The sequence below is a fragment of the Lutra lutra genome, chromosome 13 (genome assembly GCF_902655055.1).
Source record: "Lutra lutra chromosome 13, mLutLut1.2, whole genome shotgun sequence".
Classification (NCBI taxonomy): Eukaryota; Metazoa; Chordata; class Mammalia; order Carnivora; family Mustelidae; genus Lutra; species Lutra lutra.
In genome coordinates this window covers 86781143-87056823 of record NC_062290.1, presented here as the reverse complement: position 1 = coordinate 87056823, position 275681 = coordinate 86781143, and the positions used below count along the sequence as shown (strand labels likewise).

At 48.3% G+C, this 275681-nt stretch overlaps 1 protein-coding gene and 1 long non-coding RNA gene across 2 annotated transcripts; one reads left to right on the top strand and one right to left on the bottom strand.

Annotated features, from left to right (window-relative positions):
- The first annotated feature begins 8640 nt into the window (after positions 1-8640).
- On the top strand, positions 8641-26428 carry LOC125083292 (uncharacterized). The gene is made up of 3 exons (XR_007122234.1): positions 8641-8728; positions 21863-22044; positions 26325-26428. It is a non-coding gene; the product is annotated as an uncharacterized LOC125083292 (long non-coding RNA).
- Positions 26429-53888: 27460 nt separating this feature from the next.
- MVB12B (multivesicular body subunit 12B) lies at positions 53889-237417 on the bottom strand. Its single transcript, XM_047701014.1, has 10 exons — positions 237044-237417; positions 223732-223854; positions 178411-178518; positions 173540-173636; positions 165685-165814; positions 161949-162071; positions 132512-132606; positions 74538-74593; positions 72116-72175; positions 53889-54411 (listed from the first exon to the last, which is right to left on the bottom strand). Exons 1-10 carry the CDS (start codon positions 237116-237118, stop codon positions 54325-54327), a joined length of 954 nt encoding a protein of 317 aa, XP_047556970.1. The 5' UTR covers positions 237119-237417; the 3' UTR covers positions 53889-54324.
- Between the last annotated feature and the right edge of the window lie 38264 nt (positions 237418-275681).

Below are 275681 nucleotides of genomic sequence, written 5' to 3'. Positions count from 1 at the left end.
CTGGGGACCAAGAGACAGGACTCTCTAGTGGGGACACAGTGCCTAGCTTAGAGCTGTTCCCAGGGCTCCCATCCCCTCCCTACCTCAGGTCTCTCCCCCTATCCTCTCCCCCCACCCCTGCCTTACCCAGTCCAGGCACTGCTCCCCACGCTCTGTCTGTCGCTGCCACTGTCTGACACGCCTTTGAAATCTTATCTCTCATCTTGTTCTCTGTTTCCTCCCTGTCCAGGCCTCATCTGTCTCCTGCCTCCCACCCACCCCCCCACCTGCTTCCCATCTGTGGCCCCTCCCCCTCTCCCTGCCCGCTGGCCACTGTCTCTGTCCTGGCCTGTCCTGTCAGCCCTTCCCTACGTCTCCAGGGGAGATCTCAGGGTTGTGGGTGAGACCCTGCCTGTGCCTGCTGCCTTCTGCATGTCCCCCGTCCCTGCCCCCAGCTCCCTTCCTTAGGCTTCCTTCCCTCCACTGGCCCTGACCCAGTCCTCAACCCCTCAGGCTCTGTGGTCAGTTGCCGGAGCTTCCTGAGGGCTGGATCCCAGGGCCCCTCTGCAGGCCTTCTGACCTTTTCAGCAAAGGCCACTCCTCCCCTCCTTGAACTTGCCCAGCCCAGCCTTTGCCTGTATCACATGAGTCACAGATGCCTGGGGTTCTGTCTCCAATCTGTGGCCTCCTCTGGGGCAGGGACAACTCCCCCTGTATTCTTTACAGATGGGGAAACTGAGGGTTGGTGAGCAGGGGCACTATCCCTGGTTCTTCCTAGGTCTGACTCCATTGCAGCCTTTAGGCCTCAGTGTGTGGGCCGCCCCTCAGTGAGGTCATCCTGACTGTTTGCCAGAACACGGCTTCCCACCCCCAGTGCCCACATACTGTCCACCCCAGCACCCTGGTTTCTTTTCTTTTGGGGCACGACCTTCCACTTTACTGGGAAAACAGGGGATGTCCTCACCCTCCCAGGGACCAAGGGCACCTGACATTGGGCCAGCCTCGGTGTCCACAATGCCCTGGGGGCCCCGACAGAGGCCTCCAGCTTCCTGCCCCTGTTTTGGGGGACCAGCTGCCTCCAGAAACCTCTGTTCTATGGAATCAAACCCGGAATGTAGAGCCACACAGCTGCTTGCATTCAGGTCCCAGCCCTACTATTTAGCAGCTGAGTGCATGCAGGCAAGTAAGCCCTTCTCTTCGGGCTGCGCAGTGCCTGCACCTGTAAAATGCCCAAGAAGGTGATAAGGGTGCCTGTCTTGGGTGTGTTGTGAGAATTACATGAGTTAATGTATACAAGACATCATGCAGCAGGACCAGCACATAGTAAGTGCTCAGTAAATAGCCCTCCTTGCTTCCAAGTGCCACAACAGCAGCAAAAATGTAGCAGCCAATCATGTCCTTGAAATTGAAGGTAACAGTGCCCGGATGTACTGACATCCTTTGCCATGACCCCATCCCTCCTGAGTGCTTTACAACCTCAGTCTCTTTGAGGGTCCTCTCAACAGCCACTTGGATGTGGGCTCTTGCTCCCATCTTCCAGACGAGCAACCCAGACACAGAGGGCAGAGACCCACCAGGTCACACCTCAAGAAGTCAAGAGGCAGGATATGGAGGCCAACAGTGGGGCTTTCAGGCTGTAGGATGCCGGCTCAGGTGGACCTGGGACCAGTCACGTGGTCTCTCAGCCTTAGCTTATCTGTCTTAAAATGGGGATAATTGGTCTTACCTCACCAAGGCACCGTGAGAATCTGGTGATGTCTGTGGGCTTACTCAGTGATCACTCAGTGAACGGTGGCTGACGGCAGAAGCTCAGGGCTGGGGTTTGCCCCTGGTCTGTTGACCCTGAGTCTGAGCCTTCCCTTCCCACTCCGTGGCCCGGACTTCTAGGAGCACATGCGGCCCCATCGTGCTCTGTTAGGGATGCTCAGGCCTCTGAAACCACGCGTACGTCAAATGCGGCTTCTGGGGAGGTGAGGGCTACTGTCCCATTTGGAAGCAATTGGGGCCTGAGTCTCTTGGGTCTCGAGTCCATGTTGAACTTATTTGAGGCATTTGTGTCTTCAAAGTCGAAACCTAAACAAGGAAGGGAGTGTAACAGAGTGTTTTGCTGTTCGTTCAGCTTGTCCTCCTCTGAAGGGTATCCCTGGTGGGCTCTTCAATGGCTGCACGGAACAGGCCTGCCTGGGTGGGCACTGAGCTCCTGGGCATGAGCCCTCTGCCCGCAGGGACCAGCCACGTGTCTTAGCCAGAGGACAGCTCCGAAGCACACAGACCGGGACCCCTTCTTGGCTGTGGGATGTCGAGCAAGCACGTATCGGAGCCTCTGTTTTCTCACCTGGAACACACAGCAAATATTCTCTGCCTTATGGGTTTGTCTGGAACTGAGGGGTTTCCTGAGATGCAGGACTTTCAGCGCTAAAACCTGGAAAGTTCCAGACACAGCGGGATGAGTTGGTCACTTACAGGGTTGTGGTGAGGACAAAAAGGGCCTCCAGAGCAGTGATGGCTGTGTCTTGTGTGCACCGCACCTCACAGTTTTTGTCCCCTTTCAACTCTTGTCATTTCACAAGCTGGCCAGGGACCCTACTGATTCCCCTCCTTTACAGAGGAGAAAACCGAGGCTGAAGAGAACAAGCAGCAGCATATCCAGGGTGGGATGGGGTGACTTAGAGTGAATGACTAAATAGCACAGGTACGGAAGTCACCCCTACATCTGGAGGGTGGCACTGTGTGGGAGCGTCGTGCCATGAGGTAGTGGAGATGAGAGATGGGAGCCTCAGGGCTGCCGGCCAGAAGGGAGGTCCTAACTTCTGCTCTCGCCTTCTCCCCCTCAGGGTGGTGAAGACCAAAGGGCCGTGCAGGCGACACTCTGGAGAGAGCCAGACACTTGGCCTCCTGCTTACAGGCCTTATCCTCAAACTCTCACTTGCCCAAGCCCTCTACTGCCACTGTGTTGGGCTTCGATTTCCTCTGCTGTAAGGGGTGAGTGACCTAGCAGTGGCTTTTAAAAAGAAGATTGTAATGGATAAGAACGGTATAATTCACAAATCGTTTTCCCCTCCAGCATCCCACTGAATCCTCACAATAACACCAGCTTGAGAAGTGGCTGTGATTCTCCCCATTTTCCCGATGAGGAAACTAAGTCTTGGGTGAGGGAGGAAGTCACCCAGAGCCATGCAGGAAGCGGGGGCAAGACTGAGGAGCGAGGCTGATGGGACCAGACAAGCCCTAGAGTCTACCCCATGTCCCCATGCCTGACTGCCTTTCAGCCTGTCACCCTCCTGACGCTGCCCCAGGACAGACTTTTGTCCTTCGGGGCTCCACTGAGAGCCCACTGGCTCTATGCCCCACCTTTTTTGCCTGCCTCCCCTCCCCGCTTTCCATTGTGCTTATCACCAGCAGAAATCAAAATAATTGATTTTCTGACTTTTCCATTTCTCCCACAAAAATGTCAGTTCCAAGAGGTCAGGGACTCTGTCTTTTGTTCACAGCAAAATTCCCATGCCTGGCACAGAGCAGGCCTTCTGTAAACTGTCAAATGATTTGATTATCTTCTAATCATTAGAACAAATGAAACTTGGTGTCCCACAGTCCTGGTTGTGATGTGATGCAATGCCTGATTCATGCCAGCAGATGGCAGCAGAGAACAAGGTACCTGATGGGTGGAGCCCAGGTGAAGTTCACAGGTTTGACTTCAGAGTGTGGGTACTTGTGTGTGTGTGTGTGTGTGCATCTGAGTGCGCACGCATACGTGTGTGTTGCATGTACTGTCTTCTACCTCCTCCCCCTAACCACTCTTCAGGCCTGCAGATCCCAACCCGATAGGAGGTCTTTTCCAAACCGTATAATAACAGCTATTACTGATTAAGTACAGAATTGCTATGTGCCGGGCATCATATATGCGTCTTCTCACCGGACCCCCCCATTAGCCCTGTTATTAATCTCATTCTGCAGACAAGGAAACTGAGACACTCCAGGTCACACAGCCAGCGAGGAGCCAGGAGTGTTAGAACGGGATCGTTCCCGCAACCTCTGCGAGGTAAGATCTCTGAGCTTCAGTTGCCTGTTAGCAGACTTGGGGGCCACCCCAGGAGGACAAGGGCCACCTTGTCTCTGGAGGTGTGCAAGCTGAGCCAGATAAACGTCCACCAGCAAGTGCCCAAAGCCATCCTGGCCAGGTATAGCTGGATACATAATTTTCAGAACCCAGCACAAAATGAAGATGTGGGACCCACGGCTCAAAAATTATTATAGATTTCAGGGCAGCAACAGCACAGCATGAAGCCAAGCCTGGGGCCCTTCGAAGTAGCAGGCCCTGTGTGACTGTACAGGTTGCATGTCTTTTGGGTCTGAGGCAGGTGTGTGAGGACCAGGTTTCAGGAGCCCCTGGGACATCACCAGCCCAGCTCTGCAGGAGCTCAGGGAAGAAGTCCCCCTCAGCACATTGCTTCTCATAAGACGGACCCAGCATCCCGGCACCTTTTATCTTCCTTCCCTGGTGGTGATTTATGTCCATGTGAAGGGCTGGGGCAGCCTCAGAGGCACAAGTCCCATTTGATGGTCCATGAATCTTTCATTTGCGGATCCTCTGGCCACTCTCTGCGTGGCCCGGCAGACCCACCACTTCCTTTCTGCCAAGTAAGGATTAGAAAGCCATAAAACAAGGAACCCAAACCTCTGGTCAGAGGAGCACACACATGGGCGTCAGATGCGCTGGCTGACTGGCAGGGATGGACAGAGGCTGCAGGACTCCAGCTCCAGAAGGGGACCTCGCTCCTTGGGGCCACCATTTCCAGTCTCCTGTCCCATGTAGAGAGGACTTCCTAGCCACACTGGGGGCAGATTCGTTCAGGGTCACCCCCAGAGGGAAAGGTCTTGGCTGGGGCCAGGGCTGAAGGTGGTCCTGGTGTGGTCAGGGAGTAAGGATGCTGAGGGTGAGCTGAGTGTGAGGGCTCTGGTGAAGTTCAGGTGGGAAGAGCTGAACACCTATTACATGCTGGGCAGTTAATGCAATATTGTTCTCATTTCTCACAGAGTTGTTCCCATCTGAATAGGGTAGATGAAGAACCTGGGGCTCAGAGAGGGTGAGGCCACTTGCTAAGGTCACACAGCCAGAAGTGATGGCTTTTAGGATTTCAGTCCAGATGAGCAGCAAAGATTTGTCCCAAGGAGAAACTTTTAAGTCATAATATTTGAAAAACACGTTTCTTATTTCTTGGTTGTGATCTATTTTTTTTTTTTTAAATTCAAAGTTGTAAAAAGCATGTGGAACACAATTCAAAAGTGGTACAAAATGGGGTGCCTGGATGGCTCAGTGGGTTAAGCCCCTGCCTTCGGCTCAGGTCATGATCTCAGGGTCCTGGGATCGAGCTCCGTGTCAGGCTCTCTGCTCAGTGGGGAGCCTGCTTCCCCCTCTCTCTGTGCTTGCCTCTCTGCCTACCTGTGATCTCTCTCTCTGTCAAATAAAAAAACAAACAAAACAAAACCATTGATTAAAAAAAAAGTGGTACAAAATAATATTAAAGTTTATGTCTTCTTCTTCTTTTCCTATTGTACTTCCTGCTTTTTTAAAAAAGCCTCCCTGCCTTTTTTTTTTTTTTTAAAGCCTCCCTGCTTTTAATTCTTTTGAGTATATTCTCAGAGGTGGAATCACTGGATCGTATGGTCCAACTTCATTCTTTTGCACGTAGATACCCAGTTTTCTCCACGTCATCTGTTGAAAAGACTGTGTTTTCCCCATTGACTAGTCTTAGCATTTTTGCTGAAAATCATTTGACCATACACATGAAGACTTATTTCTGGATCTTCTATTCTATCTCGTTGCCTTATATGTCTGTCTTCACGCCAGTACCACACTGTTTTAATTAATGTAGCTTTAGAGTAAATTTTGAAATCAGGAAGTGTGAATCCAACTTTGTTCTTCTTTTTCAGGGTTGTTCTGGCTATTTGAGGTTCCTGGAGATTCTATATGAACTCTAGTTTTAGGGATAAGTTTTCTATGTCTGAAAAAAAGTTGTTGAGATTACATTAAGTATGTAGATTGTCTTGGGTAGTATTGATAACTTATTTTTTTAAGATTTTATTTATTTGACAGAGAGAGACACAGGGAGAGAGGGAACACAAGCAGGGGAAGTGGGAGAGGGAGAAGCAGGCTTCCTGCTAAGCAGGGAGCACGATATGGGACTCAACCCCAGGACCCTGGGATCATGACCTGAGGCGAAGGCAGATGCTTAACGACTGAGCCACCCAAGCTCCCTATTGATAGCTTAAAAATATTAATTATCCTATCCATGAACATGGGATATCTTTCCATTTATTGTCATCTTTAATTTCTTTTTAGGAATGTTTTGTAATTTTTATCATACAAATCCTTTAGCTTCTCAGTTAATTCTTAAGTATTTTATTCTTTTATTAATGCTTTTATAACTGGAATTGTTTTCTTAATTTCCTTTTGGACTGTCCATTGTTGGTGTACAGAAATGCAACTGATTTTTGTGTGTTGACTTTGTTTCCTCCTTTGCTGAATTTATTAATTCTAACTATGTTTTGCCTGTACACATGTGTAATTTCAGGGTTTTCAACATATAAGATCATATCACCTGTGAGCACAGATAATTTTACTTATTCCCTTCTAGTTTGGATGTCTGTTAGTCCTTTTTCTTGTCTAATTGCTCTGGCTAGCATACCCAGTACTATCTTGAATGGAAATGGCAAAAGCAAGACTCCTTGCCTTGTTTTTGCTCTTAGGGAAAAGTTTTTAGTTTTTCACCATTGGGTATGATGTTTGCTGTAGGTTTTTCATATATGGCTTCTATTATATTGAGGTAGTTTCCTTCTATTCCTAGTTTTTTTGAGTGTTTCTTTTGTTTTAATCATGAAGGTGTATTGAATTTTGTTGAATGTTGTTTCTGCATCAACTGAGATGATCATGTGTGTTTTCCCCCCTTCATTATATTAATGGGGCACATTACATTGATCAGTTTTAAATCAAACCACCCTTGCCTTCCAGGAATAAATTCCATTTGGCTACCGTGTATGGTCCTTTAAATATGTGGTGCAGCACATTTTACACTTGAGATTCAATATTATAGATGTGCTTGACTGTTTAATATCCATCTCTTCCCATTGTGTTGGGCTCATTGAAGGTAGGGACCAGGTCAATCTTATTCACCACTTTTTCCCCAGCACCATGCACAAGGCTTGGCACAGAATAGGCTTCACTAAAGAATGAATGAATGAGCAAATAGTAAAATGACAGACAGAAATTAACCCAAGTAGATAACAATATGGGATTTCGTGTGATTTAAGTCTTCTTTTTATACTTTTCTTTTATACATATTTATCCTGATTTTATTTTATAATCAAGTAAAACTAAGCTATACATTATTTTGATGGTAGAATGAGAGATAGCTCTGGGTGCCCAGAGGAGATAGGATTGAAAGTCATAAGATCAGGACAGGAAACCCAACAAGGAGGCTGCTGGGATGCCCAGGTGTGGGGTGATGTCAGGGGAGTGAATACAAGGGACTATGGGGACCAGAGCCTCAATTACCTGCTTGAGAAATGGGGCCAATAGCCAACTCATATACTTAAATTATAAAGGTCAAATGAAAACGGCCATCGTTTATTGAAACGTATTCCATGTCCTTGACTGTCTTACTTAATGCCCCCATTCCCAGTTGAGGATTATTATCTTTATCTTCCATGTGAGGAAACTGAGGCATGGTCCATTCAAATCCTAGCTCAGCCATAATATAATATAATATAACATAATATAATATAATTAAATATAATATAATACTCTGGCCCACAGTAGTTAGATTCTGAGCTTCAGTTTCCCTGTTATGTATAATGAGATAACAACAGTCCCTACTTCTTGGGGTGTTGTGAGAGGTCACTAGCACCGTGCACAAAAAGCTTGCAGATTACCTACCAGGATGGTCCAGGAAACACAAGCTGTCCATCATCACCATTTACCCAAAGCTGTGAAACTGTCATCCCAGAGTCACACGGCAAACAAGTGGCCACACCAGGATTCAGCCCAGGTTTCTCTAACCCCAGAGCCCAGCTCCTTCTAGTTCCTGGTGTGAGGGGCTCCCCGGTCCGGTAAGAGCTCTGGGTGGCAGGTGCCTATGTGGAGCTTACTAAGGCTGCGTGTGAGAGGGCTCTGTCCAGTGCTTCTCCCTGGTGATCCAGTGTGGACAGGGGAGCGGTCAGCAGTTGTGGCCCCGTGGGGGATTTTGCGGGGACTATGTTCAATGCAGCAAGCGGTTTCCCAGCAACCCACGCGCCACTAATGGGCCTCCCTTCATCCAACAATACACTGAGATAACAGACAGATTTAATTAAAAAGAACACGCGTCCTCCTCTGCAGGGCGGCCATGGCCAGGGTGTGGGGCCCGCAATTACAACTTAGCTCTATAGTGTCAACACACAGGCGTGGGTGCCAGGAGCTGGTGCGTTTTCTAAAAAGAACACCCCCACCCCCACACGCCCACATTATTTATTGAGTTAATTTTGTTCTCTGGCCACAGGGTGAACCGACTCTGAGCCCCGACCCCGATTCGCCTCCTGTTCCCTGGCTGTGCCAGGCCGGCACTTGCCTCCTCTGGGGAAGAGCCAGGCTGGGATGGCCAGCTTTCACGAGGAAGCCCCAGGTGGGACTCTCCCTGGCTTTGTGATCCCAGGCGAGGGACCCACTCTTCCATCAAGAAATGGGGCAGAACCTGAATCTGCCCCCTGAGGCTGGGTGAGTCCTGAATGAGGCACACGGTGGGCACTCAGGAAGTGTCAGCTCTTAGTATTGTTGGTGGCCTGACCGCTGGTGGGGACAGCTTCTGGAAGGATCCCAGGAGGCCTTGGAGAAAGGGAGGCTGGGATGACTGGGGAGGCCCAGGCTGGCCATTCAAAGCTGTAGATGCAGCCACCGAGTGGAGACTCTAGAGTCCGAAGGATCCAAGTTCGAATCCTGTTTCTGCCACTTCCTAGCTGTGGGGACCCGGGTGAGACACTTCCCCTTCTGGGCTCTGTTTTCTCTTCTGTAAAATGGAAATGATAACAGAACCTTCCTTTTGGGTTGCAGCCCGAGGAATCCACAAGCTGAGTACCACACCTAGCACGGAGTGAAAGCCCAGGAGGTGTGGGCTGGGGTACTGCGGCCCCAGGGAGATGGCTTTGAAGGCCGGGCGGGTGGAGGGGTCAGTTTCTTGCCTGGCTCTGGGCAGTTTCTCTGGAGGCTAGGAGCTGGCAGGCAGAGGGGGCCTTCCATGCATTTCCTCTCCAGGTGCCCGCCGCTGTCAGGCTGGGGACGGGGCGCCTGCCTTGCCACCAGATAGCTGGCTTGATAGCAGGGTCTGCGACACAAAGCTATCAGAGCCGTCAACAGGATACTGAATGGGCTTCTCTGAGCGGCGGGTACAGGATTGCATTTGGCTCAGATTTAATTAAAAAGCCTCAAATCTTTCTGATAATCCTCCCAGCAACGGCTGGAGCAGGGCCTGAGGCAGGCTCCCTGGCAACGGCGCATCCTGCTGATAAAGAACGTTGGGGGGAGGACGAAGCGAGCCCCCTCAGCTGGCCCAGCATCACCGCTATCGGCTCTGCCCATCGCCCAGCCAGAGAGGGACAGCAGCTGCCGCCACCCTCCACCCCCACCCGCGCCCTCCCCGCTCTGTTCCCCTCCCTCCTGCAGGGCACATGGGTGGGTTGCTCTGTTTAGGGGTGTGAGCCCTCAGCCCCGCCTTCACACCTACCCCCCCAATCCAGCCCCCCAGGTCTGCCTTTCTCCGGCTGCTCGCCTAGTGCATCAGCACTGAGCCTGGGGTGTCCAGTTTTGGGTGCTCATGGAACGGGCAGGTCCCCGGCTCTGCTTGGAGACTGAATCAAGATGGGAAGCAGTGGGGGGCCTGGGTGGCTCAGTGGGTTAAAGCCTCTGCTTTCGGCTCAGTCATGATCCCAGGGTCCTGGGATCGAGCCCCGCATCGGGCTCTCTGCTGAGCAGGGAGCCTGCTTCCTCCTCTTTCTCTGCCTCCCTCTGCCTACTTGTAATCTCTGTCTGTCAAATAGATAAAATCTTAAAAAAAAAAAAAAAAAAGATGGGAAGGGGTGAGGCCAGGCACTAAGACCTGCATCCTAGAGGTACTGCTCCCCTCCTACCTCCCAGGCTTCCCTTGTACTCCTCGCTCTCTCCTGTCTCCCATCCACGGATCCCAACTACTCCTTCAAATCCCAGCCCTAGCCGTCTCTTCTGGCCCTCTTTCCATTTACATACAAGTCCCCAGAGTCCAGCGAAGAGCCTGGCAAAGAGCAGGGGCTGAGGGGTTATCTGATGACTGTCTGACTCACTGAATGAGTGAAGCAGATGAACGAACCTGAGCTTGGTGCAGGAGTTTTTTTAAATTTTTTTATTTTTAGGATTTTATTTGGTAGAGGAAGAGAGAGAGCACAAGCAGGCAGAGCGGCAGGCAGAGGGAGAAGCAGGCTCCCCACCGAGCAGAGAGCCTGATGCGGGGCTCAATCCGGAGATCATGACCTGAGCCGAAGGCAGATGCTTAACTGACTGAACCACCCAGGCGACCTGAGGGCAGGAGTTCCTATACCCGTTTAAATTTATTACTAGGCCAGTGACCTGGCAGGCAAATGACTTGCCTCCTCTGTGCCTCAGTTTCCTCCTCTGCACATCAGGGAAACCTGTCAGGAATGTAGGCTGCCCAGTGGGAGGAAGATGTGTGACCCCTGCCAGTTCTTCATCTCCTGCCCCTACCTCAATCACCCCTCAGTAGGGACCTGAGGGGTGACCTCTCGGCCCCAGTTTTGGCTCCCCAAGGCCAGATGGCAGGACTGAGTCGAGTCTTTCTCTTCACCTTCTTCTCCCTGGACCCTGCCTCACCCTGGAACCCATTATGAAATATTTTAAATTTAATTATTTTGATATGCAACAATCCATGCAGCTCAAAGTTATTTTTAGACAGAAGGGTGAAGCCCAGGGGCGCCTGGGTGGCTCAGTGGGTTAAGCCTCTGCCTGCACCTCAGGTCATGATCCCAGGGTCCTGGGATCGAGCCCCGAATCGGTCTCTCTTCTCTGCAGGGAGTCTGCTTCCCCCTCTCTCTCTCTGCCTGCCTCTCTGCCTACTTGTGATCTCTGGCTGTCAAATAAATAAATAAAATATATATTTTTTAAAAGGGTGAAGCCCCCTTTTTTTTGCCTCCCCCGCCACAGAGAGCCACTGCTGTCAGCTTCTGGGTGCTTTTCTCCAGCTTCTTTATGCACACGGACGTTTGCTAAGATCACAAGATATGAACATAATGAAACTGCGTTGTGGTCTCTACCCTGCTCTTATCCACTTACTGGGTGTGGGAGATCTTTCCATGTTGCTGTGGAAGGGCGTGCTTTTTACAGCTGCATAGTAGTCCACTGAGCAGATGGCCTGCTCTGATGGACATTTTGATTGTGCTCTATCTTTTGTTTTTATTAACCAGGCTGCTTAGAAGAACCTTGTACACACATCATTGGGTCGTTTGTCTCTAGAGCAATTTCCAGAATAGAACTGTTGTGTTTCAGGTGTAGTCCATTTTAATGCGGTAACTCAGGCATTCTGTCATTCATTCATCCATCAATAGTGCGCCTACTGTGTGCCAGGCACTAAGCTAGGTGCAGAGGCCTGAGTGGTTGAATGAGCCAGGCCTGATCCTTGTCCTCTTAGAGTACCAACTTCGGCTCCATGGTCTTGAGCTGAAGGTTTTGTGCCTGGCGGGAGGACATGAGGGGAAAACAGTGATGGTCACTGAACAAAAAGGTCTCTCCATTCCTTCAGCAAGGTTTTCTTAAGCCTACTGTCTACTGCTGCTGGAGGGCTCCCTTCACTCAAGAACCTGCTCTGGCTCCCTATGGCCATTGGCTTACATTCAAATTCCCAGACTAAAGGCTGAGGTTCTCTGTCCTTTCTCCTCTGGCCTCTTATGTCCTTACTTTCCAGCTAAAGACTTCACCAAATCTTCCTTACTGACTTCACCTCTGGGCAACCCCAGGGAATAAGCCCCACCTGGGTGGGTACCTTTGCTACTGGAGCACCTGTGATGTGCTGGGCTGCTGGGCTGTTTGAGAGCACTGGCTCTGGGGACAGAATCCTGGAAGACCCCCTCTGCACGGGCCTTGGCACCTGCTCTCGCAATCCTTGCTCTCTTCTAACCTGTGTTCAGCAGCGATGGGCACTGGGGGCACAGAGGGAATCGGGTCCAGGCTCACCCCAGGGGCTCACTGCTCTCTTCTTCTTCTTCTTTTTTTTTTTTTTTTAAAGATTTTGTTTTATTTATTTGACAGAGATCACAGGTAGGTAGAGGCAGGCAGAGAGAGAGGGGGGAAGCAGGCTCCCCGCTGAGCAGAGAGCCCGATATGGGACTCAATCCCACAGTCCTGTGATCATGACCTGAGCCGAAGGCAGGTGGCTTAACCCACGGAGACACCCAGGCGCCCCTCACTGCACTCTTCTGATGGGGGGGTGCATCACAGGGGCTCTCAGCCATGCTTCCGTGCCCACTTTGGCCCCGCCCATTGCTGAGGTCTGGCCTCTGTCATGCCGAGAGCTCCAGGACACCCTTTACCTCCTGGGGCCACCAGCCTCCCTGAGATCCAGACCAGAGGGCTGGGGAGAGGAGCCGAGGCTCCAGGAACAGGACCTGTGTCACCTGGTTTAACTCTCCCCATCCCCAGAGTCCAGAGGCCTGTTGTGGTGTGGGAGTGGGGAGCTCAGGAAAGACATGGAATGAAGGGCACTGTGAGAGATGGGGTATGCAAACCGGTGTGCACAGAATGAGCCCACGCAGACTCCAGAGACCTTCGGTGTCGCCTCCCAACCAATGTCAGACTTTCCTCCAGGCCTCCTGCACTAGACATCCAGGGCTCTGCCCTTCGCCTGGGAGTGCTGTGCAGGGAAGAGGACACGAGGACTCTTGGGAGGTTATGAGACCCTGTGTGCAGGGGTGTCAGGTGCCGAGCCCAGCTGGAGAAGCTTGTGGAAATGTTGGGTTGGGTGAGGGGCAAGGGAGGAGGGCCAGAAGCCCCTCCCCCAATTCCAAGATGAGATTCCTGAGCCACTGGTGATTCTGTGCCAATTGGGAAGGCCCCCCACTCTACCCGCAGTGCGCCGATGGGAAGAGAAGCATTATTTTTTTTAAGATTTATTTATTTATTTATTTATTTGACAGACAGAGATCACAAGTAGGCAGAGAGGCAGGCAGAGGGAGAGAGAGGAGAAAGCAGGCCCCCCGCTGAGCAGAGAGCCCGATGCGGGGCTCGATCCCAGGACTCCGGGACCACGACCCGAGCCAAAGACAGAGGCTTCAACCCACTGAGCCACCCAGGCGCCCAAAATAAGCATTTTTAATGGGGTGTTTGTTGCTTATTCATGTGTAAGAATGGTTAATGGGTCAGTAGTTGTGAGGGCAGAGGAGGTGGTCAGGATAGCGCCAGCCTGCCTGGCCATTGACAAGAGAGGAAGGTTCTAGAGAGCTCTTCTTGAGCATCCTGTCTCAGGATGGACGTGGCATGCCAGCTTCAGGGCTGTAGGCCATCTGCCCAGAATGGGGTTGGGAGGGGTGATTGGAGTCCAGGGAAGGTGAGGGGCTCTGGAGGTCCCAGGACTCTGGGTACAGGGTGGCTGTGGGCTATTTCCAGTGGGTGTGTCTCTGAGTGAGCATTCTGGATTCGCTTGCATGGGGAATGGCATGCCAGGAGGTAGAGTGGGGGCCACATCCCAGATCGGGAAGTTGTACACATGAAGGTGTGAGGGGCCTATTTCAGGAAGAGTGACAAGTTTAGTGGGTGTGTAGGGGAATGGGGTTCAAGAGAGACCGGGTGCTGTATGACTCTGGAGTAGTAAACTGAGGCCACTGCACCAGAGGCCTTGAATGTTGGGATGTCAGCAAAGGGGTAGCGTCCAGCCCTCGTCTATGGGCTACCCGTCCTCCGACACCTCCAGGCCACAGTGCCCACGGCCACTTCCAGAGAGCCTGCTGGGTTGGGCCAGGGCATGGTAGCTTGACTGTTTTTTGTTTTTTTTTAAAGATTTTATTTATTTGGGGCACCTGGGTGGCTCAGTGGGTTAAAGCCTCTGCTTTCGGCTCAGGTCATGGTCCCAGGGCCCTGGGATCGAGCCCCACATAGGGCTCTCTGCTCCGCAGGGAGCCTGCTTCCCTCTCTCTCTGCCTGCCTCTCTGCCTACTTGTGATCTCTGTCTGTCAAATAAATAAAATCTTAAAAAAAAAAAAGATTTTATTTATTTATTTGGCAGAGAGAGAGAGAGAGTGCACAAGCAGGGGGAGCAGCAGAGAAAGAGGGAGAAGCAGCCTCCCCGCTGAGCAGGGGGCCTGACATGGGGCTCCATCCCAGGACCTGGGGTCATGACCTGAGCCAAAATCAAGAGTCAGTTGCTTAACCAACTGAGCCACCCAGGTACCCCTCAGCAAATGTTCATTAAGCCCCAATTTTGTGTCCCAACAGTGAGATGAAGTAATGAATAAGCCAGATACACACAACACACACACACACCAACACACACACACACACACACACACACACACACACACACACAGAGGTTCTTTTTTTTTTCTTTTTTTTTAAAGATGGGATCATGCTGTTTGTGCTGATAATTTTTGACAGCTTTCCCATGTGGAAATACACACACATATTTGACTTAACGTTCTTGTTTTATTTATTTATTTATTTTAAAAGATTTTATTTATTTGACAGACAGAGGTCACAGGCAGGCAGAGAAGCAGGCAGATAGAGAGGGAGAAGCAGGCTCCCCCGGGGCAGAGAGCCCGACATGGGGCTCGATCCCAGGCCCCTGGGATCATGACCTGAGCTGAAGGCAGAGGCTTTAATCCACTGAGCCACCCAGGCTCACCTCTTGTTTTATTTTTTTATATTAAAAAATCACAAGGTAAAAAATTCAGAAGTACCATCCCCCTTCACCATCCACTGTTAACAATATAAGGGGAGAGCATCTTTTTAGGATTTCTGTACCTATATATGTGAATACACATATTTTCCCACAACTACAAACTCCCTATACATGCATACTGCTTAGCATTAGCCTTTGGTGTTCAACCGTGGTCTTGTAGGTGGTCCCTTATCAGCACACACAGATCCCCTTCATTCTTTTTAATGCTTCTTAGGATGGGTGTGTAATTATTTATTTAGCCTTTTCTTTAAACTTTTCATTTGTATCCAATTTTTCACATCTTCACTGAAGACTCTTGTGCATGGAACTATCAGGAAAGAAAGTACTAGAAGACTGTTAACAACGTGTGTTGCCCTCTCCAGAAGGCTGCCTCCGTTGGCTTTCCCACCAGCCGTTCATGACTGCCTCTTTCCCTGCACCCTCATCAGCACTGCGTATTATCACTCTTTTGAATCTTGAATGGTCCGATAAGCGAAATGTGCTATCTTGATGTTATAGTGACTTGCCTTTTTTGAGCATGGTTGAGGTTGGCCCTTTTTCTTATATCTACAGGCCATTTTCATTTCTTTTTTTGTGGATTGTTTCTATGGTATTTCTAGATTTGTCAGAGATCCTTATATGTGAGTTATTCACTTCTTTCTGTCATCTATCTAGCAAATGTCCCTCCTCCCTCCAATAAGAGTGTATCTTTTATATTTTGCTCATTTGGGATACTTTTATGTAGTTAAATATAACAATTAAAAATTTTTTGGTCTTTGGAGTCATATTAAAAAGATTTGCACACTCAAGATTATAAAAAACCAACATTTTCTTCTAAATTCCCTTCTAAAGGCTTAAATCCTTCATAAATCTGGAATTTATTTTCATGTAAGGTACGAATTGAACTTAATTTTTCCCTAGTGGTTCCCCTAATGTTTCTACTTATTTATTAAAAATTCCACTATTTCCTTATGGATTTGAATCCTATATTTTGCCATATTTAATTCCCATTGCCTTTGGATCTGTCTCATTGGCGTGCTTGTCACTTCTTCCGCCAGTGTCTCTTTGAGTTACTGACTATAGTTTTACAATATGTTTTGTTATCATATAAGCAAACTCTCCCCATTAATCTTTCTTTTCAAAAAATTTTTGGTAATTTTTTTTTTTTAAAGATTTTATTTATTTATTTGACAGAGAGAGATCACAAGTAGACGGAGAGGCAGGCAGAGAGAGAGAGAGGAGGAAGCAGGCTCCCTGCAGAGCAGAGAGCCCGATGCGGGGCTCGATCCCAGGACCCTGGGATCATGACCTGAGCCGAAGGCAGAGGCTTTAACCCACTGAGCCACCCAGGCGCCCCAATTTTTGGTAATTCTAAAACACCTGCATTTCTAGATGAACTTTAGTGTTATTTAATTAAAAAAATAAAAATCCCACTCCTTTTTGTTTGTATTTGGGTTAAATTTGTAGATTATTTTGTAGAGAATAAGCACTTTATAGATTTTTATAGTAATCAGTCTTCCCATCCAGTTACTGAAGAGTGTGATGTCCCTCAATAAAATTTTTTAGTTTTATTTGTGTAGGTCCTATACATTTCTGGTTAAGTTCATTTATAAGCATTTGGTACTTTTTATGGCTTTTATAAATGGGATTTTTTTCATTATATTTTCTAACTGCTTGTCACTGAAATATAGAAAGCTATTCCTACTTATCTAACCCGTGGCTATCTCACCAAATTCTCTTCTTAGTTCTAATAATTTTTTTTATCTAAGTGTAGATTTTTATTTAAATTCAATTTAATTTCATTTAATTAATACATTAAATTGTATTTATTGCTTTTTACTTAAGTGTCGAGTTTATAAGCAAACAGCATCTTGATTTGAAAAATGGTGATACTTTCTCTCTGTGTTTCTACTTCCTCTTGGCTCCCTGGGACATCACAATTATTTGGAGGGTGTGGTTTATGTCCTCGGACTGGGAATCGCAAATAACCTCTGGGGTGTGGCTTAGTGAGCTGAGCACCGCTTTCAACCCCGGGGGGGGGGGGGGGGGGGGGGGGGGGGCGGGGTGGCCAAGAAGAGAAGGGTGTGTGAGTGGATGTCTGTGTTATGAGGATAAGAGGAGGACTCCTGAGCCTGCCGAGCCAGGACGACGGGGCAGCATAGTGGCTGTCACAGCTGTCGCCTGGGCTGCTTCATTTGTGTACGGCCGGCGTTTCATTCTTAGGCACAAAGCATGCGCAGTCTTTAAACGGAGAATGGGCACTGAATGCGGTGGGCAATGTAAGTAGCTTTCCCTCATGTTGACTATGCATTCTTGGACCCGCATTCCTGGAATAAATGCCATCTAACGGTGTATTATGCTTTCAATGTCCCCCTAGATTGTCTTCAATAGGGTTTGACTTCCTATAGTCCATCGGTATTTCAGAAGAGAGGGATCCACAGAGTTTACGGCTCTGTCTTTGTGGGATTATGGCAGTAAACTTGTACTAGCTCCATGGGATTGTAAGGGAAACTGTCCATCTTTTCCTACTCTCTGGAATGTATTAACTGCATGCAACTGATCTCCTCTTTGAGAGCGCTCATAAGGCCATCTGGACCTGGTGCCATTTTAGGGTCCTCTTTCCCAAACTGGAATTAGGCTAGGCCACACACTTCCAACAGCTTTTTCCTGATCACAGGATAGAGTGCAAATTCTTCAGCCTGACATTCCAGATGCAGTGTGATTTAACTCTGCGGTCGGCTCTCCCCATTTCCCCTCCCTCTCTTATACTCTGGCCACACCTGACTTCTGGAAGTTCTCCAGACCCTAGAGGAGGAGATTCAAAGGTAGGAAGATGTTTGTTTTGTTCAGGGCAAGATGTCCGGCACCCTGTAGAAGCTTCCCTTTCAAAGGTGTTCTTTGAGTTCTTACTGAATGGCATTCACTGTTAATATTGCCATATCTTTTAGTTTATGTCAACACATGTTCACTAAGCATCTCCTTTGTGCCTGGTCATATGCTGGCCCTGGGGAGAAGGACCCAGGACCTATACTCAAGTTGCTGTTTGGCTGTTGGGGAAGCAGTGAGCAGAAAGACCTTACACACGGGTAACTATAGTGAGGGGGATATGAATGGACATTAGGGGACACTGGGAAAGGCTAACTGACCCAACCTGGGGAGAGAAATCAGAGAAGAGAGGCTTCCTGGAGGAGGTAGCCGTGGATTTAGACTTACCTGATGAGGAGAACTGGGGACAGGCCATTTCAGGCCAATAGGATACTGTGAGCCAAGGTCCAGAAGGAGGAGCCAGCACACCCCCCATCATCTCCTCAGGACAACTGCTCTTGCCCAGTAGTGCATCCTGTCCTTCCCCCTGTTGAAAATCTGCTAATGGCTTCTGAGCTTACTCCAGATGGATTCCAAGTCCTTGGCACAAACAAGTCCCCGTGTTTCTCTGAATCGGCCAGATTACTCTATTCCAATCACTGCTGTTCCTTGAACAGCCCCAGCTGTCCTAACCCAGGGCCTTTGCATAGCTGTTCCCTCTACCTAGGACTCACACCTTCACTTTCTCCACGTCTCTGCCCAAACGTCACCAGTTGGTGAGGCTGTCCTCTACCCCTATAGGAAATGACCTCCTCAATTCTCTGTGTCCTTATCCTGCTTTGTTTTCCTCCCTGGTAATAAAGCCACCTGATACTATATATGCACATACGCATGTTTATCTATACCTATATATACACACACATATATATGTATGTGTATATCATAACCCATGATATGTATATGATTTTTAACCTTTTTTTGCCTGCTAGAATGAGAGCTTCAGTAGAACTGGGATTTTCTTTGTTCAGTCTTGTAGCTACAGTCCCCAGAGCACCATCTAGAGGAATGTGCTCAATAAATACAAGCAGTTTGGCATTGCTGGGAGCAGGACTCGGCCAAAGGAGATGGTGGGAGATGAGGACCAGTAGTTAGCAGCAGGAGGCTGGGGTGAGCCTCCGATGACAGCGAGGACCTTGATCTTCTCCTGGAGGTGATCGGGAGCCAGGGAAGGGTAATAGGATGAGGCTTATGTCCACTGGAAGGGTGTGGACTGGAGGTGAGAGAGTGAGATTGGCAAACATTGAGGGCTAGTTACCCCCATGCAGGCAAGAGGTAGTAGTGGTGAAGGGCTGGTGGTGGGGATGGCAGACAGGGAGGAGGCCAGATGGATGGTCTGGCTGCTGGAGGGCGAAGATGCCCCTCGCTGAGCTGGGGAGTCCCAGGAGTGGGAAGGCAGTGATTCCATTTGGACGTGTCCCATCCAAGGGGCTCCTGGGCATGCTAGTGGGGAGGTCTAGGAAACTGGGCTTAGGTGGGTCTGGAGCTCAGGAGAGAGGTCTGGGCTGGACGGAGGTTTGGGAGTTGGAGCACAGGGAGGATGACCTCACTGGCATTTGCCGCCATCACCGCCACTCATAGTCTTCAGAGCAACTTTTAATTGGATGCCAAGTGCGTACCAGGCCCTGTGCTCAGAGCTCTAGGTAGATCTTTTTTTTTTTTAAGATTTTATTATTTATTTGACAGACAGAGATCACAAGTAGGCAGAGGAGCAGGCAGAGAGAGAGTGGGGGGGAGGTAGGCTCCCTGCTGAGCAGAGAGCCCGATTCGGGGCTCGATCCCAGGACCCTGGGATCATGACTCGAGCCGAAGGCAGAGGCTTTAACCCACTGAGCCACCCAGGCGCCCCTCTAGGTAGACTCTTTATTGACTCTCCTCTAGAGTCTGGGGGTATGCTGGTACAGGTCTCATGACCAGCGCTCTGGAGAACCAACCAGCCAACCCCGATGTGTAGAGTTCGACAATTTCCATGGTATAAATACTCCAACTGTGACTCGGACTGCGACTGATTTCAAGTTATCAACATGATGTCACCAGACGTGGGGCTGGAAAGGGATGTGCAGTGGCTCACCATCATACGACATTTTTATAACACAGAGGCAGTGGGCAGAGACAACCTCAAAAACATCGGTAAGAGTAAAATGAAGTAAATTTATAGGAATCGATGACTTGGGAGTACTTATTACCTTTGATGTTCATATCACTTATTTAATAGTAAGTTTATAGAATTTAATTTCTAACAGTGGCTGATTTTAACAACCAGCTCCCAAAATGAATTTCTGAAAATTAGCAAGTGTTTTCAGGCTAGTATCAATCAATTCCAGCCCACTGCTGCTGGAGGTGAAGTGAGGTCTGGTAATTGGGAGAGCTGGGTATCCTTGGGCAAGTAACTTCTTGTCTTTGAGCTCCAGTTTTTTCATCTGTAAAATGGGGGCAATTAATGTGTCTTCCAGGAAACTGTGGAGACTGAATGAACACATGCTTGTGAAAGCACCAGGCCTATAGTACGTGCTGCGCAAGTGGGAGCCCTAGTGTGTGATAGTTATTTTGATAATAATAATCGACACGGATCCTGCCCTTAAGAGATTCATGGTTTAGTGGAGGAAGGGTGCCAGTGATAAGACATATACACGTTCATAGGATTCTGATTCAGGCAGAACAGGAAGGCTTCCTGGAGGAGGCAGCATTTGAACTGGTTCTGGCAGGTTTGAGAGAAGGGGGGGCCCCTGGGGGTAAGGAGGAGGAATTCCTGGCTGATGGTTCACAATAAGCCGAGGATGGTGCCAGGGTGCAGGCAGATGAGGCTGCGGGCCATGAAAGGGACATCGATGCCAAGACAGAGTCTGAACTTTCCTCTGAGGGCTGTGGGGAGCCCCAGTGGCTGTTCAGCAGGGCCTCAGGGGGATCTGATTGGCCTTTTGGAACATCAGCGTGACTGCAGTGGGGAGAAGGGCCAGGAGGGGGTAGGAGGGGAGGTGGCATTGGCCATGGGTCGGGTGTGGTGGTGGGAATGGAGGCTCACCCATCTGGGGTCCTTCTCTGTGCCTGGGTGGAGCTGGGGAGGTGTCTGAAGACATAGGGTCCCTTGACCCCTCCTCTGCCATTAGCTCCTGGAGGGGAGCGGCCAGGCTCCCTCCCTCAACCTGTCCAGGCCCAGGTCCAGCTCTAGCAGCTAATCCTGGTCATACTGGGTCCCAAGGCCGGGGCGGGGCAGCCGGGCAGCTGGCCTCAATTAGCCGGGGAGCCGGGTCTGGACAGTGTCATTAGGAGAAAACCAGAGCCCGGCCATAAACTCTAATGAATGCATTAATGGAAGACTTGTGCGCCTCAAAGGGAAAAAAAAAAGCGGGTCTAAATAAAGTTATTAACACAGCCCACCTGTGTTCGGCTCTTGGCCTATATTGTTCAAATAGCCCATTAACTCCTGAAGCATCCAGTCTTGAAAGTGAGCCCTGCCTCTCTGAAGCAGACGTTTAACTGCGTTCATATAATTCAATTAGATTCCACAGTCATGGTCCAAAGGCATTCTCTGGGCTTTCATCTCGGTAATGGCCTGCAGGCCGGTGTGGGGAACAGGGGGTTAAAAAGAGGGGCTTGGAACCTGCCTTTTGGCCTGACTCACCCCATCACCTGGAGGGGCCTCCAGATGAGTTTCCTGGGGCAGAATGCATTCCTTCTCCACCCACACTCAGATGGCCTTTGGTGCCTGGAATTTGAACCCAGACCCTTCTCGCGCCTTCTCCGTCCAGCCTCCAGGCCCGCCCCACCCCCTGCTTCGGCTCCATCCCCCCTCGTCCGGCTGTCCAGCAGTCCAAGGACCCCAACTCCACTCAGCTGACCCTATTAATAAAGAGTTAAGAAAATTCATTAGGAAGTGGGCCTTTTATAGATTCCATTAAAGCCTTCTTCCTACTTCTGTCACCGAGAAAGGATAAAAATCCTTTATCACTGTACAACTTGTTAATGTTCCACCCCGGGAGCACTTCGTCTGTAATAAACATCTTCACAAAATATGCATCCCCAGGGAGGAGCCGTTAATTTCCTCAAGGCCTCACACATGTAAGGGGTTTTACTGCCTGCAGGTGCTTCGTGATACTGCGTGGGCTTCTAATAAACGTCCAGTAAACCGCAGGTAGCGCCTCGGAGAGGGATGGGCCCGTGCACCTGTCCACAAAGGCCTCCGCGCGCCGCACCTCCACCTTCTGTCGCCCAGCCCTGGCACGGCCAGCTTCGGAGACGAGCCTGCCCCTCGGGACGCCTGCAGGTAAGTTCCTACAGTTCTAAACTCCATCCGATCCGCTTGCAGAGCCTGGGGGGCGGTGGGGGGCGGAGGGGGGAAGCCAGGGCCTCGCTGCCATTTGACGCCAGGAAAATTTCGCCCTGGAACAGCCACACCTTGGCAGGAAGGGCGAACACACAAAGCCCGTGAAGGCGTGTTCTGTGGTTTATTTCTTGGTTTCCTTTCCTTGGTTCCTGGGTGTGGGGGCGGGGTGGGCAGTCGCCCCCGTTAGGATCTGCTGCGGAAATGTGATTGTCGACAAATTTGACTTCCCATTTTCTTAATAACTGAGATGGAAGGAAAAGAGAGCTTGTCTCTCTTAAGTGCGGTTCGTACGAAATGTGTTTTTGCGTATCTTCAGGCAATTTTGGGGATGTTAAAAATAATTGCTAGAAAAATACGTTGCAGCTCAATCACTAGAAAAAAAAATTACTTAAGGAGCATTCCGAGAAGTAATTAGAAGTTTGCATTTAATAAATATCACTCTAGTCTCTGGGATTCTTTCCAAGTTGTGATCACCAAATTAATCGTGGGGCATGTGCTGGGTAGAGAGATGTGCCTGCAGATGTGACGACATGTGGCAAGGGAAGCTGGGGACGCTCCCAGTGGCTCTTTCCTAACCTCGATGTGAGCTGGAGAGCAAGCCCCAGGCTGCTGGGGGTTTGTCGAGGCCCACGGGGGTCGTGGTGGGGGAGACAGTGGGGTAGGGCATGGTTCGAAATCTGACAGCTTATGCTGCTTCTGGCTCTGAACAGCAGGCATCTCTGGGACCCTTACATAGGGGCAGGTCTCTGAGGGACATGACCTGAGGTCCCGTACGGTGGCCCAAAACTTCTGGGAGCTTGATTTTGGTTCAGATCTGGAAATGCTGAGTGTTGGCGGTCACCTGCACAGACTTGCTGGCTCGGTGCCCGTGCTGGCTTGGGGCAGACACACTTCGCCCCAGGGAAGCTGCCCAAGCAAGGGAGGGAAGGGAGAGGACGACCAGATCCAGCCCTCCTGGGACACCCCACCCCCACCCCCTAGGCCTATAGAGGCACCACACTGGAGGCCCAGAGGCTTTTGGAAAGGGGAAATTTCTCAAATCTTTCTGGAAGCACCGAGGCGGAAAAGCGAACTCCACTGTGTTTGCAGACCCCCTCCTTCCCAGCCGGGGGCGACCGCAGACTCTCACAGCCCCAGGATCCAGGCCTGTGAGGGGAGGCGGAGCTGGGCCTTCGGGATGTGCCCATTCCTGGTCTGGGGTGACAAATACTAATGATACTGTCGTTGCCGACAGCACTTACCGAGATGCCCGTCCTAACACCCGGAGCTCTTGAGGTGGGTCAGGGCCTAGCGCCGTCTTGGGGATCTTCCTAACTACTCCTTTGTAAGTGAAGAAGCTCAGGTTTAAGAGGTTCTTGGCCCAAAGTCACCCAGCAGAGGGAGAGGAGCAGACGGTGCTCCCCATTTCCCCTCCTGGAGTCCTCCCACCAAACCTTCGAGAGCAGTCATAGAGTCCCCAATTTCTAGACGACAAACTTTGGCTCACCTGGCAGTGGGGGAGCCTGGCACGGCTCTGACCTCTGCCTCCTTCCCCTAGACGTGGCTGCCCCTACCCCCCACTTCTCTGGGCTGGGAGGAGAGTGGGGTCATTCACCCCCTGACCCAGCCCTTGCCGGTCAGCCTGGCCCGGCCCAGCAGAAGCCATAGGAGGGCCAGGGAGCCTGGAGGGGCATCAGAGGCCACACTGGACATGATGAAAGCCCCGGAGCGCAGGACCCAGCCGAAAGGTTAGAGGAAGCAGGATTATTCTGCCGGGGGAGCGGAAGGCCCAGGGGGCAGGGGCCCTGGTTAATGGAGAGCACCAGATGCTGACCAGCTGTTCGCTGTCTCCTTCGGAGGCCCAGCAGGACCAGAAGGGCTTCTGCAGCAGGAGGGAATTAGGGGGGATAGGAGAAAGAACCGGCTGAGGGAACAGTTGGGCAGAAGGCGGTGGGCAGTCCTCTGTGGACCTGTAAGAAGAAACAGGTCGGCAGCTCCTAACTGGGCCTGGGGCCTGGGGCCAGAGAGCGAGAGGATGTGGAAGGTCAGCCTTGAGGAACTGCAGATGTGATGTGAATGAATCACCCCGGCAGTTCTGGCATTCTGAGGTCCTGAGCCTCCGACAGGAGCCTCTGAGGCCATTTCTCCAAGCTCACTGAGCAGTCAGTTGTCCGGGGAACCCCACGTCTTGGGAGTATGGACCCACACAGGCCAGAGACAGCCTGACCCAGAAGTCAAGACCCTCAGCTGTCGAAGCCCCTAGACCAGCATGATGCCCCCCACCCACCCCCCGCAGCTTCTCCAAAGAAACGGCACAAACCTGGAAAGGGTTAGGAAGGCCTACAGAGCCCCGGTTCTCCCTGCAGTGAACACATGGGTGCTTTAAAGCCATTCAGCTAAAATTTCTAGGTGTCCACATTCCACTTGTGCCCTGGGCAATGGCTCCGTCTGCTCACTGGGTGACCCAGCTTGGTGCTACCTCCTTCTGATCAGGGACAGGGTCACTGACCTGGGGGGGCTGGTGTAGGGAGGACTGGGTGAGACCCTAGAAAGCCTGCTGAGGGCTGGCATAGAGCTGATCGCTTCCTTCCTGCAGACCCCAGACCTCACGCCAACCCCCAGCCCATGAATGGGAAAACCAGGGTACCGAGAGAGTGGGGGATAGGCACGTGGGGTCACACAGCCGGATGGTGGCAGCCCGGCTTTGTTCCTGGTGCAACCCAAAGGGGTGTTTCCATGATGGACTTGGTGCTGCTTCTGGATGGGAAAACTCGCATGTTCCGGATCAGCTTCCTCCACCCAGTTGGGACTCAGGGCTAGGGCTGTCTGATAAAATACAGGGTGCTCCTTTCAAATGGAATTTCAGAGAACAAGGAGTAATTTTTCAGTAGGAGCATGTCCAATGCAATATTCGGGCCATATTTCTATGTAAATAATTATTCCTTATTTGAAATTCCAATTGAATGGTACCTCTTATTTTTGTTTCTTTGTATTGCCAGATTTAGCAAGATGCAATTACAGCTCTACCCAGAGCTCCTTCTCCAGCTGCCGGTGCCTGTTTTCCCTTCTAGGTGAGGACCTTCCAGGGCCTTCTCCGGCAGCAGGAACCCGGGTTGGACGTGCTTGCTCTTAGCATTTGGAAACACCAGAGACCGCAATCACCCCTTTACTATTGCAAAGGGTAGAGAATACACTTCCCTGTGCTATTTTTTTCTCAATATATATATTTTTGTAGGGGGCTTTGGTGGGGGGGGTGCTCCCGCACAATGAGAATTATTTATCCCTGAAATGAGGCATTTTTTGAGTTCGTTGTTTGTAGAGAATGTGGCAGTGCCGGCGGGCGGCCTCTGGGCTGTCTGGTTTCTCTTCGAGAATACGGGAAACAGCCGCTATCCGGGAAACTTCTCCCCCGATTGCTCTGGGAGCTCATCACCTTGATTTAAAACTTGCTAGGACACAGGTGGACTTTTAAGGGGTAAATGGAAGGAAAGAGAAAGGCCAAGTACTAGCACAAGTCCTTGGAGCAGTGCTTGGAATGTGAGTCGCTGGATCAGTGGTATTTCATTTTTCAAATAATAGAGGGATTTAAAAAAAAATTATTTCCAAAGGGCCATTGTATTTGCCTATGAATAGATTGAAGTCTTTTTCTATCTCCCTTTCTCTTAAGCTAAGACAAAAATGTTCAATTATTTGGACTGAGCAATCAGAAAAAAAAATATTTGCAGCCAAGAAAGGCTGACAGATGTGGAGAAGAGGAAACAAAAAAACATGCTAGGAAAAGTCGCGATATTAGATTTTCTTTAAAAATTTTTAATATTCGATTTTATTCCTTGGCACAATATCCTAATCCTATTGTTTCAAATTGCCCTAATTAAAATGTCAAATATTGATGGCTTTTTCTCACGTTTTCAAAATATTTGATGGCTTTTTTTTTTTTTTTAACCTTTTCTGGGACCAGAAGAAATATCCCTGTGTGGGAAAATAATGCATTCAGTGTATTTCCTTTCTAGAATGGTATTCAGAGGCAGGCAATCCGGCTCTGGTCTTGAGATGTCCGAATTCTGCAAAGACAAAATCCTAGCTCCAGTTCACGCCAGAATGAGAGCAAGGGGGATGCTGGCCAGTGTTCAGACAAGCCTGAATAAATGGGGAGAGTCCCTCATCACTGAGTGAAGGGTACAGCCGGCTCCCAAACCTGTCTTCATCCCCTTTCTATCTCCCATACATCCTCTTCCCTCTAGGAGCGCAGAATCCAGATCAGAACCTTGGCCCCCAGCCTGGAGCCCGGAGGTGCAGCTTGATGTCAATTACGGCCCAATTCCAGAGGTGCCATCGAAGAGTTAACTAGGATGTCCCAGTGCGCAAATGTGGGATAATTGGGAAACAAATTCTACAAACATCCTGAAAGGGGCAAAAGACCTTTGATCTTTCTATAGAAAGGCAGACATTACAGACGTTACTGCCTTTTGGGGCCTGCACACATCTCCTACCAGGTTAGAGGATGGCATCTTTCTGAGAAATCAGCCGACACCTAATTCCATCGTACCTTAATTATCCTAACTGGTTTCGTATGTCTCAGGGCATTTTCCCCAAAGATTAGAGGAGAAAGAAGGACGGACAAAATAATTAAATATGCAATTTGCCAAGCGTGGGCAATATGGCTTTGAAATCACCTTTTCAGGAAGTTTTACCGCTTGTTCGTGGACACGTATATTACAGGCTTCAGACTTCTCTTTAAGCTCTTTTGATTGCCTTAATGGATTAATACCTGCGTGCCATCAGCGAGGGGCTGAGGCCCGAGGCTGTTTCTAATTTTGCAAATATTGTGCCTGCTTCCTCTGGTGTTATGACAAAAACAAGCACCTAGAATTTGCCTTCTCACTTAAAGCAACACGCCGGTCCCCTCCAATAATTGCCTGCCGTCAGAATCTGCGTCTTGCAAGCGGTGTTGTGGGCTACAGGAAACTTCCGTGGTGCCAGGGGCCTGGGCTGTGGGCGGCTGCGACATTGGCAGGGCTGGGCAGGCCCGTGTTGCGCGTGGGGGCCTGGATCGGTTTTGGGGGGCATTCCCAAAACGAGCCCACGTCTCTGGACTGTGTGACGCCTCTCAGGCTAGGGCCCCAGCAGCATCCAGGGGTGCGGAGGAATGCGTTACTGTCCCTGCTTAGGACTCCTGACGTGGGTAAGGAACATTCCATAGGGAAGGGGCGGGGGAGGTGCTCGTCGGGATCTGGAGAAGAATCTTGGTTTAGGCTGCTGTATCCGGAAACTAGAGCCCCAGAGTTTGCTCTGGGGGAATAGTTTGCATTCTGTACTCATGATGGGGGAGCTGGAGTTCAGGAGAAGGAACTGGCCAGAGTGATGGCACTGTTCTCCTCTTTTGGCTGAGCTGGCCGCCTCGGGGTGGGCGTCCTGGGGCCTGTTCCAAGGACAGGCGGGCACAGCCTCCCTGAGGACGTTTCATCTGGTCTGGGACATCTGGGGGTGCCCCGGGGGCCGAAGATGGAACTTTAGGGACACGCACGGCAGCTGTTGCCGAGAAGGGAGGAAACAGAAGAGAAAACAGCCAAAAAAGATAAAAGGACAAAAGGAAGAAGACACCCTATCCAGGCTTTCCCGCGCTCTGCGCACACACGCTCTGCACACACTGAGATTGCCTTTGAAGGCCGAGGGCCCAGCCTAATTGTCCCAGGGACACACGGCTGGCTGGGCCGTTTCATGGTTCCCAGATCTTCCTAATGAGGCTGTGGCCTCTCTCGGTGGGGACGCTGCTCCCTGGAATCAGCTTTGATAAAGTGGACGGACCCGTCTGGGACGAGTTACCAGGTTTTCCTCTTCCTTTGGGAACCCTGCGGTCGTTTTGCTCTTTCGTGGCAACAGAGCAGGGCCAAAGTCTCTGGCATCTGTCCTCAGCGGACGCAGGCCATCCCACCTCTAGGCTCGGGGCTCAGGGAGATGGCAGTCCCTGGATGGGGGACGCTGGCCCAGGCTACAGGCAGTGGGCAAGGAAGGTACTGGAGACTCCGTATTCAGACCCACTTGCCATCGCAGGAGCCCCCCGGGGTAAGCATTGCTTAAAATGCATCTCAACAAATCCCAGTAGCCATTGGCTTGCCCCCACCGGCACGGGGTGCCTACACAGGTGGATAGTAACACTCGCCGCTCACCGAGCGCTCAGTCTGTGCCAGGCCGCTGTGCCAGGTGGTTGAGAGTCCTTTAGTGGCCTAGCACAGTCGTGCCCCTTTCACAAAAGAGCAAAGGGAGGCTCCGGAAGTTAGGGTGCTTGCTGTCAGAGGCAGCATGGTACCAAATCTGTCATCCTAGAGTCCCGGCTTTTAACTACTAGCCTTGGCCAAGGGGAGGGAGCCTCAGTTGGCCCTCAGGCCCCCTCAACAGACAGTTTACTGTCTGCATGGTTCCTCCCTCATTTCTTCTTACCTGTGGTGGGCTTTCTGAGGCCACAGCCATACAGTCCACAAGACCTCAATTCTGAGGTCCCTGCCTCCTCTAGGTGTCCGGAAGTCTCTCTGAACCTTGACTGACCTGGGCAGCCTCCTGGCAGTGAGGGGACATTGAACCAGGCATCCCAGGTGGGAGGAGAAGAAAGGGCTGCTCCAGGCCCCTCTTGGCTGTCTGCTGGCCCCCCAGGACCCCAGGAAGACCCTCCCCACCCCCAGCCCAGTGGGACTTGTCTCTGATCTCTAATGGTTGTAACTGTATACCCTCCTAGGTGGTTTCTCCTCATCCAAGAGGGAATCCCCCTGCCCCCAGTCATCCTCCTTGCTGGCTTGCAGACGCTGAGCAGCCCGAGAAAGGCTGTCCCATTCCAGAGGCTTCACATGGGAGAGGGCCTGCTTTCGAAGGTCGCTCTGGGAAAGCTCACCTGGAAACCTGGTTCTGGCCAGGTCAGATTTGTGTCTGGTCTAGCAGTCTCCCTGCCACACTCCCGTCTCTGGCCCCCGCTGCCTTCATCCTGCCCTGATGCCAGTGGCCCGCGTGTCAGGCCTTTCCATGCTGACTCCTCAGGCCTGCCGCCTGCTTACCCTCCACTGCAGTGGCCCCGGAGGACCGGCAGCAGGCGTGTCTGGCCCCCACACACCACCAGCCCCTCACCCCGATCTGTGGTCAGCTGGCATGTGAGGAAAGACCTGAAGTTTATCCTAACTTGTAAAGAGAGAACCTAGACCGCAAGCTTGAGTTCATTCCATCAAGCACCCAGTTTGTGCCGGGCTCTGGGCTGGTGCCGGGAGCCAGCAGCGGTGAGGTGCTCCTGGGGGGCGGGGTTCTGATTCCGATGCACACCCGACTGTGCCACACACTTCACGGGTGAGTGGAACACCCTAGAGTGTGACTGTGCCGTGAGGAGAGAAAATTGTGGACATGATCTTGTACTTGGTGTCTGATGACCGTCCCGGCCATGGCCCTTTTGGGGCTCTGGGGATAGTGCTTGATGGGACCATCACACTTCTGCAGCTCTGTGCTCCCACTGGAACCAGCTCTTTCCAGAGCTCGTGGCAGAGCCCCGTGATGCCTTCATTATGAGAGGGCAGGTTGAGTGTGCCTGCCCTCGTACCTGGCAGAATGTTCTCTCATGTCTCCTTGTGGATGTGTTTCCTTGTACCTCTGGGTCACATCTGTGGTGAGAGTGTGCAGAGGGACACAGCAGTGAAGCCTCCCTTCAAGGATTTTCCCCAAACGTTCTTATTATGAAAATATTGGAGCACCTAGAAACGTTGAGAGACAAGTACAAAGATGCCCATGTACCCCCCTCCTAGACTCAACCCATGTTCACATTTTACCGTATTTGCTTTATCTACGTAGACCTATATCTGCAAGTATTTTTTTGCTATGTTGGGAAGTTAAGTTTCGTATGTCCTCCCTAAACACTTGGAGTGTGCGTTTTCTGAGAGTAAGAAGAGTTTCATCCATAATCCCAACACCATTACTATTGGAAGAGGATTAGGAGTCCTTTGAGAGGGTGGAATTTTGATAGACATAAGTGCTGGTACCCCAGAAAAATGAAAAGACTCAGCAGAACATGATTATTTGAAAAGCTTCTGTGGGTTTCAGTCTCCATACAGGGCAGCTAGAAGGAGGGTGGAGTGACACTTGGTGGCAGTGTGTGTGAATTTGGGGTGTGGGGGGAGAGCAGCGTGTTGGCAGCTCGTAGGCACTCGGGGAGCAAGGAGCAAGGCCCTACTTGCACGCCAGGCCAGAGCCCACCCCTCCTTCTTCCCTCCTAGCCCCTGGTTCCACCTCTGATCAGAAGACAGAGGCCTATGGGGAGAGCCGGGGCTTGGCAGGCAGCCTGGGGCTGGGTTTCAGTCTCTGGGATGCCCGGGCCAATCCAGGTACCTCTCAGTCCCCAGCTCCCCTCAGGGCCATCAAAGCTGGGCCGAGGTGGTGCTGTGGTGTCTCCCTGGGGTGCTGTGCGGCCCCTTCTTTGACCTTGCTGCGGGGCGGGGGTGGAGCATTTTAAGGTGTATCGGCGGCTGTGACCGTGTACTTGTGTGTATGACTGTGTACGTGTGGGAGGTTGGATGAAGAGCTCGGCTACAATGAAACAGTATTCAGCTTGAAGAAGGGAGGCCCCTCTGACGCGAGCTCGCACACCGTATCCCTAAGGGCGGCCGGGGAAATGAGCCTGTCGCAAAAAGACAGGTGGGGTGTGACGTCACCCACAGGAAGTAGCTGGGGGATTCAGATTCACAGACGAAAGTGGACTCGTGGCTGCTGGGGGTGGGGGTGGGTGGCAGGGGTGGCGGGGCGTTGTTGAATGGGTACGAAAGCTTAGTTTTGGGAGATGGAAAGCGTTCTGGAGCTGGATGGTGGCACCACAGTGCGAAGGTGATTTATGCCAGCGAAATGAACACTTAAAAATGGGGAAGATGGTGAATTTTACCTTCTGCGTATTTTACCGCAAGAAAGAAAAGTGGGGTTCAGGGGCCTGTGACTGGCTGCATCGTGAGGTTCTGTTCATGAACGATGGTGCTCCCCACCTAGCCGTCCCTTCCCCGGGGGAAGCCATGGCTCGCTGTTGCTCACCGAGAAAGCCGGACGGCTGTCGGTCAGGGCAAGTCTAACGGAGCCGAAGATCCTTGGGAGTGTCAGGCCCAAGACCTGTTTCGGGAAATGGTGCCTCATTTGAAGCGAATCTCACCAGCCAGGAATGGAACAGAGGCATTTTGTCAAAGGAAAGAACTTGATGAAAAATTGTTTTATGAAACCCGAATTTTGGCATGTTTTCACATTTCAGTTTGTCAGAAGGGCAGACCAATAAATGTTAAACATGTTGTTTATTATTGTGCACGGTTGATTTCTTTATGATGACAATTTTATTTCAAGGTTCGTCATAGAGGAGTTGCAGGACAGGTGGGGACATCCAGAAGAGAGGGGTCGAGAGTATTCCTGCAGGACTAGGGGGCGAGCACTTTTTATTCAAACAGCAAAAAAGGAGGTGGCCCAGGCCCTCCAGCTCCCGCAGTGCACTCGGGGGTTAGTGTGGCATGCTGGTGGTTGGGCTCCGGGTGCCTGATTGTGGTCCCTGCCAGCTTGTGCAGGCCGGGCTTGCCAGGCCCCCCAGACTCCCTGCTGCTCCCATGGTCTTCGTTCCTTCAGCGACATCCCCTGTCAGGGGTGCTGGTTTGTGGTTGTAAGCGGAGGGTGCTGGGATCCAGAGCCTTCATGCCACAGCCTCTCTCCCCGCAGGGTGTGGACACCCCTGCAAACCAGCCATGGCCACAGCAGCCATGGCCACAGCAGCCGTCCCGAGGGGTACAGGTTCCACTTGCGTGAGGTCTCTTCCCTTTGACCTGTCTTTACTGGAGTAGGGTTCAGGTTCCAGCCCCTCATGAGCTGAGGGCAGAGGAACCCAAGAAGACGCTGAGGTCGCACAGCTGGCCCTTCCCGCCACCTTTCCTCTGAAGCTGTGAAATGGGGTCTTTGTCCCCACCCCTCAGGGCTCTGAGCTCCCGTTTTGCGGGTGTGTACCCTGGACTGGGTGCTCTGGCGACAGGTTCCACCCAAACCCCAGGACAACCCTGTGTCCAGTTGCAATCCACATTTTCAGATGAGAAATCTGGGATCGGAGAGGGAGCCACAGTACTGAAGGTGGGGCCAGGCCGGGGTTCTGAGTCTGTCTGCTCAAACCTGTGGGGACGATAGGGTGACTGCTCTGCCCTGGCTGGCTCAGGGTGGGTGCTCAGTATCCATGAGGTGACCCAGCCCCCGGTCTCAGGCTGAGGAGGAAGGACAGGCTTCCTTTGAAGCCCAAGGGTCCTGACAAACATGGGCCACTGTAAGCCCTTAGGATCTCTCCTTTGCTAGGGTTGGGTTCCTGGGTCTGTGCTCTTGGCCCAAGTCTGGTCCCCTGGGACCCACACCATGGAGGAGTTCCCACGTCTGCTTGGGTGGCAGGGCATCCTTCGGTGGGTTCTGGGCTGGGAAGGCAAAGTAGGGGAGGCACTGAGGCTCCAGCCAGTTAACCCTCCCACCTTGGTCCTCCACATCCTCTCTTTCCTTGGACACGTTTTGGGGAGAGGGGTTGGAGGGAGGAAGCGTGCCCCCCATGATCCTCCCCACCAAGGCCTTGTCACGCATTCTGTTTTCACACCCAGACCTGGGCCAGTGGCTTTGAACGCTGATGTGGGTCAGGATAAGCCGAGGAGGCCAGCCAGGGGCCAGTTTGGCTAGTTTGGGGTCCTTTCCCTAGATTTGGCCCAGAAACACATCCAGCCACCCTCTAGGGCCCTTAGTCGCTACCCCTGCTGTAGAAAACACTTTCTCGAAAGTGGAGGTCGGGGGGGATCAGCGCTGGACGGGGAGTGAGTGTCTTGGCCCTGGCCGCTGGTTGTTGGGGGGTGGGGGGGCAGCTCCTGCCCCTTCTGACCGACGCCGCTTCAGCCGCTGGCTGGCGGGGCCTCCAGCAAGGCTGCCTGATCCTCCATAAAAGGATAAGGATCTCATTCTTCACTTTTTAAGCCGCACAAAAGCTGTATGCATAATTAATGTGCAATAAACGTGAGCGGCTGGAAATTAACTAAATGAAAAAAAATATATACTTAATTGTAAAAATTTAATTTTGCTTTTATTCTTTTCTTTCTTTCTCCCCCCCCCCCGCCGCTTCCCTCCACCCTTTTCCAACTTGTTATATGCTTGGAGCCCCTCAGATTTTGCCAGAGATCATATTCTGAAAGCGTCGCCTCCTGACCTCTGGCCAGGGCGCCGTGGACAAGATTAGTTTTAAGCTGCAGTCCAGCTAGTTACTTTCAACAGAGGGTCTTAATGTGCCCACGAGTGAGGTGTTACTGTGTCACACAAAGGAATGTTGTAATCATCCCCCAAGACCTTCCTTGGGGGACCCCTGTGCCTGATTTTAAGGGCTTTGGTAGATGTAATTTTGAGAATCGGCTTTTGAAACTCCGAGAGAGCCCATCACGGTATTTAAAAATTCCTAAACATGAATTCAGCGGTTAAAAAGCCAAAAAGGACTACATACACTTACTTATAGTCAAAGTATTTGAAGCAATACCATCTAAGGCTTCTTTTTAAATTTTTAAAGGACAAGACCTTTCGAGATGATAAGATAAGGTGGAAAATTTCCCAGAGGAAAAATTTATTGACCTGTTCTTATTATCATATCTCTTAATAAAACCCAAGGATTCAGCCTCAAGAAACAACCCATCCACTTGAAAGATTTTTTTTAATTATTTTTTTTAGGAAAACCCTCTATTAACAGATACTTCAAAATATGATTTATTGCACACGCAGAACAACAATAACTTAAAATATCAGATCCTTGGAAATAAATCACTGCTGATCCCATCTCCCTTCCATGCCAGCTGTTTTCCTGTTTCTGCCGTCTCTCTCTGCCTGGTCTGTATCAGCAGATAATTTAAAAGAGGAAGAAAAATCAAGAGACCCAAACCCAGAGGCATTGGGCTGTTTTGGGCAAAAAATCGTGTTTCAGAGCATCCTATTTTCTAGACATTTCATCGCTGGCCCTTCTCGGGGGATCCCTGAGTCACTCTGTTACCAGGTTAATTTATAACAAGGAGTCCGTCCAGGTCCTCATGCTTGCCCTGCCATCTTTGCCCAGGTACCTGGTTTTGTCTCGGGCAAACTGCCATCGTCCCAGAGATGCCCAGTGGTCGGGGACCACTGGCAAGCGGTAAATAACCCGGTCTGTGGCGGCAGATTCGGCTCTGGGCAGCCGGCCTCGCCAGCGTCCACCCCAGCCCAGCCGGCAAATACGGCTGCCTTGTAAACAGGTGGTCCGGGGGGCCGAGGGCCCGCAATGAGCCGGGGCTGCAGCCTCGTTTCTGCTGCAACCTTTAAGAACCGGTCCGTTGGGAGCCCGAGACCCCCACCAGCGCCCTGCCGGGCCCCCGCCACAGACCTCTGCGTGAAACAGGTTCTGACACTAAAAATCAAGGTCTGTCGGCTGTTGTCCTAGGAATGCAATATCCTCTGGAGGTCCCTTATTAAAAAAACTCAGTCTTGCTGCTGCTGCCTGGATAGATTTCTATTCCATTGTATTGATCACGGGGGAAATGTCTCATTCCCTGGCTGACAAGTACAGTCGGCAGGGAGGGAGTTCGTGTGTGCGGGAAAACATTGTTTCCACGGTGATCTGGGGGACCCTGAGCGGAAAGCCGTGGTTGTGCTCCACGAGGCGGTGGCGGGTACCGGCTGTAACGCAGCATTACAAACGTGGGGGTGTCGGTCTTGCAGAACAATGGAGCCTGCCACGGCTTCCGAGACTACCCAGTGTGGCCTCTGCGTTTCGAAGACTTCAGGCCAAGAGAGGGGACTTGCCGTACCCACATCCCAGGTAGTGGCGTTTCTAGGAATCTGTCCTACAGAGAATACCTGTGTGTGGAAGGATATGTAGCACAGAGCCGTTTGTAGGTGCCAATGGCAGGAAGCCACATAAATGTGCATCACAGGAAACTGGGTTTGTATGTATTTATTTAAGCAGAACCATATTTAAGATGCCAGTTTTGCTGGTCAAAACTGGTTGGATATTGACCATCTCACAGTTGAATCTATTACACCTATTGAGTGGAATGATGGGCTGTCTTAGGAACAAGATGAACTCTCTGAGATACGTTATGAAATGAAAAAAGCCAGCTGCAGAGTCGCGTACCTCTTCTCCATATCCATCTTTTAAAAAGGCAACAGACCCGTATTTGCTGGAATAAGGCTTGACTCTGGAGGGAGGACCCAGGGATTGTCCCTGCAGGGCTGCCTTGCGGAGGGGACCCAGGGGACTGAGGAAGGGAGAGAGCAAGACTGACTTTGCCCTTCACGGCCTCTGTACCTTTTGCATTGTACCCTCTGTGTGTGTATGGCAGATGGAAGCTAAATTAATTAAAATGTAAAACACAAAGCCCAAAATGTCTGTGAAGCCCTCCTTACTGGGGGGAGAGGGGGGTTAAGATCACAGACTCTGTGGTCTGAGAATTCTGGGCTTCAAGTCCCTTCATCTCAAGGAGCCTCAGTTTTCTTGTCTGCCCAGTGGGGGTAATAGTGGTGTTCACTTCGTAGACTGGAAATGGAGATTTCCTTGAGACCTGAATGGGGAAGGCTCGGCACAGGGGCGCAGAGAATTCAGTTACGTGTTGTTCTAACACACACGGAAGTCGTTACAGTGACTTGCTCTCGTTTTCGTTTTCTTGGAAGAGAGATTAGCTGTGTGTGTGTTTGGAGTCAGGAGTGGAGACCCGGGTAGTGCTGTGTGGACCTCCGTTTGCAGGACCATTCCGTGATGCAGGGACGGCCGATGCTGCATTTACAGGGTGGGTCTGAAAATTTTTTTTCTGAACCCGTAAACGGTCTTCTGCATCTCTATGTACACAGGCAGGTGAACTAATAGAATTAAGCTTATTGGTTTAATTCCTCTGGGCCCCCTTTGTGAGGGGAGAGCAGCTGGATGAATATTTTAATTAAGGTCTGACACCCAGAAGTCAAAGTCCCCGAGTGGTCCCATCGGGCAAGGTCTCGCAGTTTGGGGTTTAATCAAGTTCGGCCTCAGAGTTCAGATTTCTTCCTGGACAGAAATATGTCATTAGGCGTCCAAGATTTCCACTGGAAAAAAAAAAATACAACTTGACTGTATTTTCTCTAGAGAATGACACCATGATTCGATTAGCCCCTTTTCCTTGACATTTTGCCCACTTTATTAACTTCTGCTTTGCTTTTAAGCAGGCAACTACTGTTTTACTTCCCTGAAGAAGCTCATAATATTATAATTCAAGTGTCAGGACAGATTAGGTTAAACGAACTGTGTAATTCCCGAAGGAAAACAAACTTCAAAACGGACGCGGTTTGCCTTGTAACATGTCATGGATCGCATTAGCCTCGAACAGGGCTGTCACCTCATGTGCTAAAGTTGGCTCGAACGTTCCCCACTCCGCAAGGTGAGAAATTACTTAGCTAACAAAACATTTCGTTTTCCTCTCTTTGCATTCTTTCTTTATGAGATCCTGAATGTGACATTTTCACCAAAAAATCCCTGTGCTTATTTGTGAAAAATGTATATTAAAACCAAAACCCATCAAATGGAAAGAAATCACAGATGGTTTTATTCACAAGCAGTAGAATTAATGGCCACTCTTCTCTTTATAAATATTAGAAGCAGATGAGTTCATTACGATTTCACCCTAATAAAGAAAACCTGCTTGATTTTGACAAGACACCGACTTATCTGATACGTCTCCTAAATAACAAAGCTACTTCCCGTCCGTAAAACACGGCTCGCAAACACCAGCTTTACCTGGACCGCTCCTAAATTAATGAAAAACACTCGAATCCAAAGAGAGCAAAAGAAGTGGGGAGTACGGGGTAGGGGGGGCGGGTGGTGGGGAGCGGTGCAGGGAGAGCTGGAATTCAAGGGATTTTTGAAAATGTGACTGATTTTGAAAAGAGCTAGTTTTGAAATGTTTACTTTGTGGTGGTTTGAAATTTTTACATCTTTCAACAAAGCGCGCGGAGAAGTGAAACCATCTGAAAGGGCTTTTGAAAAGAGCAAATCAGCACAAGTTGGATGAAGCTGTGGTTCCTTTATCTTGGGCGATCTGTGCCCATCGTGCAGGAGGGAGGCCCGGGGCCCTCGCCCCCGCGGCTCCTGGAGCGCAGGGGCTCAGCCAAGCCGGCCTGGGCTTCAAAGGGCTGTTGGCGGGAGCGTCCTGGGAGGGAACCGGACACCTCACTCCGGGGCCAACCGGCCGGCCAGCTCGTTCTTCTCCCCCCGCAAGGCTGCCTGATGCAGTCATCTTGTTAGTCACGGAAAGCCGGGCCCCTCTCTGTTTGCGCCGCTTTCACCACTTATTAAGTGAGAAGTGGGAGGCTTTACTCGAAACTGCAAAAGATGTTTTTTTCTCCCCAGGGCCACAGCAGTTGGGGCCGAGGCTTATCCATCACGGCAGAGATCGGCTCTCTGAGAATCAGAACGAGCCAGCCCTGCCCTGGGGCCGGGGTGGGGGGGTAGAAAAACGAGCGGCACTTGGGGCCCGCTGTCCCAGGACCTTCTTGGCTTGGCTCCCGTGGAAGGGCGTCGGCGCCTTCATCTGAAAAATGCCGAGGGAACGCCTTGGGGGAGGCAAGCCGCACAGCTCAAGGAAAACGGCCCAGTGTCCGTGGCTTTGGTGCCCCGTTCTACCGATCGGGACGCTCCGAATCCTTCCCCAACTTCCCCCAGCTCCAAGACCACCAGGGACTTACACCGAAGAGATCCAGACACCTGTACAAACGTGGCCTTGCTGGGGTAGGGGGTGGTGGTGAAGGTGGAATTATTTCTGAGCAGCTCCTTAGAAGGGGACGGATTCTGGCACCTCTGCATTGTCTCGGGAGCCTGCGTCTCGCCGGTCTGTACTCCCTTCCTCCAAGTCAGGGGCTGTGGGGTCTCTGACAGGCCCAGGTGGAATTCTGAGTTCTGAGATCATCGGAGTCCCTCCTTCAAGCCTTGGTTCCACAAGCATCAGACTCCTGTGGGGAGATTTTGGGGGAAGCAACATGTTCGAGCCAAGAACCCATGATTGAAATTCTCCAATAAATCCCTCCCAGCTGAGCCCGTAGGGTCTGTCGTTGGTTCAGCAAGCTGGGATGGCAGGAAGGGGGGGCGGGAAGGGTTGCAAACTTCAAACAGGACCTGGGCTTGGGGGAGAGACTGTGGAGGGGGGAGGCCACCGACAGAGGGCTGAGAGTTAATTAAAGAGGCTGCGTTGTGGGTTCCTATAAACGCAGCCCTCTCCATATTAAAGTGCCAGCAACTGGAGTTCTGTGCAGGGATGCCCTCTCGCCCCAGGCCGAGCCTGGAAGGGGGAGGAGGCTGGAGCTCCACTTAGGGTGGACGTTTGCAGACCCCTGGAAGGACCCAGCCAGGAGCGCTTTGCCCTTCCACCTAGGAGTTCCAGAGGGTCCAAGCCTGTGCTCAAAAGCCTCCTTCAGCATCGAGGGTGCTGGCTGTCTTCCAGTCGCTGGGTTGGGCACGCGACCTGGAAGACAGGGGCCATCATCCCTCCCATTTTACAGGGAGGGAAAGTAAGGTTGAGAGAGGCCAAGCCGCTAGCTCAGTATATATGGCTGGTAAGGGGGACAGGCAGGGTTGAAGCTGGCGATGGGGCAGGGACCAGCATAGGACAAGTTGTCCCCGCTGCTCACATCCCTCCCTCCCACACCTCAGCTCAGCCCCGCCCCACCCCGCCCCCTCGCACTGTCCTTGACATTCAATCAGGTGCCGGTGATGTCTGGCCCAGCAGTTGGGGCTGGCCTCCGCAGCTTCCCGGCGACAAATGGTTCTCATTTGAAAGAGAGGTTATAAAAACATATGCCCAAAGACACTGTCAGAGAACTGAGGATTAATCTCATTTCAGTCAAAGACCATTCCAAATATTTTTTTGGGGGGATGTGGGGGCAGGCAGCAGCCCTGGTTGGGAAGGAAGTCCAGGTTCTTGACGTGCCCTCCTCCAGGTTGTGGCGGGTTTGGAACCATGTTGTCATGTGGGCTGGTGGCAGTGGGGGGGGGGGTCACCCCATACCTGGCCTGGCTGAGTCTGCCCCAGGTGTTGCTTTGTTCCCCAAGTCCCCAGGCCGGCTTTACAGGAGACCACAACGCCAGGGTGGACCCCGTGCTGCATTCAGTACCCTGGTTTCAGTTCAGGGCGGTTTCAGTTGCCAAAAGGAAGGGAAGGATTAGATGCCTGGGACATTTTCATTTTTCTGGCCAGTGTCAAAAAAGCTGAGTGCTTTTTGCCTGGTGACTCAACCCGAAGGGGCCCCAAGACCAGCGTGGACGGGTGTGGGCACTGCCTCGCAGTCGCCCGTGAGCCGCACCGGAGCGCCCCCTTTGAGGCAGGGGTGAGCGGGAGCTCCAGCTGTGCTCTGAGCCGGCAGCTCCCAAACCTGGGTGGCCTGGTCTCTGAGGGGCTGGCTGTGGGCTTCTGGAGCACAGGCGAGGGGCCAGACTCTGGGGGCAACGCTGAGCTCTCATGACCAGCCCAGTAGCTGCTGCTATTTCCTCTGCCCAGTGGCCTTGTAAGGACTTCCTTATCCCCATTTTATGGCTAGGGAAACCGAGGCTCAGGGAGGTAGGCTGCAGATGGCTTGCCTAAGGCCAGGAAGCAGGAGGACGCTGATACGATTCCTCTAACCTTCTCAGCAACTTTCCGAAGTGGGGGCTGTTGACTTCCCCATATTAGAAATGTGGCCGTTGAGGCTCCGAGTGGAGGATCTGTGATGTGACTTGTCCAAGCCCTCCATCTGCAAGGGAGGGTGGAGCTGGGGGCTCAGGCCCTCAGCTCCTCGGGATTCCTGGGTAGGGCAAGCGCTCCGGCCTGGCCAGGCGCGTCCTCCGTCCCTCCATCCGGGCGGTCCGGGGTCCACGCGGGCCGTTCCCCATGGGCGGGGCGGGACCGCAGAGGGACGCCGAAGGGGGCTGGCGCCGCGGGCTGGCGTCCACCCAACCAAACGTCCACCGCGGGGAGCCGATGGATTGATTTTCCAGCGGCCAGGAGAACTTGCAGAACTGGCACTTTCTGGAAGGGTGGGAGAAGGACCAGCTCTGCGGACGGGTCTGGACGGGGCGCAGCAGAGCGCCCCCGCGCGGCCGGACTAAGGAGTGTGTGCCCCCGGCGGCCGGGCACGTCCTGGCCACTGGTCACCCAGACCGCCAAGGGTGGAGGGGCCTTGTCTCGGCGTTTTCGTGACACCCTGCCCAGCAGCCTTGAGAGGGAGCTGCCAGGACGGCCCTAAATTTGCAGAGGAGACAACAGGCATAAGAAAAGTACAAGAGGACTTCCCGGGTTCCCCCAGCTGGGGTTTGCCTCCGTGGGAGCTGCTACAGAAGTCCACCCTGGGGTTCGTCGCCGGGTAGGGGTGCCGGGAGCCCAGCTCCGCAGCCCTTGCCTCGCCCGCAGTGGCTCAGTACCCCAGCATGAAGCTCAGACCGATAACAGCGATAACAGCGAGGCCAGCGCTGAGTTTGGAAGCAAATTCCCAACAGCGAGCGCTTGGGCCTTCTGGCCAGATTTAGCCAGGGAGAACTGCTGGGGACCAGCATGTACTGGGCTGGGGGTTCCCACTCCAGGTGGACAGGTTTGCGGTGGGCCATGGTCACTGTAGACACTCAGTCCCCTTTCTTGCTTTCTGGGCCCTCTGCATGGCCAAATGCCTTTGGGTCCGCCACTGTCCCCAACACTGTGCCCTGCCCTGGGCCCAGCAAATTATGGGTCTTAATTCAGGTGCCCAGGAAAGCCTTGGGTGCCTACTTGCTTTTATTCCAGAGCCCCGGGGTCACATTCAGGTGAAGTTGCAGAGCTGGGCATTGAGTGGGGCCAGTCTGACCTCTAGGCCTGAGAGGTCAGATGTCACCATCGTGTGACTGCATGCTTCCATCGGGGCCATGTTCAGGCAGGGCGCTGGAGTTGGGCATTCTCGATCGGGCACCCCGTGCTGGCTCTGGGTGCTTCCCAGCACTTTCTAGAGCTTCTGTTTTCATCCCTGCCGGTTGGGGGGGATCGCTGCGTGCTGGACTCTGGTGGCGACTGTGAAGGGTGCCACTCTGGCCGTGTTTGCAGATGCTGCGTGGTCGCGTGTGATGGCCCCCACTGCTTCCTTGTTTACCTCTCACTGGGAATGTCCTCCATCCCAACCCTGTGTAGACTCAGTGCACACCTTGTGTCCCCCAGGGGCTCCTCCTCTCCCATCTTCCAGGGCTCCTCTCCAGGAGAAGGTCCTGGCAGGAAAGAAAAGGTGTTTTTGAACCTGCTTGGGAGGATAGGCAGATTCTTTTTTTTTTTTTTTTTTTTTTAAAGATTTTATTTATTTATTTGACAGAGAGAGATCACAAGTAGATGGAGAGGCAGGCAGAGAGAGAGAGAGAGAGAGGGAAGCAGGCTTCCTGCTGAGCAGAGAGCCCGATGTGGGACTCGATCCCAGGACCCTGAGATCATGACCTGAGCCGAAGGCAGCGGCTTAACCCACTGAGCCACCCAGGCGCCCGGATAGGCAGATTCTTAAAGCAAGACACGGAAAGCACTAACTATAAAGGAAAAGGTTAATAATCAGACTGTGTTTATTAATAATGTCTTCACAAATTTCTAAGTTATTTTTAAAATTGAGGTATAACATTTGTTATTTTCAGGTGTACAACATAGGGCTTCTGCGTTTACACATATTGTGAAATGATCACCAAAAGAAGACTAGTGAACATCGGTCACTATACACAGTCACAACACTTCTTTTCTTGTGATGAAAACTTTTAAGATTTATTCTCTTAGCAACTTTCAAATACTCAGCCAGGATTATTAACTATAATCACTATGTTGTACATTCTGTCCTCGTGACTTATTTATTTCACAACTGGAGATTTGTACCTTTTGACCCACCGCCACTGCCTCTGGTAACGGCCACTTTTTGTATTATGAGTTGAGTTTTTGTGTGTTTTTTAAGAATCCACATATAAGTGATATCATATGGTGCTTGTCTTTATCTGACTTATTTCACTTAGCATAATATCCTTTTTAAAAAAAGATTTTATTGGGACGCCTGGGTGGCTCAGTTGGTTAAGCAGCTGCCTTCGGCTCAGGTCATGATCCCAGCGTCCTGGGATCGAGTCCCACATCGGGCTCCTTGCTCATCAGGGAGCCTGCTTCTCCCTCTGCCTCTGCCTGCCATTCTGTCTGCCTGTGCTTGCTCTCTCTCCCTCTCTCTCTCTGACAAATAAATAAATAAAATCTTTAAAAAAAAAAAAAAAGATTTTATTTATTTCACAGAAAGAGACAGCGAGAGAGGGAACACAAGCAGGGGGAGTGGGAGAAGGAGAAGCAGGCTTCCCACCAGGCAGGAAGCCCGATGCGGGGGTCAATCCCAGGACCCTGGGATCATGACCTGTTAGCCTAATATCCTTAAGATCCATCCAGGTTGTCACAAATGGCAACATTTCATCTCTTTTTATGGCCAAATGGTATTCCGTTACACACACACACACACACACACACACACACACACACACACACATATATATGTATATATATATCACATCTCCTTTACCCATTCATCCATCAGTGAATGCTTGGGTTGTTTTCACATTATATTATAAATATATATTATAAATAATGCTTCAGTGAACATGAGAGTGCAGCTATCTTTTCAAGTTAGTATATTTGTTTTCTTCAGATAAATACCCGGAAGTGGGATTGATGGGTCACATGGTAGTTCTATTTTTAATTTCTTGAGGGACCTCCATATATACTATTTTCTGTGGTGGCAGCACCAGTTTTCATCCCCAACGACAGTGCTCTATATCCTTGCTAACACTTGTTATTTCTTGTCTTTTTGATAATAATGATTTTAACAGGTGTAAGGTGATCTCTCATCATGGTTTTGATTTACATTTTCCTGTGGAGTGATGTGGAGCATCCTTTCATGTACGTGTTGGCCATCGGACTGTCTGTCTTTGGAAAAATGTCTGTTCAGGTCCTCTGCTGATTTTTAAATCAGATGTTTGGGTTTTTTCTATTGAGCGCTGGGAGTCTAACTTTGGTTCATCAAAAGACCCCATTAAAAGGGAGGATAGAGAAGCCACAGAGTGAGAAGAGATATTCGCACAAATATATGTTAAAGAACTCTCTTTGAGAATGTTTACAGAATTTAAGAAATAAACTAAGGAAAAGGTAGACCATGCAATAGAAAAATGGGCAAGAGACTTACCAGTTTTTCACAAAAGATGATATGCAAACCAAACATTCAGTAAAGGTTCAAACGTGTGTTCAACCTCATTAGTCAACAGGGAAATGCAAATTTCAAATGCAATCAGATACTACCTCGTATCTACTAAAATGGCTAATTTTTCAGTCTTGAATCTTGTTAAGGGTGTGGAGCAACTGGAACTCTTTTCCTTGCTGGTGTGAGTGTAAATTCCTACAGCCATTTTATTTTTTTAAAAAGATTTATTTATTTATCTTAGAGAGAGCACGCAAGTTGGGGGAGGGACAGAGGGAGAGGGAGAGGGAATCTCCAGCAGACTCCGCACGGGATCTCATAACCCTGAGATCATGACCTGAGCCGAAATCAGGATCGGATGCTTGACTGAGCCGTGCTGGCACCCTGATCAGAGAGGATTTTAGGTGCGATGTCAATACTTTGGAATTTATTGAGATTTCTTCAGCGGCTTAGTACACAGTACATTTTGAAAGGAGACGAGCTCTATGTTGGATCGAAAGTGCTGTGCTTCTTAATTAGGCAAATTACTCAAATCTTTTATCAGTCTGCTCATGTATGTTTTTAGTTGAGGTACAATTGCCATATAACGTATTAGTTTCAGGTGTACAATATGATTCAGTGTCTGTGTATCTAGTGGGGGGGAGGGGCGGTCACTACAACAAACCTAGTGGACGCCGGTCACCCTTACACAGTAACAAAAATAGTTTTTCTTGTGATGAGGACTTTTAAGCTCTATCTTCTCAGTAGCTTTCAAATATACAGTACAGTATCCTCAGCTCTAGTCACCGTGCTGTATGTTATATCCAGACGATCTAATTATGTCACAACTGCAAGTTTGTACTTTTTGACCCCCTTCACCCCTTTCCTCCTACTCCCACCACTGCCTCTAGAAACTGCCAACTTTTCCCTCTATCCCTGAGCTTTTTTTTTTTTTTTAAGGATTCTACATACACATGAGATCATACAGTATGTGTCTTTCTCTGTCTGACTTAGCACAGTGCTCTGAGTTCCAACCATGTTGTCACAAAATGGCAAGATTTTATTCTTTTTTATGGCGGAGTAATACTAAGTGGTGTAATATATACCTCGTCACACACCTCCATTCATCCGTGGATGGACACTTAGGTTGTTTCTGTGTCTTGCCTGTTGTAAATAATGCTGCAATTAACACGGGGCGGGGAGAGGAGTGCAGATACCTTTTTGCATTAGTGTTTTTGTCTCTTCAGATAAATACTCGGAGTTGGACTTGATGGGTCATACTGTTGTTCTATTTTTTATTTTTTTGAGGAACCTCCATACTGTTTTCCACAGTGGGCATAGCAGTTTACGTTCTCACCAACAGTGTGCAAGAGGTTTTCTACGTCCCCTCTAATTCTTTCATTTTGAATTTTTGAATTCAAATTTTGAATTTTTCATTAATTCATTTTGAATTAATTTTTGTAAGGAAATGTAAGGAACAATTTTGCATATGGTGTGAAGAAAGTTCAGGTTCATTCTTTTGCATTTGGCTGTCCAGTTTTCCCATCATCGTTTATAGAAGAGGCTGTACGTTCCCCATTGTATATTATTGGTCCTTTGGCTTAAGTTAATTGACCATATAGGCACGAGTTTATTTCTGGGCTCTTTATTCTGTTCTGTTGATCTGTGTGTCTGTTTTATGCCAATACCACATTGTTTTGGTTACTCTAACAACTTTAGTAATATAGTTTGAAACGAGGGAGAGTGATTCCTCCAGCTTTCCCCCACCGCCCCCCAAATTGCTTTGGCTCCTTGGGTCTTTTGTGGTCTCACACAAATTTTAGGATCCTTGGTTCTAGTTCTGTGAAAAATGCCATTGGAATTTTGATAGGGGTTGCACTGAATCTGGAGATTGCTTTGAGAAGTACAGACATTTTAACAATATCAATTCTTGGTGTGCCTGGGTGGCTCAGCGGGTTAAGCCTCTGCCTTCGGCTCGGGTCATGATCTCAGGGTCTTGGGATCGAGCCCCGTGTCGGGCTCTCTGCTTGGCGGGGGGCCTGCTTCCCCACCCCCTCTCTATGCCTGCCTCTCTGCTTACTTATGATCTCTGTCAAATAAATAAAATATTTTTAAAAATATCAGTTCTTCCTCTGTGAATATGGAACATCATTCCAGTTATTAGTGTCTTCAATTTCTTTCATCAGTGTCTTATAATTTTCAGTGTGTAGGTCTTTCACCTCTTCAGTTAAATTTATTCCTATGTATTTTATCCTTTTTGATGCAATTTACAAATGGGATTGCTTTCTTAAATTCTCTTTGTGATGGCACAGGATTCGTGTATAGAAATGCAACCGATTTTTTATATATTGATTTTGTATTCTCTAACTTTACTGAATTCATTTATTCTAACAACTTTTTGGTGAAGTCTTTAGGGTTTTCTCTCTATTGTATCATGTTGTCTACTAATAATGACAACTTATTTCTTCCCAATTTGGATGTATTTTATTTCTCTTCCTTGCCAAATTGCTCTGGCTAGGACCTCTGATACTATGTTGAATAAAAGTGGCGAGAATGAGCATCCTTGTTTGGCTCCATCCCTGAAAACTCTTCCCCACTGAGTGTGTCAACCACGGGCTTGTCCTATAAAGCCATTATTATGTTCTAGAGAATGTATGGGAATAAGAATGTATAGGTACATTCCATTTATACCCACTTTGTTAAGAGTTTTTACCATAAATGGATGTTGCATTTTGTCAAATGCTTTCTCTGCATCTATTTTATCCTTTGTTTTGTTAATGTGGTGTAGCATTAATTGATTTGTTGATATTGAACCATTTTTGCATTCCTAGAAAAAAATCCCACTTGCTCATTGTAGTTGGTCCTTGTAGTGCATTATTGAAATCGGTTTGCTAATGTTTTGTTAAGGATTTTTACATCTGTGTCGACCAGGGATGTTGGTCTGTGATTTTCTCGTGGTGTCTTTTCTGGTTTTGGTATCAGGGTCACGCTGACCTCGTATTTGCTCATGTTTTATAAATTTGGCTAGTTTCTAGGAGAGATATAGTAAAATCTTCAAGTGGGACTGCTGATTTTTCGGTTTCTTTTCCTCTCTGGCCTGTTAGTATTTCCAGGCAGAGGGGTGGGACAGGTTGTTTTGAATAAGACCTTAAATGTTTCCAGGGTCGTTCTCTCTCTCGGGGAAGCTAATTTTTGTTTATATTAAACTCCTTTTCTGTCTGGACTATGAGTTCTTCTTCTGATGTTGGTTGGTCAGTGTCTTGTCTTCCTTTTGGTGGACCCGCTCTTCTGGAGTCTGTTCTCCTGTGAATTTATTCCCGGGGACTCTAAGCTTCATTGCTGGTACCATGTAACCGAGGGACGAGTTAGAAGCCCCCAGCTTGGTGGTTCTTAATCTCAGCTGGATGTTGGCATCACCCGAGGAGGCTGGAGAAGACTGACTCATGGGTCCTCTTCCACAGATTCTGATTTCGTGGATCTAGGTGTGGTCAGGGCACAGGAGGTTTTAAAAAACTCTCTAGGTGTTTCTGTCATGCAGTTAAGGTGAGGAAACCTTGTGCCCCCTCCAGAGAAGGACAAGGTGGATGGGGGTAATGGATGTGCCTTGGGTGTTCAACTGTGCCAACGTCTGCCCATGTGCCCTCCCCCTTCAGGAGATCCAGATCCTCATGGAAATGGCCAAGACCTCTTTCCAGCACCATTTTCCCTAAGATCCACGTCTCTGGTTGCACTTACCTGGCCCAAGGTGTGGGGAGAGGGGAGGAGGGAGCTCAGGGGTCAGCAGAGCTGCTGTTTTGGTGGTGAAAAGATGAAATGACCCACCCAGGGCAATGGGTGTGTCTGTGTGTGATGAATGAGCATAACCAGCAAACTCGTCCCCCCACGTCATCCCTGATCTGTGGCATTAGCCCTCTTTGCCTCTGGTCTGCTCTTCCCCAAAGCCAAACCCCTCCTAGCTTTAGTGTTAGCTACTATGATCCATAGATCTTCTTTCTGTGGCAGCCCCGGGAAGTTGGGCTCAAGGGCAAGAACCAGCAGCCCATGGCTGTTCATCTTCCTGCCACACACCCGTTGTGGATCTTACTGGAATGCCATGGCTTCAGATGGGCCAGGTGTGGGCCCAGGTCTCCCTCTGGTTTCTGGCCTCTTTGGGGCCAGCATCAGGACTCTTCCAGGGAGGGCTGCTGCTGGTCATCATAGTCCCTGAGGTGGTCACAGGCCTCACAACACGTGTCACTGGGGGCCCATTCTTCCTGGGCTGCTTGGCAGTGGAATGCAGCCCACCTGCACCTCCTTCCCACTTTGAGGAATTCATTCAAAGAACGTTGCTCATGCCTGTTTTTTATTCTAGGGCTTGTGCTGGGTGCTTGATTTGCATATGTGTGTGTGGCTAGGGAGGAACGTGTCCTAAATGAGACCTGTACCCCTTCCTTCGGGAGCAGATCACCTAACGGAAGGATCAAAGAGCTGTGGGGTCTCATCGGGTCAGTGGTTCCAGGGTACAAGGTGTGGCCTGGCTTGAAGGGGAGGAACATTAGTTTTGCCTCCAAGGGTTCAGGCAGGACATCACACAGGAGGTATATGAGTAGAGTCTTAGAGGATGAGCAGGACTTGACCAGGCAGAAAAATGAGGGAAAAGCATTCTAGGTAGAGGGAATAGCATATGTCAAGGCGAGGAAGTACAACGTTTAGAGTATGTGAAATCACAACCCATCAGAAAGATTTGCAGGCGGTGGGGCAGGGACAGGAGGCAGACTCAGATCGAGAAAGGTGGTGCTGGGAAAGCTGAGGGACTTCGATCTCGTTCTTAGGGTGAGGGGTGAAGCAGTGTAAGTGGAGGAGCTGGGTTAGGTGGCTCCGAGGCCGATGCGGGGAGAGGAAGACCCTGGAGGTGGCGGAATGGTTAAGGGGCCCAGGCTGTAATCGAGATGAAAAGTGTCAAGGGACAGAATTGAGAAAGGAGAGGCAGGAAGAGAGAATAGTAGTGGCTGAGTTTGGGGTGCACATTTAGATGGGAGAACTGTCTAGCTGGAAATGGGGTGATCACAGATGGCTCCAGGTGGTGGCAGAGGCAGCTCTGCAGGAGACGGGGTGGGGGTGGGGTGGAGGGTGGGGGGGGCTGTTCCAGGATGGGGAGTCAGGAGAAGGGGAGCCGTTTGGGTCTTGAGGGGGGAGATGGTACATTCCGCTTAGGATGGGCTGAGGTCAAGGTGTAACACGGAGGTGGCGCCCCCAGGTGGCTGCTGGAGCTCAGGGAGATTGGCTTGTGACCAAGCTGAGCACAATTGAAGACCCAGGCTGCCCTGGGCGGCAGTGGGGAGGATACAGAAGCGGAGGGAAAGGTCAGGGTGGGACTCAGGGAGGAGCCCAGAGCTATAGCCATGAGCCAGGGCGGCTGGGAACCCACAGGCAGAAGCAGGGGGAGAAGTGGAAGAGACATGGTAGAGGGGATGTGGGGGGTGGAGTGGGACGGGCTAGACAGTCAGCTCCATGAGGACAGGCATGACAGCGGTGTTGGGTCCCTGCTGAATCCTACACATGGGCTGAGGTCCTACACGTGGAAGGTGCTCCCCCTACCTGGTGGGAGGGGACGGATGGATAGACGGATGGGAGGATGAAGGATGCTCCGCGCACCTCGGGGGCTTCTCCCCATGGCACAGAGCTGCTGATGGAGGACTTCTCCATCTCCCCGGGAAGGGCTGCCCCCCTCCCGCTGCCCCCAAGGCTTGCGCTCCCCTGTCAGTGGGGAGATGCCTGTCAAGGGTCTGAATAAATCTAGACCTGCTCTAGATATGTTGTGATCACACACTCCCCTGCCCCCCATCCCCTCAGCCTGAGCTGCCGGGGCCGGAGGGGTCACCTGACCCAGGCTGGCCAATCAGAGTCTGTCCTGGGACTCTCGCCTTTGGATCTTTTGAACGGAGATCCACAAACTGGAGTGGCCGTGTGGACACACGAGTGTGTGCGCCACGTGTGCTGGCACAGCACACGGGAGGGAAGACCAGAGTGTGCAAGGCAGGAAGCAGCTGCCCAGGTGGGGGCAGGTGAGGCAGTGTGGGCAGGAACAGGAGACACGGGCACCGGTCTGGCCACGAACCCTGCCCGGGCCTAGGCTGCTCTGAGTAGGGTTCTGGTTTCTCGCTGCCCAAAGGCCGGCCAGGTGCCTCCCCCTGGGCCCCGGGGATCCACTCGTCTGCCTTCCCGAGCAGAGCCCGAGGCCTCCTGCAACTAGACTCGGGGTCCTGGATGCCGGAGGGCTTGCCGGCCCTCCCCTGGTGACCCAGCTCTAGCAGGGACTCCGTGGTGTGGATGGCAACACTGAAGCCAGGCCCGCGGTCTCTGCCTATGCTCGGTGCCCCACGGGCATCCTCGTCCCCTCTTCCCGGCCAAGCCACGGAGGGAGGCAGGGTCCCCCTTCTGTGGGTGGTAGGTGACCAGCTGAAGGCCACACGGTCAGGCAGGGCAGAGCCAGAATCCGACTCCAGCTCCTCCAGCCCCACATGGAGTGTGCCGCGTGGGTGTCTCTGAATCCTCTGGGCTGCGGTTCTTTTCTTCCCAGTGAGGCCAGAGGTGGGGGTCCAGGGCTGGAGGCGCAGACACTTCGGGGCTCTCACGGTCCTCGTGAGGGAAGGTGGCCCCTTTCGGAGTCTGGCATAAACAGGGCCCGAGGCAGAGACAGCTCCGACCGTGACGTCTCGCCCAGACACGCAGAGGTCACTTCGGGAGGAGGCGGAGAGCTTTGATCCTGAAACCTGAACTGACGGGGCCTGCGAGGAACCCCGGGCCGTGTCCCGCGGCCCTTGGGTCCCCTCCCCGGTGTCGGGAGTGGCGTCTCTCAAGCCGGTGAGCAGTCAGGACAGGACTGAAGCCGCGGGGGCCGCGCGTCCTCCTGAGCAGCCCCCCGGCCCTGCACGCGGTACAGACAGGGCCCCGGGCCCTCCGCACCTCTGCATTCCTGGCGGGTGACCTGTTTCACGTGCTTTTGTGGCGTCTTCGCCTGCAAGGGGCATTCCGGAGGGCTATTCCCAGAGGACGGCAGGGCTTGCTTTGCCCTCCTGAACTCCCGGGGCTCGTACACAGGCCTCTCAACTCAGCGGGGTGCAGAGAAGCCTGCCAGGCCTTTCTAGAGGGCTGGGAGGCCCGGTGGTGGCCCTGTGCCCCCGTCCCCTCGGCCAGTCGCTCCAGCATCTGGGGTGATGCTGACTTCGCTCAGGAGGCGTCACAGTAGCAAGCCGGGAAAAGGTTAAAACAAACATTTATTTAACAAATTATATTAAGACAGACAATCACACAGTGAAACTTCCCTTTGCCAAATACAGGAGTCACCTCAAATAAATACAGTAAGGGCGTCGTTCCTCTGCGGGTACACAGCAGCCTGTCCCAGGCCCCGTGTGGTCCCAGGGCAGCTCCCGGGCCTTCTGCTGGGAGAATGGAAGCCCTGCTGCGGGGTGGTGACAGCCAGTCCCGGGCCCCATTCGGAACGGGTGAAGACAGAGGGGCCGACCCAGGGGTGCCGGGCTGGGGGGTGGGCACGCGGCAGCTGCCTCCAGGCCCCGAGGCCCCGGTGGATTGTGGCCTGAGTCAAATGAGCTCGGCTTCTGCCCTCCTGAGCAGGCACATGGCTGCCGTGTCAAGGCCCTGCTTGGCCCTCAGGCTCCCCGGGGGTCCGGGGGGCCCTCGTCGTCAGGGTGGAGCGACTGGGCAGGCTGAGCACCATGGCACCCTGGAGGGGCGGCCAATCATGCTAGAACCAGGGAGGCTGGTGGTGCTGGGAAGTCTCCACGGGGCAGGAGAGAGAAGGGTCAGAGAGAGGCATGTGCTTGGGACGGGCCCCCTGGCGGGGTGGCTCCGAGAGGAGACTCGGCTCCGGATCCCATCTCTGCCACTGACCCCTTGTGCTCACAGACGAGCCTCCGCTGCTTCCTTTGTAACAAGGAGTGACGAACATCCACTTCTGGGGGTTGGTTTTTTAAGGGGAATAACAGGGGAAAATGTGCTTACAGTGCCGGCCCAGTGGCTGGCGAGGAGCAGGGGTTCTGGTGCGGGTGAGTCCTTGCCGGCCCTGTTCCCGCCGCCTTTCCGCAGGACACGGGGCCGGGGAGGCAACTGTCGGGGTCTTCCTGCCGCCAGCTGGACCCCAGGCAGGACTCCCAGCGAGGGAGGCGCCAGCAGCTGCCCTCCTCCGACTGGGGAGACAGGTGTGGGGGCTGTAACCTGTTTCCTCCGCCACCCACCCGGCTGTCCGGCTCTCCGAGCGGGAGAGGGTTGTGGCCCAGATTAGTTCCTGGACTCGGGGTGGGAAAAAAGCCTTGATACGACTTTGACTTTGCGAGTGAACGTGGAGCCAACAACTTACTCCTTACTACCTTTGTGCCATATCCAAGGGCGCTGGAGGGAGACTGTGCATGTTCGGGGGAAAAGGAAAGACAACAGGAAAACTGTGCTCTGGTTAGTCTTTTTGAGGAGGGATGGAAGCTGGGAATGCTGGGGTGGGGGGACGAGGGCCAGGCCCGCTGCCTTCATGCTTCCCAGAACCCTCATCCTCCCTCCCCACGTGGCCCCAGGGTTGGAGAAGAAACGCTCCCTCCCAGGCACGAGCCAGGGGTCCGGCTGTCCTGCGGTCCTCATGAGCCCCCACGCGCACCCCCCAGCCTACCGTCACGTGCTCGCATTGCCCCCCACCTCTCAGAAGGCAAGGAAAGGGGCTAGGAGCAGCCTACAGTCTACCACTGACACCAGCCTTTCCCTACCACGGTCGTTGCATAACTTGTTTAAGCTGTGGTTCAGGGGTACAAACCGTCACTGTCACACGTAGCTTCCGTCTATGGTGCTGTCAGGGTGGCCGCAGCCCGGCCGAGCCCAGTAGGTCTGCCCTCTTCCTGGTGCAGCCCGGCCTTGCCCTCCATCGGTCCCCTGGCTGCAGGACAGCCCCAGGGGCTCGGGAGGGCAAGCACCCACCTCCTCCTGGACAGCCCCCCTCCATGCCCGCTCTGCCTTCATGCACCTGGACTCCAGCTCCCACATGCTTGTCTCTGGAACTCTCCGCTAAAATGCCTGCTTGTCAGTTAAGGGACAAGGGCCGCCAGGGTGCTACCTGTCGGATGACAACCTCACAATTAGGCCATGAGCAAAGTGCACGAACCAAGGGAAGAGGAGTAATGGGAGTCGCCCCTCTCTGCTGGGCTTCGGGTCACATGGGTCACTTGCTTTGGACGAGCCGCCCAAAACGCAGCAGTAGACACGGGTTCCAGCTCCCCAGAAACACGACCGGCTTATTTCAGTGGGTGCATCTGAGACCAGTTCAACAGCTCTGTCCTCTCCTGGTTAAGCACCAGTCCCAGAAGGGCCGTCAGACGGACTGCTGGCTCCAGCCCGTGCCCCTGGGGGGTTCCACCCACTTTGCGGTGGGGGCCCAGGAAGGCCAGGCCTCACCGGGACATCCTCAGGTCCGGGCAGAGGCAGGCAGAGGCGAGCACTTCTCTAATGCACAGAGATCAGGAGGTTTTGGATGAAAATCACCGGCGACCCGGGGCGCGGGGAGCTGCTCGAGGTGGCGGCCCGATGAAGGTACATGAGGTATTTGGCCCGGCCCACTGCTTAGCCGGCGGCCACCCTCCGCACGGTGTTGGCCCGTTCTGAGACGTCCCAGGCGCCCTGGGGAGGGAGGCTCCGTCCCTGGCCGTGGCCGTGGCTCTCCCGTGCTTTCTTTGTGTTGGGGGACCCTCCCCATTCTCCATGCCCCCTCCCCAGCCTCATGGCAAGCCTCACGTCCAAAGCTCCAGCCATCAGGGACCCCCCCCCCACCCCCAGAGGGGAAATACCAACATTCTGTGGAATTGATTCAGGACAAATCCTGAGAGCTAGACCAGGCAGGCCACCAGGGGGAGGGCCCGAGCCCCCAGGGACGGGGACGGCCCTGTTCTCACGGCAAACACAGGTGGAGCTGAGCTCGGCGGCCGGTGTGGTGAGAAGAGCCTGCGAGTCTGCTGGCCAGTTGTGGTAGACGAGTCTACACTGGTCCCAGCTCGGTGGCCTGGCTCAGACGGACTTTCTAAAACAAACGCTGCTGTTTGCGGAGTGCATCGCGATGCCGCCTGGCTCTGAGGACCAGGCTGACAGTGTCCCCGTGTGCCTCTGGGGCAGGCCACTGGCTGAGCGTCGTCTCACTTGTGGCGGGCCTGTCCCCGAGGCAGGGCATGGGGCCGAGGCAGCTGGCGTGGCAGTTGGCACATGGGGGTTGCAGAGATGAGCCCTTTGGGAGGAATGGGGGTGTGTGGCGGGGGAGCACAGTGTCCTGGGCAGCGACTGCCCTTCGAGCAGCACCAGGTCCCTCCGCCTTCTCACCCCGAAGGCAAGTCCTCTGTGCGGGCCACCGGGCATCCTCTCCCCGACCTTGGTGTGTCCAGTGTGTGACTTGGGGGTGGAGTCTGAGGTGTGGCTGCCAGTGGGCAGGAACCCGGGCTCGGGGTCACTCCGGGACCACAGGCTTCTTCCTCCCCTGTGTCCGCGTCGCCGTGAGATGCTCAGGGCGCTGCCGCTGGTGTGAGGGACTTGTTCCACGGCAGCCCCGGGTCTGGGGCCCTCGGGGAGGCCTAGGGGGATGTGCACAGTTGCCACCCACATTGGGCCTTCCAGAAGGATGCGGCTAGCTCTGTGGCAGGCAAGGTCAGGAGGAAAGGGAGCCGGCGGCGTCACTGGGCAGCTCCAGCACGCGTGCGGGGCCCTCGGGGTGACTCCCGGGGTGGGTAGGGTCATTTGTAGGAGGGCCGGTCGTCACACAGACACGTTAAGAGCCGTTGGTCACTACAGCAAACACAGATTAGTGGCAATTATGAACAGTGTCCCCAGGGAGGCGGGGGTGTCCCGTTAGGCAAGCCGCGGGCCAAGGAGGTCAGAGCCCAGCTGCCCAGAGTCTCCTGGATGAGCCCCACGGTGGGCCGGTAGGGAAGGGTAGGCAGGAAGGCCTGGGCGAGGGAGGGGCGCTCAGTAGTCTGGGCAGCTGCGTCTTCTCCTCATGGGGACAGGGTGGTGGCCGGCCCCTCAGGACTGGGGGATCTGTTGACACCGGGTGGGGCTGGGCGGGAGCCGGGCGGCCGCGCTCTGCTCCGTGCGGAAGCTGTATTCATACTGGAGGAGGGAGAGGACAGAGAAGCAGGGTCAGTGCATGAGAAGAGCAGAGCAGCCCCTCCTCAGCCCCAGGCCACCTTGCCCAGCGTGTGCCCTCGTGCAGTGTGTGGTGTGGGGGCGTGTGTGGGGACACAACTCTGTGGCTGTAGGGGGCCCCCAGTTCCCGATGACGGATTCTATTCCCAGTCCCTGCTCTCCTCTCCGCAAGGAGGGACTGTGGGGCCTGAAGCCATGAGCTGGCCATGGGCCGGGCTGCCTGCTAGGAGAGGGGTCGCAGGTGGGGTAAAGGACCGCTGTGGAACGCCATCCCCCACCTGACCTGAGGCCAGCCACAGCCCCAGGCCCAGGGGAACCCTTGGTCCCAGTGCTTCCTTGCTTGCCTGCTGACAGGCTAGGTGACCCCAGAGAGGGGCAGGCAGCACCCCACACGTGTGTGTACTCTCTGAGTTCCCAGCGCTGGTCCCTGAAGTTGTGTGACTGTCCTCCGTACCTGATGAGGGCCCGAGTCTCCAGGAGGGCAGCACCCCACAGTGGCCACCCAGCCTTGGCCAGAATGTCCCTGGAAGGGCACACCTGTCCCCTGCCCCACCTCATGCTGAAGACTGAAGCTTACCTGGCTCTCGGTCACGGACAACGGGTAAAGGCAGGTTCCAAGTGTGATGGAAATTCAGAGATACTTGCAGAGGGAAAGGGGGAAGGCCTGCAGCTCAACCCCGAGGGCCAGGAGGGATGGCACCTTCCAAATGTGGGGCTGGTGGTCCGGGGCCGCAGAGCAGGCCCGGGGCGGGGGGGGGGGATGGAGGTGGGCTGCAGCAGAGCTGTCGGCCGGGCCCAGCACACTATAGGCCACAGCAGCCGCGTGGCCCCATGGCTTTAGGACTGAGGAGTTTAGAGGATGTCAGGCGGGTTCAACATTTTGAATCCCATCTCAAGACTCTTTAGCAGTAGAATTGCCCAAACAAGGGCTCCTCCCTGTACGCAGAGCAAAGCAGGGCTGCCTGCGCTGAAACAGCTTTTGCCTCAGGGACACTGAGGGCAGGATGAGAGGAAGCCCCAGGCGAGCTGCCGCAGCAGGAGAATAGCTCAGAGCTGAGGGCTTCAGCAGTTGGTCAAGATGAGGGGCAGCCGCAGGCCTTTGAAGGTTTTCCCTCAAGTAGAAATGGTGAGGAGGCACCCAGCGCACTGTGTCCTCAGCCGCCCCTGCTGGAGGGGCCCACAGGGTTGACCCTACACAGGGAGAAGCAGACCTGGGCTGAGCCCATCCCGACCCTGTACGAACCACAGGAGGGACAGCCTCAGGTGGCCCCTGAGCCAGATCAAGGGCCCTGCAACGCCAATATGACGGGGGACCCTACAGACATTGTCCATCACCAGAAGTGGCGTGTGGGAAGGACTTAACTTTGAAGGGTGACCTCAGGCAGGCCTTTGCCCATCTCTGAACTGGGCCAGGTAAGAGCTGGCAAGTGTTAGCGAGGACGTGGAGAAAAGGGAACCCTTGGGCCCTACTGGGAACGCAAACTGGCGCAGCCCGCCATGAAACACGGTGTGGGGGAGACTCACAAAATTGGAACTAGGACTCCCTAGGACTCAGCAATTCCTCTTCTGGGAATTTATCAAAGAAAACAAAAAAACACTAACTCAGAAAGACTCCGCACCCCCACATTCACTGCAGCCTCTCTCCAAGAGCCAAGACACGGGAACAACCCTAGGTGTCCATGACGGGTGGGAAGGGATAAGAAGATGTGGCGTAGAGACATGATGGGCTCTTACTCAGCCATAAAAAGTGAAATCTTTCCATTTGCAAAGCACGGATGGACCTCAAAGGCATTACATGAGGTACAGTGAGTCTGAGAAAGACAAAGACCATGAACCCCACTTATATGTGGAATCTACCAGCCAGGGCGTTGCCCGGGAGGGGGTCTGGATGGGCGAAGGGGGTCGAAAGGTACAGATTCCAGCTATAAAACGTGTCCTAGGGGTGTCATGGACGGCAGGGCGATGACCATTAATACTGCATTCCATTTCGGAAGTTGCTAGAGCAAATCTTTTGTAATCATGGTGACAGATGTTAACTAGATGTGCTATGATCATTCTGCATATATACAAATATGGACTCTTATGTTGTGCACCTGACACTATGTCCTATGTCAAGTTACACCTCAATAAAAAAGTGGGGTCACAGTCTATCTCCAGGGCAGGCTGTGGGGATGGGGTGAGCTGTGTAGGTTAAGGGCTCATGCGCCACGGTCACCAGGCAAGCACTTGCTGCACATTTGCTGGCTTGGGAAAATCTATCAGAGCAGCTCCCACCTGCTCCCTTTCCTGCTCCCTGATGACCAGGGCATGGGCCCTGGCTGGACTCAGCTCTAGGAGGCTGGCCCAGTGGAGCAGCCCCCAGAGGAGGCCCCGGGGCAAAGTCTGAGACAATACCGCCACCTGGTGGCTGCTCGGGGTGCATCACGGGCAGGAAAGGTTCCCTGGGCTCCAACATCGCCCACGCGGCTCTTCACCCCTGGCTGGGCTCCTGGGGTCAGGCGAGAGCCCCATGAGGGCAGCAGAGCAGGGGCAGGCCAGCACCTTTAACTCGAATGGGCAACACAGGAGGAAGGGGCGGTTGCGGGGGAGCATGAGTGCATTTCTACCCGGGCTCAGGGGCAGCTGCCTGGCTGGGGGCGGCTGCGGGGAGCATGAGTGCATTTCTAACCCGGGCTCAGGGGCAGCTGCCTGGCTGGGGAGCTAGGGACCCAGGTATCAAAGGTTGGGAATGGCAAGCACTGCTGGAGGAGGGGGTTCGGGGGCGGAGGGAATCTGGGGCGCCAATGGAGAGAGGTTTCGGGAGAAGCACACAGGCTCAGAGGGTGAGGACAGGCCTCGTACTTGGGGTGGGAGGACCTGGAGGGGAGGGCCAGGGAGGAGAGCAGAGGGAGGACACGGCTGGGGATGTGGCTTCCGCAGGAGCAGCTCTGGGTGGGCGAAGGTTGGAGAGCTGGCAGTGTGGCGGGTGCGGTTTGCCCCTCAGGGGTGGGGAGGGGGGCACCCAGGGAAAGAGCCGAAACAGGCTGATCCCACTTTACTGCACAAAAGTCCCTGGAAGTCTTGGTAAAAGGCAGATTCTGACTCAGAAGGTCTGGGGTACAGCCCAAGATTCTGCGTTTTCAACCAACTTCCAGGTGATCTGGGGACCAGTTCAGACAATTCTGTGACCCAACCAAGGGGACGAAGGGTGGATGTGGGTGGGAGTGGGCAGAAAGCAGAGGGCTAGAGACATTAGGGCTGGGCTGTGTGGGAGCTGTGGAGGGAGGGAGGCTGGGGGTGCTTTACCTCCGGCTGCGTGGAGGCCAAGCCCGGGAGATGCCTGCCTGGGCAGCAGACAGAAGGCACCTCTCGGAAGCAGCCAGAAGTCCCAAGTGCACACGCTGCCTTTTCCGGATTCACAGCCTGTGCACGCCCCTCCCCCCTCCAGAGGGCCGGGACTTGGTGCCCTGCACAGATTGCTGTCCCCCCATTCCTACCCTTGGGAGCTTTTCCCTTTTTAGGTTATCTTGGCTGGAGAAAAGCATTATTCCCCCCCCTCCACCTCTTGTTTTCTCTAACTCCCAAATGAAATTTCAACATATGTCCCCAGACATAATCCCCCTTAGGCTGCGGATAACCCTTCCCACAGACACTGTCTTCTGCCCGGGATTGCTGGCCCCAAAGTGTTTGCCCAAGAGACTAGGGCCGCTTCTGGAAGGCCTTTCACTCCCTTGGGCAAACAGTGAGTACCTTTGAAGGTGGATTTGGGCCCGGATCTGTTTACTCAAGACATTAGTCTCCTGCATAAGGAAAACCTGCACTCGCGTACAAACAGCAAATCCTTTTTGAATTAAAAAAATTTTCAATTAAAAAGCATTTGGGTTCACAGAGCCAAGCCCAGCTGAGCGGCGCCAGGCCATGGCACCCTCTGGTGGACACCAGCCATCACAGCAGCCAGGGCCTGTCTCCAGGAAAGAGATGTCACTGTCAGGGCTGTTTCGAGCTTTCCTGGGGCCCAGGGGCCGCAGTGTCTGTCCGCCTCCGCCACCCTGCACCTGATGCATCGTGCCTCTCTAGCTGCGGGGCATGAGGCCCAGCGAGGCCATCGTCCTGGTCTGTGGGACATGTGGACCCTGGCTTTCAGCTGGGTGGTGGAGGCTGTCACTTAGACCCAGCCTCACTGGCACAAAGGGGGCCAGGAAACCCTTGTCCACTCACAAAGGCGTGAGAATCACCCGAGACACTTCGCCTGAAAAGCCCAGTCCTCCTGCTGCATCAGAATCAAGGTTTCTCACCAAGCCACTGGTGCCCAGGCCCCATCCGGCGTGGGGTGGTTCTGGTTCAACCTGGTGTGGCGGGGGCGGCATCTTCCAAAACACCCAGGACACCTGACAGATTAGGCAAGTGAGAACCTGCCTGGAAACTACCAAATATAGTTCAGACGGTCCCCGAGTTATGATGTTTGGACTTTACGACACAGCGACAGCAACAAACGTTCAGTAGAAACCAGACCTTGGATTTTGAGTTGGACCCTGTCTTGTGCTGCTCAGCAGCCGCAGTCCCCAGGCAGCCACGCGACCACGAAGGTCCATGACAGACACGCTGACGGCCGGGCTGTCCCCATACGACCGTCCTGATTTTCGCCTTCAGCACAGTATTCAGTAAAGTACACGACGCGGCCAACACTCATTATAAAACAGGCTTTGTGTTGGATGCGCCGCCCAGCTGTGGGCTCCTGGTCGGGTTCTGGGAGTTGAGGGCAGCCAGGCTAAGCGGTGCTGTTCGGTAAGTTAGGGGTAATAAGTGCATTTTCAGTTTACAGTGCTTTCAACTCATGACAGATTTGCTGAGAGGGGGCGGTCCACCCCCTTGTAAGCTGAGGAGATCTACAGAGGGCAGAAAGGGCGAGCAGATACCTTCCCTTCCTGGGTCTGGCGACAAGCAAATCAGAGACTCAAATCAGAGGAGAAAGGACAAGAAGGATTATTTCCAGCACCTGAGTTTTGTAGATACGGAGGCCAGAGACCTGGGGCAGGATCAGACTTCCCAAAGGTCCAGAGACAGCCAGGGCAAAGCTGGACTAGGCCCACAGGGGTGCCAGGGGTGGGGGACAGGCGAGTGTGTGCACACCCCTTCCCTGCAGCTCGGAGATGGGCAGACTGACATGGGAGCCAATGAGTCAGCGTAAGCTGGCACTGGGGTGGATCACAGAAAAAGCCTGGAAGGGTGCGTCGAGAGCAGGTCCAGAGCAACCAGGCTGGGCCTCAGAGGCCTGGCCAGGGGAGAACAGGTAGAGGGGAAGTAAGGGGGCCAAGATTTAGGTCAACAAAGAGTCTGGATCAGGGGTGAACGCACACTGAAGGGTGGGCTTCAGCAGTCATGGAGGGTCCCTGGGCAGGCAGATGGGCCTGGCCCCATACAGTTAGGAAGGTGGACGAGGTTCTTAGTGGCTCTGCTTGCCCAGAGCCTGCCCAGGGCCTGCCCTCCCAAGCCAGTCCTGCACCTGCTCGGTGCCCCATAGCCCCAGCCGTGACACGGGCTCTGCTGGTCACCCACAGCTCAACCTCTCCAGGGATTTCAGCTACGGGAAGCCTCACTCCTCACTCGAGGCCTCCGCGTCCTCCCCTCTGTCTGCACAAGTCCGGCTGCTGGAACTCAGCTGCAGGGGCGCAAAAGGCTGGTGTCCCTGAGGAGTGGGCACAAGAGGGCCTCGAAACCCCACAGGGCAGCCTCATCTGTGTACCGGGGGGGGGGGTGGGATCCAGCTGATTTGAATACATCGCCCCCTTCAAGCTCCTGAAGGGGAGACTGAGGACCAACACCTCATTGGACAAGCCCGGGAGTCCTTGTTCCACACCTGGACTATGGTGCCACGTGGAGATCAGAACCACTGAGCAAATGGGGGATGCGCTGGGGTCCCAACAAGCAGGAACGATGGCTTTACCTGGACGAGGTCTCTCCATGTGCATACTGGGGGCTCAGAGGAACGCAGGGGATTCCAAGACTGCCCTCCCCATTCCATAGGGAGGTTCTAGAACACTCCAGAGCTGGGGAGAACAGGCCAGGAGCTCAGGGCTACAGCCCATGAACCCTGTGACTCTAATGTCACAGGAGATTCCATGTCCCGAGTTGGGGTGCTGGGACCAAATCCGTATGCCCCGTGAAGCTGGTATTGCTGTCTTTCCATCCCAGGTGGGCAAGCCGGGGATCTGAGTGGCTGAGAAGCCTTTTGATGCCATGAGGAATAGGGGGACAGCAGGGAGGCATCTTCAATGCCACAGTCCCATGGGGATGCTTGGGTCCCTGCAGCTGCACAGAGGGGAAGGCCCTGCAGGCCCTTAGGGAAGCCGCCTCGGTTTCCGTTCCAGCTTTCCCATTGGGTTCCTGGGCTCTAATCCGAGAGGCGTAGCCCCGAGTCGGGGCCTGAGCCCCACCCAGGCCCACTGCTGGGTCCCTCCCTAAATGATGATCCAAACAAGGGCCCTTCCAAGACTCACCTGCTCTGGCAGGAACCATGTCTGTCTGGGCACCGGACCCGGCAGCGCCAGCCCAGAAAAGGGCTCCGATAGCGGCCGCTCAATTCATCAAATTCACAGCCTTCTGCTGATCCAGCCCCTGGGTCTTTCCACTCTGGGGCATCCAGGTCCCTTTCAGGGATCCTCAGCACCCAGCCCTCCCCCCTTTCCTGCTCTAAATCTGGGACTCCCAGAGGGGGTGGTGACACCCGCGTGCTGCCCTGCACGGCCTGCCTCCTGGGCTCAGTGCCGGGAGAGCCCCCCACTCCCAAGGCAGCCTTCACTCACAAAGCTCACAAAGCACCTTCCCGCTAGGACCCAGACAGGAGAGTCATTGGAGAGATTCCAGGAGTGGTGCAGGGATTCCCACATCCCTGCTCTGCCCCGGCACAGCGCCAGGCCCTCCCCTCCTCCAGGGTGAGGTTTGAGTGGGTTCTGCAGAGACCTCTTCTTCCTCAATCCCCAGCACCGAGTCCTAAATGGGCCGGGCCCAGCCACACCTTTGTGCCTTTCCGAACGCGGTTTTCCCTAGGACGCTTTTTCTCTTCAACGGCTAAACTCTTGTCTTTTAAGGCCCAGCTAAAGGGGTACTAGTTCTGGACATGTTCCTTCCTTCCCTGGGGAGAATTCATCCCAACACTTCACATATCCTCCTAAGTGCGCGGTCAGGATGGGCCACAGTTGTCTCTGTAGCTCCAGAGCCTGGTGGAGGCTATGGCCTAGGATGGATGGATGGACGGATAGACAGATGGACGGGTGGATGGATGTATGGATGGATGATGGATGGATGGACAAATACATGGGTGGGTGGATGGATGGACAGATGAGTGGGTGGATGGATGGATGGACAGATGGGTGGGTGGATGGACGGATTGATGATGGGTGGGTAGATGGATGGATGAGTGGACAGATGGACGGGTGGAAGGATGGATGGACGGGTGGTGCAGGATGGGTGAATCAAGGGACAGATCAGTCTTTGGGCCCAGCTCAATGCAAAGGAGAGAAGGCAGCTAGCTTAGGGGCTACGTTCTGAGGCAGATGGCAGGTTATTCTGATTTTTAGTCTTTTGTGGAAGCAGCAGTCGGTCCAGCCCTGGGTTTTCTGACTTCTCCCAGCGCTCCGAGCATGATGGTGGGATCGGTCCTATCGTGCGTTATTTAACTCAGGCGTATAAATCCCAAAGCTCAGTTCTTGTCCACGTCACCCCGTGAATGCAGGAGTAGGAGTCTGAGTGTTTTTATCTCCACACAAACACCATGTGCAAGCTGGAGGTTCACACGCTATTGGTCTATGGGATGTTTAAAAATAAACACTGAAAAGTTGAGACGTTGCCTAAAATGCCAGCATTTTCCAGCTTGTTCTAGAAAAAAATAGGGGGCTGTGGCAACTCTGGATGTTCATTCTTGCAACTAGAGGCTGCTTCCTTTAGAGAGGCATGTACTTTCCAATTTGCCACACTCCCCACCACCCCCTATAAACTGCCCAACTGATGTTATCACTGTGATTGTACTTTGTGAGTGTGTGGGGTTGTGGGGACAAAGTAAGCAAGAAAGTGAAATATTTCTTGTACCCATGTCTACCAAAAGTAGGAGAAGGGAAGAGAGACTGAGAAGGTCGTGTAATTTTAAGGAAAAGGGGGGAAAGGCACATTCCATGGTGGTGCTAAAGACCGCAGTGTGGTCAGTGAGGACACGGAGGTGTCTTGCTTGTCCCCAGCCCCTCCCTCACTGCAGGACCAGCGGCCTGGCAGGGGCCTACGTGTCTAGCCTGCCCCCTCGAGTGTGAGCCTGGCCGTGGATGGGGACTTTGTGGCTGAAAATGCCATTTCTATGTCTGTAAGCAACCATGGGGCCTTCCCCTCATTGGGTCAGCATTTCAAGAACTCACCTGAGTATTAACTTTAAAAAAACGGATCTGTGAACTTTCCCTGCTCTAGGCTCTTTGTAGGAAATATTTAAAACACCACCACTTGCCACCCCTGGAAGGTGAGGGATGTGGTCACTCTGGGAAAGTGCCCTCCCTATTCTTTCTGTCATCTTTATGCGTTTTACCTGCGTGACAGGCAACCTTCTCAGAGTTCAGTCTGGGGGGGGGGCGGATATTACTTTAAAACATGGGGGATGAGAGTTCCCAAAACATGAGGAGAGAAAGATCCTTCTGTGAAGGGCTTGCGGGGGACCTCGTATTCATCTGGGCTTTGGGTGGCAAGAGCGAGGGCGCAGGTCACGATGGTGACCGGCACAGGTGAGGCTGCCGGACCTCACCTCTGCTGTGGCTTCCTTGCCACCGGCTCAGCCTGCAGCTCTGAGCTCTGTGATACATGCCCGGGGCCCGGGCTGGGCGGGGGCTGCTGCCGAGGACACCGGGGACACTACCGCCTGCAAACCCAAGGGATGGTGTGGGGGAGTGGGGGGCTCAGAGACTCTCAGAATTAGGGACTCTATTAATATAATCTAGCATATTAATATGCCTGTGGAGAAAATATATGATCATCTCAATAGATGATTAAAAGACATTTATCAAAAGCCACCATCCATTCCTGATAAAAAACCATTAGAAAAATAGAAATGGACGGCTAATTCTTTAGCAGGATAATAAAAAAAAAAAAAAAAAAAGAGAGAGTGAGAGACGTGTCTATACATAACAAGCCCAAACGCAGCATTATGGGTTAACACTGATACTAAAAGCTTCTACTAAGGCACAGGTCAGACGCAGCGGCACAGTGGCCAGAAGGCGGGGAGGTGCAGGCAGGTGTGGCGGGAAGAGGCCCCATTGGGGTCTGCAGGTGACACAGCGGCCTGCCAGGGACCCCGGAGGAAAGCAACTGAAAACCTATCAGGAACAATAAAAGAAGTCGGTCAGAAGCCTGCAGGTTCTTGACCTGTAAATGTCGGGAAATACGACGTCGGAAAAGAACGTTCCCAAGAGCCGCGAGAACATCCAACACCCAGAAGAGCCCGAGAAGCAGCCTGTGGGGTCGGCAGTTCTGTGCGTGGCGACAGAGACCACCAGCCTTGGGGTCGGGACACTTCATCTAAAGTGACAGTCGCTGCTCTGCTAATCTATGTGGTCAGTGCAGTCACAATAAACACCTAGAACAGTTTCTGGAAACCCTGCCCCCAGAAGGTTCTCTAGTGAGCTGGGAGAATAAACATGTGATTAGAAAAATTAGGGGGTTATGAAGGGAGAACTCTGGCATATATCGAAGCTCATCATAAAACTGTAAGATTCAAAGGCGCCTGGGTGGCTCAGTGGGTTAAAGCTTCTGCCTTTGGCTCAGGTCATGATCCCAGGGTCCTGGGATCGAGCCCCGCATCGGCATCGGCATCGGGCTCTCTGCTCAGCAGGGAGCCTGCTTCCTCCCCCCTCCCCCGCCTGCCTGTCTACTTGTGATCTCTGTCAAATAAATAAATTAAATCTTTTAAAAAAACCCGTAAGATTCAAAACAGGGTGGCAATAATATAAGAAGAGCAGAGAAGAACGGAGTCAAGAGAAATGTCCCCTGGTCTGCTTACATTATAGAACAGTATAGTAAAGACAGCATTTAAAATGCATTGAAGAAAGCAGTCAGTGTTGAGAAAACTGGCTAACGCCATGGGAGAAAATAGGGCTGGTCTTAATTCTAGTAGATTTCAGATGGATTAAGTAGTTGAAAAGAATTTCATATTTTAATATATTTAAATATGAAAGAGTAGAAGAAAACAGACTGATTATTTTTATCATCTTCTAACTTTGGCACAAAGCGCCAGATAAATAAGATGCTGAAACATAAAGACAAAAGAGCCTGTGAAAAAATTAAAACTATTGTACAGCCCAACACATCATTAACAAGAAGAGCCACTGGTTAGAGGTGTGTTTGAGCAAGGGACAGGGAGAAAGTTGTTATAAAGAGCATAAAGAAGGGGCACCTGGGTGGCTCAGGCGGTTAAGCCTCTGCCTTTGGCTCAGGTCATGATCCCAGGGTTCTGGGATTGAGTCCAGCATCGGAGCTCTCTGCTCAGCAGGGAGCCTGCTTCTCTCTCTTCCTTTCCCTCTGCCCCTCCCCACTGTTTGTTCTCCCTCTCAAATAAATAAATAAAATCTTATTAGGAATTCTTAAAAATAAATGGAACAAAATGAAGCCAACAGAAAAAATAAGGCAAAGGGGCACAGAGAGATTTGCAAAATGCATACAAATGGCCAATAACCATGTAAAGAACGTTCACTTTCAGATACCAGTGATGTCAGCCCTAGTGAGAATGTGGGAAATGGGCACTTGGGTGGCTCAGTGGGTTAAAGCCTCTGCCTTTGGCTCAGGTCATGATCCTAGGGTCCTGGGGTCCTGGGATCGAGCCCTGAATCTGGCTTTCTGCTTAGCAGGGAGCCTGCTTCCTCCACTCTCTACCTGCCTCTCTGTCTGCTTGTGATCTCTGTCAAATAAATAAAATCTTAAAAAAAAATGTGGGAAACAGGCATCCCCCTCATACACTACGGGGTGGGAAGGTCACAATGTGCATGGCCTTTTTGGAAGGCAAAGTGGTAATATATATTCTCCTAAAGAAAGACCCAGGGGAGCAAAGACACATGTACAAGGAAATATACTGCAGCCGTGTAATAGTGAATAATTGGAAACAACTCAAAACTCAATCAATAGTGGGTTGCTGAAATAAATTATGGCGTAATCATAAAAGGGAACCACATGTAGTCATTAAAAAGAATGAGGTAGGTCTGTGCGAAGTGATAGGGAATGTTGTGGAAGTGAACAGCAAGGTGAGGCTTACGTACAGTGTGAGCCTACATAATGCCCATGCGTGTGTGTGTGTGTGTGTGTCCACATTTTACTTCCCATGTTTTTGTGATGTTTACAGCTTTATAAACACCTACAACCTTTGAACTTAAGGGGAAAACACTAAATATTAAACAACTGATTCTGATTGGCAGGGTAGCTGTTTCAGATGATAAAGTGCCCACAAGATCCACTACAATTTACGGGGAGGGAACTCATCTCTGGCATGAAGCTGGTCCCTAAGCCGGGGTCACACCCCTGAAGTCTATGCAGGGGTGGTCCCCAAGCTGCTTCCCATATTTCAGGAGAAGCCTAACACCTCCTGTGTGTCTTCAGAAAGGCCGTCTGTTAAACTATGTCATTAGGTTTCTTTGTTTTGGGCTGGAATGGTCTGTGTGTATAAGGGTTTGGGTGGCAGCTTGGTGCCTTTGAGCAATATAAAAAAGGGGCGAACAGGTTCACGTCTATTTATTTAACTGACTTTTATATAATAAATGAATTAGGCAGGTTTCTTTCCCCAAACGTATCAGTTACTAAAAAATCAAGAAAAAGGATTCTGGGGAGAACAAGGCTGCTGAGTTCCCGTTGCAGTTTAAGACCTGACCACTAGATGGTGCAAAGGGACTGCACATTTTGCGCCCTCTCCCTCCACAAAATTTCTTTCAACGTTAATAAGCACAATGAAAGCTTTCCAAAAGTAGAAGGAATGAACGATTGTGCTGGGACACGAACATTTTGCTTTTATAAAATTGGGACTCTGCCATTTCATTACCGATACAAAAATCTTTTGCCTCACTTTCTTCCCGCATATGCAGGTCCCAAATCTACTCTCATCTCATCTATTTGAAGGGGCCTGAAGAAGCCCAGGCAAACTGGATGTCCAAAAGTTGAATTCGAAAAAAATTTTTTTTTCTATTTTTTACTTTGCAGTGCCAAAGAGGTTTCCATTAATTTCACCTCAATGTCGTGACGTAAATGCTAGCGGAATAGGCCCCCAGCTAAATAAGCAAATAAGCCCCATTTTCAACACACAAACACATAAAGATGTCAGCTCAAACTGTTTACTAATTAACACTTAAAAAGACACAAATTAGATATGCGTGGCTAAGAGCAATTATAATCAAGACGAATTTCTCTAGTCATTTGGGAACTGAGAAAAATGCCTAATTGCTGGAACCAATGTTTTAAAAACTGAAATCACGCCAGTTAGCAAATATGTTCATTTAAAGAACATTCCACGTGACTACACTCTTGAGGATTGACTACAAACATGAGAACAAGGAAAATATTTAGGTATAAAATTAAAATTTTAAGCTCCCTTAGATTTATAACTTCTTCATTAAAGAGTCTGCAAACAGCAGCCCATAAAAACCTGTAGCAATTAAGTGGTTAAATGAACTGCCTCCCTTGTCAATTTTCAGGGAGTGATTAATATTAGATCGTCCCTTTACTAATTAGACTCTCCCGTGTCTTACAGCTTTAAAGTCGACTGAAAATGGAGGCTGTGTCCTACCAGGGAGCACGGTGGGGTAATGACGCTTCCCTCGCCAGGCTGAGTTTTCAGCATGGCACCCACGGAAGGAGGGTGAGCGTCATGGTTTTCCGTGGGAGGTCGGCGGTAGGTGGGGAGATGGCTTTGCACCGGGCTGGAGGGCACCGCGGATGCTGGGTGCCGCTTCATTACAGGCATTGTTGGCTCCTAGTTTTAAAAGGCTTGCAGGTTGTTATGCGTGCAGCGTGAAATACAATCAAGGCCGCCGTCTCTTGGCCATTATTCCTTGAGTCCAGGGATGGAGAGTCTGCAGGGGAGGCGAGACTGGGGGTGGCGGGACCACAGGGCAGGCGGGGCTGTGGGCGGGGAGGCAGGATAAACAGGCACAGTAAAGGGAACGGAGACAGGATTTTAGAAGCTGCAGCCTGGGCTGCGGGAGCTGGGGTGCTCCCACCCTGGCTGTGACGGGGAATCCATCAGATGGAGAAATGGAGCAACTGCTTACAAGGGAAATAAAGAGCGGCAGAGACGGAGAATATTTATATGCCCATCTTCTCACTCCGAGAGGAGATGCTTCATCACAGGGGTCGGCTGCGAAATCACACTTTTCCTGACTCCTGAACAGAGAGCAGCTTTTGTTGGGGCCGCGGGGAGGACAATAAGGGTCTCACGGGGACACCGTCCCCCGGGTCACTGCCACCCTCCTGCTGCCCAGCCCCGTGGGGGGAGGGTTCCATGCCTCGGACTAATGTGCACGAGCCGGGGATGGACGCGGATGGCAGGGAGTACACGGCTGGGGGAGGACAGGCTGGGCAGGAAGGAGGCTGCCGGCCCCATTGGCGCCAGGAGAGTGACCGCATTCACGTGGGAATTTCTTTATCAGCCACAGCTTTGTTCACTTCGACCCCCCACACCTCAGAGCATCCCTCAGTTGTGAGAGGTTTCATGTTTGTCAAGAATTTTTTCTCCCCAAGTCTGCTTGATTGCAGGTAGTGGGATTTTAATCACAACCTTAAAACATGACCTTCCTTGCGGGGTCTTTCAAGAAACTTAAGCCCGGCTACAAGCCGCCGCTTCTGGGGAATCATGATGCAGGCGGGAACAGAAGCTACGGGGACGAGCGCTACACCCAGGCTGGGGCCATCAGACCCATGGCCGGGGTGGGGTGGGGGCCAGCCGGGGGACCTACACAGCAGATTTGGCGTGCTACCCCATGCATTCAGACGCAGACTGTCCTCTCCAGCCCGTGCCGTTTCCTCCACAGTCTACATGGTCAACGAATGTCCCAGCAAACACCCGGGGTGTACCCACCAACGTGGCAGGGGCCTCTGGTCCGCACAGCCAGTGAGCCTTGTCCTGTCCTCCTGCTGGCAGGGCCCTGGGTCTCACGCTCCCTGAAGCTCGGCTGATATTGGGGGGCTGGAGGTGCACTGCCCAACCACACCTGGGGTGAAACCTGGTCTCTCTCCATCTTCACTCGGGCGATTCTTGGCTGTGGTGGGCTGGGGGGCACTGCGGGTCCCTGCCGTGGGGGGTGGTCCCTGCTTGTGCCGGCAGCTGGCTAAGCACCAAGTCAAGGCTGGCAGGGTCACGGGTTCGTTCATGGAATGAACGGTCCCTGTGGTTGAACGGCGGTGATGGGGCACGGGCTTCAATTCAGAATCGTGCCCCGGGCAGAGCATGGTAAGTAAAGGTAAAGCTGGCAGGAAAGCAACCCCAGCCCAGTTCTGGGCAGACAGAACACCGTGCTGTCATCAGGGCTTCCTTCAGCGCCCTTCTCACCTGAGACCATGCGAGCCCAGGTCTCTGGGGGAACCTCAGGCAACACCGCATGTCCACACGGGGGGCGGCGGGGGCGGGGGTAAAGGGGAGAAGCCCCTCCCAGCACTAAGCAGCCTCCATGGACACTGGCCTCTCCCTGCTGTTCAGGAAGCCGAGAGCTCGAGGAGGCGTTCGGGGTGGGCAGAGACGCGGTTCTGGTGGTGGGACTGCCCCGGAACCCAGAGGCAGTCTCCTGCCTTTTTGGGGGAAGGGGTTTGGCTTAATCGTGTAAAATATGACAAAATAATACACAGCAAGCCAAGCAAAGTCCTCCACCAAGCCCCCCCCCCCCCCCCGTCCAGGGGCAGCTAGACTTGCTGGGGACGGAAAGGAGCAAAATCATCCCAACCAAAGGGACTCCCAGCTACTCAGGAGCGGAGAGCCGGGGCCAGGGGGGCAGCGGGCCAGGCTTCTCCTCGGCCTCAGACTCCATGAGCAACGCTGAGTTTAGTGGCAAAAAGGGGGGAATTTCATGTTTATTTATGGAGAGAATTCTCTGCCATTGTTGCCGAAGCTGCAGCCCGTTCACCAGAGCGTGATATCAACATACTAATCACCATGAAATGCACGCGGACGGCCGGGGCCAGTAACTTCTAAACCCTCAGATTAAATGAAAAACCACAGCATTCTTGCCTGCGACGGCATCTGTGATGGTTTTACACCCCACGTAAGGTTCCTACCCTTCCTCACGTCCCCGCTTTGTAACTCCACGTTAATGTCCTTCAGCAGAGAACACAGGCGTGTGTTTTCAGCCCATGACTGGGACAAGAAATAAAGCTATGTGTGGGCAGCTGGGCCAGATCTGCGCCCACTCACCCCCCGTCCTGAGGACAGTGACAACAGCGAGCACGACTGTGGCCGCGGCCAGACCCCGTCCTGGGCCCTTCACACGACTCAGACCCCGTAAGCACTGGGTGCGCAGCGTTTTGTTACTCTACTGATTTACAGAAGAGAAGACGGAGGTTCAGAGCAGTTAAGTGGTGCTGCTGAGACTCGAGCCTGGGCCAGCCGAGCCCAGAAGCCCTCTGCACCCCTCCACGCTCTGCTCAGAGTGCCTGACATCAAGACAGCACATTCTAACAAAACGTGTGTTTGGGTGGCATTTTCGAATTCAGGTTTCTGGTGGCTTCTGCAGGCTGCTCTGAGCCCTACAGGCCTCCCAGAGTCTGCCCCATCCCGGTGACTCAAAGGCCCAGCCCACATCAGGTGGACCAAGCTCCCTAGCCCCGTTGTCCCCAGCAGCCCATGGAGCCGCAGGCTTCAAGTCATAAGGGGCAGGGTTTGGAGTGTGAGCACTGGGTCTCAGTCTTGTCTTGGGCAAGACCTTTCACCTCTAGAGTCTCACTTTCTGCCCCACGAGATGGGAAGGAATGACACCCACTTGGTCAACGGTAGGGGCGGGGGGTGGCGGGAGCCAGTGAAAATGCAGGGAGAGCCCCAGAGGAAGGTGAGCACAGAGCAGGTGCTAAAATAAAGCAGGGACGACTCTGGGCAAGGGAAAGTGTGACATCCAGACGGTTGCCCCCCTGGTTTAGCACGTGCCACCTCACAGCTTCCAACCTATGGGGCCGGGTCCCTGTGCTTACACACATTCGCGTGGTGTTCCTGAAAACCCTAGGGGGTAGGTTCTCCCGTTATCCCAGCTTTAAACAGAGAGGGGGTGACCTGTCCCCTGTTGGCGTGGAGCCGGGTTGGACGTCTGTTTGTATGACCTTGTCCATCCTATAGTGGTCAGAGGCCATGCCCCCGCTTTCCCCCAGCAGCCAGAGGAAGCCACCCTCAGACGCCTTCTGCATATACTCCCCGGGGCCGCCCCACGTGGGACCCCACACAAAGGCAGTTTGCAGAACCACCTGTGGCAACTTTTCAAGAAGGGCTGGCACGGAGCTCCATGGGCACAGGGACCTCTAAGGTAGTCGCCCTTCCTTCCCCCAAGTTTACAGCTCCCCCCATGCCCCCCACCAACCTATAAATGACAATCACGTTGGTCTTTATGATCTGCTGAAAATCAAAGACAAAGGGGGACTTTTTTTGGTCTTGTTTTTGCTATGACAGGTTTAGAAATTTGTTGTACTACGTCGATTCAATTTTCCTTGGTTTCGGCCATCTTTCAGTAATGCAACCTGCTTCTGCTAGCTGTGTATACAGGAGAAAACCCAGAGGAACTGAGAATATTGAAATGGTTCTACCATTTCCATCTTTGAGACAAATGTTCCTCTCAGAGGAGAGCTGGTTGCAAGCATGTGACTGTTTAACGGCCGTCTACACATGGAACACGACACACATGCACTCTAACGCTGTCTTAGGAAAACAGGGATGACACGGGCGGGTCAGACCTCCGGGTTCATCCCAATATCTCAGCTCTCCTTCCTCAAGAGTTGTCACAGTACTGCAGGCCTGGATTTCTTTCTCTTTGGTTACGCAAACATCCAAACTATGTGGAACCAGGCGGCAGAACGGGGTCTGGCTTCTCGGGCACAATGGAACGGATCCTGATCCTCGCTCTAAATCATTAAGAGGCTCCGGGGCGCTTGGGTGGCTCAGTGGGTTAAGCCGCTGCCTTCGGCTCAGGTCATGATCTCAGGGTCCTGGGATCGAGTCCTGCATCGGGCTCTCTGCTCAGCAGGGAGCCTGCTTCCCTCTCTCTCTCTCTGCCTGCCTCTCTACTTGTGATCTCTCTCTGTCAAATAAACAAATAAAATCTTAAAAAAAAATAAATAAATCATTAAGAGGCTCCGTGGACATGTTCCCAAACCTCTACTGGCAGCAAATAGTAGAACCCAAGAAGGAGAGAGAGGAGATTGCGTGTCCATCCCCTACCTCCCACCTTTTAAAACCGGGGGCATTTTACAGCCTGGCTTTCAGAGAACACAAAGAAGTGTTGGTCATAACGGACTTGAAGCAGTGAACACAATCAACGGGAGATTCTTTTTCTAGGGAATAGATCTGAGGGATATGGAAGTGTTTTCCTCAGAGGGGCACCACACACCTACATCTTCCCCGTTCCTGGGACAGACTCCTACGGGGGACTGGAGAGCCCGTGGGGAGCAAGCAGCCCTAGGCCCCACCTGCCCGCTCTCTGGGCGGCATGCTTACCTCCTTTTCAATTTCTGCCAGAGATTTGATGGTAATTCCCAAGAGATCAAAGGGCTGCATCTGCAAATACAGATCAAATCCTTTTAAACGGTTGGAAAATGCGGTTTCACATTTGCTTTTATGCATAACGATTGTGACCCCCTCAAACCACCCTATGTGATCTAGCATTTTCTCTACCCTCTTTCAAAGGGAAGCCCACCACTGTGACTCTAGTGATTACGAGCAACGTAAGCAAACGTTCCAGAAAACCCGGCTGACAGCAGGGCCGGTCCCTTCTGGTGGGGACCCTTGCTGAGTCATCTGTGGGCAGCCCCGGGGAGGGTCCCAGCCCTCCTGAGAGACGGTGCCAGGCACTGGTAACTTCCGTCTCTCCTTTCTCCCTGCCTGGATCAAAAGCCGGTTTTCTCCTTCTGCAGCTGGAGGGACGGAGGGGCATGAGGCGAGGCCACGGCCGCCCTGACTGCAGCGTCTGGCAGTGGGTTGGGTTAAGGAACTGGGGGCGGGAATTCTGGGTCTTCGAAGATGGAAGGTGAGTGAAAGACCTACCCATCGATGGTCATCTGAGAACTCAATGGTGGTGAAAAATGCTATCCCTGCATTTTAATGGGTGTTTCTAGAATTTCCTGATGACGGGAGCCTTCTCTGAAAATGCTGGCTTTCCCCCAGCTAGCCGGAAAAGCCAAGTTCACGAGGCAACAAGTCAGCTGGCGGCACAGAGAGCCCGGGGCTGGATGCACGGTGAGAGGTAAGAGGTCAGTGGCAGCCCGTCCCTGAGGCCCCCGCTTGGAGCCCCTCAGCATTCTGTATTCCCGACAGGAGCCAGCAACTGGCAGCTGGGGATGAGCAGGTGAAACTGGGGTCCCGGACAAAACCCCAGACCCTCATGGTTCTGAACCGCAGCCCAGAGCCCAAGTGGAGCCGAGCCCGCAGGGATGTCCCGCCAGGTGCACGAGAAAGGCCAGCTCCCCAGTCCACGGACCTGGATTCAGAACGGGGCAGCTGTGGGTTAAATCACGGCCTCATTTCCTCTCCCGCTCAGAGCAGCGTGGCTGGGTTCTTGGGGCTGTGCCGCCGGGAGGGGGAACTCGAGAAGCGCATGGAGGTGCACGGCATTGGGCTTGGCCCGAGCTGCTGAGAGGGCAATGGCACGCGCGCGAGGGTGACCTTGGGACAGGGCCACCGCATGAGCCACTCGGCTCCCGGGACCGCTCTGCCAGTGGCCACTACGCAGTGTGGCTCTCTCCGGCTGCCAGCCCGAGCGGCGAGCACGGGGCCGCTTGCCCGCCGTCCAGCAGAGGCCCAGCTGTTGCATCATGAGGCTCTAACCGCCCCACTAAACTTTCCCGACTGGAGCTGGTGCGCAGGACAGAGCAGCCTCTCCCAGGGAGCGGGCGGGAGAGGCGCCAGCGTCGTCATGGCAACGCGGCCAAGTGGCGTCGGCTGAAGTTACTCATGCTCCGCGTGTCACGTCACGAGCATTTTTCAAGATTAAGCTGCTTACCAGAAGGGTTCAGAGGAGGCCTATTACATTTCACGAAAATGGGAACTACAGAGCAGGTTAAATCGCAAGCCGGGTGGTTTTAGGCTGGATCCAAGAAATACACTAAAGGATTCTTTAGCTGGTGCCCAAACCGGGGCCCTCATGGTTATTAGCTGCTCGTGACAAACTTCTGCAAAAAGGATAAAAAGACCCAGGAACAAGCGTATTGAGCCAGCACGGCCCGGGCCTGAAGAGCTGGGTGGGGAGGGTGGGGTCGGCGGGGGATTCCCACCCCGGGGGCAGAGAGAAGGTCCCCTGAGTGCACAGCCTGTGGTGGGCGCCCCTCTCAGTCTGGGTTCTGGCCTGCGGGCCCGGCCAGCTCATGCCGCCCCTGCGTCATCACAGACGGCTGGCTAGTGCGTGTCGTGGGGTCCCCGGAGGCCTGCAGCGAGTGGGCGACCACAGCTCAGGGCACACACACTTGCCAGCCAGCCCTGCCGCTCGGAGGCCTCCCTCCGATTGAGAGCAGAGCATGGTTATCACAGAATCCAGCCAATTACAGTGAAAAAAAGGAGGCAGGCTTCTTTCAGCAAGATGTTATCACGGTTAAATAAAACAGAACAAAAATTAATTACGTTGAACTTGGAAACCAAGAACATTCACAACTAGTGAAGTTCAGCCCCATTTACTGTCACATTTGAAACAAAAAGGCCCTGTTGTGGCCGAATTGGGATCTGTCTACTTGTCCATCTCGCTGCCTCCCCGCGCCTCATCCCTGCCCTCTGTCACTCCTCGAGCACCCACTGTGTGCAGTGTTAGCTGGAGGGGCCCGGACAGGAAGCCCTGTGGTCGGGACAGCGCGAGGGTGGGGGGCATGTGTGCTGAGCAGGGGTGTGCGGGCTGGGGCGGCCATCACGCAGGACCATCACGCAGAACACTTACACTTTCTGGAACGCAGGAAAACTTCTCCGAGATCATGAAAGGCACACCATCCATTGCTGTAAAAAAAAACAGAAACAGAGAAAATGGCATTGCAGATGCTGGCGGTGCTCGGAGGCCAGAGATATTGGCAGGACAGGCCCACGTGGGCCCCGGTAAGTGGGGACCCCAGGGGCTCCAGCCCTGCACCCAGGACACACACCTGAGCGCCTCACCAAAGTGCAGACCGAGCTGTGGGGGCAGAGAGGGCTCTAGAGCCTGGTGTCTGCTCTCTGACCTGTGGGGGTGCTCCCGAGGGGCTGGCAGCAGGACAGAGGTGCGTGTGGCTCGGGGGAGGGGGGACAAAGCTGTGCTCTGGGAGGTGGGCAGGGAGCATGCTTGGGAGACGTTCTCCCCACTGAGAAGGACGCCATGCCCCAGGCTGCCAGGCCCATAGGGAAGGTCTAGGTTGGAGGAGAGAGTGACTTTGGAGTCAGAAAGACTGGGTTTGAATCTTTCAGTAAGGTTACGTTATGTTTAGAAGGAAGATGGCGGGGGCGCCTGGGTGGCTTAGTCGGTATCAGGGACCCGGGATAGAGCCCTGTGTTGGGCTCCCTGCTAGTCCTCCCTGCTCCTGCTCTCTCTTGCTATCTCTGGCGCTCTTTCTCTCAAATAAACAGAATTTTTTTTTTTTTTTTTTTAAAGGAGGATGGCAGGGCCCGTGAGCAGGGGTGTGTGTGAGCTGGAGATGCATGTGAGCAGGGGTGCGTGTGAGCAGGGGTGTGTGCGAGCTGGAGGTGTGTGCGAGCTGGGGTACGTGTGAGCTGGAGGTGTGTGCAGCGTCAGGCACAGAGCAGGTTGGGGGGCCACATACAGCCAGCATGGTTCCCTCTCTATCTCCTAGTCCTGGGCTTCACAGTGGCCTCAAGGCATCAGGCTGCTCGAATGGGGACATCAGAGAAAGACGGGAATGGGTCCCTAGCAAATGAAAACACGGGGTCAGTGGAGCAGTCCCCTTCCCACGGCCCGCAGGGAGATGGTCTTCCTGCCCATTCTGCTTTGGGAGGACACGGGGAAGGCCTGGTGAGAGGGTTCCCTGGGAAGTCATGTTCTCTGCTTCCCCCAACATCTAAGATGGGGGTTTCTCTGGTACACAAGCGGCAATTTCTTCCAGTCCTAAGAAAGAAGAGTTGCAGAAGCAAAAAAAGAAGAAAGACAGGAGAAAAATAAGAAAAGGAGAAGTCTGGGACTAATCCTCTCCAATCAGCAAGCTGAGCCCAGTAGCTCACTTTAAGCAATGATCATAATGTGTTCCAGGAAAGGAAAAATGAAGCCTCCTCTGGTAAGTCTGAAGAAAAGGAAACAGCACAGCTGGCCCCAGCTGTTGCCCTGGAAGCCTCCTTTCTTTGGAAGGCTGCTGCCTAAGGTCTGGGCCTGGGCCCGGGCATAGACATCCACAGTTGGGGGGGCCTTTTCCCATCTTGGGCCCCTGCGAGCTACTGGGACTGCCTGGGGGAATGCTGGCTAAGGGCCAGGAAGTGTGACACTTCTCCATAGGAGGTGGGGAGGAAGCCCACGGTAATTTTCAGCCCATCACACGTGCAGACATACGAGTGACATTGGGGTACACGTGCGTGCTTGTTCATGCATGGCTGGGAAAACCCATCCCTAAACAGACAACCCTTGAAAGGCCACATGCCTTCTAGAGAGGGACAGGACGGGGTCCCACCCAAGGTCCAAGAAGAGGCCACACTCCCTTCGCAGCAATTGCCACCATCTGCCCAACTCCGGGTGTGGGCCAAGGCCTATCCCACATGGCACTCTGACGCCTGCCACCCGACCCTCTCCTGGTGCCACAGAGATGCACGGGCAGGTGCCACTCAGCATCTGCCATCATTTCACAGACTGGGGCCTGCTGAGGGCACTCAGGTAGCAAGCAGGGATGCCAAATCCTCTGGCCCTTCCACTGGGTATAAATGGAATTTTTGAGAACAAATCTGCCTTTTCCAGACCAGGACCTTTCAGGTTTTGATGGCCATTACCACGTCCTCCCGAAATCTCCAGGTGTCCCTTCCACCAGCTCCTTCTGATCAGACCTCCAGGCCAGGAAGTGGGCGTGTGCGCAAAGAGCCCAGTCAGACCTGCCACCACCTTCTCCCCAAACCCGCTCCTCCCTGCACCTCCCGGCTCACCAGTCACACGCCAGCCTGCTCCTGCCCGTCCCAAGTCCAGGGCTGGAAGCCACAGCCTACTCTGCCTCTCCTTTAAATCTCACAACCCGGGGCGCCTGGGTGGCTCAGTGGGTTAAGCCTCTGCCTTCGGCTCAGGTCATGATCTCAGGGTCCTGGGATCAAGTCCCTCATCAGGCTCTCTGCTTAGCAGGGAGCCTGCTTCCTCCTCTCTCTGTCTCTCTCTCTGCCTGCCTCTCTGCCTACTTGTAATCTCTGTCTGTCAAATAAATAAAATCTCAAAAAAAAAAAATAAATCTCACAAGCCCATGGCTCTCACCTGCCAGGGCCACGGCGCTCTCCGTACGCACCTCTGCACACACACACACTCTTTCCCACTTCTTTCTGCCAGCTAGACAGATGGCGGGGCCCACGGCTGAGCTCCGCCGCTCGCCCCACGGCCGTGCGCAGGAAACCCGCTGATCTCACGCCTGCGAGGGGTGTTCGGCGAGCACATCTGCACACATCCCGGCCCCGCGCACCCCTGATCAGTCACTCACTAGGTTTGCTGTTTTAAAGACCGTATTAGTGTCTGCGGGTTCCTGAGAAGAGAGGTGAAGAACCCCCGTCACTGCTGACCGTGCTCCGCCCCCATCTGTGTGTGTTTAGAGAACTCATGTCCTGAAGGGGAAGTGGGGTAACTTTCCACGGCCTGATCATCCCCCGCTCCGGAAATGAGAGGCCCGGGGAGCACGGAGAGCAGGAGGGAGGCAGAGAGGTGGCTCCATCCGGTTCGAGGCTGGCAGCCACACCAGCGCCCCGCACAGCAGGATTCCCAAGGGGGGTCCTTAGTGGCATATAAGGGTCCGCAACCCCTTCACAGAAGGCCCTTCCCCTCACACTCCTTATGTTGACACCTGACTGTCCTGAGGTCCGCTCCGAGTGTCTCTCCTGCAGCGAGCTTCCCAGAGGCGCCCCCGCCTCCCACTGGGTCCCCGGCCACATCTCCTCTCCGGCAGTGGGCTTCCCGGCAGTCCCTGTGTGAGTCGCCGCTGCAATTCCATGTCCCTGGCCAGGGCCGGGTTTGGAGGGGCTCAGGGGAGCAGGGGCAGGATGGTGGTAGCTCCCCCAGAATAGCTCTGAGCAGGGGGGCTCAGCCTGGGGCATGCACCTAACCCCCTGAGGCTTCGGTGAGCCGTTGCCAAAACCCACGGGTTTCTGGAAGGAGTCTGGGCATTACCTCTAGGAACTGGGGAGATTTCAGCAGGGAGGAAGGGTATTTTGATACTTAAAAAAAATTTTTTTTTAGCACATCAGTAACAATTTAGTACATTTTGTTGAGCTAAAATTCGCACAATACAAAATTCATTTGAGAGTGAATGTTTCAGCGGCATCTGGTCTGTTCATAATGTTGAGCAAGCACCATCGTTCCCCAGTCCCACAGCATGTCCCCTGCTCCAGAGCAACACCCCGCCACTCAGTACTTTCCCTCTGTCCCCCTGGGAGTGTGTGTTCCTATCTCCTTCCAACTGATGGTCAAATCTTTGAGAAAGAAAGATCTAGAAAGAGAAGACTGGCTTTCTGTACCATGGTGGCCTGCTTGCATTTCAGCCTCGTGGGCTATGACGGGAGAGGGGCTTGACCCTTGGGACCTGGAGGGCTGTAAAAAAAAATTGAGGAGAAAAAGACCCAGAAAAAGGGACTTGTAAAATCTGGATACTAACAATAGAATTTTGTGTGTGTGTGTGTGTGTGCGTGTGTGTGCGTGTGTGTGTGGTGTGTGTATAATAAAAATACACCTTTACATCATGCATGTTTATAGAATGCATGCATGTTTATAGAATATATAAATGTTTTGAGATTATATATGTGTATGTATGTGTGTACATATGCATATACACGCACACACACAGCATTTCCCAAAGGCCCCGTCTTAGCTTCTAAAACAGACTAGAGGAAGGGAGTAGAAGACACAGCCACATCCCATAGAATTTCTGAGTGGCGGGAAGTCGGTCTCATTCAGAGGTGCCTCCTGTTCACCTACGGCCCCTTCCCCACCACCTCATTCCTCTGGTGAAATCCTCGCTCCCAGACCTGGAGAATGGTGGGGATTTGTTGGGATCAAGGGCCAGTCCCCCACGTGAACAATGAAGGAGTTTGGTGAAGACACGCCTTCTGGTCCCTGCTGGGTAGGCTCAAAGGCAATTTCTTCATAGACCAACTTCTTGAGGGGGCTGAAGGCAGAAGACCAGAAGCAACATCCTTATGGGATCACACCAAAGGCAGCCCTTTTGGGGAAGAAAGGGAGGAGGCACCCCCGAGACTATGTTGGAGAGGCAGCAGTGGCCTTCAGGGTGCCCTCCTGATGGGCTTGGTGGTAGAAGAGATGGTGGGGAGGACCACTCGGACCCAGCCTGACCCCCAAGGGGAACTGCCTGGTGATGGGAAAGAGATGGGAACTTTGGAATAAATTTCACTTTATCTTAAAGTTCATGATAGAAAGATAAGCACAGTCAGTTCCTTCTCATATGCTCTTAGAAAACAGACTTTAATAGTCTTGGATGAAAAGAAAGTGAGTTGATAGGATCCTGTGGGTAAAGATTTGCTAGACAGATAGTCTGCTGGCCAAACTTCGTTTACTTAAAAAAATTTAGCACAACAAAGATTATGGCAGGCTGAAAGAATGTGAATTTTAGCAAAACATTTGACAAAACTTCTCACATTACCCATGTGGACAAGATGGATAAATACGGCTAAACAATGTTAACAGGAGGAGAATCCGTAACTGGTTGGACTAGATGCTCAAGAAGCTGATTCTTAGATAGATGTTGACCTCAACCGACCTCTCTGGAGGGTACCAGGGCGTTATCAGTTAGTTCAATGGAGATACAAATAGCCCATCTCAGATGTGGCCAGTGGGGAGTCTGGGAGGACAGTCTATACACTGGATAACTGAGAGAAATCCAATGAAGATCCCCCCAAATTGGGATCATGGTCTAAGTTTAAGGATGGGACTTACCACAGGTCAATGCTAGTAAGTCCTGTGCTTGAGGTCTTAAAAACCATATGTATTTGATGGAATGAAAGACATGTGGAGGAACAGCAGAAGGTATGAAAACAGACTTGCCTGCAGTCAAATGAGTCAGTAGTGTGGTTCAACTAATGAGACGCAGGAGAGGTGCCATGGGAAGTGACCGCGCTACAGTCCCAGTGCGACGTGAGGGAGCCACCATCTTGGTCTGCTCTGGCCTTGAGAGTGAATTCAGTGTGGGGACCAGTTGTCAGAGGGTCTTCCCGTGTGGCCTGCAAGGAGTCCCAGGATGGTGGGGGACCCAGAGTCTGACCACACAAGGAGAGGGGAGAAAGCCGTCAGGCCTGATGCTCCAGGAAGGCATCATCCTGTCCATTTTGGTTCACCATCAGCCCCTGCCTGGCACCCTAGAACCCAGAGCTGTGCCAGCACGGGGGGAAGTGCAGCGAGATCCGGTCCAGGTAAGACTCGAAGGGGAGCGTAATCAGAGGTCTGCACATATTCTCAGCGCTGCCCCGGGGGGAGGGCTAGAGGGATGGTCCCTTCCTCTGGACGAGACACGAAAGGGAGGATAAGCAGAGCTGGCTGAGCAGGTCCTGGCCACGTGCTGGGGAGCTCAGAGGAGATTTTGTTTGTTGGGTGGAAAGCCGATTCATGGGACTGCTGAATCCCCTTCTAATTCCATAACATCCATTTCTACTCTCTTTATCTGGGCAGTCATTCCATATTTTAAAATATCTAGAGATTTGCCAAACATAATTCTTAAAATCAATGGCACACATTTTTCATGTGTTCTGAAAGCATGTTTATAAATCATCTCCATCCTGGCTTCTCATGGGGGAGCCACGCTTCCTTCCTTCCTTTCTTTCTCCCCTCACTGAAGCCACTATTTTGTCTTCACTATTCTTCCACGCTCAGAGACTGTGACACTCACTCTAGCCTTCAGTCTATCACTGAGACTACTCAGAGGGACATGTGCGGGGGCAGCTGGAGGGAGAGCCGTGAGCGAGCATCCTTGCTTTTGGAGAGAATGTTTTTCATCTCCCAGCTTGCCCTCCCAGTCAGCCTGGGGTTCGCATGGGGATCCCAGACGGCCACTGCCTGACCCATCTGAGGTCACAACCCAGAGGTAGAGACGGTGCCTGTCCTTTCTTTGCTGGCACCAAAGTCAGCCTTCCTGGAACGTGCACCGAGTAACGTTAGCCTCAAGGCAATTGCTTGCAAGTTAGCCTCAAGGAAGCCAAGGCTTAGAGCAGTGGGGTAGCTTGCCAGGGCCAGGACTCAAGCAGAGTCTGGCCGGTGGTGGCGGGGGTACTGCAGGGGTGTGATGGAAGAGCAGCCCGGGAGGTCAACAGCCTGGGCCTTCCCGCCAACTCTGTGGGCGTGGGCATGTGGCCCAGCCGGCCACCCCACCTCCCTGAGCCTCAGCTACCCTGTCTGTGAAATGGGGAGAAGACACAGCTCTCAGAAGGCAGCATGAGGGTGACAGGGACCACAGTCACACAAGAGGGGAGGCCCCCCCGGGTCACAGATGGTAGTGTCTGCTTGGACCTAATGCCACGTCCAGGCAGCCTTCCTTTAAGCACCAGGACACTGTTTTCTTCTTCTGCTCCTTTTTTTTTTTTTTTTTTTTTAAATTTTGTTTTTGGTGGCAGTTTTAACAAAACACTGATCCCCGGCACAGAGCGGCGTACAGCAGATGAGAGCAAGGATGGGCCGTGGGCTCCGTGGTGCAATTAGCATTCTCCTAAACAAACGAGCTTCAACAGAGCTGTAATTAAGCAGGCCTGTAATTAAGTATATGCCCTTTATCATAACGATCATGCTTAAAAATGGCATGATGCATGGAGCTCTGTTATTAATGCTGTAATCCCAAACTGAAGTACGAGTACATAGAAATCAGCGTGTCAGGCCTGTCACCGGAGTGTTTGTAAAATACATTAAAGAAAAAAACCAGGAAACAATGAGCTCATTCAACTGTTCTTTTTACAATCGGCACTACGAGTCAAGAGGATGGCGAGTGCTTACAGAATCTGCAAGGTTTAAAACAAATAAAGCTCTAATCTGCTGCTGTAGTACCACCACCCTGGATTTTTAAAAGAGGAGAAGGCGGAGGGAGGATTTCTTTTTTTTCCCCAACTGACCCGATTACCTGACTTTGCTGTTCCTGGGGAAGGAGCCCAGTTTGCGGTGCTGGATTTGTGTGGGCGGGAGCTGGACTCCTGCTTGCACGGACAGCCTGCTAGCTCCCGTGTCTTTCCTTCTTGTGGGAACTGTAACTGTCCTTGCCAAGGCAGCCCCTCAGAGCCATCCCTTGATTCTCCCCCCAAAACACACACTTTCGGATTTCCCCAGGCTCGACTCGGACTCATCCTGATAATTCCTGAGGGCTCCGGACCCAGGCCCACCTGCTGCCTTGGGGGGCCCCACAGTCGCTCAGAGCTGCCCACCCCATCCCTCACCGACATCTCGACGAGGAAATGCTCTAATCAACACGGGTGTTAATTTCAACATGTCTGATAACAAGTCTTAAAGTCATGTGGCAAAACAAACAAAAAAAGCAATATTAAGAGAAAAAGACCGCATTACCAGCATCTCAACTGTCCCTGCTTATAGCCGTGAGGCGGTGTACCGTGAACCGGGGTCCCAGCATCTCAGAAGGACTCGTACAGATGGCGGTGAACGATGTGGCTTTATCGGCAGGTAGACATTTGCAGAATACAGTCAAATGCAGCCGGAATGGTGGGGGGGAGGCCTTTAACCCTGGCTACTCGCTTGTAAATAACCAGCAACCTGCCTCTTTCTCCTCTTCTTTCCTTTACAATCTGTGACGGGAAAGACGCCAACACCTCAAGATCTCAAGGCCGGTTCTCGAAACTCATTTGCACACCGAAACACCACGCCTGTTTTGCTTTCTTGCTGGTTTCACTTCGGGGATGTTCCTAGGAAGATATGTGTAGATGGCTCCAAGACGGTCTGCTCTGTGACATTCCCACTGAGTCCACACTAGGCCAATGGCTTCCTTCTAGATCCCCCAAGTGATGTGTTTTGCCAGTTATTCAAGAGTCAAAAGAACTGACTTATCAGCCACAGTGATGTCCTGAGGCCGATGGCACCATGGGGAGGAGGGAGTGGGCACCAGAGTCAGACCCGAGGGAGCCCTGAGCCGGGCTCTGCCACTTGCTGGCCATGGGGCTTCAGGCAGGTCCCTCAGCCTGAGTCAGACTTGCACCTGTCAGAGGAGAACCACGGGCACTTGACAGCATGGCCGAGGGCCTGAGCCTGCAGAGGACAGAGATCCGAGCGTGGACTGGCCCACAGCGGGCACACAGCACATGGTGGTTTCCGGCGACTCGCAGATGCCAACCAAGGGGGCCTGCTTCTCAGAGGCGTGATTCAGGCCGGGTCCACCTCAGACCTAGGACAAATGTTGAATCTCTGTGCTTCCCCTTCCTCCACTGTAGAAGGAAGGAATAATCCTACCTGGGCTGCTGTGACATTTAAAGGAGATAAACCATAAAGCCCCCGGGAACTACCTGCTCATTCTCACCATCATCACGAGATGGGGAGAATGTCCTTCCAAGGAAGTAGACCTTTTTGGCTTTTGACCTGATTCTAGTCATTGAAATGGAAGTGCAGCCACATTGAATTCTGTAACCCGTGGGCTTGCAGTCCCCATGCAGAGGCTTCTGGAGGTGTGGAAGCAACGCCTGCCCAGGACTCCCTCCGGGGGTGCCCCTGACCATGGCTCTCCCTGGCACCTGCCACCTCTGGATCACAGGTCAAGCTCAACTGTAGGAGCAAGACCCACGCTGGGCCCAAGCCTGCTTAACGTCCCCTGGACAAGAGCCCCCGAAGCAAAGTAAGTGAAGAAAACTGCCCTTGGTGCCAGGAGGTTCACTTGTCAGGTCAGTCGGAAAGACCGCACTCTTCAAGATAAAGAGGCTTCAGCCCACAAATGAATGTTCTCTGAGGCTCTATGAAGTGAGGAGGCTCTCCGTCCCCCACACAGAACACGTGCCAGGAAGTGTCACTTCAGCTGTGTGGCCCAGTTCATGTCTCCACGTTCCCAGTATCCTGGGAGGAAACCGAGGGCTCCGCACTTGCCCGTCCTCCTTCCACAGCTGCCCGTCGGTGGCCTGGTGGCTGGTGTCTGAGCCATGGGAGCTGGGAGGGCAGAGGGCAGAGGGGCAGGGCCACGCTCTGCAGCCACGAGAAACTCTGGGTACATGAACAAAAACATTCCCCCGCTGCTGCAGAAACGCTTTCTAAAACGTCATGAATATTGGTCACCTGGGGCCGAGACCTGTTGCATTTTCCTCAAGATAAAGATAAAATCTAACCAAGCGCCACTTTTCCACGTGAGTGAAAAGGCGCCTCGATCGTGGGGCATTGTGGGGAAATCCTGCGGGTCCAGGCCTGCCGTCCCACAGGGCAGCACACACAGAGACCCCTAAGCGAGCCGCAGACAACAACAGGGGCTCTCTCAAAGCTGGACGAGAAGCAGAGAGGCAGCCTGAGGGCCAATGGAGGTTTGCTGCTCTTAGGAGCGACCGCACTCCTCCAGAACACAGGCGTGGTCTGAACAAGCGGCTTCATCCACAGCCAGTAGTGGATGGAGGCCAAGCCTTGACCTAGGACAGGTCTGGCCTCTAGCTGTGACGGGTCCGAGTGGCTAATATCACTGCCTGCCGGGGGGGGCCCGGCCGCGTGGGCAGGCAGGTGCGCCTCCCCTCACAGCCCCTTCTTCATCTTCTCAGGACCATCTCACACACAGGCTGTTCCAACTCAGGACAGTCCCACTTACGAGTTTTCAATGGTGCAGAAGTGATACGCCTTCAGTGGAAGCCATACTTCAGGTTCTGAGTGTTGACCCTTCCCTGAGCTAGCGGCAAGCGGTTCCATCCTTTCTCACGGTGCAGGGTGGCGACAGCTCCCAGACAGCCAGGGGACCACGAGGGTCAAGAGCACATACACGGACGGTCATTCTATCCCTGTACAGCCGTCCTGTTTTTCACTTTCGGTACAGTATTCAAAAGACTACAAGAGATATTCAACACTTTAGCACAAAATAGGCTTTTGTTAGATGATTTTGCCCAACTGTAAGTGGTTCTGAGCATGTCTAAAAGTAAACTGGGCTGAGCTGTGATGCTGGGTAGGGTAGGGGTAGTAAATGCATTTTCAACCGATGATGGGTTTATTGGGATGTAACCCCACCGTGAGACGAGGAAGACCTGTATATTTTTAAGTTGTATTTTTTACCCCCTCAATAAAGGAATACATTTCCTAAACAAACGATTCCAATAAGACAGCTAAGTTAAAGTGCCCTTCAACGCAGAGCCCTGATCCCGGAGCCTCCTTGGGGCTAGCCCTGGATGTGATCTACGCACAGTTCTCGGGTTCTCCCAGCTGTTGCTATTGTTTGCATACACAGAATACAGAATTTTGTTTTGTATGTGTCTTTGCTTTTCATAAAAATAGTATTGTAGCATAACTGTTCTACGATTTGCTTTTTTTCAGTAACTGTCAGAGAGTTCCCCTGTCGGGAGCTATAGATGTATCTTGGTCCTTTGAATGGCTGAGCAGAAGTACGAGTGGAGAGATGACCGATGACCAGCTGGTCAGGAGCCCTGACTGCCTGTTTAAGAGGCCTACAGGTCACCATGAGGTCCCTGGGGAGCCGCTGATGGGTTTTTGAGCTGGAGAGACATTTATATTTCAGGAATGGCTTCCTGGCTCTAGAGAGAAGCATGGATTAGAGGGAGTGAGGTGGGGGTGTGGGGGCAGGACCACCAGGGGGGAGGTTCTGGCAGTAAATTAGGTGAGGGATGCTGGTAGCAGTGTCTAGGACTGTGATGGAAAGAATGGAGAAGAGGGGACCGATCGAGGGGAATTCTGATGCAGAATCACGGGACTTGGCAACTGGCTGCGGGAGTTTCACAACTTTCCAGGGGGAGGAGATTTCTGGCTTAACCTTCAGGAGAACGGGCGCCTGGGGACCTGGAAGACGTGTGGGGTAAGCTGGCAGGGTCTCTTTTGGCCGTGCTGGGTTTGAGGGGCTTGTGAAACATCTCAGAGGAGACACAGTCAACATGGTTGGGACATGGTAAGCAAGATTCAAGATTGGTTGGTAAGGACCGCCCGGACGGAAATACAGAAGTAAGGCGACCAGGGGAGGATCTGGGGCATCCAGCCTGCCGGTGACTGGGGCACAAGAGAAGATGAGAAGTTCTGGGAAGAGCATGTGGTGAGAAGAGGGCAGGGCCAGCACAGGGTTCTGAGCAACGCAACATCGATGCAAGTGCCACAGAAAAGTAGCCCGCCAAACAACGGGAGAAAAATTCAAATGTGCTCCGTGATACTGGATCACAACCAGAGGTGTGGAATGTTTTTTTTTAAGATTTTATTTATTTATTTGACAGAGATCACAAGCAGGCAGAGAGGCAGGCAGAGAGAGAGAAAGGGAAGCAGGCTCCCCGCTGAGCAAAGAGCCCAATGCGGGGCTCAATCCCAGGACCCTGGGATCATGACCTGAGCCAAAGGCAGAGGCTTAACCCACTGAGCCACCCAGGTGCCCCAGAAGGTGTGGTTTTAATAAGCAGACATACATACATCGACACACAGAGGTATGTGTTTATATGCATATGGTTTTATATGCATGCACGGGTACACACACACACACACACACACACACACACACACACACGGACATCTATTTCTACCTGCTGACAGCCCAGAAGCCGCGAGCACACCTAGTGCCCAGAGTTTTGGGTTCTGGTGTTCTCCTCTGAGAGACACAGGGGATCTTCAGAGAAATGGCTGACGGAGGGGGAGGCAGGGAAGGAGCAAGCCTACGACATCTTGTTGTACCAGAAAGCAAGATGTCCTCAAAGAATCACAGGAACTCAGCAGAAGGACCCAGGAGCCAACTCAAAGGGGCTCCTCCTGGCTAATATGGAACCATTTGAGTGTCCAAATAAATAAGGACAATAATGAATTAGAACCCTTCAGTCCACACCAATGTGCACAAACAAGGGATAAAGGGAACTCATCCTTACAATAAAATGCCAACTCACATCGAAGGAATGAAGGAGTTATAGAAATCAATGGATAATCTGATTAGGAATGAAGTATGCACATAGTCCCAAAGTATTTCCCACTGATGACATGTTAATTACAAGAGGAAAAACAGTAACTTTATGGTAAGGAAACTTAGCAAGCAGCACCGTAAGCAGGTGATCCCAGCTGGGTCATGCCAATATCACAGACTTCCGGATAGGATGCACATAGAAGGATACACTAACAGCTGACACAGTGACAGAGAAGACAGCTGGCCCTGCAGCTCGGTGTCCTCAGATGAGAGTGAGTGGCTGGGCTAGATGACCAAGCTGGTGCTGATCTGTGGCTTTTTTTTTTTTTTTAAAGATTTATTTATTTTAGAGTGAGCATGCGCAGCAGGGGGAGCGGATGAGGGGAAGAGAGACTCTCAAGCAGACCTCCTGCTGAGTGTGCAAGCCAATGTGGGGCTCTATCCCAGGACACTGAGGTCATGACCTGAGCCGAAATCAGGAGTCAGATGTTTAACTGACAGAGCCACCCAGGCGTCCCTGACCTGTGACTTTCAAAAACCGCCTGCCGTTCCTCCTCTAGGAACTTCTGATTTACTTGGTATGAGCCATGGCCCTGGGAGTCGATAGCTTTTCAAGGCTCCAGCTGATTCCCAGGTGCGACTAGGCTAGAGCAGTGCTGGGCTAGGTGAGATCTAAAATCCCCCCCACTGGACATTCTTTAATTTCAGAATCACTGTATTAAATATGGACCTGTGATCTGAGGTCCATCGCAGAGGATGCAATTTCCAAACGCACTGTAGGTAACAGCTGGTTTCTAGCTGACTTCTCCAGCCCTCATCTGGATTCTACTCACAAAACCTTTGGAAAAGCAACAATCTCGAAGGGTAATAGCAGCTTCTGGTCAGATGCCTCCCTGTCCTGGAACCAGAGGGCAGGGAGAGATGGTGTCCCAGGTTTCTGTATGTCCAAAGCCAGGACTGACTGGCCACTACTCTCTGGGGGCAAGGACAGCATGTCAGGGCGTTCGCACACAGTCCCATTTAAATCTCCGAATGGCCCTGTGAGGCGCTGCCCTACCCCCTGCCAGAGGGACCTGAAGCACAGAAGGGAAGGGACTTGTTGGGGCCACAAAGCTGGTAAATGGCACAGCTGGTGCAGAAAGGGAGACCTTCCAAGTCCACTGCCTTCCCACCGTATGAAGGATGAGGTGGGGATGCCTTCCTCCGGGAGATGAAACGTCCCCTACAGACAGCAGCCCAAGAGTCCAATCAACAAGGACGAGAAAGCGGATGGAAGTTGTATGGGTGTAGAAGGTTCCCGGGAGCCACCCCTGCAGCGTCCCTGGGCACTCTCCCCGGGGACACCCTCACGGCCAAGACAAATACCCCTGCTTCAGGGATCTTGGCCGTTTGTCACCAGTAAGTCAGCTTTTAATTGTCTAACTGCCCAAGTACTTTCTCAAAAGGATGGTGGCATCACCCAAAGGGGAAAAGCAGAACCTCATTATGCATTTTATTTAGGATTTGAGAAGAGATTGCCTACCGGTTAAAGAAAGATGGTCTGAAACGTAACAGCACAGAGTTCTTCTGACCTTGGTTAGTGGGATTGAATTCCCCAGGGCCCAGGCATCCCCCAGTGAAGGAGAGAACCGTGGACCAGAGTCCTGCAGCTAAGGGGGAGGGGGGCAGCCACTGGGGGAGAGGCTGCCTGCGTGGGCCCCAGGCTTCAGCCTCCCTGAGCTGCCGAGTGCCTCCAAGAGACCAGGCACAGTGATGGACACAGGTACAGGCCAAATAAAAGGGGACATCCACGGGAAGTCTGATAGCCCTCTAAACACACTTTATGCTTACTTAACATTGGGCTGCTTGTGTACTTCGAACCAGGACATGACTTAATAAAAGTTCATTGGAAGAGGGAAAAAAGGGCATTTTTATTACTCTTCTCTTTTTTACTCTTCTCTTTTACAGAAAGCTCAAATACTGAACTTCCCAGTTCAAAAGCGAAGGCCTGGCTGTCGTCCCCCTCACATAACTAGACCTGTAACAACTGGTTGAGGTGGGCAAGCTCTGCCGGTCCCCAGGGCCAGACGTGGAATGACAGGAGACCACAGACTCATGCCTATGGTTGGGATGGGGCCCAAGAGCACACACACCAGACCTCCATAGCCCTGCGTTTCCAAACTGCATCATTTTCCAGAAACGTTGCCCTGGGGAATGGCTTCTCTTGAAAGCAGCGTATCACCTTCCCCCAAACTCAGCTCTGGTGGACAAGCTCTCGGACCACGCTGACATGAAGATAAAGTTCCGAGACAGAACCGGTGCCTGAATGGACACCCACCTTGATCTGGGAAAACCGGGGAGGGCGCTCCCTTCTGTCTCACTTGACGCGTCTGCAAGTACAATGCCATAAATTACCCAGATCTCAGACTTAATATTAACCTTTAAAGGGCATGTCACAAAAATGTATTCTCTAAATATTGGTTGTTAGCTCACTTTGTAAGTCTGTCGTGGAGAACAGGTGTGAGGCTGCCACCCATCTCTGACGGCACCTGTCACGGGCGTCTCCCGCCACCTGACAGTAATTCCCACCAAACGCGCAGCCCCATGAATGTGCAATTCAGCCATCGACTCGAACCACGGCCTAAGCTCAGCCTCAGGACTTAATAATAGAGCCTGCGAATATTACTCTAATTTCTAGAGCTGACGAACTTTCAGAGGCAATGCGAGTTGAAATAACTGAGCGCCGGCATGACAAAGAATTTGAATCCGAGGTTCTCGGAACTATCCGGTATAATGAGCACTTGTTCCTTCCCCACAATGGGCATGTACAAGAGAAATCTAAGTAATAATTGCTGTAATTATCGTGAAAAATATGCAGAGATTAATGGTGATTATGAAAATCTGTATAATTGTTCTCTGACAACGTCGCCGATCCAGGGTGTCTTGAAATGGCCTCTGCCAGAGAACTTTCAACACCGAACATGTGGGCACAGAAATGTGACATTTTGGCTCTCTCCCTGTAAAATATTACCCTGTGTGTGCGAAGTTGGTTTTCATCATTCCCAACACCCCAGCCTGCATTTTAACTCTTCGTACCAGTGCCCTGCAAAGGTTCCGAGACGCCCTTAATGGGATGCGTATGTCATTGTGGTTCAAAGCCCCACGTTCAACTTGTTATTTATTCAAATAATTAATTACTCTTGTATCCATCGAGCAGTTTGTCATGACACATTAATGACTTGATAGACTTCTATGAACTGGTGAACACAGAACAGCAGAGCGTTTTTATCGCCATTTAATTTTAAAACGATCCTGTGTGAAATTATCTAGTCGTGAGTGATGGGAGCATAAAGAACAGACTCAGCAAAGCCCCTTTTGGATCATTGCTTTATTAATGGTAACGTCAGGGAAATGAAAAATGCTAACATTGTCATATTCCGCTGCTGGGCGGAGACGGATGGCTGGGGGACCAGGCGGGGGCTCCCAGCGCTCACTGCCAAGAGTGCCGAGCCCCTCCTGGTGCCGGGCCGGCGGGACCCCAGCCTCGCGTACCCACAGGCTCTGTGAAGCCACCTCGGTGCTCTGTCTCCCTTTCCTTTATGGCACTCGGTGTCTATTACTTTGTGTGTGTGGTCGTCGTCGTCTTTTTTTTTTTTTTCCCCCACTTGAATTTTCCACTAGTGATATAAAGCACCCTCACAAAAACATTTCACTTTATGGCTTTGAACATTAAACGTTATTAATCCAATAGAAAAACGTTAAAGATATTGCTGTCACCTTTAAATGTGAAATGATATTAGGTGCTAAAAAAAATGCTGGGTTAGTAGAAAAGATGTTCCCTTAGTTTTCCTTTCAAGTCTTGAGATAACCATTTTGGGTTGATGATAAAATAATATTTCTACATGGCTCACAGCACAACATCTGCTTTAAAAGACACTTCCTGTTCAGCTATTTTTTTTTAAATACTGAAAATTGTTTCTCAATTGTTTTAATTACAAACTTGGGAATCCATGCAAACTACTTCCCAGCGGTATGATTCAAAGACAACAGCCGTCCAGCCCTGAAGAGCCGCGGAGCCAGCCAGCGGGCGGAATCGCGGGGGCTCTCTGACGGCCACGTGCGCGGCCCGCTGGGGACCCGACAGGAGAGGCAGCCAGACGGTGTCCCTGCCCTCTGCGGACAGAGTAGCAAGGGCAGCTCGCTCTTCCCTTACGAGCTTCCTGCTTCCGTTTCCCGGTCCCAGTGAAGAGCTCCACCACCCACCCGGATGTCTAATCCTGGGGCCTGGGACAACAGGGACTTGTCCCTGTCCCTCACACCTGTCATCAGTCCTTTCAGTCCCCGAGAAGGTAGTGATGGTGGCGGTGGCTCGCAGTGAACTGAGCTCCAACTCCGTGCCAGGCCGTGGTCTCTGTGCTTTCTGCGAACGGATGGGTTCCTTGGGGCCATCCTGAGTTACGTTTGTGGTTATTCATTATTGTTATCACGCCCCCACTTCCCAGTTTCGCAGAGGACGCTCTGGCCGAGGGCAGTTGGGCAACCGCCCAGGAGCTCACAGCAGGCAAGACGCGGCAGCGGGGCCGAACCCGGGCGGCTGCACCCAGCCTTCCGCACCACACCACGGGGCTTCTGATTCCCTCCGGAGAATTCTCTCCACAGTCCCGGACTTGGGGGATGCCCCCCTCTATGGTCCTGACATCACTCTACTCTCCCCCAGAAGGCGATCTGGAAAGGAATGGGACAAAGCAGCTCCTTCCGCAGTGGATGTAAAGTGCAAGAAAAGCAGAGCATTTGGGGCACATCCTGGGGAGAGCTGAGATGGGGTGGGGTGTCAGCTTCTGAGGTTAAACACTTCAAAGGACCTGAGAAGATCCAAACCAGAAGCTGACTCTTGTGTCCTGTTCTGTGGAACGCTTTCCTTTTCCAGGTGGAGACACTGGGGGCAGAGCACTGACGACTTCCAGTGGACATTGCCAGCAACGGGGCAGCGAAGTGGGAGCTTAAGCCCTGCTGGCCCTCGACTCCAGGTGGCCTCCCCCCAGGACCTGCTCCTTGTGCACGAAGCGCTGGTCCCTGCGGGGGAGCACGGCCTCAGGGAGGTTGGAGCAGAGCCGCACACGCAGCTAGGTGGGGGTCTGCCAATTTTAGGGACAGTGGGGTGGCAGATTCATTTGGGAGCCTGCTAGGGGGCGTGTCAAAGAGACGGGCAGGCGTCCTCCAGAGCAACTGAGGCCAGTAGAGCCGACTGTAGACGACCCAGGCAGGAAGAATAGTGGTTTCAGAGTCGGGCCCCAAATGGAAAGTCCAAGCAGATGACCCGAACTGCAGGAGCCACTACTTTGCAACCAGGGCAAGTCCTCTGTGAAGCCAGCGCAGGGAAAAGCAGCTCTGAGCACAGGAACCCTCTCTCTCTCCACATCCCTGGAGAGGACTAGGGCACCCCACAGGGGAGGGGACAGTCCAGACAAGTGTGGGAGGCAAGGGGGCCTTGCTGAGCTGGGCCTCTGGTACCGCCTTAGACATGTGTCTCCAGAGCCACGCCCCCTCCCTTCGCTTCCAGAAGACCCGCCCTTTCTCTCCGAACTACAGGCCCTAGTGTGTCAGAGTGGTCTGGGATGCTCATTACCAACTCAAATCCCTGGCCTTAGACCTCCAGACTTTGGCTCAGGAACTCCGGGACAAGGGCACCACGAGAAGCTCCAGTCTGTGCCTGGAGCCTCAGAGTGCGGTTCTGTGAGCCTCTGACCTACATATAAGCCACTCTGGGACCCATAAGGACTAAGCAGGGCAGGGGCACAGAGTACCGCGGCACTGGTCACAGTCGTCACTTGGCAAAATCTTGGACTTAGTGCTAGACACAGTCACAGCCCAGAGAGGCCAATGCGCTCACCCTGTCCCATGGCTGGGAGGGGCAGGTGGTCCTACTTCCAGCTCAAAGGGAGGCCAGGAGTGCCAACCTTAGAAGGCCAGGCTCTTGACACTCCTACATAATTTAAGACACGATCTCAAGAAAATGTCAGGGCCACAGCATAACCAGGTGCTCTGCTAGTGATCATTTATCACTTATGATGAGACCCAACCATGGGGTTTCTCTTTGTTTGGATCTTTTCTGGACTGAGCCTCCAAAACTCACAAGATTTTAGGAGCCCAGAAAGGTCCTTGGTTTGTCTTTCTCTCAATCTACAGTGAACTTCTGGAGCACTTGGGGTTTCTGTGGCTTTTACCTTCAATAGTAGGAAAAAAAGGTAACATTCAGGTAGCCTGTGACCATCTTTCCTGGGATCCAGACAGAAGGCTTTCTCCTTCCCTCTCTCTAATGCCTAATTCCAATTGAGCTCTACATATCGTGAAGCTGGAGAATTTATTTCTAACTTGTGCTGGATCCTTGAGTTTCCTTCTCCAACCCTTCTGTGCCTTCCCGAGTAATGACTTCCAGCACTTGAAAATCTGCCCTGAATTTTTCAAAGGGAACCTTTGGTCAGAACAAAGTATGAAAGGATACATTTCAACGGAAACTAACAACTTAAAAAGACACACGTAAGTGATTTCTCCACCAGGAAGCTTTCAGACCTGCTGTAGCCGCTAGACGGGATGGTGGGTGGGAATTAGGGGGGCACCATCACAAAACGCAAGTCCCGACAGGAAAGGAGAGGCCTGTTCTTAAAAATACTTTCTTTAAAGCCCCAGGAAAGGGGGAAATATTACGGGAATTTAAAACCCCCAAACCATCAACAATACAAAGAGGCAACCCACGGAATGGGAGAAGATATTTGCAAATGACACTGCAGACAAAGGGTGCTGATATCGAAGACCCATAAAGAACTCCTCAAACTCAACACTCAAAAAACAGATAATCATGTCAAGAAAATGGGCAGAAGACATGAACAGACACTTCTCCAAAGAAGATATACAAATGGCTAACAGACACATGAAAAAATGTTCATCATCATTAGCCATCAGGGAGATTCAAATCAAAACCACACTGAGATACCACCTTACACCAGTTAGAATGGCCAGAATCCACAAGACAGGAAACAACAAGTATTGGAGAGGATGTGGAGAAAGGGGAAGCCTCTTATACTGTTGGTGGGAATGCAAGTTGGTGCAGCCACTTTGGGAAACAGTGTGGAGATTCCTTAAGAAATTAAAAATAGAACTTCCCTATGACCCTGCAATTGCACTACTGGGTATTTACCCCAAAGATACAGATGTAGTGAAAAGAAGGGCCACATGAACCCCAATGTACATAGCAGCAATGGCCATGGTCGCCAAACTGTGGAAAGAGCCGAGATGCCCTTCAATAGATGAATTGGATAAAGAAGATGTGGTCCATATACACAATGGAGTATTATGCCACCATCAGAAAAGATGAATACCCAACTTTTGTATCAACATGGACTGGAGATTATGCTGAGTGAAATAAGTCAAGCAGAGAGAGTCAGTTATCGTATGGTTTCACTTACTTGTGGAGCATAAGGAATAACACGGAGGACACTAGGTGAAGGAAAGGAAAAGTGAATTGGGGGAAATCGGAGGGGGAGATGAACCATGAGAGACTGTGGACTCTGAGAAACAAACTGAGGGTTTTGGAGGAGAGTGGGGTGTGGGGTTGGTTGAGCCTGGTGGTGAGTATTAAGGAGGGCACGTATTGCATGGAGCACTGGGTGTGGTGCATAAGCAATGAATCTTGGAACACTGAAAAAATAAAATTAAATAAAAAAAATAAAACCCCCAAGCCAGATGGGAAAACAGAAACCCCGCAGGTTGGCAAAGCTATAGGCAGAGTGGAGTGGGGGGTAGTCAGCCTGGGCATGGAGCAGCTTAGAAATGAAGGAACGGTGCCCCCCCCCCCCCAGAGTTGTACGACCCACATGGTGAATACCCGCGGAGCCTTGTAGCTTCCTTTTGGGGCTGCACACCCATTAACTGCTTTATCCTACTTTCTAGCCTGTCCCCGCGAGGCTGACCCTGGTCTAGAGTCGCCATGACAACGCCCGAGCTCAGAGAGTTTATAGGCTTGTTCAATGCGGCCCAGTGGGCCCGTAACAGAACCGGGTATTGAATATGGCCCTCCTGACTGTGGCGTAATCGTTTATGGGGTCAGTGGAAAAACCATTTCAGCAGAGGCCTAGAAGGGACTCCAGATCCCAAAGTCAAAGGCCACCTCTTCGTGAGAGAATGTTCAGGGCTGCTTGTCTGGGGGCATTGGGGGCTCAGAGGACAAGCGTTGAGTTTGCTCAGTCTTTACTAGGAAAGAATTTGCAAATGGTCTTCGACAGGCTCACCTTGAAAGCACACCTCTTTTTGGCTTGTTTTTATGGTTTTGTTTTTGGCGGAGAGGGGGCCGGTCTGCAGATCGGCGGTGCTCTAGGCTTGATTCCGTCCAGGCTGTTGGACAAACCCCAGACTGTGACTTCATTTCCACCTGAGGCGGAGAACACATGAGGCGGCTTTTCAGTCCTGTGCCTGTGAAGTCCCACAGGCTCGGGAGTGGGGTGCCGTGCCAGCACACCTCTGGAGAAGGAGATGCCACACTTCTTTAACCCCACGAAGTCCTCACCCAGGGCCGTCTGAGGTCTGATATGACACGGAGAAGGCAGAAGGACAGGGAGCTGTGTCCTCCCCCCTGAAACAGCCTCTCCCCCCAGTACTTGAGAATACAGCATTGGTGGTGTCTACTGCTGGTGGAAACCCTGACGGTCACAACATGAAAGAATTTGTCATTTTGCTAACATACAAAGCAGTTCCACGCATGGGGCGTCCAGCCAGCGAGCCAGTCTGACACATGCCCGGCACCTGAATTTCAGCCCAACTGTGCTAGTTCTCCACCTTTCTCCTCAAAACGCAGAGACTTTCTTGAAGTGACTGTTTCTTATTTTTTAAAACACACCCCACCAAGGAAGGGAAGATTGGAAAAGGTGGAAGAAAATGAAGGTGTGTGAGTGGCACGTGGACTGCTGACCCCGAGCCCCACATGCTGGTGGTAAGGAAGGAGGGGAGGGGACCTGGCTCGTGGGGATGCTGTTGGGGAAGCGACCGCTAACACGGCTTCAGGACCTGGTAGCTGGACGGTCCTGATGTCAGTGCTGGTGAACTTGGCCTCTGCTGGAAACATCAGCCTCCTCAGATGGAGGCCAGGTGTCCTAAACAGAGCCGATCCCCTTCCCGCTTAGTTCTGAAGCTGTTTCCACATTCAGCCAGGCTCCTGCCAATGTTCTGAACATCCTAGGAGGCGGGGGTGGGGTGGGGTGGGGATGGACAGGGGCAAAAGTGGGAACCTCGGCCAAGCACACTGACAGCCTGATTAGAAAAACCTTGGGTTTTGTCCCAATTCTTTTTTACATAAACAGAACTCACAGTTAAAATGATTATTAACAGTGATGTAATATGTGGAGGAATTCATTTTAGTGACAAAATTTATTTAAATAACTTTCTAAATGACATCGGTCTTTATTTATAGAATTGTAGTTTTACAGGTTCACCCAAATGTTTCACTTTTATGTTCCTACATTTTGCGGAGAGAATTATGTGCTGAAGAGCTGTTTCTAAATTTTGGCACTTGGGAATATCTTGGGGAATTATCCTACAAAAACATTTATGGTCTAATTATTATATTAGGAAGAGATGTTCAAGATGACCTATCAAAGTTTATTGTTCTAGAATCATCCAGGACAGAAAAACCATAACATAATGCATTAGAGACTCAAAAATGCCCACCCCCCACCCCATTATTCAGTTGGGTTTGAGGCTAACAGCACGCAAAGGTTAAAAACTGACCACAGGGGTGCCTGGGTGGCTCAGTGGGTTAAAGCCTCTGCCTTCAGCTCAGGTCATGATCTCAGGGTCCTGGGATCGAGCCCCATGTCGGGCTCTCTGCTCGGGGGGAGTCTGCTTCCCTTCCTCTGTCTCTGCCTGCCTCTCTGCCTATGTGTGATCTCTGTCAAATAAATAAATAAAAATCTTAAAAAAAAACAAAAAACTGACCACAGCCACACGGCCAACCACCGCAAACCTGTCCTTACTCGTGACTGGGAAACTCCTCTGGCTGTGACCAGGGCCTCCTTCTCCTCAGCCAAGCCTGGGCCACTGCGGCGACCAGTTACAGAGACTGGGGTTCACAGGGGCAGCTGAATTGCTGAGAACAGGAAGGCTTTCCTCCAGACAGACACAAAGGCCGATTTCACCCCACCGGGCTCTCCTGAACGAGACTCGGGCTGGGGCCGCGTGCTTCGTGGTGGGGAAGCGAGCTGGGGGGCTGTTCTGGAGGACAAAGGGGAGGTGGCTGTGCAGCGTCTGTGGTTAAGGGGACCGAGGGGCAGAGCGAACACATTTTCACAGCCAGACTATTCCTTTCACACATGTGTCAAACCTTTGGAATTTCACTGGAAAACTTTATTTCAGAAGTAATCTTTGAAGTTTGAAAATGAAAGCAGAAAGGCTATTTTTCAGTAGAGAGAGATGGTTTCGGACTCGAAAGGACCAAAGGAAGGTGCTAATGGGCGGTAAGTCGGAGCCACTCCAGGGGACGCGCTCTGCCCTGGTCTCTGGAAGCTCTCCTCTGCACTACTGTGGGTCTTCCTCAGATTTCCCCCGGTGGGACCCGAGATGTGTGTTTTCTCTCTCTCCTGATGTCCTGTCAGGGCCTGGTGGGCCTTCACCCCAGGCCTGGGTGGTACCCACCCCCGATGACGTTGATGATCTGGAGAGAAGGGGAGGCTGTGTGTGTGTGTGTGTGTGTGTGTGTGGAAAGAAACCACATGAGCCTCATAGCTGAGGCGACACCAAGCCTGTGTGATTGACTACCTCTTCCAAGAAGCACCGGGGGACACAGGGCCAGCGCGGTTGGAAAGAGGGTTCCCTCAGAGACCTTGTGAGCAGAGAGGGAAGAGTCCCTGAAATGCTCAACCTTTGAGTTAAAAATAAAACTCCAAACTTGAGAATGTCACATGGGCAAACGGTGACTCTGCCGTCCTCCCTCTGAACCCTGAGTCCCTGCCCTCACCGGGCCCCTCCCCCACCCCCACTCAGCTGGCTTCCCTTGTTCACCAGGGACGAGCCAGCTCACGGGCAGGGCCGTTGAAGGCCCATTGTTAGGGGACACCAGCCCCTGCAAAACAGATGCTCAAGAGAAACTTCTCGTGTTGAAGAAACTGGGATCTTACCCTCATGTATCTCACAGCTGATAAGAAAAGACACAGCGAAAGTGCCATAATTGGTCTTTCCTACCATCCCTGCTTACCAGACTGACCCGGAGCTCAAAGGCAGTGAGGGGCTTGTCCTAAGGGTAGAGCTGCTACCTGGGTCCAGGGCTTTAAAATGAAGCCATGTGGTCCCATAGTCACCATCCCACACCCCACGACAGGCCACTTGTCCCAGAGAAAGAGCTGGAAGTTGTGACGCATTCTATAGCTCTTTTATTTTTGGTGTCGGTCACCAATTACCCTTAAACATCGCCTCCTGTTCTCCCTCCTAAGAGATTCTAATTATTCCTCCCACCATTTCAGCCCAAACACTCACCCAAACCCAAATCACACCCTCTCCCAAATGCACAAGTCAGAGAGCAGAGGCACAGGCAAACGGGCTTGTCTTCCCTTCCTCTGCCGGCTGGAACACTTTCTACCTATTTACCCAGCACAGAGAGGCTCAACGGCAGCCCTGTCATTTCCAGCAACATTCAGAACAGGACCAGCATCCTGTAAAACAAGCTGGAGGCCCCGTGGGATCTGTTATGGTGGCTGGCCCCAAGTCACCAGACGGACTGTGCCTCACTGGGGCACGATTCCCTGACTCCCAGGCCAACGCCAAGGGTGCTAGGCCTACAGGCACCTGAAGCTGAGCACAGGCCCTGTAGACCCAGGGAGAGTGCCCGAGGCCAAAGGCGGGGCCTGTCTTCTGTGGTTTTTACCGCCTAAAATAAAGCAGAGTGACTGGCAGAAGGCAGGGCCTCAGGGTTTCATAAATGGCCGGCTGAAGGGCCCACACCCAACACTGGGTTTTTCACGTTGCAAATTCTACTTGGAAGCCCTGGTTGTGTGTCTGTGCACATACATGTGTATGTGTGGCCAGACGGGTGTGCATACGTGTGTGTGTGTGTGTGCACGCCTGCACATGGGACACACACACTACATGTGTGCACACACGTGGGCACACAAGATCCTCCAGGACAGCAATGACGTCCCTTTCTCATCTGCCAGAGCAAAAGAAGGTGCCTCTGTGCTCACTGACACCGCAGAAGTCTGAACGGGGCCTGCACAAGCGGACCCCTTGCCCCCTGCCACGCACAGGGCACTGCTGGGAGAGGAGTTTCCCAGAACCGGTAAGGGGGACTGAGGACCGAACCAGCACGACTTCCATAACCGCCCGGCTCCGAACAGTGCAGGTGTCCTCGATCGCAGGCCCACGTGGAATTTACACAGACGCTGCCAGCCTCGCGGGGTCAGTCACGAGGATCCCCTAATCCGCGCTTCCTATTCCGCCGGGCTTCTCACTGCTTACCTGTGCCCGGAGGCTGGGAGTTCTGGGGCATCGCTAAAGCTAAATCAGAAAGATAAATAAATGCTTTCAAAGGATACGTGGACACCCAGCCCAGGCCCTTGAGCATTTTCTCTTCCGACCTCGGGAAGGCAGGGGACCAAGGCAGTCCCACCGCTGAGGTCCCTGCGGCCCCCTCCCCCGGACTCCTGCTGCTGTGGGGCCTGACTCAGTCCACTCCTCTCTGTGGAGCCCTGCTATGGCCTGGTCTCCTCTGAGCACAGAGGGCCGCTTGGGGTGGCTCTCAGGACCTCCCGTCAGTGAGTGCCCATGGCCCGTCCCAACTGCTCCTCTACCCATGAGTGCCCTGAAGGGCAGAGCCCTTCACCCAGTCCCCTTTCCCTGCTTCCTTGGCCCACGGGGCAGCAAGAGCACCTGCTGCGGGCCAGGTGTCTCGCAAGCTCTAGTTCACAGAACCTTCCCTGTGCCCTCGGAGGAAGCTTTGCACGCCTCCATCTCTGTTTCTACGACGGATGAAACGGAGTGTGGAGGTTAAGAGTGGGTGCAGGCCAAGCTGCCCCAGAGGTGGCTGTGGTAGGTGAACTAGGTTGTCTGGCCTTTGTTTCTGGGGCTGGAGGCTGGGATGGAGGACGCCTCCCTCTTAGGGTTGTCAGGGTGGAAGAGACAGTCTGGGTAAGGCGCTCAGAGCAGGGGCAGACACTAGATGCTGGGCAAGTGCTATTACCATCATTCACCTCCTAAATGTGAACGAAAATGACCAATGTGCCCTCCCTCCCTGTGCCCCCCCCAATAAAAATCAGTCTCCTGCAAATAATTCTCCCATGGGGGAGGAAGCCGGGCAGGCCGGGAGGGTGCCCCCGGGTCCACAAGGCTGCCGTGACATGACAAATAAGCCGCGGGCTGAGAGTGTCTCCAAGACGTATTGGAGTTTACTTTGTCGTGTGGGTTCGCCATCTGCGCCGCCCCAGAGGGGGCTGGCTTCCCAGGCTGCTCTGGGAGCAAGCGGGAGCGTCCACCTGTCCCTGGACAGATTTGCGAGCTCAGGCGACCATTGCTTAGGCTGCCTAATGAGAGGAGATGGAATTTGCCCACTGCCCTCCTGGGCGCCAGGCCTTCCTTCCCAGGGAGGGCCCAGGTTTGCGCCCCGCATGGCGCAGGTAACCAGCGGCACCCGGGCCTAATGAGCCTTCCCGACTGTGTGGCCCTCCCTGCAGTGGCTGCTGCTACCGCCTGGGCCCAGGCTGGTGCCCTCTGTCAACTCTGAGGTCGTACATCAGGAGGCTGGGGGCTCAGGGACGGACGGGGCCAAGCACCTCCCTCATGGAGCATGCGCTGAGGAAATAAGGAGACGCAAAGCCAAGAGCAGAGTGTGAAAGGCTAGGACGGAGTTCTGTGGAAACCACAGGAAAGGCACCGTTGAGATTTACTGTGTGACCTTGGGGAACTCGCTTACCTCTCTGAGCCACTTATCAAATGGGGATGACAGTGATACCACCTGCTTCCCAGGGTGGCTGTACGGATGTAATAAGTTCACACATGAAAACGATTTAGCTCAATAAAGAATATTATTCCTGAAACCAGACAGACACTCCTCTCACTTGCTCCTCCAAGGCGAGGCTGGTCAGGAAAGGGCAGAAGCCAGGCCTTGTCACTGCAGGTAACGATTCCACAGCCATCCCCTGGGAATCAGGGCCTTCTGGGCCTAGGCCAGCCCTTCCAGGTTCAGCAATACTCTTCAGTCTCTGGGCAGGAAAGGTAGGAAGTGGCTAAATTTGCCCAAATTAGAGGCTGTCCTTACTTTTAACCATGAAGAATGACTCTCTGTCTTCCTCTGGAAATGAGCCTTAGCAAGGCGGTGGTGTGGGTATATTCACTCCCATCTGAAACCACACTAATGACAGGAAACCGCGGAGGCCGTGCTATCAGGCAGCCAGCCCGAGAGAGGTGGGCCTGCGGGTCTCTGGGGCCCAGGATCCCCCTGGGGCCCCTGGGCCTCCTCCAGTGACCCACCTCAACACGCCAAAGAGCAACCTGATCTCTACAATTTGTACTGCACGTTTCTGGTGGCAGGTCACAGCAAACCAGAGTGTGGGGGTGCCCAACTGCTGTCCTCAGGCTCTCTGCTGGCCCTGGGCATGCTACCAACCAGGCTTGGCCCTGAGCTGGTCCAAGGGAGGTACTCGGTCCCTGCTGATGGAAGGTGCTGCTGAACCTCACAGGGGTGGGGAGCCATGCCACGGAGGGGAGGACGGCCAGCCTGGGTGAGGGCACCTGCAAGTGACAGGGCTGGTGCCTGGTCGGGAAGGCAGGTGTCTCCAACACCCCTGCTGCCTCTTCTACACATGCTGCCCAGTGTTCTGTCCACGTCCCTGGAGAATCACCAGGGAATGTGGGAAAGCTTTCAAATAGTGTTTCTCATGATCTACATTTTGGAGTAAGGCTCTTGAAGCCATTTTTTTTTTTTTTTTAAAGAACAGTCTAGGAGCAGTGATCAATCTGTTTATAACGTGGTGACGAGGTGGCCAAGAAAGACTGAGCAGGCCTGGACTTGGCCCCACTCTGAAAGCAGAGCTCCCGCCCACCAGGTGTGGACACGAGGTGGCTGGCTGCGTCCAGAGGGCACCTGAGAGGTATGGGCTCACGTGTGGGTACAGAGACGGGTTGGAGCCACCTATGGAAGGCACCAGGAATACAGGAGTCACCAGGGATGGCTTCCAGGAAGAGTGGGACTACGGGGTAGGCTGGAGACTGGTGAGGATGTGGGCGGGAGGAAAACCAAACAAAGGCCTATGTTGGCAGCACCCACGGAAGGAGCCTCAGCTGGCCAGAATAGAGGGACGAGTGACAGAGGTCACAGCCGAGCACCTGACAGCCAAGCAGGGCAAGAACCTTCTAGAACTTAAGGCCCCAAACACAAAAGATACCCTTCTTGGCTAAGCAGGATGGATGGAGATATGGATACGGATCTATCCATCCATCCTACCTGATTAAAGAATGGCTGTGTGTGCATCTCAAACATGGTGCCTTACAGAAAGAAGATATATTTCCAAGAGTCAACCTAACTCTTACTGAAACAAGAGGTAATACATTAGGTGACGAACTCTGAAGATCTGAAAAAAATTAAACATTAGAGACCACATTCTCTGCCCAGTGTGCAATAAATTTAGAAACAAGTTAAAATCTCAGTCCCTCAGAGATGGTCCTTGAGTCAGCGAGGCAACCAAAACTAAAACTACTGTATGTTTATAAATGTAATGACTATGTATCAGACTTCCTTCCACGTGATACACAGACCTACCTCTACAGCTTTGAATACTTTTGTTAAAAATCATAAACAAAACAGGAGTGCCTGGGTGGCTCAGTTGGTTAAGCGTCTGACTCTTGGTTTTGGCTCAGGTCATGACTTCAGGGTCATGGGACTGAGCCAGGGGTTGGGCTCTGCATGGAGTCCGCTCCAGATTCTTTCTCTCTCCCTCTCCCTCTGCCCCTCCCCGAGCTTGCATGCTCTAATAAATAAAATCTTAAAAAAAAAAAATCACAAACAAAATAAATGACGTAACCATCCAACTCAAGCAGTTATATATTTAAAAAAAAAAAGCCAAAAGAAAGTAGAAAAAAAGAACTAATGAAGATAAAAAATGAAACAGAAACCCTAATGCCTTTATTTATAGATCAAAAACTAGTTATGTGAAAAAATAAATCATTAGCAAGACCAAAGGAAAAAAAAAAAACTAGGAATATATATGACTGCAGGTGTATCAATTTCAAAATCAAGATTAAACTCTCAGGCACAGCTTTATACCACTAAACTTTATTTTTTTTTTTTACTTCATCTTTTTTTTGGGGGGGAGAGCAGCAAAGGGGGAGAGAGAGAATCTTAAGCAGACTCCACGCTCAGCATGGAGCCCAATGTGGGGCTTGATTTCACGGCCCTGATATAAGCCAAAAGCAAGAATCAGACCCTTAACCGACTAAGCTACCCAGGCGCCCCTATACTACTAAACTCTAAAATTTAGGTGAAAGGGCTGGTTTTTCTTTCAAAGAAAATATAAATGACAAAACTGATTCAAGCAAAAGCATAAAGCCTGAAAAAAGTGAAATTGTCCCTCCTCCCAAAGTACCTGCTAGTTCCCCAGGTCCATTTAGTTTTCAGAGGGAAAAAAATTTTTTTTTCGTTTTCCTTCCCTCTGCCCCAAGGAACAGAAATTACAATATCTTAAGAATATTCTCATATTTGAGAGAAAAAAAAATTCTGATTCTTAGATCATTCGAAATTAATATTTGAATAAGCATTAAGCCCGATCTCGTCTAAATACCAAAATCCTAACTTAAATAACAGCAGCTGAGATCTAGTACTACCAATAATGCACCACAGTAAAAAAGGATTTCAAAAATATAGCAATTATCTCAATGTTAAATCATCAAAATGTAATGATTCATATCAATAAGTCTAGTGAGAAAAAATACAATATCGTATGGATAGATTTTGAAGTGATTTTTACTTGAAATTGAAATTGTGCCTGAATTACAAAAAACAAACACAATCTTCCAGGAAAATGGGACTAGAAGAACTGTTCCTTTAACCTGATCAAACTCTCTCCTAAATTAACACCCTACCTCGGGCTTGATTACGAAATGCTAGAAACATTCATCCCCACTGAAGTCCAGAACTGGGTAAGAATGAAAACGATTGCTACTTTCATTTGCTGCTTTGGATGTTCTGGCCAACAATATAAAGCAAGAAAAAGAAATGCAGTATAAATCTTATCAAAGAGACAAAACAGTATTTGCAGATGATATTGTTGTCTACTGAGAAAACCCAAGTAAATCAGCTGGAAGCTACTAGGAATAACATGCACAGAAGAGAGGAAACCAGTTATAAAACGAAGATTCAAGAACCAACAGTATTTAAAAATATATGTATGAGCAACTCCTGGATAAAACAAAGTATGCCAAATGATGACAACAAAAATTTGAAACCTAGGAATTAGATAAACAGAAAGTAAATGATAATATTTTACTGAACGATATAAAAAAATTTGAATAAATGGAGAGTCATGTTACATTTCTAGAAGGAAAGATCAAGTATTTTAAAGACGACTATTCTCCCTAAATTAATTTACAGCTTTAACATTTTCTCAAACAAAATCTTGAAAGTATTTTGTTACTTAAAGTGATTCTAAATTTCAACTGGGTAAAAGTTTGAGCTAGAATTACCAGGAATATTTTGAAAACAAAGAACAGTAAGACAGGCTACCAAAACATATACATTTATTATAGTTAAAAATATGATTCTCCCATCAGAATATGCATTCAAATCAATAGGACACAAGCTACAAAATATATAATATATAATAGGTTTATATAAGATTGTTTTCAAATGAGTTATTTAAAAAAAAAGGATTAGTTAATAAATGGTATTAGGACAAAGAGGATTTGGAAAAACATAGACCCTTACCTCAGGTTATACATCAGAATAAATCACAGATAGATTTTAGATTAAAAAAAAAATAAAAGCATATACCATGAGCTAGAGAAGACTCTTCTAAAATGTGATGGCAAAGGAGCAAAATATAAAGGGGGGGGAAAAAAACAAATGAAAGGAGAACCACAAACTGGAAAAAATGTAGTAGTAGCACAGCAGCAAAAAAAGACTTTGCTCCATAAGGAGCTGCTACAGCTCGAACAAGAAAAGCCAGAGGACTTCACAAGAAAAGCAGCAAGGGCACAAACAGGAAAGGACTAGGGGGTACCAACGGCTGCGATTCATCACAGGAAAACATGCCGTTATGGTGAGATGCCGTGTCCTCTTTCAAAGTGATCAAGATCTTGGAAAGGAAGGCTAACCCCTTTCATGTATGTGTAAGTGTAAATGGATTCAACCATTTTGGTGGACAATTTGTCACTACATATCGAGATGCCTAAAAATGCACACTTACCCTAAGGAACAAAGGTTTATCTGAAGGGAAGCTTACCAAAGTATTTCAGAAGGGAAGAGAATGTAAATATCCAGCCTTAGAGGACCCGTTAGATAAAGTGCACCGCATCCATGAGGAAGGTCACACACACAACCATGACATCTGCCCCAGGGAAGACGACGGAAAGGCAAGGAGGAAGCCTGCGACCAGGTCACAGAATGGAATGGACACTCTTGGCCATGAAAAGGAGCAAGCTCCTGGGGCGCCTGGCTGGCTCAGTCCGTAGGAGCACACGGCTCCTGATCTCAGGATTGTGGGTTCGAGCCCCTTTCTGGGTATAGAGATGACTTAAATAAATAAATAGTTTTTAAAAAGGAGCAATCTACTGATTGATCTATGCAGCACGAATGAATCTCAAAAACATGATGGTGAGCCACACACAAAGCTGCATCCTGTAGGACTCCATTATGACACATGAAACACATGGGTGGTCGTCATGTTGGGCATGGGGCAGGAAATGACCAGCAGCAGGAACTGGAGAACTTTTTGGCATGACGGAAAAATTCTGTATCTTTCTTCTGGTGGCAGTTGCATGATATTTATTGTGCCAGTTTGACATTTAACATTTGTTAAGACTCACCGAACTGTATACATCAAGAGGGTGAATTTTATGGTATGTAAATTAAACCTCAATAAATCTGACCAAAAAAACCAGAACGGACACTTAATTAGGTAGGAATATACTTTTATATAAAGATATATATATGTATGTATACATATTAGTATTATTATATTATTAATATGTATATGTCTATACATATTAGAAAAAAAAGGATAAGGATCTACCCTAAAATACTGTCTGAATTTATAAATCAGAAAAGTTTTCGTATTTTTTAAAAATTTTAAAAAAATATTTTACTTATTTATTTGACAGAGAGAGGGAGAGAGATCACAAGCAGGCAGAGAGGCAGGCAGAGAGAGAGAGAGGGAAGCAGGCTCCCTCCCTGCTGAGCAGAGAGCCCGATGTGGGGCTCCATCCCAGGACCCTGAGATCATGACTTGAGCTGAAGGCAGAGGCTTAACCCACTGAGCCACCCAGGCGCCCTTGTCTGTTTTTGATAAAAGAAATTTATCAACAAATTGTTCTGTCTAGCAACAAACTTTTTAAGGTTCTTATAGGAACTGCTGAGTCCCACAAGCCCTGAGGCGGAATTGTCTGGAACACCTCTGTTCCAGCCCCTGCAAAGTGCCTGGCTCTCAACAGGAGCTCAGGAGGCGTGGTGGGAGGGCAGAGCAACTAGAAGGACTACCACCTAGTCCAACAGCTTCGTTTTGCAGCTGGGAAAACTGAATCCCAGAGAAAATGAGTGACTTTCTCAAGTTTGGAAGAGATCAAAATGAGACTTAGCCGCCAGGGGGCACCGCTATTTCCACCACACTGGAACCACAGTGTGGAACCACCACATTGAGAACAATGGTTCTCAAACTTTAGGAAGCAACGTCTCATGCCCCAGCTTCACTTACTTTTTTCAGTATAATTATTTTTATATTTTTCTTTACATCTGAAAGCTCACTTAAAAATTTTTTTAATTAACATTTTATTTCATATTATTTTTAATTTATTTTTTCTGAAACCCACCCTTTTTTTTTTTCCGGTTGAAACTCACTTTTTTAAAAAATTGAAGTACAAATGACATACAGTATCTTATTAGTGTCAGGTGTACATGATAGTGACTCAGAATTTTTACACACTATAGAAATGATCCCCATAAGTCTAGTTACCATCTGTCCCCACACAAAGTTTTTACAATATTATTGACTATTTTCCCGATGCTGTACATTCCATCCCCGTGACTTATTTTAGAACTGCAAGTTTGTACCTCTTAATCCCCTCTATTTCACCTACCACCCCCCACCCAACCACTGTGCCCTCTAGTACCCAGCAGTTTGTCTCCTGTATTGATGAGTCTTTTTGTTTCGTTTGTTCATTTTTAGATTCCACATGTAAGTACAATCATATGATGTTTGTCCTTCTCTTTCTTGTTTCACTTAACATGACACCCTCAAGGTCTACCCATGTTGATGAAAATGGCAAGATTTTAGTCTTTTCTTATGGCTGAATAATACTCTGCTGTATGTATATACCACATGTTCTTTATTCATCCATCAGTGGACACTTGGGCTGCATCCATATCTCGGTTATTGTAAATAATGCTGCAATAAATGCTGGGAAGCATATTATCTCTTCATTTTCTGTTTCTGTTTTCATTTTCTTCAGATAAATACCCAGAAGTGGACCTGCAGAACCCTATGGTAGTTCTATTTTTAATTTTAATAAAAAAAAAAAAAAGATTTTACTTATTTATTTGACAGAGAGAGAGAGAGAGATCACAAGCAGGTAGAGAGGGAGGCAGAGGGGGAGGGGGAAACAGGCTCCCCTCTGAGTAGAGAGCCCAATGCGGGGCTCAATCCCAGGACCCTGAGATCATGACCTGAGCCAAAGGCTGAGGCTTAACCCACTGAGCCACCCAGGTGCCCCAGTTCTATTTTTAATTTTTTTAAGGGCTTCCACATTTTTCATAGCAGCTGCCCCAAGTTACATTCCCACTAACAGCGTACAGGAGTTCCCCTTTCTCCACATCCTTGCCAACACTTGTTATTTTGTGTCTTTTTGATAATAGGCAATTTCACGGGTGTGAGGTGATACCACATTGCAGTTTTGATTTGCTTTCCCTGAAGATTAGTTGAACATCCTTTCATGTGCTGGTCAGCCATGTGTAAGTCTTCTGTGAAAAATGTCTATCGATTTCTCTGCCCATTTTTTAAACTGTTGTGTTTTTGATATTAAGTTGTATACTTTCTTTATATACTTTGGATATTAATCCCTTATCAGATGTATGATTTGTGTATATCTTCTCCCATTTGTAAGTTGTCTTTTCATTTTGTTGATGGCTTTCTTTCTAAAAGCTTTTTGGGTTGTTTTAGTTTTTGTTGCCCTTGCCTGAGGAGACCGGCTCACCAAAATACTGCTAAACCAATGTCAAAGAGCTTACCAACAGCTAATGTTTTCTTCTAGGAGTTCTATGGGTTCAGGGCTTGAATTCAAAGTTTTTAATCCATTTTAATTGTGTTTTTGTATATGATGTAAGATGGTGGTCCAGTTTTCCAACACCATTTCTTAATCTTTTCCTCACTGTAAATTCTTGCCTCCTTCACAGATTAATTGACCTTATATGTGTGGTTTTACTACCGGGCTTTTTTTTTTTTAAGATCTTATTTATTTCTTTGACAGAGAGAGAGAGAGATCACAAGTAGGCAGAGCAGCACAGAGAGAACGAGGGGGAAGCAGGCTCCCTGCTGAGCAGAGAGCCCAATACGGGGCTCTATCCCAGGACCCTGGGATCATGACCTGAGCTGAAGGCAGAGGCTTAACCCACTGAGCCACCCAGGTGCCCCCGGGCTTTCTCTTTTATTCCACTCGTAGGTGTGTCTGTTTTCATGCTAGTACCATACTGTTTTGATTACTATAGCCTTGCAGTATAGTTTAAAATCAGGAAGCATGATACTTTGAAGTTTGTTTTTCTTTCTCAGTATTGCTTTGGTGATTAGGAGTCTTTTCTGACTACATACAAATTTCAGGATTCCTTGTTCTAATTCTGTGAAAAATGCCATTGGAATTTTGATGGAGATTGCACTGAATCTGTAGATTGCTTTGGATAGAATGGATATTTTAACAGTATTAATTTATTCTAGCCCATGAGCATGAAATATCTTTCCATTTGTGTCTTCAATGTCCTTCATCAGTGTCTTATATGGTTCTCAGTGTACAGGTCTTTCACTTTGTTTAAATTTATTCCTAGGTATTTTATTTTTTTTTTAAGATTTATTTATTTGATAGAGAGATCACAAGTAGGCAGAGAGAGGGGGGGGGAGCAGGCTCCCTGCTGAGCAGAGAGCCTGACGTGGAGCTCGATCCCAGGACCCCGAGATCACGACCTGAGCCGAAGGCAGAGGCTTAACCCACTGAGCCACCCAGGTGCCCCTGTATTTTATTCTTTTTGATGGAATTGCAAATGGGACTGTCTTAATTTCTTATAGTTCATTATCAGTGTGTAGAAACAAAACAATCAAGTTTTATATGTTAATTTGGTATCCTGTGATTTTACTGAATTCATTATTAATAGCTCTAATTTTGTGTGTGTGTGGAGCCTAGGGTTTTCTGAGTATAGTATCATGTCATCTGCAAATAGTGACAGTTTTACTTTTTCCTTTCCAATTTGGATTCTTTTTATTTCTTTCTATTGCCCAGTTTATGTGGCTAGGATTTTCAATATTATGTTGAATAAAAGTGGTGAGAGTGGGCAACCTTGTCTTGTTCCTGATTTTAGAGGAAAAGCTTTCATCTTTCCACTACTGGGTAGGATGTCAGCTGTGTGTTTGTGATATATGGCCTTTTTTATATTGAGATAATTTCCTTCTATATCTACTATCTTGAGTGTTTTTATCATAAGTGGATGTTGCTTTTTGTCAAATGTTATTTCTGCATCTACTGACAGGATCATATGATTTTTATCCTTCATTTTGTTAATGTGGTGAATCACACTGATTTATGGATGTTGAGACATCCTTGCATTCCTAGAACTCACTTGGGAAGCCATCTGGTCCTGGACTTCTGCTTTTTGGGAGTTTAAAAATTACTGACTCAATTCATTACTTATAATCAGTCTATTCACATTTTCCAGATTTTCCATTTCTTCATGATTTGGTGTTGGAAGGTTGGGTATTCCTAGGAATTTATCCATTTTTTTTTCTAGGATTTCTAATTCATTGGTATATAATTGTTTGTAATAGTCTCTTATGATCGCTTGTGTTTCTGTGGTGTCAGTTATAACAGCTCTTTCATTTCTGATTTTATTTGGGCCTCTCTTTTTCCTGATGAGCCTAGCTAGAAGCTTATTAACTTTGCTTTCCAAAGAACCAACTTTTAGTTTCATTGGTACTTTTTCGCTCTCTCTTTTTTGGCCTCCATTTATTTCTATTCTGATCTTTATTCCTTCCTTCCTTCTACTAACTTTGGGCTTTGTTTATTCTCCTATTTCTAATTCTTTTAGGTGTAAAGTTAGATTGTTTACTTGTGATTTCTTTTTTTTTTTCCTCCAGGTAAGCCCTGTATCATGATGAACTTCACTCTTAGAAATGCTTTTGCTGTATCCCACAGATTTTGGAAAGTTGCATTTCCATTTTCATCTGTCTCAGGATATATTTTGATTTCCTCTTTTATTTCTTTGTTGACCCATTCGTTGCTTAGTTTTCACATTTGTGTTTTTCCCAGTGTTCTTATAATTATTTCTAGTTTCATACCACTGTGGTCAGAAAATACGCTTGATATAATTTCATAAACTTGAATTTACTGAGACTTGTTTTGGGGCACCTAACATGTGATTTATCATGAAAAATGTTCCATGTGCACTTGAAAAGAATGCGTATTCTGCATTTTTTGGATGGAATACTCTGTGTACACCTATTTCATCCAACTGATCTAATTTGTTATTTAAGTCCGATGTTTCCATATTGATTTTCTGTCTGGATTATTTGACTATTGAAGTAAATGGGGTATTAAAGTCCTTTACTATTATTCTACTACTGTCAATTTTTCCCTTTATGCCTGTTAATATTTGCTTTACATATTTAGGTGTTCCTACATCAGGAACATAAATATTTATGAATGCTATGTCCTCTTCTTGGATTGACGCCTCTATCATTATGTAATGCCCGTCTTTGTCTTTTGTTCAGTCTTTGTTTTAAAGTCTATCTCATCTGATACGAGTACCATACTCCAGCTTTTTTCATTTCCATTTGTGTGGTATATCTTTTTCCACCCTTCACTTCAGCATGTGTGGGTCTTTAGATCTGAAATGCGCTTCTTGTAGGCATCATATAGATGGGTCTTCTTATTTTTGTTATCTTTTCAGTCTCTCCATGTCTTTTGATTAAGTGTAAATGGACTGAATGCTCCAAAGTACTTATTGACAGGTATGTACTTACTGCCATCTTGTTAATTGTTTTCTGGTTGTTTCTGCTGAAACTCACTTTGTAAAACTCAAAACCACCATTCCTGTATAAGTGTTCTCACTTCCCTGTGTGAGTCTGACCATTCCCCCCACTGCCATGGGAAGGTCAGGGCCTCCTGGGGAAAAGAACACACCCCTGTGCACTGATGTTGGCTGGGCTGGATATCTTGCCGTGTCTGACCAGAGGGTTTTAGAGCCACTGGGTGTTACTTCTGGAGCTCTTGCTCTTTCCCTCTGTTCTAAGAACAGCATGTTGCAATCGGGGCTTCCTTCAGTCCGGGTCCCAGAACAAGAAGACCCACAAAGCAGGAGCCCACCAACCTGCAGTCACCAACTGTGAACTTGAGTAACATACAAAATGGTGGTCATGTATGCCACTTCGATTGGGGGGCCTGTTTGTTACTGCAGCATAACCCAAAGACCAATTAACATACCTATTCATCCTTTTCCTAAACAATGCTATCCACTGTATATGATTATGGGTGAGATACAAAAGTCAAAAAGGCCATTCCCATCTCACGGTGCATGACCCATCTTTTGGGAAGCACTGCTACAGCCTGAAGGAGGTATGCCGATGGGTACCAGAGGAGATGTAGATAGAGCAGCAGCTCTAACTCCAGGGCCACACAGATAACATTCAGAGTCTTTTGAATTTCCCCCCAAGAACTGTAGGCTGCACCATCAATTTCATAATTTGCTGTGCTCATATGTGTGCATAACTGCTTTAAATGGACACCCCAACTGTAAGACATATCCAATAGTCAGAAATGTTAAAATATGTGGGGAAAGTACGAGGCACATTGGGAAGCACGGGGAAATCAAAGCCAAGGAGAGGACCGTGGCCAGCTCTTTCCCGAACCAGTTAGCTTCACTATTTAACCCTCCAGCTACTAATTCTTCTTAAAACAATATCCACTCTGACCACCTACATATTAAAAAGGTCCATACCTGCTCTACCACTTAATAATTTAGATACATGGCATAATGGATACCATTCAGCTCTCTAGAACTTTCCGTCAGCTCTATCACACTCCAATCATTAATGGTCCACTTGCTTAGTTCAGGTAAATTACATTTGCATATGCAAATTATGCCTAAATACTCTGTACTATTAATGTTATCACTAATTACATAATAATAGTTACCAATTTCCACACGGATCAAACTTAGAGTTTTGTAGCTATTAGGGAAATTGTGCTTTGTAATTAAGATAATCCTCATTTCCAGATGCTAATTAACTATATAATAATTAGTCTCATTCACTAATGCAAATTAAGGATTTTCATCTTTATTGATAAAGGAATTGCTTCTTATCGGTTAAGGAAAGATAGCCCCAGAAATCTTGCAGAGAAATACTTTTCCCCCTTGAAAGGTTAAAAGGTAAATCCATTTTTATCAGTCTCATTTGAGAATGCAAATTAGGCCTGATTAATCAAGTCAAAGATAAATGTGCTAGTGTTATGTCAGGACAGAATGTATAGCTTCCTGAGTTCCTCTCTTCTCCCCTTGTAAATACTCAGATAAACAGAGTCCACAAAGCACAAGTCCTCCTAACGGGAGGAATCCATCCATGGTCAGAGGACAGCCTTGTGATAGGAGTGTCAATTACACTACCTTTTGTTTCCCCTTCAAGTATCATGGAAGCATCTTGAAACCGCTGTGTCTTCGGGGTGCAGCCACAACAGGGACGAGCGAGCAGAGATTTTTGTGAGTAAATAGAGGAAAAAGGGAACACTGCGTTTGCTTGGATTATTAAGTTTTCTGTGCTCCAAACAGAATACAAACTGGCACCTCCCATCGTGACTAATGAGGGCTGCCTCGGCGAGAACAGAAGGGCTGACAGCCAGCGAGGCCTAGTTGGCAGGCCCCAGCCCGGGCCTTGCCGCATTCATCATCCACTAAACCAATCCACCAATTCCGTACCACCATTTGTCATTAATTATGCTAATCAGCACACCATTACTCTCTGATGACACTGTAGCTGTTATTAGCTAGTTATGGCTTTTCAAAAGCACAACTTATTGTGCATGCACGGGCTGTGCAAGCATTAGCCTACAGGGAAGAAATGTCCAATTATGAAAAGAAGAAATTTGCTATTATCTTTTATAACAAACCAATTTAGTAATTAGAAAAGTCTCTGAACTCGTAGGTTCTTTTTTCCCCCTCTCCCTTAAAATAACTGAAACAAACAAACAAAAAATTGTGCTTTTCAGTATTTCTCTGAAAGGTAAGGAAATAACCATGCAGATTTTTTTCTGCGACACGTTTGAAAAGCGGGGCCTGGGGAATGACCCTGCGTGAGCATGGGGCACACAGAGATTCCGGTCAGGCTGGGTTTTTACTTCCCAATTTTGAATTAGCAGGACCACTTCATTACGTATATCCAAGTCCCTGTGAATGCCTGGAAGATGAAAGCACACCCATGTGACCTTTTATGGTTTGCTTATGGCAGATCGAAGCTGTTCACATAACGATGCCAGACTGTGCTCACCTTACCCGCCAGATGCTCACACAGGAAGCACGGCGACAGACTCCTTTAACCCTCCTGCGCCCCGGTGATACTGCTAAGAGCGCCCATGCCGCTCAGTGACCTTGGAGACGTATAGGTTGGCCAAGTGAACACGTGTCTTGTGCCCGGTTTTGGGGGAGAGAAAGGACTGCGTGCAGAAAGATGGGAGTTTTTTGGGGGTCCATGGCCGGACCAAAGCAGGAAGGGGAGACCCTTTTCTAAAGCTCAGGGCTCATTAGAGGGGCTTGCACTGGCCCCCCAGAATGTTGGCAGGGCTCACCCGGGGGCTCTTGTCCAAACCAGGCACGGATTCTGAGTTGTTGTGTTCAGGCTGAAGTCTTTACCACTAGTTTTAGAAGCTTAGTCTGTATTAAGAGCTCATTAATATCATCAGAGTAAATGGGCCTATTAAAACATCTTTAAGCAATATCTGAACATAAATCTCCCTAAACTATATTTAATGACTGTACTTAAGATACATTATATGCAAGTCTTAATGAGACATTAGATAGCATTTTGAAGATTAAAATTAGAGAATCCATATAAAGTCTGTCCACTTAATGTAGCCTTAAGCTGTACTGATGAAAGCATTACTACCAAATTATTACTGCATTAGAACAAATATTTTTAATCATGTCTGATTTATACATTCTCTTTCTCAGATAGCTTTCATTTTCACAAAAATATTTTTTGAGTTTACAGAAGAGGGCATGTGAAAAGTTTCAAGTTTTTGAAGTACTCTAGAGGTAGAGAGGACACACAATTTCCCTGCTTCTGCCTTTTGAAACTGCTCCGGGCTCCAACCAAAACACACTTCCTTACGTTGGCTTAACCAGTCATTCTAGTCCTATAGGTAGTCAAAGATATTTACCTTCCTATAAACTTCCTGCAAGACTGGACTAGATACAGCAGAGTCTAACCGAAGATACCATAAAGGTCAGAAAACAGCCGAGCATGCACAATACCATGTCTGTAACTCTGCCCGGTGGTTAACATCTGGACGTCTAACTGAATTGGTTTTTCTGGACTCTGTGGAGACCCCACACTCCCGAGAGCAACTGTTGCCCTGCGCCCCGGGCCCTGAACCCCAGCTGACACAGGTGGACAGCCATCCTCTGAGTTCCAAGGTTCGTGACCTTCTGTTTCCCTAAGAGCGTGCCACGGGGTTGTCAATGAAGTTCTGTCTCCACTCCATGGACCCCTCCATGAAAGCAGGCAGTGTTGCTGGTGGGAGAATATTAAAAAAAAAAAAAAAAAAAAGTTTGACTCCCCTGGGGGCCAAGGGAATTGAACCCTTTAAACAGATCCAGATCCTCCTCAAGTTTTCTCAGGTGAGGAAGAGTTCTCAGGGTCTGTGGACGACGCGTAAGGGTGGGAGGGGCTGATGTGCAGAACAAGATTTATCTGGAGCAAGCCCTTGGCTCGCCACGTGAAGATCTATGTGAGTGGCTCTCTGCATATGGGATCTGACTCAAATAGAAATATATATCTTGAGTCTATAAAAGTCTTGATAAGACTTAATACACAAGTCTTTTTGAAACAAGTCAAACTTCAGATTACAGACATGGAAGTATTTTCCTTTATCTGCTGTATTTAAAATATTGCATCCTCCCCAGACAGGAATTGTGATGCAACAGAAAAATCTTCCTTCTCCCACCCCCTTGGAAAGTGCGTCCACCCCCGTACCACGATAACAGCTCCAAGATCCCACTCTGGGGTCAGTCTGCTGAGTCCTTCCTCTCTCACTGAACTGCAGGGAGAATGCGATCTCTGGGCCTGGACAGGGATAAGCCTAGATTCATGTCACCTGGTAGCTTTGCACTAATTTTTGCACACTTTGCAAAAATCAACTGTTTGGGAAACGTTAGAGACGAATTATCATTGAGGCTTTCTAGACATTTTTTTTTTTTGATACTTTACACCGAAGTGTAACTACCTTTTATAAATGCTATTCAATTATGAAAGGCTTCTGGGATTATGTAAATCAAGACAAGTCAACTGATGACACCTCTCTTAATAGAATGAGATTATCTGGCCTTTCCCCTGCCACCCCCCCCCCCCCCGCCCCCTTCAAAGAAGAAGAAAGTAGCACAATTTACACAATCTGCTCATTAAAGACGACCCCTCCTTCAGCATGGAAAATCAGAAGCAATGTGCCTATTGCCATTTGCTCCTCTCAGATACTCTCTCCCCAAAAGGAACTACTTCATGGTACAATTTTGCATTTTTAACTGTATGAATTAGGCATTCTTCATAAATAACAGCTATGTTCTATATACAGGAGCTCCTTTTTATTAGGGACACAGTAATGAACAATGAGCAATGTGTTCTATTATTCTTTGTCAAATCACAAAATGCTACATTAGAATAACTGTGCTGGTCAATGTAATATAGTAGATTAAATTCAACTTCTGTGGAAAAACCACTGTAAAACAGCATGATAAGAAGGCTATAAAAAATTTAATTTTACTCCAAACTCCATCACAAAAAAAATGGTGTGAAAAGTAATTTTGCATAATCAGTACACGCCATCTGGAACAATTAACCGATTTCTATAGAACTATGAGGATCAGTCATATCTGCTTATTAAAGATCAGAAATTATACAAGTAATAAATCCTTGAAAAAACTAAGCGTACTCCCGCCTGTCAACGCTATTTTAACTTCAAATACTGAAGAACGCCTGATAAGGCTGAAAAGAAGAGATTAATATATGCAAATTACATCCAGCATTTAAAATCCCACAACTGTCTCCGGTTTTCTGTCCCTTATTGCTGCCTTTATGTTTTATTCATACACCAACTCACCTGTCACTTCATAAGCTATAATATTATGGGGGTATTATTAAACAGCATAAAGCCGTGCTTTAATTGGAAAGCTTCATTGCATTTTCCAATTATTTGGAGTAAATTAAAAGCAGATGCACATAGTTTAATAAGGAGTCTAATATCAGTTCCGGGAAATCAAAATTCATTGTCATTACTATGCCGTGATAGTTTTGCAAACTGTACTCAATTTCAGAGGTTTTCAAAAGAAAATCTGTCTATGCAATCTGTTAATTGTCATTCGGTTAATAACTGTTTAAATATCCAAACTACACAGCAGCTTCCTATTAAAAAAAATTAAACTATGGGGTTTATGCAAGCAAACAAATGTGGCGTGCCACTTCTGGGCTGGACTTTTCAGACCTGCCTGTTCACCTTAAAACAATGGGAGGCCGTGAGAAACCCACCCACAAGGCAGCTTGCCCGGAGGGGAGGACAAAGGATGGCGGATCTGTCCTTCCGCGAGCGCCAGAGGCCGCAGCGCTCTCGGACAGCTCTCGGCTCTCGCTGGAAAAGGGCAGAAGCCACGTTATAAACTGTGTTTTCAGAGCTCTGTGCTGCTCAGCAAAAAATTAGCTTCCAAAGTTTTAATTGGTCCACCTAAAATAAATCCTTTTAATGAGCGAATTAACTGATTCAGGACACAAACATGGGAAAATCAAAGAAAGCAAATGTCACGAGCAATGTGTTTTGAAAAAATTGACCCCTGAAGGGCCATTCCCTTACTGGTTTGTGACCCAGGAGCAGAGTGTTCCCGAGGCTGTGTGGGAGCCAGCCATAGTGCCTACAAGTGGGTTACGCTGCAAGACAAAGGACTATATTCTAAGCTGTTAGAGATTTAAGAAACTGAATCTGAAAGGTTACACCTCATAAGGGAGCCGCTCACAGATGTAGTTACATTATAGCTCGGCCGCTACAAGTTGCATACATACAAATACATTGTAGCTAGAACATTTACAAATGAAAAGTCATAGGTATACTCAAACTAGTAACATAACCTTTTCATTTTCATACTAAGTGACAGACTTTTTCAAATCTTTGGTGTGTAAATTAGAATAGGACAAGCAGTAATTGACTTTTAAACTCCACCCACTGTGAGGGCTACAATTAATCTGTTTTCAGCCCAAGAACTGCTGCTCTGCAAAGTTCATAACTTGTAGGCTCTCTTCCCCACTCCAATTAAAACCTACGTGTCTTTCTAGAAGGTAACAGCACAGAATGGGCTCTTCATCTCCCGTTTCAAAGGGCGCAGTGGCTAACACCCCAGTCATCCAAGGGCGAACCCCCCTCCAGACCAGAGAGGACACCAAATGCTTGAACACGAGAGCCTTCTGGCAAAGCAATGAGAAACTATGCTCAAAGATGAAGATAAAAGCAATTCTTGTGCAGTGATCCAAAAAATAGCATCTTTTTTTTTTTCAAAATTACCTGTTTTAATAAAGTAGACACACTGTGCCAACTGAACCATTTAATTATCTGCAAAAATGATGAATCAAAACAATAGTTTGCAAAAATAAATGACTAACCTCTGATTAAAATGTCTGTCCTCATTAAAGCCAAATAAAAGTTACAATATCTTTAAAAAAAAAAATGTAGCCTGGAGAAAGGAACAATTCCTCACCATCGAGAGTCTAGTGTCCTCCCATGAGATGGGGACATCTAAGAAAGTCGTTTGGTCCACTTTCAAATGCAGAGAAAGGATGCCTTGGTTGTGGCTGTGTCTTCAATACAGGCCTCAGAGCTTGGGGGTCCCTGGCCTGGCAGTGAGCTTTGGAACAGGAGACTTGGCGATGTGCCCAGTGGGTGGTTGGACTCTGATGGACCCTTAAGCCAAGCCCTGGCTCACAGATATGTAAGGATTCTGGGGTAAGGAAAGGGTTGTTGCTGTTTTGGGTTTGTTTTTTTTCTCCCTCTTTCTTTTTTTTTTCCCTCCTGCTAAAGCGTCCTGGGTTAGGAGGGGCAGGAAAGAAAGAGCCACAAACCAAAAGGCAAAGAGAAAGTCAAACCATTTCAAGAGTGGAATGAACACAGCTACGATCCTTTCTTAATCAGAGCTAATCTGAAGGGGAGGAATAAATCAGAAGCCGATTTAAATGTTGAGGAGTTTGTTTTAAAATTATTTGACCCAGTGGCAAACTCCATCTCAAGCAAATACTGATTTCTGACTTGGGGTGGAGGATTTGCCTTATGTTATGTCCAAAAGTCCCCTGTACTGGGCAGGGTCCCTGCAGGTGTGAGTTCCCTTCTGGTTTTTCCTTAGTGAAGCAGCTGCTCCTTCCCCGATTCCATTTTTGGGGGTGGGGTGGGGTGGTGGAGTCAAACTGTAGTGTGAGTAAGACTGGTGCTTCCAGAATAATAAGCAGCACCGCACTGGAATAACAGTATTTATGACAGTCATTCCTGCTACAATTTCCGGGGTGCTCACTCAGTACTAGGTACTTCACGAACATTATCTCTGATCCTCAAAATTACAGAAGGGAAAATGAACTGAAATGTCACATGAACTATCCGAGGTCACGCAACTGGAAAGCGTGGATCTCGAGAACTGATCAGATGGCACAGATCCTTGAGTGCCTCCTGCCACCCAGGCCCCAGGCGGGGCATCAGGCACATACCAGTACCCGAGAGGCATCGCTGGGCCAGCAGCCCAGAAGGGATCCTGCACTCCAGCAGAGAACCCAGCTGGGAACAAACACTCCCACCAAAGATGGATCCACTTCCTTAGAACTGGGAAACCCATCAGATGGCCAAAGCCTCACAGGATGGCATCGAGAGCCAAGAAGCCAAAGAAGCCACCCATTTGGTCTACACAAGGCATAACCATCTTTGGCAGAATGAGGATGAAGGAGGACTCTGGAACTCATGAGCTCCAGGACCTTCTGGCAGGAGTGACAACGGCGTTTTGTTAGCACAGGGCGTAGGTAATGTAAACACACAGGGCAACGGAACATAAAGATGGGTGCGCTTACTGCCTCTAGATGGCAAGCGCTTAAGTACCTCTAAGTGTCACCAGAAGCGAAGCTTAGGACCAACGAGGCAAGCTTTACTCTCTCATTCAAAATTATGGATGTTGTCTTGCTGGTGGATCATGAGATCGTTCATGCTATAAAACAAGTCAGGCGTGAGAAACCGCTCTCTGACAAAGGATGTCAGCCTTGGATGAGAGGTCCGCATCGCTCATTGTCTTGGAGACAATTGAAAGACAAATCTGGGGAAGAAGGAGCCTCCTTCTCTGGATAAGTGATAAATATATTCCATCCAAATTCTAGGCTGGAGCACTGAGGGTTTTTTTGTTTGTTTGTTTGTTTGTTTTGTAAACAGAAACAGGTAAGGCCCATCATTGCCATTAGTAAAAAGAGGGGGAAATGCACTGGGTGTTCAGGACCCAAACACACCAATGGGTGGATTCAGGTAAGGTTTCATTTTTCTAAAACAGATCAGAATTTCTTTAGTCCTAATGTTAGCAACTGAATGCATTTCTTCTACCACAAACGTGAGGAGGCTCGTATCATGTGACGGAAGGGTAATTTCCGATCTCATCCCCGAAGCCTATGTGGCTATCCAACTCCTCCCCAGGTTCTGCCAATGCCCCCGTCTTCACTCATCAAGCCATCAGGAGTTTAAATGCCTCCAACACTCATGTGGAAAGTGACCCCACGCCTACCATTGTAAGTCAGTGAGGCGGGAACTGGGGTGCTCGGTGGCAGTGGCAACAGCAGAAGCTGGGGAGCCGCAACCAGGTAGGAGGGGAATGCGGGCTGGGCATGGACAGGGAACACACAGGGTCTGCAATGGCCCAGTAACCTTGGGCTTGGATGCATCTTAGGATGCCCAATCCGGACAATGATGCTTCAAAGCAGGAAAGGCCATAAGGTGACTGTCATTCAAACAAATGTCCCATCATGAGCACAGCCCAGCACAGCTGGGCAGGAGGAGGACAACAGCTAAGGTTCAGTCCCAGCAGGTGAAGTGGTGGGTTTGGGTCGCCCACTATCACCACAGGGCTGAGAAGACCATAGTAAGGAGATATCCAGGTGTCCAGAACTCCCCAGACAGAGGTCTGCAACAACAAGAACCATGGTAGTCCCATCTACTGATGGCGAGGAAGTTCCCTGAGGTTCCTAGAATATTCCCTCTCCTGGCTGGGAAAGCTCTGAGAAGTGGTGGGAAGAAGGGACTGTGGAATAATTACAATCATAGCAACACATCTCTGGCACCTCCCATGTACCAGGCTTGATTCCAAGCCTCACCAACAAACCCACTCTCATTCCCATTCAACAGTTAAGGAAACTAAGGCACAGGTTAAGCCCCTCACCTGGGGCCACTCAGCTTAAGTGCGGGGTCCGCATGCTCATCCGATCACTGTTCTGCTCAGCAACCGCCCACGGGAGCCACAACCCTGTTCCAGGTGTTCTGTGGACTCAGGAGTTGTCCTCAGGCCAGTGTCCAGGGCCTCATGCTAATGGGGTACCATAGAGGACGGGCCAGGGAACTTCTGAGATTTAAACAACCCTGAGACCTCATCTCCCAAGTTAGTCCCAGCATGACTCACTTGGGGTATGAGTGCCATTTCCAACTTCAAGTCGACGAGGGGAAGGAAATGGTCACATACAACCTGGAGCCACATATGTGACTTGGGGATTTGGAGCTTAGCGGCTGGATCAGAGAGACCTAGGTTTGAATCTCAGTTCTTCTCCTTACTAGCAATAGAACTGTGGAAAGACTAAAATCTTTCAAAACCTCATTTTTTTTCTATCTGTAAAATAAAAATAGTTATAAAGGTAAAATAAAGATTTATATAAGAGAGATTTGTTTTACAAGGCTTGAGCAGCTGTGCTACACCTATAGAGATAATAGTAGTGATGGTACAAACCCTGAAGTTTTCTTTTGTGTTTTTTTAAAGATTTTATTTATTTGACAGAGAGAGAAAGAAAGAGAGAGAGAGAGAGAGAGCAAGCACAAGCAGAGGGAGTGGCAGGCAGAGGGAGAAGCAGGCTCCCCGGTGAGCAGGGAGCCTGATGCAGGGCTCCATCCCAGGACCCTGAGATCATGACCTGAGCCGAAGGCAGACACTTAACGGACTGAACCACCCAGGCGCCCCCAAATCCTAAAGGTTTTGTTGTAAGGTCTTCCTGGTAAGGCTTTATCTCGATTAAATGATAAAATGCATGCAGAGTACTTACTACAGACTCTCACACATGCTAAGTGCTGGAGGAAGGTTAGGTATTATTAAAATAAATTAATATAATCCGTTTAATAAAAGCAAAAACAATTTCAGCTCCTTAAATGTGTTTAAATTAAAGAAGTTGCCTTAATTATAGCATTTCCCCTCTCTTGGCTGACAGTCTATTAGCGGGACAGAGACAGAGCTAGAGCTAGAAAAAGAAATGGAAGGCTGATCTGACGTCAGCTGCCCGGAGGCAGGACTGCGTGTTTGAGCTGGGCTCCTTCACTCAGCCCAGAGGAAGCTTCTGAAGAGATGCTAAGAGCAGATGAAGAGTGGGGATTCAGTGTGCTCCCCCTGTTTGCAGCATCTCTCTGACCAGGCCTCCGGAAGGGACTCTGCTGTGGGCCCCCAGGCAGGCAGCCCGCCGGGAAGGGAAGCAGGACAGGCAAATGCATGCATGTTTCTACTTGACAACTAGATATGGACGATAAACACAAGGGGAGAAAGGTGTCAGAAAGCTGGTTTTCCTCACCTTGTTGCCGCAGTCAGGGTCTTTGCGGTCAGGGTAGTGGGTGGATGGGATGCCTGTGAGTCTGGGGCCGCAGCCGCACGTGTGCTGGTGACACCCTGGGCACCCAACCCGCACACCCCGTGAGGATTCCTTCCCACGGCACCCTCAACCCGGGAGGGTATGATCGCTGCCGTCTTAGATACTAGACCACACCCGGCACACAAGAAGCTTCCGGAAAATACTGTTCTGTTTAAATTACGGATGCTCTTGTTGCCGTAGACTCGGACATACAGATCCCGGAAGGCGTTATGGGGCTAGTGGGTTCAAGAACGGGGCCTGGCGCTCGCGGCTCCTGCCCTGGGTCCTCCTGCTGCCCCCCCCCCCCCCAGCTGCCTCCCTCTTGGGTCTGAACAGGGGACACTGTTCATTAAACTGACGCTGCCTAAACTCGGCCTTGCCTAAAAACCAGAGAGAGAAAGAAAGCACGGCGGGGGTGGGACGTGTGGCCACTGCTTCGAGAGCACCGAAGTAGCTGTCACCTAATAATTTTTTATTTTATTTTATTTTTTAAATGACAAAACTGGAAAAAGTCTTAACTTTCTGCTGCCGGTGGAGCCCAGGATGAGGCAGAAACAAAGGCCCAGAGCAGAAAGCAGCCAGTCGCCCCCCACCCTACTCCTTTTCTTCCCCAAAAGCCAAAGGCACGATGGAGGATTTTACAGATGCTGCTGGCTCACTGTGCCCAGCCCTCCTCTCCTTCCTGCCCCAAGCCATCATTCTGTCACCCTGCTGAGGGCCTGTGGACTGCCTAGCCCACTTCTAAGTGACAACGGTGACAAAGTGTCTTGGTTAGCAAGGGGTGCCAATCTGAGCCAGGCCAGAGAGCCTTGCCTGAAAGTTTGTTTAGACCGAGGCAGATTTTCTCTGAGCGCACTGATGACAGCGAAGTAATCTCATAAAACTACAGAAGAGAGGGCTGAGAAGGGGAAGGGCACGCAGGTCAGGAGCCAGTGTGATCTGAGTGATAATTCTCCACAAATCTTTGGGCTCTGCTCTGATCACAGCCCCGCAGGGGAGGTCCATGTGGAGAGAAGGGGGACATTCCTGTGCTGTGTCCCGACTTACAAAATGTTCTCATATGCCCCGGATCCTCACGCCAATGTTGGGAAGGAGGCGGTCATTAGTGAATCATTTCCCAGCTAGGGACAGCTAGTGTGGAGTGACTTGCCCAAGGCAACATCACGTGAGACTGTGGCCCGGCTCTGGCGTGGGGCCGTTCACATGCGTTGCATGGCGTGCAACCCGTGTGGTCATTCAGAGGCTCTGGTGTGATGGCCACACGTGCTTCAGGTTCCAGATGCCCCATCAGCCACGTGCTGACCCTTCTTCCACCAGCTTCCTGTTGTCCTCTGGAGAGAACATGGGGCTAGGCGCATGGAAGCTCTCAGAGTCTGCTAAATGGATGGAGGAGTAAACTATCCTTCACCTTTAATGACATCCTCCATGATTCAGGAAGGGTTGAAGACACCCTCCTTCTTCACTGCACATAAGCCTCTGCCATCTCAAGGTGCTCACGGGGGAAAGGTCTGCAGCATGAAGCAGTGTGGGGGCACACCAGGAAGAGAGCAGCCCCAGGTGGAAGGGACTCGGTAAAGCTTACTGGAACAGGCAGTCTGAGGACCAGCCCTCAAAGATGGATCCACAGGGAAGCCGGGTGAATCTGGGCCATATGATCAGCAGGGGCACAGGCACAAAGAGACAAAGTGAGGACCCGGGAGTGACACAGGTGAAGAGAAATGGAGAGAAGACCCTGGAAAAGTAGAGACTGGCCACCAGACAACCTCAATGCTGGGCAAGTGAGGTGTGGATCACCGCAGCTGGCTGTGGACTGGGGCAGGCTGATGAAGATGTGCTCTCTAGAGTTCTGCTTCGAGGAGATGAATCTGCTACCTGGGCAACTGGACTGAGCACCGAGGAGTGTGTCAAGAAAGATGGACAAGTCAAGCGTGAGGCACCAGTGCCTGGTACTGCCAGGCCTGAGCCAAGCCAGCCCCATAAGTAGGGATGCAGGAAAGCCAAGAGGGGACCGCCTTTGACTCTCTCGGCTCCAGGAGACTCGCTGGGGCCACTGGGCATGGCTGTGCCTCCACACCTAATCCAAAGTAAGATGGTCCAGAGCACAGTGGAGGGCCTTCAGGGTCTCACTCTCTCTGTGAACTCCTAGTGGAGGTCCTTGCAGGGCGGGACACCTCCAGGAGGTGAGAGTTCCCCGAGCGCCCTGTGTGTCTGCCCGCACGCGCTGTTCATTAACTTCAGCGACACGGCCGTCACGGCGGGTGTATAAAAGCACATCCAATTAGCCAGGCCTCCGTGAATATTTGCACTCTTAAATCTTTTGCATTTCGAAAGGGTTAAAGCTTATTATTAGCATATAATTTATAGTCCTTTCTCCCAGGAAAGGAATAATGCACAGTAAATGCCACATTCATTTTAATAATACATGTTACAGTCTGTGCCCAACATCTGCACAAAGGTAAAGGAGGCAGATTTTTTTGACATGTCCCACTCTGCCATCTAAACACAGGCTTTTTGTTTCTTAAGTGACGGAAGGTTTAATCAAGAAAGCAGGCAATTCATCAATCGAAACAAGGCAGCGTGCGTGCGTCTGACAGCACACACATGGTTGTGTACAGAGCGAAGCCGGCCACCTGTCAACTGCACCTTTTACATCAGGATCTACAAATGCACGAGGCGATCAATTCCCCATCCGCTCCCATTCATTTCTTCTTTTTTCTTATTATATTTTTCTTTGCCCTCGATTTTGTTGTCAGTCAGGGCGAGAATAGATGGATAGACAAGGGACGCGTGGCTGTTGGAGGTGATGATAAAAATTTATATGCCTCCAAAATGACTTATTTCCTCCCTGATTTGAGCACCATTATTATAAATATTTTTTTGTTCCATTCAGGAATTTCCCCCATCTGCTATTATCTGTGGCTGCGTCAAATGGATGCGTCCCTCTCTCCCGGATCCTTGCCACCCTCCCCCCTAAATCTCTAACCAGTTCTTGGTGGCTTGGAAAATCCTCGGCGGAGGGGAAAGGGAGGCAGGGGTCTGGACGCGAGGCCACGGAAGCCACACGAGCACGTCCATGAAGGACAAAGGCCACGGTGGGGGAAGGGGGTGCACCTGCGAACGCAAAGGTTGCCTCTCATATGGGGCTTCCACTGGAAGACACTGGGGTTCCCTCGTTTGTGATTATCAGTAACATCGTCACTCAACCCACTCACGGCTGACACCCAAATTCAGGGGAAAAGAAGAAGCACCGGCATGCGCACAGAAAACGCGGACGCAAATTCTGCGAGGATACCGTCCACGCTGCAGCTGGAGCAGCTGTTGATCAGAACACCTTATGCAGAAAAAAGCCAGCCTTTCTCAAGCACCCTATTGTTTTGGTCTTTTAGCCTTCATTTTCCAACCCGGCCATGTTTTACGATCATGAAAGTATTAAGTTCACGTTCAATTTTCCAGGTGAGATTTTTTTTTTCCTAATTAAAGGATAGAAATAATGTAATCACTACAAAGGAAAATATGTTTGTAATTGGTGTGCTTCAGAAGACTTTTTAAATGATCACACTGTAAAACATATTTTTTTTTTCTTTTTGTAATAAGATGAAGAGCTGGTGGCAGAAATTTTATCCATTTGGATGAAATATATAAATCATGAATTTCATAATACTGATAATTAAATGTCCATCTTCCAATTTAAATGAGGACTAGATTAAAACTGCATGGAGAAGACTGATATTCAGAAATCATTAATTATTTTTAATTGCTTTGTGCTTTCCCGGTCTGATGTCAGAGTTACACACTGCTCGTACGCAGTTCTGTTTCTAGAGGAAATCCTCCTCCTCTGTCCAAGTTGCTGTGAGCCAAGGTGAGGAGCCCATGGACTCAGGCTTGTCCATGCCCACAGGCTTCCTGGCCCAACATCTTGAAAGGAGATGGATTTTTAAGAAGGAACAGCTGTGGAGGGCAATAAAAGGGTTTTTCCAGCCATCAGAAAGAACACTGGAAAAAATGAAAAGATTGAGAAAGCTAAAAGCAGGGTGACCACTCCCCTCTCCACCCCATCTGCTGGGGCAGTTCCAGGTTACCGCTTTGTCCGGGTACAAGTGGGAGCCCCTTTGACTCTCAAAAGGGATGGTGTGGGCAAATCAATTCCACGGTCAGCCTAATGCTCCTGGATAAATGAAGGTATTAGCAAGCCAATCTGCCAACAGAGGAAAGGGAAGGGAAGCTGGAACCCCCGGATCCTGCACTGTGTTTCTGCCTTATGGCTCAACCTGCATTCATGGGCTGTTCGAGATTTTTGGCTTCATTATGTGCCAGTTCCAATGTGCATTTGCTTAATTTTGCTATTTTATATTACTATGCCAGTTTTTTCAAAAGGGAGAAAAATGGGTTCTTTGGAAAAAAAATACTTCACTTAGAGATATAAATCAGTGGATGACAACAACAAAACAAAAGAATGGCACAGCGTGGTTTCCCAGACCTAACGTGTCCTGTTCATTAAGTGAAACCGCCCTAAGACGATAGACATTCGTGCTTAGAAAAAGCGATCCTGGGCACCTCGTGATTGAGCTGCTCCGTCCGTATGGGGAACCTCCAGCCCGGGGGCATCTTCCAGGTGGGATAGGAGGCCAGGGGGACCCGCATTCCTGATACCCCCACATCTCCACTCCCTAAGACACGTGACACCCAAGACCATTTAAGAAACATCTCACTCAACAGCCAAGCATGTTAGGGGTTCAAACACGAGCAGATCCCCTGATATGGGGGCACCTAGGCTGTCCTCCTCAAACTCACTGAAAAGTGGCTGTTTTGTTGTCCACAGCCTTGTACTTGGCCCTCTTTATGAGGAAGAATTCCATTTAAGGAAAAGCTAGGTTCATCCTAGTCAACCAGCTTTGTTTTAATCTTATCCATACAGAGATTGTCCTGATTCGGAACCAAATCCAGAATCCCCTTTGTGCAAAACCTCACCCACAGCTGCACCCTCCTTTTCTATCCTGTATTTTTGCTCACTCTTACTTTTTCACTTCCATTTTCATTTGGTTACATGTATTTTTGGAGCTGCCTTGTATCTTTCTGGACCGGCTGGCCTGGAAATAAATGGTCAGACATCTAGACATCTAAAATAATTCTAGGGGGAACAGAAAGTATAGGAGGCTATCATTCAGGACTAAAGCAGAACACTTTCCAGGATAGAAAATATATATATGTTTAAGATTTATTTTATTTATTTGAGAGAGAGAGAAAGAGACAGGGAGAGAGAGCATGTGTGTGGGGAGGGACAGAGGGAGAGATTCTCAAACAGAATCTGCACGGAGTGCAGAGCCCGACATGGGGCTCGATCTCATGACCCTGAGATCATGACCTGAATCGAAATCAAGAGTTGGCTGCTTAACCAACTGAGCCACCCAGGCTTCCCCAGAACAGAGAAGATATTCTTTTTTTTTTTATTAACATGTAATGTATTATGTGCCCCAGGGGTACAGGTCTGTGAATCATCAGGCTTATACATTTCATAGCACTCACCATAGCACATACCCTCCCCAATGGGACATTCTTAGGAAGAAAATGAACAGCTCCAAGAAGCCTGACAAGGGCTCGCAGGAGTAGGGCTTTGGGGTAGAATCTAGAAAATCAACATGGCCCAAGGAGGCACCTCCCAGGAGGTAAGGTCTTAAGGTGGACAAGCCAATTCGAATGTTGCCAGGAAAGCGTGAACCCATGAGCTCCCATTTATCAGACACAAGGATTTAAAAAAAAAAAAAAAAAGTGGCTTGCCAACTCTAACACACATGGATCATAGTGAGCCAAACCAGGCACCTACCACTCGATTTCTATCTCCTCTTTCAAGAAAAGCCATCCTCAAGCCTAACGAAAAGAACGAGATGATGATGTGGGGTGTGAGGAGCAAGATAGGTGAGGAGACGGCCCAAGCAGCCGGGTTCCCACACCCCATCGGCGTCTGTACCACCAGTGGTGTTAGACTGGTGGTTGGTGGTCTTTGGGGGACAGCAGTGGACAGGAGGAGTACCAGCAACTGGACAACAGGGGAAAAAAAAAACCCCATATTTTCAAAAAGGACCATAAGAAAATTATCGATCTGTGGCCTGGAGGTGATTTCCAACAGAATTCAGAAGAGGAGTCAGGAGGCTTGGGAGCACTGAGAAAAGGCAAGGTGATCGCAGGGACCAGCATGGCTTACTAAGAGCGCGCCAAATGAACTTCGGGTCTAAACTTTTTTCTCTTCTTTCTTTCTTTCTTTCTTTCTTTCTTTCTTTCTTTCTTTCTTTCTTTCTTTCTTTCTTTCTTTCCTTTCTTTCTTTCTTTCTTTTTTAAAGACTTATGTATTTGTTTGAGGGAGAGCAGGGGGAGGGTGGGAGAGAATCCTTGAAGCAGACTCTAGGCTGAGTGTGGAGCCCAACGCAGGGCTCGATCCCAGGACCCCAAGGATCGTGACCTCAGCCAAAACCCAGAGTTGGGCACGTAACTGACTGAGTTACCCAGGCACACCCAAACTTTTTATTATAAAAGTAACACCTGCCAGCATAGAGAAATGAGACACTGCAAAGAAGGGGAAAGAAAAGAGCAGGAAAGACTGGTGAAAACCACTGTAAACACCTTCGGGGGTACCTTTCCAGACATTTCGATTTCTTCTTTAGGAGTGGGGGGGGCGGAGAGAGAGCATGTGTGCAAGCAGGGGAAGAGCAGAGGGAGAGAGAAAATCTTAAGCAGACTCCATGCGGAGCACAGAGCCTGATGTGGGGCTCGATCCCATGACCCTGAGATCACAACCTAAGCAGAAATCAAGAGTCGGATGCTTCCCTGACAGAGCTGCGCAGGTGTTCCCGGATATATATATATTTTTTAAAGATTTTATTTATTTATTTGACAGAGAGAAATCACAAGTAAGCAGAGAGGCAGGCAGAGAGAGAGGAGGAAGCAGGCTCCCTGCTGAGCAGAAAGCCCGATGTGGGGCTCGAACCCAGGACCTGGGATCATGACCTGAGCCGAAGGCAGCGGCTTAACCCACTGAGCCACCCAGGCGCCCCTCCCGGATATTTTTTAAAATGTGATCACATTGCACGTTCTGGTGGTCACTTGACAACATTCACCCGCACCTTTTATCCGAATCATTTTTGATGTCTTAAGAGTTAAGGCATCAAATCTTTTAAGAATGTTCCACAATTTAACCCTTTGCTTTTTGTCTGGGACATTTAGGAACCCCCTACCCCCAAGCCTTTTCCCTGAGTATTATTTTTAAGAAGCAGCAGCGCTCTTCCCTGTGGATAAACCTTCCTGTACACCCATGAGTATTTTCCAGAAGAAATTCTTATCGGCGGACGCATGAGGATCAAAGGCAGGCCCTGTGGCCGTGTGATGAGGGTACGAGGTGGCAAGGCAAGGGACATGCGCTTCTCAGGATTTTGGCACTAAGTTAGCAGAAGCCCCTCACCCCACTTCTGTGGGCGAGAGAGAACTACTGGCTGAGCAGCTGGCAGCTGGCACACCTTGGCCGGTGGAACGCATCTGCAGCCCAAATGGCTGGGTGGGTATGAACACGAGCTCAGCTGAGCAGGGGAGGACCTTGCAGAGGTGGAACAGGCTGGGCAGAGGTGGAGTCCCACACGCCGGGATGCATTTGAGAAGCAGGTCAGATCGCCTACCGCAGAGGTCACAGGGGGCGTTCCTGGGCTAAAGGCTCTCCTTCCCATAAACAGCTCATGTGCGGCTCTGCGCGCTGGGGCCACAGTTCCGTAGAGTCCCCTCCCCTTACTCCAGCAACTCTGAGTGCTGTCCCTTCCTCTGCACCCCTGACAGACACCAACGGCCTCTGTGCGAGGGACAGGAGAGGGGCTGGATAACGGGCATGCCTTTGAGAAGACACTGAAAAGTTAATATGACTTTAACAACCACACACACAAGTTAACCATGGGCTGCTCGCTTTTCAATTTACTTCGCCTAGAAACCTACTTATTTTCGGGAGGGCCCGCACGTGAAGGGAGCCCTCGCTACACGTTTTCAGGAACGCACCAGAGCGCATCAGCAGTCTGCACGGAAGGCGGACCCCCGAAGCCTGTGGCAGCCGGGCACCAGGGCCGGTTCAGAACAGTCTGAGGCTTCGTTTCCTTATTGGCTGAGCTCCAGCCACCGTACGTCGGGCACCGGGCAAGGGCAAGGGCCTGGGGCACACTTTTGCCTTGACTGTTTTTGGAATCAACCCCTGAAACCTTAACTCTGCAATCCCAAACCGAGATGAGCCATTCTGTGCCAAACGCTATTCATGGCAGGGATGGGGTTGGGGGGGGGGGGTAGGTGGTCTCTGTTCCCTTCCACCAGCACGGCTCGCAGGCAGGCAGCCGGTGGGGGGCGGGCAGGCTTCCCGGCTGCACCACGGTCGCTCAGTGCTGAGCTTGCAGGCCTTATGGAGCTGGCGGGTCCTGCGGGCTCTTTCTGGCAGCCTTCCCACGAAGCAGCCTCGGACCCTGGTGGAGCAATTTGGTGCCGGCGGCCACGGAGGTGCTGGGGGCTGCCTGCTGCTGGGGTGGGGGGAGGGGGACACAGGAGGGGGCAGCCTCCGCTACCACTGTTTGGAAGATAAAATCCCACCGACTGCCACTTACATAAATGTAACAGGAAGTTTCTGAATGGCTTCCCCTGTGTCTCGAGGCTGTTACCTTGGTGTTGCTAAACTCACAGCTGAAATGAGCCCAGACAACACCTCATCAAAGCCACAGGGCGAGGGAGCAGCGGTCCAGAGGCAGAAAGGAACATTCCTGCCAAACCAGAGGAGGTTTCGCTCTGTGGGTCCTTTTCTGCAGAAATGTCAACAGCTGGGAAAGGCATCAGAGAACCCAGGTAAGGGGGGGCGCGGCTGGAAAAAGGTTTGCGAGCGGGAGGAAAGAAGCACCGGCTTTGACTGAGGTTTCCTCCTGCGCGATCGGAACGGGGCCACCCTGCTGGGTCTCACAGACCTGTTTTGCACCACTCTGCCACGAAGCATCTGGGGAAATAGCTTTTCTACAAAATAGGTCATCTTTCCACACTTGTTATGCTCCTTGTCGACTTCGCTGAAATAGCCACAGCACAAAAGAAATTCTCTCTGGAGGTGCTTTTCTGAGACGACGCGCTCCCTCTGCCCCTTCAGGAGCCGGCTCCTGGAGGTAGGCCAGACGCCTGGGCTTTAAGGACATCCCGGGTCTTCCTTTTCCCCCCACCCAGAAATGGAACACCTGACTTTTGCTTATACTTCCAAACCTATTAGGGAGTGATCATAACAAGAGAAACTGATACTGACGTGAATTATACCATTGTTCTATTTCATCTATTTAGTAACCCCAAGTTGCAATTTTTAGAAAAAAGATTACCTTTTAAATAACGGATTCATTATGGTACATGAATGAGTGCCATGTTCCCGTGTTCAAAACGTCACTCACCATTAAGGCCATGCGCTGGTAAGTAGTATCGATTTGCCACTTCCCCCTTAAATACAAACGCCCCTGACTGGAGGCCTAGGATCATGGGAGGTTGAGCTTACGGTTTCCTGGCTCTTAGCGCATCACCTGTGCTGCCAGGCACCCCGTGAATCTCCACTCTGCCATCAGGCCTATAAGTGTTCCCCTCCGTGGTGAAGGTGGAAAGGCAAACTCGCACTGCTGAGGTTCTGGCCAAAGTACCACCATCCACTTCAAGGCCGAGTTCAGAAATCACAGACCCTTATGATGGGGGTGGGAAGGGAGACAGCCAGCGTCCCTTCTAGCTGCAAACCTAGCTTTGGGAAATGAGAGGCGAGAACAGACCTGGACACAGGCTGGTGAGTGGACTGGGCCTTAGCTCTGTGCCGCTCCCGAGACCCCATGGGAAATCCGCCCTGGCCCTGGCAGGTGAACAATGCACAGAGTATTCTCTGGAAACCTCCCTTCAAGCTCGTGAAATCCACACATTGTTTTTCATCATTAGTTTCCAAATGCACAGAGTGTCTGGCCCTTCTCTAAGTGCTGAGGTGACACAAAGGAAGGAAAGGGCTGATCTCTGCAGGGGACAGGCTCCTCGAAGGGTGAAAAGACAGGTAAGACAGATGCCATTCGAAGCCAGGAGACACGCAGAGGGAAGTGATGCCCGGGACACAGACACTGTAGCTGGCCATGAGCAGAGGCCCCACGTACCTGATATGGCATACAGATTGGAGTGCTGGTACTCATAGTCAGCCCGAGTGCTGTTCCTGCCTCGGAAGGTAGCAGGGAGCGTTAGTGAGATGTGCCTAAGAAAGAGACGGAGGAGAGAGGAGGTTACAGGGCGCACAGAGCACTCCCCAAGGCTCAGAAAGCACCCGCGCCACCACCAGCCCGTAGCAGCACAGAGCAGGAGGAGGGGGCGCCCCCTGGAGCAGGTCCCCCCAAAGCTCAAAGCCCCCCCCGCAAGGAATTCAGAAGTTTCCAGACATCAGCAACCACCTTCTTCAATTCCAAGAATATCCAAGTGGAGGAAAAGGTTTCCCAAGCTTTATGGCATGTGTGAGCTACTTTGTCTAGATCTCTGCTCACTGTGCAAAATACACCCGCAGAAACAGATCACTTGACCCTGACCAGAAGCCTGGGCATGTTCCACCATCTTGCTTCCATTGTCCATACAATGGCTTTCATTCCTGTACCGTAGGGCAGAGTATGGGCAAGGAGCACTTTGTGAATGAAGGTCTAGAGTATTATTACTACCATGTGAGTCCAGGAAAACATACAACCACTGAGAATCAGAATGGCCTGCTCTCCTGAACTGCTGGGTCTGCGTGTTCGCCCTCTGGCAGGAGTACACAGTAGGTGCTCAGGAAATCATCTCTATTGGTCCATCACTGGCTTTTTATGACACAGATGTTGGCCATTAAAGCTCAAGGTGCCCACAGAGCCCAAGTGAGTATTCAAGCAGAGTAAATAATCCATTTGGTGGGGTCATTAGCTGCCTTTAGCAAATGCAAAAAAAGATTTAAGATGATAAGAAATATATTTCAAACCCAATAGGTCTGGGAGAAAAAACAACAATAAGGCGTCTTACTGGTAGGCCTAGGGATTGGCTTGAATGAGTTCAGTAGCCCGAGTTTTGGCCGCACTCAGTCATTTCCAAAAGGGAAAAGATCGAGGAAGGGAGCATTTATGACAAAGTTTTATGTTGTACATGCTGCCTTTTTCACACAACAAATACACAACCTTCTAGGAATGACTCCTGAATGCACAGGCTCCCGGGAGGGAAGGTTCTCTAGGCAAGACCTGTTCCCACAGGGTCTCTTGGTGACAAGACGAGCACCAAAGGTTGTAAAGGCATTTGGTTTGCTTGCTGTAGCATGAATACCGAGGCGAACATCTGTGCCATGGAATGACCTGGCTCAACCCTGTGGGGGAGGGCTTTGCTGAGTCACTGGCTAGACCCAGGGCTGGCGGAAGAGGGGGTGGGAACCAGCAGACCTAAGTGCAGGGTGACTCTGACATGTGTGGAGCGGATCTGAGTGTCTGCTCTTACTGAGGCTAACGAAAGATGCAGGGGTGCGCTCGCTGAAGGAGTGCCCGGGTTACAGGGGATCGAGGTGTAGAAATAAAGCACCAGATGCAACAGGGCAGGTGCCAGGGTGCGAGGGAGCACAAGAGCTCTGAGAAAGAGGTCGGGGTTCTAGTGACACCTTGTCAGAAGAGGACACGGGTACTGATGGAGTAAAAGGAACTCACTGGGTGATCAGGGAAAGCCAACCCTCTGGCACAGGGTCAGGGTATGTATGGAAGTGAGGCTGGAAAGGTTGGGGCCAGGTTGGAAGGGACCCCCACCACTGCCATGCTCCAAGATTTCATCCCCTCAGATGAGAGTTCCTAACTCTGTTCTGCCCATCACAGCACAAATGAAGGCATCAGGGCTGCGGGGCACTCGCTAACAATACAGAGTCACAGCCATGAGCCCAGGGAGCCCGGATCGGGGGGCCTGGGGTGCGGCCAGGAATCTATCTTTAACAGCTCCAGGAGTGACGTTGAAGGCCAGCCAGGTTTGCGACCCTGAGAAGGTAAGGAGCAGCTGCAGGAGGGTTTTACACAGTTGATCAACGCCTCTGACCACAGCACTGAGTCAGTGAAGCTGAGCACACAGAAGAATGAATTATGGACTGTGGCTGTGGTTGAGCGGAGCTAAAATGATGACAGGTGACCCTGCAGAGGGTGTCTGCCATGTGCCAGGCCTCGGGGGATGCTGAGCTCAGGCGGTCTCTTTTGGCTGGAGGCATTCAGGAAGGCTCGAGGAGGAGGTGGGTGTTAGCGGAACTTTGGAAGACAGGCAGACCTGGATGGCAAAGAGCCAAGCAGAAGCCAGAAGAGAAAAGAGGGTCAGTCCAGCCATTCAGTGGTTAAAGAGAGGATGAGAGTCTGACAGGAGAATATGCAGATGGGGCCTGGTGTGTGTGGGGGGGGTAGTGCAGAACAGGCAGGACCCCTGTGTGCACAGAGCTCACCCTGCAGCGGGGTGGGGGAGGGCAGGAAAATACCCACAAAGTTAAGGGAATACTTGCTTACAAAGAGAATCACGCATGAAGAGCAGGAGGTGCTGGTGTCTGGGAGAACGGAGGACTCCCGCGGGGAGGACGCGGAGCAGGGCTCCAGGCTCTGCAGTGAGTCTCCTACATGGCAGGGAGTCTGGTGAAGGGAGGACCTGGCAGGGGGCTAGGGTGGCCGGAGCCTGAAGGCCAGGAGAGGGTGTGGCACCAGGCACAAAAGGACGGCGAGGCCACCGCCCGGGGTGGGGGTGGGAGGGCCTACATGAGCTTGACTTGATCCAGGAGGATTGTAAAGCAGAGATGTGGAAAGATCCTATTTGCAGTTTTAAAAGATTGCCTGCCTATGGGAAGGTGAGGAAATAAAACGCGATGCCGTGGTAGACGGGAACGGAGCAGCAAATTACAGTGGGGATTCTCGTGAAACTGCAATTATTGAGCACTTACTGTGTGTAGACCCTTCCCAGTTCCTGCCAAAGTGTCCTACGGCAACCCTCTGAACAGTTTGGGGGAAACTGTGTGGTGTACAGGACTTAAAAACAAAGGCTATACCAGAGAAACTAAGGTGCCTGGCTCCTTAGCTGCCCCGCCCGATGTGGACTCCCTGGTCTCAACTTTTCCTGCTTCTCTGGGACACCTGATCGTGCCTGGCTGACATGCTCTGCAACCGTCGCTGCCCTGGCCAGCCCCTCTTCCTTGCAGATGTCCTTTCTGGTCCCTCCTCCAACTTTTAAAAAGTTACTCTTTGTCAGGGTTCTGCTTGAGCTCTGTCCTCATTCCATAGGCTTTCCCAAGGCAACCCCGTCCCCAGCCATTCCCTGACTTTAGCTGTGCTCACACACCAGCCCACCTTTCCCAACTGTCTCTTGCCCTGTTTACTTCTCCCTCTACCCGGAAGAGGGGAAAGTTCTGTAAATCTCTGAATATGCGATGTGATGTTCATGCCTTAGCCTGACTCTTTATTCAGGCTGTTTCCCTTTGTAGAATCTCCATTTCTTCCTTACCTACACTCCGAACTCCTATTCATCCCTCAAGATCCCACCTAAGCATGCCTTCTTTGTTAGAACCTTCCCTGGGCTTGTTCTGGGCTCACCGGAGGCCTGCATGTCCCTTCTTTCTCCAGTTTGCACAAAATATTTGAAGCATCTGATACGAGCCTGTCTTCCTAACACGACTGTGACCTCCTCAAAATCAGGGCCGAAGCTCATCAATTTGTGCCCATTTTTTAGGATGATTTTTGACCTGGAGTAGATAGTGGTTGAGCACGTGTTGACCAAATCAAGTGCTGAATCTACTCCAATAAAACCTCTGGATCTTTTTGGTATAAACTGCAGAGCGTCTATGACTTCATTTCTGCCCATGTGTGTGTTTGCCAATCAGACTCAAGCGGTCTTTATTACACCAGGCATCCCACTCGTCTCTGCCCTGGAAGAAAACAGATATAAGAAGGGATCGGTGGTGATTGGGAATTTATGGGAGGGGTTGAGGGGGTGGGAGAGAGAAAAAGGATTTCTGATCTCCTACAGACAATTGTGTGGTTCACAGAGTACACGTGACGTTAACAGCGCATTCGAGTCGCACACCCGACGGTATCTTCGACAGTCATAGCTCAACAGGAACGCAGTGAACGGAAATGAAGTCGCACCAGACTCTGGCTCCTCAGCTGCTACAGGGCGGTATGATGCAGCATCCAGAGAGGAGAGAGGCTCCTGACCAGGGACAGCTTTAGGGAGAAGGGTTCCCTACATTGCCAAGAGCTGCTTTTCACTTCTGTTGTCCGGACTCAGGAAGGAGGAAATGTGGGGGTGGGAGGAGGAAAAGCCACAGCAAAGCCTCCTGTAATGAGAATGGGCAGTTGGGGCCGAGGGGACAGGTAACCTGTGGTTAAAGGGAAAGAGCAAGTCACCTGCTGAAGGAGAAGCGGCCTAGGGGCACTGCAGCATCAGATTAGCCTGAAAGTGACAGATGACAGGAACCAGCGAGGCTCTGGTGATTGCAGAGTGAAAGGAGATTCTAATTCCCCAGCAGGGGCCGGGTGGAGTGGGGAGACCTCATGCCAGGCACTGGGCTGGATGCCTTCACGTACACGCCTCGCCTCATCCTCCCGGCAACCTTTTCCAATTGGAATAGTTAACTCTGTTCGATAGAACAGGGAACAGGGTGGGGGGCTTCAGAGGGAAAGCTAACAAAGAGAATGCTGGGAATTAGGGAAAACGTTCATCCACGTATCTTCTGGGGGTAAACACTATTACCTGGAAGTTGCCCTACTGTATCATCTCGGCTTTCAGGTATATAGAGCGAGGACTGCACAGTCTATCCCGAGACCCTTTTACAAGCGACGAGGCCAAGGACTCAGCGTCTTGGCCACTGACTGGCTTGATGATCATGGCAGGACACAGTCCCTCTGATGCCATGTCACCAAGGGAGAAGCAACAGAATGGGACACCCCACGGCCCAACTACATGCCCAGGGAGGAAGAGCAGTGGTGGCAGTTAGCAGCACTGACCTTGGAGTCGGCCTGATGTAGGTTCAAGTCCTAGCACCGCCCCCAGGAGCTGGGTGCCCCGCAGGGATGGCGTGTTGCCCCCTCCTGCATACCTCGTGACCAGGCCAAGCAGACGTCACAGAACCAGGCATGTTGTGTGCGTGCAGAAGCAGAATGTCCCTTATAATTTCCCATACAGCTCCTATTCTGATTCTTCCCACTCTGGTCATTATTTTAGCGTCCCACTGATGAAGGGCTCAGTCCAGGACCATGACAGAACCCGCCAGTGCCCTCCCTCCACATTAGAATGAAATCCAAATGCCCTGTGGTTGGGAGGTCCTACCAGCCCGTGACTCCTCTCTGAGCTTGTCTTGTTCGTGCTCCCCGCACTCACATCCTCCAACCTTACCAGCTCCCGGCACTCTTGTTCCTGCCTCACGGCCTTTGTGCTTGCTGTTCCCTCTACCTTAAACACTCTTCCTCCAGTTCTCCAGACGCTGGCTCCTCCCCGAGGCAGGCCACCCCCCTAGATGCCTGCTGGGGCACCTTGCCTCCAGTCACTCTTACAACACCCCACTTTCCTCTCTGACCCTTCTCACTCTACAGGACTGTCTGATTTGTTCACAGGTCACCATAACATGATCTACACTACACTTTCCACCGTATCGCCAGTGCCTAGAATAGTGTCCTCCACACAGAGGAGACTTAAAATATGAGAGCCTATAAGATCACTTGATAGGTGATCTTACAGAATACTGAATGAATGAGTGAATCTTACACTGACTTGTACTTTGACTTACATGAAAACTTCCCACTTGTCTCTTTCTCATTCCCAGGACAGGGCTGGTTAACTGGAAAATGCACTTATTTCTGATTCCTGAGTATTTTTACATAAACAGTAAATACATTCACCATGGCATTGTTTATAAAGCCAAAAACTGGAATCAGATCTTAAATAATGGGGGACTGCTTAAAAAATTATGGTACAACTGTCTGATGAAATATTTTACAGTCATTCAAAACACTTCAGAAGACCAACAGCCAGAGCCCATGCCTCTTACTGTAGCATCTAGTGAGAAGAGATATCAAATCCTCATTTTCACACTTGAAGTTGTGATTGGTTAACCCAACACCTTGGCTTCTTTCCCACAGCCTAATTGTGTAAAGAGATGAAAGGAACATGCCATTCATGATGCTGGGTGTTGCTGGCAGAGGAAAGAAGGAGCCAGGCACTTCGGCAGACCATGGACCCGAGATGCCCAGCTCTTCTGAAGCACCCAGTCCAGAGGGTTCTAAGAACAAGTAGGTATTCCATGGCTTCTAGCCAAACTGAGCAGTCTAAGAATGTGACTGCTGTTGGGGTCTCCTGGACAGCATGTTTGGCAAGGTTATATCAATGGGTTCCAAAGTTGTTGATTACTCCAGAAGCAGAACCCTTGTTTTAGATTTTAGGAGAGTTCATAAAGATCACCAGCAGGCCAAGAGATAGACCTAAGGACTCAGGAAACCATCTCTAGCTAGGTAGGCACCTAGAGAGGAAGACTTTCTAGAACCATCCCCAGTAGGCCTTGGACCACTGGAACAAACTGACTGTCAGAGGCCAACAATTTCTGCCACCTGACTTGAATGATGGCTCATTCTTCCAAAATCTATCTGGTCACTGGAGAATTCCAACTAGAAGAGTGTGCACTGTACCAAGCTCTCCTCCCCATTCCCTATGCAGGGGACAGCCCAGAAGATGGGGGCCTGCCGGACTGAGCAACCACCACTTTCTGCAGGAGGGACTGGCTGTTGTGGAACAAACAGGTCAGTGTCACACGGGCTGCTGACAACGGCTCTGGCTGAATAGATGCTGAGGGAAATTTCATTTTTCCCCCCAAGTCAGTTTTAGGCACCTTATTAATTAACATGGCCACTAGCTGCTCCATAGGAAAGCCCTTCAGTTATAGAATACATTTTATTAGGTGACAATAGTTGCCAGCACGATTTATTTCCTTTGATGGGATTCTGCCTTTTCCTTGTTAATTTAAATCTGTATTTTCTAGGGCTGATTCCAGGTCTGTGTGAATTTTTAAAATGTTACTATTAATCTTCTGGACCCAGTGGCCACATAGAATAGAGCTGGCTCTGCCCAGGCAGTGGGGATGCCTGATGTCCTCTCAGACTGTCAGGAGGCAGCGTGGACGGAGTGGTGGCCGGTAAGGCAGAGGCAGACTCACAGTTAGAGACAGATGTCACTTTCAGGTCTCACCTCCTTTTTTAAAAAATTTTTATTTTTTAAATTTTTTTTTTTTAGGATTTATTTATTTGAGAGCAAGTAAGCACAGGAGTGAGGGGCGGGGGAGGGAGGGACCGAGGGAGAGGGAGTAACAGGCCCCCCGCTAAGCAGGGAGCCCAAAGCAGGGCTCCATCCCACAACCCCGAGATCATGACCTGAGCCGAAACTAAGAGTCAGACACCTAACCGACTGAGCCACCCAGACGCCCCAGAGTTTTTCAGAAGCTGCATGACTTGTGGGGTCATCACTCTGAGGTCTCCTTGCATACTTGTATGCTCCACATTGTTCTCAGTTTTAACTTCCAGTAAGGTAATTATAGGTTAACACAAGCCACGTAAACACAAGCTCTTTGGAATCCTCCATTTTTAAAGATTAAGAAGTCTTAGACTCAAAGTTTTCGAACCACTGCTGTAGGGCAGCCTGTTGAACCTGACTCTACAGAAGCCCAAGGTCTGATGTTGGTGGCGTTGGGCTCAGAAGAGTAAGAACAAGAACAAAGGCTTGGTCTCCATGGGATGCTTCATTAAAGAAAATGGTGCTCATGGAAAAAAGTTAATAAATTTCCACAAGTGGGAAAAAAGACAGAAGGACAAGACTTACTTGTTACGGCAGGCAAGTAACTATTCTCAAGAATTTAGTTCGACGGCACCTGGTGGCTCAGTTGGTATGTGCCTGCCTTTGGCTATAGTCCCGATCCCGTGGTCCTGAGCTCCCTGCTCAGTGGGGAGGCTGCTTCTCCCTCTGGCCCTCCCCCCATTCATTTTCTTTTTCTTTCTCTCTAACAAATAAAATTTTCAAAAAAAAAAAAAAAAAAAAAAAGAATTTAGTTTGAGAATAAAGTAGTCTAAGATAATTGAAGGTTTTGCTTTTCCCTAGTATCCATTTGCCTGAGCCCTGCGAGGGCACATGGCTGAGCTATCAACTGTTTGTTGATACATATAAAGGAAAAAAAGAGCAGAGCAGGAATAAAAATACGAATGACCCATGAGATTCACAGAACTATCCTAGACAAGATGAAAGGAAGAGACAAAATTATTAAGTCCAGAAGGCCTAGGGCTTGATAATCTCCACTTAAATGCATCTTGATTTAACAGACACAGCATGGTGGGAAGGCAACAGTGCCTGGACAGCCAGCCAGGAAGGAGGAGTCCAGCGTCTGGCTGTTTGAACTGGAACATGAGGTTCCTCACACGAAAGCCACCTCACAGCTCCCCAACAAGCCTGGGAGTCCCTCTTCTGACTAGCAGAGACCAAATCCTTTGAGAATGTAAACTTGTGTTTGGGGGACAGAGCAGGCGTGAGCGGCAGGCCGCTCCAAGACAGAAACATTATCCCCCAAATAATGAGGAACGACATTTGTTTATTCACTCTCACTGGTACAAAGAACCAATAGTTGAAAAAAAATCAGGTGGATGAAGTGATACATGTCCTTGAAAAACCAAGACTGGATGACTTTTTGGGCCAGTGACGGCTCCAGCCAGCCTCCTGTCCCTGAGGCCCTATAAAAACTAAGGTGAACAGAGAAAGATGATGACGAATTAGAAAATAATCTACCCAATAATGACCACCTAAGTGAGATGGGGGGTAACTCACATACCCTGCCTTTTGGCCAACACCCAGTCTAAATACATCCTTTTGCTGGTCTACAAAAAATGTCATACAACAAGATAAGAACATTAGCTTTAAATCCAATAAAATCAATAAAGAGACTCATGGCTAAATAAATATGGATATCCAGACTCCCAATTTCAAGACTTAGTGTAAAGCTACAATAATCAATATGGTGTGGTATTAGGGCATAAAGACAGACATACAGATCAATGCTACAGAAGGGACAGTCCAGAAATAGATCTACGCATATATGATCAATCGATTTTCAACAAAAGGTGCCAAGACAATTCAAGGGAGAAAGGGTAATCTTTCCAACAAATGGTGTTAGAACACCTGGATACCCACATGTAAATAAATGAACCTTGACGCTTACCTCACACCATATATAAAATGACCCAAGAGGTTCACAGAACTGTTTTTTAGAAAAGAGGAAAGAGAAAGGGTAAATTACTAAGTCTGGAAGTCCTAGTATTTCACTTTTTATTTCAATGTATCTTAACTTCACAGGCAGAGCATGGCCTCTTCTAGAAGAAAACAAAGGGGAAGATCTTTGTGACCTTAGGCTTGGTGAAAATTTCTTAAATAAGACACAAAAACCCACAAACCATACAAGGAAAAAGAAGATCAATCAACTGGACTTCACCAACACTTAAAACTCTTGTTCTTTAGAAGGTCTATTACATAAATGAAAAGATAACCCACAGACCTGAAGAAGTTATCTGTAAACACATACCCAATTTATAGCCAGCATTTATACAGAACTCTTAAAACTTAATAGAAAAAAAAAAACAGTCCAATTTAAAGAAATGGCTAAAAGATCAGAACAGACCCTTCACTAAAGAAAATGTATGAATGGTCAATCAGTACATGAAAAGATGTTCAACATCACTGGTCATTAGGGAGGTGACATTGAAGCCATGGTCTGATGCCAACATGTGTCTTCTAGAATAGCAAAAATCGCCCAAAATATCAATTGTGGGCAAGGTTGAGGAATAGACGGAACTCTTTTGCATTGCTGGTGGGAAGGTAAAATGGTACAACCACTGTAGGAAACAGAAGTTTCTTAGAAAATTTATCACATCCTACCACTGGAGCCAGCCATTACACTTCTTGGTTTTTACCCAAGAGGAATGAAAGCATAGGTCTATACAAAGATCTGTACACAAATGTACTAAGCAGTTTATTTGTAATAAAAAACAAGCCAAATGTCCAGTAATAGGTGACTTGGTAAGTATACTGAAGAACATCTCACAATGGATACTACTCAACAATAAAATGGAAACAGGGTGCCTGGGTGGCTCAGTATATTAAAGCCTCTGCCTTCAGCTTAGGTCATGATCTCAGGGTCCTGGGATCGAGTCTGGCATTGGGCTCTCTGCTCAGCAGGGAGCCTGCTTCCCTCTCTCTCTGTCTGCCTCTCTGCCTACTTGTGATCTCTGTCTGTCAAATAAATAAAATCTTTAAAAATAAAATAAAATGGAAACAAACTACTGATACACTTGATGTGGGTAAATCTCAAGATAATAATGCCGAGTAAAATAGGCAAGGTAAAAAATACACATGGTATTATTCCATTATATTATGGAACATTCTAGGAAATATGAACTAGCCCATAGAGATAGAAAGCAGATCAGTGTTCGGCCTGAGGAGGGAGGGTGGACTATGAAGGAGCACAAGGAAGTTTTGGAGGTGGCACGATCTTGAATTCGGTGATGGTATTGTAAGTGTAAATATACAAGCTCATCAAATTCTATTTAAATATGTGCAGTTTATTGTATACTGAATATACTGTAGTAAAGCTGAAAATATTTCCTGGTCTAAAAAACTTAAAAAAAAAAGCGGGGGGAGGCTAAAGAAGGAAACCAATTGGGCTGACAGGACTAGGGAACGGCAATGAAGAGAGACCCACCACTAGATGAATCCCGGCAGACACTGATGGTGATTTCAGACTTTTCCTCTATCATACTATGGGCCTGAAGACAATGGAGCCACAGAAGTTTAAGGAGAGAGAGCGGCTTTTCAGAAACTACTTATTCCTTCAAGTTGTCTCTTCTATGTGAAGACACCGACCAAAAAAAAAAAAAAAAAAAGATCATTCACGTCCCTTTCTCTGAAAGAAATACATTCAAATGTGCTCCAGAGGATGTGAAATTAAGACTTAAGAACGGGGAAGGAAGCAGACAAAAGGACTGACTTTTCGCTTTCCCTCTAGAAATGTGGCCTGAGGAAATAACCGGAAACATGGGAAAGGAATTATTTAAGATAAAAACAAGCAAACAACATTAGCTGCCGTTTTCACAGGGCTTACCCTGCACATGCATCACGCAACCCCCACCTGCACCCCACGACTAGGCTCTGGGATCCTCTCTGGTTGACAGATGGCCTCAGAACGGCTCAGCCGCTTGCCTGAGGGGATACAGCTTGGGTCTGAACCCTGATGGGGAAAATCACAAAACGCAGCTCGGAATCATGATGCTTGACTCAAAACCCAGAACGTTATGGAATGTTATAAACGTGATATAATTTATAGGACATTATGAAGCATCTGATTCAGAATACCGTCCGGACATAAAATGATGTTTCCAGGTTTTCTGGGTGGGACCCTGTGGAGGGAACTCAGGGGCAGGAGAAGTAGGAGCCGGGTCCTTTCAGGCGGCGTTTGTAAGAGCAGCGAACTGGGGAAATGTTCATAGGACACTAGATGAGGACAGAACAAGAAGGAATGAGCCAGACATAGTTTTGTTTTTTTTTAAATATCACCACAGCCAAATCTCTAAGACTCAGCTGTTCGGTCAAAATAAAATGAAACGAAACAAGATCTGCGTACAGAAACTCCCCTGCACGGAGTGTATTTCTGTGGTTATGCATATGCGGATGCGTGGAAGGATCAAAGGGGCCTGGGAGAAAACACCAGCTCCCAGCAGAGATGGCCCGGGGCTGGCGGCAGGACCGGATCGGCCAGCGTGGATACAGACTCCCCTCCTCCTCCCCTTTCACATATTTTACGTGTTAGTTTTTCCCAATGAGAAGTTTTCTTTTTATCAGTAAGAAGATGGCATTAAACAGAAGTTGCTGGGAGTTAGTCTAGCTTTCAAACGTATATGAAAGCAGACAGCACAGCGTTTGGTGCTAAAGGAACATCTTGTTTTCTAGAGGACCCGTCTGCTGGTGGACAAGGACCAGAGGTGACATACAGAAAGAAAGTACAGAAATGGGGGTGGGTGGCAGCAGAGGAATATAATATGCAAAAGCCACGATAATCGAGTGAGGGTGGTCAGGTGTGGGGAAGAACACAGCAAACGGCTACATGAAACTCCATTTTATTCCTGCAAAACACCATCGGGAAGAAGTCATCTGTGACACACAGCTTCTGTGCCAGGTGTAAGGACGTGCTTAATGAATGCCATTTAATGAAGAAAAAGGCTCTTATAAAACACCTGGCACAAGCAGGGGGAGGGAGTCACAGGGAAGGGGACCCTCGCTGCACCTGCTGGCATTTTAATAAGCACCTTTTAGAGCGTCCGCTCTCCAAGGCTGGTCAACGGTGTCAGAATGAGGTCCCTGACCATTGCCCACGCTCGCTGACAGTTTAGGCAAGCTTATTTCTTAAGGACCATATGCTCAGGTATCAGATTGCCCTGGACGGTAATTAAAATGAATCATTTTCAGCTGGAAGGCCCGACCAGCACCAGCACCGTCCTTAAAGACTTCACAGAAAGGATTCCAGCTCCGGGTCCCCCGTGCTTCCAAACTGAGCCCCGAGTTAGGATTCAGATCTGTGAAGACCCAGAGATAACATGAGACAATGTTGCACATTTTTCTTGTCATTTCATTCTACTAAAACCAAGAGTCAGTTATTTTAATGACTCCAGGCCCCAAAATAATTTCCGGTATGGGGTTTTTCTTTTTTCATTGATTTTGGAGCCAACCTCAGAAAGAAATCACCATGTGCCAACTTTACTACCATTTTTCACGGACCGATGAGACAGCTTTGTTTTGTTTTGTGATGGACAGACACCAGCAAAGTCTGGTTTTGTAAAACCTAAAGACCCATTTCCTTTACAGTGATATCTACTATCTCATAAACTTTCTATGCCCAGACTTGAAACTTAATTCCAAATAAACTGAATGAATTGATGCCATCCCAAGACAGACGGACTGTGGTACCAGCAGGCACACAAGGCTGCTATAATCTTGTGTTGGGACTGATTCGGTCCACCAGTTTTTAACTGAGCTCCTACTATAGGCCAAGAACAGGATTTGGCACTGAGATAAAAAAAAAACAAAAACCCAAACGAGGGACGCCTGGGTGGCTCAGTTGGTTGGACGACTGCCTTCGGCTCAGGTCATGATCCTGGAGTCCCGGGATCGAGTCCCGCATCGGGCTCCCAGCTCCACGGGGAGTCTGCTTCTCTCTCTGACCTTCTCCTAGCTCATGCTCTCTCTCACTGTCTCTCTCTCAAATAAATAAATAAAATCTTTTAAAAAATAAAACAAAAAACAAAAAAACCCAAACGATAAATGCATATCACTAAGTGAAAGATGCCAATCTGAAAAGGCTCCATACCATAGGATTCCAATTCTAGGACATTCTGGAAAAGGCAAAACTGTGGAGAGAGTAAAAAGACCCGTGGTTGCCAGGGGCTAGGGGAGAGGTGAACGGGCAGGACACAGAGGATTTTTAGGGCAGTGAAAATACTCTGATGATTTTATAATGATGGATGTCTGTCATTATACCTTTGTCCAAACCCACAAAATGTACAACACCAAGAGTGAACCCGGAGGTAAACTGTGGACTTGGGGTGATTACGATGTGTCAGTGTAGTTTTATCCCTGGTGGGGGAAAAAAAAAAAGTACCACTCTAGTGAGTATATTGAACAGGGAAGCTGTGCATATGTGAGGACAGGGGATATATGGAAAATCTCCATACCTTCCTCTCAATTTTATAGTGAACTTAAAACTGCTCTAAGAGAATAAAATTTAAAAAAACCAAAAAACAAAAAACAGCCAAATGAGACTTCTATCTTTCCTCTTTAGGAATATATCTACAAGTAAATTGAAACACATAAATCGGTTAGATCATAAAGTAAAAAGCTCTAAAGATATGCAAATAAGGTTATATGTTTCCATTTTAAAGCAATGGCCAAAAAAAAAAAAAAAAAAAAAAGAAAAAGAAAAAGATAAAGAAAACAAACAGGGGCGCCTGGGTGGCTCAGGTCATGATCTCAGGGTCCTGGGATTGAGCCCTGTATTGGGCTCTCTGCTCAGCGGAGAGCCTGCTTCCCCCTCTCTCTCTCCCTGCCTCTCTGCCTACTTGTGATCTCTCTGTGTCAAATAAATAAATAAATAAAATCTTTAAAAAAAAAAGAAAAGAAAAAGAAAAAAGAACACAACAAATTATCTGTTGAGTGTCTGTCTACCATGGACCAGGCACTCCACCAAACCCCAGGAAGTGCCCAGTCCAGGGCTGTCGAAGCTGTGGTCCCATCAGTCAAGAGAAAAGACTGCAAGTGGGGACGGGTAGAAAAGCCTCAAACAATGAAGCAGAAATTCAAGAGTCAAGGCAATGAGCTGGGAGATGTCACAGAGGAAGAGACAGCAATGGAGACTCCTGGAATCAGAGAAATGCGAGACCGTTTTAGAGTCAGATGTCAGGAGGCGGGAGGCAGGGGGAACAACACTGAAGGCTCAGTCCCCACAATCATCTATTACTATGACAGTTACTACTCACTGAGCACCTGAACTATTCTTCGTGATTCACACTCCTCTCTAAGCAGCCCAACCCAACAAGGTAAGTATTTTTCTACTCTTCAGGTGAAAGGAGGTTCAGAGAGGTTAGGAGACTTGCCCAAGGACACACAGCAAAAGAAATTGGCTGAGCTAGTATTTGAGTGGATGCTTTTTCCACTAGAAACATGTTGCTTTGCCGAGACAATGCAAAACAGAAGCCAAATGTAAATGCAGACTTTCTATTTTCTATTCAAGCAACCCATTTGCTGTGATCAATACAACTTCAGCCTACCAAATTGACTATATAATGAGTTTTCCTCCTGGGCAGCACACCCCACCCCCTCCCAACCAAAGCACTCCGCACTGGACAAGAAAACTGCCACTGGAAGACTAAGGAAATCAAAATTCCAAACTCCCCAAGTTCCTAAACGCACAGCTTTAAAGTATGTGCAGCTCAACAGCATATGGCGAATCAATTACTAGTTTAAATCTTAAAACAAAAACATGGCAAGTGTGGTGCAGAAAATAATCAAGAACAACGGTTCAGTTTAGATTACAGTGGGCCACTAGAGTTTTGAATACAATTAATCATCATTCCAGGCAATGGGAAGCCATATTGACACTTATTCCTAATTTGAATATTTAATTAGGGTGAAGTTCTTCATCAAATTATCACAGAACTGGGAGAAAGCCTGGAAGACTTACACAATTACTATCTTAACCCCTCACCAGCTGCTTACCTGTGAGCACAGCAATCCCGCCCCAGATCCCTGCCCCAGTTTTGCGGGGCCCCTGTGCCCACAGTCTGGCTCTCCGAGAACTGGCGGCGGGTGGGGGGTGCGGGGGTGTGATTGAAGCTACAGCTGGGGCAGAAAGGAGCCAAATGGGGGCAACAGAGAGGTCTCGGGCTCAGATTGGACCCTGAACTAAAGCCTGGATGAAGACAGAAGGCCACGTGCACACGCACCCACTGTGGGCCTGGCGTGGCACTTTCATGTGTCCCCTGTTTATTTCTCAGAACAATCTGCAAGGGTGATATTCTTATCCCCACTTTCCAGAAGAGGAAATTGAGACTTGGAGTAGTGACAGAATGCATTCAAGAGAATACTGGTTGTGAGCGGTATAAAGAAGGTCAAGTCAAGTTATATATCCCCCAGTACGCACCAGAAATAAGGACAAAGAGAATAATCAAAGGTCAAGAAAACATATTCAAAGCTGTATTTTGGATATCCTGCATTGTGTATATAAATGGGGGGGTGAGGAGTTGCACCCAAATTCCAGGTGGACTCAACAAGCATTCTAAAATTTAACTCTTGGATTCATATTGTACCACTGAGTTCCTCCAACTGGGGAGTCACAAGGACGCTGTGGCCAGCTGCTCAGGGGAATGGGGCATGGAGAGGGGCAGCAAAGCTCAAGGAAACGGCCTTGTCAAGTGGACCTGAGACCTGGTATAGCGGTCTACACCCTGTACATTGGAGCCTTGCAGAGGTGGGCACTGCAGAGCCTTACTGGTGTTCAAGGGGAGGGAAGTCAGTAACAGCATAAGAAAACATGGATTTTTTTCTTTCAAAATGGCAACAGCTCGACAAAGCAGTTTTTAAAAGGATTTTATTTATTTATTTTAGAGAGTGAGTGTGCAAGAGTGCACATGAATGGGCGGGGGTGGAGAAAGGGGGAGGGGTGGAGAAAGGGGGAGGGGTGGAGAAAGGGGGAGGGGCGGAGAAAGGGGGAGGGGCGGAGAAAGGATTTCAAGCAGACTCCATGCCCGGAGCGGAGCCCAGCTCGGGGCTCCATTTCACAACCCCGAGATCATGACCTCAGCCAAAACTAAGAGTTGGGGGGCGCCTGGGTGGCTCAGTGGGTTAAGCCTCTGCCTTCCGCTCAGGTCATGATCTCAGGGTCCTGGGATCAAGGCCCACATCGGCGGGCTCTCTGCTCAGCAGGGAGCCTCCTTCCCCCTCTCTCTCTGCCTACTTGTGATCTCTGTCTGTCAAATAAATAAATAAAATCTTTAAAAAAAAACTTAAAAACAAAAACAAAAACAAAAAACTAAGAGTTGGAGGCTTAAGGGACTGAACCACCCAGGCATGCCCCACCCCCACAACAACATACCTACCCAGCAGCTCAGACAAGCGATAACATTTCCTTAAAATACTATTTCACTCCATGACAAGACGTTTGACATTTTGCAGAGGTGGTGTGATCCTGCAGGACCCCGAATAAATTTTCCCATGAAATCTCCTGCAAGGCCCCAGGACATGACTGAAGGCTGGCTTCCCACATGGCACGTGGCCATGGGAGGTCGTGAGCACTTTCGGCTTCCAGACTCCACAGGAGCTGTGAATGAGGGACACCCCCACAGCTCCGGATCAGCAGTTTAAAGGCCTGAGATGGGTTCATTTACTCTCTTGTGGCTATCGACAAAACTGTTTGCAATGGCCACTTTAGCAGGTGGCCGATTACCAGACAGAGGGATGAGCTGCTCCGTGCAGTGCCAGCGCAGGCCCCTCTGGCCACAACCCCTGGTTTGGCCCCCACCCCCTCACCTGGCTCCGTCCCCTGCCTCTGCCAGGCCTGGCCGGGGCGGGTGGGCACCAGCAGACCCAGGATCCCTCAGCCCTGCTTTGAGCCTGCTCGTTGCGGGAGCAAACGGCGTCAGGAACTTTGAAACTTTCCTTTGTATATTACATTAATCCATATAAGAAAATCTCTTTTAATGAGGAGTGATGTAGTTACAAACTCTCCAGAGCCATAATTAGAGCAAACTAATTGAAGTTGTGTTTTGACACACTTTCCAAATTCACGGGTGCCGGATGACATATTCACAACACTGCTGCCGCACAACCATGGCGACGGCAAAATCATTAGGCTAATAACACTTATTTGCATTCTTATCACGCCGGCAGCTCTCCCTTAAATACTGTTTCTACTATTGCTCCTTTACTGTAAGTTTCCACTGAAAGATATTAACAGTAATTATTACTGCTTTAGAGGAATTTTAATTTTAAAGAATAACAATGTGCATTAATATATGTGGAATGCCAATTCTTTTTAACCACGGTGGGCAGGTTTGGGGGGGTTCTTGCTGGGGGCCCCCACCCCACAGCCTGAGGGAGGCTGAGACGCTATTTCAGTTTTTAGGACAACCCCTCAGCCCACACCCGGTGAGATCTGAAGTCGAGGTTTCTGAACTATTTCGTTTCAAATATTTGATGAGAAAAATCTTTCTTCCTTTTTTTTTCTTTTAAAGCACGTTAAAATGAAATAGTTAAGGAGAAATTTTTTCCAAACAGTTAAAAAAAAAAATCAACAATTTACAACACGGTCTTTGGTAATAATACTAATGAATTCCAGGAGGACGGGCTTCAACCACTCGGCCGCCACCCTCTCGGTGATTAAAGACAGACTTGGAATAACCAGAACGTGAGAAAGGCCGGTGGGGGTGGGCAGCCTCGGATGTCAACATCGAGGCCCTGTTTGCCACCAACAAGGCCAATTTTTTGGATACTTAACTCAGACACTCACACACCGAGAGGAAGGCTCGACAGTTCTAAATAATGGTTATTAATGACTCCCTCCTCTAAAGTGACAAATTACTCCTGAAATTTAGAATCGAAGAGGTATGGAGAGTGAATGAACATGACAGGACACGCGGGCGAGCACAGAGCTCCCGCTTACTCTCGGTGGGGAAGGGTGGACCCCCAGAAAACAATGAAGGTCCAGGTCCCTCCCATCTGGGCGTCCTGGTGGCCACAGGCCTCCCTCACGCAGGGGTCTCCCAGGACCTCACGTGGGGCGACCAAAGGCAGTAAGAGGCTGTCTGTCCCGCCTCGTGGCCAGAAGTGTGGGGTGCTGGGTGCACTGTAACTAGAGGCGAGACCTGGACCCAAACCCGCCTTTTCTCCGCGTGTGCGGCATCGAGTCCCCTCCGGAGGCCCCTCGTTGGGAACTTGGGGTTGGGCTAGGCAGATGCTCCGAACCCTGGCTTCTGCGGTTCTCTTGGGATTGAGACAAACCAGCAGCGTGACATATTTGCCATCCCTACTCCAAGAGAGAATGAAGGCAGAGGCTGGAGTGGTTTTAACGAAATACACAATTGCGTGCAATTCCAAAGGACTCAGACACTTCAGGATGGATGCTTGATGTCGACCCGCGAAGATTTAACCGGGTGAAGAAAACGCTTCCGTAGAAAAATGCCAGAAACTATATATTCCTTTAAAGCTTCCGAGTTTTCAGTGAAGTTACACCATCCTCGTACCAATCGGCTATTTTTCAAGTCCCTGATTACTTAAAGAAAAAAAAAAAGAAACAAAGAAAAAGAAAGGAAACTAACTTCATAGCTGCAGCACCACTCCAAATCGTGGTATTTATTCACTACATTTAAGTTTTATTACACTTGAACCCTGCCATGCCCAAACACCTACCTCCCATATAAAAGAAATGAAGAAAAAAGAGAAGTCTGGGACCCAGGGCACCGCACTTCCATTCCAGATGATCTAGTCTAATCTTATAAACTGAAATATTTAAAGAGTCTCTAAACCTCACTGACCCTACTTTTAAAAACAAGGAACATATGGGCACTTCTAGCTTTTCATCTTCTTCCAGCCTACTAAAATATCCGCTTTTCCAAAATTCAAGAGCAGGGAGACTGCCAAACTCAGATCCATAAAAGGCTACGTGCGTGAGAGCGCAGGGTGGGCAGGGAACAGTCCGAGCAGAAAACAACAGACCCTAACAAAGAATCAAAGGCACATTCTTCTCCTTCTTGCTCAATCAATCTCAGAAGCCGTGGAAAATAATTTATTTAGCAAAATAAAGCAATGACGAATAAGGAGGTGCGATGGGAACCATGGTCTGGAATGGCTTCTGGCTAACGTTTGGTCCCCGGTGAGGCCGTAGGAGACACGGAGGTGAAGTCCCAATACTCGGGCAGGGATAGTGGGACCAGGCTCCGGTCCTGACCCAAGTCCCGATGCTCTGCCCTTGGGCCAGCCGCCACCTCTCCCCACTGCAGCTTGCTCATTTCTTAAAGGCTTCGCTCATTCCCATTATGCACCTCACTGCATGGTTATAAAGATTAAAACGATAGCTATGAAGTGTTTGCACAATGCCTGGCACACGATGCTCAAAAAATTGCAGCTGAAATAATGACCATGATAATTTTATTTATTCTAATAATTGTTAACATTATCATTCAACTGGAAACAAAACATCTGCTTAAGAAAAGATACTCAAGTTGAACGCTACCCAACCCATGGGCAGAAACCCGACCCGAATAAAATTCAAGGGATCTTTTTAAAAGTTACTGCAAGCACAGGATTTTATTAAATATCCAAATTAATAATTGAAAGCCTGCCTCGAAATAGAACAGCACTGGGGTGGAGGTTGGAGGGGGGTGGGTAAAATAGTGGGAAATTTCACTTAATGCCCATTTTTACTTTGTTCGGCAGCTAGATTTACACTGAGAGACCCAGGTGAAATATTCCATAGCCCTCCCTGCAAATAGACTGTCAGCTTCCACTCGGATAAAAGGTAAAATATCCTCCCCTAAATGGTCTGGTTCACAAAACCGACCCTAAAGTGAACTGATAAATCTGTTCTGACACACGGAAAACTATTTTCATAATCCTGAAAAAGGCCTTTCTCCAAACCCTGGAGCTTAAACCAAGTGCACAAAGAGCCCGCGTGCACCCTCGAAGCAGGCACGGGAGGAAATCACTCCACATTTACGGCCCTGCTTCCGGGACAACGCCAAGCAGCGCGCAGAACCGTCATAACCACCAAGAAAAATTAGACACTCACAGAGTCACAAAAATTACAAAGATACCGCATTTATGAGCAGCAACTACCTTGTCAAAATCTGGTGTACGAGTGAAAGCAAAGAAGGGATGGAAGCTGTATTGACTAATAGTCAATTCTTCATTAAGTAGAAGCTCTGACTTCCCAAGAAGCCGTATTAAAAATTAATACCAAAAAGTGTATTGCTCAGCCTAAACTCATCACTCATATCCAACACTACCAAACCGCATTCTGATGAAACCCCCTACAGCCTCGCTCGGACACCGCTGCGGAGCTGGGTACTGTTGCAAAAGCAGTCGCAGTGCAGGGACATGAGCGTTTTGAACGTTCCCCCCAGGTCTCTTTCACGCCGCTCTCCTGGCGGCCAGGATACATCACACCACTGGAACCCACTGGAATCTCAGACTCAGACAGCTGCTGGGAGCTGCGCCGCCGGGACCCCCTTGGGTACCTGTTCTCAGCTGCCATCTCTGGCCTGGGCAGACGGGGCCGGGGCCAGCATTCACGGGTCTCCTACAAGGGTGTGAATGCAGACCTCGTGGAGTCTTGGGAAGACAGTGGGCTCCCCCGCGCCCACACGGGCACACTCTGGCCAGTCCGTGGCTCCCGGCTGCTGGCCAGGAGCCGGCAGAGGCCGCACGTGGAGACAGCTGGGACACCTGGGTGGCTGCTTCCCAGCCGGTGACTCTGTGGCCGGCAGCCTTGGGGTGGAGTATGTAAGCCCCAGGCCGCTCACCTGCTTGAGTTCAAATCCTAGCTCTGACTCTCAGTAGCTGCATGAACTTGGGAAAGGGATTTCACCCCCTTGGTCTAAAGTGGATGTGAGGACAGTACCCTACTCACAGAGCTGTTATGAGGATTAAAGGAGTTCTTATTTGTAAAGCACTTGGAAAGTGTCGGACACTTAACAGATACAATGTAAGTCTCTGTTGGCTGGCTGGCTGGCAGAATCAATGGAAGGAGGGACAGATCAATAGATTAATACCTGGTCATATGTATCTAAACCAGCTCACTTTATACATTCAACAGATATGCCAGGAACCCGGTGTTCAAAGGTCCCTGCCATTCTGGGACCAGGCACTTTCCACTGAACACATACCGACTTGAGAGGACAAGGGTTCAAAGTACTCGCTGAGCTGCCATGCACGGGAGTACAATGTTATCATCTGTATTTCTGTGTGTCTAGCCTTTTCTAAAGCATTAAAGGACAGAAAGGAAACAGGAGAATCCCTGTCATCAATAAGCCAGCAAATCTGGTCATAGGACCAAGCATAAATATATGTAGCAATGACAGGAAAATGTGAAATGCCGAGTTGTCTGGTACAAGCAATTGGAAGAGGGGAAGAGGGGAAACAGTCTGAGCCGGGCTTTCTAGAAGGGGTGAAAGCTATCCTAGGCTGGAAGGTGGACAGGACCAAGCCTCTGCATTCTGGAGTCTGATCTGCCCCTTCCCGGAGGGCAGCAGCAGGACAGGCCAAGATACATAGCAATGGCCGGAGCAGAGACGGTTCTGGAAGGAGGGTGAGGTGCTCAGGAGTCAAGAAGAGAATCATCTGATTAATACAAGGTGATGTGAGAGGTATGTCGGATGATAGGAAGCCAGTGAAGGTTCCAGAAAGTAAAGAGAACATGTGGAAATCTGGAAATCCCAACAGGAGGGCAGGCAACCCGGGGCTTTAAAGTTCTAGGCAAAGAACGTCAAGGTGAGCTACTGAAATAATACGTCAGTCCCTGGAAGCGCAACCTCGAACCTACATTTGATTTAAATCCATGTTCAGGTCCCACCCCGCGGACGGCCCTTCTCGGAGGCACCCCTGGCTGTTGGAAAGCAGCGGGTGGAAGGTACCAGGGGCAGAGTGATGGGAACTCAAGTCTACAGCAGACCTCTGTGTGAAAACATCTGCAGGAAGTCTTCATCTTCAAAGGGATAACGCAGCCAGGAAGGCTATGAAAATGTGTATCCCATCTTTAAAGTTAAATAAACAAAAATCTGTGTGGTCTTTGTGTGAAGGAAAAGGAAGTCTAATTATCCCAAGTGAAGCCAGACCCACAGTCCTGCCTGGACACGCCCTGTGGGGGTGGGTGGCTCTGAAGGCCCCCGCTGGGACGGCCAGCCCCAAGCCCTCCTTTGACGGGACCAAGGCAGAGTGCTCCCCAGGGACTCACGTTACCACCCCCCCCCCCCCAACCTGTCTCTTGTTCCTACGGGTGTGAGCTAGGAATCCAGGACACACCGTGCTTACCGTTATGGGGGAGGAAAAGGTTCACTGGACTGGGCCCTTGGCTTTTTTTTTTTTTTTTAAGATTTTTTTTTTAAATTTATTTATTTGTCAGAGAGAGAGAGAGAGAGAGAGCGAGAGCGAGCGAGCGAGTGAGCACAGGCAGACAGAGTGGCAGAGGGAGAAGCAGGCTCCCTGCAGAGCAAGGAGCCCGATGTGGGACTCGATCCCAGGACGCTGGGATCATGACCTGAGCCGAAGGCAGCCGCCTAACCAACTGAGCCACCCAGGCGTCCCTGGGCCCTTGGCTTCTAATCTCACCTTGAGACAGGGCACAGATGACCCTGAGGGACCTTAAAGAAGAGCTTTCAGCTCTGGAATTCCCTCCACTCCCCTGGGCTGAGCCTTCTCCATTAAACCTATACAATAGGGAAATCCGCTAGGCCTCCTGACAGGCGGCATCTCCAGTGCCAAGACTTCCGCCCCTCGGTACAGGCGGCAAACACCTCGACGGGGAACCCGGCCTGCCTGACGGCCGCCATTCAATCCTGCCACAACAGGGCAGGTGACACATGTCCTCTGCAGCATAAAGATCATCTTGTGACTGAGTGCTGGTGGAGGCTTAGACGACAGGACGCCAGCCGGTATGCCGAGGCCGCCTCCACTTGCTGGCTTACTCCGGAGTTGACCCAGTAGAGAGGTGATCCCACGTCCCCAGGAAGGTGGGGTCCGGGCGGCCGGGGTGGGGGACATTGTGCAGTGGCTCCCGGGCCTCTGACGATGGCTGTGATGGGGGGCGCGCCTGGGCGGGTACGGCCTGAATTCCAGATCCTCGCCGTGTGATTGTCTCTCTCCTTGAGGAAGAGCCATTAACCTTTCAGATGACAGCCCTGGGATCAGAGTGACGGAGCGATTTTTGAGGTCAGCAAGGATCTATGTTCTCAAAACCTGACATCGACATGCAAAAGTTGTGACTGAATCCTGGTGTCCCTGGGAGAAAGACTAAATGCCTGTGACAGATCTTCTGCAATCAAAATGCCCCATTTCCCAGAGTATCTGTCACAGATTGATAACATCCACGCAAAAAGTTAAGTACAATTATGTCTGTCACTAAGAAACAGACTTTGGAACCTGTGACTGACAACTCGCTGGGAGCTGACAAATCACCAGGAGATTACGGCAACAACTCGGGGCAGCACCATGCGCCTCGAAGGGAAGCTCAGCCCTGCCTGGCACTTGGGAGAGGCTCCCCAGAGCCTGAACCTCGCAGGCGGAGGCCAGGGGGCACGCCTCCACTGCCGGCAAAGGACTGTGTGCTCTGGGGCTCTGGGTGGGGGTGAGGGGAGGACACTTTCTCCCGGGGCGGGGGGGGGGGTGGTGGGCAATGTCAGGGCAGGATCACATGTGCCCGCAGCCTGAGGGGGCAGCTCCTCCTTCAGAAGCACAATGTGCAAGACTCAGGCCAAGGGGAAGGGCACAGCGGAGCTCCTAGAACCATACGTCCCGCCTCTCCTTGGTGGGCCCGAGCCCGGGGTCCACGTAAGCTAGAAATGCTAGCACTCTGGAGTCTGGACTACCTAGTTCGGGTGCACCCAGAAAGGGGCACAATACACGTCCATGGCAGGACACAGACTCAGGGTCAGCACCGCCGGGGCCCCCCCGTGCCCTCCATCCCAGGGAAGGGGCCCCACTGCCCTCCACAGCTCAGAGACACACCCACCCAGCAGCACTGGTGAACAGAAGGGAACCGCGGCCACAAGTCAGATGACGAGGAAGCAAGGAAAGCCACACGCGTAGGCCCTGGTGACAAGCTCCCCGTGCTGCACCCTCTCCCACCCACTGCAGCTGCCCGGAGGCACCCTCGGTAAGGTGTCGGCAGGACCTCCTGTGCAGGTCTGTGGAGTCTTTTTTTTTAAGTAGGCTCCACACCCAATGCGGACTCCACTGCGGGGCTTGAACTCACGACCCTGAGATCCAGACCTGAGTTGAGATCAAGCATTGGATGCTTAACTGACCGAACCACCCAGATGCTGAGGGAGCCTGACGTTTTGAGGTTGGGGACAAGATACACTTCTTAAATAAGGCTTATGAAGAACCCCAGCAGCTCTGAAAAAGCCAATCGCTGTTTGGATGCTGCCTGTGGCAGGGGAGGGGCGGGGCACCACCTCTGAGTGGGGCATCTTCAACGCCATGGGATTTTTGTCTTTGGGGAACACGTTAAGCCTAAATCTGCCACCTTAAAACTTCAGTCCACTTGATCTAATTTTTTGTCTTCTTGGGGCTGCCAACGACCCACTCCCATCTGGAAACCCTTCTCTCTGCTACCTCTTGACCATTTGAACACCTGGGGCCCGGCAGCCCTGTCTCTACTCAGAGCAAAACGGCGATTCCTCATCCCCAAAGTCAGTGCTCAATTTGGTTAACTTTTTAAAAGGGGGGTGTGTAGCAGTGGACGCGCCCCTCCCGATGAACCTGACAGGAGTAGGACACTACCTCCCTCAATGTGCCCCACTGGGCACACCAGGCCGCATTCCACACAATCCCAGTTCGGGCCCACCTGGTCACTGAGCACAAATCACTGCTAAGCCAGGGTCCTCAGGGTCCTCGATTTCATTCTTGTGCAACTGATTTTTTTTAAACCTGGGGGTGGGGGTGGGGGATGAGGCTTTCTCCCATCACCTTTCATCCCCTGCTTCCAGCGAGTGTTCTAGCTGTAGAGAATACTGAGTATTGATTCTGTCATTCGGCACATCAGCTCTCCCTAATGACTCTGTGTCATCTGCAAATTTGATAAGCGTGCTTCTGATGTCTTTATCAAGCCACTGCTTCCACCGCTCAGCAAGCCAGGGGGCAGTGGTCCACCAGAGGCCCCCTCCCGGGACGACATGGAACCATTCATGTATCCACACTCTGTGGCGACCGGTGTTCCATCAGTTGTGAGTTCACTTGCCTCCCGGAGCTCTTCCAAACCTCAGAACCAGCAGCAGCACCGTACGTGAGACCCGGTGCGAGAGGGAGGAGCGGGACCTGCTTTGGTTGAAGCGGGAAGGTGCTTCCGCTACCTGCCCTCTGTCCCAAGGCAGTGGCATGGAAGAGCATCAGAAAAGCCCGCATCCGCACGCCAATTGTCTGCTTGTATGTACCAGGCTGACTTGCAAAGCTGAGGCCAGTCCTCGGACAGATGGGCAGAGGGGACCGTGCCTCAGCCCCAAGGCCAGTCTATGCTGCGCAGGGTGTGCAGAGCAGACAGGCAGAGGGTGGAGCAGCACGGATGCCCAGAGAGAAAACGGGCTCCCCACTCCTGGGGGAGGTGGCAAGCCCGTCTTGCTTGGAAATGGTCAGGAAATGTGTGCAGAGACGTACGCATGTGAGACGAAGCATCACTGGCCAAGGAAGAAGAGCTCTGCTGAGACACGTCATCCTGTCTTTTGCCGTGAACTTGACCAAACACCGAATCTGAGTCACTGGATACAGCCAAGGGGCTCCCTCACCTCTCTAGCGGCCCAAGCATTCTGAAAGGACAAGCCCAGATCTGGCTTCCCAACTAGCATTCTCTGCAACAACAGGAAGGAAACAGGCAGGAGGCACTTGTTCCTGGGGCCAGCACCTGCCTCTGGAGAGGACTGGGAGGTCCTCAGGTGATGACTCATTAACTCTGGAAAAGTCCACCAAACCAACCACACCGTTTGCCTGACTTAAGCTGGGGATAACAGCTCTCCAAAAAACGGCACGGAATTCTTTGAAAGATGAGTAACAACATAAGCAATGAGGGTAGAGCACAGGTTTTTAGCTTTTGAGACAAAAGCCTGAGCTCAAGCAGGCAACAAGGTCTGCTACTGTCCCCTCCCTTGGTCCCTTGTAGTCCCCCCACCCAGGGATTTGCTGAGCAAAGGGCCTGCTGTCCCTGGCTGGGAACCAGCATGTTAGTCTTCCCGGCCACCTCCAAATCTGGTCAGTAGAGGGCGCTGCATCACCGCACACGCTCTCTCTAGCCCCGCTGTGCCACCGGATCCGCGTCCACACAAAAGACCACACTTGAAGTATTTCTTATGCTTATGCTCTAGTCAGAAAAGGACCCAAGGAGTGCTCAGAGACTCAGGAGTAGTTGGGGTAGGGGGCGGGCCTGCAGCACAGGGTCCCAGGCTGTTGGAGAAGCATTTGCTGCAAAACTGAACACATGTCTGGATCTGGGTGGAGCGCTAGGAAGTAACAGGCACTGGACAGGGTTCCTGCCCTCAAGGAGTTCACAACGTGTCCACAACCCAAGGTGAAGGCATGATGGCTGAGAAGAAGCGTTGGGAGAGGAAAGCCCAGCCCAGATCCAACCCCAGGGTGTTCAGGGAAGGCTTCCTGGGAGAGGCGCCATCTAAGGCACGGGATTTGAGACACACCATCGTATGGCTGTCCACATGAGTAAAGACACTGCAACATGAAAAAGCAAGGGAAGAAGAGACTACCAGTTTAAAGTCTGAAGCTTAGGGGTGAGGAAGAGAAGGAGGTCACGGGAGCTGGATTTGGAAGCCTTCAGCCGATGGGCACACTGCAGACCGTCACACAGGAAAACAAGCGTCACCCACAGCTCACCACCACCGGAGAGAAAGCTATCTGATTCCTCTGCTGGGGAGAGGACAGACCCAAAGCCTCAAGGAAATAAGATGCTCATCGTTTCATAAATCTGTAGTGGAAATTTTGAGTGAAACATCAGCATTTCATTTTTTTTTTTTTTAAGTCAAAGGTACTGGATAGGAAAATACAAAAAGCAAAGACAACAACACCCCCTTTCCTCCATACATTAGGAGGCTCACAGAGATGTGCATGCCACCTAAAAAGGATTGACTAGCGAGAGAGGAAAGCTGGGGACAGAAGGTGGCGTTTAGCCGGAAGCATTAACATAACATTTAATTATCCTTCCGCATACCAGTGGATTTAACCCAGTGACACGGGAATACAATTTATTTATTTATTTTTAAAGATTTTTTATTAGAGAGAGAGAGAGAGAGACAGAGATAGTGACAGAAAGCACCAGCAGGGAGGAGAGGGAGAAGCAGACTCCCCGCTGGGCAGGAAGCCCAAGTCAGGACTCTGAGATCATGACCTGAGACGAAGGCAGACACTTAACCGACTGAGCAACCCAGGTGCCCCAGGAATACACTTTATATGGGCTATTTTGACATCTGTTTCATTTGGCAAGTAAAACAAAACTGATCCAACTTCCTTGTAGCCCTTGTAAACCACGAACTGTACAGCAAGCGTTTTGCATAATAATATATAAACTTTATAACCTTTTGTTCGGACGCACTACCTTCAGTTCCGCTCGGCTTCCCGTGGCCTGTGTTCTAGGGCCCTCTCGCTTCAGCTGCTAGTGACTGTGCTCTCTTTCGGCCTGGCAAGCTTCGGGAGAGGTTGCACTTCCTGCTTTAACTGGGAGAAGCAGTTTTCTTGATTCAATAGAAAGTTCCAGCCTGCCCGGAGGTGGGGCCCAAGCTTAGGCCCTTCCAGACCATGTGATGTCAACAGGCAGCAGCTGTAACCACTCCGGGGCTATGGGCCTGAGCCGACCCCGAGCGCAGGTGACAGTGACCGCAGCTGTGCCGATGCTCTGGGTATTGAGAAAGGACCATGAAAATGCTGACCTGAGCTGTGTTAGTCCTGTACCCCTAAACTGGAGACACGTCACTGTCACCCTGAGACTGAACAGCTCACCAGCCTCTTGCAGGCTCTTCATGCCAAAGCGAGACTAAAAACTGCTTGTCAAGTTCCAGGCGATTCTGAGGAGTCAAGCTCAAGTATCAGTGGGTTTTTGGAACTATCGAAAGGAAGATCAGTCTGTCTTTATGGGGGGGGTGTCCCAAAGGACAGAATCCCCTGAGTTCCTGGCTCATGACAGTGGCGCTCTTCTAAGGGGGGCGGACGCTCAGCTAGGGGAATAGCGCTGCAGAGACCAGGTGGCCACACCACCCTCTCCTCAGTACCTCCTCGTGTGTGGCGGGGTTTGTGGGGCCCTGGAGGTGCCCCACAGTCTGCTCCTGACAGACACTGTTCATCTCTGTTCACCCACGCGGGAGCTTTTAGACACATTCTCGTTTATGCTACATCCCTCCCCAAACAGCACGGCCTTGCCAATTCTTGTTTTATTTACTTTTGTAATGCCTTTCTCCAATGTAATCCCTCATTGCTGTTCCTTGTCCTCAAATAATTCACTATAGTAAGGCCCAGGTTTTTGTTATTATCATTATTGAACTATAGTGGACACACATGTTATATTAGTTTCGGGTGCACAACATAGGAAATCGACAATTCTCGACGTTACGCAGTACTCACCACGAGAAGTCAGTGCTGAGAGGTAAGTGTTCTTTTTATTTGATAGGATGCTTTTAACACCTGCTTTCACAGAGACCACGACTACCTCTATTACAACTGAAATCAGGTGACCAGTTTGCTCACCTCAGTTTCTTTGTGGAATTATTGAAACCAACATCTCCTGAAAACCTCCTCTCTCTTCTCTCATACCCAAACTACCCATTTCTTAGTTTGTAGCTCAGTGGGAAAAGAAATGATATGAACATGAACAAAATGACTTACCAGCCCTCAAAGGAGTTGTTGGCCAAGGCAGAGAAGGAATTCTCTCTTCTTATGGCCAGTGTTCCCAACCACGTGGCTACAAGTCACATGTCTGTGTGTAGCTACGAGCTCTTTAGAAGAGCAAAGCCAACTGAACGTCACATATTCTGCTATCTTAGGAGCAGAATATGTACAAGATAGAATATGGATACAAGATAGCATTCTAACTGGATCTTTAAAAAATCTTTAAAAAAAAATCTTCTCTAGCAAGTTTTTAGTTTTTGTTTGCAGTTTTTAGTAGATGCTAAGGGGAAGTGTTCAAAATGTTACATAGTGAGACTCAAGACCACATCACTGTAACACGCCTAACAGCACCAGACACCACCGATGAGGCCTCACCTGGGGAGGTTGGGGGCCGGGGTGGAAGCAGCTGATGACTGGGAAGGCGTTGTGGGTTGAGATGAGTCATGGTTCCTCGGTACTTTGCCCATTCGGTACCAGATCCCCATGCTGTTCAGTTCCCTTTGGGAGAAGAGAGAAACTGTCATAGTGTGGTCCAGCACGAAGCATTCACCTGAGCAACAAAAGCAAACCAGCTCAGTTAAAAGAATCACAGCCTCAAATGCCCGGGAGACTGCTCTTGCCCACAAAGATCCATTCTATCACCGCTGTTTGTGGTCTGGGTGTTAGAGTTCAGAGCCTAATGTGAAGTCGACTGTCCCAACAAGTCAGGCTCTCATTCTTTACCTGCCCTGGAGCCAGCAGACTTCCTACTACACTATTGACATTTTCCTTGGTTCTCAGTCTTCAAAATTCTTTTGATTTTGCCACTACATTATGCATAATTCTGTAATAATCCACTTCAAGTCTTTTCTGTGGTTACGGTGAGACAGATGGGGGCAACAATGGGCAAATGGACGCATGTGCTTTTTTTTTTTTTTAAGATTTTATTTATTTGAAAGAGAAAGAGAGAGTGCATGAGCAGGAGTAAGGGGCGTAGGAAAGGGACAAGCAGACTCCCCTCTGAGCAGGGAGCCCAATGTGGGCTCCATCTCAGGAGCCCAGGATCATGACCTGAGCTGAAGACAGATCCTTAAGGACTGCGCCACCCAGGTGTCCCCCTGTGCCAGGCTTTTTCCCTATGATGGGAATTAGCGCCACCCTGCTCAAGGACACGTCCCAACTTCTGGATAAACTCCTACAGCCTGGATGTCACCTGCATTTGGCCTCATTCGCAGGGGCAGCTGGTGAGACCTCTTCAAAGGACAAAGCCTGAGGCATGTGCCCCATGAACCACTACAAACAGGAGCGGCCACAAAAGGACTCAACAGATGCCACATCGGGTCTCCTGTTCCCTGATGTGCCACCCCACCTGGTTAGGAGTGTTTATGATACAGGTTTGGTCTTAGGAACTGGAATGGGATTATTTTAGCCACATCCAACTTCAAACTTCTCAAATGCCCCCATAGAACTGCATTTCGTCAAACGATGAGGGCAGATTTATTCAGTGGAGACGTCTGGTAACTTCTCAGTACACTACAGGAACTATTCTAAAGCATGATCACGGCTCATCAGATGGCTGATTCCATCCCACCTCAGCGATGGCCCCGTGGTCCCAGCCTTGGAGGGGCTATTCTCAGCCTGAGGTTTGTCTCCCCCAGTCGACAACTCTGAACTCTTGCAGAGTAATGTATATGCTCATTTTCAAGAAAAAGGTGACTCAGAGTTCTGGACACTGTCCTTTTTCCTTCCTTAAAAATAATACTGGAATTGTCTTCTTCTGAAAAGGAATTTTTTGCCCCGAGAGGATACAAAATATGCTTTATTTAGCTATCTTTTCAAAATGATATGAGAGAAAGAAGGTTCTAGTTTTGATTATCAAGACTTATGGTAACAATCTATTCTTTAGAATTGTTTAAACTGATTAAAAATTGAGTCTTTTAAAGGACTATAGCTTGTAATTAAAAATACACATAGTGACGAAATTAGACTTTAAAAATTCATTATTAAATTGTTGGTTTCTACTATTTATATGTAAATGGCTGCTTCTAGGTACCTGAAGTACAGTCATTCTCTTAACTGTTTCCTCCTCCTGTAATGCTCTTTATATAATTAGTTTAAACCATGTTGCAAAACAAGACTTCGGAGTGTGGAGGGAGGGGATCACAGAATCCTGAGACAGAGCACTCAGATTCCACAGCCAAATGGTCTAAAGGAACTATCGTGCCCCAGGATGAAAACCATCTGTTCCCGTGACACCTGCTCCCAGGACCTCCACACAAACACCACACCTCTGGGCCATCACCCACAGCAAAAGGCCCATGGAGAAAGGCCCAGTTTGTAGAGTGAAGACCTAGGTTCAAGTGAACAAGAAGCAAAACAGAGCACAACCCAGATCCAGAGACCACTGTGAAAGCCAAGGAGGGGAGCACACCCATGGGGACAAGTGGGGGGTACCTGCAGAGCTGGCCAGGGAGAGAGGGATGCCAAAAACCATCTAGGGGACTCATTAGTTTGAGAGACCTGAGTTTCAGTTCCAGTTGAGAGACTCAACATCCAGTTAACTGAATGTAATGAGTATCTCTAATCTTCTGGGCATCCAGCATCCACTCACCCCTCTGACTCTGCCTTCTTCCTTCCATATTTGGGGGGGGCAGTCAACCCCTCAGTCCTAGCCTCCGGGTTCCAATGAAGCCAATCCCATTTCTAGCTCAGTTCTGGTTTCTCAGACAATGCACAGGACTTCAGTGAGATCAATCAAGATCAGTTAGACTGAATTCTAGAACCCGTTTGAATTATCAAGAACACAGACTTGCTCTTTGCCTCAGAAACTGAACCTGAAGGAAAAGTAGGCAGAACTCCCACACCACCTCATCAAGGGAGAACATGTAAAAGAATGGGATCCACCCTATGGAATCAGAGCAAGGAGGTAAACAGGGGGAAACCAGATCCTAGTGATGTCCTCTGAGCACCTAGCTCAAGCCACACCTGAAGCCATCCTGCCCCTGAACTCTGCCGTTAGGCCAGCCAACGAATTCTTCCTTTTGCTTGAGCCAGCCTGGGTTGTGTTTCCGGTCACTTACAAGAGTCCAGAGTGAAATCCTGAGATTCCCTGTACTTCGTATTTACAAAACAGCTACAGAGCTGGGCCCGTGCCTAGTACTGGGGTTACCGGGTAAACAAGACACAGTGGGCCTAGCCCTCAGCTGCCTCCTGCTTCTCAGGGAAGATGAACATCAGACTGAAGGGTGCAGAAGAAATTATCACGTAGTCATAGGAGACTCATGTTTCTTCCTGACTCAGACCCTCCAGCGACTCTCCAGTGTGCCTGGGATAAAATCCAAACTGCCTCTGTTGTTGTATGAGGTCCTGCTAACCGCTCACCCCAACGCCCGACTCAGCCTTGCTCACCCACGTCAGCCACACTGCGCTGTTTTCTGCTCCTGAACACGCCACACCCATTCCCATCTTTACACTTTTTCTTCTCATGAGCCTAAAAGGCTCTGCCTTCAGATTTCTGCATGGCTGGCTTCTTCTCGGCATTTGCATCTCTGTCCCATGTCACCACCCCCCACCTCCCCGGCACCTCGCTGAAGCAGCCTCCATTCACTGCTGTGTTTTATTTTTGCCACTAACTGAAATGGTCTCACTCATTTATTTCTGGTTTGTTGCTTGTCTCCCTTCTTAGAATACCAATTCCAAGAGACCTGGTCTCTGCTGGCTCCTTGACCATCATATCCGGGGTCTTTGGCCCAGGGGTACAAACGGGTGTTCCTCAAACCCTAGTGGGGATAAAGAAGCAATGCAGAGACTGGAGGCCGAGCGGGCAAAAAGGAGAGGACACCTGGACTTCAGGTCTGCGGCAAGGCCCTGAGGAGCCTGAGGGACGAACACACAGAAGGACAAGGGAAGGAAAGGCCCTTCGCAGGAGCAAGCTTCATGCGCAAAGGCACAGAGAGGTCAAGAGCTCAGTGTCTGGACTGGCAGCAGCATTAGCGGGAAGGGCAGCGATGAGAGCTCAGGCCAGAGAGGCAGGTGGCCTAGAGCCCCGTGGGTCACACAGTCTCATCCCAGGGAGTGACCTGAGCTCTCTCGTCAAGAGAGAAGAGATGACATCCGTGTGACTAAGACTTACCCGATAAATGTGTACTGAGGAGGGGCCTGCTTGGTCCGGCCCATGATCCGAATGTCACAGATAGCGGCTTCAGTTGAATCCCGTGGGATAAATTTAATGCACAGCCTCTTTTTTCTAAAAGCCAATTCCTCTGAAGAAAAGGACAACAAGAAAAGGTGTGAGTTGTCCAGACATGCCAGCATCTCTATCCTGAATGTCTCCTGTCACGTCCCCTTCCTAGCGGCAGGAGCGACTAGCCAACTGAGTCGCTGGGCTGCGCCCCTCCTGCCCTCCACAGGGTGCCCAGGCCGTGACTACAGAGTGGGCACCAGTCGCCCCGCTCCTGCATTTGGGACCTGACCCCAGTCCCCGCTGCTGGGAAGGGCTCCCAGGGGCATGCAGAGCCAGAAAAAACCCATGAGGCTGGCTTCCGAAGCCCATACCCACGGTCTGTTCACCGCTCACGCCATCAGGGACAGACACACAGACACCCTGAGTATTAACACTTTATGCCACGTGGACTTTTCTTTTTTACTTTTTATTACAGAGATTTTCACACATTCCCCAAAGTGGGGAGAGTGAACCCACTTGTTCCCCTCATCTAGTTTCAACATTGTGGACAGCAGACAAGCTGCTCGCTGGCAAGTTTTGCTGGAGGATTTAAATGAATCCCCACACCATGTCATGTCACCCACCAACGTCTCAGTAAGCATCCACGGCCGACAGTCTGTTTGAACGTGACCAGCAGGCTGCGATCACACCCAAGTGAATGAACAATGACATCGCCCAGTAGACAGTCTACATTCAAATTTCCTCCATTGTCTCCAAAATACCATTTAACTATGGCTTTGCCTCGATCAAGATAAAAATGACATCTATGCCCCGGATCTGGTTGGTAGGCCTGTTAGGTCCTTTTTCCTCTGTAACAAACTCTCTACCCTCCCCTTTCTTCAGGTCACCGGAACGTTGCTGAAATTGGGTCATTATCCTGTATTTCCTGTGAACTGGCAGTTGGAGCAAAAGACTTGATTAGATGCAGGTTAGATTATTTCTTTTAGGTAGGAAGGCTTCACAGGCGGTGCAGAGATGTCCAGTGGCGTCCTGTCATGAGGCACAGCGTCCAGCTCTTTCACCCTGCAGGGGTTCCGGTGGGGTCGGCCTTGGTAACGTGGGCTGTGAAGTCCCCAATGACCATTCTTTGGGCAGTGTTTTCATCCCCTGATGACCACTGCCTAGATCCATACTCTCATTAAAATTTTCAAAATGGTGATTTTTAAAAATTTTTTAACTTTTAAATTTCTTTTTAGTGTTCCAGAATTCATTGTTTATGCACCACACCCAGTGCTCCATGCAATACGTGCCCTCCATAATACCCACCACCAGGCTCACCCAATCTCCCACCCCCCACCCCTCCAAAACCCTCAGATTGTTTTTGAGTCCATAGTCTCTCATGGTTCACCTCCCCTTCCAATTTCCCTCAACTCCCTTCTCCTCTCCATCTCCCCTTGTCCTCCATGCTATTTGTTATGCTCCACAAATAAGTGAAACCATATGATAATTGACTCTCTCTGCTTGACTTATTTCACTCAGCATAATCTCTTCCAGTCCCGTCCATGTTGCTACAAAAGTTGGGTATTCATCCTTTCTGATGGAGGCATCATACTCCATAGTATATATGGACCACATCTTCTTTATCCATTCGTCCATTGAAGGGCATCTTGGTTCTTTCCACAGTTTGGCGACCGTGGCCATTGCTGCTATGAACATTGGGGTACAGATGGCCCTTTTTTCACTATATCTGAATCCTTGGGGTAAATACCCAGTAGTGCAATTGCAGGGTCATAAGGAAGCTCTATTTTTAATTTCTTAAGGAACCTCCACACTGTTTTCCAAAGTGGCTGTACCAACTTGCATTCCCACCAACAGTGTAAGAGGGTTTCCCTTACTCCACATCCTCTCCAATACATGATATTCTAATTCTGTGATTTCTTCTGGAATTTATTAGCTGGAATTCTTCTACGTAAACAGTAACTTTTCTTCTCCAACTATTTGGTCTCCCTGATAAAGCTTCGGTACCAGAAAGGAAAGATAGATACGTGATTCTTTGCTCTTACTTAGTAAGTCTTAAAGCAATGAGCTGGTGATTTAGCGAACTCCAATGCTGACCAACCAGATGTTTTGTTGTTGTTGTTGTTCATTTGTGGTTTTTAAATATGAATTCCAATCAATTCCAATCCACTGGATGCATGAGTCAGGTGTACCTGGGTTGAAGTCCCAACTCTGACAACAGTTCTACGATCTTAGGCAAGTGACTTAATTTCTCTGAGCCTAGGTTTCATTGTCTGTAAAAGGGACTTACTAAAACCCTACCCCAAAGGGACATCAGGTGGATGAAATGTGATAACACATCATATGCTTCTCCTAGCCCAGCGCCTGGCACATAGTAAGTGCTCAATAGGGCATAGCCATGAATGCTCTTATCATCATAATTACCAGTAAGCCTCCAGTGCACAATTTATGTCAGCGTAAGACCTTTCACTTCTGGGGCAGGAAGTAAGCACACTCAAATCAGACACCGAGTGGGGAGGGAAGGACAGTCACACCACTGGTCTTGGCTTGACCAAAGGGAGATTACCGTCAGTGGTGGTGTCTTATCGCTGACTGAGGGGAGGGTGTTTTTTAAAGAGCCAGGTAGAATCTCAGAAACTTGGTGGGTTCTTTTCCCAGGCAAGGAAACTGAGGGCTAGATCAGATCTATGAGCTATGACTAATAATGTCCTGAATCCAGACCCCAGACATTGTACCCTATGAGACAGGGATGGTATCCTGGGGGGGAAACATCCATACCAACAGTGCACCTTCAAAAATATGAGCTGGTAAGATCAGACTTGGGAAAGTGTGAAGAAGGTGAGACCTTCCCTCATAGAAATGGAAACAGGTCTCTTACTTGCTTTTGCTGTGCTGCTCTTTGCTCTTTTCCTCCGTCTACAGCAACTCGGGATAGAAGGAGCCACTAATTACACATGCTTACACAGGCCTAATTTTAAGTAAACATATTATACAGAGTCAATAGAAATGTGTTCAGTCATGCTAATGAACACACAGAAAGGATACAACACTTTACAAAAACAAACAGTCTTCCAGTGTTTAAGTACTGTGTGGATAGCAACAAACTACTTTAAATTCATTATAAGAGTCTCATCTTCTTGGCTGACTTTATAAAATCGGGGCCTTAAGGCACGGAGGCTGCACAGAGCTGACCACGGGTTCATCCGGTCAGCCTGGCTTACCCTCCCCACTGGGGACGGGCTCCAGGAAATGACCATACAACCCGAAATGAACGGGCGGCCCTAAACCCACCCTCCTTGTGTGATAAGATGCTTATGGGTGATGCCAGGACCTGCCCTCAGAATGTCCACAGGGAACAACGATCATGGGGAAGAGCCTTCCCACCCAGGATCACTGGGGGCCCAACACAACTTGATCACAGGCCCGGGCAGGAGGCCTTGGGCCTCCTCCCTTAACTGGTTCAACAAATTAAGAGGAAAATGCAGAATGGGGAATCCCCTGTGGCTCTAGAGTCTATCAATATGAAGACATTATAAGTCAATTAGTTGTCAAAAATGAACACCAATGCAAATTTTGAAACTAAGAAAAGCACGAGGGAGAAGTGAGAAATTAATACAAGTCTACGAGTCAATTTTGGTTCCCAGGCAGACAAGTCATATAAGAGTAAGCAAAGGCAGCAAGCAAACACTTGCGAAAATGTTCAGTCTTGCTAATAAATGATGACATGAAAATTAAATAAAATTAGAATAGTAAAACTGAATAAAAATTTAAAACCTATGCTGGCAGGCCTATGGAAAACAGGCACAAGCCTGTATCATTAGTGGCATCGTGAACTGGTATTTCTGGAAGTTAATTTGGCAAGAGAGAATAATAAAGCTTATCTTTATGGAGCCCATCCTCTGAGCAAGGCACCATGTGTGGTAGGTGTCTCCGGTGATTCACAAATGAATTAAACACAGATCTCGTCCTCAAAGAGAAAGGTAAGTAGTGAGGATGTCCAGAAAACACAGAAGTGGCTAAAACGCAAGCTGAAAGCAACATTGGGAGGTAGATACCAATCCCCCCATTTAACAGATAGGGAAACTTAGGCCCCAGAAGGTGAAGTCATTCACTTGGGGAACTAAAGCCGTGAGCGGCAAAGCCAGACTCAATCTTAGGTGAGTCTGACTGAGGAGTCCAAGTGCTTCTCCCCTGCCCCCCTCCAGGCCAAGCTGCAATGTATCCCGTCAGAGTTGGGGTGGGAAGTGAGAGACAGAATCTATTACTTCCTTTGGCTTCTGGCCACTGTGACCTGTGGTGCTTCCCTCCCTCCCTCCTTCCCCTGAATGTGTGCTGTGCCGGGTGTGAGGGAGAGCAGCAAAGAAGGCAGACAGTCCCTGATCTCTGACTAATGAGAGAGAGCTCTGATTATGTTGTGAGGCAACTCCTTGTTTGCAGGACTGAGTCACCCACCAGACTAAGCCCCTGGAGGGAAAGGCTGGCATCTCAGTCAGTCGCCTTCTCTCGCAAAGCCTGAGGTGCCTGCACGAGGCATTCATCAATCCCCACTGACTGTTAAAGAGAGAGAGGGCTTGCTGGAAACTGGTAGCTGGGGGTCAGAGACAGTTTCATGCAGAGGGCAGAATTAAAGCTCACCCTTGAAAGATATGAAGTGTGGACACTCAGAGTTGAGGGAAAGGGCTTTTCAGACAGGGGAAAAAACAACAAAGCAAATAAGTAGGTCAGGAAAGAAACAAGGGTGAAGAGTGCACAGTGAGCGCCTCAGTTTGGGTAAAGAAGGGGGTACTTGAAGATGAGGAAGACATTTGTAGAGGAAGGCTGGAGCTGACTGTAGAGGACCTAAGACCCAGCAGCCTCCAGTACTTAGAAACTCATCACAAGGAAGTCCTTCAAGATCGATACACACCTAAACTGGTTAATAGATTCGACACCAAATCCTATCTAAATCCCAGCTAGCTGCTTTGCTGAAATGGACTAAGCCTAAGGTTCAGATGGAAATTCAACGGACCCAGACTAGCCAAAATAATCTTGAAAAAGAAGAATGAGGGTGGAAGACTCATACTTCCTGGTGTCAAAACTTGCCACAAAGCTAGTCATCAAGACTGTGTGCTACTGGCATAAGGAAAGACGCAGATCAATGGAAGAGAAATCAGAGTCCAGAAACAAACTCACATCTATGGTCAGCTGATCTCCAACAAGGATGCCAAGACAATTCCACGGGGGAGAGAATAGTCTTTTTAACACATGGCGCTGGAACAACATGACTGTCACATGCGAAAGAAGAAAGGTGGATCCCTACCTCACACCACATGCAGAAGTGAACTCAAAATGGAGCAAAGATGTAAGTGTAAGAACGAACACTATAAAGCCCTCAGGAAATAAAACCATGGGCATAAGTCTTGGTGACCTTGAATTAAGCAATGCTTTCTTAGGTATGACACCAAAACCACATGCAACAAAGGAAAAGCGTAAATGAGCGAACTCCATCAAAATAAAAAGCTTGCGTATTTCGAAGGACATCAAATGAAAAGAAAACCCACAGAAAGGAAGAAAATTTTGCGAACCATATAATTGAGAAAGGGCTTATATCTAGAATATGTTCCAATATTTATAACTCAATAATAAAAAAGACAACCCAATTAAAATGCCAGAGGATCAGAATAGACATTTCTCTGCAGAAGATATACAAACGGCCAGCAAGCACACAAAACTCTGCTCAACACCATTAACCATCAGGAAATGCAAGTCAAAACCACGAGGGACCACTTCATGCCCAGTAAGACAGACAGAACAGTAAAAAGTGTCAGTGGAGATGCGACTCACTGGCGCCCTCACACACTGTGGGTGGGTATGTAAAATGGTGTGGCTCCTTTGAAAAATGGTCTGGCAGCTCCTCTAGAAGGTAAATAGTTACCATAAGACTCTGGCAGTTCCACTCCTAGGTCTGGCCCCACGAGCAATGAAAACACATGTCCCCACAAAAGCCTGAAGGTGAACGTTCACAGCAGCACTAGTCACAACAGCCCGAAGTGGAAGCAACCCGAATGTCCTCCAGCTGAGTGGACAAGCAAGACGTAGGAGTCCGTACAACAGACTCTGACTTGGCAATAGCGAGGCATGAAGTACTGACCCACACCACAACGGGGACCTGCCTTGAAAACATTATGCCTTGTGAAAGAAGCCCATCACGAGAGACCACATGCTGTAGGATTCCATTTGCATGGAATGTCCAGAATAGGCAAGTCTGTAGGGAAAGGAGTTCAGTGGTTGTCCAGGGCTGGGAAGGGGTAGATAGGGGAGGGTTAGAGAGAAATGGGGAGTGACGGCCAATGGGTATAGGGTTCTTGAGGGGTGGGTGTGTGATGAAATGTTCTAAAATATCAATTGTGGTAATAGTCACACAACTCTGTGAATACCTTAAAAACCACTGAATTGTATACCTCGAATGGGTAAATTAATGGTATGTGAATTATATCTCAATAGAACTGTTATCAACCACACCTGATGCATAAATACATCAAATCTAACTGTAAAAGGCACTTAAACACATGCCGTGACAGGGCTGCATGGTGGTTAATGCTAGGGCTAGAGTCAGACTCCCGTGTGTCCTCTCGCGACGCCCCCGCTTCCAGATGCGTGACCGTGGATAAGTTCTTCAAACCCTCAGCAGTTACTGTGTCCCAATTTCTTCACATGGGATGGGTATAACAACACCCATCTCCAAACGGGGGTCCCCTGGAGAGCCAGTGACATCAGGTACGTAAAGCATTTACCACAGACTTAGCGTCTGGTATGTCACCTACTACGTATCAGCTAGCACGAGTAGTAGCTAATACATAGGATAACAAGTAAAAGCACAATGTCCAAAAGTGAGAGGACTATGAAGAAAATAAAAACGTGCAATACAACGGACTCAGCTTGTCTCGTGAAAATAACGGCTGTGCGGCTTCTGTGTAGTTACACTCAGTCTGCTCTGTATGAAATGCTAGAGAGAAAACAGCGGATTATGGGTCCAAAATGGGGCTAACCATGGAAACACAAGTATGCGTGACAGAGAATGAGATACAGGATTTCATAAATGAATCATGTGTAATAAAGGAAGGATTCCTTGTCTTTGTTTTTCACATACTGCTTCACTGCTGGCGCCATCCTAAAACTGGTGACGGTAATTAAAAATAAAACAAGTTAAGTTAAATCAGAATGAGGAGGCTCAAATATCCAGAGGTTTTCCAGCATGATTTCAGAGCCGACAGGCATGACAAGATCCCTCCAGGATCCTGAAGAAGCTTCGGCTGGTCAGTGATTTTGCTTCTGCTTGCCATGGTTCAGGGTCAGAGCAGTCACTCAAATTCAAGCCTGTGTCCTCTAAGGCGCAGTGTTCCTGGTTCTGGCTTTTCTTGTGTGCTCCATGAGCCAAAAATAAGGACATTATTGCACTTATATTCCTTGGACGTCTTTGATTTTTTTTTCTTTTTGTTTGTGGGTCTTGTGCTAAGCTTGGCTTCCGCGACACTAGTCGCGAGACACCAGTCTCACCGGTCCGTCGTTCCTGAGCGAGCCGAGTCAGCAGGGAGCCCGTTCTAAGAGAAAAGGACATTCTGCTCATTTACATGCTCCTTCCCAGAGCGCCGCAAACTCCTCAGAGAACCAAGTCAGGCACACCGCACGAGCAGGAGGGTTTAGTCACGGGCGTGCAGCAAGGCCCCCTAAAATGTTCCCGAAGAAAAATGCACATACAAACCATCTAAAAATACACCTGGAGGAAGAAAAGTCCCATTGTGACGAGTGGTACCAAAGGGAGACTCACGTGTGTCCATCGTCTCCTGAATTGGGATGAAGCCTACGGGCAGAGTGTCCTTGATGTCAATGAGCTTCATATCCACTAACACGTTCCCTAAATGACTCTTGGGAAGAAAGAAAAGAGATACAGACTATTAATCTGAACAGCCCTGTGGTGGGTTTGCCATTTTGGCTTCGAGATGCATATTTAACACAATGACTCATGCAGCTTTATGACAGCAGGTTAATTAGAGTAGGTGCCACTTAATGTTCCCCAGTGGCTACGCGGGGACTCAGGGGGCCCCCGGGAAGGGGCTTCATCTGCCGCACCTCCATGCCACTCACTCAGACACGGCTCTGGTTAGCTAGACGGCAACCTGGGAGACGCTCAAGACAGAACCCAGCAGAGGGCAGCTGCACGTGTGTCCTGGGACCAGGCTGCCACTCGGCCTGCAGCATGGGCTGCACATTCCCGGGGCAGTCACTGCGGCCAGAGAGAGCGCGCAAAGCCTCCCCGAGAACCAGTCATGCTCCTAGGTGATTGCCCATCTGCGTACTGACACACCTTTCAGTTGCTAGATACGATTCTGTAAAATCCTAGGAATTGTCAACTCATACAGACTGGAAAGCCCTGCTGCCTCCATATCACACATCTACTAAAATGACATGCACAAGGTCCTCTTACAGTCTCTACTTAGTGGTAGCATAGGGGGTCCACAGCGCGCACGTTCTGTAACCAGTGCAAAAATATCTTTTGTAGACAGCACGCACCATCGTGTAATTGCACAACAGCAACCTCTGCAAACACACCGGCATTTGCAGCCCCCGGTTCTGGTTGAAATGCTCTGTGCCAACACTAGCCTGGATGGCCGATCAGGGACTTCTGACCCTTTGAACTCTGCGCTATTGTCTCTCTTGGCTGCTCTCTCTTTTCTTCCCTACCGATTGGTAATGGCCCATGTGTGAGGTTCTTTCTTCACTATCTGTCTCCCCATGACAATTCAAGGGCCACAAGGACCAAAACTGTCTGTTGCTACTCGACCCCCAAGCTTAGCACACTTCTCGGCATACATGCTCAATTATTACCTACCTCAATTATTACCTACTAAAATATACCTACTGAATAGTGTAACATTTTGGGGGTACATTTTCAACTGGGTGGGCCAGAGCTGGAAATCAAACTGGATTTGCTTAGATGACAAACCTCAACTATAACAATAAAAATGGAAGTATACTTCATAAATACATTATAAACCCGAAAGCACACAAATGAAATAAATTCTTCAAACTTTACTACAAAGGTCACTGTGTCAAATGTCAACTGTGACCGGGCTTTTATGGCCCTGTTGTCACAAACCCATTTCCTTCTCTCATATCTCTCGCGTTTGACGACTATTTTCTATTATTGCATTTCAGGTAGCTTGGTCTCAGGGAAACAATGCACACGGCTCAGCGCTGCACGTGGAAAGCGGAACCTTACTAATGCAGAATAAATCTCTGACCGTGTAGAAGAGGTTTGAACCGTTAACCTAACTTGAAAACATCAGCTGCTTTCAGAATTGCCAGATCTAATCTATCATAATTTTTTTCTTTCCTGGCAGTTGCTTTTCCGTGTCATCGCTGCTTTCTGCATTGAGAAATTAACAACTGGGTATGTTTTCCTGCCCCGTAGATGGATGGGCATTCATCAATATCCTTCTCAAATGTCTTCTACTTGACAAGTTGGGTTTTACACAAGTCAACTGCAAACCACTTAGCGACCTCACCCTCCACACTCTACAAATGTCCCTGATCATAAAACCAGAACATCAGTGGTGTGGCCATTAAAAAAAAAAAAAAGGCATCGAGAACCCTCCCACGCATACAAAACGGGACGCTGCACTGTCCAAGCTTCCCGCAGCCCAAGTGCAGTCTCTCTGCACACGGGGCTGCTGCTCTACTGGGTTTAATACGGTGGGTCTGCGACATCATTAATTTTGCTTGTTCCTCTCCCCTCCCCCATCCCGTGCTCTCTTTCATTTCCTCCTCATAAATATGAAGAACGTATTCCCAATCCTTGTTGAGCAAATGATTCATGCCAAAAGCCCAATATGCACTGACTCAGGGTATTTATACTGTCTCTGGTAGCCAGTATTTGCTAGTATACTGTAATTATTTCTGACAACCTTGCATTTAAGGTAGCCACAGATAACCAACTTAATATTCAAATGTTCATAAATCCTTCTGTTTAATATCCTCCCTACCTAATCTATGTACATTATTATTACAGGTAATGCAGAAAGTACAGGGCATGAAAAGTGCAATTAATCTCGATCCTTCCCCAGGAAGCAATGTCACTCCAAAGCCAGGTTTCTGTATTAATAGCATTACTGGGGGAAAGGAATTTAGGTTCCAAAGGAGTGTCCCCAAACTCCTACACTGGGAGCCTCGAGCTGCCTAATTAAGAATCTGTCCAGTCTTGAGATCCCACATCCCTCCTCTACAGTTGTAAAAATATACGCTATGCAAAGTCCTGGTTGTGACAGCAGGGCCGGGACAGACCGGCTGTAGTAGATTAAAATATGCCCGTTCCTACCGTGCTCCTGGGCTGGCAAGTGGGTCCCTGCCACCCCCGTGAATGGATCCCTCTGGGTCTCACTAAAGGACTCAGTCGTTCTTCTTCTGAAAACAGAATGCACCGACTTTCCGTCCTCCTTCAGAGGGGAGGCAGAGACCTCCCCCACTGCCCTCATCCTCCTCCCCCAGCCCTTCCCCGCACCTGCCCCACCCGCCTGGGGTAAGGCTTACAAATGAGCATTCAACACCATCTCTTTCTGTTCAACAAATGCCGATGAACTCGATACACTTTCTACAATATGTTTATGCAGGACCCCCTGAATTAGCAAGTACTGGTGACTTCTGTCATTTTTAGACTTGTCACTGTCCCCAACTCCAAGGGATCAGGACTCTCTTGGCCTAGACTACCAATACCCCAGCTTTCAGGGGAAGTGCAAAACAAATCTCCCAAACACAAAAACAAAACAAAAAACCCAAAAAAACCCAGAAATCAAAAACAATCAAAGGGATCGTGGCTGTCCTGTGAGGCCACAGCCGGGAACTGCAGCTTCAGGCAGGAGAGGTGGGCCTGAGCAGAGATCAGTAACGAATGCCAATGCTGTGAGACCACTGGGCACAGTGAGTTGTTCAAATCCTCGGGACTTCGTCCTGGCTTCCCTGAGCGGCAGAGAAGGCACTGACCTGTGCAGCGGGCAGCCAGCAGACAGAACAGAGGTGACGAAAGCTAAAAATATCAACAGTTTCAAAAACAGGTTTGGGTCAACTCCAGGGACAAAGGGGCATGAGAGAGGTCTACGTGTGGGTATGGATGCAGGGGCGGAGGAATGGAGCAATGAGGGGGGCGGGGCGGGAACTACCCCTAACTCCTCAAGCCCCCAGCTGGAAAGGCAACCCGGCTTCCAGACTGTTCCTCAGCGTCTCCTCGGGCTGCACGATGAGCCCCAGGGACCTGCTCAGGCTCATTACAGGCTCAGCAGCCACCTTCTCGCCTATATGAGAAGGATTTCTAGTGTTTAGTGCGAGGACTGTCCCTGCCCCATTAGAAACTCTGTACTTTATAGCAAGCATATATTACTCTCATAATTAGGGGGGAAAATTAAAGCAATGACTTCTCCCCCAGTCCTGAATACATTAGGAATAATTTTCCTAACAAAGACTTATCAGTAAACAACAGGAACGGCTGGCGGAAGAGAGTGCAAGCCAGAGGACCACGTGACTGTCTCCTCCAGACAACACTGACGGGCCACAAAAGGGCCCTGGGATAGGACCATGGGCTGTGTCATATGTGATGGGGACGAAAACTTACTGTTCCCCTTTCACACTTCTGAATGAGGATGTCTGAAAATTTGTTTTCTTTTTAAACCATGAGGATATATCACCGGCATAATAAAATTTGTAAAAATAAATTAACAAAAACATTCTTCCGGCCATTTTTTTTTTTTTTTTTGCATTAGAAAGCGCCAATAACATTTAGGCCCAAAATAATATGTCACCCCTGAAAATGAAAAGCTGACTGCTCCGTGTTTGGGGCTAGGGAAGACAGGTGACCTTGGACAAGCACAAAAACTCTCTGATCTCAGGAAAGGAGCTAACACTTCCAAAAGATTGTCTGAGGATGGGAGAGGCTTATTCACAGAGTGCCTAGGACAGGCCTCCTTCCCAGTCAATCTGTACAAATCCTCATGAAAGCTACTTCCCTTTTTTTCTAAGCCGCTCGTGAAAACATTCTGTTGGAAAAGCCTCAATAGATAGCTTTAGAATGTCCTAATTTATGGGCCCAAGAGTTCAGAACGGCCTACTGAAAGAAACCTGCACACGTGCAGATACCTACCTGCAGAAACAATGAAATGTCAAACGTCACAGAGACTCAGGGAGAAACTCAGTCATTTTGGAAACAAGGCCGTGTCTGGGGAAGGAAGGGATCATGGAGCATCCTTCCAGCTCTGCTTCTGCGTGCTGGCCAGCTTTAAATCCAGCCACGCCGGCAAATGCTCACGTCCACACCACCCTGTGATTTGTGACTTACAGGAAGGCTAGGCAAATGAGGGCCGGGGGAGAAATTTCCTGGTTCCCTTTTGAGAACACATTTTAATGGAATTCACTGTACACTGGAGTACGAGGTTAATAATACTGTTAATAAATGAAACACAGTGCAAGCTGCTGATTTTACCCAGTTCGCTAAAACCACAGATTAATATGGCAAGGAAAATAAACCACAACAAAAAAAAAAAAAAAAAAAAAAGAAAGAAAGAAAGAAAAAAAAGAAAAAGAAAGAGGAAATTTCAACCAGGCAAGTAAACGCCTTGTGCTCACGCAGCAAATGGACGCCACTGCTAGACTTACATTTTCTTTGGAAAATGATCTTGTGAAACACAGGTATCTGGTAACCTTGGATTTAAATAAGCCGTCTTTCCAGAGGTCAGCATCCACACCATCTGCTGTCTGTGCGACCTGCACCGGAGAGACAGAAGAAGAGTGCAGGTAAGGCAGGCTGGGACCGAAGGTGGACGCGGGAAGCTTCTCCGTACCTGCGCCAATTAACACTGGGCCGAACTCTCCTGGCATCTCATTAGTGCATTTCGCCAGACCCTGGGAAGAGACTTTCCGAAAGGGGAAAAGGGAGAGTGTGAAAAATACAACTTCTAAAAATATTGTCCCCAGGGAAGCCGTTGATTAAAGACACCCTGACAAAAACGGTTCTAATGAGAAAAGAGCAACTTTTGTTGCAATGGACCAAGGAGGGATTGGAGAAGTCAGCACATTAAGTTGCTCATTACCACTTACTCGGGGGACGGGAGAGGGGGCAGAAAAAGGTCCAACGGGGTGTGAAATGCCACCTGAGAGGGGAGCCGCCTTCGGGGAGCTGCCTGCTCCAGGACCCTGGGGCCAGCCGGGGTGCTTGTTCCATGGGACCCTGGTGGGGACCCGGGGCAGGGTGCCAGGGAAACTCGCTCCTCGCTTTGTCTTCTCCCTACAAGCTCTGTGAGGGGTACTCAAGGTCGGAAACTGTCTCATGATAGAAAAATAAAAAAGACTCAGCTCCTTGTTTATAGTCTCACTAAGAAACCATTTTCCTGTGCGCGGCTAGAGAAGTGTTCCTCTCAGGAGCACCCAAGCATGAAGCCAGCCTTGATTTGAGTCTTAAAGGACCTGTGTACTGGGCTGGGGGCGGGGTCCTCGCACGAAGGCCCCTGCTTTGGGGCTAAGAGTGGGCAAGGAGACCGGAGAGCAGAGAGAAATAGCTGGACGAGGGCAGCAGTGCCCCCATCTCCTTCCAGACAGCTCTCTTCCCGGCCTGTCAGGCACACTCTTCTTTCTCACACAGCAGCCCAATGGGATGGCACTACCGGCCCAGGGTCTGTCGCTGGCACCCCCAGGGGGCACACAGCCAGGAAGATGGAGGGAGCAGCACCCCGTTTCTGCTCTCTGCCGTCTCCCCGGTTGTCCTGTTGAGGTTTAGAATTTGGGATACAATCCTTGATCTGACAAACTGCTGAAAGCACCTCCATGCTTTGCATGGAAACTGCCTCCATTGAGCCCCAGCCCATATACATGCGCCACAGCACGCCAGTGGCCTCGGGCTGTCACGTGTGCAAGAGGATGGGGGTGTGCTGGGCTGCGACGCTGCCTGGACATCCCCGGGGCCCCCATAGCCATGTTCTCTGAGGCTGCCTCAGAGAGGCCCAAAGGCCAACTGGCAAAAGAAAAATGCTTTTTTCCCCCCACTCCAAACCGAACAATTGTAAATTAGCAAATGCAGCACTAGAAAAAGAAAGGTCCTTATGCTACATTTGCAAATATGTTTGACCTGAAACCTGGAGGAGGAATGGTATGGGGATAATCTCGGGGACCACTGGCTCCAAGTATGTCACCCCCACGGAAAGACATGACACAGAATGGCATCAGGCCTCATCAGCACTTTCCCCCACAAATGTCCTCCATCGAGTTTCCTGGAAAACATGAGATTTCAGGCAGTGGCACTAACTCTGCCACCAAGGATCCTCTTTGTCGATTTTCTCCTGTGGATTCCAAGTTTTGTAAGATTTTTTTGTCTCCCCAGGTGTCCTTTTCCTGTACTTCCTCAATTTTAGGCTGCAGTCATTTGGGAATCATCCATGGATTTCAAGAATAACGCTTCAGGAAAAAAGAACAGAATGTCAAAAGGTACAGATCTATTTCAAGATGCATTCCAATTTCAGAGCCCTTAAGATGTGAAAATAAAAGATACTACAGGAATAAAGAAATAAGGGAACTTATATGGTTTCTCTAATAATAAATATTTTATTTTTGATAAATTTAAAAAAAGAGTCTGCAGAACACTGGAAGGCTGTGGAATCCCACGCTGGGACCTCAGAAGACAGAGCTGTCTTTAACCTCCCACCAGAAAAGGAATGGAGTTCAGAAGGGCTCTCCGGGATATCTGGGAATTCCACTGGGGGGGTAGGTGTGCCCTCGGTCAAGACTATTGTTTCCAGGGCTTGAGAATGGTGGTTCCCTCCGCTTTCCCCACTGCCTGAATTTTCTTTTTTCTGGATGAGAAGACACCTCACTGTGATAAAGAGGCCAGGGCAAGCGTGTAAAGAGAAAAAGCTCGCAGCGGGCCTGCCCCTTCCTCAGAGGCCCAGGCAGTGGCAGTCCTCCAGCTCGCACTGGCGGAGCATTAAAAATGGACCACCAAGGGCCTGGCTTTGCCCTGAGGCCACAACTCATTTGCAGTGAAGTAGAAATGTGTAACCCCCTCCAAGCTCACCTCCGAGGGGAGGTGAGGAGGGTGGTGAGAAAGAGCATGAGCAAGCACAACCTCGTGCCCGCACGTGCGCACGCGTGTGTGTGCGTGTGTGTGTGTGTGTAGAACGCAGAGCTTCCCAAAGCCTGGACCCACACAGGGGATGGACTGGAGCAAGGAGTGAGAAGGCCAGGGTCCCAGATCAACAGGAGCACTAGAGAAGTGGGCCTGGTGTAACAAAGCCGGGCATTCCCAGCCTTGCCTTCCCCAGAACACCCAGAAACTTCTTTCCCACCCAGTCACAGAAAGGTGATTACTAATCTTAATTCTTCCCATCCCAAATTAGATGAGCTAATGATCTCCAAGTTAAGCTGTGTATGAGGCAGGTGCCTGCACGGGCCTCCATGCAGAAATTCACATCTCCACTCTAACCATGAGACCCCTGAGGCCAGCCTCTGACTCGGGATAGGAGAGGCCGCGGGGAGGTGGAGAGGCCGCGGGGAGGTGGGCCGAGGGCTGCAGGAAGTGGTGCTCTAAGTGTAGCACAGCCCATAAAATTAAGAGGTAGACTTGAACTTGACACCTGGTGGCTGAAGAAAGCCCTTCCTCCTGGGGGCACTTTGGTTAGGGATGATGTACGCACAAAACATCTACCTTAGTGGACTCCAGGGAGCACCCACAAAGCCCGGATCACGTGTCTGAACTAGAAATGAAGACATCTATTCAAACCAAACCTTCAAAATGATGTCATGCTACATCAAGATTCAAAAAGTCCTAAACTGTCACACTGGGGTTCAGCTGGTCCTCTGGGAGTCCTTCTCCAACTCTGGAATATTATCTGGTTTTCAAACACAAATTATATGCATGTGCAATGAACGTTTACCTGCCCCCTGCTATCCTGCCCCTGGACTAGAAGCTTCACAAGGAAAATTCCTTATCTTTTCCCTTCAGTAAGCACAGTGCCTGATACATATGGGCTCGATCAAAACTTGTTGAAGGAATGAAAGATTCGGCCATTAAATCAGGAGCAAACTGTGAAAAGCTGTACACCTTGATAGTGCCCCAAGTAAGGTAATCTAAAAAAATTTTTTAAAAGATTTTATTTTTTTATTTATTTGAGAGAGAGGGGTGGGGAGGGAAGGAGCAGAAACTGAGGGACAAGCAGACGCCACACTGAGCACAGAGACCAACACGGGGCTTGATCTGACGACCCTGAGATCATGACCTGAGCCAAAATCAAGAGTCAGATGCTTAACTGACTGAGACATCCAGGCATCCTGGTAATCGAACATTTTAAAAGGAAGTTTCCAGAATCTAATCCCTTGAGCTGAGTGTATCCCCTTCAGAATCCCCGCTCTGTGAGGCCACACACCCATTTCGACAAGGAGGTCCCTTAGTCTTCTGGTCATCTTGCTGGTACCCTGCCCTGCTCCCCAAATCACTGGAGCATGTCCAGTGCTGCCACGGTGCCTCCAGAGGATCTGTTACGGGGCTTCACACGCACACATGCGCACACAAGCACACACCCCACAGCTTCAAACACACTCTTATTACACACTCACACGCACACACACTCATGCTTCTCTCTTACACACACTCACTCTCGCATGCCCACCGTCTTCCCAGCATCTCCCTGGGGCCTTGCTTCTGGGGAGGAGTCGGTGGGCAGTGACAGACTGAATGCATGGGTTTGTCTCCCTTCTCTGCCAATATGTGTCTCAAATGACAGTCGTGTGCGGAAGGTATGAGCCCCCAAAATAAAGAGCAAGAGAAGAGTGTGATGCCAGAGAGATGCCAACAACTGCCTGGAGACGTGGATGGTGAAAGGCTGGGTTTTAGCGAGTGGAGGGGGTGACATCTTAGGCCCGGGAGGAGCTAATGATCTGTCCCCCCAACCCCTGGGCCCCAGAGCCACCAGATTCCGTTGGGGTGAGGGTGGGGGTCGTGGGTTGTGTGTGTGTGTGTGTGTGTGTGTGAGTTTCCAGCTGGAACAGGAAGATCTGAACAAGGTCTAGAAACACAGCAGTTACACTCCCAGATCCCCACCCCCCACTTCAGGTGCATTTTCTCCAGAAATGGAACCAGTAAGGCTCAGGGCTCCAGAACACCAGGAAGAAGATTCCAGACTGAAAACAGGGGGGTAACCACGCACACTGAATGGTGGGCCCTCCCCCTCCCCTACCCCCACCTGCTACCACCAGGCTTATCCTCCTTCCTGCTGCCGGCACCTCAGCAGCCAGGGGTATCTCCTAAACGCTGGATATGGAAGGATTTGTCTCTGGAGTCACTAAAGACTACCAGAGAGCGGATCAGCACACCCAGGCTCCAAGGTCTCCTGCTACAAAAGCTGCTTCCCAGCTCCCTCACCCTGGGAGCCACCCACTAGCCCACAGGCTCCAGCCCCACTCCTGGCCCTCCAACCACACCGACTAGTGTCTCCCTCTTAAATATAAATGGACAACAAAGGATCACCAGGTGCTGGGGTAAGTCTCCAATATGAAAGATAGGGTCCACACCAGAACGGGCACTTGAAGGTAGCACAGATAGCATGAGGAAACAAAGTTAAGGGACAAACGACCAAGCCCATAATGCATGTAACTGCAGCCACCAAACAAGTGGTGGCTTTGAATTTGTGAAAAAATTCAAGTGCACCAAACAAGTGCACTTTGAATTTGTGAAAAAATTCAAAGGATCAATTTAAGAATAATATAAAGAGCCTAGAAGTAAAAATGTTATAGATAAAATGAAAATTTTTAAAAAATACTGGAGGGGAACATTGAGGAACTCTTTTAGAAAGTAAAATACAAAGATGAGATAAGCTATATAGGAAAGAAAAAACTATCAGGACAACGTCCAACTAATGCAATCTCCAGAAAAAGAAATAAAAAAACAGAGGAGAAGGTGAGTGTACCTACTAAAGAGGCCTTGGAGGTCCTAGCACAGGGAATGAAAAAGTCTCAAAGCTAATCAAGAGAGAATCCCACCAAATTTCGGAGAAATAAAGCATTTTTAAAACTTCCAGAGAGAAGTGACAGGTCACATACAAAGGAATGCAAATCAGAAGGCATCAGACTTCTCTGACGCTAAGTAAGAGGAAAAACATCTGTAAAATTCTGGGGGAGGGGTGCCTGGAGGCCTCAGCTGATGGAGCCTCTGCCCTCTCTTCTGGTCCTGATCCTGGAGTCCAGGGAGGGAGCCCCGCACTGCTTCCTGCTTAGGGTGGAGTCTGCTTCTGTCCCTCCCCTAGCTTGCTAGTGATCGGTCTCTCTCTATTTCTCCCGGGAATCAATAAGATCTTAAAAAAAAAATTCTGGGGAATTCTGGAATTCTCTTCCTAAACCAATTAATCGTGAGGGCAGAATAAAGACCCTTGCGGATGTGCAAGGAGTTAAGAAATTAATCGCCCATCGGGCCTTTCTTGGGAACCTACTGGAAAATGCATCAGCAAAACTGGGGATGAAATCAATGAAGAGGAAACTACGAACCCCAGGAAACAGATCCTGCACAGGACGGTGAAGAGAGGGTAGCAGTATGCCAGGGCCTAGATACAACACGAGGAAAAGAAGAGAAGGTCATGGCGGGCCATCCGAGGGAGGAAGAGACAGGAGAGTTGTTGGAATTGTACTTAAGCCCTGGGAAGAAATACAGATGGGTGTGTGACAGAGGTACTGGAGCATTTAGAAAACTAAAAACACAGGTGTAAAGCTGTTTGAAAACATAACTTATTAATTAACTTAAGGTTTTTTAAAAAAAATTTTAAATGTAAATGTAAAAATCAAAAGGCACTTAGTATGGAGGTTCCTCAAAAAGTTAGAAATAGAACTACCCTATGACCCGGTAATCCCACTACTGCGTATTTACCCCCCAAACACAAAAACACTAATTTGAAATGTATATATTTTGATATAGATATCAAATATCTATATATAGATATTTGATATATATCAAATATTTTTGATATATATCATTTATTATATATTTATCATATATAAATATCATATATATCATATATAAATATTATATCATAATAATCAAAATATCAGATATCAAAATAAATATATTGATATAAATATTATGATAAATATTATGATAAATATTATCATATATGATAAATATATCAAATGATAAATATTGATATAAATTGATTGATATAAATATATTGATATAAAATATCAAAATAAATATATCATATATATTTATTTGATATCTATATCAAATATCTATCAAATATTTGATATAGATATCAAATATCTATATCAAATATTTGATATAGATGTCAAATAGCTATATCAAATATTAGATGTCAAATAGCTATATCAAATATTTAATATAGATGTCAAATATCTATATCAAATATATCAAATATCAAATATATATCAAATATCTATATCAAATATATATCAAATATCTATATCTATATCCATTTCTATATATATCCATTTCTATCCAAATATATATATCTATATATATCCATTTCAAATTAGTGTTTATATCAAATTTTTGATAGTGTATATATCAAATTTTGATAGTGTATATATCAAATTATTGATATATATATCAAATATCTATATCTCTATATATTATTCAGCCATCAACAAGAATGAAATCCTGCCATTTGCAACGAAATGGATGGAGCTAGAGAGTGTTATGTTAAGCATAATATGTCAGAGAAAGACAAATACCATATAATTTCACTCATATGTGGAATTTAAGAAACAAAACAAATGAGCAAAGGAAAAAAAGAGAGGCAAACCAAGAAACAGACTCTTAAGTATAGAGAACAAACTGATGGTTCCCAGAGGGCAGGTGGGGGGGCAGGTGAAACAGGTGATGGGGATTAAGGAGGGCACCTGTGGTGGGCACCTGGTGATGCATGGAAGTGCTGAATCACATACATGTTATACACCTGAAACTGATGTAACACTGCATGTGAGCTATACTGGAAATACAATACAACACAACACAACACAATACAATATAACTGGGAAAAATTTTAAAAAGAAAATTTAAAAATTCGAATATAAAAATCAACAGACACATAGACAATTAAGCAAATGAAAGAAACAAGTCAATGACTGATTCCAAGAAAGTGGAAAGGTTGTATGAGAAAGAAAAGGTCCTCCCTGTTGGCCTTCTCATATGTAAACACTGACAACCCATTTACCAAAAATTGTGATGCTGCCTGGTGGGGGAGATTATAAGAAAACTAAATGTGTAGGATAGGTAAATTGAGAAGTAAGCAGTTTACTCAAATTATTCAGAAACAAGGAGAGAAAGAGCCAGAAATGAGGAAATCTAAGAGTTGAAAGTGACAACCTCTAGGAAGTGGAAAAGGAAGAGATGGTCTTATAAGCCTTTTGGTACTCTTTGATTTTTTTTTTTTAAAGTAGACTCCATACCCAGTGTGGAGTCCAACATGGGGCTTGAACTCACCACCCCGAGATTAAGACCTGAGCTGAGATCAAGAATCAGACGCTTAACCACCTGAGCCACCCAGGTGTCCCAGTACTCTTTGATTTTTTTTTTTTTAACTGTAAATGTATCACTTTGTTAAAAGAAAAGTGAATTTAAAAAAAATTGGAGAGCTGGAAAAATATATCATGGAAGAGCATATGGGAATATATTATTCCTTTTAGGGAAACCCCCATGATCAGGGGCATTCCTACAGGTGCAACAGAACCACAATGTGGTGCATTCCCCAGAGTGTGACAATGTCCACAGCTGTGTGCACGGTGGATTCTGCTTTCTCTACTGCTAGAGTCCATGAAGAGTTACTCCCTGGGTGGGGGGAGGGTCCTATGAGTGGTAGCCCCCAGCCCTACAGAACCAACCACAGGACTTCTACCACTTTATACTCCTCTGCATTCAGGCAAGGCCCTGTGTTTTCACCACATTCCTTTGCCTGCGAGACACAGAGGTCCTGGAGCTCACCGGCCTGAGACGGAGGGTGGGGAAATGGAGGAGGAACCAGGACAGGAGTCCACAGAAACCAAGAAAAGTCAGAGCAAGCAGACCTCAGCGAGAGACAGGGCTTCTGGTTCGCTGGAGGGCCAACACGTGACTCGGCCCCCTGGGGGGTTGGGGGGAGAACTGGAGTCTGATGCCACAGCACCCTCGCAGACAACCTCTTGTGCAGTCTGCCCCAGTGCGGCACGTACTGCAGGGACTAGTAGCTAACACCCGCTGTGTACACTCTAAGCGCCAGGAGCCTCTCTAAGTCAGCAGTGTAAGTAACACGTTGACACAATACTAGGAGCCACGGCAAATCATCATCAGTTACTCTTGATTTTATAGGTGAGGAAACTGAGGAACAAAAGGGTCTTGGCTCAATTGATTGTGGCTATGCCTATGCAAAAGAACAGTTATTCAGTTCTTAAAAAAGATGAAGTATATTTATAATTATGTCCATGATATATTAAGTGTGGGAGGGGGATCTTCCTACCAAGAAGCATATGAGAGAACATAAACACGCAGTTCTCATAAAGCATCGGGGACAGATGAACGGTCCAGTCAAGGAATGGACTGTGGCTGTGAACCAGCAGTTCACAGAAGCAAGACGAACGGCCAACGAACATGAAAATATGTTGCATGTGGGTAATGATTAAATTAAAGTGCCAATAGCCAAGATGCCACTTTCTCTATCAAACTAACAAAGACACACTTTAAAGGGGAAAGACACAATCATCCAGACAGGCTCTGGGGGAGTCAGGTGCCCTGACTGCTGCTGGAGTATTAAGGGGTATAACTTCAGATGAGATTCATTTAGTGCTGCATATCACGGGCCTTAAAAAACAGACGTGCCTGGGATTGTGCTGGCTCAGCCGGTTAAGCGCCCAGGTCTTGGTTCCAGCTCAGGTCAGGATCTCAGGGTCACGGGATGGAGGCCTGGTTGGGCTCTGCACTCATCAGCGAGTTTGCTTTGGATTCTCTCTCTCCTCTTTACGTGTTCCCCACCCCGCGCTCACTCTCTCTCTCTCAAATAAATAAATAAATCTTTTAAAAAAATACAGACATGCCTGTGACCCAGGAATTCCACTCCTGGGCCGAGAGCCCAAGCAGTGATGGGATGGGGACACGAGAGGACGGCTGCCATCTGTTCATTCATACTGAACTTCTGGGCGCCCGGCTCTGATCACAGGGCAGACAACAGACAGTCGAACAAGACAGACTCAGTCACCAGCCCCACAGGGTCGCAGTCTTGTCGATGGGGGAAGACACACAGTAAACACATAAACAAATATGTAAGATAATTTTAGAGAGGAATAAGTGGCTTGCATAAAATAAAATAAGGTACTTCCAGGGAGGCCATCTCTGACGAAATGCCTCAGTGCTGACACCTGGGGGACAAGAAGAAACCGTCTTATGAGATCTGGAGATACAGCCTTGCAGGGCAAGGGGACAGCTAACGTGAAGATAGGTGGAAACCAGGCTGATGGGTTAAGAGGACAAAAAGCGGGGCTCCGTCACCAGAGTCTGGTTACATGGGAGGAGTATTATCTATACGTCCCTTGGGGCACAGTGTTTAAAGGCAAAAGAAGGGAACGATGAATTTCTAATGATTAGAGAACATCCTTACAGTGGCAGACTCTGCAGCAGGAAACAATGTGGAAGACACGTATCTAGGTACATGGGAAGTTCAGGGGGAAGACTAAGTCACAAAATGGTTTAGATAGTACAATCTCATATTTCGTTTCTTAAAAATAATCTACATTATAGTCGAATGATCTAGACAAATGTAAAGCCAAGCGTTAACCACTGTTTGGCTCTGAGCAGTTGAGATCATGGGTATTTTTTGGTGTTCTCTTTCTTAATTGAAGTGTAATCAACACACAATGTTGTATTACGCTTCAGGTGTATAACACAGTGATTCGACTTTTGTTGATACTGTGAAATGATCCCCGAGGTAAGTGTAGTTCTTTATTTATTTGACAGACAGAGATCACAGGTAGGCAGAGAGGCAGGCAGAGAGAGAGAGGAGGAAGCAGGCTCCCCGCTGAGCAGAGAGCCCGATGCAGGGCTCGATCCCAGGACCCTGGGATCATGACCTGAGCTACCACGCGCCCCATGACTACTGTGTTTTATAACTGCAAGTTTGTTTCTTTTGACTCTCTGTAGCTTTTATACTAAGAAAAACAACCATCTACAAGACTTCATTTGATGGGGTGAGAAATAATGATCTACGGGATTTCAACTTGAGAAACACTGTGAGATCAGCTCCTCCTCAGAGCTGCCCAGAGAGGGGCTGCATGGGAAGTCCTTAAAATGGTCAGCCATTCTTCCTTGTCAGCACTGTGTACTCCCTGCTCAAGGAGAGGTTCTCGAAAGATGCCACAGCTGACCACCAGGCTAACTACGAGACTGGTCACCCCATGTATGCCTGGTGTTCTAAGGGAGCCCACCCACAATGCAAAGATGTATCTGGCAGACACAAAGTGATCAAAAGGGCCAGGAAACTCTGCAGACATTCCAAAGGAAATATCTGGCCAGCGCTGTGAATAATGAAGTTCAAAGGCCTCTTGATGTGTGAGATCACCCACTGCGGAAACACAGACACTCAGCCCAGGTCAGACAGTGGCCAACCGTGAAGCCATTTCAACTCTTAATCAGAGCAGTTGGGGCACCGTGTGGAGACAGGGAGCTGGTCACCTCTCTTCCGAATCCCTAACAGGAGGTATGCCCAAAACGCTTTCTAAAACCCTAACATGAAAAGAGCCATCTGACTGATGACGAGGCCAGAAATCCTTTGGTTGTTGTTTGGTTCTGATTTCATTTGCATTATTTTATCCTTCTGTATCCTGAACTGACAGCTCAAGTCACCATAGATTTTCAGCTGAAATGTCTAATGTTTCTTAGCAAAAGAAACGGGTGCACGCCCCTGTCCCGGAGACTGTTCCATCTCCCTCGGTCTCTGTGATTCCCTGCCTCCCTGGCTTTGCTCTTTGGGTTCCCTCTGGAACCTCTCTGTGTGGAACGCTCTCATCACTTCGCGCCCGGCTGGAGGAACTCTCCCCCTGCCAAGCCTTCCTGATGACGCCAGCCAGAAGCACACGCTCTTCTTCCAGGATCTTCCGTGTCCTTTGGCTTCTTGCATGAAACCTCTAGGATGGAGAAAACCAGAGACAAAGGGAAGAACTCAGATTTTTAAAGTCAGGTAGATGGGAGTTCAAGACCTGGCTTTGCCACTTACATGCCATGGTTTCCCAGAAGTCATATTTTTCCTTTCTGAACCTCATCGAAAAATGAAAATCATAATAATGCCTAACTCACGGGATTCTTTGTGATGGTTAAAGGCCAGAAAGCACACAGAAAGTACGCAGTCGTGATGCGATACCACTTCCTACCTGCTGCGATGACTATTCTCGAGAAGATAGACAACAGCGCGTGCAGACAAGGATGTGGAATCAGAAACCCATGTCCGCTGCTGGCGGGATGGTAATGGGGAGCAACAGTTTCAGAAATGGTCTGGCAATTTCTCCAAATGTTTAACACAGAGTTATCAGCGGATCCAACAATTCCAATCCCAGGCGTAAGCAGCATTCTTCATAATTGCCCCAAAGAGGCAACAACCCAAATGCACCCCACCTGATGAATAAATGGAAGGTGGTACATCCGTATCGTGGGATCTCTTCCAGCTGTGACAAGGGGCTGATGCACCACAGGGGTCCCTGACAGCATTGCGCTAAGTGAAAGAAGACGGTCACCAAAAGGCACATCTTATCACACCCTTTATGCGAAATGTCCAGAAAAGGCAAATCCGCAGAGTCTGAAAGTACCCTGGTGGTGGCCAGGGGTTTAAGGATTCTTTTTGGGGTGATGAAAATATTCTAGAACTACATAGTGGGGAAGGCTGCACAGCTCTGTGAACACATTGAAAACCACGGAATTGTTCACTGGCAAAGGGTGAATTTCATGGTTATGGGAGTGATATTTCCATAAAGCTATTCTCTTTAAAGCTCTTGGCATAAGACCCGGCACGTGGTGTACACTCAAAAAAATATTAGCACCTTATTATTATTATTTCTGCTCCTTGAAGTAGGATCCTAGTCATTCAGTAGGGTCTTTTCCAGAGTGTCCAGCCCCAGGCCCTGCTGGTAGGACACCATCACTTATTTCCCAACTGGCTGAATGAAGAAGGAAAGGAGTATATGGTGAGAAACTGCACAAAGATTGAAGCTGGCCCACAAGGGGCTCCACAGACACCTTTCTTCATTCTACCTGCTGCACAGCTGCTGTGACTCCAGCAGGCATGGAGAGGGCTGGTGCCTGAGGCTGGGTAGGGCGGAAGAAAGCAAAGGTCCCTGGTGATACCCCCAGAAATCAGGAGGCCTGCTTCTGCACCTGCTGATGGGGAAAGGCAGACACAAAGCGAAATCGGTTCCTGGAGACCCGTGAGGCCAGGAGCTGGAAAATGGGATGTAAGTGTGGGCAGGGCACTTGGCTACATCAAATCGGGAATGTTCTGTCCTTTCCTGGTCATCATGAAGGATGGCTTGGGGACATGGCCCTGGATCTCTGCAGACCCCAGGGAGAAGAGCAGCAGGTTTCCTTGGGGCTAGCTGGTACCCATACAGAGGAAGGCTCCTCTCCGTCACAGACAGTCTGGGACAGAGCTGTGGACGGCAGAGCAGTGGTCAAGCAGGAACTGTTCAATCAATACCACTCAGACATCTGCGCGTCACTGTGAAACAAAAAACTGAATTAGAGCTCTAGCTCCCATAAAAACAAATTCCGGGTGGATTAAAGACTAAAAGTGAAAAGTAAACTTGAAAACATTTCAGAAAAAAATGTAAAAAAATCTTTATGATGTTAATGGAGGAAATTATTAAAGAAATAGATACACGTGTAGAAAAAAGTCCATAAAAGAGAAGATGGACGAATTTTACTACTCTAAAATATAAAACTTTGGTTCTACAAAGGACACTAAAGACAATAAAAAGACAAGCCTCAGACTCTGAGCAATGCATTAACAGGCAGTGGATTAATTTCCAAAATAAATAAAGAACTCCTACAACTCAATGAGAAAAAGAAATAATCCAAAAGAAAAAATGACATACAATATGTAAAAGCCATGGGAGAAAATGTTCAACCTTCTAGGAAATGCTAATTAAAAATGACGTTCTATCGTTAAGTCAAATCACTGACCAAACTGCAAATATCCGCCAAAAATTGGGGCACAAAGTGGTACAGCCACTTTGGAGAACACATTCACGGCATTTAGTAAGATGAAAATGAATTTAGTAAGGTGAAAATGACCCAGCAATTCCACTCCGAAATTGTTCTCTAGAGAAATTCTTAGCATAAAGATGTGAAGGTATTGTTTGTAAGTGTTTATAAAAGTAAATTATTAGAAATGACCCAAATCTTTATCAGCAGAAGGATGAATAAATACGTTATAGTCTATTCATGCAACAGATTTTGATAACAACCTTGGAAATATGAAGTACATGAACTGGAGCTGTTGTGTCAGCAGGGATAAATCTCAAAAATTATGCTTAGCAAAAAGCAAGTTGAAAAATATGTACAGTATGATGACAGACTCCATATGAATATCATCTGTACAAAGTTTGAAAACAGAGGAATGTGCCAGAGTGATAAACACCAAAGTCAGTAGTTACTCTGGGTAAAGGAGGAAGCATGGCCTGGAGGGGGCACAGGCAGCAATAATGTTTTCTCTCTTCTTGAAAAAAAATTTCATATAAGCCTAGTGAAATATTAATATCTGAAAAAGCTGCATGGTGGTTAAATGGAAATTTGTTACATTATTCTCTATGTTTTCCTTATATACACTTGAACCTTCAACAACACGGGGATCCACTTCCTTGCCAATTTTTTTGTGATAAATATAGTACGGTACTGTAAATGTTATTTTCTTTTTCTTATGTTTTCCTAATTAACATTTTCTTTTCTCTATCTTATTTTATTGCAAGAATACAGGATGTAATACATAAAATAAAAAAAGGTGTTAATTGACTATGTTATCTGTAAATCTCCTGGTCACAGTAGGCTATTAGTAGTTAAGTTTTGGGGACACCTGGGTGGTTCAGTGGGTTAAAGCCTCTGCCTTCAGCTCAGGTCATGATCTCAGGGTCCTGGGATCGAGCCCCACATCGGGCTCTCTGCTCAGCAGGGAGCCTGCCTCCTCCTCTCTCTCTGCCTGCCTCTCTGTCTAATAAATAAATAAAATCTTTTAAAAAAAGTAGTGAAGTTTTTATGGAATCGGCATTTATATAGGGATTTTCAATTGTGGGGGAGCGGTTGGCACCCTTATCCCCCATGTTCAAGGACAACTGTATATGAAATACTTGATAATACAGTTTTTATTTTGATTTTTTTCAAGGTTTTATTTATTTAGTGAGAGAGAGAGCAGGGGGAGGGGCAGAGGGTGAAGGGGAGAGAGAGACTCAAGCAGACTCTATGCTGAGTATGGAGCCCAATTCGGGGGTTGATCTCACGATTCTGAGATCATGACCTGTGCCAAAATCAAGAGTCAGGACGCTTAACCAACTGAGCCCTTACCAAGGTGCCCTTGGTAATACAATTTTTAATTTAAAAGATCAGGTTGTAGATCCCTTAAGAAACAAATGAGTGGGGACTTCAAATACTTGCAAACATTCACAAGGAGGAAACTTGCCAGAGAAAACACAGGCACCTGGTGAAATTTGAATTTTGGATGAACAATGAGTAATCTTTTTCAAATTTCAAAAAATGTTCAAGATTTTCAGATTAAGTTGGGCATCCTATTATTTTTATTTGTTAAATCTGGCAACCCAAATAAGGTGGGGGTGTGCTCTGTGGTTCTGTCCAGTGAAAAATGGGAAGAAAACCACATGCTGAGCACCAGGAGAATGCTGGTTTAAGTCCATTCGGTCTGCATAGAATACCACACACCAGGGAGCAGGAATGTGTTAGTCCCATACACAGGAGTCTAGAAAGATCTAACTGGCATGTGCATCATTTGGGAAAAAGAAAGCAAGAGCTTATTGAATGATCTACTTTATATTGAAAAGTCGAGTTACAATGACATAGTTCTGTAAGTCATTTAAACACGGAAGTGCTGAGGGAAAAGGAAGAAAAAGAGCAAACAGGACAGTGGCTAATAGATATTAGGGGCGTGATAATAACTTGAGACTTGGCTCTATTATTTGGTTTTTTTAAAATAAGATTTTTGTATCCCTTATTTAATTAAAAATACAATTTTTTTGCAAAAAGAAAAAAACAAGTCTAGAAGGATATTGTTAATAGTATGCATAAGACTAGAAGAAAGGAAAGGTAATATTTTCACTCTTCAGTTCATGTAATTCTATATGATTTGGATTTTCTGAAATGAGCTTTTATAATTTTTTAAATGTCATGAAGATATTTTTAATTAAAAAAAAAAAGGGGGCAGGGTTCATTAATCCTCTCTACCACAGGATCCGGAGATTAAGAGAGAATTATTATGGAGGCAGCTGCTGAACGAAGGTTAGAAGAGAGAAGAAAAGAGGAACTGCTCACAAGGCTCTTCCTGAAGACCACCCTGTCTGTCTCTGCTAACTGTGGCACAGTATCTCCAAGTCCTTTTCTCTTGGGACTCTGGGGTAACAGCCTATGCCTCACACCGCCCAATCCCTATTCTCCTGGGCTAGGAAAGCAGAAGGCAGCAGTCAAGAACATGGGCTTGGGTACAGGACAGAGGGATGTGAGCTCAAATCGTGGCTTCACTACTTGGTGGCTGTGTGACCTTTGCTGAGTTCCTCAAACTCTCTGAGCCTCAGCTGGTGTCTCTGTAAATGAAAACAGCAGACTCAATCTCATACAGTTGTAGTAAAACTTAAAAGAGTACAAACAAAGTGCTCTGCCCATCACCTGGAACACAGTAATCCCTTAATCAGTGGTAAATATTGATGCTCATGTAGCAGAAACAGGCTGACCTGGCCTGAAACGGAGGCCTCTACCTGTACACGCAACTCATCTCTTTGGGCCGCAGGTCTTTACTCTTTTGCAGCAGGTATCTACCAAGCACTTAGATCCACAAGGCACTGCGGCACGCTCCTCAGCATATACTAACGTGAGGAAGACACAGTCACTTCCCTGGAGGAGGGCCAGCAGACAAGCTGAATCAGCGGTGAGGGGCCCGTGTGTGCACGCAGGAGACCCGGGTTAATCTCTGCTCATCCACACCTGTTGTGTGATCTCAAGAAGGGCGCTGGAGCTCCCTGAGGCTTTGTTCTCTTTTTGTAAAGTAAGATTATAATAGGAGCTTCCTGGTCTATGGAAACAGCTAGCACAGAGACAGACCTAGCAGGGGTGTTCGGAGTTACTGGAAGGGAAGGAGAGTGACCTTAGTACTATAATGGAGGTAAGTGTTCAGAAGAACAAGGAAGCACATCAGGGTACAGGGAGGGGGTGGGGTAGAAAAAGGAAGAAGTAAGGCCAAGGCAGCTTCAGGTGGGATGACCCGAGGAGCCATGGTAGGAGGAGCCAGAACCTGGGGAAGCAGAGCAGGTACAGGAGGTAGGAAAAAGTTCAAGAAGGATCTCTGGAGCTGACAAGAGTGGGACTAGAGTCCCTTGAAGAGGCCAGCCAGGACGTGAATAGTGAGGGCTGGCCTTGGCAGACAGAAAAGGATGGAGTGAAAGATGACATGGGGGTTGAATTCCAAGAACCTGCTTGGGGAGGTGGGGGTTGCCCAGGAAGAGTCTGGCCTCTCCCTGGTAGAATGGTTGGGAGCAGGGGCGGTCATGAGCTGGGGGCTGGGCAGGCAGTGTAAGGGAACAGAAGACCATTCAGTTTGGGAGTAGGCAGGCTGAGCGTCCCAGCTGTCATACGTGGACTAGTGTGGCAGGCAGATGGAAATGTGGGTCTGGCTAAGGACAACGGCCTGACCACAGGGTGTCCGCATGGGGAGGCGGCTCAGCTCCTGGGGGCTGGACCCAGGCCTGAAGAGGATACACCGTGAAGGAGCCTGGGACACAAGCTGGGGATGTTACAGTGTCGCAGAGACTACACAGGAAGGGGAAATGGAAGAACAAGGTAGAAAGCAGGTGAAATCACATTTCAGGGATAAGAGTGCTTCAAGAAAAAGGGCTCTGGAAGAATATATAATGACCTAAGAAAATACTGAAATAATAAAAACCTACAATGCAATAATAAGAATATTATATAGACAGCAAAATAAGAATATACAACAGGATCCCATTATTGGTGAAACACCCACCCACCCACACAGAAAAAGTTAAAGGATACACCTCAAAATGTTATGAGCATTGTTCCTCTGAGCGGTAGAATTATGAGCCACTTTTTTTCTCCCTCGCATTTTCTCTCTTCCAAATTGTCTACAGGGAGCATGTGTTAGTTCTACATTCAGAAAATGGATATGTTCAGGAAGGAAGGAACTGGCCAACAGTGTCCAAAGCTGAGATGAGATCAAGAAGAGTAAGAATTAGGAAAAAGCCATCAAGTTAGATGATTTGGAAGCAAGTGGTGAGCGGAGATAATGAAGAAGAGGAGAGGCAGGTCGAGGGGGATGGGAAAGGATTGTTCAGGAAGCAGCTGGAGGGGCCGGTAAGGCAAAGGAGGCAATGCTGGGGGGGGGGGGCTGCATCTGTTTCTGGGATATGAGAACTCCCCCAGGAGGATTACTCTCAGGAAGGAAGGAGGCTTCCCAAGGATGCGCACTTCCTCCCTTGGGCTCACGTCTGTAATTGCCTGCAGGCGGGGACCACATCTGACACTGACGATTCCCAGTGCCCAGCACAGGATGTGTAGTGCGTGGGGGCTCACTAAATATCTACTAGTCAATGACCGCTTCCCCTTCTCTTCTGTTCCATCTCTGAAGTTTCAGGATACCTCCTCTGAAGTTTCAGGATACCTCCTCTGAAGTTTCAGGATACCTCCTCTGAATCTGGGAGGGGGGCTTATCTAAAGGAGCATGTCAGTCGATTTCGGGAGACCACAAAAATGCTCATTAACAAGCAACTGCACTGGTCTGAAAGATTCTGCAGACCCCCACCTTGAGACTGCAAGATATCTAAGTGCCTTCTTATGGATACGAAGGAAGTTTTTCTCTTCACGCAACTGAAATGACCTCAAGGGAAGTCCAATGACAAGACACAATTTCTGAGTACGATTTAATAAAGCCACAAAAACCAAAACGGGTCTAAGATAAGGAGGCCATGTCTTTGATAAACAGCACTGTTTTTGCCTTAGCTGGGGCTCTAGCAGGATAGGGTCGAGAAAACAGCAAAAACTAGCAATCCTGGGATCTGCAGAAAATCCAGGGACTCCACATGGCTTCCTCAGACCTTGAGGAAGGAGGCCAGTCTGCACGGCGCCTCCTCTAACCCCAGCTCTCGGCAGAGACCACCAGTCGTGGATAGGACAGCCTCCCATTGGAGCCAAACACCTTGGACTCCAAGGCCTGGCCCCAAGCTTCCGGCCAGTGTTCACAAAGGGGCCCTTGGAAGAGACCCAACAAGACCAGGAGGATGGGAAAAGTTAAAGCAATGGGGCAAAAGGGAGGACACTTGAACCCGTGCTGCTCATGCATCACACCCAGTGACAGGAGAAAGGAAGGCAGAGGAGATGAACTGGCACTTGAGACTAAGTCACCCTTCTTATTTACTCTGTGACTCAGCTCTCAAACCACACTGCCGGCTGTAATTGCATTTCAGTTCATGTTTAACACAAACATAACTTAGCTGGATGGTGGTATCCAATATCCCAGGCACGGAAAGGCAGAACAAAGGAGCCAACTAATTTGATTCCGTACATGTTCTTTGCATGCCTGGTGGGGTCCGTACACACCCAGGCACTCTACGGGGCTCCTGGAGGTACAGCCCCATGAAAGACACTGTTCCACAGCCTCCAGGGGCCTCAGGACCCAGGGAGAGGGCACACAGGTGGCCCCTACAATTAGAGAGGTAGGAGCTGCAAGAGAGGACAGTAAAGACGTTACCAAAACACATAGAGCTGGAAGATAATTCTCCAGGGAGCGGCACAGTGTGCAGGCACAAGGGCAACAGGCAAAAACGGGGATAGCCCATGAGAAGAGCTACACAGAGCTGATAGGCAGGATGGGGGCTAGAAAGGTAGTGACTGGGCAAATGAAAAAAAAAAAAGGTTCTTAGATTTCAGGGAAGTCCATCCATAGGATGAACACTTAACTCAGCTTTAGATGCCAGGTATTTAAGTAAAACAATGGATTGGCCTCTGAATCTAGAAACAGAACTGGAGAACCATTCTGAGCAGGACTGTAATCTGATCTTGTAGAAAGTTTCCATTGGCGGGGCGCCTGGGTGGCTCAGTGGGTTAAAGCCTCTGCCTTCAGCTTGGGTCATGATCCCGGGGTCCAGGGATCGAGCCCTGCATCGGGCTCTCTGCTAGCGGGGAGCCTGCTTTCTCCTTTCTCCGCCTGCCTCTCTGCCTACTTGTGAACTCTGTCTGTCAAATAAATAAAATCTTTAAAAAAAAAATAAAAAAAGAAAAAGAAAGTTTCCATTGGCGATCACAGACGGAAGGCTGGAGATCAGAATCAAGCTAGGGAGACCTGTGGGAGACAACCTAGCAGACCTTAACAAAGGAGAGCAAAGATGCACTTAACAGAGAGCTGCTCAGTCAGCGGACCAACCCCCTTCTTAAACTCAGCCCCTCTCACCTGCCCCTCTCCAAAAACACAGTGGAATCCGCAATCATGTAACTTTTTACTACAAAAACCTTACAAACTTGTCATCCATTTGAACCACGGTCCAAAGGGTCATGGAACGGCCAAGGGACAGAAGGGGAAATCAGAAACAATAAAAGAATTCAATGAGATTTGTAAGATAAATTTTTTTTTTTAAGATTTTATTTATTTATTTGACAGAGAGATCACAAGTAGGCAGAGAGGCAGGCAGAGAGGCGGGGGAAGCAGGCTTCCTGCTGAGCAGAGAGCCCGATGCAGGGCTTGATCCCAGGAGCCTGAGATCATGACCTGAGCCGAAGGCAAAGGCTTACCCACTGAGCCACCCAGGCGCCCCAAGATAAATGTATTTTTTAAAAGTTAGTTTTCCTTTATACAAAATATGCAAACCAAAACTAATAATCATTTAACTAAAACAATGGGAAAAACAGTACCATGCACAATAGCAATATTATCAATTAAATTCGCTCTATAAAACAAAATGAGAAGCTTCCTCTCCTTTCTTAAAGCTTTAAGATAGTTTTCAGGATGTGGGAATTATTGTTCCTTGATAATTTTAGGGAATGCTACCTTAAAATAATTTGGGCCTAGGGCTTTCATTAGAAATAAATCTCTAATGATTTTTCCTATTTCTTTTTTTTTTAAGATTTTATTTATTTATTTGATAGAGATCATAAGTAGGCAGAGAGGCAGGCAGAGAGAGAGGGGGAAGCAGGCTCCCTGCTGAGCAGAGAACCCGATGCGTGGAAGTGAGACAACACATATCTAACTAACCCATGGTTCAAAAAAGAAACCAAAAGGTAAATTAAGACAGTATCATGAATGGAATTAAAATTTAAAACAACATATCAAAATTTGAGGGATGCAGCTAATGCAGGGTTTAGAGGGAAATGCATAGCACTAAAAATGTCTATACAAAAATGATGAAAGGTCTCAAATCAATGACTATAACTTTCACCTTAAAAAAAGGAACATTAAATCCAGAGTAAGCAGAAGAAAGTAATAAAGAGAAAAAAATAAAATAGAAAAGAAAAAAAATAGAGAAAATCAATAAAACCAAAAGCTGGATCTTTAATAAAATTGATAAAATTCTAGACAGCCTGAGCAAGAAAAAAGAGAGATGAGACCAACTGCCATTATAGGGAATGAAAGAGAAGACATCTTATGGATCTTAAAGATATTAAAAAAGACAATAAAGAAATATTATGAGCAACTTTATGCCCAGACATTGGAAAACTTAAGTTAAATGGAAAAATTCCTTCATACAATTTACCAAAGCGTAAATAGCAGTATATTTATTTAGAAACTTGAGCTCATAAAACCTTTTCATGACCAAGCCAGATAACTTCACTGGTAAATTCCACAAACATTTAAAGGAGAAATAATGCCAATCCTATGTTAAATATTCCAGAAAATATATGAGGAAGGAATATTTCCCAACTCATTATATGAGACCAGCATCACCCTCATACCAAAACCACACAAAGACATAAGAAAAGAAAATGGCAGACCAAGCAATATTTCTCATGCATATATATATATATAAAATGTTCTAACACAATTCAGGAAATTGAATCAAGCAATATATTAAAAGGACAATGTATTATGTCCATTTGGGGTTTATCCCCAAAAATGTAAGTTTGGTTTGACATCCAAAAATTAATCAGTATATTTCACCATATTAAAAGATTAAAAAGGAAAAACCACATGAACATCTTAATAGATGTAGATAAAGCATTTGACAAAATTCAACAGCCATGTATGATAAAAACTGTCTGAAGGACTATTTCCTAAGCCTATGGAACAGTATCTACAAAAAGTCTACAGCGAACACTACATTTAAGTGGTGAAACACTGAATGCTGGTCCCCTGAGATCTGGAAGGAGGCAAGTGTGTCTGCCTTCACCATGTCAACTCATTTTATACTGGAAGTTCTAGACAGTTCAGTAAGGCAGAAATGAATAAAAGGGCATACAGATTGATAGAAGGAAGTAAAATTGTTTTTCTTCACAGACAACAGGACTGTTTATGTAGAAAGATTTTGAGGACTATTCAAAAAAGCTACCAGAACTAATCAAAGTTGCAGAATACCAGGTCAATAAACAAAAATCTATTGTATTTCTATAAACTAAAATGAAATTAAAATGAAAATAAATGCCATTTACATTAGCATCCAAGTATGAAATTCTGAAGGACAGATTTTTCAAAAGACCTGCATGATTTCTACACTGAAAACTAAAAACAACTCATGAGAGAAAATAAAGAGGACTTAAATAAAGGAAGGGATATGTCATATTAATAAATCTGAAGGTTCAATATTGTTAAGATATTCATTCTATCCAAGTGGGTCCATACATTTAATACAACCCCAAACAAAAATCCCACCAGGCTTTTTCTACAGAAACAGACATGCTGATTCTAAAAATTTATATTAAAATTCAAAGGAGTCAGAATTCTGACTAAAAGAGCTGGGAAAGAATAAAGTTAGAGGACTGGCTGATTTTAAAAATTATTATAAAGCTATGGTGATCAAAGGGAGCAGCTTTAGCACATAGATATATACCAATGGAATAGAATACAGAGTCATGCAAAATACCTATACATACATGATCACTTGCTATTTGACAAAGGTGCCAAAGCAACTCAATGAAGAAAGGACAATCTTTTAAAGAAAGGATGTTAGAATAATTTGACAGCTTTATGTAAAGATGACCCTTGATCCCTGCATCATACCCTAAATAAAAATTCACTTCACATAAGTTTGACCTATATGTAAGAGCTAAAAATAAAAAATTTCTAGAAGGGATTATAGAGAAAAATCTTGACCTTAGTTTGACAAAGATCTCTTTAATGTTCTACAAAAAGCCCTAGCTATAAAAGAAAAAAATTAAGAAGCTTGACTTCATCAGACATTAGCTTCTCAAATATACTGTTAAGATAATGAAAATCAAGCTAAACTGGGAGAAGATATTTGTAAAACATATATCTAACAAAGGACTTGTATTTAAAATATACAAAGAACTCTTCGGGGGCACCTGTTGGCACAGTCTGTTAAACACCTGACTCTTGGTTTCAGGTTGTGATCTCAGGGTCATGAGATCAAGCCCCAAGTTGGGCTCTGGGTTCAGTGCAGAGTCTGCTTCAGACTCTCTCACTCTTCCTCTGACTGTCCCCCACTCCCACACCACTGTCTCTCTCTCACCTTCTAAAATAAATAAATCTTTTTAAAAAACAAGGTACTCTTTAAACTGAGTAGTAAGAAGACAACCCAATAAAAATGGGCAAAAAACTTGGACGCTTCACCAATGAAGACTTATACTAATGGCAAAAAGCAAACAAACAAAAACCAAAAAAACCCACAAGATAAGATACTTGAAATCATTAGTTACCAGAGAAATGCAAGCTAAAACCATAATCAAATGCCATTACACACCCACTAGAATGGCTAAAATTCAAAAGAGTGAGCAAATCAAGTGTTGACAAGGATACGGAACAACTAGAACTCTAAGGTCCTAGTAGGAATGTACAATGATATAAGCACTTAAAATGTTAAATGTACATCTACCATTCAATCCAGCATCCATGCCTACAATTTTACCCAGGAGAAATGAAAGCATATGTCCACACAAAGACTTGTATCTGAATGTTCATAGCAGCTTTATTTTTTTTTTTAAGATTCTATTTATTTATTTGAGAGAGTGAGTGATAGAGCACAAGCAAGAGAGGGAGAGGGAAAGGGAGAAGAGACTCCCCACTGTGGAGGGAGCCTGATGCAGGGCTCAGTCCCAGGACTCTGGGATCATGACCCGAGCTGAAGGCAGAGGCTTAACCAACTAAGCCACCCAGATGCCCATTAATACCCCAAACTGGCAACAACCCAAATAATCATCAAGTAAACATCATATAAGTATTCAACAAGGCTGAATATATTACTACTCATTAAAAAAAACACACAAGGGGTACCTAGGTGGCTCAGTGGGTTAAAGCCTCTACCTTTGGCTCAGGTCGTGATCCCGGGGTCCTGGGATCAAGCCCCGCATCGAGCTCTCTGCTCAGCGGGGAGCCTGCTTCCCCCTCTCTCTCTGCCTGTCTCTCTGCCTACTTGTGATCTCTGTCTGTCAAATAAATAAATAAAAATCTTAAAAAAAAAAAAACACACAAAAACTCCTGATACAGTCAACAGTATGAGTGAATCTTGAAATAATTATTCTGAGAGGAGAAAGCCAGACAAAAAAATCTGAGAGAAAAAAGCCAGACCAAAAAAATAATTTATATAAAATTCTAAAAAATGCAACCTAGTCTACAGTGACATAAAGTAGACCAGTGGTGGGGCACCTGGGTGGCTTAGCCTGTTATATATACAGCTCTTGGTTTGGGCTCAGGTCATGATCTCAGGGTTCGGGGATCGAGCCCCACATCAGGCTCTGCGCTCAGCATGGAGTGTTTGAGATTCTTTCCCTCCCTCTCCCTCTGCTCCTCCCCTGCTTGTGCTCGTGCTCTCTCTCTCTCTCTCAAATAAATAAATGAATAAGATCTTTTAAAAATTTTTAAAAAGAAAAGAAAGACCAGTGGTCTTCTAGGGATGGGGCTGGGATAGTGAGGGATGGGTTACCAAAGGACATGAGCAAACTACTGTGGTGGTTTCACAGGTGTAAACATTTATAGGTCAAGACTCAGCAGACGGAATACTTTACATATATGCCGTACACTGTAGGTCAAGGATGCCTCAATAAAGCTACATAAAAAAGTAACCATGCACAAACAATGAAAAAACACATATGGAAATAACAAGACATCTGAAAAACACTATAAAACTTCACTGAAGGACATAAAATAAGACCTAAATATATAGAAATGCATATCATGTTCCTAGATGGGAAAACTCAATATTGTAAAATGTAGATTCCCCTCAAATCAACTTACTAACTCAGTGCAATTGCATTGAGAATCAAAACATAGTATTTTGTGGAATTTAACAAGGTGATTCTCAAGTTCTTTTAGAAAAGCTAAAATGTAATAAGCAAAACTTTTTTGAAAGAAAGAACACAAAGGAAGGAAAGGCTCTATCAGATATCAAAGCATGCAGTGAAAATCTTGAAAACATCACACCGAGTGAAAGAAGTCAAACAAAAAAGGTTGTAGAGGAGAGGATTCTATTTATACAAAGTATCCAGAACCGACAAATCCCATGGAAACAGAATCCAGACCGGTCGTTGCCAGGGACTGGGGTTGGGGAGAGCAGCTGGCCACTTCTTGATGAGTGTTGGGTCTCCTTTTGGGGTGATGGAATGTCCTGGAACTAGAGAGAGGTGATGGCTGCCCAGATTTTGTGAGTGTACTAAATGCCACTTAATTGTTCACGTTAAACTGGGTGATTCTAGGTTGTGGCAACTTTATCCCAATTTTCAGAAAATGGAAGAATTACTGACTTCAAAAAAACCCACATACTATAAAGTTACAAAAACAGAAACAGCGTGTTGTTGTGGAAGACTAGGTTGACTAGATAAACAGTAAGGAACAGAACCTAGAAACAGCCTGAAAAATCCCTGCCTTTGGGGTTCAAACAAATGCCAACTTGCAAGAAGACTCCCCCTGTGGTCACCACACTGCTTCCTACACCAGCTGATGCCTGCAGGCCTTAAGTTAACAGTAAGACACTGAAACATGGTCACAACATGGTAGATTGAGATCAACTCACAGAAGCTCAGGTTGAATGTTAAGGGCATGATTTGCTGTTAGTGGTATAATCTGACCTAACTGAAGGATTTTTAATACCCCTGGGCCTGGGCCTGCTGTAGCTGCTGGTGTGTTTCTACTGGAAACACATGGGGCCTCGCATGCCAGCCCTGAAGGCCAGGCCTACCCAGCATTCCTTGCACACCCCAAGGATCAGCTCTCCACCCCTCCCCCTCCCCCACGCCTCCAATCCCAGGGGACTGGCTGGGGTCCGCAGGAGTCAGAAGGCCGCTGCAACACGGCTTATGTTTGCTTCATGTCCTGCTCTCCCTGCATCAGGGCCCTAACCCTAAGGGACAAGAAGCTGCTGAATTCCATCTTTGGGACAGGAAATGAGCTTTCAACCAGTCTAAAGCACAAACCTGTACCTGGGTATAATCCAAAACAAAAATCTGGATGTTTGAAAAGCCCAATGAACAAAACAACATGAAGTATTGGCTAAAAATTTAGGACAATATTTCTATAATCCTGGGGTAGGCAGGCTTCTTTGTGGCTCTTTAATTTTTTTTTATTTTTGTTTGGAAATAATTTAAGATTTAGGGATATTACAAAAACAACAGAAATAATGCCTGTACACTCTTCACCCACATTACCAAAATGTTAACATTTCAAATTTGCTTTTTCTCTCTCTTCCTCTCTCTCTTATATGTATGTATGGAATATACATATACTCGTGTATTTATTTACATGCCTTGTCCTTCACAGTGTATCATAACAAGAGGCACATGAGATCCGTTTGTCTCATTACAGGTAATGTTAACTTGGATCACCTGCTTGAGATGAAATCTGCTTGGTTTCCCCACTTTTGTTCTTCTGTAATTAAAAAACATTTTGCGAGCCATACTTTGAAACTATTTAAATGTACTCTTTCTCATAAAACTTCTAGCCACGAGTTTTAGCATCCAGACAAGTCTTTTAAAGCACTAAGACCAGAAAACCTGACATGGGTTGGCTACATAAAAATCAAAAATGGACCACATGAATGAACAACAAAGTTTTATACTGTGAACAAACCTGAAAGACAATGATGGCATGAGAGAAAAATTTCTGTAATATACGTAATAGGCAAAGAACTGAAAAGGAAAACCTATGAGAGAAACCTACAGAGCTAGAAGAAGAAGGCAACCACATGAGCCCACTATAAAAACAGGAAATTAATAGAAAAAATAGAAATGGCCAATCAATAGGAAAGATGTTCAACTTAAATATAAATAAGATCACTATAAATTCACAGGGCGAGCTCCTCGTTTGGGAAAATAAAAGAAAGAAGACCTACAGAGTGATGGAAAGGATGAAGACAAATAGAAACTTTTGCATGTCACCCACCGGGAGTATTCAGAAATTGGTATAGCATTTTTGAAAAGCTACTGGTGGTTAACTACTAAAATTTAAAATATACATAACCGGGGCACCAGGGTGGCTCAGTTGGTTAAATGTCTGCCTTGGGCTCAGGCCATAATCCCAGGGGCCTGGGATGGAGTCCCGAGTCAAGTTTCCTGCTCCATGCTGCTCCAGTCTGCTTCTGCCCCTCCCTCCGCTCATGCGCTTACAGGCACGCTCTCTCTCTCACTCAAATAAATAAATTAAAAATAATAAAATGGGGGCGCCTCGGTGGCTCAGTGGGTTAAAGTCTCTGCCTTCGGCTCAGGTCATGATTCCAGGTCCTGGGATCGAGCCCCGCATCGGGCTTTCTGCTCAGCAGGGAGCCTGCTTCCCCCTCTCTCTCTCTGCCTGCCTCTCTGCCTACTTGTGATCTCTGTCAAATAAATAAATAAAATCTTTAAAAAAAATAATAAAATGTACATATCCTTGGATCAATCTGCACACACCCAGACATATATGTACTTAATACTGTATTGCTTTTCAAAGACCAAATGAAAAAAAATTAAATTTTTGTCTGTAGGGCAGTGGCTAACAAATTACTATACAGTGGCATAACAGTATAGTAAATGTAAAGAGAATGAGCTTGATATACAACATGGGTCTTGACATGGAAAGATTTCATACAAATATTGTTAAGGAAAAGAAAAAAAAACAAGGAACATTATGTATATATAGATATGTATAAATACTAATGATAATATGCAAACAGCTATAGAGCTTAGGACAATGAAAGTTACCATTTTAATCACTTTATGAACATTAGCCCACTTAATTCTCACACAATTCTATGAGAGAAGTTGTTATTCTTCTTCACTTTAGAGACAAGGAAACTGAGGCACTAGGAGGTAAGTACTTGACCAAGGTCACACAGCTAATAAGTGGCAGAACCAAGATTTTTTTAAAAAAAAAGATTTTATTTATTTGAGACAGAGAGAGAACAAGTGTGCAGGTCGAGGGGGAGGCAGAGGGAGAAGCAGACTCCCCACTGAGCAGGGTGCCTAACACAGGGATCAATCCCAGGACTCTGGGATCATGACCTGAGCTGAAGGCAGACAATCAACTGAGCCACCCAGGTGCCCCCAGAAGCAAGATTTGAACCCAGGGGGGAGGGTTCCAGAATCTATGCTTTTGAACCCTCTCTCTTTGTATACAGTTGACCATTGAGCAATGCAGGGGGTAGGGGCACTAACATACCCCTCTGTGCAGTGGAGAATCCATGTATAACTTTCAATCCCCCCAAAAACTCAACTATCAATAGTCTACTATTGACTGGAAGCCTTACTGTTTCTAGCATCAATAGCTGATTAATAAATATTCTGTATGTTACATGTATCATATAGTGTATTCTTACAATAAAGGAAGCCAGAGAAAAGAAAAAGTAGGTAAGAAAATCACAAGCAAGAGAAAATATATTTACAGTATTGTACTGTATTTGTTGAAAAAATCCACATATATGTGGACCTGCACAGTTTAAAACCATGTTGTTCGAAGATCAACTGTATTTGCAAATTCACAGAAAAGGGATTGGAAAGATAGAGACCAAACTATTAACAATTTACCTGCTATTAAAACAAAGCAATACCTTACAAACAACTAACTAATTAATTAATAGAACTGGTTGCTAGAATCCCTGGATGTCTGCCCATTTCAAGAATCATAACAGATACTGCCTTCTACTCTCATCTCCCCTATTTGGAGACATTTCATGGGCTCTTCCTCCTCTCCAGTGATCCTCAATCTTTCAATAACATAGCTCACCACCCACAATTCTCAACTCCACCTTCACCTTCTCTTCCAAATATGCACCATCCCTCAAGCAACCAGTCTCTTAATACTGTAAGTGGGGACCATAAAAATCGAGAAAGGTAGCCCTGAATCATTTTAAGTCTTGAAGATATTAAGGAGTAACTGACAAGTATTTTACAAGCATGTAGTAGCATATTTCTTGCCTATAAATATCATAAGGTTGAAACATAAACATTTTAGAAAGATTTCTGACAGACATAGAAACAAACAGATTCTCTGGTTAAGCTGAATTAACATAAAATTAAAACAAGCCAGGACTTCCACTTCCGGGAATATGGGAGGATATACTTTTCCCTACTCCTCCTGTGAAGTACAACTAAAAACCCTAGACATATGAAACAAACATAAGTGAACCCTGAAAGGTGAGAGAAGAAGGCAGAGAGCTATGGACCTCAGGACCCAAGGAATGACATGGTGGTGATGAGTTCCGTGGATTTCTTTTAGTTTTAGAGCTAAAGAAGCCAGCAACCCAGAAACAGCAACAGACACAGACCAAAAAAAGCCCCCACAAAAGACTGGTTTTTCCATCATCAGGGCATCCTAGGAAGACAGAAATTTTTAGACATTAACAGATCTACTCCTGATAAACACCATATAAAATACTGTGCCCCCACCTACCCATGTGAGCAAAGCCAAAGTAGAGAGCTGAGACTTCCATCCTCACCAGGCTGAAATGGGGGCATCCTAATAGTTCTGCCAAGATGGTGTCAGGGAAGGTCAAGTAGGGAGCCAGGGCTTTCATCCCCACCAGGTGGTAATGAGGCACACCTCCCCACATCCCTCCCTCTTCCCAGTGGGGTGACATTGATGGAGGAACTGATGGATAGACAGGACTTTCATCATGATATCTAACAAGGACAAAACCTATGATGTCAGTAGAAGCCACAAGGGGAGTTTTAATGAGACACTCCTATCAGGGAGGTTTAAGTAGGGGCCTGTAGGGGGCCTGAACTCCCACCTCTGTCCAGCAATCACAAGAAGCCCTACCTCCTTGGATGTCAAAAGACAACAAGCGGGAAAATTGGACTTCTAGTTCTCTCTGCCAGTAAAGAGGTAGTTCTCCCCTATTTGCCTATCAGAACAGTGTCAACAGAAGACAGCTAAAACAGAAGATTTAAATAAGATCCAGAATCTCACAACATAAACCCCAAATTCCCAAGTTTAAATTGAAACTCACTCATCAAAGAAAATCACCAAGAAACAGAAAGATCTCAAACTAAATAAAAAGGAATAATCAACAGATGCCAAAATCGGGATAATGGATATATCAGAATTATCTTAAAAAGGAAAAAGAACAGTTTTAAAACAGCCATCATGAAAATGCATCACAGAGCAATCACAAACATGCTTAAAGCAAATTTAAAAACAGAAAGTCTCAGCAAAGAAACAGAAAGTCTCCACAAAGAAATAGAAAACACAAAGAACCAAACTGAAATTTTAGAACTGAAAATACAGTAACTGAAATAAACTTAATGGATGGGCTCAATAGCAGCATGGAAGAGAGAGAAGAAAGAATCAGTGAACTGGGAGACGGACCAGAAATTACCCAAAATGAACCACCGAGAGAAAACAGACTTCATAAAACAGGAACAGAGCCTCAGGGACCTGTGGGACTATAACAAAAGATCTAACATTCCTGTCATCAGAGTTCTAGGGCAGGAGAAAGAGGGTGAAGTTGAAAAAGTACCTGAAGAAATAATGGCTTAAAAACTTTCTAAATTTAGCAACAGGCACAAAGCTACAGAGTCAAGAAGGTAAGGAAGGTCCAAACAGGATATATAAAAAAAAAAAAAGTCCCCCCCAAGACTCATCATAGTCAAACTTCTGAAAAATGAGGATAAAGAACATTTTTTGAACAAGTGAGAAAGAAACTATTCTTTACTTATAAGGGAAGAACAATCCGAATGATGGCAGATCTCTCATTAGAAATCACAGAAGCCAGGAGGAAATGGCATGCCATTTTTCAAGTGCTAAAAGAACTGTCAACCCAGAATCCTATATCCAGTGAAATATCCTTCAGGAATGAACAAGAAATAAAGACATTCTCAGATAAAGGAAAACTAAGAGAATTTGTCACAAGCAGACATACACTAAAAGAATGGCTAAAGGAAGTTCTATAAACAGAAAAGAAATGATAAAAGCAGGAACTCTGAAACATCAGGAAGGGAGAAAAACACATGGTAAGCAAAAATACAGGTTAATTGACTCTTGAACTTTCTAGTTATGTTTGATAGTAGAAGCAAAAATCATAATACTGATAAGATTGTAAATGTATGCAGAGGAGATATTTAAGGCAATTTATTATCAATGTGGGAGAGTAAAGGAACATAAAAGAGAGTGAGGGTTCTACACTTCACTTAAACTAGTAAAATGAGGTTACCATTAGATTGTTATAAGACACACACATACACAATGTAATGCCTAGAGATACCACTAAAAAGCCATTAAAAATACACTCAAAAACACTTATATAAACCAAAATGAAATTCTAACAAATGTTCAAGTAACCCATAGGAAGGTGGGAGAAAAATCACAGAAACAAACAAAACAAAAGCCAGAAAATAAATAAAATGGCACATTTAAGCCCGAACATATCAATAATTACATTAAATATAAGTAGTCTAATTATATCAATTAAAAGACAGAGAATGGCAGAGTAGATTTAAAGTCATGATCTAACTATATCTGTCTACGAGAAACTTCTTTCAAATATAATGCTACAGGCAGATGCAAAGTAAAAGTATAGGAAAAGTTACATCATAAAAACATTAATTAAGGAACCAGGAGCAGCTATATTAATATCAGGTAAAATAGACTTCAGAGCTAAGAAAATTATCAGACAGAAAGGGATATTATAATGATAGGTCAGTATACAGAAAAGACAGTAATCCTAAATGTGTATGCACCAGACAACAGTGCTATAAAGTATATGTGAAAGTAAAACTGATAGAACTGAAAGAAAAAAAAGACAATTCTAATATAGTTGGAGACTTCATCACCCTTATCTCAAAAATTTATAGAATAACTACACAGAAAATCAATCAGCAAGCATACAGAAGAACACAACAACACTATCAGCCAAGAGGATCTAATGATACTTAAAGAGAATTCCTATCAGTAACAGCAGAATCAGTTTTTTCAAGTAACCATGGAATATATGCCCGAATAGACCATTTCACAGGCTACAAAACAAACCACAACATAGCTAAACTAATTGAAATCATACAGATGTGTTCTCCAATATAATCAAATCAAACTAGAAATCAATAACAGAAAAATTACAGGAAAAAAATCACTAAATGCTTTTAAACTAAATAACACAATTCTAAATAATCCATGGGTAAAAGAAGAAGTTCAAAGGGAAATTGAAAAATACACTGAACAGAATGAAAAATTTTAAAAATATAAATTTGTGGGACATAGCTATAGCATCGAGAGGAGAAATTCATACCATTAAATGTATACATCAGAAATGAAGAAAAGTCTCAAATCAGTAATCTTAGCTCCTTCCTCCAGAATCTAGAAAAAGAGCTAAATAAACCCAAAGTAAGCAAAGGAAGGAAATAATGAAGACAAAACCAGAAATGAGTGAAATTAAACAGAAAAATAGAGAAAAATCAATGAAACAAAGAGCTGGGTTTTTGAAAGATTCATAAAATTGGCAAATTTCTAGGAAGACTAACAAAGGCAAAAAGAGAGAAGACACAAATTACCAATATCAGAAATGGAGAATATTATTACAGACTCTGCAGACTTCAAAAGGATAATAATGGAATCCTATGAACAATTCTACATACGCAAATTTGACAACTTAGGTGAAATGGATCAATTCTTCAAAAAAATCCTACACAATCCCTTCCAGAAAACAGAAGAAGAGAAAACACTTTCCGATTCATTTTATGAATCCAGCATTACCAAACCACATAAAAATGGTATCAGAAAGGGGCGCCTGGGTGGCTCAGTGGGTTAAAAGCCTCTGCCTTAGGCTTAGGTCATGATCCCAAGTACTGGGATTGAGCCCCATACCGGGCTCTCTGCTTGGCAGGGAGCCTGCTTCCTCCTCTCTCTCTGCCTGCCTCTCTGCTTACTTGTGATCTCTGTCTGTCAAATAAATAAATTTTTAAAAATCTTTTAAAAAATGGTATCAAAAAGAAAACTACAGATCAATATCTCTCATGGATACAGATATAAAAATTCTTAACAAAATATTAACAAAGAGAGTTGAGCAATAAATAAAAAGAATTATACACCACAACCAACTGGAATCTATTCACGGTTTCTAAGACTGGTTCATTACTCAAAAAAATCAATCAATGTAGTATACACATTAAGAGGCTAAAGAAAAAAACCACATGATCATGTCAATCAATGCAAAAAAGGCATTTGACAATATTTGACACCCATTCACTATAAAAGTTCTCAGAAAAAACAGGAATAGAAAGCAACTTCTTCAACTTGAATAAAGAGCATCTGCAAAGAAACTACAGCTGATATTATACTTAATGGTAAAAGACTGAATGCTTTCCCCCTGTGGTCAGGAATAAGGCAAGATGTCCATTCTCACCACTTCTATGCTACATAGCACTAGAAGCTCCGGCCACTGCAAGAAGGCAAGAAAAGGAAATAAACGACATACAGGTCAGAAAGGATGATGTGATAGTCTACACAGAAAACCCCGAGGAACATACACTGAGTTCAGCAAGGTCTCAAGGTTCAGCAAAGATAAACATACAAAGATCAATTGTATTTCTATATAATAGCAATGGACATGCGGACATCAAAACTAAAAATACAATTCCACTTACAATTACTCAAAATAAAAAATGAAGCACTTAGGCTTAATTATACCTAAACATGTATAGAGCTTGTCTGCTGAAACCTACAAAAGGCTGGTGAAAGTAGTAAAAATACTAAATAAATGGAGAGAATATTATGCTCATGAATTGGGAAACTCAACATAGTAAAGATGTGAATTCTCAAATTGATATACAGATTTAATGTTATGACATTATGATTTATAATAAGAAATATGTATTTGGTCTTCACTCATAGTTCTTGGCTCATAGCTCCCCAAATCCTTGGAATTTCCTGAGCAATAAGGGCAATGAAAACATCTTTTGTTATAATATTTGGTCTCTTGCCCTCAGTTCCTGAAACTGTTTCAGAGCCATAAAGGTCAAAGAGCTGTCCTATTGTCCATAACAAGCTCCTTTGCACCACAACTGGGTTTGTGTAGTGAGGTGATTTATGAAAAGATCCCAAGGATGGGGGCTGCCAGGGGAACCAACCATGAATAAAGGAGTGGAACTTTCAGTCCCACCCCTTAATTTCTGGGAAGGGGAGAGGAGGTGGAAGTTGAACCAATCAACAATGGCCAGTGATTTAATCAATCATGCCTCTGTAATAAAGCCACCACAAAACCCCAAAAGGATGGAAAGGATGCGGTTTGGAGAGCTTACAAGTTGGCAAGCACATGGAGATGTGGGGAGAGTGGTATACTGGAAGAAAGAGCATAAAAGCTCCATGCCCTTCCCTCACATCCCAGCCTATGCATCTCTTCCATCTGGGTGTTCCTGGGTTATATCCTTTTATAATAAACCAGTGATCTAGGAAGTAAAATGTTTCTCTGGGCTCTATGAGCAACTCTAGCAAATTAGTGGAACCCAAGGAAGGGGTAGTTGGAACCTGAGATCTATAACTGGTAGGTCAGAAGCACAGGTGATAGCCCGGCCTTGTGACCATCATCTGAAGTGGGGAGAGGGTAGTCTTGTGGGACTGAGCCTTTAGCCTGTGGAATCTGATGCTGTCTCCAGGTAGACAGTGCCAGAATTGGTGAACTCTAGGAACCCTAGAGCTGCTGTCTGAGAATTGCTGGTTGTCTGTGTAAGGAACCACCCCCCACAGTGGAGTTGGGTCAGAAACCCTTTGAAATGTTAGTTCCCATCCAAAATCCATCATGATATTTTTTAGAGATCTGGACAAGATTATTCTAAGATTTCTATGGAAAGACAAAGAACTTGAATAGCTGAAACAATTTTTAAAAAGAATAAAGTGGATGGAATCATTCTAGTCAATTGCGAGACTTACTACAGAGCGGCAGTAATCAGTATTGTGTAGTACTGGCAGAAGGCTAAACACACAGAATGGAACCTAAGAGAGCCACAAAGATATGCCCAACTGATTTTTTTTCTAAAGATTCAAAAGCAATTCAAAAAGGAAAGGTTGCCTTTCCAACAAATGGTACTGGAGCAGTTATTTATTCATAGCAGAAAAGAGAGAGAGAACTCAGACCTAAGTCCATACTTGTGCGAAAGTCAAAATCTATCTATCACAGACTTAAATGTTGAATGTAAACTTAAAAATCTTGTAGAAAAAAAAAATAGGAGAAAATCTTCAGGATTTAGGGCTAAGAGTTCTTAGACCTGACACCAAAAAATGGAAAAACTGGTAAGTTTTGTCAAAATTTAAATTTGTCAAAATTTAAAACTTTTGCTCATATAAAAGGACAAGTACAGACCAGAAGAAAGTATTTCCAAACCACATAACTAATAAAAGATGCACACCTACAGTATACAAGGACACTTAAGACAGTAAAAAACCAAACAATCCAATTAGAAACTGAGTAAGAGGGGTGCCTGGGTGGCTCAGCGGGTTAAGCCTCTGTCTTCGGCTCAGGTCATGATCTCAGGGTCCTGGGATCGAGCCCTACATTGGGCTCTCTGCTCGGCGGGGAGCCTGCTTCTCCCTCTCCCTCTGCCTGCCTCTTTGCCTACTTGTGATCTCTCTCTCTGTCAAATAAATAAATAATCTTTAGAAACTGAGTAAGAGGTGAAGCGACATTTCAGTGAAGACACAGAGATGGCAAATACATGAGGGAAAGGGTGTTCAACGTCATTAGCCACTAGAGTAATACGAATTAAAAACCAAACGACTTGTCACTACATAACTATCAGAATGGCTTAAAAAAAACCCCAAAACTAGTGACAATAATAAATGCTGGAAAGAATGTAGAGAAACTGGATCATTTCTACATTACCAATGGAAATGTAAAATGTTACAGCCACAGAGGAAAAGAATTTGGCATCTTATTTTTTTTAATTAATTAATTTATTTATTTGACACAGAGAGAGAGAGAGAGAGATCACAAGTAGGCAGAGAAGCAGGCGGAGAGAGAGGGAGAAGCAGGCTCCCCGCTGAGCAGAGAGCCCGATGCAGGGCTCAATCCCAGGACCCTGAGATCATGACCTGAGCCAAAAGTAGTGGCTTAACCCACTGAGCCACCTAGATGCCCCCAATTTGGCATTTTCTTAAAAAACAAAACGTGCAGCTACCGTCGGACCGACAGCCTCACTCCTGGACATTCATCCCAGAGGGATGAAAACATGGTCACACAAAAACATGTACACAAGTATTTATAGCAGCTTTATTCAGAATAGCTCCAAACTGGGAACAACCAGGGTGTCCTTCAATAGGCAAAAAGTTAAGCTAATTGGTATCGCGTGGCCATACCAATTAATATTATTCAGCAATAAAGAGAGCAACAGATGAATCTCAAGGGAGTTTTTGAAAAAAGAACAGCAAAAAGCCAATCCCAAAAGGTGACATGCTGTATGGTTCCTGTATATAGCATTCCCAAAATGAGAGAGTTACAGAAATGGAGAACAAAGTAGTGCTCGTCTGCGGTTAAGGAAGACGTCAGTTAACTCCTAGAGAGAGCAGACAGGCTGCCTGTGAGCACATGTTTATACACAAACCAACCAGTCCTGAGTCTGAGTCTGTATCCATCCCCGTCTACCTCCTTTTATCAGGCTCCTTCCACGGTCCCCCCATCCTACAGTCCCCAAGGGCCAGATTGTCGGACTAGAAACGATCCCTGACAGCCCAGCCCCTGCTGGAGTTATTCCAACTAGACTGTCCTAAGTCTGCTGACCTGACCTGCCTGGCCTCTGCCACAGAAACCACAAGAAAGTCTCCAGCTCATGCTTCCCCTTATTCCCTCTGCGTCGTGCCCAATGCTGGTGTCTCCCCGTCTCCCTGTATGGTGCGGCAGTGTGTCCTCTCCTCCTGGAGCTGGGAGTAAAAAACTCCCTTTTCGATGGCACTTGTCTCCTAATCTGCAGGTCTCAACAGACCTTAATAAAAATAAAATCTCAGGTACGTTTTAAAAGCAAAATGTTCTGTATCTTGACTATATCGGTGTCAATATCCTGATTGTTGACGTTTTCCTAGAATTTGCAAGATGTTACTACCGGGAGAACATGAGTACACGTGAGATCTTTCCATATTACTTCTTACAACTGCATGTGCATCTACAGTCATCTCCAAATAAAAAGTTGAACTGAAAAAGAGAAAAGAAAAATTACAGCAGCCCCTCCCTCATCTTTTCCACTAACCCAGCTCACTGAGGCTTGTCAGAAGCCTTTCAAAGCAGTGAAGAGGAAGTCTGGCAAACCGGAGGAAGCTCTAGAACACCGCACTGTTTCTCAAATCCTCCCCACCTTCAAGACGAACCAACTAGCGAGCAAGTCATTACTAAGAAGGAAGTCTTTGGGTCAGAACCAAAGGGCAGAGTTGGGGAGACCGAAGCCTAGAAGGAGCGACGGAGGCCGTTCTCCCTGAGAGATGTACCCTAACAGCAGGCCAGGCCTGCCTCTCACACACCCCCTGGGGCAGAGGCTGGGGCTCTGCGGGGCACAGGCAAACGTGCAGGGAGAGGCCAGCGTGACCCCAAGTCTGCTAATCCAGGCCACGGGAAACAACAGCCCAAGAGCTGGTCACAAGACCGCTATCTGTGTTTTCAGTAATTCACAGTTTAATGTATTTTCTAACAAAACAAAAGGGAGGAACACCTGGTGCTTTTTCTCAAAACAAGCTCTGGTTCTGAAAATAAACCAGCATGGGGTGGGTCTCTGCCTGTGGTGGTTTCCGCTCTAGACAAGTGGAGCGGCGAGGCGGGGACCGGAGGCAGCAGGGGGACGCCACTGCCCCTTGCTTCTGCTTTTGCTCCATGGAGCCAGAGCTCTGGGAGGCCACGGGCTCTGGCTGTCCTCTGGCCACGAGGACCCTGGAGCTGTCTGGGTGGGCACGTGACAGCTGGGACCAGACTGGACATATGATTCCGTCCCACGTTTGCCACTTGAGGCCTGCCGTATGTTTTTAATAAGATACTTTTACCATCTTCATGGGCTTTGTGTTTGACTTTTCAAGAATTTCTTGAGTGCTATATAGAAACATCGGCTTGCTGGAAGCTGTTTCAGCATTTAGCAGATTACTGTTTTCTTTCACTAGTTTGCTAAGGAGGGCCTCATTTGCAGGCTTAGGACTTTAAACTCACCCCTCTGTGGGCCCCCCGGACACCGCCCACTGGCCCGGAGGGGAGCTGGTTTCCCCGAGTTCCCCCAGTGTCCCTCATGTTTGACAGTTTAAGCATCTGAAACTTCTAATTATTTAGAAAATCCCGAATACATTTAGGGCATATATAAATTATTCACATCCAAGGGTTTTTAAGAAAGGTTTTGTTGTCTAATTAGTCTCAGAGAAAAGCAGCAGAGTCGAGAGAAAGGAGACAAGGAAGTGCAGACTTGAAGGCAGGACTGGCCAGTGTCTGCCCACGAGGCCTGCTCGCTGGTCACAGCCCGTGACCAAGGCCGGCTCCCCTGCACCAGCAGCGAGCAGAAACCACGCAAGCCTCACTTCCTGGCTCTTCTCTGGGAGGATCTAGATGCCAAGTCCTCGGCCCCTCATGGGTCTGCCTTCCCCGCATAGCCCTCCGTCACTCTGGAGCAGCTACACGTGCTCCACACTCTCCTGTCTTTACACAGAGGAAGAAAGACTTCTGACCCCACGTCACCCTCCAGCTGCCGCCTCCTTCTCCCTCCCTTCCTTTGAGCATCTCTCCCGCTTCAGGTGGGCTCTTCTGGTCCACTCCTGTCTTGCTTCTGAGGCCACTGCCGAGTCTGTAACCACCTCCTTGGTATTAACTCAACAGAAACCTTTCCGCTTCATTTTACTTAACCTTTAAGCAACTGTGAATGTTAACAACCACCCTTTCTCCTAGAAAGACTCATTTTCCTTCAGTTTCTTACTAATTTTCACCTACTTCTCTGGACAGTCAGCCCTGGTCCCCTCTTTAGGGCTCCCTTCACACCCAGTACTCAGTGACACTCCAGGGACCACCTCCCAGGAACACCTCAGTTACACTGTGGTTTCTCCCGACCTTCAGCCCTGGGGGCCCTCAGCATCGCCACCTGGACATCACACAAACACCTCAGTGTGCCTCAAACTGAGCCATTCGCCCTTTTCTACCCACAACCCACCTGGCTGTCCATGCTCCCCTTTCAGCTAAAGGGCATCAGAGCCCACTGGCTGCCCAGGAAGATGCTCTGTATCATCGGGGCTCTTCCTTTCCCCACCTCTGCGCCCACCTCCCAACACTCAATCTGTCTCTTCCTGTGAAAGAGTATGTATTTGGATGCCCATGTTCTTCAGATCCACGTACGTCCTGTCTCCGTGGTGACTGGTCAGGCCACTACTCTCACACCTGGCGCTAGCATGGAGCCTCCAAATCCAGGTCTTACCACCCCCCCACCGCCCCAGTACCCATATCTTCCAATTATTCCCCTCATTGCACACACCAAGTGAACTTCTGGAAACACACATCTAAAAATCTCTTCTTCTTGAAGTCCTCTGACCACCTCCATCGTCCTCAGAATAACAGGCAATACCTTTGTGCTGGGATCCGGCCTCATCCGCCCTCCCAGCCTCACCTCTGACCTCACCTCCGACCTTCCACCTGGTGGAACCCAACCTCCCCAGACCTCCGATTCCCAGGGCCTCACACAATAGCAGCTGCTTGACAAATATTTGTGAAACCAATGCATGAATAAAGACGTGAATGAGTGATGTCAGGACCAATTTCACTAAGGAGCTACTCAAATGGGGTTTGGAAGGAGAGGTGAAATTTTACTCCAAAAGTGGGGAGGGAGGTCCAGGAATTCTGGAATTCTGGAAAAAGTAGACTCAGAGGCACAATGATACAAAGATTCTGCTTATTCTGAACATGAGAAAGTGAGAAGTTCAGTGAGGCCAGAGAAGCTAGTAGAAGGAAGTGAGACAGGAAGATAGACGGAAACCATGTGTACCAAATGAAGGAGTCTGGATATTTGTCCTACACGGTCTCTGCTTCTCAGGGATGACAGATCTTTTGTTGGCCAGCACCACAACAAGCGTGCATGCTATCATTGGGCCCTCGCTCCTGGAAGTGTCCCTTACTGGGAGAAGTCCCAGGATGACAGGAAGTTGGGCACAAAGCCTGGGGGAGGGGGAGACTCTTGTCAATTCATCTGCTGCTCCCCACCCCATTCCTTTCACTCACTTTCACTTTAGTGATAATAGAAACTGACAGAATGTCACCTTTCTTGAAGGTAATCAGTAATGTTTATCAAATTAAAATGTGAATACCCTGACCCAGTAATTCCAACCTATAGAATTATTCTTTGGACCTAGTAGGACATGCCAGGATACATGTGCAAGGACCTTGTTTATCGTATTAAAAACAAAAACTGGAAACAAACTAAGTGTCCTTCAAGTGGGACTATTAGCCAAATTTTGGCACAGCCAGATAATACAATATTTGTTATTAAAAGGTGAGATAGATCTGTATGGATTAATATAGAGTTCCCTATGCTCACAATATATTTTAAAAGCTAGGAGAGTATGAATAGTACCATTCCATTTATATTTATATATATATAATATATATATATTTTTAAAAGCCCATAGACATACACACACATCCCCAGAGACTTCTGGAAATTTAAATCAGCGGAGGCCGAAAACAACAGAAAAAGCTAGCACAGCCCTTCCTGAGGTAGACCTAGAGATTATTTAAGAATGACTTGATTTAGACCAGTGGTTCTCAAAGTGTGGCCCCTGGACCAGCAGCACCAACACCACCTGGGAACTGCTTAGAACGAAATTCTCAGGTCCCACCCCAGACCAACTGCAGCAGGAATTCAGCATCTGGGGTCCTCCAGGAGACTGAGACGCACAAAAGCTTGAGAATACCCCCACTTGGACATCTGAAAGTAGTCACTGAGCTAATGGATCATTTGTCACTTAGGGGTGACTGTGCCATAAAGACTCCAGTGTCTAGGGTAAGGTTTCTCTGGAAGAGAATGGAGGAAGTCTGAGATTGGAGAGAGGAAAAAGGAAATATCTCCGAGACTGGGATTCAACTCTAGACATCGTTCTGGAGTAGGCAGAATGAAGGCACAGTCTGGGCAAGTAGGGGGGTCAAAGGACAATGGGCCTCAGTAGCACATTCTCATAGTTGCTGAGTTTTACTTTCTCATTCCCCTCATCCTCAGAGCTCCAGAAAAGTCTCCTGGAAAGTGACTCTGTGGGATACCATGGCAGGTCCCAGAAGAAGGGAGTAGAAGGGAAAGCAGTGTCCATCCCCACTCAGGCCAGAAAGGTGGGAGCAGCCACTGCACGGTTAGCAGGGAGCTGTACTCAGAGCCAAGGACAGCCTCACAGATGTCACCAATAAAAATGGCGCAGTGAGGTGGCCAGGGAGAGAGCCAGAGTCGAAGAACCCTGAACATGCTTGAGCCGGTGCCCTGGGAGAGGCTCAGAAAATGCTGGAGGACAGATACTTGGCAGGTGCAGGGAAGAAAGGGAGGGAATTCTAGAACTAAGTAGGAGTGAGTCTATGTTGTCGTAACCTGGAATTTAGCAAGAAAGGTAGACAGGTCTGGAAAGTGGGATCTGACAGAAACAATGTCTGTTAGGACTTCCCTTCCAAGAACGTATCACAATTTTATTTTACATTTATTTGTGTGATCATTTAATTCTCTTCCTTTCCCTCTGAACTGTAAGCCTCATGAGGCTGGACACTGGATGTTTTCACTCACCACTATGTCCCCAGTTCCTGGCTGGCGCGTAGTATTTACTCACAAAACAGGTTGGATAAATAAACAATTTAAGTTAAAATGCTCTAAAACATTCGATTATTCTTTCTTTGTGTTGTTGACTTTTTGTTTTGTTAGTTTTTGCCCAAACAGCATATTGTCATATGAAAGTATATGACCAAAAAGCATATTATCAAAGGAGGCTATTTCTGTTACAGAGAGAGTTGCGTTATGAATACGGTGTAGAGGCTTTAGTCTCTGAGTTGTAAGCACTTGTTTAGAAAGCAAACGGCTATAAAAGTTAGGATGTATTAAGATGTATTTCACCAAAAATACATAAAAATACACCCACACTGGCCGTCAGTAATGGCCGGCCTGATGAAGTCAAAGATTAATTCTGCCCCAAAGAGTTTTAGCATGAAGTGCTTCCAGGGCATTATGATTTGCTGAAAACTGACCGTCCGCATATGACAAAGCAGCAGGTACTACCTTTGGCAACTGCCAGGCACCCACAATGCAGAGTCAGTGCGCGGGTACGGTGATGTCACAAGGACACGCGTGACCCACCTGCCTTCTGATGACAAGGAGGATCATCACCAGTCACTCTGAGATCTGAGAGTGTGGCAGTGGAACAGAAAGGGCAGGCTATTTCACAGAGGACTGCAGAAATATGGACAATAGATTGAGAAGTTTAGCAAATAATGCCCAGCCCCTTACCCTAAGACGCTTCCCCTGACCTGGAGGGAAAAGTTACAAAATTAAATTTTTATAAACACACACGTGGCATCTTTGGCTTCAAAGAAGCCACAAGGCATGCGGCCGTGCCACCCAGGGTCAGCAGTCCATCTGTGCCAAGCTCTCGGGGCTGCGTGGTCACAGTACGGACCACACTCTGAGCACAGGAGGGATTAATCCTGACGCAGATGTGACCGGCGGAGGGGGGGTCTCACCACAATCCCGGGCAGGCTCCCTTGGGCCCTGCAGTTGGGTCTAAGTGTCTCGGAAGCCCGCTACCATAAAATGCCTTACATTTCGGTTTGGAGGTTGACGTTCTACGAAACTCTCGATAAAAGGAATAGGAAGTGACTCTCTTCCCCCCGCCCCCTGCCCATTCCCCTTGAACTCAGGGTCAGACCTCTAGGGAACCAGATCCTATCTAAGAACAACCCAGCGGTCAGTACGAAGAGACGTCTCCCACCCCTCTCCCTGAAAGGGCTTTCAGAGCGAGCTCGGACACTCTCCATCTCTGCGTGAGGGGGCTGGGTAATTGCCGGGCTGACCCTCGGGAGCCTCTTGCCCTGCTCACCTTCCACTATAATGCGTGGTACAGCATAATCATGAAATGTGCTTATTAATTTTACTCATTTGACACTGCGCTCTTCTGCCCTGAGCTAGATGTTAGGAGAAAATGATAGGGATAGATTCTGCTCCTGTCAGACTTACCAAGACTTTCAGAAAACCAGACTATCAAAGGCCATCTGCCACCCACTAGCCAAGCTTTCAGGATGACCTCAAAGGTACAAGCAGGATGTTAAAGACACAGATCAACAAAGGAGAACAGCAAGAAGACGTGGAGACCTGTGCCCTGGGCGTGAGCCCCCCGCACGAACCCTCCCTGGAGAGCAACCCCTAAACCAGTCCTCCCGGAGATCGCGGGCACTGGGCCCCTGCCCTGATTCATGACTGGCTGCTTCATATCTAATTCATCAAAAGACACTTTGGCTTCTCAAATCAGGAACATTTTTATTAGCTTCCCCAAGAGTTTCATGGCACAAAGCCATATCTAATGATTCTATTTTATGGCAAGTTATACATTCAAACAGTGCTTTGAAGTCAGACAGCAGGTAAGACTCAAATCTTTGTCAAAAAAGATTCCCTTGTCCTTTCACTTTTAAAATGTTTATAAGCTTTCAAACAGTTGGGAAAGTGATGTGGAGCATTTTAACAGGCTTCTCCTTCCCTGCACAGGACCCGACGCAGGCTGAGCCAATGGGTACCAAAGAGTTCTCAATGGGGCTTGCTTTTGCCCCTCTGTCCCCTCCGCCTTGGGACATCTGGCAACGTCTGCCCACATTTTGGGTTGTCACGGTTGGGGGAGGGGAGGTTAATGCTACTAGGGTCTAGTAGGTAGAGGCCAGGGATGCTGCTAAGCGTTCTACGTGTGTGGCACAGGACAGCCCCCAACACAGGATTATCTGATTATCTGGCCCAAAATGTCACGAGTGTCAACATTGAGTAACCAGGCCTTAGGGCTTCTTCTGGAGCAGGCGCTGGATCCCTCCCACCCCTGGGACATCAGATGCTAATCTAGTCACGGTGGCAGGTTTTCAGTGCTGGCTAATGAGCCTCGTATTCTTTTAATTCTTACACATTCTTGATGCGCATTTTCAACAAACAAGAATAAAACGCTGTCTCAAACAAAATGAGGACAGTGAAAATAAGACCAGCTTAGAATCTCAGGACATGGGACCACAGTCACTGCTAACACAACCCTCCTAATGTTACGCTGCACCTTTGACCCAAATCCCAATTTATCTATTGAAACAACAAAATAACAATTCCAGCCGTCAGCGCTACGGAACAGGACCACAGACGTCTGCTGAAGAGCAAAGCCAGTGCTCTGCTAACCTGTGCAGGTGTGATCAGTCAGAGCGGCAGACCTAGAAGGGGGCCGGTCCTGATTCACCACTCCCAAGGACTGGGCCTCCATCACTTCGCCTGTCAGAACTTGGATTCTCTTAATCAGTAAAGTGGAGATAAAGCTACTTGTCCACCTACCCTTCCAGGGAACCATGAGAGCCAAATGAGTTCACAGGTAGGAAACTGCTCTGCAAACCGTAAAGAGCTATAGAAATGTATGGCGACACACCAGTGACACTTACACACGCAGGAAAACCTATGCCAAGGATCTTTCAGACTTTTGGATCCTGTTCACGAAATCTCACAACTAGAAGTGATTTTAGAAATCAACAGAGCCGGGACGCCTGGGTGGCTCAGTTGGTTAAGCGGCTGCCTTCGGCTCAGGTCATGATCCCGGGATCCTGGGATCGAGCCCCATGTCGGGCTCCTTGCTCCGCAGGGAGCCTGCTTCTCCCTCTGCCTCTGCCTGACACTCTGTCTGCCTGTGCTCCCATGTGCTCTCTCTCTCTCTCTCTCTCTGACAAATAAATAAATAAAATCTTAAAAAAAAAAAAGAAATCAACAGAGCCGTTTAGATTTACAGAAGGTGAAAACGGCCATCACAGAGGTCAAGGCCAGGTAATAGCCCAGGTGGACCCAGTCCTCTGACTCCCAACCCAGGACACTCCCCACACCTTCCCACTGGTGACGCTTTCCCTCCCTGTTCAAGTTCCCGGAGGGAAGGAGCACATTTACACACAAGGCTTGGGGGGTTCCTGAGCACAGGGGATAAACATTGGTTGAATCAGTGGATCTGGACTTACTACATCATAGCCGGTTGGGGCTCGGTTCCGAGAAGCCACCACCCCCACTCCTGTGATGGGATCCATCGACGTCTCTGGCAAAGCTTCTGAAAGGTCTTTGACTTCAGGCATGGTGGATTGGTCCTGGTTCCGAAAAGAAGAAAGACAGCACAAAATTCAAACTGACCATTTAAAGTGAACGATACAAAGTCTCAAACACATAGAACCAGAATCTTGGGGCAAATATCCTGAGCTTAGGTCCATGTACCTGAACTGGCTAAAGGAGCCCTGAGCTTTCCTGACCCTTTCCTCAGATCAAGAGCTCAAGTCGTCTCTGACCCCTCCTCTGTCATGTTGGCTCTGAACACTGGGCTAACGTAGTTAATGGGGGCCTGTCCCTGCTCAGAGAGGTAACTTGGACTCAAACCCCGAAGTAAACCATTCTTAACTCTCTCAACAAGCTGCCTGACTTCTGAATAGATACCCGTAGCTTCTGGGGAAAAAGCAGACACAGCTGAACTAACACAACTGTACATTTCTCTCCCTTACAATATCTCTTGCGGAGGTGCAGACTTCCAAATCCATACCCTCTCGCACAACCAAGCATGGACTGTTCAGTAGGCAGAGCTTTGCAAACACGTGGAAGACAGTGTTCTGGGAATGGAGGCAAAGGAATGGCATTCAAGTCCAGGCTCCATGGCTTACTGGCTGGTGACTTTGAGCAAGCAAGAGGTCATGATACTGACAGTCACAGAGCTGCCGTGAGATCTAAGGGAGTCACATAAACGAAGGGCCTGGAGGAGTCCCTGGACAGAGTAGGCACTCAACAAAAAGCAGATGAGACTGGCAGGTTTGGGGCACACAGGTTCAGCGCAAGTGGCCAGAAATGTGGTAGATGCCATTCCTGGGAGGACTGGCAGTTGCCTTTGTTGCGTTTAATCCCACAGGTCATGTGGGTACTTACTCAAAGCTAAACACTAACAATGACCATAATTCTTGCTGGGCACTTTGGGAGAAAGGGAGGGGAAAGGGAATTATTATTCTGCTGCTGACTGCCTCTTGATGTGACCAGAGGAGACAAGGAGAATATAGAGAACACTGGGTCTGGGCAGCTAGAGTGGCAGTGCACCAGAAAGCAAATAAAAGACATAACACCTTATGTAAATGACTTTTAGTACTTTTAAAAGGACAAGCAGCGAAAAAGGGCAAGTTAAATTCCACCTCCTTCTGCAGCAATTAAATTCCACCGGCTGTAGTTTCTACCAGATCTCTCGAAGCTGGTTACTGCTTCTAAAACAAACCAAACACCCTGCCTAACTAGGCAGGGAGAAGAAATATTCTTAGTTCTCAGCCTAGAATCAGAAAAGGCAGAGGCTCTTAAAAATGACTGCAGCCTTCTAAATGGGAACAATCAGAATGCTATATGCAAGTCACCCTTGTAATCAGTGTCCCCTGAAGCTCACAAAAGGCTCTGGAAACAGACTCGTCAATGTAATTGAGCCAAGCTTCCAATCAAGCCCAGGAAGCCCCTGGCAGCAGCCACACACTCAACTTCTGTTCATGACAAAAGCCAAACTAAGTTATGGTTTACTTAATCCTACTGAAAATGAGCTTCTGGAAGCCCAGGGCAGGGGGTGGGATACCATGCCACACCATGGCATCATTTTCTGTTTTTTCAAATTTCATTTACCAGGCAGGTTTATATAAAGCACCAGGATTGGTGATTCCTGCACAAAGTAGGCAGGAAGTAAGTATTTATTCAATGAATAGGCATGCATGCCCCCCAATAAAGAAGGGTTAGCATTAAATATCTCCATCGGCCCAGTCCAAAGCAAACACTAATCAAAAAGTATCGTCACTTGGAAAATCCCATAGTATTGGTAGCATGAAAATAAGACTGCTGCGATTTGAAAAATGGGTACCTGCTGCTATTGGTTACCAAAACGCTTTGCAATTAACAACTCATTAACAGAATGTACAAATTCTGCCAGTGCTAAAATATCATACTGTGACTTTAACAAAGAACATCCGAGGGGTTTTTTAAATTATTTTTTTAAATTTTTTTATTTTTTTTATTAACATATAACATATTATTAGCCCCCGGGGTACAGGTCTGTGAATCACCAGGTTTACACACTTCACAGCACTCACAATAGCACATACCCTCCCCAATGTCCATAACCCCACCACCCTATTATTATTATTATTATTATTATTAAGATAGTACCGCCTCTACTATGTGAGAGAAAGAGAGAGAAGGCAAGCATGGGAATAAATAAGAACTATTTTATTTGCTGACAGATTCTCGTCCCCAGACCACGACGTCCTCGTGAGGCGCGGGTGACAGCGGCTCTCCCCTCCCGAAGCCGCTGGTCAAGGGCAGTGGAGGCCCTCGCTCCCAGGAACCCCGCCGCTCCCACAATGCACCGGGGAGGCAGCCCAGCCGCAGGTTCCAAGATGGCTGCGGGCTGCCTCCAGCTAAGGCAGACAAAGGAGCCGGCGGCCTGTGTCGATTCGTGCACGGTCCAGCCCAGCCTGCAGTCGGAAGGATGCGACAGCGGAGCATGAGCACAGAGCATCTTGGATGCACGCCTCCTTCTTCCCTTTCCCCCCAGCTGCTGTACCCTGGGGATCAAGGCAGCCTTTGTGAAATACAGACAAATGACTCCTCGCGGCGCGGGGCCGGGGCCGGCTCGGCGGTGGAGGAAGCCCCACCACCAGCAAAGGAAGCTTTTAATGAGAAACGCCCAAGATATCCATGGCAGAGGCAATCACTCAAAGCAGCTTGCTCTGAATTACATATTTTCTGACTGCAAATTACTTTTAACAGCGTCTCTACCGTCACTTCAATTGACCTTCCTAACAAAAGGCCATTTATTAACTAGCACTCCACGTTTCCCGGGCTGTGTGGAGCCTCGAGCCAGAAGGGATGGCACCGCCGAGTACTCAGCCGCCCAGGGTCACAGGCCAGGCCTCTGAGAGGGGAGAAGAGGCCATTAATGCAAGCCTGCAGAGCAGATCTGCTGGGGAGGGGGGCTGGGGGAGCGGGCTGTTTAAGACCAACATTAACCTGTCTGGCAAGAGGCAACGCTGGTCTAAAACATAAAACACCAAGGCCTACTTGCAGCAAGCCCTGGCTGCATCCTCAGCAGCTCCGCGCCAGAGAGAGGGACAGACCCACCTCTATCTCAAAATCCTAACTGCACACAGACACACTAACACACCTGGACTGCGTTTGCACAGTGCTTTGCAATTCTCAAAAAGCTTTCTCAGTCGCCCTTCTTGACTGATGATCACACCAAACCTGGAAGGTAGCTGGGTCTTATTACCCCAATTTTGGAGGAAAAAAAAACTGAGGCCCAGAGTGGTCAGCCGCGGCGCAACTGGCCACCGGACCTTTAGTCCTCCTTCCCAGGTCTGATCTGCTTTCCATGACTCTGTGCCTAGAAACCAACATCCCATCTGATACCCAACTGAGAAAGCAGTTTCAACACTAATTATATTTAAAAATGCCAGAGCTCTTCTTTCTCTAGCTATAGACCAATCAGTGAAGCAAGGGGGAGAAAAGTACAGAAAGATAAAAGTAACATGGGATTAATTTTCCTCACACCTCAGTTTCAAGATTCAACATTTCCCTCATAAATAATTTACAACAATAAAAATGAGCTAAGGCCATGTTTGTGTAGGACGGAGGTAAATTTAGGCCTAATGAGGGAGATCCGAGCGCCGCACAGGAGGGAATAGGTTGATGTATAGCACTGTATACGCACAATCGACAGCACACAGGGGCTCCATTACCAACTGGAAGTCGCGAGGCCCGCCAGGAGGAGGGGGGGCCAGTTTAAGGAAATTTCTACCATCCCAGCTGTGGCTGCAAGGAAGTCTGCAAGAGTCTCCACAGGGAGAGCCAAAAGTTGACCAGGATTTTAGATGACAAGACAATGGGGGCTGAGATTTCTCAGAACTATAAAATTGAACCAACCTGAAATTAAGTCAGTTCTCAGGAAATGCCAGGTGAGGAATCAAGGTGGTGATGGCACCTGGGAGGCACGTCTGCTCGTGGGCACAGGGAGAGTGCAGTGGCAACAACGATCTTGAGCTGGTCCTCCTCATTTAACCTTGTAGGTTATCTGGCCCCAGTTGCCATCCCAGTCTCTACCCTGGGTGCATGGCCAGGCTCCTCTATATCATTTCCGAGGCTGGGGGTTGCTATTCCTATGTCTGCCCCAAGAGGATTTCTCCACCAGGCAGGAGAGTATGTATGAATGTGCTGTGGGTGTGTGTGTGTGTGTGTGTATGTGTGTGTGTGTGTTGCATGTACATACTGGGGCAACAAAGATTCAGTTAGAGTGAGGTATGTTTCCAGGCCAGGAGGATTTTTTTCCATGTCATGCTCGATGAATACTATGCAACAAGGCCAAGGAGGAGAAAAACCACCTCCTGCTTCTGCCTGCAGAGCTGCAAACAGGGCCTGGGGAAGGCCCCAGCGCCCAGCCCTGCAGCACCTTGGCAATGCTGTCATCCCAGGTTCACAGAGAAATGAACTTTAACTCTAAAGCCTCTCATACAGACAGCACACTGCTCCCTTGTAGCTGATCAAAGAATTACTACAACAGTGTGCTTAATCCCTAAAAGTCAGCAGTGCTGGGCTGAACTGATGCCGAATATTGTTTCAGAATCAAAGGCGTGCCTCCCGGCCCCAGTCTGGGAGAAAACTAAGCTACTGTATCACAGTTGAAAACTCAGGGGAACTTTGATATCATCTCTGTTTAATTTCCCCGGCCCTGTGAGCCTGGGGTTTATCTCGTTTTATCAACTCCTGTACTGAAATCAAAACCCAACTAACAGAGCTCAGACCTCTCTCCACCGAGGCCCTTCCAGCAGCAGGGTGGATCGGGGGGCAACAACTGCAGGGGGGCAGGGGGCGTGCCATCAAAGGAGGCGCAGCAGGAACCGGACTCGGCCTCCCCACGGCAGTGAGGAAGGCTGGCTCAGAAGCAGAGCCAGGGCTGCCCACCAAGGGCTGAAGGCGTGACTCGCACACAACTTTTGAGAAGAGTAATTTCAAAGTATGGGGGGGTAGGTTAAATTGGCCTACTGTAATTGAAATGACAAAACCAGTGGATTAATTAAGTCCCTACAGAAGGATGAACTTGCAATCAGTCTGTTTGAAATCCAAAGTCAAGGGCACAAAAGACATAAACTGTCTGCCCACATCCACCAACTTGTGGGGCTGGGGGAAAAGCAGTGGATAAATATTTCACTTGCCGTGGAAACCTGACCAATAGCAGGGGGTGGAGACTGAGAACGGGCTGTCCCCGCCATGAGAGCGGCTGCTGTACCCATCGTGGGGCAGCTCTTTGCCTGTCTCCCAGGGGCAGTGGTGGTCTGCAAGAACCCATGCCCCCTTCGGCCCCATGATTACTGTCACCTTTTTGCCTATAAATCTTTAGCAGGTATGGAAGGACACGGCCCCGTTGCCACTGGAGGGAGGCCATGGCCAGGCTTCACCAACGCGCACCACCACACACACAAACACACAGACCGGGCTGCCTGTGTGCAGGTAAGGTGCAGAGACCTACCTCCTCGGGAGATGGCAGGCTGTGGCCTGAGTCCGTGTAGCACCCGAGTGAGTGGCCAGCCGGCTCCTGGAGCTACTCACGGAGGACAGTGCCCAGGCGGAGAGGCGTCCGCTGTGGAACCTCAGAACAGCATCCTGGGGCCTCCTGCACTTGGTCTGGACCACTCTCCCAGTCAGAAGCCAAATGACTCTGACAAACACTGTTGAGTATGATCAGGTGGCCACAGACCAGAGGCTGCTGGGAAGGCTGCTGAGATATTAGGAAACTAAAGCAAATATTTTTCTAAGCTCTCCTAGATCACAAAGAATTTTCCAGCTAGGGAACTAACAATGGCGAGCACTTCCTTTTCTCCAGTAAAGGCCTGTTACTTCTAATAAAAGAATCTGGTGTATAAACGCACCCATTCTATCTGACTGATGGAGAGATTTCTATTAACCATTTGTATTCCAAGCAGATTTTCCACAAATCATGTGATACAAGCCTAGAGTTCATGTTGCTGCCGCTCATATAGTGCAAGGCTAGATCCCAGAGTTCATTCTCCAAAAATAAATCCAGGATCAAGTTTTATGGCCCTGCGGTAGCCAAAGTCCTGCCCCTTACAGGCCAGACTCTCCACAGCCAGGGAACCTAGTGCTGGGGACTGGGGCGGCGATCTCCAGAACACTGTGTTCCCCACCCCTGCCTGCCCCCAAACACTGCCAAAGAGGGTCAGCCCTGCCCCTTCCCATCAAGTCTCAGTGCCATACTGTGCCTGGGAGAGAAGGAAGGAGAACCCCACAGAAGGCAGGTGCTCTACAGATGGACCCCAAAGGACCCAGGAGACATGCTCTCTTGATGTTCAGTGACATAAGGTAAGTCACACCCTTACCTTGGTTTACAGAGTAAAAATGCCAATATGGTGCCTCAATACCACGCAAATGGGCCATCGGGTGGGAAATCATCAGAACACCCAGCTCAGGCGTCTCATCACCACCACCCTCCTCTCCAACTTTCATAGGGGTCTTGAGAGTTTCTTTTCATATATTTTTGGCGTCTAATTTTTCTACCTGTATGCCGATGGCTTCCAAAACCCCTCGACTGTCCTGACTTTTCTCCTAAGATTCAGAGGTGTGCATCTAGTGTCCTGCTGGCTACCGCCAGCCTGTGTCCTGGCTGAACGTGTCCTCCTCCCCCTGAAGCATCTCCCACATTTCCAGTTCCTTGCAGGACAGCAACAAACCCACAAACATTTACAGGGAGCCTTTGTGGAAGCAGCAGGGAGACTTCACGACGACGATGGACAATGCAACATCGGGGAGCAGGGACTCAAACACGAGCAAGTGTGAGGCACCTGCAGAGTGTGTTAAAAGAGACTCTTGAACCCACTCCCAGAGACACTGATTCAGTAAGTGTAGGATGGGGCCCGAGAAGTTGCATTTCTAACAAGTTCCAGGTGACGGCCAAACAGCTGGTGGAGTACAAGACAGCAGGTGCTCGTTAGATGTTTGATGAATGAATGAACAGGAACAAAAACCTGAGTGTAATTATCCATGGGGACTAGCCTCCGAATGAATCCTTTAGTCTCTCCCTCCCCAAACAGGTCAGCCCAGAGCACCCAGTTCCTCCCCTAAGACACCCACCCCACCATTCAAAATCCAGGTCACATTCTCCCCAAACCTTCCCCGACCGCCTAACCACACAGCTGCTATCATGGAGAAGCCCTGCGTGTCACCAAGGACATGGTCTTGGCACATATATGTGCACATACGTGTGTATACACACACAGAAACACGCAGCCTTGCCTCTCAGAGGGTTAAAGCGCCCTTGCCCCAGGAGAACAGTGGTTGTTCAAAGGTGTTATGTCCATCCAGTGCCTGGCCCACAGTGGGCACTCAATAAATGGATTATGGCGGGGGCGGGGGTAGATGGAAGAAAGGAAGGAGCAAGTTCCCATCATCCTTTCAAAACTGCCCCTCTTTCACTGGATTAGGAAGGGCACACAAAGTATCAAAGGCAATAGCAAGAACAGCCCTGTGGAACCCTTACAATGACAGCACCAGGCTGGGCATCCATGAGCCCAGGGCAAACACCACAATTCTAGGGACAGGCGGGCTGCAGAGGAGGGGAGGTAGGACCGCAGCACTCCAGCAGCTCCAGAAGTGATTATGACTTAGTCCAAGCAGTTGGGTGACAGCCTGGCAGAGGCCAGGGGGTCTCCAAGCTAGTTGCACAGAAGACTCCCCTAAGGAGTTGGTAAAAACCACCGCTGCCCATTCCAACCCCCCAGGTTGTGATTTAACTGGTCTGGGCATGGGCCGAGACCAGATAAAGCATGGCCTAGGCCAAGTGCTACTGTGAGACAATGAAAAAGACATGGCCACCCCCTGTGGTGCTCCTAGGCTGGGAAACATCCCAAAGAAAGGGGCTGCCCATGAGGGGACACTTCCTTCTGCCTGGTGAGTCAGGGAGATGGGAAGGAAGAGCAGGCGGTCAGGCTGGCCTCCTGGAAAGACAGAGGGTACTGAGTAGGGAAGGTACTGTAGGCAGGAGAGGCCAGATCAGCAGCGGTGTGAATGAATGCAGACCCCTGTGGGAACTGTGGCAAGCAGATGGGCTCTGAAACGAGCTTATGAAATGCTTAAACGAACAAAGAAAACAGTTAAAAACCTGTCTGCATTTCTCTGCTATTTCTAAGGTCTAAGCAATGACACAGAGCTTCAGGAAGGAAGGAAGATTCCCAAGTCTTTCGTTCGTATTTCCTCTCCTGTAACTGAATGCTTCTCAAACCCATGCCACTTCCTGCAGAAAGCCATGGGCCTTGGCATTAGCTCGGTGGGGGACTGGGAAGTGAAGCAGAGGAATGGACAGGGCGAGGTTCTGGAGTCAGACGGACCAGAGCCCGAATCCCAGCTCTTGCACTGTGTACAGCAGTATGACTGGGCTCAAGTTTTCATCCCCCTAAAACTGGAATAATAATAATATTTCCTCTACAGGGTGATATGGTGTAAAGAATTTGTAGAACTTGTATCAAAAGAAACAACTGACAGAGCAAAATGGACCACCTATGAAATAGAAGAAAATACTTCCAAATCACATATCCGCTCAGGGGTTAAAATCCGAATCTATAAAGAACTCCTACAACTTAACAACAATAACAAAAAACAAACACTTGATTTAAAAACAAATGGGCAAAGGACTTGAGTAGACACTTCTCCAAAGATGATATACAAATGGCCAATAAGCATATGAAAAGATGTGCGGTCACTAGGGAAATGCAAACCAAAATCACAATGAGCTGTCATCTTGTACCCATTGGGATGGCCACTATCAAAAGTCAAAAAATTAGTGTTGATGAGGATTGGAAAACTGGAACTCTGGTGTACTGTTTTTGGAAATGGAAAAGCAGCCACTGTGGAAAACAGTATAGGGATTTCTCAAAATATTAAAAATAGAATTACTATAGGGTCTGGCAATTCCACTTCTGGGTATGGACCCAAAAGAGTTGAAAACGGGGTCTTGAGGGACGCCTGGGTGGCTCAGTTGGTTAAGCAGCTGCCTTCGGCTCAGGTCATGATCCCAGCGTCCTGGGATCGAGTCCCACATCGGGCTCCTTGCTTGACGGGGAGCCTGCTTCTCCCTCTGCCTCTGCCTGCCATTCTGTCTGCCTGTGCTCGCTCACTCTCCTCTCTCTGACAAATAAATAAAATCTTTAAAAAAAAAAAAAAAAGAAAAGAAAACGGGGTCTTGAAAAAATATTTGTACTTCCGTGTTCACAATGACATTATTCACAAGAGCCAAAAGGTGGAAGTAACCCAACTGTCCAGAGATACGGGTAAGCAAAATGGGTATATACATGCAGTGAATCTTATTTGGCTTAAAAAGGAAATTCTGGCACATACTATGACGTGAGTGAACCCTGAAGACATGACGTGGAGTGAAATAAGGCAGTCATAGAAAGATAGACACTACATAATTCCACATATGTGATGCCCCTAGATCAGTCAAATTCATAGAAACAGAAAGTAGCATGGTGGCTGCCAGAGCCTGGGGGAGGGGAAATGGAAGCTGTTTAATAAGTATAGTATTTTGCAAGATGGGAAAGTTCCAGAGATTAGCTGCATGACAATGTGAATGTCCTTAATGCCACTGATTTGTACACTGGAAAATGATTAGGGTGGTACATTTTATGTGCTGTACATTTTGCAATTTAAAAACGGCATCTACAAGTGTGGTTTTCGAGTTTCAGTCAGTAGAAGCACAATCCAAGATCCTTATTAAGCACAGAGACTCCGGGGCCCCTTCCCCCAGATATTCTGATTGAAGGTCTGGGTGGGAGGTCCTGGAATCTGCATTTTCATAAACATCTCAGGGCTATTTAGCACACTAAGAATTCATGTATTTTGCTCTGGTTCTAAAGGGTCAAGGAATATTCTTCTGAATATTTTGCTTTGCTGATCAGTATCTGTTTAAAACACACACACACACACACACACACACACACACGCTATGGCTGTGTGTGTGTGTGTCTAGAAAGATCTCCTGTTGATTCTAGCCACAGCCCAACAAGATGGTCTTCTGATTCTCAGGGAAGTAGCAGCTACAAAGCTTGAGTATGTGACCCCACAGCTCCAGGCCCATGGGCCTCTCACATTTCAGCCTGCACAAGCTCCACATCTCACCAGAAGTGTGTCAGGTAAACCAAACACGCGCCCACAGGATGTCCCCAACAAGGGAGGTAATGTCAAGTACAGCCTGCAGGGGCCCTGCCTCCCACAGAGCAGAGTGGAAGAGCGCTAACCCAGGCGACCCCACCACAAACAGTGCGGACGATGCAGGGAAACCACAATTCTCAAGGGCAGCGGCAAACAGAAGGCCAAGGAGAGCCAGTGGGGCCAGTAAAACGCTGGCCAGGGAGGGGCTCAGAGAGAGCAACAGCAGCTTGACAGAGACAGCCCATTCAAGGACCCCAGGCCTCCCCTCCCACAACCCAACCAGCAAAGGAAACTCTGCTCATTCAACCGCAACCAACTAAATACAGTGTTCTCGGCCCACCACACCAGCCATGTAGTCATTTGTTATCTTCATCATCATAATAGCACCTTTGACATTTCCCATGCTTGGCTCCAACTCCATCATGACTTTCCTGTGTGGCAAAGGATATCGCTCTTTGAGTGTGAAGCAGGGAGCACTTCTGACCTGCTAAGGCAGAGGGGCCCATGACTTTTGGATTCAGACTCCCCCAGAAGCAGATGTGCCATGAAACTAATAGCAAGGAACCTTTGGTCACTCTCCACCCCTCACCCTTTCCAAGGTCCCAAGAGGGAGGACCCAGCAATGTGTTCACAGGGTTGAGTGGTTTTGTAAAGTGTACAAAAGCAAGACATTCTTGTTTTCTTTTTCTTCTAAGCCCTCCCCACTCCAAACTGTCTAACCCAGATAACCAAGGTCTGCCTCTGGCTTCCACCTATATTTGGTACAGACTCCCCCATACCCTCTGCGGAGCCACATGCACTCACATACAACTCACGCAGCCTTATGGGCTAGGTTATATTCTTAAGTCACTTTTACATAGAAGGAAGTCGGGATGCAGAAAGGTTCCCCAAGGGGGGCCTGGGTGGCTCAGATGGGTAAGCATCTGCCCTCGGCTCAGATCATGATCTCCAGGTCCTGGGATTGAGCCCTGTTTCGGGCTCCCAGCTCAGTGGGGAGTCTGCTTCTCCCTCTGCCTCTCCCCCTGCTTGTGTTCTCTCTCTCTCTCAAATGAATAAATAAAATATTTTTTAAAAAGAAAGAAAGGAAGAAAGAAAGTTTCTGTGAGGTTCCATGACCTGCCTGGGGTCACTGGGATTGCAGGAAGTAGAATGAGATTCAAATCCAAACCCCTAGATCCGAGCCTTATGTTCTTCTTACTGTATCATCCCCTCCTGGTTATCCTCAGAAGAGCTAAATAATAACCCCAAACAGAAACACACTCTAAAGAAAAAGTAAAAACGAAGCCACTCTTCTGATTAATGTTAACAAATACTTAATGATAAGCACTAACTTCTACTGACCTCTTGCCCTATGGCAGACGCAGAGCTAAATGCTTCTCTTGCAATTTCATTCACTGCTCACCATAATCCTATAAGATAGATACTAGCCTCACTCTACAGATGAGGAAACTGAGGCTCAAAAAATTTCAATTCATTTACACAAGAACACACAGTATAAGTAGGAAAGCCAAAGATTCAGCTGAGGTCTAATTCTAAAGTCCTTGCTTTTAACCATGGTGCACTGTTCCTGGAAGTTGGAAAGCCTGCCAGTGGGATGGAGGCAGGCAGGGAAATGTCTTCAGCATAAATCAGGAGTGTGGCCTAAAAGCTAGGAGGAAGGAACGAAAAATGTTGATCAGAAAAGATGATTCTGGGTTCAAATGAACCAATCAACTGCTTCACATGGGTCTTGATGCCCAGATCCCAGCAGAAGTCCCATCCCTTGGAGGCCCCATTTAAATATTCTCTGCACAGTCCAATATCTCAAAGTGCCACAACAATTTCCAGTGAGCAAGAAAGGTGTCCCCTGTGTCCTGTAACTAAACTTGAGTACCCTGAGCTTCTTGGTTTGTCTGCGTTTCTGCAGAGCTTACCCCCTAACTTTTCTAAGGCTTCTCTGGTACAGCTGATAAGACCTTTTGCATGCCCCCCCCCCCCCATTAAAATGAGATGGGATCCAGCCAGCTGTCGAGAATGGTACAATGAGATTACACTGAGAAGGAACCACCAGAGACAAAAGCACTTAAAGAGTCACTGGTCTGTTGTGGCTTTTGTGGCAGAAATCTGAGTGGGCGCTGGTTCTTGGGTGGGGGCAGGGAACAGAGAAGGGGCAACAGACATTTGCCTTTTGCTTTCCTGGGGCCTTCCTCTGTTCCCTGCTGAAGAGGCTGCTGGGAGGGGACATAAGAGTCACATCTTTAGTAGTGAGAAAGGCTGATGATTTTGGAAGAGTTGTCTGTTGGTAACAAAGAGGACAAAGATGCTCACGGGTCTGCTCTCTTCACCTGGGCCTGTCGCTGGGGATCTGCTGTCCCCTGGTGCTCAGCCATAGCTCTTATTCCAGCCCCTGCCCCTGGGCCTCACTTAGGCTGCAGTCCTTATGGGTGCTCACCAACACACCCACCACACCACAGGATGGGTGCTCTGGGTCTTGAGTGTCCACGCCCGGCACCTCACCTTTAGACAGGTGCCCTGGCATTTGGGTGTCCTCTCTACTGTGCCCAGGTCACAGATGAGCCCGCACCTCAGATGATGCTCAAGGCTCAGGTGCAAGCTGGTCTGCACCCACGTGATCACAGAGAGCTGGACCCCAGGCTGGGCCAGTGAAACCACTTTCCCCAGTCTGGCAGGTGGCCGCAGCGGCCTGGGCACAGGTGGGCCGCCCCACCGCCTACCCGGGAGCTCTCGGGGACCCTCACCTGTCCGGCCCGGGGTGAGGTGGGGGGGTGCACTGCTGGCGTTCGGGTCCCTGAGCTCCCACCCGCCTGCCCACCGCAAGGCCAAGCCGGTGTTGGAGAAGCCGCGGCGCACGCGGGCTCTGGTAGAGGCCGCCGGGCCTGTCCCCGCGGCGGGCCGGGCACGGAGCCCGCAGGCCTCGGCGCGGCCCGGCTCCGCCCGCCCGCCCGCCCCTCGGCCCGGGGCCCGCGCCCGCCCGTCCGCCCGCCCGCCCGCCTGCGCCGCGGCTGCAGGGCCGGCTCCACCGAGCCTCCGCGGCGCCCGGCCCACCCGGCCTCACTTAACTGTTCCCCGCTGGGGCGGCGGCGGCTGCGGCGGCGGCGGGTCCCGGCTCCGTCTCACGCAGAAGCAGCTTCTCATCGCCCGGGCGGCGCGGGAGGGGCCGGGCCCGGGGCCCAGGCGGCGGGGCCGGCGCCGCAGCTCGAGCGCGAGCCTCACCAGGGAGCGGCGGCGGCGGCGGCGGCGGCGGCGGCAGGGGCGGGGCGCGGCCTGGCGGCGGTGGCGGCACGGGCAGCAGCGACAACGACGGCGGCGGCTCCCTCGGCGGGCCGCGCTCCGGGCCTCCCGGCTCTGGCGCTGGCTCCGGGGGAGGCGCCGGGCGCCCGAGGCTGGCTCCGGCGGGAGGAGGGAGCGGGAGCCCTCGCGTCCGGAGCCCGCGCCGCCGCCCCGACCGGCACCCCGCCTCCCCTCCGCGGCCTCCCTCAAGGCTCAGCCCGCTAGCCCCCCGGCCCGGCCCGGCCTCCCCGAGCCCGCGGGCGGCCCCCAGCCCGGCCTCCGAGCCCCGGGAGCCGCCGGCCTCTTAGAGTCTGGGCACTAGTGATCCCCTCCGCCAAGCTGGTCTCTTGCAGGGCCCGGCAGCCCACTCGGCTCTCTTAGGCCGCACTGAATCAGCCCTTCTGCACAGCCCAAGAACCCTGGACGCCCCCGGCCTCAACACACACACACACACACACACACACACACACACACAGGCCTCAACACACAGCCAGGCCTCAACACGCACACACAAACACACCCAGGCTTCAACACACACACACACACACACACACACACAGCCAGGCCTCAACACACACACCCACACACCCATACACAACACACACCCAGGCCTCAACACACACACACACACACACACACACACACACACACACAGGTTGGCCTCTTGCAGGGACACCCGACCCTCCCTAGTCTTGAGGGAACATCAGGCCATTCCTTCAACTCAGCTCACTCCAGTTCGGGAGGCCCCACTGACCCAATGGACCCAACACAAGCTTAGCCAGGTCCCAGTCCCCACTAATAACAGACCCCTCAAAGTGATCCCAATCTCCCAGCAATTCTCTGCCTCCCCTTTACGCCGGGCAAATGATCTACCCACCGAGGCCCAGAACCAGAGTTATGGGACTGCCCTGGAGGGAAGCATCCAGAGGGACCAGGGGTTTACAGAAGTGCTGCCCTACAGTACTTGGGAAAAGGTACAGGCCAGAGGATAAGATGAAGCTGGATGAGGGCTGGGGTCCAGAGCTTGACCCTCAGCTAGAATGGCTGGTACCAAAGACAGGAGCAGCCTGTCTCTTCACCTTTAACCAAAAAAATGTCCTACATAGCCCCAGCAAGGCATTCCCAGAGAGGGGCTGGTCTGCTATTTGAAAGAATTGTGGTCAGAGGCTGGTGCCCTTCAAGCTGAGGACCATGCAAGAGTGATTGGCATCCATTTGCTAATACATCAAGTCTAATTGTCACACATTCTAGGCTTTTCTAAGCAGAACTGGCTGTTGGGGAAAATGTCCTGTGGGGAAGCCAGGCAACTGTGTGCATTCCAAGTGTCTGTCTTGCTCTAAAATGCCAGTTTCAGATGGTTTTGCAGGCAAGTTTTTTCAAACCATTAAGGGACAGACAATCCCTCTGTTACTTAAAGTGTTACACAGAAAAAAAAAGAAAGAAAGAAAGAAAGAAAGAAAGAAAGAAAGAAAGACGTTCCGTTTCGCTTTCCAAATTTAGCATAACTCTAATGCCAAAATCTGACAGAGATTACATCAAAAAGGAGAATTGCAGGTCAGTATAGAACACTGGTGCCCAGATAATTGAAAATGAGTTATTTGAAAAAGAGGGTCTATAGTCAAACAACTTGAGAAAGTACTGCCATGTATAGTCTACCTTTTGGAGAATCACAATAACTATTTATATATTAAAGTCTCTGTGAAGTCCAGGGGTAAAGAAACTGTATAACCTGGCATTTCTCAAACTCATCTGAGCCAGGAGCACCTTTTAAAAGTTCACCAATTATCTCTAATATGTGAATCACTACTATAGACCAACCCACATAAGTATATAATGGTTGTAAATCTACTAAACAAAATTTTAGCAATTTGAATCCAACTTGATGTAAAACAAGTCAAAATCCACTATGATCAAACAAGATTTGTTCAAAAAGTGAAAGAATAATTCACCATCAGGGAGTCTATAAATTGTTAAAGAAAAATAAATCACAGGGTATTTCAACAAGACAGATGCTTTAAAAGTATTTGATAAAGTTCAACACCAATTACTTACAAATTTTTAAAAATCTCTTAGTAAACTAGGAAGAAATTTTAAACTTCATAACATGATAAAGTTTATCAGAAGCCATCAACAAACATATTTAATGGGGAAACACTGAAGGTATTTTCATTTAAGTCAGAAACAAAACAAGGATGTCTGTCATAGCTGCTAGAAACTAATGCCAATGTGATAAGATAAGAAAAATAAATAAACAAATACTGGAAAGGAAGGGACAAATTGTCATTACTTGTTCATGACTTAAGTGTATACCTAAAAAAAAAAAATGAAGAGAATCAGCCAAAAATCTTCAAGATTTTGGTAAAATGGCTAGTAATGAGATGAACAAAATCCATGGCTTTTCTAAATGTGAAGAGAAAAAACTTCCTTTCCATAAAGAGAAACTTCTGTTTTGTTTTTGGCTTTGGCTGATTGCAGAGGGCAAATATTTTTATGTGGTCTCCTGCCATGTGGTAAGTGGAACTCTTTCTTCTGCAGAGAGATACTATTGTCCAGCTACTACAGAAGTAAATCTCTCCAGTTCAGGGGGAGATGTTATAGCAAGTCAACTTGTCCACAGATCAAAAGCTACATTTTCCTGTCAATTTCAAGGACTTTTATCTCCTATGTCTCTTTTCTATATCTATGCCTCAGTTTCTTCCAAATTCAGAAGAGGGAGAGAGGTATTACTTATAGGATCCCCTAAATACAGCACTAAATACCAATGATTTCTATTTAGAAAGTATGATTTTTTTAAGAAAATTACATTCACATTAGCAATGAATACTATAAAATACCTGGGCTTAATCTTAACAAGAAATGGCAAGGCCCATAGAAAGAAAACTATAAAACCTTACTGAAAAACATAAAAGAAGTCCTCAAAGCAAAAACATAATAAATCCCCAAGGAAGAAGTCTCAATATTGCAAAGATGTCATATCTCCCCTAACTCAATTTATATATTTAGTGGAATCTAAATCAAAGAACCAATATGATTTGGGGCATATGGTGCAATGGAATTTAACAGAATTATTTTAAAACTGATTTTGATAAATAAATATGTAAAATATAAAGAAAAAAATTTAAATTGAATAATAGTATTATATTAAATTTATTATAAGAATATTAATAATAATGAATATCAAATATAACATAAAACTTACATTGTAACTTATATTTTATACTTTATATATTTTATATCATATAAATATAGTAACTTATATTTTCATATCTGTTAGAGCAGTAATACTACTGGTTATCTAACATATTAAAATATAATATAGGGACACCTGGGTGGCTCAGTCAGTTGAATGTCTGACTCTTTTTTTTTTTTTAATTTTATTTATTTATTTGACAGATAGAAATCACAAGTAGGCACAGAGGCAGGCAGAGAGAGGAGGAAGCAGACTCCCCGCAGAGCAGAGAGCCTGATGCGGGGCTCGATCCCAGGACCCTGAGATCATGACCTGAGCTGAAGGCAGAGGCTTTAACCCACTGAGCCACCCGGGCGCCCCAAGGGTCTGACTCTTGATTTTAGCTCAGGTCATGATCTCAGGTACTGGGATTAAGTTCCCTGTTGGGCTCTGAGCTCAGTGGTCTCAGAATCTTGAGATTCTCTCTCTCCTCTACCCCCCTAAACTAAATCAATCTTTTAAAAAATAATAAAATGTAACATAAAACTTCAGTAAATAAAATTGTGGGCCATCAGTATAGGAATACACACTTTGTCATATATTGAGTTCCCTGTTTATAAATACCACATGCTGTTTCTATCCACTGATCCATTTGTATATTCCTAATATTCCACTCCAAACCATATTATCTTGCCCAGATCACTTCAATAACATCCTTACTATTCTCCTGGCTTTGACTCCCTTCAAACAATGGGAAACAGCAACCAGAGTGATCATTAAAAAAATAATAATAAAAATGATAAGACAGCAAATCATCCCCTTTCTTAAGACCCCTCCAGTGACTTTCCAAAAAATAAAATAAACACTCCAACACAATGCAACTGACCAGATCTCTTGCTCTGTGGACCTTGCCTGCCCGGCCATCTTCTCAGCTGTTCTAGCCATGCTGGTTTCCTTTTAGATATTTAAATACGAAAGTTCTTTTTTCCCTGGGGGTTTTCACCTAGAGCATTCCTCCTCACCATCTTTACAGGGCCTGGGCCCTTCTCATTCTTAAACTCTCAGCTAAATGTCACGTCCTTGGAGGCCTTTGCTGGTCATCCAAGTAGTTTCATATTGTATTCATACCACATCTGTTCATTTCCCACTTATCACTCCATCACAATATGTAACTATTTACTATTTGTTTACCTGTTCAATTCTCAGTCTCTCCACAAGACTAAAAGCTCCACCATGGTATCAGCTCATCAAACATAAATGTGCCCCATGTACTAGCCCCTCAATAAACATTTGTTTAATACATAGATGTGTCAACATTTAATATGTGCATACCCTCTGTCCATGTCTAATAATTATCCAGAGCAAACAATCAGGCAAGTGCACACAGATGTATGTTCAAGGATAATTATTTCAGCATTGCTTATAATGAGAAAATATTGGATATATCCTAAATGTCTAGCAATAGAAGACTGAGTCATTAAAAAAAAAGAAAGCTGTGCTGATATAGAAATATACCATGGTATTTTGTGCAGTAAGAAAATAAATCAAAACAGGGTACAGAACAGAATGCATTCATTCTAAGAGCCCGTTAATTTTATATGTATTCATGAGTATTTATATGTATTAAAATGCATTAGATGGGGATGCCTGATTCCTGGGTGGCTCAGTCGGTTAAGCATCTGCCTTCAGCTCATCTTATGATCCCAAGTTCCTGGGATCAAGCCTCATGTCGGGCTCCCTGCTCAGAGGAGAGCCTGCTTCTCCCTCTCCCTATGCTCCTCCCCCAGCTTGTGCTCTCTGTGTGTCTGTCTGTCTGTCTAACACATAAAAATTTTAAAAATAAATAATAAAATAAAATGCTTTAGATACTTGGAAAACATATACCAAACATTAATAGTTTAATAGTGGCTATCTGTAGGGGGGAGGATAGAGATTTTCATTTTCCATTTTAGCATATCTATATCTATATTTTAGCATCTTAAGGATGGAGACACAAATAACAGGTCACCCAACTAAGAGGAGTTTGAACAATAGGCATTTATTTTGCCGGCCAGAAGTCATCTACCTTCAGTCTCCCTGTTAGAGGGGAATGAAGACACTGAGAACTCCTATCCTTCTATCCTCTGCTCACATCCTCAGGTGGTTGTCTTTTATGTTTGTACTGGTTACCTCATGGGTACAGAATAGCTCCTCAGGTGTCACAGTCTCCTTTCACAGCATGAAAGCAGGTGGGGAGCAAAATCTTTCCCAGGAATTCCCCGGCAGATCTGGTAAGATCCCAAGGGCCAGAAGTGGGTCACATGGCCATCCCAACTGTAAGGGAGGCTAGGAAAAATGGCTTTGTCAATCATGATCACCTCCCAAAGCTGGTCATGTTGACATGCCATTTAAAATCATGGAAAACAGCATGGAAGTGCCTTAGAAAATTAAAAACAGAACTAGCATGTGATCCAGCAATCCCAATTCTAGGTATATACCCAAAGGAGATGAAAATAAGATCTCAAAGAGACACCTGCACTCCCACATTCACTGCAGTGTTCTCTATAATAGCCAGGACATGGAAACAACACACGTGTCTTTTGATAGATGAATGGATAAAAAAAGTTTGATACACACACACACACACACACACACACACACGTACACACACAGAGGAATATTATTCAGCCATTAAAAAGAAGGAAATCCTGCCTTTGTGACAACATGGGTGAACCATGAGGACAATAGGCTAAGTGAAATAAACCAGAGAGTAAGACAAATACTGGATAAGGTCATCTATATGAGGAATCTAAAAACAGAAGTGATAGAAACAGGGTAGATAGGTGGTTGCCAGAGGCAAAGGGGGTGGGAGATGGGTGAAGGTGGTCAGAAGGTGCAAACTTCTAGTTATGAGATGAACAAGTTCTGGGGATATAACACACAGCATGATGATTATAGTTAACTACACCGTACTGTATACTGAAAAGTGGCTAAGAGAAAAAATCTTAAAAGTTCTCACTAAACACGCAAATGCTAACTATGTGAGGTGATGGGTGTGTCAACCAACCTTCCAATGGTGATCATTTCACAATACATATGTGTATCAAATTGTACTGGATACCTTAAACTTACACAATGTACATGTCAATTCTGTTTCAACATGTCTGGAAAAAGATGAAAAATAAAACACAATCAGTTTCCTTATCAGGGAGGAAGGCAATTAAGATTTTTCACACTTTAGTAATAAATATAAATAATGTATGCATATGCCAGACATGATGAGATGCCAAAGGGTATTCAGTAAAGTGCGGCCAACAGTTTGGAGAGCAGGTCCTTGCTGCTTAGAAGGCCCTGACCACGCAGGTCAAACACTGCCTTGGCCAACCTCCTGAACCCCAGACTGTCACCACTCACTTTTGTCGTCTTTGCCCCCCCGCCGCCAACTTAAAGCTCTCCCTGTTAAAAATACATCATTACTCCTCAGGCTACTTTCTGGTATTGATCTGTGGAAACTAAAATGGATTGATTCTGCCTTAAGAGAGTGAGGTTGAAATCCCATCAGTTATCATTCTTTCTGGCTAAAAGAGAACTTTGTCCTGATTTGCATAGTTGTTGATCTGGTCTGTGCTCTGAGACTGAACACAGAAGCTCACAGGAGCAGAAGGCAGGCAGCTGGAATGAACGTGTTTGTGGGACAGGTGTGCAAATGTCGTTGGCACTCTGTCACAGAGTTTGACCGGAAGGATATGAAAAAGAAACACAGAGCAACCACAAACAGTGCTGTTGAAACTCAGAAATCATAACCATGTGCAGAACAGCTTTTATTACATGGAAGCACCATGTAACGACAGACCCAAGTTGTGATTCTTTCAACACCCTTCCTAGTCAAGAGGAGTTTGCTCCAGAGAGTTGGCACAAAGAAGGCAGCTTCCCTTCCTTTAGCTTGTGGGCTTCAGGAGGGCAGGTACCTTAGGAGCCTTGTCTCTCTTTTTTGCCCCTCCAGGACACAGTAGGTGCTCAGCAAATATTTCTTGAATGAACAGTGTCATTCTCAAGGGCAGTTAGATATCATGATAATTTCCATTCACAGACATTCCATTTCCCCTGTGCCAGGCGCTGGGCTCAGCCCCTCTGCATAAATCATTTCCCTCAGCACTGCCATGGAGCCCACAACACAAGGATTATGATCCACGTATGACAAGTGTGGAAAGTGGGGCTTCCTAACCCGCACTGTGGTAAGTGGGGGTCAGAGGCATCAAACTCCAAATTGAATGTTTATAACTTCACTACACAGACCTCTTAAACAGGATTCCCAGAGTCCCGGAGAACATTCTGCTGGATGGAATCCTACCCTTCCGTGGACAGTTGTTCCATCAATCCCTGAGAGTCCTGGCCAGGCTTCTGGATTTGGAGAGTTGGTTTTGCCCTCAAGATGTGTCTGGGTGGCTCAGTGGGTTAAGCATCTGCCTTCAGCTCAGGTTATGGTCCCAGAATCCTGGACTCCAGCCCCAGGTCGGGCTCCCTGCTCAGTGGGGAGTCTGCTTCTCCCTCTCCCTCTGCCCCTCCACCCCGTTCATGCTCTCTCCTTCTCTCAAATTAAATAAAATCTTTAAGAAAGGGTCACCTAGGGGGCTCAGTCAGTTAAGCATCTGCCTTTGGCTCAGGTTATCATCCTGGGGGACCTTGGGATTGAGCCCCACATCAGGCTCCCTGCTCGGTGGGGAAACTGCTAGTCCCTCTGCCTGCCGCTCCCCCTGCTTGTGCTCTCTCTCAGTCAAATAAATAAATAAAATCTTAAAAAAAAAAAAGATGTGCACAGTCTGGAGGAGATTCAGCTCTTGTGGGTAACAATCGTCTGGTTGTCAGCAATAAAAACGCACTCTAGCTTAGGCAAAAAAAGAGAATTCGTAGAACAAATGCGAATTCTCTTGGAAACAGTCACAAGGCAGGAACATTCTGGGGCTTTTCCAGGGTCACATGTCCTTCTGTTACTCCTTCTCCCTGTGTGTCTAACTCTGCTCTTCACCCTCTCTAACAGACCTCTTTTCTCTCTGTTCACAATCTAACGTGGCTGCCGTAATGGTACCCTCAGTCCACCACATACCACATAGGGTCATGTTCTAGGGACCTGAGACACAGACAAGTGTCTCTAAGCTCTAATTCTAGACTTAGAGGGAGAGAATCTGAAAGGCCCTGCTAATGGTCAGGTCTAGCCTAGACCAAATAAACCAGACACAGGGGAGGGTCATGTCTATTTACCCATGTGCTAGGCACTGTCATCTGCCAATATTTCTCCCCATTTGTAGCTTGTCTTCTTATTCTCTTGATGCCACAGATTTTTTTTAAGATTTTATTTACTTGACAGACAGAGATCACAAGCAGGCAGAGAGGCAGGCAGAGAGAGAGGGGGAAGCAGGCTCCCCGCCGAGCAGAGAGCCTGATGCAGGGCTCGATCCCAGGACCCTGAGATCATGACCTGAGCCGAAGGCAGAGGCTTTAACCCACTGAGCCACCCAGGTGCCCCAATGCTGTGGATTTTTAATAGTGAAACTGGAGAATTCAAAGCCAAGAAGTTACCTTTTGTTTCTGTTGTTTGTTTGGTTTTATCTTGTATCATTTCTTCCCTAAAGAACTAAACCTTGAGAAAAAGGTTTTAACTAAGCCTTGAGAAAGAGGCTCGGGTTGAGGTGCTAGCAGGAATTCCAAGGAGAAAACACATCAGGTAATCTTCTAAAATATTTATCAGCAACATAGGTATTACATCCTAGTGTGAAGCAATCTGCCCAAGGGTATCAATACGAGCGGTCCAAGTCCTGTTCTAACAGTGAGAAGAGAAATACTCATTCTTCCAGGAAGAGGCTACAGAGAAAAAGGACGTCCACTGGTCCTTGAAGAATGAGGAGCCGTCACCAGGCAGCAGAGGAGGAAAGCTGTGGGGATACACAGAATAGGGAGGAAGGTGAGGGGTGACCAGAGCTGCAGTGAAGGGAAGGTGGCCTGAAGGGTGAGGGTGAGGTTAAGGGGTTGTCCAGGGCCCACTGGAAGCACCAGGCTGAAGGACATCAGTTGAAAGACATATCCCACAGAATCTCATATTGAAAAAACAGTTTCACATATCAGCTTATACTGAGGACTCCCTGTCTCTGGTCTGATCCTTCTCCCTGAACCACAAACTTTTTTTTTTATCCCACAGCCTACTCAATATCCTCTTTGAATGTCTAGTGGGCATCTCCAACGTAACACTACTTCTAGAACTTGTAGAACCCGGCTACTGACTGCCCCTTCCAAACCCACTCTTCGCTTCATCTGCCTCATCTCTCTTGTCAGAAACTACATCTTTCCAGGCGCTCTGCCAAAAACCTGGGAGCCATCTTTGCCTCCTTGCTTTCTTGTATACCTCACCTCCAACATTTCAGCCTCAAGGCTCAGGACAGTAAGGGAGGTGTGTCCGCTGAGCACCAAGTTTCTTTTTCCCTGTGTGGAAGGAGGCAGAGCAAGTTCCATTGGAAATATGCATACGAGTTGGCCAGGCAGGAAAAGGGGTCACAGGAAAGAGGTGCTCTGGGGAAAATGAATACTCGCAAAGGGCACAAAAGTAGGAGAGGGGACTTCTCATGTGGAGAGGGGGTGCCCAGCGGGGGTGATCCATTTGACTGGAGGAGGTGGGTGGGGGGAGGGGAGTAAGACCGGAGAAGCAGGTGGGATCCAGCCAGCTCCTGGAGGTCCTCACAAGGGGTCTCTAGTTCCCCAGCCCACCCTGCAGGTCCCTCCCCGGCCCGTCCCCAGTCACCAGGGCGTATGCTTGCTCCTTGTGCATTCGCCCAGATTTCTGCCCTTTGTCTGTGTGGCCACTCTTGGCCCTTGGCATCCTGGTTCCTAAACCTCTGTGTTTGGCTCCCGACCTTGGTCGCTGCTGTTCACTGAGCCCTGGAGCCTCCAAGTATCGTTCATGGACCAATGCTTGTCAATGAGGCAGGAAATGCAAGTAGGGAAAAGCGAAGAATAAAGACAATGTGGCATTACAGACGCAGAACTGCACTGCCGTCTGCAAGTTACAGACAGACATCACAACACAACGGCCAGACACACCGAATGTGAGCGTAACATGGAGAATGTTCTGGCGTAAAATTTAGGCCACCAGATAAGCACAAAATTCATCTTAGGAGCCCTGAGGGGGAAAGACTCTCAAACAGGTAAATTAGTTATTATAATAAGAGGCCTGTACGGCTACCAATTGAGGGGGGCATGGTGTAAATATTGAGATCTCACAGTAAAAGAAGACAGTGACTTCAAATGTGACTCCCAAATTGAAAGTTTGGAGGGTCCATCTTGGAATGAAAAGTGGTGATTTGCCTCAGGCAGCTTCTCACACAGGCAACTCAGAACCATTCCACAGTCGGTCGTGGCGCCGATATACTTGTTGAATGAGGATAAAAGGTTCTCAAGGGGGACGCCTGGGTGGCTCAGTTGGTTGGACGACTGTCTTCGGCTCAGGTCATGATCCCGGGGTTCCAGGATCGAGTCCCACATCGGGCTCCAGCTCCATGGGGAGTCTGATTCTCCCTCTGACCTTCTCCTTGCTCATGCCCTCTCTCACTGTCTCTCTCTCAAATAAATAAATAAAAAATCTTAAAAAAAAAAAAAAAAAAGGTTCTCAAGGGCGATTCCAGGAAGCCAACTAACGTTCGTTCTCTGTGCATACTGGGCTCGTGCGACCCCGCACATGCATGGTCCACATGTATGTTCTGTGTAAAGCTGTCAAAGGTCTTTTCTAGGAAAGGAATGTTCTTTATTGGGCTATTATTTCCTTCTGACTTATAAATATTAAGATGCCCTTTATTTCATGAAATAAAGTGGCAGTATGTACTTATGAGACAAAATAACAGTCGTTGCTTTCCAAATTAGTTTCTGGAATTTACGAATCCATGATCGCACAGTCTGGGAATCAGGGTCTCCCTGATTAAACAATATTCGTTTTTTGGGACGCCTGGGTGGCTAGGTTGGTTAAGCGGCTGCCTTTGGCTCAGGTCATGATCCCGGCATCCTGGGATCGAGTCCCACATCGGGCTCCTTGCTCAGCAGGAAGCCTGCTTCTTCCTCTGCCTCTGCCTGCCACTCTGTCTGCCTGTGCTCGCTCTCTCTGACAAAAAAAAATAAAATAAAAAAATAAACAAAACAAAACAATATTCGTTTTCAAAATTTTGCCCCACCTTTGACCTGAGCATCCTTTCAGGATACAAGTTTCAGGTGTTTTTTTTTGTTTGTTTTTTGGTGTGTTTTTTTTTTTTTTTTTTTTTTTTTTTGTTCCCGGGAGGTAAAATTTGCCCAGCATTAAGGACCACGAGTGACAAATTCAAAAAGGAAAGAAATGGACTCTGATTTTGGAATCTAACCACAGCTGGGGCTCCCGCTGCTCATGGTTCACATTTGTCTTGCAGGCATAGAAGTGCCACCTTGAAATCAAAGACAAACCAAAGACTACTAGCCCCTGTGGGAGCAACTGTCGGGAACTCTTGGGTCTGTCTGTGAGCTCGTCTGTGTCCCCAGCCGTGGCCCCATGACTAATTCTGGCCAACGGGCTGTGAGCAGAGTGGTCTGCATTACCTCTGGTGAAGGTGGATAACATCTGGTGTGCCTTCTCCTCTCTCTCCTTCTACCTGTCCCTAGGTAGAGGACATATGGTGACTTGGAAGCTACAAGTTGAGGGAGCTACAAAACGGAGGCAGTCTGAGCTCTTGAGTTGACAGTGAGAGGAAATCCTCCAAACACACAGTTGACTGCAACTCAAGAGAAAAGTAAACTCTGCTGGTGGAAAGCCACTGAGACCTTGGGGTTTATTTGTTACTGTGGCATAGCCCGTCCTACTCTGACTGACACACCGCCTTGCTAAAAATACCCGCCAGTGCCTTCTCCTTGCATTCAGACAAACCCCCGACCCAACCTTTCCTTGGCCTCTAAAGCCTCACATGTGCCCTCTCCTGGCCCTTCTCCCATACTAACTGGCCACACCAGCCTCCAAAGGATGTCTGAACACACCAAGCTCATTCCCACCATAGGGCATTTCCACCAGTAATTCTTTGGCTTGGACTAGGCTGCCGCCAGCTCTCACTCTTGACATTCACCTCACCCTCAAGGTAGCAGAGAAGACTTCCTTGGACACTTGAGTTCAAAAGACTCCATTCACCACTCTGTCTCATGTTTTATTTTCACCCTGGCATTTATCACTACCTGGTATTTTCTTTTTTATTTACATGTTCATCTGTTTCCTATCTTGCTTGTCTTGTTTAAGGCTGATTCTCTGGTGCCTAGCAAAGAGCCCCAGGCAGAATTAGGGCTCAGCGTGTTATTTGCTGAGTAGATGGATAAAGAAACAAATGACCCCAGTGCTGTTGCCTTGTGTCTTCCCAGGGAGTTCACGGTGCCTAGGAAGTTCCTGAACCGTGGTCCTGTTGTCCAACGCCATGCCCCAAACCTTCCCCAAACAGTGGCTTATGTGAAATATCTGGGGGTTGGCTAGGTTCTGCTAGGTGTTCCCACTTGGGGGTCTCTCAAGGGGGGATATTCAGATGGTGACTGGGGCCCAGCTCATTCTGAAGACCTCTTTATTCACGTGTCTGGCTCCTAGACTAGGAAGACTCAAACATCTGACATGCTGTGTGGATTACAAAGGTCACTTAATCTCTTTGAGCCTGTTATCTTTATTTGTAAAACAGGAGCAGAAGTAATACCTACTATTTATCTGACATCTACTATTTCCAAACACCATTTGTGCTAAACTCTTTGCATGCCTATCTCCCCAAATCCTTAGAACAACATATTTGTAGATATTCCTATTATAAAACCTCCTTATTGGGGCGCCTGAGGGCTCAGTGGGTTAAAGCCTCTGTCTTCGGCTCAGGTCATGATCCCAGGGTCCTGGAATCGAGTCCTGCATCAGGCTCTCTGCTCAGAGGGGAGCCTGCTTCCCCCTCTCTCTCTGCCTGCCGCTCTGCCTACTTATGATCTCTCTCTCTCTCTCTCTCTCAGTCAAATAAATAAATAAAAATCTTCAAAAAAATAAAAATAAAAACTCCTTATTTTAAAGATGAAAGAGTTGAAGTTAGAGATTTTAAATGTCTTGCTCAAAGGTATCTAGCTAATTGTGCCAGAAACTTTTAGTTAATGTAGTGCATGGGGTCAGTATGGGAATTCCCCACTCCTACTCCACATACATGAAAATGCAAGATAAAATATAACCAAAAAATGCAAATGCACAGCTGAATTCGAAGCAAAGAAAGAGGGAGCCCCAGGAACCACACAAAGTGGGAACTTGGAGTCAGGACAGTGAGCAGGATCGGAGGTTGAGGAACTCTCTGGGAAGGGGGTGGGTGGGAGCCAGGAGTCCCAGGGAGGTTGCCTGCTAAGAGAAAGAGGCCCTGAGACAACTCTGCCCAGAGCTCTCCTGCGAGCAAACATGAGACCTCTAGTGGAACTGGAGCTCCAAGTGGCATGGCTGAGTCCAGCCTGGGGCATGGGTTCCGCCTGGCTCCCGGATTCCCCGCCTGTGCGCCGACTGGCAGGCACCGTCCATTTATTTAAACACTGAACTTAATAAACCATCTCCAGACACCTCTCTAGTTGTCCTTTCTAGTTAGCATCCACTCTAAAAGTCTGTTTGAAATGGACGAAAGATAAAGAGGAAAAAAGAAACCTTGGGAAGGAAACAAAGCACTTGTAAATCCAAGAAAAAAATCAAAGACGAAATTGCAATTGCTGTTAGAAGGCATTAGTTGGGAAATGCTCCTTATCAGAAGTTGGAAATTAATAGAGCCAAGGCCACAGGTACAAGGGGCGTTTTGACCTCCAAGAAATCTGTGGTAGAGGATCCAGGCAGCAAATGTAGCCGCAGAGCACCGCGATTAGCTAAAACGAGACAGTGTGAACACGGAGCTGGGAGGGTGAAAAGCAGCTGGTCATAAAGACAAACCCGGGTTACGATGGTTCCAACAAGAAACCATCATGGAAATGAGAAGGTGCCACACTCCCACGCCAGGACAGAAACTCTACTTCTCAAAACTTACAGGGGAAAATTTCTGCCTGCTGCTCCGTGAAAGAGACAAAAGACTTACCATCAACCCAGGCAGGGGAGAAAAAGAGAACAGGAGGTCCGGGGCCGGGCCACACTCCAGCATCAAGCCTGGAGCCTGGAGACTTAGCTCAGGAAGTTAATAAGCAACCTCATCTGAGACCAGACAAAAACCCCAATCCCCAGTGGAGGCCAGCTTCAAACGGCTCTATCGATGCAACCCAGGGCATATGGGCCCCCCGGGGAAACAGAGCGTACAGACAATTCTAAAGCACACAAGGAAACAAGCCACCAAGAGAAAGGCCCAGTGGGGACATCCAAGGGGAACATTCGCACGCCAGGACCTGGAGATGAAAGAATGACCTGAAAGTGCTGTGCATTTACGCCTGTTCAGTGAAACAGACGGAGGGCTAGACCCGACAGCAAGAACAGTGGAGGAAGGGAAATGAACGGGCCAGCGTGCGACGCGGCTGATCTTCAAACCCAGGTCCGCAGCTGTGCTACCCCGATGCCTCCACTTAGGGTTTGGGTGCTGGGGGAAGGTGGAGGGGAACATAGGGGGGCGTTGGGGCTGTCCTGACCCTCTCCTTCCCATTTGTTTCCCGAGACAAAGTTTGCTCCCCGGGTTAGAAGCCAACAGCGCCCACCGTCTCTGGACTGCCACGGATCTTCCAAAAAGAACAGGGGAAAGGGCTTGATCCCATTATCACAGGGCTGACGGGGGTAGTGGAGAAAGTGAGGGTTGGCTACTGACTGACTGCTCCAGGGTTCAGGGCGCAGACTGTGGGTGGCTGTGGGGGAGGACTGGCTGCGCGCCCACTGGAGTCTTCCTGATGACCCTCCTGTGCCCCCAGACACTGCTCCTTCCCCCTTCCCCACCCCCACTGGATTCTGCTTAGTCCCATTGTTTTGCTTCCGTATCTGGTTTGGTGACAGATTAAAAGACACCAACACGCCACAGCACCCACCCTGCAGCCAGCCGAGCCTCCGCTGCCGTCCGCTCGCCGTCGTCGCCAACATATGTTTAACCCGCTGTTCTTTTGCTTTCGTAAACATACTGTCTTCTCTCAAATCTCAAATTAATATGATCCTTCCCCTCTCCTTTCAAATCCTGTCTTGCAGCCACATGCCTGATCAGATTTCACATTTACAGACACATGGGAGTCGGGACTCACATGCATAGGACCCGGGGCGGGCAGATCCCGCTCCCCAGGCCCCCAGACCCCCAGATCCCACCGTTCCGGAGGATGTACCACACTGTGGACACATTCACAGGACAGTCAGGTTGACTCCAAATGCTTCAGAGACTTCATCAACACAAGTACACTGAGACCTGAGGGCCTTGAAGGTCAGACATAGGATGGACAGACATACATACAGACACTGACACACACACGGGTGTGCAATCAGGCAGTCACAGGAACCCACAGAGCAGCCATGCATTCAAAGACATTGAGATGGACTCGAGTATGTCCCCCCAAATTCACAGGTTGAAGTTCTAATCCCCAGTACCTCAGAATGGGACTGGATTTGGAGGCAGGGACTTTAAAAGGGTAATTAAGGTGATGGGGTCATCGTGTGGGCCCTACTTCAATATGACTGTTGACCTTTTAAGAAGAGAAGACAGACGCACACATGGAGAGGGAAGAGCCTGTGAAGATCCAGGAAGAAGACAGTCATTTGCAAACCACGGAGAGGCCTCAGAAGAAACCAGCCCTGTCAATACCTTGATCCCAGACTTTTAGCTTCCAGACTGTGACAAAATGAATTTCTGTTGTTTAAACTATCCTGTCTGTGGTACTTTGTTTGGAAGCCTTAGAAAATTAATATAGGGGTGCCTGGTGGCTCAGTCGGCTAAGCATCTGCTTTCGGCTCAGGTCATGATCCCAGGGTCCTGGGATCGAGCCCCGCATCAGTCTCCCTGCTCCAAAGGGAGTCTGCTTCTCCCTCTGCCCCTCCCACTCTCTCTCTCTCTCTGTCAAATAAAAAAAAAATCTTTAAAAAAAAAAAAGAAAGAAAGAAAATTAATACAGACATGGAGGCCAAGAGATCTCCAACATCCCCCCAACACAACTCCAGACCCACAGCTGCCTCCACAGCCTCACACAGGACCCTCAGGTCAGCACACCCCACATGCACAGACCTGAAGCCTAGGTCCCGCTCGGGAGCCCCACTCCCCACAGCCCCTTCCTCAGCACAGGGACGGAGTTTGCACCCCCTCTTCCAGCATCACGAAGATGCAAGAGGGAAGGGCAGCCAGGGACTTCCTCCACCAGATAGCGAAACTGTAGAAAATGCTAGAATAATAAGAGCTCACCCATACTGGGTAGGTTCCAAGGGTTGTTCCAAATACTCTATGGGTATTATCTCATCTAACCTTCTCAATGACTCTTTGAGGTAGGTACTATTATCAAAATCCTCCTTCTAGAGATGGCATAAGCGGGACACAGAGAGGTTAGGTAATGCCTGACCACAGCCAGCAAGAGCAGAACTGGGGCTTGAGCTGGAGCAGCCAGGCTCAAGCCTGGCTCCAAACCATGGGGCCATCTGCCACCAGATCAGAGGCAGAGCCAAGTTACAGAGGAAGTCAAACACTGGGTCAAGAAACAAGTGAGCCAAAACATTTCCCCAGGACCGATGCTCCTTAGGTCTTCAGGTTCTATGCAAAACCCTACACTCAGGGCTGGCAATGTAATCGGCAGGGCCCGGTGGAAAATGAACACCTTGGCTCCCTGTTCAAAAAGCAGGGGGAAAGTACAATGAAAAATGCTCAAATACAAAGTTTTTCTTTTTTTTAGTGGTCTCTCTCTTAACGAATCATAACATTTTTTGAGATTTCCTGCCCCTCTAAGAAATCATTTTAAATTATTAGCATGAATTTTACTTAATATTAGGCAATATTAGTGTTGAATGCAAACATAAGAGCATTTAACTCATACGCAGAAGCACCAAGACCATATTCTATTTTGTAGCTCACACAGGGATACATGCATTCCTTCTCACCGGAATAGCAGGAATGCCGCACAAAATGAACTCAGCTGTTTTTAGTTCACTTCTTGCTACACGCACAATCTACTGATGCTGCCTGCCTTCAGCTCACTGATGAGTAGGGAGGCTCGAGAGGTTGTGGTTTGCAACGTAAATGGTTGGCTAACCCAGGGAAGCCGCACGAATCCGAAAGGATAGGAAAGGGTTGCTTGGTATGTCATGTTGCCTTCTTTCTACTGTTCCAAGCAAATCCTTCACTGAAGGGAAAGTGTGGCCACCTGAGGCTGTGGGCACCCCGCTCAGCAGAAGGAACATGTTTACCTTCCAATTGCTCTGAGTTTCACTGGGCTCCCACGCATGATGAGTCCAAATTCTGCACTTGTGAGGCACAGCAAATGCCACACACCAACACAGAGGCCAGGAGTGGGGGACACAAACATTGTGTGAGTTGTCTCCTCTGCTCCTGTGCACGCTTCATCGTCCCATTGGACTTCACTTACAAAACACAAGTTCAAAGCTATAGTTATTCAGAATGTCAAAATGACGACAGCAGGGCGTTAAACAAAGCCTGGGGTTCTCCAGAGTGCAGGTATGACTGCGTCCAGTCCTGCCTACCCTGGCCATGTTCTTGGCCTCAGAATAGCCTCAGTTCACACTTTCTCCTTCCTCAGGTCCAGCCGCCCCCTCTCAGAAAGACAGTGGCCCACACAGAACTCCCTCCGCTGCCAAGTGCTTCCCCAACCCGGTTCTGCTCCTCTGCCCTGTGTCAGAAGTCACTTGGTGTCTGGAAGTCCATCCTTTCAGCTGACCTAGTTTCAGGAGGCTGGAACTACAAGGACATGCTCTTTACCTGTTTTGAGAGGAGATGAGTGTTTCTTGTTCTTATGACGCGGACCCACTATGATCTCGTCACTTCAAGTACCATTTTTAACCCCCAGATCTTCACCAGGAGCCCACGCCTTGCTGCTGTGCTAGCCCAGCTGCCGACAGGATGCTTCCATCTGAATGTCTACAGACATCTCAGGTCTGGAGTTACTTACCCAGCTCTCCCTGACCCAAACCTGTCTCCCATCTCAGTATTTGGGGGTCACTGTTCTTCTGAAACAGGGAGCCCCCTGGGTCCCCTCCGTACAGTACCCCCCACGTCCTACAGAGTATACCTCTCTAAGACCTGTCATTTCTGCTCCACGCCCCATCCCTTCTGTTGCCTTGGCAGAGAACTCATTCCCCATCACTGGGACCATGGAAGGAACCTCCTCACCCAGTGTACCCTCCTCACCTTTCTCAAGCATCTGTTTTATTACACCAGTGCCTTACTCAGAAACTTCTCAGAGATTCTGAGTGAAATCTGCACCCCTTAGCTCTGGGTAACAAAGTGAACATTTTCCCAGGGGAAATAATGCCCCAGGAACTAAAAACAGAACGGGTAATTGGACATGGTGGGTGAAGAGGGGTTTATTCTTCTCTCTACAGACAAGACCTTGGGGTGGGGGAAGATGGCGGATTTAGGCTCAGAGGATGGTCAAAGTTGGAAACCCCTCCAAAGCTGACAGAGTCAGGTTGCTTTGGGGAACATGGCATAGCGCAGGGAGGTACAGAAAGGTCCTCCAAGAAGGTGGGCCAGGGTGTGTCCTCAAAAAGCTGTATGGACCTGGAGCACCACAGCTGAGGGAAGCAGAGATTGCCATGTGATCACCGAGCCCATTTTCTCTTCCTGAGCCCACGCTAGACTACATTTCCCAGCCTCCCTTGCAGTTAAGTGGGGCCATGTGACTGAGTCTTGGCCAATGGAACACGAGAATCGGTCACTTCCAGGCCAGACGACTAGAAGTATTCTGAGCAATCCTCCATGCTATCTCTTGTGCCCTATTTAGCAGCCAGATGCATAGGAAGAGACAAGACATCACAAGATGACGGACCATAACATGGAAGGGGCCCCCATCCCTGAGCAACTGCGTGGAACTGAGCATCCCCTCCCCCACCATGCACACTGAACTGTAACATGAATGAGAAACAAACTTTGGTTGCGTTAAGGCACTGAGATGTTGAGGGTGTCAGTGCAAGCAGTTTCCTTACCCTGACTAATCTAGTTTCTACACACACACACACACACACACACACACACCTGAAGAATGACTGCCCAGCTGTGATGCTCCTGGCTCGCCACCATCTTTCTGTCAGTGAGGAGGGGTTTGCAAGCTAGACAGCCTGTTTCTCTTCATAAACAATTCATTTTTAATTACACAAATAGTTTATGAATACCGTCTCCTCTTTCTCCTTCTCCTTCTCTCTCTTCCGTGAGATAATATGGAAACACAACAATGAAGTTCAATCCCCTTTTACTCCTTCCCACTAGCCCTCCTTACCTACCACCTTCCCACCGTTGCCACCCCGCGAGCTCCTCTCCCTCAGTCTCAGAGGTCATGATTGCTGTTCTCCTTTGAGTCACCATTTCAAATATTTTTTATACCTTTATATCTATAAAAAAATTGAAAAACTGTGTATGCTTCTGCTTCTCTGACTCTACAAAACAGATGTCTTGCTTTATGTATTTTCTGCCACTTTCTTTATTCACCTAATGATCTCTCCCGACGTTATGTCATGGATTTTTTTCTCATTCTTTTTTAAAAGATTTTTATTTATTTGAGAGAGACAGAACAAGGTGGAGGGGGGAGGGAGAGGGAGAAGCAGACTCCTCACTGAGCAGGGAGCCTGACGCGAGGCTCGAGGCCAGGACTCTGAGATCATGACCTGAGCCAAATGCAGATGCTCTACTCACCAAGCCACTCAGATGTCCCAGATTTATCTCTTTCTTGTGAACAGTTACATAGTACTTCCTAGCATGTCATGCTAGGGTTTATCTGGCTAGTCCCCTGCTGACGGACACATAAGTTTTTACTCTTCTGAACAATCCTGTGGTAACCGCCCCCCGCCTGACCTCCCAAACATGCCTCCTTACACACCCACCCAAGCATTTTCTCTAGGGGAGATACCAGCGAGTGGACTCGTCTTTCAAAGCAGCTGTGCCAATCTGCACTGTCACCCACAAAATGCAGGAGTCCCTATTTCTGCACACCCTCACTAACATTTAATATCAAATTTAATTTTTCTCACCAATCTGATGAGTGAAATATAGTTCACGGTACTTTAATGTTTTATTTCCTTGATTACTAGTGAAATTGAACATTCTTCAAGTTTATTGGCCATTTGAATTTCCTTTTCCATAAATCGACTGTTTTTTATCATTTGCTGAGTGCTCTATTGGGCCATTTGTCTTTTTCTTATTGATTTGTTAGAATTCTTTATATATTCTGGATGCTAATCCCTTATCTGTTATATAAATTGCAAATATTTTCTCCCCGGCTATAGCTTGTTTCTAGCTTGTTTATGGTGTCTCTTGTCACTTAGAAGTTTTACATTTTAGTAGAGTGAGATCTATCAATTGTTCCTTTTATGCCTGCTTGCTTTGGGCCATTCTGTTTTCAGCAGTGACACCGTGAGGCAGGGAAACCAGCGGCCAGGAACACAGGCCCTCCCTCTGGCGGACAGACGAGGTTTTCTGATCCTCTCTGTGAGCAGTAACTTCAACACACTCTTGCTAACGGATCTCAGACTTAGCTCAGCAGGAAGGGAGAAGGCAGAGGGGAGGCACGTGCTGCGGGGAGAGAAGAAAGACCCTGTCTCCTCTACGGGGAGACTGGATCGGAGAGTCACAGGAATATTAAAAGGTGACTGCATTTTGTACCCCCTAGGCTGTTTCAGCCAGACATGAGGCTTCTATTCCAAGTTCTCCATGATACAGTCCCCCTTTTGACTTTTATTGTTAACTACACCCCTTCAAATAGACTTTACTCCAGTTACAAGTTCTATACTAAACTGCAACTGTAATTTGTCTCCTGGCCTCCAAGGAGACAGGAGACAAACACCAATGGCACTTACTCCAAATCAGGCTCTGTGCTAAGCTATCTGCATACCATGCTGGCAGTCAGGATAAGCCAGCCGTGTTGCAGTAAGAAAAAACTTCAAGCTTCCAAGTCTGCATCCCGCTCATGCTACCGATCCAGGGCACACTGGCTGAGACCCGGCCACATATTTCCTTTCTTCCAGGATGGAAGCTTCTGGAGCATCTTCTGTCTGGAACCTCACTCGTTGTGGTTATTTCAGCGGGAAAGAGTGTGGAAAAGCACAAACGAGCTCTTAAGAGCTTCTGCCTAGAGCACCAAGTCCCTTCTACACTCATCTCATTGGCCAAAGGAAGTTGCATGGCCAAGACTGACTTCAAGGGGCTGGGGTGTGGGGGACCAATAAAATAATCTACCATGGTGGGCCCTTCTGACCGCCATAGTCAATACCCTCCATCCCTTACAGGGAAAACCTGCTCACTTCTAGGCAAGCAATCCTAAGTCCCCTCCAAACACTGGTGCAAGCTCAAAGCCCAAGATTTCTGCGTGATACCTAGAATACCCCTCATCAGAGAGAAGGGAAGTGGCTCGTTTTGGTTCAGGGATCTATGAGCCAAAAATTCCCAGCTACCTTCCACCCACAGACCCATACCCTGTGGTGAAATGGGACAGGGCAATCACAGTTAAATACCCCCATTCTAAAGAGATAAGAACAGGAGACTTAGGGCCTTGACAGCTCTGTCGATTCTGGAATCATTCTGGACACGCATTTAAGGGGTCTGTTCCCTAGGTGTGGGAAATGTTCCCTGATTAGGCCCCAATTCCATCTCCTGGTGGGGGGGTGGGGATGTCCCAGTCCAGTGTGCTCTGGGGCTCTGGGGGATCCCTCCTTTGGAAGATTCAACCATATGCAAATCTACTTTTATGGATCAAAACATCCACAGAACATTGATTTGAATATCGACATTTTCAAATGGTCCAACCTATCCTCTTCCATATATGATGACAGCATTGGAGAATATGCCCAGTGTGGGGGTTGAACAGATTTCTTGGCCTTTTTTCTTTCCACAAAAGATGGGAGGCCCGAAGAGTGGGGTTAAGGCTTTAGCAGTCAAATCTTTTAGATGAGACTGGTTTTTCTTAATGAGGAAGGTATCAGTGAACAGTAATACAACCTACTATCTTATCGCATTCAATGTGCACAACAGCTGTCTGAGACAAATGCTTTAATGATCTCTATTCTGCAGAGAAGAAAAGTGAAGCTCAGAGAGGTGAAGTCATCTGTCTGAGGCCACACAGCTAACATTTTTTAAAAAATTGTATTGCTATACTGCCTCCCCCAAAAGAAACAAAACAAAACAAAAACAAAACAAAAAAACTAAAGCTTCTATCACAAGGTTACAGATGGGCCAGGAGCAGAGATATCCGAGGCCTCTCTCTGATTCCTTGTGCTCGGTTATAATTTCCACGTCATTATGCAATATTTTCATCATGGTTCTTTCAGCTTCAGTTCCCCGGCCAATTCTTCCCAAGTCTCTTCAATCAAACACCCCAGAGGGGTAATGTGATTGGCCCAGCCATTGGCCACAGGTCACTGGCCAGCCTATGATGGGCTCTTACTGGGTCAGACACTCTCCCCTGGTCAAGTAGGTCAGGCGAAGTTCAGGAGATACAAAACCTGGCTTCCAAGGCAGCAGGGAATCAAGTGGAATTTTTATCCCCCATAAACACCTTCACACATGCGGCTCCCTTTGCCTGGAATTACCAAATCCTGGCTACATTCAGTAGGCGTGCAAGCTTAAGCAATTCTGATTAAATGTGCTATGCTAAATACATTAAACCTTTATAAAAACCACCTGATGTAAGCACCATCTGAGTCCCATTTTAAAGACAGGGAAGCTGAGGCCTCATGAAGTTAAGGGACTAGACCTCTGACTCACATCTTCACCTTCAGGGCTGGGTATTCTGAATTAAAGCACTTCGCTGTACTGGGAGGTCCCATAGCACCTCTTCCTGGAAGCCTTCCCTGATGCCCCCTTGTCTAACACCCACAGACCTTTCTCTGGCTCTTACGATCTGAGCACAGTTTGCCTCGTGCCATGTCTCAGGGCTGCGTGGGATTCATTTCTGCATCTTCATTTGTTCTTTCATTCGTTTCTTCACTGAATATTTATGGCGTACCAGGCTCTGTGCAAGGCACTAGGGATACATTCAAAAAGAGTCCCTGTTTTCACAGAGTTTATTGTCCAGTGGGGAAGACAGACATTAAACAGATAATGACACCAATAATTATGTAATTACAATTGTTATAAATGTTATGAAGAAGGCCAGGGAGGATATGAGCATTTATAACCGGGGACCCCTGACTCTAGAGGAGTGGGGGTGGGGGGGCGATGCCTCTAAGAAATCAGCATTTCAGCTGAGTTTCTGGAAGGACAGGTATGAACTGGCCAGGAAGAGAGAAGGTGTGCAGGGGGGGAGGGAGAGTTTCAAGACAGAGAAAATAGCAGAGCCAGGCCTGGAGGCAAAAAGAACTTGGTGAGCTGAGCCTGGGCACAGCAAGCCAGGAGGGCAGGGAGGAGGAGGAGGCGGCCAGCGCACACCCAGCACCGCTGTTTGGATGAGTCTCCCCGCAACCATGCTGCCAGCCCAGCCAGAGGATCCTGGCCTGGGTGGCAGGGGCCAGAGCCAGGGGTTGTGGGCATTTTGTCTCTGGCGAGCTGGCAACCCCATGCTCCTGGGTCAGGAGGAGGGAGGTAGCAGAGGACGTGCACAACACACTTTTTATATATGTCGGGCCATAATATTTAAGTGTCTTGGCTGTAAGCCTGCGACTAGGTCCCCTGACAGCCCAGCCTTGCTCCGCACGCTCTAACAGCTGTCTGTAAAACCCGTTTATGGAGCCTCCATAAATTTCCCAGCTGCTGCAAACACAGGGCTGGGGACAAAGAGTCGGTGGGAGGGAGGCGTGGGAGAGCTGCGGCTTCAGCGTCTCTGCTGGCTCGTCCTCTGGGCCCCAGCTTGCCCCCTGCCCACCCGGGGCTGCCTTACCCTAAATTCTTTTATTGAAGCTGATCTTAACATCGACCCCGTGGGGCCTGGCTGGGCAATCCGGTTCGGCACGGATGCAGGCACTTTCAAGATTGCAGCAAAAGGTACAGTAAATCAGAATTAAGTGTCATGATAGTGATTTGAACTGACACTGTTTTCACCTTGTCCATTTACTGGGAAATATATAACAGGAATAGATTGAGCCTGTCATATTGTACCTGAAAAATACAGCTGTTAGGGTAGGAAGGCAGCTGGCACCAAGGCAGGGTCCCAGGGGACAGTGGGGTATATGGACGGGTGGAGGGGACTTGCTGTCAGCATCCTGCTGGGGTGAATGTTTGTTCTGGGAACACTGGGAGCCCAAGCGTGCTTTCCTAAGGGCCCGTTTCAGACAGGACCAGCCTGACCAGCTCCCAGGCTGTGTCTCAGCTGCTACAGGGACCCCTGGCCATCTTCGTTTCCCTGAGGGGCCCAAACCGCTCACACTACAGGGCATTTTTAAAAAACTTTCTATTGAAATATAACATAGACACAGAAAGGTGCACAAATTTTAAGTCTATTGCTTGATTTATCTTCCCCAATGGAATACACCTGTGCACCCAACACCCATATCAAGAAACATTCCAGAAACCTCCAGATGGGCGCCTTTGCCCTCCCTCCATTCTCTGACACCCCCACCCCCAAAGGAGGACCACTATTCTGATGTCTCAAGCTGTGGACTGATGTTGTACATGGCATTTTAATGAGGGCATTTTGAAATTCCACCTGTTTTTTTGGCCCTCAAAGAAAACAGGAACCTCTCAGTTTTAAAATAACTTATAAGGCATATGAGTAACACATCTTGAGCCCAATCCAGAGGTAGGGTAGGGGTGGGGGTGAACAGTGGGGGAAGGATCTGGGATGGATGTGATGGCAGGGGTGCAGCAAGAATTGGGGTGGGGTGCATGAATAGGGAGGGGTGAGGCTCAGGACTGGGGTGGGATGAGCTTGGGGGTGGAGGGTCCAGGAGGGGCCAAGGCTCAGAGATGGAGAAAAATTTTCAGAATTGGGGTAAATAGATTCAGGAATGGGGCTTAGGGACAGAGTAAGGGTCAAGGATGAATTGAGGGTCAGGTTCAGGGCAAGTTCAGGAAACAGAGTGGAGCCATGAGCAGGAAGAGCCCAGGAAGGACAAGCTCTTTGCAGCCAGAAAAAGGGGCTGATTCCCTCTCCAACAGGCCAGCCCCTGGCAGCCCCAGGAATGGGGTGGCTCTGCCTCCTTGCCCCTCCCAACTGAAGCCCTCCTCCCCCAATCCTGACTGGGTGAAGAGCTGATTGGTGCTATAGCGCCTTCAGCAGGTGGCCTCAGGCATTACTCCTGCTGCCCGACCCTCTGGCTCTGGGTCGGCTCTAATTTGGCCACCACCCTCAGCCTCCTTTTTCCTGCTGAATTTTGAACTCTGCCCCCTGAACCCAGTCGGCTTGGCTGGGGCTTGAACCTCCTGCATAATCCATGCCAGGTCCCATTCACAAAAGTCACAGCTGCTCTGGAAGCTTCTGGCTGCTGGCCAGAGACCTCCTGTGAACCTGTCGTCCTGGTGCTACTGTCGACCTGTTGTCGAAAGACACCTTCTTGACCTTCATCTTCCAGCTGGTCCAACATGCCATGCAGTCAGGGACCACATAGCTCAGAGCATGACAGCTGCCTCCTTCACACAGGAGACCCCTTGCTTCCTTCTGGCCATTTCCTTTCTGTCTGCATCCACATCCTGACCCCATCTTCGGCTAGTGGCTTCTCAGGAGGGCCACTCTCTTAGCCTTAGCTTTGGCCTTCAATGCTTTGACCCTTAGCCCTAGAGTCTTTCCACCTTTGGCCACCTCAAGGGTCCTCGAGACCCACACTGGGGAGTTGGACTGGCTTCTCCCTGTGTTAGGGAAAGACAAGATCTCCCCCCTTTCTCTTGACAAAACATCCCTTGAACACCCGTCCCCACCCACACTCTCACTGAAGCACCGGAATCATCTTGTTTGATGTTGTTTCCCCGTAAGACTGCAAACTCCGTGAGCACAGGGATGACGCCCGTCTCGTGTACTTCCAGCACCCCCCTCCGCACCCGGTGCAAGGCGCTGCTTGACAAGTATCAGTGGAAGGGTCGTTTGATGCACAGGTTTGAAGGCAGAAATCTCTAGAGTTGAATCCTGACATTGCTACTTAGAGTATCATTTAACTGCTCTTGGCCTCACTTTTCCCATCTGTAAGATGGGATAATGCCACCTTGTTCCATAGGACTCTCTGAGGACTGAGAGTAATAATGCATTATCAATGTTTGGCACCATGCCAGGCACCTGGAGCGCATTCAATAAGTGGTACCGGTTATTAGTTGTTTCTGTTACTATGGCAATGACCATTGCTGTTTCTATTCCTAGAATCACTTGGTTCCAGCCTCCTTCACAGAGCCTTTGAGGTCCTATGTTGCCTTCAACAGGCACCTGCTCCCAGCCTTGGGCTATACAGGCCTCCGCCCTCCTTGAGCTCACTGGATCAAAACCTTAGCAGACCTGCCCCTTCCTTCTGGTCCCCAGGGCCCTGGTGTCTGGGGCTACCTATCTTCCCAAGGCCCTCCCTCCCCATCTGTGATGAACAGTCCAGGGCCTGCTGGGGAGCAGCACGGTGAGGGGACCAGGGCCAGCTGGCCAGCCAGGAGAGGCTATGGTTCTGCTGATGAAGAGCCTTTATCAACCCCCCTCTGCAGACACAGGCCGCATCACTCACAGACCCTGGGATGGGAGCCCATTCATCTGGGGGCACAGAATGCGAGGGGGCTGGGATTTCTCATTCTAGGGCAACCCGGAGTTCACATCAGGAAATATTAGTCTGATGAGTTCCCCGTGAGTAGAAGGACTGTCAGGCATTAATCACAGGCTGAGGGGGAGCCAGCGCTGGGCCGCTGGGCCAATCCCCTGGGGTCTCATCCTTTCTGGGAACTTCAGAACCTCACAGGCTCTGAAGACAAGGGCAGAAATGACCCTTGAAGAGCCTCCGGATGCTCTTTATCACTCTCTAGGCCTTTTCTGCCTGGGCCCAGAGCCCTCTGTGAGGACTTGGACAGGTGGCTTCCCTCCCTGAGTCTCAGTTTTCTTGTCTATAAAATGGGATGGGAAGGGAGGTCCTTCCCATCCCATAGGTGACTATGAAGACAAAAGATCTTGCTTGTCAGCTGCCTGACTCAGTGTCCTGTATACAATAGGTGCTCCATAAATGCTGACCCCAGGTGCTGCCTCTTCCCTTTCCTCCTTCTCTACTGAACACCGCTGGATGGCAGGACCTGGTTTATTTCTCATCTCCATGAGGCCTACATGCTGATGGATACATGAATGCATGCATGAATACGAGGATGGATGGATGGACGGATGGACGTACAGATGGACGCAAGAAATCCAGCCTCTTGATTGAACACTGGTCCTAAGCAGTGTTCCTTTGGCAAAAAACAGGACTGGTATACAGTCCCTAACACTCTACAAAACGTCTTCTGTCCCTTTTCCTGTCCTGGACCACCTCTGCACTCCTATAATGAAATGATGTGCGGCATCACTTGGCACGGGACACTGTCAAATCAGATCACATCACTTCTCTGCTCTAGACCATCTGTGGCTCCCCAGTGCCTTTAGGTTCAAGCCCCAAATCCTCATCCTGAGGGTTTGGGCACCATCTGCCTGTGGTCACCCATCTACCATTCACCCCCTCACCATCCCTTTCAGCCGGATTGGCCTTCTCTCCTATCTTGAGCACGCCGTGTCCTCCCCACCTCGACCCTCCATTGTGCTGGGCCTTGTTCACAGCTGCGTCTCCTGAACAAACTGTTCTGCCCAGCTTCTAGGCTTCAGAACATATCTTCAGGACCCCTTGGGAGCCTGCCCCTTCACTTCTTGAGCCTAGTGCAGGATGTCCCCCAAAGGCTCCACAGGGACAGAAGTTTGTAAGCACTGGCCACGAAGGTCTCCTCAGGGCCTCCCACCTGGGCATCTGGGGTTATGGAGACATCCGGCCTGAGACTTCATGGGTTCAGACTGGAGTCCTTGGTGGGCCAGGCAGGTAGCGGTGGACAGACTGGCCTGCACCAGCTACTGGGTTCTAGGGCTGGTCTGCTCTCCGGGCCTGGCATTGAGTGGGACTTAGGAGGTCCAGGCACCAGCCAAGCCCACCTGGGGGGCCAGGTGCCCTCTCAGCCCCTTCCTGGTAAACCAGAGCCTGCTCCAGACTCAGCCGCTGCCCGTGCTAGCTGTATGTGGGCGCAGCACACACCAGTTTACCTCAAATTTCTGAGGATCACTAACTTCTGCCTGACCCCCCCATAGGGTCACACTCAGACCAGCCCTGTAGGTAGGCACCTAGGGAGCCCTGAGGACTTTCCCTGTGGCCCTTGTCTCCTTACCATGTAGCCCTGAGATTTCACTGCTTTTGGAACTGAGGGGCTGCCCTGGGGAGGCTGGGTGACTACAGAAGTGAGTGTGACCAGAGCAGAGGGGGCCGAGCCCAGTGTGTTTTACAGCTTGGCCCAGACAACTAATGGCCTCTGTGACATTGCTGCTCCACGTAGTGGCCTTGGAGCAGCTGTAAATCAAGGGCCACCTGCCCAGTGGCCCCAGCCCCCTCCCAGATCATCTGTCCTGGGAGAGGAGCATTACCAGGAGGTTTGGGGCCCTCCTGGCCCAGGGCTGCTGAGCAGCCCAGCAGTGTCCATGAAACCAGGCTTAGCAAGGATATAAAAGCCTAGACCAGGCAAAGGCGAAGTGTATGTGTGCACCCATGTGTGTGTGTGTGTGTGGGTGGGTGGGTGGGTGGGTGAAAGAGAGAGAGAGAGAGAGAAACTATGTAAGCCTGTCTGTGTCTATGTCGATGTTTGAAATCTACGGACTATTGGATATGTGTTTAAGCATTATTGTGTGAGTGTATCTGTCTTCATATGCACTGTACAAGTGAGCGCAGGAATGACAGAAGCATTACCTTTGTTTGTGGATGTTTCCATACAACTCCGCTTCTCTACAGGTACCTCGTGGGCACTTGGCCTACTCCTCTGTGTGGGTATGCCTTTGCTGCACAATCACATCTAGGGATGTGTCTACGTCATTTTATTCAGTGAGTATTTACTGTTCACCTACTGTGTGAGGCTGCGTCCTTCATGCTAAGGTTAGTGTTGAATAGACAAGGTTTCAGCTCTGGGGTGTGTTACATTCCAACAAATGAGCACTAAGGAGAAAATTAAGTTGGGTGAAGGTGAGAGTCTGACTAGGTGGGGAACTAAGTTAAAGTGGGCAGAGAGGGCTTCTCGGTGGAGGAGGCATTGAGTAGAAGTGTGAATGATGAGAAAAAGCCATGTGAAAATCTGGGGCAAGAGTGTTCAGATGGTGGGAAGAGCCTGTGTAAAGGCACTGAGGCTGGGCAAAGTGAGTGGGCAGGACAGGAGGCGAGGAAGGAAGGCAGGGAGGGGCCAGACCACGGAAGGCTTAGAGACCTGGGTAAGAAATTCAGATCTATTCAGGAGGCAAGGCAATGTCCAGTTCTGATTTAAGTCTTAAAACACTTCGTTTGGCAGCTCTTTGAGAATGGAGTGCAGGGGGAAGGGTGAAGGGGGGACCAGGAAGGAGGTGTGCAGAGAGCACGACAAGTGGTGACAATCAACATGGCGGCAGTGGAGGGCAGGTCTAGTGGCTCCTGTTTTTTCTGTCACTTTTATTTTGAAAAGATTCAACTACTCTACAAAGAGGCTGAAAGGAAGACATAGTTTTAATCTATGCCAGCTTCACCAATTGTTGAAATTTTGTGCTCTTTGTTACTTCTTCTCTCCCCGCTTTTGAGAGTTAGTGGCAGACATCACAACATTGCGCCCCATGAGACCTCAGAATATCTTCTAAGAGCAAGGACATTCTCCGACACAACCACACTACCATGATCACGCCTGTGTTTAACCCAATATAAAATTATATTTCAATGTTCCCAATTATCCCAGTTCTGTTGTGCCAGAAAGCAAGGGTGTCTTGTGAGACTGATGAGGACATGTCAAAAGACAGCTTGACAGAGACGGCCAGCTTTTGAAAATTTGAGCATAAAAAAGATGACAAAAATGGATTATAGCACATTGAATTAAAAAATAATCCACGAATCCACATCAATACTCAAAGAGAGGACAGGAAGAAAAGTTCTTCACAGAACAATATAGAATAAAAACACAAGAAATGAGAAAATGAGAAAAACTACCATTTTGTATAATGATCGATTCAAATAAGGCTTCCTCATGGGTGTTGAGATCACTGGATGAAATGCCAGGGACACAGAACACTCCCACAATGTCAAAGTGTCATTCAACAGATCACTTTTCAATTTTTGAATAGAAGTTTCCTTTACAAAAGCACAATACAGCAGACACCACCTTAACTAAACTTAGTGCAGACATAGCGGCATGGAGAGCCCATTTTGTACACGGACCTGAGAGGGGCTGCCCTTGGATTGAGTATGGAATTGGAAAGACAAGAAAAATCAGGACTAACTTCCAACATCTGATCTGGAAGGGCCTGATCAACTGCTTAAACCGGGGTGGGATGGGAAAGATGAGCAAAAGCCCGCCGAAGGGGACAGCATCGTGCCACACTGACTCTGTCGCCTTTCAGATGCACCGAAGGTGCAGCTGTTGAACAGACAGCTTAGTTGTGAACCTGTAACTCCCGACCATGGTTAGGAGCAGAGATAAAAATTCAAGAAACATCAGCATACAGGGAGCCATGGACAAGATGACATCATCTAGGGAGGAAGTCAACTTCTGTAGTTTTAAAATCTTTTCTTTCCTTTCCTTTCCCTCCCTCCCTCCCTTACTTTCTCTCTCTTCTCTTTTCTTTTCTTCCTTCCTTCCTTCCTTCCTTCCTTCCTTCCTTTCTTTCTTTCTCCCTTCCTTCCCTTTCCTTTCCCTTCCTCCCTCCCTCCCTTTCTTCCTTCTATTTTATTTTTAACATAATCTCTACACCCAATGTGGGACTCAAACTCACAACCCTGAGATCAAGAGTTGCACGCTCCACCCACGGAGCCAACCAGGTGCCCCTAAAATCTTTTTCATGACAAAAAATAGCTGTAAGTTTTCCATTATGTGATTTATACTTAATTAAAAGACTTTTTATAAAAATAGAAGTGTGTAAGAGTAATCCCCTGAACCTAACAATTTATGTTTGATATCATGCCTCAAGCACCTGTTACTCTGCTTCCACACACATCTATATATAAATGTATCATATCATACATGGGTCTCCCCCCACCCAGACACTTCAAACACTTAAAAAAAAAAAACTTTACCCCCTTTTCCATCTTCCTTGTCCTAATATTCCAGAAACTGATGTTAAAATGTTATGAATCCTTTCATATCCTTACGTCCCCATGCAGTCATATACATAAAGGGCTTGTAGATCACTGTCTGATAAAATGATACTATTATACATATTTCCTTAATTAATAATATTGTGGGAATCCTTATGAAGTGAATCTGTTCTTCTTATTGGCTACATCTTTTTTCATAGCATAAATGTGTCATGGTTTAAACATTGTCCTTATTCAGACACTGTCTAGTTCTATGGGACCAATTTTTTTTTTTTTTTTTTTTTTGGAAGGGGGTACAAATTCTTATGAGTGAGATGGTTGGGTTAAAAGGTGGGTTTTAAATTTTGTTTAAATTATGTTTAAGTTTTTAAACAGATTTTTTTTTTCTATATGGCTTTCCAAAAAGGCAGCATCAATGCTCTTTCTCACCAGTTAAGTATGAAAATATACTTTCCCTCCCATCCCATCAGTAGTAGGTGATAACATTCTTTTGAATTTTTGCCAATCTGATGGGCAAGGAGTTAGTTTAATTTGCATTTCCCTGAGTACTGGGAAGTTGCTCCATATGTTTATTGGCCATTTGGGTTTATTCTTCTCTGAGCCTATTCACATCCTGGGAACATTTTTCTATTAGATGCTTCGTCTTTTTCTTAACAATTTGTAAGAGCTAGAAATTAACTCTTTATCTTGCCATGAGTCCTGGCAAATCTGTTCTCCCAACTTACTGTTCATCTTTCTGCTTATGGGAACCTTTAGCCATCTAAAAAAAAAAGTTTAAATTTTATGTAGTCAGAGAGTGCCACCTCCAATAAGGACAGAATGCCTGGTAGAAGCTGATCTCTCTGACAGCTAACAACTAAGAATTCTGGACAAAATACTTTTAAAAAGGCTATAGAAAGGAGGCTACTGAAGGACTGAAAGTGATGGGATCACAACCAGGCAGAAATTAGAGAGACTAACACTTGGAAGGGAACACCATTAACTGAGGTTCTCATGTTTACATCTTTGTGCCTAAGGCCAAGCCCCAGGCAGTGCCATGTGAGTCAGCTAAACCTTGGATAGAAATCTGAATTCTTACTTGTTGAGGAATCAGAGGATGAAATGTGGGGCTTCCACAGTGGTTGGAAAGTGATACCAGAAAGTAGAAAGCCATGGAGGGGCGAGTCTGCTTCTAAACTTCACGCAAACATCAGAGTGTTTTCTGAGCAATGACTTCAGTGGAAAAACTCTGAGAAGCCTAACGGGGGCTTCTGAACAGAGATTCCAGCTGCTACTACCATGGAGTGGCAGGAGTTTGGAGTCTGAGCTCAGCCAAGTTAACTTCCTGAGGAAATAAAAAATCAATAGCCTTCCAGAGGACCATAATAGAATCCAGAGTCTCTACAACTTACTATTGATACAATCAATACTAATTACTATAATATACTATAATATAGTATATTATATTATAGTATATATATATATATAATATAGTATATATATATATATACTATATATATAATATATATATATATATAATATATATAATATATATATAATATATACTATATTATATATATAATTATATATAATAATTATAGTATAATATAATATACTATAATTTTGGATACTATACAATCCAAAATTACTAGACATATGAAGAAACAGGAAAATGTGACCCATATTCAAGAGGAAAGGCAACCGTGAGACCAATCTCAAGGTGACTCAGATCTTGGAATTGAGAAATAAGACCTTTTAAAGCAGTGTTATAACTGTGTTCAAGGACATGAAGAAAAATATGCTAATCATGAATGATCAAAGAGAAAACCTCAGCACAAAAAAGATGATAAAAATAAGCAAATGGGGATTTGAGGACCAAGATATAACAATATCAAAAAATTAACTGGATGAGATAAAATTTTATGTTAAAAATGCATTTTTTAATAGACTCTAGGTTTCCTGTCATAATCCTTTTAAAATCCTATAAAAATATCCTTTCTAATTCTGGATTACACATCTATTCACCTAAAATTTCTCCTAAGGTTTTTATATTTTATTTTTACATTTAAGTCTTATTAATCTATTGGGATTCAATTTTTTTATATGGTGTGAGGTGAGGATCCAACTTCACTTTCTTACAAATAGCTAAGGTGATTTTTCCAGTATTATTTATTAATTAACCTTTTTGTTGTTGTTGTTGTTCTTACTGAGGCAAAACATTTATTATATATTGAATTCCCATATATACTCAGATGTATTTATGGGCTTTTTATTCTGTTCCACAGTTTTCTGCCAATACAATAATCCTACGTCAATACAATATTATTGGTTTCTGGTGGCTTTATATTTTAATATCTATAAGGCAAGACCTCCCCGTTTAAATATTTTTTGGCCATTGTCAGACATTAACTCTCCCACATGGACTTTATGAGCATGATATCCATCCAGTTAAAAATGGCACACCTGGGTGGCTGAGTTGGTTAAATGTCCGCCTTTGGCTTAAGTCATGATCCCAGAGTCCTGAGACTGAGTCCCATACTTGGCTTCCTCAGCGGGGAGCCTGCTTCTCTCTTTCTGCTGCTCCCCCTGTTTGTGCTCTCTCTCTCTCTCTCTCTCTCTGTTAAATAAATAAATAAATAAAAATCTTTTCAAAAAATTAAAAAAAAATGGTTATATAATGGGAATTACCTTAAATTTATACATCAGTGTTGGGAGAATGGACTTTTTTAAAAAAAATTTTATTTATTTATTTGACACATCACAAGTAGGCAGAAAGGCAGGCAGAGAGAGGAGAGAGGAGGAAGCAGGCTCCCCGCTGAGCAGAGAGCCCGATGCGGGGTTCGATCCCAGGACCCCGGGATCATGACCTGAGTCGAAGGCAGAGGCTTTAACCCACTGAGCCACCCAGGCGCCCCTGGACATTTTTATATTAAGATTTTCCATCGAAAAATATCGACCATTTTTCTCATACTATTTCAATATTTTAATAAATTTTCATAATTCAGTGGTTAGGGAGATTGACTAGAGATTTTCTATATTTCTGTATTGTCTGAGTAATAGCACATATTTTTGAAATAAATTCAAATAATTCTTTTTAATAAAAGTAGTGTATGTTTGAAGCTGATTGGTGGTTTCATGATATTTCATTACATTATCCATCCTGTTAGTATGTCTAAAAAATGTATTTAAAAACATGAAAAAAGGCTAGTACATATGCAGTGAAAATTTCTTCCAGACAATGCACAAAACTATAGAGAAGGAAATAAATGGCATCTAAAATTCCACTAACCAGTGATAACCACTTCCACTGTTAATTTTTGGGTCTACTTAGTTTCAGACTATTTTCCTAATTTTTTGGTATATACATAAGACCATATACAAATATGAACACACATAAAGGCATTTGTGATTTTTATAGTTATGTATATGTATGTGCACCTACGATATGTGCAAATATCCAAGATATGTATGTATATGCTCCTATGGTGTGTGTATGTATCTAATACACACACACACGCACACACCTAAATGGGCTTCTATGCTCATAATTTCTAATAATGGCGTTTTTACATGATATATCATGAACATCTCTCCATTTCCAAACATACACATTATCATCATTGCTAGAACATGCTCAGATTTCTTTATATGGATGCATACTATTTTCCTTAAATCCATTTTGGTTTTTCGAAAACATCATTACTGTTAGACTTGGAGATGTAGATTTTTCCATTTTCTACCATTGTAAATACCACTATGAACTTTTGCTTTCTTGTCCTTCAGCATCTGTAGGTAAATTCTCAGAAGTAATTTCTAGGATTCCCTACCTGTTCTTGAGAAACTCTACTAATAGGACAGTGGAGTGGGAGAAGTGGCCAGGGGCGCTGGAAGTCTGATTAGGAAAGGTACCTTTTCTTGAATACTTAATATATTCCAGGAAGTTTATATTCATTATTTCACTTAGTCCTTATAACAGAACTTTGAGTTTGATACTACGACGAGACCCATTTCACAGAGAAAGAAATGGAGGACCAGAGAAATCAAAACATTTGCCCAAGGTCATTTCTTAGGATTATACTGAATATTGTGCTGCCATAGATGGTCCAGTAGAACCCTTGCCTGGAATTATGAACACAAAGTCAAGAGAGCTATTCAGGATCTCATCCAGGTGCATGAGTAACTAAGATTGAGGTACTCTGGAATCTTCCAACCCAGAGGCCCCAAAACATAGCTGGGTCCTTGCATGGGCCCCAGAGTACCCTCTTCCAGAGCTGTCCCAGGTCGGTCTGGGGCTCCTGTCCCTTGCTGCCCCCTACACGTGCTCATTGGCACTTGCAGAACCACTGGCCCTACCATGGGGTCCAGAAATAGGCCAAAGACAGACCTGCACCTGAGGAGATCCCAGTCTGGTAAACTAACACTAGTCAGAATTCTACTGGTCTCTCTCTGGGGCCAGTGATTTGGCATGAATTGGCCAAAAAACCTGAAGTCCCTTTCAAAGCCCTATGGGATGGCAGTGTCTGCCCCTTCTCCAGCCCCAGCCCCACAGAGTCTCGGGCAGCCATTCCTAGGAGACTCAGTGTCTGCAAGTTGACCTCCAGGAAAGGGGACTCTGGGGGAGGGGCTGCTCAATGATGAACTCCAACTCCTTCCCTAGTCTTCCAACCTTCTCCTGCTGCCACACCACCCAGTCCCAGGGAGGTGGCTGTCCTTTTAGTCCCTGAAGCCCTCTGCCCTATGACTGCTCCCCAGGCCCCTGGCACACAATTTTCCCTTAGTCTTGGTTGAGCCCCTCAGATAACCACAGGGAGGTGAGGAAGGCCTGGCCTTGAGTCCCCCTAGAGGGCCCTCCCCTCTGGGTGTCATCCTAGTATTCCCTCCCTACCGTCCATACTTCCTCCAACAACTGGCAACATCACAGGGCCCCCATGTTAGTTTCCTAATGTTGCTATGACCAATGACCACAAGTTTGGTGGCTTAAACAACACAAACTTCCTATCTCACAGTTAGGGAGGTGAGAATCTGGAATGGATTTCACTGGGCAAAAATCAGAATGTGGATAGGACTGCATTCTTCCTGGAAGCTCACAGGGAGAAGTCTTTCCTTGCCTTTTCCAGCATCTACAAGCTGTCTGCATTTCTTGGCTCGAGGCTCCTTCCATCTTCAAAGCCATCCTCACATCACTGCCCTCTGCTTCTGTCGTCCTATCTCCTTCTTGACTCTCCCGGTTCCCTGTTTCCCTATGATGATCATGGTCACATAGGGCCCACTCTGTTCATCTCAAGATCTCTGGCCGATCACGTGTGCAATGGTCCTTTGGCATTACCAGAAGGTAACATACCTGTGGGTTTCAGGGATTGGGACCTGCACGTCTCAGAGGGATCACTATTCTGACTCCCGTAGCCCACAATTCCTGGCTTGTTTGCTTAGGGTGGGACTGCTTTGGTGACACTGTGACAGATCACATTTCGGGGCACAGTCATGGCCCATAATCTCAGGAGCACAGCTCAGTTCCAGTTTCTGGGCTGAAACTAGATGGATGCCTCTTCCCCAGGGGACAGGCACCAGTTCAAGAACAGAACACTCCTGTGGGGCCCCACCAGCTGCCAGTAGAACATGTGACTCTTGATCTCAGGGATGTGAGTATGAGCCCCATGTTGGGTGTAGAGATTATTAAAAAAAAAAAAAAAAAAAGGAACAGGACACTCTCTTAGGACAGAACAGCTCAGTGGCCAGAGCAGCAGAGAACAGGCCCACACCCAGACACTAGCACATGCAGACATGTGGACAGTGTGCATGCAGTTGGGTGTGCGCACACTCACACGTGTGTGTTTATTTGAATGTCAAGGTGAGGGTGCACGTCTGCAAAGAGTGTATGTGCGTAAGAGCTTTTTAAAGAATGAACAGAAGGCGGCCAGTTTGCCGCCGTAGAGGAAAAACGTCATTCATCTCAAGGGAGATGGTTCTTTGTTTTGAAAAGTACATTGCTGGCCCCCATGAGTGTTGTAAGTGGCTGGCAAGGCCTGGAAGGCAAAGGATGGAATAAAGGGAGAGCTGGATTTCTCAGCAGAACTTCTGAGGACAGCCCAGGAGGCAGGGGATGAGGAGCACAGAAACAGGACAAAAGGGGGTGGGAGGAAAAGCCAGTGAGCAGCAAGCAGACCCGAAGGGGGACAAGGCAGGGATTCCATGGAAAGTCACGGCCGAGGAAAAATTACACTTCTAGGAATGGTGATGTCTGACACTGAGTTTTAACCTGCTTCCTGTTGTGTTCTGTCACTGTCCCCTACTGCTCCAAGTCTTTAGGAGAGTCTGTTCACACGACGTTGGAGGTCAGAGCCACAGGCAGGGGCTGGAATAGTGGTGAGGGCGGCTACAGACCATGGCGACCTGGGAGTCTGTCTGGGCACCCAGACAGTGGGGGACACCTTCCACAGCACGTGGGATGTGAGCTTAAATGATCTACAATGTAAAGTACGGGTAATCTGTGAGCGTCTGGGCTATAAAGTGCTTGTAAGGATGCTGTGACCGTGTGAATGGGTTTACATCTGTGCCATCTGCAACCATGTGAGACTTCGCGTCAATCTTACCCCATTGGGTACTTCCCTCTCTTGTTCACTCAATCCCTCCAGGGCACCTGGATCAGACTGTCTTCCGTGGGGATCTCATCTGCATTAGCAACGTTAGTCACTATCTGTCCCTGGATATTTGATCTGAGTTCAGAGATGTGTTTACAACTGTCTACCTAGCATGTCTTCAATGTTCCCAAAGCACCTCGATTCAGCCTTTGTCCGACTGAAGTCTACTTTCTCCTCATGACCTAGTTCTTGGCCACGGTTCTCAGTAGATGGCTTCACTGTCCACTCAAAACACACAAGCAAGACAAAAGGTCTCCGTCTTTCTCAACATCCCTTTACCCTGCCTGCTGCAGGTCCCACGCTTGTGTCCTCCTAAGC

Excerpts from the sequence above, each read along its gene's own strand:
- MVB12B (XM_047701014.1), bottom strand. The coding sequence starts at position 237,118 with ATGAGAAGCTGCTTCTGCGTGAGACGGAGCCGGGACCCGCCGCCGCCG. Across the intron at positions 165,815-173,539 it reads TCAGGAGACGATGGACACAC|AGGAATTGGCTTTTAGAAAA; the intron begins GTGAGTCTCCCT and ends CCTTTTCTTCAG. Across the intron at positions 54,412-72,115 it reads TGGCAGAAATTGAAAAGGAG|TATGAATACAGCTTCCGCAC; the intron begins GTAAGCATGCCG and ends TCCCTCCTCCAG.